This window comes from Heterocephalus glaber, unplaced genomic scaffold (genome assembly GCF_053883595.1).
Source record: "Heterocephalus glaber isolate CG9 unplaced genomic scaffold, H.glaber_assembly_v1.0 deba00001479, whole genome shotgun sequence".
Lineage (NCBI taxonomy): Eukaryota > Metazoa > Chordata > Mammalia > Rodentia > Bathyergidae > Heterocephalus > Heterocephalus glaber.
Genome location: NW_028258316.1, coordinates 1,413,624 through 1,648,589, shown reverse-complemented (window position 1 = coordinate 1,648,589; position 234,966 = coordinate 1,413,624). Strand labels below are relative to the sequence as shown.

At 61.1% G+C, this 234,966-nt stretch overlaps 11 protein-coding genes and 1 pseudogene across 65 annotated transcripts; 10 read left to right on the top strand and 2 right to left on the bottom strand.

Moving 5' to 3' along the window:
- The first annotated feature begins 5,836 nt into the window (after positions 1 to 5,836).
- Positions 5,837 to 40,742, top strand: Sec16a (SEC16 homolog A, endoplasmic reticulum export factor). Of its 18 annotated transcripts, none has more exons than XM_087182660.1 (32): positions 6,799 to 6,944; positions 10,572 to 13,104; positions 13,930 to 14,268; positions 16,166 to 16,302; positions 18,974 to 19,071; positions 20,725 to 20,851; positions 21,201 to 21,399; positions 21,488 to 21,659; positions 22,179 to 22,321; positions 22,945 to 23,006; positions 23,110 to 23,248; positions 23,564 to 23,812; positions 25,402 to 25,499; positions 25,816 to 25,897; positions 26,011 to 26,128; positions 26,266 to 26,377; positions 26,574 to 26,679; positions 27,699 to 27,839; positions 28,787 to 28,900; positions 29,173 to 29,353; positions 30,412 to 30,627; positions 31,026 to 31,111; positions 32,160 to 32,312; positions 34,675 to 34,752; positions 34,901 to 34,957; positions 35,071 to 35,182; positions 35,427 to 35,564; positions 35,743 to 35,837; positions 36,543 to 36,617; positions 37,448 to 37,507; positions 38,191 to 38,259; positions 39,440 to 40,742. In XM_087182660.1, the coding sequence occupies exons 2-32, from the start codon at positions 10,639 to 10,641 to the stop codon at positions 39,599 to 39,601; spliced, it is 6,384 nt and encodes a 2,127-aa protein (XP_087038786.1). In that variant the 5' UTR covers positions 6,799 to 6,944; positions 10,572 to 10,638; the 3' UTR covers positions 39,602 to 40,742. The 18 variants fall into 18 exon arrangements, with proteins under 18 accessions (XP_087038774.1, XP_087038775.1, XP_087038786.1 ...); XM_087182651.1 differs by having other exon boundaries at positions 10,572 to 13,845; XM_087182648.1 differs by lacking the exon at positions 6,799 to 6,944 and adding an exon at positions 5,837 to 5,980 and having other exon boundaries at positions 10,572 to 14,268.
- LOC147826020 (U2 spliceosomal RNA) lies at positions 34,234 to 34,414 on the top strand (annotated as a pseudogene).
- Positions 40,743 to 40,885: 143 nt separating the features above from the next.
- On the top strand, positions 40,886 to 49,751 carry Inpp5e (inositol polyphosphate-5-phosphatase E). 2 transcript variants are annotated; one of them, XM_004848920.4, is made up of 11 exons: positions 40,886 to 41,020; positions 41,185 to 42,141; positions 45,195 to 45,318; positions 45,791 to 45,888; positions 46,525 to 46,649; positions 46,731 to 46,850; positions 47,103 to 47,210; positions 47,417 to 47,578; positions 47,653 to 47,768; positions 48,231 to 48,367; positions 48,791 to 49,751. In XM_004848920.4, exons 2-11 carry the CDS (start codon positions 41,312 to 41,314, stop codon positions 48,921 to 48,923), a joined length of 1,953 nt encoding a protein of 650 aa, XP_004848977.2. In that variant the 5' UTR covers positions 40,886 to 41,020; positions 41,185 to 41,311; the 3' UTR covers positions 48,924 to 49,751. The 2 variants fall into 2 exon arrangements, with proteins under 2 accessions (XP_004848977.2, XP_021117362.2); XM_021261703.2 differs by lacking the exon at positions 47,417 to 47,578.
- Positions 49,752 to 59,502: 9,751 nt separating this feature from the next.
- On the bottom strand, positions 59,503 to 67,125 carry Pmpca (peptidase, mitochondrial processing subunit alpha). Of its 2 annotated transcripts, XM_004848919.3 has the most exons (13): positions 66,995 to 67,125; positions 66,210 to 66,412; positions 65,315 to 65,394; positions 64,972 to 65,054; positions 63,666 to 63,760; positions 62,755 to 62,855; positions 62,012 to 62,275; positions 61,791 to 61,883; positions 61,600 to 61,718; positions 61,385 to 61,475; positions 61,211 to 61,273; positions 60,405 to 60,549; positions 59,503 to 60,075 (listed from the first exon to the last, which is right to left on the bottom strand). In XM_004848919.3, exons 1-13 carry the CDS (start codon positions 67,060 to 67,062, stop codon positions 59,906 to 59,908), a joined length of 1,575 nt encoding a protein of 524 aa, XP_004848976.1. In that variant the 5' UTR covers positions 67,063 to 67,125; the 3' UTR covers positions 59,503 to 59,905. The 2 variants fall into 2 exon arrangements, with proteins under 2 accessions (XP_004848976.1, XP_004848975.1); XM_004848918.4 differs by lacking the exon at positions 59,503 to 60,075 and having other exon boundaries at positions 60,096 to 60,549.
- Positions 67,126 to 67,143: 18 nt separating this feature from the next.
- Entr1 (endosome associated trafficking regulator 1) lies at positions 67,144 to 73,557 on the top strand. Of its 4 annotated transcripts, XM_004848914.3 has the most exons (10): positions 67,222 to 67,291; positions 67,363 to 67,491; positions 67,931 to 67,999; positions 68,785 to 68,900; positions 69,298 to 69,711; positions 70,425 to 70,498; positions 71,059 to 71,170; positions 71,456 to 71,518; positions 71,748 to 71,887; positions 72,639 to 73,557. In XM_004848914.3, exons 1-10 carry the CDS (start codon positions 67,222 to 67,224, stop codon positions 72,736 to 72,738), a joined length of 1,287 nt encoding a protein of 428 aa, XP_004848971.2. In that variant the 3' UTR covers positions 72,739 to 73,557. The 4 variants fall into 4 exon arrangements, with proteins under 4 accessions (XP_004848972.2, XP_004848974.2, XP_004848971.2 ...); XM_004848915.3 differs by lacking the exon at positions 67,931 to 67,999 and having other exon boundaries at positions 67,144 to 67,291; XM_004848917.3 differs by lacking the exons at positions 67,363 to 67,491; positions 67,931 to 67,999 and having other exon boundaries at positions 67,160 to 67,291.
- A 1,026-nt stretch (positions 73,558 to 74,583) lies between these two features.
- On the top strand, positions 74,584 to 92,794 carry Snapc4 (small nuclear RNA activating complex polypeptide 4). Of its 5 annotated transcripts, none has more exons than XM_087182677.1 (24): positions 74,584 to 74,745; positions 76,177 to 76,315; positions 76,659 to 76,705; positions 77,571 to 77,738; positions 77,825 to 77,950; positions 78,375 to 78,453; positions 78,851 to 78,932; positions 79,750 to 79,854; positions 79,927 to 79,999; positions 80,350 to 80,514; positions 82,769 to 82,916; positions 83,179 to 83,285; positions 83,381 to 83,475; positions 85,119 to 85,213; positions 86,262 to 86,341; positions 86,550 to 86,945; positions 87,600 to 87,683; positions 87,819 to 88,071; positions 88,371 to 88,441; positions 88,814 to 88,924; positions 89,334 to 89,361; positions 89,679 to 91,291; positions 91,883 to 92,003; positions 92,591 to 92,794. In XM_087182677.1, the coding sequence occupies exons 2-23, from the start codon at positions 76,186 to 76,188 to the stop codon at positions 91,994 to 91,996; spliced, it is 4,170 nt and encodes a 1,389-aa protein (XP_087038803.1). In that variant the 5' UTR covers positions 74,584 to 74,745; positions 76,177 to 76,185; the 3' UTR covers positions 91,997 to 92,003; positions 92,591 to 92,794. The 5 variants fall into 5 exon arrangements, with proteins under 5 accessions (XP_087038803.1, XP_004848968.3, XP_021117353.2 ...); XM_004848911.4 differs by having other exon boundaries at positions 74,649 to 74,745; positions 76,173 to 76,315; XM_021261694.2 differs by having other exon boundaries at positions 74,649 to 74,745; positions 76,173 to 76,315; positions 92,145 to 92,794.
- Positions 92,795 to 92,978: 184 nt separating this feature from the next.
- Positions 92,979 to 102,522, top strand: Card9 (caspase recruitment domain family member 9). 6 transcript variants are annotated; one of them, XM_021261696.2, is made up of 12 exons: positions 92,979 to 94,571; positions 95,597 to 95,794; positions 96,025 to 96,162; positions 96,630 to 97,114; positions 97,193 to 97,336; positions 97,510 to 97,635; positions 99,587 to 99,778; positions 100,060 to 100,101; positions 100,315 to 100,366; positions 101,775 to 101,851; positions 102,122 to 102,201; positions 102,280 to 102,522. In XM_021261696.2, exons 2-12 carry the CDS (start codon positions 95,611 to 95,613, stop codon positions 102,377 to 102,379), a joined length of 1,620 nt encoding a protein of 539 aa, XP_021117355.1. In that variant the 5' UTR covers positions 92,979 to 94,571; positions 95,597 to 95,610; the 3' UTR covers positions 102,380 to 102,522. The 6 variants fall into 6 exon arrangements, with proteins under 6 accessions (XP_021117355.1, XP_021117357.1, XP_087038805.1 ...); XM_021261698.2 differs by having other exon boundaries at positions 96,006 to 96,162; XM_087182679.1 differs by lacking the exon at positions 92,979 to 94,571 and adding an exon at positions 94,578 to 94,751.
- Positions 102,523 to 102,588: 66 nt separating this feature from the next.
- Positions 102,589 to 104,330, top strand: Dnlz (DNL-type zinc finger). Its single transcript, XM_013073871.3, has 3 exons — positions 102,589 to 102,907; positions 103,312 to 103,451; positions 104,060 to 104,330. Exons 1-3 carry the CDS (start codon positions 102,680 to 102,682, stop codon positions 104,226 to 104,228), a joined length of 537 nt encoding a protein of 178 aa, XP_012929325.2. The 5' UTR covers positions 102,589 to 102,679; the 3' UTR covers positions 104,229 to 104,330.
- A 2,252-nt stretch (positions 104,331 to 106,582) lies between these two features.
- On the bottom strand, positions 106,583 to 128,529 carry Gpsm1 (G protein signaling modulator 1). Of its 5 annotated transcripts, XR_015439724.1 has the most exons (15): positions 128,321 to 128,529; positions 122,647 to 122,868; positions 121,839 to 121,974; positions 121,205 to 121,347; positions 120,766 to 120,889; positions 120,433 to 120,548; positions 119,778 to 119,933; positions 118,633 to 118,741; positions 118,133 to 118,256; positions 113,633 to 113,703; positions 112,828 to 113,007; positions 109,296 to 109,452; positions 108,823 to 109,031; positions 108,001 to 108,413; positions 107,723 to 107,853 (listed from the first exon to the last, which is right to left on the bottom strand). XR_015439724.1 is itself a non-coding variant. In XM_004848893.4 (14 exons), the coding sequence occupies exons 1-14, from the start codon at positions 128,386 to 128,388 to the stop codon at positions 107,647 to 107,649; spliced, it is 2,022 nt and encodes a 673-aa protein (XP_004848950.1). In that variant the 5' UTR covers positions 128,389 to 128,511; the 3' UTR covers positions 106,583 to 107,646. The 5 variants fall into 5 exon arrangements, 4 of the variants coding, with proteins under 4 accessions (XP_004848950.1, XP_004848953.1, XP_087038804.1 ...); XM_004848893.4 differs by lacking the exon at positions 108,001 to 108,413 and having other exon boundaries at positions 106,583 to 107,853; positions 128,321 to 128,511; XM_004848896.3 differs by lacking the exons at positions 108,001 to 108,413; positions 118,133 to 118,256; positions 118,633 to 118,741; ... (5 more) ...; positions 122,647 to 122,868; positions 128,321 to 128,529 and adding an exon at positions 116,684 to 116,862 and having other exon boundaries at positions 106,583 to 107,853.
- Positions 128,530 to 136,195: 7,666 nt separating this feature from the next.
- On the top strand, positions 136,196 to 176,011 carry Ccdc187 (coiled-coil domain containing 187). 19 transcript variants are annotated; one of them, XR_015439721.1, is made up of 30 exons: positions 136,196 to 136,352; positions 139,475 to 139,586; positions 141,236 to 141,705; positions 143,017 to 143,112; positions 144,084 to 144,179; positions 146,917 to 147,051; positions 147,428 to 148,449; positions 148,686 to 148,780; positions 151,257 to 151,663; positions 151,963 to 152,050; positions 152,872 to 152,966; positions 155,420 to 155,575; positions 155,999 to 156,093; positions 156,373 to 156,513; positions 157,437 to 157,561; positions 157,682 to 157,773; positions 161,636 to 161,712; positions 162,035 to 162,213; positions 162,853 to 162,943; positions 164,060 to 164,199; positions 165,904 to 166,046; positions 167,122 to 167,198; positions 167,403 to 167,472; positions 167,967 to 168,106; positions 168,422 to 168,522; positions 168,866 to 168,918; positions 169,383 to 170,093; positions 170,181 to 170,284; positions 174,864 to 175,647; positions 175,826 to 176,011. XR_015439721.1 is itself a non-coding variant. In XM_087182673.1 (29 exons), exons 1-29 carry the CDS (start codon positions 136,298 to 136,300, stop codon positions 170,916 to 170,918), a joined length of 5,574 nt encoding a protein of 1,857 aa, XP_087038799.1. In that variant the 5' UTR covers positions 136,196 to 136,297; the 3' UTR covers positions 170,919 to 171,110. The 19 variants fall into 19 exon arrangements, 11 of the variants coding, with proteins under 11 accessions (XP_087038799.1, XP_087038798.1, XP_087038795.1 ...); XR_015439719.1 differs by adding an exon at positions 170,511 to 170,732 and having other exon boundaries at positions 169,383 to 170,284; XR_015439718.1 differs by having other exon boundaries at positions 136,197 to 136,352; positions 169,383 to 170,732; positions 174,864 to 175,240; positions 175,554 to 175,647.
- A 240-nt stretch (positions 176,012 to 176,251) lies between these two features.
- Positions 176,252 to 199,559, top strand: Qsox2 (quiescin sulfhydryl oxidase 2). The gene is made up of 12 exons (XM_004848892.3): positions 176,252 to 176,597; positions 185,305 to 185,405; positions 186,177 to 186,225; positions 187,028 to 187,133; positions 187,287 to 187,377; positions 188,233 to 188,378; positions 189,576 to 189,710; positions 189,804 to 189,933; positions 191,448 to 191,570; positions 192,506 to 192,656; positions 194,952 to 195,140; positions 197,260 to 199,559. The coding sequence occupies exons 1-12, from the start codon at positions 176,291 to 176,293 to the stop codon at positions 197,757 to 197,759; spliced, it is 2,028 nt and encodes a 675-aa protein (XP_004848949.2). The 5' UTR covers positions 176,252 to 176,290; the 3' UTR covers positions 197,760 to 199,559.
- A 193-nt stretch (positions 199,560 to 199,752) lies between these two features.
- On the top strand, positions 199,753 to 207,232 carry Lhx3 (LIM homeobox 3). 2 transcript variants are annotated; one of them, XM_004848891.3, is made up of 6 exons: positions 199,753 to 200,401; positions 203,210 to 203,381; positions 204,136 to 204,338; positions 204,804 to 204,955; positions 205,041 to 205,209; positions 205,926 to 207,232. In XM_004848891.3, the coding sequence occupies exons 1-6, from the start codon at positions 200,314 to 200,316 to the stop codon at positions 206,342 to 206,344; spliced, it is 1,203 nt and encodes a 400-aa protein (XP_004848948.1). In that variant the 5' UTR covers positions 199,753 to 200,313; the 3' UTR covers positions 206,345 to 207,232. The 2 variants fall into 2 exon arrangements, with proteins under 2 accessions (XP_004848948.1, XP_004848947.1); XM_004848890.3 differs by lacking the exon at positions 199,753 to 200,401 and adding an exon at positions 201,391 to 201,583.
- Positions 207,233 to 234,966: the final 27,734 nt, after the last annotated feature.

Below are 234,966 nucleotides of genomic sequence, written 5' to 3'. Positions count from 1 at the left end.
GAGCAGAGGGCCTCCCTGGTGCGGTGGGCTGCGTCCAATCAGTCGAAGGCCTGAGCAGGACAAAAGGCTCTGGTGCCTGCCTGTGCCAAGCACTGACGTTCTCCACCCTTCGTTGGCCCTTCTTGGGTCTCAAGCCTGCGGCATTTGGACCGGAACTCACCCTATTGACTCTCTGGAGGGCTCCGGGCCGCCCCTGTGGCTCTTGGGACCCGTCAGCCCCACCACCGTGTGCTCAAGTTGCTGCAGCCCCCGGCCTGTGTATCCGCTGCTGGTTCTGTTTCTCTGGAGACCCCTGATGAGTGCACACAGCACAAGGGGGGATATTAGGCAGCTGTGAAAAGGATAAGGCTCCGACACTTGCTATGGAGCCGATGAAACTTGAGGCTGCTGTGCTCAGTGAACCCAGGCACAAGAGGCCACCTGGCATGTGACCCCTTTCACCTGACATGTGACCCCCTCAGTTATTCAGCATGCAGACAGACAGCAGACCGGCCCCTCTGGGGCTGGGGTGGGGCCTGGCTGTGGCCGCTCCGTGGCTGTGGAGTGTGACCTTGGAGTGGTGGAGCAGGCAGCTCTGGATGGCGGCAGGGCTGTCACCCCCGCTATGGCTGCCCCCATAGTGCACTCTGGGAGGGTCATTTTAGGTCCTGGGTGTCCACCCAGGTACGTGATGGAGGGCAGGCACCGGGCCTTTGGGCCACACCCCAGCCTGCGAAGCGATGCGGTATTTCTCAAAAGAGAAATGTGGGGGGATTTGTCCCCCGCAACTCGAGGCCTCAAGGGACCCATGGCCCCACCTGCCCAAAGCCACCCTGAGGCCCTAACCCCTGCAGGACCCAAAGGAGAAGCGAGGGGGCTGTGGGTGATGAGGACTGAGAACTGTGGTTGGGTGCTTCCCGCAGAGGCAGCCGGCCTGGGGCCTGCATCCACCATGGCCCCTGGCATCGGCTTCCTCCTCCAGGAGCTGCCACTGCCATGGTCCTGGGCCACCTGCCCACCACCCAGGCCCGAGTGTGGGCTGAGGGTTTCCAGGTGCCAGGCCACCTGGCAGGTAGCCCTGTGCCCGCTGCCCAGCCCGGCAGCTGCTGGCCTTTCCTTCCAGCTGGTCCTGCTCATTCCGGAGTGACAATTTGGCAGCCCACCCGGCTCCAAGGGGCCACCCACCCCAGGGAACACACGCGACTCCTGGGGACACAGCCCTTCCGGCTGAGCTTGAGAGACAGTCCTGGCTGAGCTGTCTGCCTTGGGCTGAACTAAGTCCCCTAGCCCCGGACGCTCACGTTGAAGCCCAGACGCCCAGGATCTCAGCGAGTGACTGGAGACAGGGCCTTGGGGGACTCTCTGGTGGCCACTTACCAGTGTGACCTTGTCCTCGACAGGACACAGCCAGGCAGAGGGAGGGATGGAGGAAGGGGCACCTCAGACGGACAGCCCTGGGAGAGGCCCAGGCAGAGCCGACCTGCCTCATGCTGGCCTCCGGGCCACCAGGACTCAGTGGTGCAGACTGAGCCAAGGCCCCAGTTCCTCCCAGGCCCCAAATGCATCTAGGACATGGCCAGCAGCACTGGCCAGCTGGCCAGGCATGGGCCCTGGCCCCCAGACACTGCCCCTTCCCCTCTTGGGGTGCTAGGGCTCCCTGCAGTCTACCAGCTGCAGTTCTCAGTCCTGAAGATGCGTAAGACCTGAGGATTTGCCCCCCCCCATCTTCCTTCCTTCGTGACTGCTGGCGCCATCCTGGGCCAGGGAGTCCCCATCCCCTCAAGGGAAAAAGGCTTCCTCAGCACCTCAGGATGCTTCAGAGCAGCCCTGGCCAGTAGAAACACACCTGAAGCATTAGGATTTAATAGTTCATGCCTCAGTGGCCACACTGAAAAGGAAGGAAGGGGAGGCAGGGCTCTCAGTGGTGAGTGATTGCTCGGCCTGTGTGAAGCCCTGGATTCCATCCCCAGAACCACCACCCAAAAAAAAAAAAAAAAAGTAAAAAGAAAGTGAGGCTTATTTTAATATCTTAGTTCATCTAATAGATCTCTAATATTATTTCAGCAAATAATTGCTGGGCGTGGTGGTGCATACCACCTATAATCCCAGCACCTAGGAGGCTGAGGCAGGAGGATCACCGTGAGTTCGAGGCCAGCCTGGTCTACATAGTGAGTTGAAAGCCATCTGAACTACATAGGGAGACCCTGTCTCAAAACAATAGTCAATATAAACAGCCTACGGGAGAGATCACATTTTAAAATTTTGTATTTCCTGATACTATACCTGAGCCAGCATGAGCCTCACTCCAGACTGGAGTGTGGCCAGCCACGCCACAGGGCCCTGCCTCAGACAGTGCAGGCTTAGGCTCTGGAAGGTCAAGGTGCCCCAGGCACCGGTGTCACCAGCAGAGGAACAAGCTGCGGCGCTGGTGTCTCACTTCTCACTGTTGCTGGAGTGAACCCCAAGTGTGGCTCTGCACAGTCCTGGGCAGTCCACAGAGGGTACTGAGAGCACCAGCAGCCACAGACCCAGCTCCTGCCAGGCTCCCCGAGTAGCAGGACGTGGAGGTTGGGTGGAGCTGAGCGAAGGAGCCATCCCTCCACGCATCCGTGGCCGCCCAGCCCAGTCCTCAGCCACACAGGGAACATGGGCAGAGGCGTGTGCTCAGGACACTCTGCTGGGGGACGGCACCATCGCACCGATAATCCAGAGGTGTTTCCACTGCAGGGTGCGCGTCGTCCCAGGCAGAGTGACACATCAAGCACCGTGTCCCAGGAGGCCCCTGGGGCTGGGCATCCTCTACCCTGGGTCTCGGGCCTGGAGGCACATGTACTGTGGGTAGAGGAGTGCACGTGTGGGACAGCGCTGGGGACATGCTGTTTCCGGGGTCTGTGCCTACAGCTGCTCGGAGGGTCCGGGCCAGCCACCGCCGGGATTCTGGCATGCCGGTCTGTGTTTGCACTTCCCCCTTGGAGCGCCCCGTGGGGCTGTGGATGGTTCTGTTGCCCACAGGAAGCTCCCGCCTGCTGGCTGCTGCCCGGCCAGGACTTAGAAACGGTCTGGTTGTTACCACCGTGAATTCTTTTTTACACCTCACTGTGTCTCACCTGCACCACATCTTCTCACGGCCTTGTTCTGGGGCTCTGTGTAAATCCACACATCATGAGAGGTGGCCCTGAAGGAAAAAAGCCACTGGGAGAGACCCGGCATCTTTCCTCAGCAAGCTCGGGACTCCACTCAGGGATGGCTCTCTGGCTCCCCCTGGTGACTATACTCCGCTAGTGCCCTTTTGGCCCATAGCTCCTGACACTGAGGCTGAGGGTGGTGACTTGCCCAGAGGTTTCCGTGTCCCTGTGAGGCTGGGAGGGCTGGTAGGAACATGCCACCCAGCCCAGGCCCTTCAGACTGGGGAGTGGACACTCAGGAAGGAGAGGACTGGGCAGAGTCTGCAGCAGGAGTGACCTCAGACCCCAGAGCCCCTTCCGGCCGCAGCCTCCCAGAGCCCTGGCCACTGGCCGCTGTAGCCTCAGGCCCAGGCTCTCCTGCTGTGATGTGTAGGTGCTGATGTGTGACTGGTGGATGCGGATGCCATCCTGGGGCCTGCAGGAGAGCCAGGTTCCCGTGTGGGGTGCACAGGGTCAGCAGCCTTGCTGAGGCTGCCTCCAGGCGCAGGGCTCTCTCTAAAGCCTCAGCAGATGGGGCTACTCCCAGCCGAAAAGCTCTGGAAGCTTCCCTCGCTCCGATGCCCACAGGCCATCTCAACCATGCTGTCCAGCTAGGTGGGCACCAAGGGTGCTGTGCCCGCCTCTGCTGGGAGCCTGCACTGGCCAGGACCTCTCCAGAGGAGTGCCCTTTGGCGACATGTCTGCCCTGGGATGCACTGGACAGAGTACAGTGCAATCTTTTGGGCTCTGATTTTTTTGAGGCAGGGTCTCGCAATGCAGCCCAAGCTGGCTTTGAGCTCCCGATGTACCCCGGGCTAGCTCTGAACTTGTAACCCTCCTGCCTCAGCCTCTTGAGCCCTCCTACATGCAGGGCCTTGTTTGCAGTTCAACAGTGAGGCGGTGCCCGAGTGGTGCGTGTCTGGGGGGCTTTGCCATGACTGCGGGTGGCGAGCAGGTGGGAAAAGGCCGGGGCTTCCTCCTGGCTGCTGCCATGGCCTCAGGCCCTCCCATCCCTCCCTACTCCTGCCGTGCGCTCGCCCCTGGGAGGCCCACAGACAGGGGCCATGCACTGCAGGGCCCCTGAGCAGATGCAGACACAGCCAGCAAAGCCCCAGGCATACCTGCCTCTGCCTCGGGTCGCTCCCCCTCAGCCCTCTGCCTCCTCCTGCACGAAGCCCCCGGTGACTCCCCCCACTGCTGTGCACTTTGGGCCTGGACCACTCGGCCAGCCCGCTCCACATGGCAGCTTCCACCCCCAGGCCAGATCCCAGGTGGGGTCAAGCCCCAGATGGGGGTGCTGTGTGTGGGATCTCAACTCTCACCTCATGTGCACCCCTCTAGACCAACATGGCTGGTAGGAATAGTATGTCAGTCACACCCGGAATTTTACATTTTCTAGTAGCTACCTTTTAAAAAGAAACAGGCGGGCCAGGGATGTAGCTCAGTGGCACCGTGCCTGGCTTGCAAGTGCAAGGTCGTGAGTTCAATCCCCGGTTCCAAAAAAAACAAAACAAAAGAAACAGGTGAAAGTAAATTTAATAGTATATATATTTGTGTGTTGGGGGGGGGTTGGTACCGGGGATCGAACTCAGGACCTTGTGCTTGTGAGGCAGGCATCGGAACCACTGAGCTAAATCCCCGGCCCCCCAATAGTATATTTTAAATCAAAAAATTTTAACATGCAGTAACAAACCACCAGTGAGACACTGCATTCAGGACCCAGCTCAGTGTGGGCCAGCCCCAGGCCAGGCCCAGTGGCAATCACACTGGACCGTGCTGAGAACACAGTGACTGAGTACCAGGATGGCGGACAGGACTGCCCAACTCCTGGCACAGACTGATGCGCATGAGCCGGGTCCTGCGGCTCTCTCTGGGCGATGACTCTGACCCGCCTGGGAGCTGCAAGGAGCTGGAGGTACTCGTGTGCAGCCTTCAAGCACAGGGTTGGAAGAGAAGCCGGGAGGAGGACCAGGCAGGGGCAGTGACGGCCGTGGTGGGCAGGCACCTCCGAGTGCACCCCGGTCACCTTGCACCGCCTTTGCCCTGACAGTCGAGTCCCGGCTCAGGCCCACTGGCCTGGCCAGCCTATGTATTGACAGCACCCCACTCATCTGAGTGCTTGCTCTGCTGTCTCTTAAGAGATGAGCCTGATGCCAAGGCAGGTGAAGGAGGTCAACAAAGCGCACAGTGTCTAAGTGGCAAGCTGTGACTGCAGGGCCCTGGCTCTGCGCCCCAGAGGCCTGACCAACTCAGCAGGATGCCAGGTTGCAGAGAGCATGGTCTCCTGCTGGAAGAGGGAAGGAGGGGAGAGCAGCCCCGAGACCCCTGTTAGGGACCAGACGGCTCTCCAGCACTCCTGCCCTGAGGGTCTGGCTCAGGGCTGAGACCTGGGTTCACTCCAGAGCAGGCTGGCATTACGGCCACCAGGGCAGGACCCTGTCTTGTCGGGACCCAGGGGCCAGGCCTGGGCTCCACTGCAGGGTCACTGGAGCCTAAAGAGTGAGAACTGCCGGCTTTGCCTCTGTGTCCCCTTCTGTTGCCATGGCAGACAATGACAGCTATGCAGAGGGTTCTGATGGGACAAAGGCTGCAGAACGCCTCACCACAGGAGGATGTGGGGCCGTTCCTGGCTGTGTTAAGTAGCCTGGGTCGAGCCTGTCACATGCTCCCGAGCCTGTGTTCAAACACACCGGGAACCTGCCTCCTGCAAGGCAAATGTTAGCATAGCTGAGTGGCCCAGGTGCCACGTCAGACAAGCTCTGCCTGCGTGGCTGCTCCCTCGTCAGCGTCCCCGAGACAGGCAGCAAGACCACGCACCCTCCTTTTCCTGCCTCCAGGTACGCCGGGCACCAGGCAGCCTCCCGACGCGCCTCCTCGGCGCCCCCGGAAGGAGCGAGGGGGCAGCTCTGCCTCGGCTTCCCGGGCAGCGGTGCAGGTGACAGCACCCTCTTTTCCCAAGGCCCTTACGGAGGCCGGCGCTGGATGCCAGGCCAGCGATGGGAGGGAGGGGCAGCGGCGGACGGCCAGCTCGGTGACCTCTCCGTGTCACCGCTGCCTGGTGGAGGACTCTGAGCGCCCTACTGCAAGGAACAGCGAGACGGCCGGGTCCCGCGCTCAGCCAGGGGGCTGCATCCTGGGGCAGCCGAGAGGACCCGGCAGCTGCGGGCCGGGGTGGGCGCGGCCAGCCTCCGGGCTCCAGGCGCTAGCGCCGCACGAGGTAACTGGGAAACCAGCCTCCCGAGGGGCAGCAGCGGCGCATGCGCAGCCGCCCCGCCGGCCTCTAAACCGAGAAAGGGAGGGACGCGCCGGCTGCAGGGCTCGCTCGCGGAGCAGCCGTTCTCGGAGGGCGGGGAGCGTGGAACTGCTCACTTCGATCCTTCAAAGCCAGTTCCCTCTGGGGGTCATGATTAAAGAGTCCCGTCCCTCCTGACATCCTAAAATGAGAGAAGTGTGGGAGACAGCGTAGCCAGAGCAACGTCCCGGGGCAACTGGCCGGGCAGGTGGGCGAGGGGCGGGGCCAAGGGGTGGTGGGGCCGGGGCGGGGCCATGACGTGACAAAGCGGCGAAAGACTGGACTATGGTAGGGGCGGGGCAAAGGGGGCGTTACCAGGGAAATAGAGCGCTGAAGAACTCGGGGACTGGGCGGGGCGCGTGACGTCTCCGCCGGACACGTCAGCGGCGCGGCTACCGGAGCCGGATGTGCCAAGATGGCTGCGGAGGTTTCCGTGTCTGCGCTTGTCGCTGCTGCTGCCGAGTGGGCTTCGGTCCTCGGCGCCTGAGAGGCCGGCCACGGCCGCGAGGGTGAGGGGCGAGGGGGAGCGGAGGCTGGCCGGCGGAGCGAGGCGGCGGAGGGCCGGGCCCGGGCCCAGCCCTGAGCAGGCAGCGCGTCTCCCGTCTCCCGGGACGCCGCCGGGGCCAGCGAGGGCGCAGCCGTCGTGTCGCCGAGGGTGTGCCTGCGGACGGGCGGGGCGCGGCCAGGCCGTCTCTGGGGCCTGTCCCCGCGCGGCGCGGAGGAGCCACCGTCGCCGCCCGCCGAGGGCCGCCAGGCACCCAGTGTCCGGGCCTGGCCTGCGCTCAGCACCTCGCTTTTTAACCCGAAGGGACCCCTGGAAAGTTTCTGTGGCGGTTGAGCGTGTTTTTTGTGCCAGAGGTTCTGCAGGTGTTTGGCCGGAAGACTTTCTTCAGCGATGTGGGTGCACTGACGTTTGCACCGAGGAGCAGCGATACTGTTATTTGTAATCTCTTGGCAGGGTGGCCAGGATGTCGCAAGGGAGGTCGAGGACGGTGCTCTCCATCAGAGGTAGAGGAATGCAGATGTTACAACGGAGCTGCCAGACGCACCAAGCCACTTGGAATCCGTTTTTGCCGTTTCACTTAAAAACGTCTCTAAATGGCTGGTAGACTGGGCATAGCTATGCTCATTAAGATTTCCTTTCAAATCTGTAGGATGCAGGTGTTAGCCAGAGAGCTATTTTATGTAGTAAGAAGCAGCAGAACCACAGCCAGTAGTTTCTGTGTGGTACTTTTTGAAGTTTCAGCATAATGCAGCCTGCCTGCAGTTCTTGTCCCTGACTCCTTTCTTAAGGTTTCTGTGCTGGTGGTGTCTTGCAAAGAAGTGATTCATTCTTCTTCCTGTGACTGATTCCGTTCTTCTGTAAACATCCTTCATGAGTGTCAGAGTGTGCTTGTGGGTCTTTGTCACTTTTAGCAGTGTTTAGGCCTCTCTGCCTTCTTCAACACTTGAGTGTCTTTGGTTCCAGTTCTGGCTGGGAAGGTTGGAGCTGGGTCTTGTGTCCCTAGTCTGATGGGGCCACTAGCAGCCACTGTGAAGGAGACCATAATCGGAGACTGAGTGGTTTCTTAGTGCTCCTTTGGGTCTGCACACTTACAGCTGGAGGCTCGTGGCAATGAGAAAAAAAGGGGGTGGGGGTGGTTTTAAATACCCAGTCCTCTAGTCCCAGACTCGTACTGCAGATGGCCTTGGGTAAGTACTTCCACGGATACAAAGCGGGTAGCTAAAAAGCTGGGTTTATGAATAATGCATCTTAAAGACGATCAGCAGGTCTCTGAAACAGGTGCCTCTTGGCAGTCAGGTGACTTGCTGCACAGAATAAAATTGACTGTAGTCCTCTGTGTTTAAATAATAGGCAGTTCCTTGTTTTTCTGTTAGTAGTGATGAGGATAAAAAGAGTAACGTTGGAGTCATAAGATTGTTCCAGATGAAACTGGCATGCTGCCATAGAGCTCTCCGTCGCAGTTTGGGGGCTGGGGAGGCTCCTGTGTAGGTGATAATGTTTGCTTATGAAACAGGCTTAGTCTAGTAGAGTTGAGAAAATAATCTTAAATTCCTGCAAGGAAAACATTTAAGTCTAAGATTTCCTGTTAAGTAGCCACCCTATGTACAGTTTCATAAGATTAAACCCGTCAATGACCTGAGGAAAAAATCATCATATTCTCATCTTTATGGCTGGGGTTTATGTGCATCTCCACCTGGTGTGCTGCAGAGGGGAAGGGGCTTCCCTGAGCCACTCAGCCGTCAGAGTAATTTTGGAGGAACAAATCCTGTTAGATCTGTGCTCTGTGTTTCATTTTATTTTAAATCTTTAAAACAACGAACTAACTGGACAGCCTGGGAAGCCCATTCCTCTTTGTAGCCAGGGTTCAGGAGGGACACGGAAGTTTGTGTCCTGCCTTTAGTGGGAGGACTTGCTGGGTGCAGGTGGCTCTGCCACTGGGTGGACACCTGGAGAAGGCCGAGGGAGGAGGCTGGGCCTGTGCGTCTGGTCCCTAGAGAGTGAGGTTTAAGTGTTGTCTTAGGGTGACATCTCAGAACCAGTGCATGCTCTGTTGGTCCTTGGAGGGTGTGTGGAACTTGAGTGGACTTCAGTGAGCTTGCAGTTGGAAAGGGTCCCCTATTGACCATGTGGGCAGTGTTGAGTGAATTATTTTTATTTTATAAATTTCTTAGAGCTACTGGGAATTGAACTCAAGAGCACTGTATCACTGAGCAACAATTCCAACTCTTTATTTTTAGACAAGGTCCCACTAAGTTCTGGCTTTTCTAGAATTTGTGATCCCCCTGCCTCAGCCTCTTGAGTAGCTGGGATCATAAAGCATGTCCCACCACACCTGGCTAATATCAGTGAATGAATGGATTAATAGGACTAGTTTTCAGGAAGGGATTAGAAACATATATAGGTGGTTTTACTTATAACACAAACATCATTGTTTTCTTTTGATCAAGAAGACTCTGGGGACTAAGAGAGAAGTGTGGGTTAAACTCCAAAGGCCTTCCAAAATTTCTCCCTTCAGTTTAATTTTCTCTTAAATTAGCTAAGCAGATCTGGGGAGATGGACTGATGCAAAGATAAGGACTTGCAAGGTGTAGAACTTGAATTTCTGCCTTGAAAGAACAGGTTAGCTAGTGAAGATTGGGTTTACTGTATTTTATTCAAAACCAACCAACAGTTGGTGAGATTTTGCCCTTTCTTTTCTTTCTTTTTTTTTTTTTTTGGTGGTGCCAGGGATTGAACTCGGGTCCTTGCACTTGTGAGGCAGGCAGTGGAACCACTGAGCTAAATCCCTGGCCCATTGCCCTTTATTTTCTAGAAGAGGTCTGAACTCTTCCGGTTGGAAATTTGTGAATTCAGTCAACCTCAGAGTTGTGAATCTGTTGTAAATATCCTTGAGATTTCTCTCAGGCCTAGTTACAACTTTAGGGGTCACGGGCAACCTTGTTGCAGTTTTCAGAGGAAACCAGTCACTATACAAAAAGTGAGACATTTTATGCAGGGAACTAAGAAACATTTAGTAGCTTTTATAACTCAGTACTATATAATGCTTTTTCATTAAAGAAGCCAGAAGAGCAAAGAAGTTCAATCTTGTTTTCCAGATTCAAAATTAGCATGTGTGGAAAGTATGTTACACGGGCTTTCTCCATCCTGATAGTGGAGTTGCTTCTCTCTGGATCCAGCAGTGCTTTGTGGGGAAACATGAAGGATTAGCGAGTGTTTTCTGGGAGGATTGCAGACTGGCAGGCACCTGTACCTCGCCCCTGCCTTGGTGAGGGGCCCGGAGGCAGTGGGCAGGGTGAGTGGGAGCCTCAATTCACTGGGCCGCAAGTGGTCAGGCTGCAGTGTTCTAAGTCTGCTCGCTCCAGAGTCCCCAGCGCAGCTCCCAAGGATGAGCATTCCCTGCTGGGCTGGAGCCTGGGAGAGAGCTCGGCCTCAAGATTTCATTGACTGAAAGTCATGTGTGGCCCTCGAACCCCGTCTTTTTTTCTTTTGCATCCTGGGGATCAAACCTCAGGCTTTGTGCCCACCAGGGAAGTGCTCTCCCTGGTCTTTCTCTTTTTTCATAGTTTTCTTGATTGCAGTCAGCACTTTTAACTATATGGACTTCAAGTTCATTTTTTCTTTTCTTTTCCAGCTCATCTTAAGGAGGAGCTTTACCCTGCTTCCTCTGTGAGCAGCATCTCCTGTGTCAGAGACCCATCATGCAGCCACCACCCCAGACGCTCCCACCTGGCATGGCTGGACCCCCTCCGGCTGGGACTCCTCGGAGCATGTTCTGGGGTAGCAGTGGCTACAGGAGGCCGGCCAGTAGCAGTGCCCTGGCGGCTCCACCTTGCCCACAGCAACCAGTCACGGATCCGTTTGCTTTTAGTAGACAGGTGCTCCAGAATAGCCCCCTGGACAGTTCTCCCAGGAGCAGCCTGCCTGCTGGGCATGACTCAGCCCTGCCAGTGTTTTCTCAGTGGCCTAGCTTGCCTGCGCCTCATGCCAGTCCTGGAGATGGTACCCGAGGGCCCCAGGAGCCTCCACCAGGACCTCTGTCACAGCCCGGAGCAGATCCATTTCCAGCTGTGTCCATCCCTCCATCGCTGCCAGGGCATGAGATGAGCCGGATTGCTGAAGTTGGTTTCAGCTCTGAGCCTGAAGTTCTGACTCCGCTGCATCCAACCCACCACATTCCAGGAGGAGGTCCTGACCCGTTTCATGGGGGCCACTGGCATGGGAGTGGGACTGGGCTGGAGCAGGCTCTGAGCAGGCACACTCTGAGTGAGGGTGGCGTGGCCTCAGCAGCAGCAGCAGCAGCAGCAGCATCCCCGTACTTGCCCCAGCCTCGGCCACAGATGCCAGCGCAGTGGGGGCCAGTGCAGGACAGCCCCCAGCCCTCCCAGCAGCATCCCTCACCTTGCCCAGAAGGACCTGTCCAGAGCATGGGGCCCCAGGCCACCAGCACTCCCTACTTCCCTGCCCCGTCGAGCCTGCACCATGGGCCTGGCTGTGAGCCCCATGCCCAGCTAGCATCTCTAGCACCTTTGCCCAGTGGCAGAGGAAGCGAGGTAGCCCCCTTGCAAAGTGGAAACCACTTAGCAGATAACTTCCACCCTGAAAATTCATTTGGGCACAAGTCCAGGATTGGGAATATGTGGGAAAGCCAGGAGTTCAGGCAGAATCCAGGACTGAGTAAAGAGCATTTCCAGGACCCTGCCCCTGGGAATCCCCTTACCCTGGGAAATAGCCCGGAAAACCACATTCACTACCCCCCAGTGGCTGGGACTGGCCAGGCCCCACTGGAAACAGCCTCAGGAACGCTCTCCATGTTTTTCCAAGGGGAAGAGACCGAAAATGAGGAGAATCTCTCATCTGAAAAGGCAGGCTCTGTTGGCCGATTGGACTTTGATGGTTTTTCCCCCAGCCCGGGACTGGGCCATCCACTCCGCCCTGCACACGTCATTGGCGGCGTCCACCAGGCCTTTCTCCAGGGATCCCACAGCGAGACCACGCAGCAGGAGGGAGGCGCACAGCCTTACTTCCCTCAGTCTGCAGGCATCCAAAACGATAAACAAACCACTAACAGTGCTGCTAGTGACACTTGGGGTGACACAGAGAATGCAGGGACTGGTGATGCTAGCAGCTCACAGTACGAGAATGTCGAAAACCTAGAATTCATTCAGAATCAAGAAGTTCTGCCCAGTGAGCCACTAAGTTTGGACGCCTCCTCCTCAAGTGACCAGTTCCGATATGGGCCCCTTCCCGCACCAGCTGTCTCCAGGCACGGTATCGTGGGCCTCACCCGAGGTGGGGCGCTGAATCTCGAGGCCCCGGACACACCCGTGCACCCAGTGCGATCTGACAGCATGTCATCCAGCTACAGTAGCCAGAGCCACCGGAGTCTCCCTGGATCGGCCAGGTCCCAGGAGCTGGTGGGCACGTTCATCCAGCAGGAAGTGGGAAAGCCTGAAGATGAGACAACAGGCAGTTTTTTTAAGCAAATCGATTCTTCTCCTGTGGGAGGCGAGCTAGAGGAGGTCGGTGGGAGCCAGAATTACTACAGCACCTTGTCCCAGCCCTCAACCCCAAGCCCCCCAAAACCTACAGGGATATTCCAGACAAGCGCAAATAGTTCTTTTGAGCCAGTAAAGTCCCATTCAGTTGGGGTGAAGCCGGTTGAGGCGGATCGCGCCAACATGGTGGGTGAAGTGAGGGGCACCCATGAGCACATGAAGAAGTGCAGATCTGTGGCCACACCACCCGACACCTCCCTGGGCAACCTGGAGCAACCTCCAGACAACATGGAGACACTGTTTGTACCCCAGGCCTGCCCCCCACCTCTGCCCCAGACTGGGGAAGCTGGACACACGGCACCTCCCTTGGATGCGGTGCGCCCGACTCTGGAGAAGAGGCCCTTAGCCAGGGCCCAGGGGCCCGCGAAGTGCGAGAGCCCCGCAACGACTCTGTGGGCACAGAATGAGCTGGCAGACTTTGGTGGCAATGTGCTTCTGGCCCCTGCTGCTCCTGCACTTTATGTACCTGCAAAGCCTCAGCCACTGGCGGTTGTTCAGCCTCCAGAAGAGGGGCTGCCTGGGCAGCAGTCTCGGAAGCCAGGCCCTGCCCACCCCTTGCAGAGCCAAGCCCACGTGGGTGCTTCTGAGAACCTGGAGAACCCTCCCAAGGTGGGTGGCAACGAAGCCCTTCAGTCCCAGGCAAGTTCCAGTTATGCAAGTTTGCTGTCCTCACCACCCACCGAGGCTTTGCAAAATCAGCCGGTCTTGATTGCCCAGCCTGATCAAAGCTATAATTTGGCTCAGCCCCTTAATATTTCTGTGTCCTTGCTAAATCCTGCTGAGAAGAATCAGTCCTGGGGAGATGATTTGGTGGGGGACAAATCCACGGTGAGCAGCTGGGCTCTTGGTGCTGATCCTGGTGAGCACACTGCTTTGTCTGGAGTCACACACGGCGCTGTGGTTGGCTTGTCTCTGCCTAACGGTCTCAGCCAAAGTAATGTTCCACATGGGTCTGGCTCTTCTGAAATGGCCTCCAATCAGCCTTCTAACTTGCTTGTGCAGCCGCTGTCCTTCCCAGTTTCTAAGAGCTCGCTGCTAGAAAGGCAGAAGACTCATAATTCAGAAAAGGTTCTTCCTGAGTTTGTTAATAGCCCTGCTGGAGGCACAGGTGTGATGTTAGTCCCCCCTGCCAGCAGTACCTCGATGCCAAGCAGCACTAAGGCAAATCACTCTGGTAACCGGGAAGAGGCCGCTGGAGGCTTAGACTTTACACCGAGTAGAACTTTGGAAAATCCTGCAAGACTGTACAGCCCATCCCATTTGGAGGGCCCAGCCACCCAGCAGGCTGCTGCCAATCCTCCCCGACAGTTGGGGCCTGGGGTGCATGACCCAGGCCATTTCTACCAGCAGGTGAGGGAAGATGCACAGGACCAGCAAGGCCTGGGAACCCAGGCAGAGGTGGTGGCCCCTCAGCCACAGGCTTCTCTCCCACAGATGCCCCAAGCAGCTTCAAATGCAGAAAGTCCCCCTACAGGAAGACAGTCCCAGGACTCAGCCCAGCCACCAGCAAGTTCAGCCTTGGCCGATGTGGGCCAGAAGCTGCTGCCTCAGCCACCTCAGTCCTCCAGTGTGTCGGCCACGTCCACCAACTCGAGCCAGGCAGGAGCGCGGCCTGAGCAGCCGTGGCTGCAGCCACCACCTTCGAGTGTGTTCGGCCCACCACCTCAGGACCTGGCATCCTACTACTATTACAGACCCCTGTATGATGCCTACCAAGCTCAGTACCCAGCGCCATACCCATCAGACCCTGGGACGGCCTCCCTCTGTTACCAGGTAGAGTGAACACTGATGCTTAGGCACTTTTCTCCCTTGCTTTACCTGTTGGGCCTTTCTCATGTGTTCCCTATAATGACCCATCTGCCTCACCCAGACCCACCCATTGCCGCTGGAAGAGTCCTCCCTCATCACTTGCACCTCTTTTTTTTTTTTTTTTTTTTGGTACCAGGGATCGAACTCAGGCCCTTGCACTTGCCAGGCAGGCGGCGGAACCATTGAGCTAAATCCCCGCCCCTCACATGCACCTCTTAAGGGACCCCACTGAGCATTAGCATATTGGGTTGCTGGTAGTATTGTGCCTTTTTTGTGTGGCCCAGTGTCTCCAATTAGGGGACAAAAAGCTCTCCTTGTTTCCTGGAAACTTGCAGGGGATTTCTGCTGGATCTCTATAGGGCATAGTTTTGCAGTGTACATTTTGGGAAGTTTGTGTGTGGTGGTAGCATAGGAAGAAATAGGAATAACTAGAATTGTTTTCATTTCTCCTAAAGAATAAAAATATTGAGGGCTGGGGATTTAGCTCAGTGGTTCCACTGCCTGCCTTGCAAGGGCAAGGTCCCAACTTTGATCCCTGGTACCAAAACCAAAATGAAAATATCGAGGGGTAAAGTTAGATCTGGAGTATTAATCTGCAGGCTATAGCAAAGAGAGATGGGAAGTCCTTAAACTTCTCTCAGATATGGGCCGATACCCCCAGGAGGGTGGAGGCCCTGCCATGTTCTTCCTTTGCTCTTTTCACAGTGATGCAAGCTCATGGCTGCTGTTTGATTTAGGTTCTCTTTAATCCTGCAGCAGTTTAAAAAGCATGGTCCAAGTGGACATGCTAGATTGTTATCTGCTTCCCCTCAGCTCTGGCTCTGATCCAGCGTCCCTGAGGTAGAAGGCAGTGCCACTGGGAGCCATGGGCCTGCCGCATGTGGGCCAGCTGGTTGAGTGTTGGCTCAGGCTATGCCTCCCGGGCCAGAGCATCCTCACACTGGTCTGTGTGAGCACCTGCAACCTGCCGTCCTAGGCTCGGAAGGAAGGAGCCGGGGGCTTTGATATTTCAGCGCTGTGCATTCAGCTCTGCTGGAGCTGGGCAGTGGAGTGCAGGGAGCCCCGGGCCCTCGCCAGGAAGCCAAGCTGGGTACCGCTTCCTTTCATTTGGTCTTCATGGTCTCCAGTCATGGGCAGAGCACGCCCCTGCCCGGGACTTCATGAGGCTATGGTGTTGGCGGTGTAGACGCAGTGGGATGAGTTGGTGCTGCACCTGCACTCACCGCTTCTCTCCCATCTCCCGTCCAGCTGGCCCCTCCTTAAAGACAGGCTGAGGCCTGGTGGTTTTGCCATGGGACGCTGAGCCTTGGTTGAGTCCCATACAGTCCTCTTGAGGCTGCCCAGGCCTTAGGGCCCATCCAGACAGAGCCCTGGTTCTGTTACCCACCTGAGGCAGGAACTGAGGTGGGACACATGTTCTACCTCAGTCAGCAGAGACCTCGGTGCCTTCCGGCCACACTCTGGCCTCCAGGCCCACCCAGGGGCCTCCTGAGCAGGGCTGGGCTGCAGTATTGGGGAAGCTCTGCTGCCCGGATGTTGACGTGGACTTTGCCTTGTTGGGTTTTTTTTCCCTACCCTTTGTGGTCTTAAGAGATTGAACCCAGCACATCTGCACCGAGCTACATCAACCCTTTTTGTTTTTTAGAGACAGGGTCTTGCTAAATTAACTGTTCTGGGCGTGCAGTTACAGTCCTCCTGCCTCAGCCTCTCAGAGTGCTGGGACAACAGGTGTCGCGGACCAGATGGGTTTCTGTGTGCATGAAGGGAGCCTGCTTTGGTCCTGCTGTTGGGAATGTGTGCAGCTAGAGCTGCCTCATGGCTGTTCTGGATGGGGTCTAACGTGTTCCTCCTCCTCCCACAGGACATCTATGGCCTGTATGAGCCCCGATACAGGCCCTACGACAGCTCTGCATCAGCGTACACTGAGAACTACCGCTATCCTGAGCCTGAGCGGCCCAGCTCCCGAGCGAGTCACTGCTCAGACCGACCCCCTGCCAGGTGGGCACTGCACCCTGCAGCTGCTTCCCTCCCCGCAGGCTGATGCTTGCATTGCTAATGCTTGCGTGATGGTGACATAGTGATTGGAAAATTCCATAGAGAATTCTACAAGCCTCTTGCTACCTGTGCGCATCTTACCAGTGTGGAAAATGGCAGGGGGTATTGTTAAATTGGGCTGAGCTCGTCACCTAGCCTGTGGCCCCACCCCCAGGCAGGCCAGGCCCTCGTGAGCTGCAAGCTGTGACCTCTGCCTGCGTGCACTCCCACCTTTGTTTTTTTTTTTGTACTGGGGATCGAACTCGGGTCCTTGCACTTATGCAGCAGGAGGTGAAACCGCTGAGCTAAATCCTCGGCCCCCACCTTTGGACGGTGAGCCTTCCTGATGCTAGGCACGGCCCTGACCCTGGCAGCTTGCTGGTGGGCGTTTAGGGCTCTCAGACTGGGGTTGCTGTTACTGGTCTGGGAGGATGGGTCACAAGACACGGCCCAGTCCTCCATCCAGCAGGCTGGGTCCCGTGGTTTGTGCCCAGTGCCGCCTCCTCGGCCCAGGGCCTGTGGGTGTCAGACCTGCGTGTGTCCTGTGCTGGCCGAGCAGGCCCCCTCCCTGCAGTTTGCAGGGGAGAGAGTGGGAGAACTGCAGCATGGGGCCCTCGCTGAGGGGCCCTTTGCGTAACCAGGTTGCGGTCTGCTGGCATCCCCACAGCCCCGACCGGCTGCTTTTGACCTGTGCACTCCTGACTGGGCGGTGGTGGACTCAGTGAAGTCACGGGGTGTGGGTGCTGGTCGCTGCTGTGGCTCCTCATTGGAGTGGTGCCTCTTGGCAGGCACGCTGGGCTCTGACGTGTGAAAACCTGAGCATTTTAGACAGAAGGCCCTGCCTGTGAACCTTTGCCCACTTAGCCGGCCCTGGTGTACCTCGCTCCAAAGGTGCACGCCAAACACGTGTGGGTGTGTGCAGCTGATGGCTCTGGCTGGGGTGTGGCCTGCTGCAAAGCCCTTGCCTTGCACACAAGGCCCTGGGTTCATCGCCAGCACTGCCAAAAAAGAAGACAGCTGTGAGAAGCCATTGTCCACCATGTGCCTGGGAAGCAGCGTTTGCGTTAACACAGCTTTCTGGTGGGGAGCCTGAGGGGGTGCACAGGGCAGGCAGGGCGAGAGCAGGAGGAGGAGGCAGAGCCGGGTGCTTGGCTTCCCCTGCCACCTGCAGACTCTTGAGGGGATTCTCTTGCAAGGCTGAAGGTGGAAAGGCCAGGTTCCTCTCCATGACTGCGGGCTTTTTCGTCCTTAATCTGTCTGGTCCTCGGAGTGTCCTCAGCCTGATTTTGTCACATCCTGGGCAGAATCTCCCTTCTCCCCTTCCCAGATGGGTGCCTGCCCACAAGTGCGCTTGGCAGGAGCAGTGCAGTCCCTGTGTGGGCGGGTCAGGTCCCTGCAGGTCATGTGTCTTCCAAGGAGATGGCACGCCCTTGCTTTCCCTCTGTCACTGCCATGCAGAGCAGTATGGTCTCCTGGGCAACCCAGAGCCTTCAGGCAGGCTGCCAGCGTTACTGTGGCGGAGCAGATGAGGAGCAGGGCACCAGTGGCCGGGCCTCTCTGGTGTTGGGTTGAGTGACCTTTCTTGAAGGGGCTGAGAAAAGTCACATTTTAAAAAATCAAATAGTGCATGAAGCTTGCTATTTGGAAAACTAAAAACACAGTTTAATACTTTCAGGGCCGGGGATTTAGCTCAGTGGTTTCGCCACCTGCTGTGCAAGCGCAAGAACCCGAGTTCGATCCCCGGTACCAAAAAACAAACAAAACAAAAACAAACAATTTAATACTTTCAGGGATCTTGAAAGTACCAGACTCTCTTGTACTTGATCATTTTGCTAATTCCCCCTTCTCTGTCAGGAGAGGCAGGGCTGTGGATTGGTGAGGCGCATGGGGCTGGGGCTGGGTGAGGCTGTGGGTGGCCTGGGCACAGGCCCCAGGCCTGTCTTGAACCGCATGCTGGCCCCTCTCGGTGGGGACTCAGGGCCGGCTGGACTCACGCACACGGCTGTTGCAGTGGGAGCTTCGAGTGATTATAGGCTGGGTGCTTTCTCCTGCTGAGCAGATGAGAAACATTTTATGGGATGTGGCACTGGACACCAGAAGGGTCGGCTCACTTCTACTGAGCCCTGTCAGGTAGGGATGTTGCTGAGTTGAATTCTGTTAACCTCATGGTGGGAATTCATGACCTCGTCCTTGTTACCATTTTGAATTTTCTTTTTTTTGGTACCAGGGATCGAACTTGGGGCCTTGCGCTTGCGCAGCAGGTGGCGAAACCACTGAGCTAAATCCCTGACCCCTTTTTGGATTTTCTTTTGGGGCAATACTGGGGGTTGAACCCAGCAAGGGCACTGTACCACTGAGCTGTACTCCCAGCCTCTTTCTTGTTTACTTTTTGAGACAGAGTCTCAGTAAGTATCCCAGGCTGGCTGCAAACTTTCAGTCCTCCTGCCTCAGCCTACTGCATAGCTGGGATTACAGGTGTGCACCACGACACCTGGCTCCATTTGGGTTTTCTGAGTAGAGTTTTTCATGACCAGAGTGCTTTGATGAATGCCTGCTGCTGTGAGTGTAGTTTATAGTCTTTACTGTGAATGTGTTCAGGGGTAATGTATGCTTAACAGCCCTGTGTGCTTTTCAGGCAAGGGTACCCTGAAGGGTACTACAGTTCCAAGAGTGGATGGAGCAGCCAGAGTGATTACTATGCCAACTATTACTCCGGCCAGTACAACTATGGAGGTATGTTAGAGTCCACTGCCACAGGCGCGCTGTCCAGAGACGGCCCGTGGGTGTGCAGCGTGTGGTGGCCTGCACGCCTTGGCACTGCTCCATGGTTGGGATTAATCATCACTAGATGCTTTCCTTGGGGCGTGAATCTTGACCCTGGCACCCGTGCGACTCTGTCGATTGGCAGCTGCACAGCGATCCGAAGCTCTGTGGCTGCCTTGTGCTCTGGGACTGCTCAGATGTGAGCAGGTGGAAAGCCATGCTCTGGTCACCCAGCCATGTGGGCCTGTCCACTGCCAGGGCAAGACACTTCCTGGGACATCGTTCGCAGGGCTTCCACGCCTGCCTGGCCCAGCATGGACTGCGGACAGCTGTGTCCTGGAGGAGCTGCAGCCCCCTGTGACTCCGCTGGCTGTCCCCACCTGGCCCTTCTGCTTCTCAGGACGGCTCTTTTCCCTTTGAATGCTGGTACCTGTTTTAAGGAGATTCTGCACGCATTTCCCAAAAGTGGTCCTTCCAGCTTGCTGACAGCATTCACAGTCTTTTTCAAACTTAGCTTTTAGCTGGACATAGTAGTGCACGCCTGTAACCCTGGTACCTGGGAGGCTGAGGCAGGAGGATCGTGAGTTCAGGGCCAGGCTGGACCACATAGGCAGACCCTATATCAAAAGACAAAACGGGGCCAGGGATTTAGCTCAGTGGCGCTGTGCCTGCCTCGCATTCACAAGTCCTGAGTTCAATCCCTGGTACTGCCCCCCCCAAGCAAGAAACTTAGCTTTTAATGTTAAAATTATTTCTTAAAATCTTTTGGTTCACAGGAAGATCACAGGAATTTATAATCAAGGAATTAATTTTTATAATCCAGGAATTAGCTTTTTTGTGTGTGTGGCACTGGGAATTGAACCCAGGGCCTTCATACTAAACTATATCCCAAGCCCTTTTTATTTTTAAACTTTTATTTTGAGACAGACTCTTGCTAAGTTGCTCAGGCTGGACTTGAACTCGAGGTCTTCCTACCTCAGCCTCCCAGAGTGCTGGGATAACAGGTGTGCACCACCACACCTGGTTGGGGTTAACAATCAGTAGTAATTGAAGCTGGAGGTGTGTAGCTGTGTAGCTGTAACAGAACCTTGTCTAGCGTATTAAAGGCCCTGGGTTTGATCCCCGGCATCACAAGAGAAAAATAGTAGCTATGAAAAAGAAAGTAAGACTTTTAGCAGGTTTGCTTTTGTTTCTTTTTTCTTTTTTTTTCCCCTGGTACCAGGGATTGAACTCAGGACCTTGCAGTTGCAAGACAGGGGCGACATCACTGAGCTACATCCCTGGCCAGCCCTGTTTTGTTTCACTTTTTTGACAGCACTGGGGATTAAACCAGGGCTGCCCTCCTAGGCAATCGCTGTACCACTGACCCCATCCCCAGCTGTCCGTTAACTTTTCTTTTGAGACAGGGACTTGCTCAGTTGCCCAGGTTGGGCTCCTCCTTCCTCGACCTCCGGGTAGCAGGGATTACAGCTGTGCACTGCTGTACCCGGCTCGTTCTTTTAAGCAAAAACATTTGTATGGAGAACAGCCTGGGAGCAGGACACGGCGGGCGCCTGCTCCACGTCCCTGGGACCTGCTGGGCCTTGGTGTGGGCCAGCTCTGATCCCTGCACTCTCCCCGCAGATGCGGGCCGCTGGGACCGCTACTATGGCTCCCAATTCCGGGACCCCCGCACCTGGGACCGGAGGTACTGGTACAGCTCCGAGTACGACCCGCCCCGGAAGGATAGCTGTTCCCATGGCGGCGGCAGGTTGGTGCTCAGGCCTGAGCGCTGGCCACTCCACCCTTGGGTCTTGGGCTGTATCAGAGTAGTGGCCAGGGCATCTGCTTCGATCACTTCCTGGGAGAGGAGGGCTGGGCTGCTCTGCCCGGGGCTCCAGCTCTGGGCTGTGAGGAGAGCCTGGGCCCAGGCCCCTCTTTGAGGGCCTCTTTGTCCCCCCGCCTCAGCCCAGAGAGGGTTGCCGCACCTTGGGCCGACTCTGTTCTCCCACACGGCCATGTGCCTGGTGATGGGTGGTGAGCTGGGAGGGCCATTGAGGCTGGGGGCTCCTGCAGTGGGTGTCCTCTGCCGTTCCGTGCTTGGTGCTGGCTGGCTGCAGGCCTGAGAAGGGCGATGACCACTGGAGGTACGACCCTCGCTTCACCGGGAGCTTCGATGATGACGCAGAGCCGCACAGGGACCCCTATGGGGAGGAGGTGGACAGGCGCAGCGTGCACAGTGAGCACTCGGCACGCAGCCTGCACAGTACCCACAGCCTGCCCAGCCGCCGCAGCAGTCTGAGCTCCCACTCGCACCAGGTACTCACTGCGGCCCGGCGCCGCTCCCAGCCTGCAGCCAGCCCTGCTGGTGCTCGCGCAGCTCACCCCGTGTGCTTTCTCTCCCAAGAGTCAGATCTACAGAAGCCACAATGTGACTGCCGAATCCTTTGAGGCGCCCCCTCCCCCAGGCTCCTTTCATGGAGACTTCGCCTACGGTACCTACGGCAGCAACTTCAGTGGCGCTCATGGCTTTTCAGAGTATGGCTATCCCGTGGACACCTGGCCTGCTGCGGAGCAAGGTGCGGCCCAGCGGCTCAGCCGCCACCTGCCACCCGCCACTCGCCTGGGGTCAGAACCAGGGAGCAGTCTGGGCTCAGGACCCGAGAGCCTGGCCCCGCTCCTCCCTCAGGGTGCACTTTGGCTGTGTATCTGAGGGCTGCCTGTGTGTCCCCATATGCATTGGCCCCAGATCCTGCAGTGGCCCTCCGTGCTCCCGGCGCCGACCAGGCAGTGAGCCGCCCCGGGGGGGCTTGTGTTCCAGCCTCCCTTCCAGAGTGCTCGGCCCCGTGCTCTCTCATGGAACAAAACCACAAATGTGTGAAATTGCAGTCTGATGGTGGCTTTGCTCTCGTAGTTGGTTAAGGCCTCAGCTCAGCTAAGAGTCTCCTTTTCTGCCTGGGGCCTTTGACGGTTTCTGCGGGTGCTCTGCGCCATCGCAGCCTGAGGCTGAGCTCACCTCATTGCCAGGAGTGGGTCAGGTGCAAGAACACAGAGAAGTCGCGAGCTGTCTGTCTCTTGTCCCGTCTGCCCAAATACAGTTCCGTCGAGACCGACGTCTCCCGAGAAGTTTTCAGTGCCACATCTCTGTGCTAGATTCGGTCCTGGCAGTCAGCTCATCAAGGTGATCCCCAACCTGCCTTCCGAAGGCCAGCCTGCCCTGGTGGAGGTCCACAGCATGGAGGTACTGCGGGCCTGGGCCGCCACTCGTCCTGGGAGCGAGGCCTTGGGAGATGGTACTCCTGGGGACCGTCCACCGGAAGGCTTTGGGGTGCTTGTCTGTATCTGTGCTCCCAGAAGTCAGCATTTCAAGCAGCTGCTTTGGGTTAGGCTTGGTTTTATTGGGCTCAGTTTTCTGTCTTTGTTAGCTTCTTTTTTCTAATTAAAAAGAAGATAGGGCCCGGGGATTTAGCTCAGTGGTTCCGCCGCCTGCAGCTCAAGCGCAAGGTCCTGAGTTCAATCCCTGGTACCCCCAAAAAAATTAATAAATGTGTAAAAGACACATTGCCGTCAGTCTCCCTCAGAACACAGTTACCGTCTTTCTTGCTGTGTTAGCGCCTTGATTTTGAGAACATGTGCTTGCATATTGCTTTGGGTTTGGTGGGGCTGGTTGTGCTCTGCAGCCCCTGAGCCTCCCCTGTCCCTGGTGTTGGGACCCCGCTTTAGTTCTGAGGGAAAACCCTACACTTGGGTCTCCCTGCTTCACTGAAAGCCCTGCTGGAGCCTGCGAGGCAGCTTAAGGGGCACCCCTCCCATGTGGCTGCCGGGCTGCCCCCTAAGCTGGTGCGGTGTCTCTTGTTGTTGCAGACCTTGCTGCAGCACACAGCAGAGCAGGAGGAGCTGCGTGCGTTCCCGGGACCCCTGGGCAAGTGAGTTTCCGGGGAGGTGTCTTGGCAAGGGTTTGGTGGCAGCTGCCAAGCTGGGCCTGTGCTCTCGGTGTCAGTGTTCACCAAGCGTTTGTTCTTCTTACAGAGATGAGACCCACAAAGTGGACGTTATTAACTTTGCACAGAACAAAGCGACAAAATGTTTACAGGATGAGAATCTACTTGACAAAGAATCTGCGAGTCTTCTCTGGAACTTCATTATCCTATTGTGCCGGCAGAATGGGGTCTGTGCCCTGGGCTCCTGCCGCACTTCTCCCCACTGGCCTTAGGTCTTGGGCTCCATCCCCGTCTGTGGCCTGCCATGACCCGGCTCCCGCTAGGAGAGCATCGTGAGGAGGATGGCGGGAAGGGAGAGGGGAGAGGGGCGTGTGGCGAGCTGAGGAGCTGACCCTCGTGGCAGACTGTGGGTGCAGAGCCCAGCTTTGGTCCCCAGTGTCCTAATGTGTCCACTCGTGGAGATAGTTGGGTGGTCCTGCCTGCTGGAAGCTGTTGTAGGAAAGCCTCCTGTCGTCTCCATCTTGTCCCTGTTGACCCTGCAGACCGTGGTGGGAACAGACATTGCGGAGCTATTGTTGCGAGACCACAGAACTGTGTGGCTTCCTGGGAAGTCACCCAACGAGGCGAACCTGATCGATTTTACCAACGAGGCTGTGGAGCAAGTGGAGGAGGAGGAGGAGTCTGGCGAGGCCCAGCTCTCCTTCCTCATGGACAGTCAGGCGGCGGTCACCAGCACCCTGGAGAAGGAGACCGAGAGGTTCCGGGAGCTGCTGCTCTACGGCCGCAAGAAGGTACAGTCTCCGGTCATGGTGCCGGGTGCGCCATGTGCCCGGTGGGCCTGGGCTGGCGCCTGGCAGGGCAGAGGCCAGCCAGTGTCTCGGAGCAGCAGGGAGCCCGTGTGGCCCGGGCCTGCCATCTTGGGCGGCCTGAGGAGTTCCCAGCTGAGCTGTGCTGTGTCAGGCTCACAGGCTCCAGACGCGAGGGGGGATGCCGTGCCCGTGCGGCTCTGTCCTGCAGAGCATTGGGGCGATGGTGCACAGTGTGCAGGAGGCGGCTAACCCTGTCCTCACGGGCCAGGCCTCGACCGGACCCGATCCGCAGTGTAAACAGACAGGCTCACCCCAGGCCGCTCGCAGGCGTTAGCACTGTGGCCGCTCCTCTGCTTGGGCAGAGTGGAGGGACTGAGGTTGAGCTGGTGTGGCGGGGGAGCGGAAGCCAGCTCAGGGTGTGCTGAGGGGCGGCCGTGGCACCGTGGCCTGGGTGCCGTGCGTGGAGCTCATTGTCCACCTGCACCGTGACTGACTCAGAGCTGAGGTCTCTATTGTTTTGGCGGGGCAGGAGCAGGTAGAGTGTTGCTGGGTCGCTACACGAACTACAGCCCGGCTCAGAGAGTTATGTTTTGAGATGGAGCTCCTCTGTGATGCCCAGGCTGGCCTTCAACTCCTGAGATCAAGTGGTCCTCCTGCCTCACCCTCCCAAGTAGCTGGGGCCACAGGCATGCACTAGTGCCCATTAAAAGCTCTTATAGGGCCGGGGATTTAGCGCAGTGGTTTCACCACCTGCTGTGCAAGCTCAAGGACCCGAGTTTGATCCTCGGTACCAAAAAAAAAAAAAAACCCTTATATTGGGGGCCAGGGATGTAGGTCAATGATTCTGCCAGCTGCCTTGCAAGCACAAGGTCTCAAGTTCGATCCCCAGCACTGGAAAAAAAACCCCTCATATTGGATCAGTAGAATTGGAATATGGACATTTTACAAGTGACTGGGAGCCAGGTGTGGTGGTGCACATCTGTAGTCTCAGCACTTGGGAGGCTGAGGCCGGAAGATTGCTGTGAGATCAAGGCCAGCCTGCACTAATAGCAAGACCCTGCCTCAAAAAAAAAACCAAGTGGGGCCAGGGATTTAGCTCAGTGCCTTTGCCACCTGCTGCGCAAGCACAAGGACCCGAGTTTGATCCCTGGTACCAAAAAAAGAAAAAAAGAAAAAACCAAGTAACTGGGGTTATTTGACCTGGTGAGCTTAACACTCACCTCCCTTTCGCGTTTTTCCTCTTGGCCAGAAGTGCCGTTGCACCCCCGAAGGTTTGAGTAGGGCAGCTGTGTTAATGTGGTGCTGAGCCAGGTCATTTGTGGGGGTGTGCGATCACCCAGATAGGGGGGCTGGAGCACGTGGTGTGGCTCCCAGCAGTTGGGTGGCCAGGACCGGGTGTTGCTGGCTGGCTCCACCTGGTCCGTGTCTTACACTGACATGGAGATAGCAGTCCTTGTCCCGGCCAGGGACTTGGAAGCTAGGGACAGTGAGGCATGGTGACATCTCTAGTCCCAGCCACGGGCAAACGCGGAGTGACTGTTGGCTCAAGTGAGCCCTGAAATGCATTGCAGGATGCTCTGGAGTCCGCCATGAAGAACGGCCTGTGGGGTCACGCCCTGCTCCTGGCCAGTAAGATGGACAGCCGGACCCACGCCCGCGTCATGACCAGGTGGGTAGCTCCGCGCATAGCCCGCTGTGCTGGGGACTGTTGCAGGCGGCTCCTAGGCCCACATGGCCTCCCCAGCTCCTGCTGGCGGGCAAGGGATCCTTACCTTTCTTTTTTGACTGCGGGTTCTTTGTGTTCTCTGTGGAACCTCCTCCTCTCTAGGGAACTCCTCCGGCTCACTTGGTGGCTTTCCTAGGTGGGCCTGGGTGTGCTTTGCTGAGGTTAAGCATCTGTGTGGCAACTAAGTATAAGCTCGGGGCCTAGGCTGGGCTCTCAGGTGGAGCCAGAGTCAGGTCTCAACATTCCTGTGTCTGCCTAGGTTTGCCAACAGCCTCCCCATCAATGACCCCCTGCAGACAGTCTACCAGCTCATGTCTGGGCGCATGCCTGCCGCATCCACGGTGAGTGCCTGGTCCCTCATCTCTCGCTCCTGCTTTCTTGTGGGCTCAACCATGAGGACATTCAAGCGACACTCCAGGTTCGAGGGTTTGCTTCTGTTTGCTTCTCGTCGCAGTGCTGTGGAGATGAGAAGTGGGGAGACTGGAGGCCGCACCTTGCCATGGTTCTGTCCAACTTGAGCAACAACGTGGATGTGGAGTCCAGGACCATGGCCACGATGGGCGACACCCTTGGTGGGTCAGCACGAGGCTGGGTGCCAGCCAGGTTACAGGGGCTGTGCCAGGAGTCACCAGGGCCTCAGCTGCCACTTGGCCAGGGCCCCCATGGCTGTTTCTCTGGGGGCTGAGCCAGCTGCTCTGTCTCTTGCCAGCCTCCAAAGGCCTCTTGGATGCTGCACACTTCTGCTACCTCATGGCCCAGGTTGGATTTGGGGTGTACACGAAGAAAACCACAAAGCTCGTCTTGATTGGATCGAATCACAGGTGAGGAACAGGAAGTACGCGGTGTCTGCTTGCCTTCAAGAAGGACAGATCCCTGTCCTGTAGTTCATTAGGAAATCACTGGCCTTTTGCCTGTATTTGTCACCCCGGGGGACACACTTCTGGGTGACTTGCTCCGAGGCTGATGGTGCCACTAGTTGGCCACTTTTCCAATCTGAATAATTCACTTCCCCTACAGCTTGCCATTTTCGAAGTTTGCCACCAATGAGGCTATTCAAAGGACAGAAGCCTACGAGTATGCTCAGTCCCTTGGGGCCCAGACCTGCTGCTTACCTAACTTCCAGGTAAGCGGAAGGATGTGGCCCCAGCCTTCCTGTGTGGGTGGTGGCCAGTGCTGACCAGCTTTGGGTTCACCTGCCCTTTTGAATCCTTATGCAAATAATGAAGTTTTCTGTAGGGAACAGGGAAAGGGGACATTACTAGAACCTCTGCAGTGAGTCCTAGTTTCCTGTGAGCCACGAGAGCACATGGTGAATTAACTTATTAAACAAGAAAGGTAGAAGAAATGACACTTGGAGAAGAAGCTGAGCTTTGGGCCTGATCAGTGCTGCTCTGGGCGGCAAAGACGAAAGCCCCCAGCTTACCACATCGGGAGAAACAAGTGTAACCGATGACTGGGGGGCTGCGGAAATCCAAGAACAATGAGGACCTATGCAGATGAAGATTTGGTTCCTCCCAGGCTGTCTTCAGCTGCTGTAATCTTGTCCTGAAGCATCACAGCATCACCCAACCACTGAGGTCTTAGCTGTGCCGGACGCCAAAATGGAGTTTTGTCTCGAAATGCCATAGCTGGCCTGTAGGCAGGAGAACTAGGCCTAATCAAATGATTTTTCCCCCAAATTATGTAGCATTGCTCCCAACAGCTTTCTGGGACGTCTTCCTGGGGAGGCAGTTGATCCATAATGCTTGGAAAACCAAACCATATGGAAGTGAGGCTTTCTCCAGTTCGCTGTGTGGTGGCACACACATGTGACTCTGGCTCTTTGGGGGGGTTGAGGCAGGCTGCAGGTGTAGCTCAGTGATAGAGCGCTCGTCTAGCATGTACAGGGCACTGGGTTCAGTTCCCAGGACCACAAAAAAGAGGGAAGAAGAAAGGAAGCATGTTGCAGGGGGCCAGCTGTGTTTCTTAGGAGCTTAGTGGTGTCCTCTGACCTGATGATGTCCTGGAGCATGGTGACAAGTACTGTTAGTGGTGGGCAGGTGGGGCAGTGGTGAACCAGCCTGGCAAGCAGTTCACAGCTGCAGGCTCTTGTTAGGAGAGGCAGGGAAGCCCCAGAGAGCTAAGCTGTGTTCATTGTGCTAGGTGTTTAAATTCATCTACTGCTGCCGCCTGGCCGAGATGGGGCTTGCCACCCAGGCCTTCCACTACTGCGAAGTGATTGCCAAGAGCATCGTGACACAGCCCGACATCTACTCGCCCGTGCTGATCGGCCAGCTGGTCCAGGTGGGTCTGCACCCTGAGGGTGCCCTGGGGTTTCCTGTGGGGTCAGCGTCACAATCCAAGTGCTCACTCTAGGAGGTGCCCAGAACCTGTTGGCATAGCTGAACACTGGCACAGGCATTTTGTGTTCTGCAGTCTCAGCGTAGCAGTACTTTGTGCCAGTACAGAGAGTCAGTGGTGGTTTCAAAGTCAGAAGGACCCTATGTCGTTCACATTTGAGCCGTTTAGCCTGGAGGTCAGGGTTGGGGTCCTGGCCTCTCACCTGTTTTGTTTTGTTTTTGGTTTTTTGGGGGGGTTTTTGGTACCAGGGATTAAACTCGGGACCTTCCGCTTGCTAGGCAGGCGCCGGAACCACTGAGCTAAATCTCCGGCCCCAAAGAACTGATAATTAATGTTCACTTTTTTTCTTTTTTTTTTTTGAGCCGAGGATCGAACTCGGGACCTTCCACTTGCGAGGCAGGCGCCAGAACCACTGAGCTAAATCCCCGGGCCTCTCACCTGTTTGATGGAGATGCATGGCCAGCTGACACGTTGGGATAGCTCCCCCACCAGTAGCTCTGTTTTAGAAAATGCACCCATGTGATAACTATGAAAATCTGAGAGGGCAGAAATCTTAGACCTCTACAGAAGGACAGAGAACAGTCCTGAATCCATGTCCATGTCCACTGCCTCCAGCAGTTAGTAGCACGTGCCAGACCGGCCTCACACATAGCCACCACATCCCCAGGAACCACCGGGGAACGTGACCTCCTTGCATCAGCTGAGCACAGGATTGAGAGAGCCGTGTGTGTTTGGAGGTCTCCACCCCTGGACTCCTCTGCTCACCCAGCTTCATGGGCTCGGTGCCAGCACACAGCACGCTAGGGAGACATCCACTGCCCACGAGCACAATCCCCCCCAGCATGGGCCCAGAGGACGGGCCTTCCTCATTGCCATCTTTGGGGTTCTAGGTGGCTTCCCAGCTGTGCCTCTTTGACCCTCAGCTGAAGGAGAAGCCAGAGGAAGAGTCCTTCATGGAGCCCGCCTGGCTGGTCCAGCTGCAGCACGTGCACAGCCAGATCCAGGTAAGGCCCGGCTGGCTCCCACAGGCACAGTCTGTCCGGGGGCTGCCCAGGGAGTGTGGCAGTCGCTTTGCGCCCTGTGGTTTCCACGTGGAAGGCATTTGATCTGGAGGCTGTGACCTCAGAAGCACATGTGTGTGCTCTTAGAGCTCCTCCCTGCCCGCCCGGCACGGGCATCGGGTGGCTGCCTTCTTCCTGAAGGGGGGTAGCACGTGTTGGCGGCAGAGGGCTGTGTGCAGGTGCCTGGGCTGCAGCTCCTGCTTCTCCTCCCTTAGGAGGGCACCATGCCCTGTAGCCAGGATGGAGCTGAACCCTGGCGCTGTCCCAGCACGCCAGGCTCTGAGGTGGAGCAGTTGGATGGCCCAGGACTCGGCCGGCTGGTGGGGCTGGGAACTGAGCCCTCCCTGCTCCCCGGCCCAGAGGGCCTGAGTCCAGGCGGGCAGCTGCCACCCTCAGGTGAGTCCCGTGGAGGGCCAGCCTGCTCTCTAGGGTCTCCCTTTGTCTTCCTGCCCGGAGGATGGAGGCGCTGTGGGCCACTGGGTGTCCGGGGGCCTCTTGGCCTCCTTGGCCTCTGTGCTTCCTCGCTTGGTTTCAGAACTGGCCACACTGATGCCCCTGCCCTGCCGGCCCAGGCCCCTGGGCTCTGGCCGCCTCTCAGCCTCATGCTTCTCTGCAGCCTCCCAAACCTACCTTGTCAGAACAGGGGCCCCTCACCCCCACAGCCTGCTTCTCCCTGCCCCCCGGTCCTCTCACGTGCACCCCACACCTCTGCCTGGTCAGGCGAGTGAGTGCCTTTCCTGCCCTGGCCACCTTCTGCGTCTGCCTGCCTGGCTAGGACAGGTCTTCGCAGTGGCCCACGGGCCTGCAGCTCGGGCCCCAGCCCGAATCAGGCCCTCCCAGTCAGGTGCCACCCTCTTCCCCTGGAGACCCCCCACCCCGCAGCTCTCCTCAGCGCTTCCTTCATCCCCTTCTTGGTTCATCTCCCATCCAGAATGTTTTGGTTTTTTTGTGATGGGATCTTGCTAGTTGCCCATGCTGGCCTCAGACTCCCAGGCCCAAGTGATCTTCCTGGCTCTGCTTCTCAAGCGGCTGGGGCCACAGATGTGCACCACTGTGCCTGGCACCCTGTTCTGTCACCAGTGCAGCTGGTGGCCAGCGTGTGCCGGCGGGCACGGCCCCTGGCCACGGGTTGGGTGGATGGTATGTTTGTGCCATGGGTGGCCTGTGACTCCTGGTGCTGGGGGAGAGGACTCGGTGAACCAGCAGGGCTCTGTGCCTGGTGGCCACACAGTGGCCTGCATCAGCCATGCTGGGGCGGAGCCCAGGCCCTGTGGCCACCCTGCCCCACCCCAGGAGTAAGTATGCTTTCGTTGCACACCACTGGTGAGGGGTATTCTCAGCCTCCCTGCTCAGAATGTGGCTGCCCAGAGTAACTGGGAAGAGTTGTATGGTCCACGATGTGCACTAGGCTCCTCCAGCCCCAGTGACTGCCTTCTTTTCCACTGTCCCCACAGCTCTGCAGACTCTCCCTGGTGGCCAGCCACCCCACCCTGCCAGGGTGCCGATGTTCTCAGTGCCACTGGCCTTGGGCACCCAGGAGCCTGCACTCGGCTTCCCAGAGACCCCCAGGCCTGACCCTATGGCTCTGTACCCTGGGCCAGGCCTGCCACTTGGCGCCCCGTCTCTGCAGGACAGTGGCCCCCTGCTGCAGGCCCGGAGCCCGGACCCAGGTGTGTCTGCCAGGTGGCATCCCGAGGGCAGAGCTAGGCTGGATTTGGTTTCCATGGGTGACCAGAGGCAGAGACTGTGTGGACCAGAAGTCCCAGAAGTTACAGCCGGGAGGTTTATAATGTCGGGAAGCATAACGGCTCTTCAGGGTGCGTCAGAGTGGTCCTGGCATCTGTGGGCCTGTCCACAGGCTGCCCTTGCAGATTCCCGTGTGAGGCAGGGGCCGGGTTTGGAGGCTCCTCCCCCTGATCTGCACCTGCCTCCCTGGATCTGGGTGAACCAAGGGAAGCAGGCGTGGCTTTAAAGCACGCTTGGGAGACTTTCGTCTTCCTTTCAGATGGCTCCCAGGTCCCGCTTCATGCACAGGGTGGCGGTGTCACGGCCCTCTTTCCTGTGTCAGTAGGGATGGCGCCGCGGGAGTCACCTGTCCGAAACTCACTGCCCGAGCCAAGCGAAGAGGATTTTGGCGGAAACTTTGCTAATCTGGTACTTCCCTGCTTCATTTTATTTTTTTTGGTACCGGGGATCAAACTCGGGTCCTTGCACTTGCGAGACAGGCGGTGGAACCACTGAGCTAAATCCCCAGCTCTCCCTGCTTCTTTTTAAAACCATGCTTTGTGAGAAGTTTATAGACAAGGTACGTTCTTCAGTTGTGAGGAGGGAAATAATGAAGGCTATGAAATTATCTTTTAACTTGATTCTTAAAGAGAAAATCACTTTAATCCTCAAAATATGAAAAGTTAGTGAAAACGTTGGTAGGAAAAGATGGGGAGAACTCAAGAGTGGAAAAAGAACAACTCCTCTAAGTAGAATAGCAAAATACACTAACATTGTCTAATTTTCTGAAGTGGGGCCCCTCCCTGACCCTGGTGCCTTTTGTGCACTAGAACTCACGGCCCTGAAGTCCCAGCTGGTTTTAGCAGAGGTGTTTGGTCCCAAGGCTCTTGCACAAACCCATCCGGGAGCTTCTTCACAGACACTGGCCCCGTGGGCGTTTTGTCTGTAGGCAGCTCCTCTGCTGTGGAGGAGCCTTCTGCACCCATGGATTCAGATGTCCTGCCTGTGCCCAGAAAAGTAGTCAGAGTCAGGGTCTAAGTGTTGACAGCAGTGTCATCACAACACTGGCAACTTTCAAAAACCCTTCTATTGCGGCCGGGGGTGTAGCTCAGTCGTTCCGCTGCCTGCCTCGCAAGCGTAAGGTCCTGAGTTCCATCCCCGGTACCAAAGAAAAGAAGAAACCCTTCTATTGTTTCAATCACACCTTGCCTGCCAGGCTCTGATCTCACCTTCTGATCTCACTGTCCAATCCCCCTGCATCCCACCCTCCGGTTCATGCCCTTCCTGGCCAGTGACGGCCTCCTGGTACTGAGCGTGCACTCCGAGTACCGAGGCGCTCCTGGGGGAGCTGCTTGTTAGGCGTGGCTGGCGTGGCTCCCCTTGCCCCTGCCCTCGGGGACCCTGGTGGCACCTCCCTGCCCTGCCGCTTCCTCTCGAAGAGGCCCAGGAGAGCCAGCTCCATGTTGTCTTGGGACAGGGCTCCCCGAGGATGGCTCAGGACCTGGAGACGTCCCCAGCCTGGGATAGCGCTGGCTCAGGACCACCACAGCCTGCTCTGCCTCTGACACCTGCACCTGAAGCCAAGAGAGCAGCGCCGGCAGCATGGAAAGAGACCAAAGAACCCAAGAAGGTAGAGCAGGGCCCCGGGTACCCATCCAGCCAGCAGAGGTGGGCGGCGCAGGAGGAGGTGAGGCTCCTGGGCCAGGGAGAGCAGACCTCGGAGGTCCTCTTTGGCATTGTGTGTCATCCACACTGCGAGGGTGTTGGGCATGGCAGCTGGAGGAGTCTTTTGTGTTTGTCGCTCCTGGTCAGTGAGGACGCTTCCTGCCTGTCACTGCAGAGGACCTGGTGGAGTCCGGCAGCCGCCTGTGTGGTGGCAGCGTGGCCGTGTGTGTGCTGTGTGCCGTGGCGTGTGCAGGAGGCTCGGCCTGGTGTGGCAGCCAAGCCACAGAGTGCCTGTGGGTCCGTCTGCCACCTTGGCCCGGGTGCCAGCTGCTGTCGGACTCCTGTCCCAGCCAGGAGTGTTGCTGACCCCGTGTGCATGCTCAGCTTAGGCGAACGCTGTGCGGGTTGCATGGCCACAGAGGGGCAGCTTCCTGCACCCCAGCTTCCTGGCTTTGGCAGGCTGGGGGCTCTGTGTGGTTTGCTTTCATCCCGGCAGCCTTGGTGCAGGGCCTTGGCAGACACCTGCGCTCTCTACCCTTTGCATAGCGTTTGTTCGAGTCTTTAGCTTTTCTTAAAAACTGTTTTATTTGCATTACTGAGGATCAAACCCAGGGGTACCACTGAGCTACATCCTCAGACTATTTTGGTTTTTAAATTTTTTAACTTTTTTTTTGTTGTTCTTGTTTTTGTTTGTTTTTGGTACCGGGAATCGAACTCATGACCTTGAGCTTGCAAGGCAGGCGTGGTGCCACTGAGCTAAATCCCTGCCCCTTTAACTTATTTTTTTGAGGCAGGGTCTCCCTGTATAGCCCAGACTGTCCAACAACTCACAGTCCTGCCTCAGCCTCCCAAGTGCTGAGATAGCAGGCGTATGCCATCACGCCCAGCTCCTTTTCTGCTTTTTATTTGAGTCTTGCCAAGTTGCCCAGGCGGCGTCGCACTTGGAACCCACCTGCCGCAGCCTCCCAAGTAGCAGGGGTTGCAGGTGCACAGCACCACACCCAGCGGTCGTCCTTCATATTTAGTGGGTCGATCGCCTTACTCGTTTGTGGGAGTCCTTCCGGGCCGCGGTACAAGTCCTGGTGAGGTGGACACCCCCCGACTGGTGGCCTCTGTGTTCTTATTGGTGTCTTAAGAACACGGTTGTGCCTTCACAGAGGATCTGGGGTATCAGACTATGCTCGTGTGGCAAGTGTTGTGAAAAGAAACACAAGTTTCATTGAAAATAGTGAGTTTGAAGAGTGAGATTCACACAGTGCTTCCAGTAGCTTTCAGAGTAAGCAGACGTGCTGACCCCTGGGACAAGTTCCCCCCCCCGGCCAGTTCCTAGAACAACAGAATGGGAGCTGGACATGGTGGCACACACTTGTAATCCTAGCTACTTGGGATGCTGAGGCAGGAGGATGCAAAGTTCAAGGCCATCTTGAGTACTTTAGCAAGACCTTGTCCCAAAAGGACTATGGAGGTAGCTCAGTGGCTTACTTAGCATACAAGAGGCCCTAGGTTTAGTCCCAAATAGTAAGAAAAAAATAAAAAGACTGGAATTGGGGGTATCTGTAGCTGGTACTGCTTTTTTCTCCTTTATAATGGGAACAAAGTTCAACAAGTGGGACATAGAGTACACTTCCTCTCCCCAGACTCTGGCTGGGGTGGGGGGCTGGGGCAGCTTTGCTTTAAGGCCCTCCTGGCTCTGCTGCCTGCCTCCCCCTCGGCAAGGAGAGCGCCTGGTTGCCCATGCAGCTCATTCCTCAAGGCTGCCGCCCTTCTGGGTTTTGTTTCTTAAAGATGGGACTGCAGCAGGGCACTGTGTAGGGCGAGCACTTGTCTGGGCCGGGAGAGGCCCTAGAACCAGGGAGGTGGGGGGCATACACGGAGGGTGTGTGTGTGTCACTTTTCGGCCTCATCAGCCATAGTATCTGTTCTTATCAGTCTGATGTCTGACCTGTTCCCAGTCTGAGGACCATGTATTTAGTGGAATTTTGGAGCTGGGAGATGGAACAGGGGCTTGCTCTGTCCCTTTGCGCATCGACCTGGTATTGCGGTGCTGCTAGGAACATTGCATCACCCCCGTAACTCATTGAAAAAAAGCAAAAAAAAAAACCCCGGGCATCTCCCATTCTGAGTGCACAGTGCAAAGTGGAAGTGACTTGCAGTGCTGCGCGGCTGACCCCAGGCTGACTCCAGAGCCTTTCCCCTCCTCATACGAAAGTGCCCTGCTAGAGCCTGATGCCCCGGCCCTGGCACTGCACTCTGGCTCCAGCCCCTTGGGGCCCATGTCCTCCTCGGCCCCGGATCAGCATCTCGGGTCCTGGTGGTTTTCTGTTCAGAGTGAGTCCTGGTTCTCCCGCTGGCTTCCCCGGAAGAAGAGGACGGAAGCTTACCTGCCAGACGACAAGAATAAATCGGTGAGTGTCCCGAGCTCCGGCTTCGCCTATCACCGGTGACTCACGCCGTGTTTCGGGGCCAGCAGACACGAGCGAATGTCCTCCTTGTCAGGTCCAGATCCCATTGAGCTTTGGCCTGCTGATTTTTTTCTTCTTACAATCTTGGCAGATTGTCTGGGATGAAAAGAAAAACCAGTGGGTGAACTTGAATGAGCCGGAAGAGGAGGTATGTTGTGATTTCAGGTGTTTGTTGCCGGTGTATTTTAGGGCTCCTCTTGGGGAGTCCTGGCTGGCTTTCTGGGCGCCAGGCGGGTGTCTGAGCTGTCTCTCCCTCTGCAGAAGAAGGCTCCACCCCCGCCTCCCACAGCCTTACCCAGGGCCCTGCAGGGGCCTCCCCCTGGGCCAGGTGGTCCTCCCGCAGCCTCCGTGAACGTGTTTTCCAGGAAAGCAGGTAATGACACCCTGTTGTGCACAGGACTCGGCCAGCTTGGGAGCCGTAGGGCTGAGGGCCAGCAGGTGTGGTGTGGAGGAGGCCAAGCCCCCAGGCTGGAACCCGGCTCTTGGGCAGTGCGCTCGTCGGCCTGTGGGCACAGACGCGTCCCACCTATCGGTCAGGGTCACTACCTGGGGTACTGACACAGGTGGGGGCCTGCTGTCCTGGGACACAGCGAGGTGAACATGCACCTTCCCGGCAGGTGGATCCAGGGCTCGCTACGTGGACGTCCTGAACCCAGGCGGCGCCCAGCGAAGTGAGCTGGCTCTTGCTCCTGCAAACTTTTTCGCTCCGCTCGCCCCACTCCCGATCCCTCCTAATGTGTTCGTACCCAGCCCAGGTAGGCAGCACTAGATGGAGCAGACTCCCTCTGCCATCCACCCTGTCTCTCTGAGCTGAGTGGCCACAGTGGGTTGGGGCCGAGGACGGAACCTGCGCTCAGCAGCCCTGGCCTCCCCTGACTGTGGGAAAGGACCCCTGGGTCAGGTGCCTGATGGCCCTGCCTTTCTCTCTCACAGATGCAGAGGAGCCGCCGCTTGCAGATGGGGCTGGCAGTAGGGGGCAGGTGCCAGCTGGGGCTCTGGCCAATCTGGAGCCTGTGGAGGACCCCAAGGTAGGTGGAAATCGTGGGAGAACCTGCCAGGGTCCCCTCCCTCTGCATGTGGCACCCAGGATGTACACATGTGTGGTGCTGTGCTTCTGGCATTTCAGGCTTCACAAGGGACAGTGGCAGGACATAGGAGGGCTGGGGACAGTTTCCACCAGGAGGCAGGAAGGAAACGTTGGAGATAGGTGTGACAGCCACCCACACGAGGACACGCGCGTGCCCTGCCTGCGCCGAGAACTGCTTAGGCTGGAAAGTTTCAGAGATGCATATTTCACCACTATTTTTTAAAATGAGAAAAAAATAAAATTAGCCCAAGTTAAAAAAAGAAGAAATTACCTAGCAGCAGCAGAAGTTAGACAGAGCGTATCTTCACCTACAAAGGGCAGGTGAGCCCCAGGTGAAGCAGAGCAGCTCGGGCCTGGGTGTCCCAAGCCCCTGCTGTGGCAGTGCCCTCCCTCCTCCGAGCTGCTTCCTCTCTGTAATGGGAGCAACGGTGGTGCCCACTCAGAAGGCTTAGGCTGCTGTCCTGTCAGAGCCTCTGGGGCCCAGAGCCTACAGGTGGGCAGGGTCCTGGGGAGGTGCCCCTCATGCCCACTGGCAGAGGAGCCCGGGCTGGGGCCAGCCTGTGACCTGGGCGTATTTTTCTGCCTGGTGCGAGAGACTTCAGCTCCCTGGGGCTGGGTCGCCGTCACATCCCCGTGTCCTCGGCAGGTGTTGAGCTCGGCAGCATTGCCCCCGGGTCCTGAGCTCCCTCCCTCCAGACTGGACCGCTCCCAGGGCGGCGAGGTAGGGGCCCCGGCACACACTTCCCCTCAAGGTCCCTCCCAGCAGCTCGTTTCCATTGCCCGGTGGCTTCGCCCTGTAAGAACTGAGGGAAAGGGAACAGGCATGCAGCTTAGTGGCGCCGTGCCTGCCTTGCAAGCACAGGGTCCTGAGTTAGATCCCCGGTACAGGGCGGGGAAGAACTAAGGGAATGATTTAGCTGTGCACGGTGGCTCACACCTGTCATCCCGGCACTCTGGGAGGCTGAGGCAGGAGGACTTCAAATTCAAGACCAGCCTCAGGCCGGGGATTTTGCTCAGTGGTGCTGCCGCCTGCCTCACAAGCGCAAGGTCCTGAATTTGATCCCTAGTACCAAAAAAAAAAGCCCAGCCTGAGCAACTTAGCAAATCCTTGGGGATGTAGCCCAGGTGACTGCCCTGGGTTCAGACCCTAGTACTACAAGAAGCAGAAAAAAACCCTATTAAAAAAAAAACCTAGCTATGGGAACGAGTAGGGAAGAGCAAGTTGTATCCCAGGAGAAAGCTCACACCTGTCTCCCCACTGTCACTTGGGAGCTCCACGTAGAGGGTGGGGGGCCAACGTCCACCCCGCTCCGTCAGCGTCCCATGTGGCTTGAGTGTCCTGAATGTCAAGGTGGCACCAGGTGAAGCTGGCCTGCCCCAGAGCCAGGCAGACCCCCAGCCCTCTGGGCAGAGGGGCGTTTCTTACACAGACCACAGAGAGGGCTGTGGGCTCACTGTGTCCCGTTGGCCCTGCCGCACCCTGATGCTGACGAGTGGTGGCTCACTGCAGGCTGGCCTGTGACATTGTGTGTCTGCTCTTGCTGTCCGCAGCTGTCGCGCTGGAGCTCGGTGAGCTCGCTGTCCCGGGAAGTGGGCCAGCACTTCCAGCAGGTACCAGGCTGCCAGGCCTCTGCTCGTGTGTCCTGTGTCCCCTCCTCGCCCAATGCATCTTGTCACTAACCTCAATGTCTGACCCATGCTGCACGCCACTAGGGTACAGTGTTCCTCCTCAACCGCCCTCGAGTGGAGGGTGCACAAATGCCATTTGTCATTCTGCTCCTGGCCCGGGGTTCCGAGTGTTGGTCCTGTGGCCTGGCCGCGCACTGTCCTCGGCTAGGACACCCCAGTGGAAGGGAGCTGTCCTCCTGCCTCAGGGCGTCTGTCTGTGGTCAGCAGGGGTGACCTGCTGGCCATGTGGCCACGTGCGGAGTAGAGAAACTCCATCTCTGGCGTGTGTCGTGGGCCCAGTGGACAGGCTCCCAGGGCTGTTGGTGGCTGCACGTTGGCCCCTGGCTTCTCCAGGGCGAGCTCCAGGCCTACTAACCGCTGGGCTGATGGGACGTCACCGTGCCCGTGCCGTCTGCATGCGCTGGTGTCTGAAGCCTTTTGCTCTGCATGCCGCTCTGATTTTTGCTGTTTTCTTGTGAGCCACCCCCGATGACATCCAGTGCTGCCAGCACTGCCCAGCCTGCCCCTGAGTGCATTCTCGGGCCTTCCTAGGAGTGGTCCTGTCCGTAGCCGGGACAGCAACACTGTGCAGTGCTGCCTCGCTGAGGGACTTCTCTGCTTCACAGGCTCCCATCGACCAACGTGCAGCAGGAGGCCCTGGCAGTGGGGCCACACCCCTCTACAGCCCCACCCAGGTGAGTGGCCTTGCCTGTCCAACTAAGAGGGTCTCTCCTTCCCGTCACAGCTGCACCCAGCAGTTGTGTGAAGAGGCTCGGTCACCAGTCCTCTGTCCGTGCCACCACCTGTCCCTCTGGGGGTTCCCACCACTGATTTGGGTGTCTGCTCTTGTCACTGCTGCTAGGCTCTGCAGGCCCCGGCCTTTGCTCCTAGCTTCCTGCACCAGGCGCTGGGCGGGCCCCAGTGAGCACCTCTGTTCTTCCCGGGGCCACAGGAGTGTGGCTGTCCCGAGTTGGTCCAGTAGCTGGGCAGCATGTGCTGTTCTGGGATTGGGGTGTTGCCTCCAGCTGGCAGGCTGTGGCCCAGCACTCTCCTCTGAGGCCCTGGGACCCGGTTCAGGGTCCTTTGGTTCCTCCCCAGGCCAACCACTGTGTCTTGGTGCTGCACTTCTAGCGGGATCTTGAGGCAGGGTGCACAGCTGTCTATATATGGACCCCTTGCTGTCTGGGTGCTGGCTCAGGCTGGGTGGGTGGAACCCTCAGGCAAACCTTCTCTTCTAAGTTGAAGGTGTTGCATCCTGGGGCACTGCAGCCTGAAGGGATATCTGTGACCTCGGGCCCAGCCTGCTGTAGTCCAGCTGGCGGTTGAGGTGGTGCTGCCCAGGGGAGGAGAGCTGGGTTTGGCCTCTGGCACCCAGATGTGCAGTTCACCCCACCCTGGCTTGGCTGAGACTCCCAGCTGCGTCACGGTTGCCACCTGCATCCCTCTGCTTTGCAACTTCCAGATCGGAGCGTCTTTCCTCTCCTTCCTTCCTTGTTCTTAACATCAGTCAGGTCTTTTGAGGGAGGAAGGGCGAACACTGGCCTCACTGCTATCCCTGCTCCCCACAGAGACAGACAGGCCCCAAGCCACTGTCTGCCCCGGGCTCACTGGACAATCCCTGCAGGATTGGCCTAAAAAACTAGCTCTGTGACCCTGTGTGCTAGGAAACACTGATGCTTGGAGCCCAGTTCCGTAAACCAAAGCCTGGGCCTGACTCACCAGTGCTCAGCCTTGGGAACCCACACTGAGTGTGCGCTTTGTCCCCAGCCACGTTCTTTGAGGCCCACCCCACCCCACAGCCCCTTGGGCTTGCCTCCCTGAGGTGACACGTAGAGCTCATTACCAGTCCTTTATTCCAGGCCTCTGCCACCTCAGGGAGCTCGAGGCCTGGGAGGATTGGCCAGCGGAGATACCCAGCACTCAACTAGCACCGTCCATCATCTGGCCTTGCAGTTGGGACCCTGCAATGACTGTTTTCTCCCAAGAGCTGGACAGGCCACCCAGGGTCTGGTGGTCCCCAGGCAGACACAGCAGTAACTCAGCCGGTCATACTGTGCGTCTCCCTCCTCCTGCCCTATCTGTATTCATTATTGCAAAGTTAATTCCATGGTCCCTTTAGGATGCTGGTTACGTGAATCTGACCCAAATTGTTTCACATAAAGGATGATTCTCCTTCCTCAGTCGCTAAGTATAATTTAGGGACACGGTACTCACAGACACCTGGGAGCGTCAGTGAAGGGAAGCTGGGGCCTGGCACGGTCCCACACTTCTGTGAGGATCACGAGAGGAAGGAGTGGATGCTCGGCCTGAGAGGAGCAGGCCCCGATCTGCTGTGGCCTGGCTGTTGCACTCCCATGGTTGGCGGTGGGTGGCAGCAGGGAGAGGCCCTGGTGACCGCGGGCCTGTCTCTGGGAATGAAGACATACAGCCTAACTAGGAGCTGGGTGACTCCATGTGCCTGAGCCGGTGGCATGGCGCTATCATCTGGAGAGCTGTTGTCCTGGAGCAGCCGGTCTGGGTTCCACCCCGAGTGCCGGCCTACGGATGCCTGTCCTGGAGACGCCAGTGAGGTCGGGCTCAGAGAAGGGGCTCGCAGAGGCCTCCCACCAAGTGCCCACGCCAGACCGGGCCACGCACTGCCGAGCTTCAAGCCCCGGTGACTGTTCTTAAAACTTCTCTCGCTAGGGCTGGGGATTTGGCTCAGTGGTTCCGCCACCTGCCTCGCAAGCGCAAGGACCCAAGTTCAATCCCCGGTACCAAAAAAAACTTCTCTCGCTGACCTGTGGGGACTGAGGTGATGGGGAGAGTCAGATATTTATGAAATCAGTAGGTAATGTGGTAGGTTCTGCTGGGGGAACATGAACGGTTCGTTTGGTATTTTACGTAGAGAAACAGTAGAATGTGGAATTAGCATAGCCCTCCCCAGTTTCCTGGTTCACCTCATTCCCCAGGCGAGACCCCAGAGTAGTTTCCAGAAGGTTCAAGACGAGGCTGCTTGGACCCCCGGCCCATCACTGGGAAGCATCCCCCGCCCGGACCGCCTGGGTTCCTGCAGTCCAGCCCTGCCCAGGCTCCGCATCGACTGCCAGCCACTTTTGATCTAAGAAGCTTCCTCCGAGGCAGGAGCTGCTATTTTTCCTAAATGCAAATTGGTAAATAAAATATTTTGGCCTCTCAAGCACCTAACCCTGTGGTGTCCTTTGTGTTCTGGGGACGAGTGAATGCCAGTGATCTGGGGCCAGGGCCAGGAGAAATGGGCGGGGGCGCTGCCGGCGTGGCGCGGTCCTCCGGCCGCCAGGGGCCGCTGAGCGCGGAGCGCGGCCCTCGGTGGGGCGTGGCGAGTGGGGCGGTGTCTTCCCGGCGGCCCGGGCGTGGGCGCCGCGGTTGCTCGGCGGACCGTGTCCGCCGTGACCCCACTCTGGGCCGCCGGGGCAGAGCCACGGAGAGCGGGGCCAGGTGAGCCGCATCCCGCGTGCCTCTGACGGCCGGAGCGCCTGCGAATCGGCTCCCCGCGGCTCCTCGGCCGCCCGCTTGGTCGCCTCGCCGGGACCTTCTTCAGGGACGGCGAGCAGTCCCAGAGGGGCCCGGGGACTAACGGCAGTTTTCCGGGTTCCCTCTAGGGCGCGTGGGGACCGGGACCCAGGATGTGGCCGCCCGTACCCGAGGGCGCCGCCCGCGACCTCTGACCGCGCCTGCCTGACTCGCGTCCTCCGAGCGGCTGCCCCAGCAAAGCCCGGCCCGCCGACCATGCCGTCCAAGGCCGTGTGTCTGCGTCACACCGCGGCTCCCGGGCAGCCGGAGGCCGGCATGATGCGCAAGGCACAGCTTCCCACCCCAGCCCAGGACCTGCCCCCGACTCCGGGGTCCCCGCCTGCCGCCTGCTGTGCGGCCCCCGAGGATGGCCCCACGCTCCCTCGCGACGATCGCGCGAAAGTCGATGGCGAAACCCCGCCGGCCACGGCAAAGCCTGTCACCCCACACCCCGCGATGCGTCCCAGGATGGAGCGAGCCCTGTCCCTCGATGACAGGGGCTGGAGAAGGAGGCCGTTCCGAAGCAGCCAGGAGGACCTGGCCGCCCGGGTCGAGGCCAGCCCCGGTGGGGGCTCCATGCAGAACCCAGCTCCCAGGACCCCGGCCCGCAGTCTCCCGCTGCCCTGCCTGAGCACGTCCCTGCAGGAGATCTCGAAGCCCCGGCGGGCCGTCAGCAGCGCGGGAGGCAGCCCGACCTCCTGGGGCGGGCGTCTCTCGGGCAGGGTCAGCACCTCCCTGGATCTCCTGCACAGGGAGGCCACCCTGGCCGGGGGCTCCCCCAAGCTGGCCACCTTGCGCGCCCCACACCCGCCACCCTCTTCAGAGCCCACCATGACCATGGCCTCCGAAGCCCTGAGGACCGCAAGCCAGGTGGACTCGGAGCAGGCCGACCGTGAGCAGGGCACACCGACCAGGCTGTTCCGCGCCCACAGCAGCCTGGGCCCCAGCCAGCCCCAGAGCCCCCTGGCTTGTGACGACCACTCGCTGCACTCGGCCAAGTCCTTCAGCCTGCTGGCCCCCATCCGCACCAAGGATGTCCGCAGCAGGTAGGGCCTCACCTCCTGTAGCCGTGTTCTGGTAATTAGCGCCCTGGGCGGCAGGCACCCCATACCCTGGGTGGCTTGGCACCATCCACAGGCCCGGTGTACTTGGATAAATGACCTCGCCGTGTACCGCTGCCTCCTGCAGGACTCCTGTGGGGCGCCTTGGCTGGACACAGGCTGGCATCTCACCCAGACGTTAGGCAGATGCAGACCTGCCTGGCCCAGGGACCCCAGGCAGACACACGCAGGTCAGGGAGGGCACCTCAGTCTCACAGCCAGTGCTGTCCGGAGTCCTGGTCCTCCCATGCTTTGTGACGACGTGACAGATCGCAGCCTGTGCCCACTCATGAGCTCCCCTTCCAGGCCTGCTCTTGTGCTGGGCCCTGGGCTCCGGCCTGGTAGGGGCACTTGGCCCCCAACCCTCCTGTGGCCCAGCAGGGGGTGTATGCAGGGAGAGGTGGGAAGTGTTCCTGCCTCGGCCTCCAGGCCTGCCTGGACCAGAGACCACAGACGTAGTGGCTCAGGTGGTTTGAACATGAGGGATCCCGGCTCTCCTGGCTCTGGAGGCAGGGCTGGCCGCCCGGCCTGAGGGTCTGGGGGACCCTTCCTTTCCCCTTCTTCCAGCTGTGGCTGCTCACTCGTGTGCTGTCCTGGAAGCTCAGGCCACTGTAAGTCCCGGGTGACCCAGAGATTTAACCAGTTTTGTCTGCACAGAGCCAGTCCTTGGGCCTGGGGTGGCCATGTCCTGGGTCCCCTCAGTCCCTGCAGTCTCACAGGTTGCCTTACCTCCCTGCACCTGGGGCCAGCCTGCTCCTCGCAGCACCTGCTGCACTGGTGTGCCACAGTTTTGGTTTTTTGTTTGGTACCAGGGATTGAACACAGGACCTCGAGCTTGCGAGGCAGGTGCCAGAACCACTGAGCTAAATCCCCTGCCCAGTGTGCCACAGAGTCTTTCCATTCCTTCTTTGTTTCTTCTTCTCTCTTTTTTTTTTAAGCAGTACTGAGGATTGAACCCTGGGCTTTTCATTGAGCTGCAGCTCTCTTTTTAGTTTTTACTTGAAGATATCATCTTACCCAGGCTGGCCTTGAACTTGCAGTCTCCCTGCCTCAACCTCCCAAAGTGCTGGGATTGTAGGCGTGCGCCACCACACCACGTTTGAGAGTCAGTGTCTGTTTTCGGGAAAAGGGTGTAAGATTTTCTTAGCAACTTGGAGTTGACAGTGAGTTGGGGCTTTGAAAAGCACAAGGACGCCCATGGACTGATGCTGCTGACCTCTCTCTTGGGACCTGGGAGGAGGGCAGTGACACGGTGAGCAGGACAGACACAGCAAGGAGACCCACTACGGAAGTGTCAGCAGCGTGGGGCCCGGCGGGTGGGCAACTCGAGGTCAGCCGCGAGCTGCTGGGTGAGCCCAGCCCTGGAGAAGCCGCTGCACCCTGGTGTCCCCAGCTGCCTGCTGTCACCCACAGCACCATCTCCACACCCCAGGCCTCGCTGCGGCCTGTTCCCCACGTCCTGGGGAAAGCGCCCTCGAGAGAGGCGGGGTCACATGCAGGAGTCAGGCCTGTGGTGTCCCTGCAGCAAGAGGCAAGGCTCTGAAAAGCTGACCCCTCGGGGCTCCCACTGCAGCTGATGGATGGCTCAGGCAGGGGTCCTGGTCCTGCGAGCGGGCTCCTCTGTTCTGCAATCTTGGGGCTGGCACGGGCGGAGCTAGCGCCCCTCAGGCCCCTGCCTGGATGCAGGAAGGAATCTGGTCGAGTGTCCCCAACACACGGGCACCTGTGGAGGCCGTGCAGGGATTGGACTTCTGTGGGACAGACCACTGGGTCTCCCAGCACACGGGCGGCTTGGGGTGGGGCTGGAGGGCGCAACGGGAGCTATCATAGAATTTTTTTGTTTTTTCAGACAGGGTCTCACTATGTAGTTCAGGCTGGCCTTAAACTCACTGTGTAGCCCAGCCTGCCCTCAAAATCATGGCGAGCCTCCTGCCTCAGCCTCCCAAGTGCTGGATCAGGTGTGCACCACCACGCCTGGCTCGTCATAGAGTTAAGAGACACAGGCAGAGCAGATGCAGAGTGGACATCGTCTGGGCCCTAGTGGGGAGCAGCTTGTCCTTAGCCCTGGTGCACGGCCAGGGAGAGAGGTGGGCTTGGGCCCGGGTCCAGGAAGCGGGTGGGTATGGATCCTTTGGGTGTTCAGTTATTGGGGTGGAGCGTTTAGCAGGTGGACACCTGGCAAGACTGGTGAGCCAGGAGCGGGTGCAGCAGGTGTGATTTGGACTTCAGAGTTTCTGGGCGGATAGGTGCGCTGTCACTCCACATGGGTGTGCCAGATCCTGCATGTTGGTGGCAGAGCCGGGGTGTGCCAGGCAGGTGGTACAGGGCTGCACTTGTGTGCATGCAGCATCTCCTTACAGAGGGAACATGCATGTGTCCCCGGCAAGTGTGTCCTCAGCAAAGTGTGCCTTGTGTTATGGACATCGGAGCGCTGCTTGGCGGTCTGATCATTTGCATCATGGTTTTGTTTTCGCTACTGGAACCTCTTATGTGCTAGGCAAGCCTTCTGCTACTGTGCCATGTCCCTACCCTTTTTATTTCTTTTTGAGACAGTGTGTCCCTAAGTTGCCCAGACTGAGCTCAAACTTGCAATTCTCCTGCCTCAGCCTCCTAAGGAGCTGGGATGACAGGTGTGTCTTGGATACGGGCATATTCACACGCAGCCTTTTACACCTTCTCCAGACTCCCCCTCGGGCTTGGCCTGCAGGAAAATTGGAGAGCCAGGCAGCCCCATTCCTGCTGCCTGCTTATGGCAGGCAAATGCATCTCAGGTCCTCTGCCCTCCCAGGTGTCATCTCCACAACAGCATGGGGACACTGTCACGTCCCCATCCCAGGAGCATTGAGCCTGTGCAGCAGGTGGACCCTGGCACTGCTCCCTGGCTGGGAGCCCCATTCCGAGGGCTCCGAGTCGTCTGCGGTGCTCCAGACTCAGGGGCTGAGCCCAAGCCTCCAGCTGCACCTCCATCCTGGCCTGGCCTCATACAGCTGTCCCCACAGGAGCTACCTGGAGGGCAGCCTGCTGGCCAGCGGGGCCCTGCTGGGGGCGGATGAGCTGGCCCAGTACTTCCCTGACCGCAGCGTGGCCCTCTTCGTGGTCACCTGGAACATGCAGGGCCAGAAGGTGAGCAGCCGAGGTGCCATGCTCTTCGGAGCCTGAGCCTGTGCAGCCCCTGCAACCCTGGCATGGGCTGGGAAGGTGGGGTGCGAAGGGCACCTCCTCGGGAGACCCAGCATCCCAGCAGCACCTCTGGCCTCGAGGCTCCTTGAGGGGCCAGGCTTGGGAGTCGGGGGATGTGCTGGGGTGGCACAGGCTGGGGGCCAGGTGCCCATGAGCTGGGCCACAGCAGGAGGGACTACAGACACCACCTCAGTCAGACTTGAGGTGCAAAGAAAAGGAAACCGAGGTAGGGTGGGCTGCGTGTGGCATGTCGGCTCCGTGGGAGTCCGTGGTCAGATCACCTCTTCGTACAGCCTTGGTTTCCCCTCCTTCAGAGGAGACACTGTGACTGACTCAGGGTGGCAGAGCGGGGACCCCAGCTCCTCCCAGCCTGCAGGGAGCCTGGGCCTGGCAGACCATGTGGCTTTCTCTGCAGGAGCTGCCGCCCAGCCTGGATGAGCTGTTGTTGCCCGCAGCGGCCGACTACACCCAGGACCTGTACGTCGTCGGTGTGCAGGAGGGCTGCTCTGACAGGTAGGGCCACCCTGTGTGTGGGGGGGGGTGGTCGCCCCAGGCCCAGAGAACTTAGAACAAAGCTGTTTGCTTTCTTGTAAACAGGTAGTGGATGGGGAGTGTAAGGGCAGTGAGAGCAGTGCCTTTGCCCTGAGCCCCATCCCCAGCCCTGCTCTCATTTGCTCATTCTGAGGCAGCCTCCCTAAGCAGCCCAGCCTCCCAGGCGTGTGCTGCCATGCCCAGCCGCTCTGGGCAGCCCCTGAAGGGCCCTGCTGGCCCACATGACCTGACAGCACCTGAGGCACGTGAGGAGTCTGGGCGCTGTGGAGTGGGTGCCCCGGAGAACAGCGCTTGGGGACCTGTCACTGTGGCTCTCATGGGCCTGAGACTCGAGGCAGGCAGAGGTCTTGGCAGGGAGCAGTGGCAGCAGTCTGGTGGGTTTGGGGGGGCTTGGGGTTGGCGCTCACCGGTAGTGTGAGGACCTGGGCTGCTGCTCCCGGAGTTCTGACTGTGGCCCCCAGCGCCCCTCGGCTTGTCCAGCATCCCCACTGCAAGGCGAGGTCAAGTCACGGGGTCCCCAGCCTCTCCAGGGCTCAGGCTGCAGGCAGGTGGCAGGGCTAGGAGCCCCGCACCCACCTCCTGTCATCTCCACCACAGGCGGGAGTGGGAGGTGCGGCTGCAGGAGACCCTGGGCCCGCGCTACGTGCTGCTGTCCTCCACAGCCCACGGTGTGCTGTACCTGTGCCTGTTCATCCGCAGGGACCTCATCTGGTTCTGCTCAGGTGGGTCCCGCAGCCCCAGGTGCCCGCCGTGGCTCCTGCCACCGTGGGCCGCAGGGCACTGACCCTGCCCCACCCCCGCAGAGGTGGAGTGCGCCACGGTGACCACACGCATCGTGTCCCAGATCAAGACCAAGGGCGCCCTGGGCGCCAGCTTCACCTTCTTCGGCACCTCCTTCCTGTTCATCACCTCCCACTTCACCTGTGAGTCGCCAGCCCCTCGCCCCTTCCCTCTGCTCAGGGGTCCTGGTTGCGGAGCCCTGTGCCCTGCAGGCCACAGGCTGTGCCCTGTGGGACCTGGTGCCCTGTGAGGTCCCTGCCAAGCAGCCTCGCTGCCCCCCAAGGCAGCTCCGTGGGGAGCCCCACGCCGATGACTGGGCAGGTGGTCAGAGCCCTGCCGAGGCAGGGACTCGAGTCTCTTGAGCCCAGGCCCCCAGCCTGAGTCTGTCCCCACAGCTGGAGACGGGAAGGTGGCAGAGCGGCTGCTGGACTACAGCAGGACCGTCCAAGCCCTGGCCCTGCCCAGGAACGTGCCAGACACCAACCCCTACCGCTCCAGTGCAGGTGAGGTGGGGCCAGGCTGGCAGCTTGTCGGGCCTCTTCCTGGTCACCAGCCTGGGCCGGGTGCTGCCCCGGAGCCACTGCCTGGCTGTGATTTAGGGGAGGGCGTCACAGGAAGATCCCTGTCACTGGGCTCAGGCTGCCAGCCTGCTGCTGAGGCCACGGCAGGCATGGCAGGGTGGTGCCCACACGCTGTCCTGTGTGCCCAGCGGACGTCACTACCCGCTTCGATGCGGTGTTCTGGTTTGGAGACTTCAACTTCCGCCTGGGCGGCGGGCGTGCGGCGGTGGAGGGCGCGCTGAGGCAGGAGCGGGAGGCGGCCGTGCGGGTGCTGCTGCAGCAGGACCAGCTCACAAGGGAGATGAAGAGGGGTGAGCAGCGGGGACAGCAGGGACAGTGGGGACAGCGGGCAGGGGCTGCAGGGCTGAGCGCTGGCCCCTCGCAGGGTCCGTCTTCAGGGGCTTCCAGGAGCCGGACATCGTCTTCCTGCCTTCCTACAAGTTTGACCTTGGGAAGGACACTTACGACAGCACCTCCAAGCAGAGGACGCCCTCATACACGGTATGCCCGCCCCCCCGTGCTGCTGCCCGATGCCAGTGCGACACAGGCAGCCTCCCTCAAAGGCCTGTACTGTGCCCAGGCACTTGCGCTCTAGCCGGCCTCACCAGTGACAGTCCTCGCTGAGGGTGCCCCCCCCGCCGTGAGGTCTCGAGGCCCAGCAGGTGGCCCCACAAGCACCCCAAGAGCCGGGCACTTGTCCCAGCCACAGCTAGATTCAGGCCCCAGCTCCCTGTCCCTGTCAGCACCTGGAGTGAATGAGCCGGAGGCACTAGCCCAGCCCTCTGTCCCCCATCCCGGTTCCACTCCAGGCCATTGTGGTGTTAGTGGACCTGGAGGCAGCCCCGGAGCTCTGGGTTCGGGTGGCGGGGCTCCCTGTGGTGCCGAAGCCCAGGTGCCCAGGGCCCGGCCGCACAGCAGCAGGGTTGCCTTCACCAGTGCCCCTGTGTCGCGTCTCTCCCCAAGGACCGGGTCTTGTACAGAAGCCGCCACAAAGGGGACATCTGTCCAGTGATATACTCTTCCTGCCCCGGGATCAAGACGTCTGACCACCGCCCCGTGTACGGTCTGTTCCGGGTGCGAGTGCGGCCCGGGCGAGACAAGTGAGTCCCTGCTTCTCTGTCCCCCTCGGGCCCAGCTGGGCTCGGCCCAGGGGCAGTGGTGCCGGGTGCTGAGCCGGTGACAGATGAGGCTGCGTGCAGTGGTCTTCTCACGTTGCCACACAGAAGGCTGATGTGAGTCCCGCATCCCACGCCCCTTGGTGGCAGGCGGAGGCTCATCCTGTGACGGGGCTGGCTCTGGAGCCGTGTGGCTCCACCCGGCCACACCCTCTCCTGGACAGGGCCTGAGGGCACAGGAAAGCTGGCCTGGCACCTTGCCAGGGCTCAGGTGCAGCTGGAGGGACAAAGCAGGGGCCCTGGGCAGCACCCTGACCGGGGCCCCACCCCTGCGTGTGCCCCTTGGGGTTCACTGTCGCATGGCTGAGGGACATGGGCACTTCATCACAGCGTCACGCCTCTCCACAGCATTCCGCTGGCTGCCGGCAAGTTTGACCGAGAGCTGTACCTGCTAGGAATTAAAAGGCGGATTTCAAAAGCAATCCAGAGGCAGCAAGCATTGAAGAACCAGAGCTCCAGCACTGTCTGCACCGTGTCTTGAAGTCACTGAAGAGGACCCGTTATCACCCGCAACTCAGGACACCCGACCAAAAGTCACTGGAAGAGATGGGGCCTGCTCTGTGGCATCCCCCGTCGGGGTCCGATGAATGGCTTCGAGACCACCCTGGTTCTCACCGGGAAACCCCAGGACAGCGGCGGGGCCTGGCACCCCACACCCACTGGTGTCCTGACCCCTCCTCCACGGGATGGGGCTTCTCTCGGGGCCTCTGCGTCCCGCTGTCATGGCTGCAGCCCCACGCAGGGCAGACGCCTGAGCCGCTTTGCCCTGGAGGGTAGGGGGTCCCTGCTTTCTGCCAGTGAGGGCTGCAGGCTCCCCCTCAACTTCCTGTGCACACATCCCAAGCCCTGGGCCTGAGTGTCCCCATCCCCGCTGTCCCTCCTGAGCCCGCACCCCACCAGCATCTGTGGAAGTCAAGGCATAGCCGGTGCCCTCCAGCCCCTGGGACCCTGGGCACCCCAGAAGCTGCTGAGGCTGAGGCAGCATCACAACCAAAGCCAGACCCTTCTCAGCTGGGATGGTCACCCTGTGGCAGCCCCCGTGGCCGTCCCAGGACAGGACCGCCCCCCTTCACCATAGGCCAAGTCTCATTCCGCGATCTCACACCAGGTGCTGCCACTGCCCAGCTGGGACACAGGCCAGCAGCCTGCCTCACTCGGGCCCTTGCCTTCGAGGGCTTGGACCCCACCCATCTCTGGAGAAGAACGTAGACTTGAATATAGAGAAGCCTAGGGACATCCATCCAGCCTGTTAAATTATTTATTTTTCCATATTTGTATTTTTAAATAAATGCATATATTGAATCTTAAATTCTTTCCAGCCCAAGACAGTGCTAGGAAGTCTGTATGCGTTCCTGTCCTCACAGTGCTGTAGGCTGCGAAACCCGGGGGTCAGCTTGGTCTCGGTTGTCAGCTGCTGACGAGGGCCTCAGTCTGGCACACGGCCTGGGTCGGGGGTGGTGGGGAATTCCCTCAGACCCAGCCGAGCTGGAAGAACGAGCAAATCCAAGGAACCCACAGTAGAATTTTTATTAGCATCTGCTTCCCAAATAGCTGTCCACTGTAGAGCAAGCAGCACACAGCGAGTGGGTCCCGATTGCAGCAGGAGCCCACAGAAGCACAGCCGCCGCCCGGTCAGCTATGGCCTGTGCTGCGTAACCACAAGGGCGTGCGTCACATTTCCAGTGAACCAAACACGTCAGGAAGATTCTCGAAATGTGGGCGGGGATTTAGCTCAGTGGCACCATGCTTGCCTTGCAACTGCAAAGTCCTGATTTCAATCCCCAGTACCCAAAAAACAAAAACAAAACAAGATTCTTGAAATGAGTAGGGTTTCATGGGTTCTTTCTAGGTTTTTTGACCCGAACCATGGAAAGAGACTCTATTTACTGTGACCTTGGAGAATGTGTCGTAGTTTGGCCTGGGACCAGCAGCTGTGAGGCCACTGGGGGAAGTGCGGTGCGGTGCTGTCCTCATCACCCACTGTGATGTTTCAGATGAACCACCTTTTACTTGGAAAGCTAGTTTAACACTAATGCCAATGAGCTGGCCACTGTCCATACGGAAGTGGGAAATGGGGGGCTGGGGCTACACCTCTGGTGAAGCACTTGCCTAGCATGCTGGAGGCCTTGGGTTCAATGCCCTGGTACTGCAAAAAACAAAACAGTAGAATAGGACCAGACACGAGTGGCTTCTAAAAACTTAGTTCTTAGGCAGGAGGAGTGCCAGTTCAAGGCCAGCCTGAACTACACAGCGAGATCTCGTGTTTACAGGTCCTGCTACATAGCACTGTCTGGCCATCAGGGCCAACAGGGTGACCTTGGGTGGCAGGAGGCAAGACCAGGGCAGGGGTGCGCCCTGAGGAGGGGATGGGGTGTGTCCTAGGGTCCTGGCAGGGCGGGCGGAGGCTGGGGGGGGACAGGACACTGGGTTGCCTAGGTTTCCAGAATGCCAGGCACCAGGTTGACTGCCCCGCAGTGGACACGGCCTGTGCCTCCTCAGCTGGGGAGCTGTCCCTGCTGACCGGCTCCTTGGTCTTTTCGGCATCCATTCCCACAGGCAGTGCATCCCAAGCTCCGTGCTGCAGGCACCCTCCCGATGCTGGCACGGCAGTCTCAGGGGCCAGGGCCCCACTGAGCCCATGGCTTACCGATCCCTTCCGGAGGCTCTGCCCCAGGGGACTGTGCTGTAGCCACCGGTGCAGGCAGACGCTCCCACTGTGCACAAAGCCTTGAGATGTGGTTTCCAGGTGTTTGACAGGCAAGACCAAAATGAACACAGGCTTACCGTCCTGAGCTCTGAGACACCCAGCCCTGTCTGCACTGACAGACAACCCTGGGCCTGCTCTCCAAAGAACCAAGCCACACAAATCTCATGCAACCCACAATGGTCACCTGTCGCTAGGCTCCCCTCAGAAGCCCTGCTGCACTTCCAGGAAGATGGCTGAGTGGTGAACAGCAGGGAAACAGCCTCTCCAAGATTTGGTGCCTAATCGCTGGGATACAGCAATGTGAGGAAGAGGAGGAGGGAACCCAGCAAGGATCTGAAGCCCATGGGGAGAGGGAAGAGAGAGACTTCAGTGGAGGAGGCAGCAAGCAGCATTTTCTTCCTGAGCCCTGACTTCGTGGAAGGGTGGCCTGAACCTGCAGAGCCACAGTGACTACTGCCAACCCAAGGCCTCCAGAGAAACGCATCAGTCAAATGGACCAGTGGATGCAGTGGACTGCAGCGGCTGGTGAGTTATTTGGGTTCTGACGTCCCTTAGAAGAGGGCAATTGGCCAGTAGCCATCTTGGAGAGAGGGCAACTGAGCTTGGAATTCAGCACAGCTGTGGGATGGCTCCATCAGCGTGAGGCAGAACTGAGTGCAAGTCAGCACAAAGTCAAGGAGCCAAGTCAAAGCCAGCAGGAAGCACATAGGGTGTAGAAGGCTGAACAAAACAGGTTCCAGCCACAGCCAGAAACCAGCCTGAGCTTCCGAACTAAAGGATCAGACCTCCTGGGATTATCCTTTACCCTGCCATAAATCTATGGCTGGCTTGGGAGTAATCAACATGGATCTGGACTCTGTCTGCCCACTTCTCTACCAGTGACAGCAGACACATGCCGTGGACTTTTTGTTTGTCCTTGTTTTCATATAAATGTGAAGTTTCTGGTTTTTGTTATTTCTTCCTTCTCTCTCTCTCCCTCCTGTCTTCACCAGTTTCCCAGTTTGTGTAATCTTCCTCTGTCCTCCAGCCTTGCTTCTCATCTCTTCATCTTCTATTTCTCTATTTTTCCCCTTTGAAATTTTTTCCTACAATTTTCTCCACCAAGGATAAAATCACCATACTGAGGGCATATGTACTGTTACAATTTTTGGGTTTCAGGATTTGTTATATAACCATAAATTTAGCTCATACAGTTAAAGCTGGCAAATTAAGTTACCAGTTGGTCATTTTATAGGCTGTATTTGATGCTGTTATTGCTGACTGTATTACTGTAGCCAAGGTGACAAGAGTTACTCTCATTGGTTCTTCCTGGTGTGCCAAGACTGAGATTGCCTAAATGTCATAAACAATACTATAGGTCAGTGCCAAAGAACCAGGGGCTGGGCCAAATAGCCAGCAACTTCTCATTCCCCATAAACTGAAAGGTAGGATCTTGCAAGACTGAAAACCCAAAAGCCACCTACACCTGGAAGACATCTCTGAGAAGTAGTCATTTCCTAAGGGTTCTAAATACTGGCAGTAGGGCCAGGGATTTAGCTCAGTGGCACTGTGCCTGCCTCACAAGCACAAGGTCCTGAGTTCGATCCCAGAAAGAAAAGAAACAAACAGGCAGGAAGGCAGGAAGAAAATCCATGAAACAGATTTCAACAGATATCCAGATTAAAAATTCCACTGAAAGTATATGCAACAGAATGAGTCAATGTGAGGACAGACTATCAGATACAGAAGACAGTATGGCGGTTAGTGACCATGAAAATAAAGATCTCTTAAAACAAGGAATACAAAAAAATCAATCTAACAGCTGCTAGATGATGCAAAGAATACAGTGGACCCTCAAGTTATGACCAGCATGACATATGAGCAACTTGGGTTATTACTAGAATTTTAGTTTTAACTTATCTCCTGGAAATCTGTTTGCATCTGTTTTATGGATTCCATTTGTTTCCTATGTTGGGATTCCATCATGTTCCTCAGATCCTCTATTTTTTATCTGTGTCCTCTCTAGATTTATTAATCATATCTTGCACCATGAGCAAAATCTTTGCTGTTATCTGAGTAATTATTTCTGATTTCATTTTTCCCAGATCCTCTTTTGTTGCCAGTTCAGAGAGTCCAGGTGATTGAGTATCAGATTGTCCCATCTCATTTCCCTTTGGGGTTGCTGTAGGTAATCCAGAAGTCTGTTTTTGAGGCTTATTTACATGTCTTCTCATTTCCATGGGGGGGGGGGGGTGCTTCTGGTGCCCACGCGACTCACCTTCTCTGCCCTAGGAGCTTGGGATGGTGGTGGTGAGTTTTAACTTATGATCAAAGTCTTGAGTTACAAGCCGAATGCAGGCTACTTGTGCTTCCAGATGGTCTCAGATACAGATGTAACCCTTAAAGAGTTCTGGAAAGATCATTAAAACATCTTTTCCTTTGTGGGGTTGAGAAATCCCAGGCCAATGTCTCTCTAGGGACACTGAGATCTGCCTGTGTACATGAGAGAGACTTTGAAGGCTGTATAGAGGAGCCTGAGCCTTCAGTTGACCAATTTGAGTTACAACCAGCACTGCAACGTAAGATTGACAGGAGTCAATGAAAAAGCAGGATAGCACAAATGACATAAAAAACCTGTTCACAGATGTCATGGCAGAAAACTTCTCAAGCAGGGAAAAAGAACTTGACATACAAATAAATGAGGCATGTAGAACTCCAATTACCCATGATCCAAAAAAAAAATCTAGAGCCGAATATTTAGCTCAGTGGTTCCGCCACCTGCCTTGCAAGCACAAGGTCCTGAGTTCGATTCCTGGTACAAAAAAAAAATCTACACCAAGACGCATAATAGTCAAGATTCCAGAAATTCAACACAAGAACAAAATATCTGAACTGAGTTTGCTGTGGCCACAACACAGAGTATTGTGTGATCACAGCAAGCTACTAGGGAACCAAGAACAGAACATTAAAACCTCTTAGGGAAAAGAAACAAATCATCTATAAAGAAAAGCCCATCAGAATCACGTCTCAACACAAACCCTCAAGTCAAGTAAAGCTTGGAGTGAAGTATTTCAAGCTCTAAAAACTATCTTTCAAAATGGATAGAGAAATAAGATAGTTCAATAACAAAGAACACCTGAAGAAATTCATGACCACCAAAGTAGCACTCCCAAATGTTCTGAAGAACATTCCAGAAAGATATAATGAGGACTACAACTCCATGAATGCCAACAGAATGCAACAGAACCCCACTAGGCAAGGCAAGCAATTAAACAGAAAGGAGAAAAAGGGAACAAACAACAGGAAAATAACATAACAAGGAAAAGTCAATACCTATCAGTTATAACCATCAATGTAAACAGTCTCAATTCACCAATCAAAAGAAACAGACTGGCAGAATGGATCAAGAAGCAAGATGCAACAATATGCTGCATTCAAGAAACACACTTAATTAAAAAAGAAATTCATAGACTTAAGGTCAGAGGATGGAAAACAATACTCCATGTGATAAGAAACCGAAAAAAAAGCAGGGGTAGCTATTCTATTTGCAGACAAAGTGGATTTCAAGCCAAGATTGATTAAGAGAGACAAAGAAGGTCACTACATCCTTGTAAAGGGAACAATCCAAGAGGAAGAGGTAATAATCATAAATACATATGCACTAAATACCAGCGCACCTAACTATATAAGACAAACATTAATGGACATGAAAAGTCAAATAAGCACTAATGCAGTTGTAATGGGGGACCTTAATACCCCACTGTCACAAATAGATCAACTAGGGCCATGGATGTAGCTCAGTGGTTCCGGTGCCTGCCTTGCAAGCGCAAGGTCCCGAGTTCGATCCCCGGTACCAAAAAACAACAACAACACACACACACAAATAGATCAACTAGACAAAAAAATCACAAAAAATATCAGAACTGAACCAAACTTTTGAGGAAATGGATTTAGTATATGTCTACATAGTGTTATACCTTACAATATCAGAATGTACATTCTTAGCTGCATGAGACATTCTCCAAAAGACCACATACTAAAGCTAGTTCATAGAACATGCTTAAATAAATGCAAAGGACTTGAAATTATTCCATGGATATTATCAGAACATACTGCAGTGAAATTAGGAATCAATGGCAAAGAAACCACAAGAACTTCATAAACACATAGAAATTAACAACATCCTGAACAATGAATGGGTCAAACGTGAAATTAAAGAAATTAGACAGTGTCTACAATTAAACAATAATGCCAATACAACATACTGGAATTTTTTTTTTTTTTGGTACCGGGGATCAAACTCAGGACCTTGCGCTTGTGAAGCAGGCAGTGGAACCACTGAGCTAAATCCCCAGCCCAACATACTGGAATTTATGGGATGCAATGAAAGCAGTCCTATGAAGGAAATTAATAGCAGTAAATTCTCATATCAGAAAAATGGGATTTAGTTCAGTGGTGTCATGCTTGCCTTAAAAGCTCAAGGTCCTGAGGTTCAATCCCCGTTATGGGGAGCGGGGGAGAGAGCAAGCTCAAATAAACAAGTTAATGTTGAACCTCAAGCTTCTAGAAAAGGAAGAGTAAGTCAAGCCCCAAAACTCATACGTGGAAGGAAATTATAAAGATCAGACCAAAAATTAATGCAATTGAGACTAAGAAAACAATACAAAGAATCAATGAATCAAAGAGTTGGTTCTTTGAAAGATGAAATAAAACTGACAAACCCTTAGCCAACTTTATCAAAAAAAAGACTCAAATCCATGCAATTAGGAATGAAAAGGGTGAAATCACAACAGACCCTGCAGAAATCCCGATCATCAATACCTTCAAGAAACTATCTATGGAAAACACAGAAGAAATGGGTCAGAATTCCTAGATACATATTAATTACTAAAGCTAAATCAAGAATGTATAAAAATTCTAAATAAACCAATATCAGCCAATGAAATTGAAGATGTAATTAAAAACCTACCAACAAAGAAAAGCCCAGGCCCTGATGGATTCACTGCTAAATCCTACAAGGACTTTAGAGAAGACCTAATGCTGCTACTTTTCAAAACCTTTTTTTTTGGCCATAAAAAGGAATGACATAATTTATGTGATTTAATTTGTGCAAGGGGTCCAGAATATGCAAATCTATCGAGACAGGGATATAGATTAGTGACTGTAAGAGGCTGGGAGGAGCGCAGAACAGGGAATGATTGCTTATGGGTATGAAATTTCTTTTCAGGGAGTGACAAAAATGTCTTGGAATTACTGGTAATTGTTGCATAACCTTGTGATTATACTAAAAAGCAGTTAATTTTACACTTTGTTATTTTTAGGGGTGAAGAGGATTTAACCCAGGGCCTCTAAGCATTCTACCCCTTGGCCTGGTTGTATACTTAAGATGGTGAATTTATTATATGACAATTAAAAAAAAACAGAATAGGAAGTCTATTTTCTGAGATTATATTGAGACTATAGTCTCCTATTAAATGAGAAAAGACCAGTGTGCATGATATGCTACCATACCCTAAAAATATATATATGTACATGCTTCATAGGCATAAAATATCTGCAAAGATAAGCAGGACACCAGACATTATTTCCTGGGTACAGGAAGGGAAAGCTATACTTCAGGGTGCTGCTTTGGACCTTCTGAATTTATTTTTTTTTGGACCTTTTGAATTTTGCAGAGTATAAGTGTTACCACTTCCAATTTCTTTTTTACAGAAAGAAAAAATAATGAATACTCTGATCATTATCTTTAGCATTTAAGAGATCAACTGCATTTTCTTCGGTAATAAACTTAAAAGATACTACCCATTTGATCAGATTTATTGTTTAGCAAGTGATGAGTATTTTAAATGCTTAATAATACTTTTATTCATTATATTTGTGCTTGTTTAACTTTCTCATGGAGAAAAAAAAAAAACCCCAGGCATAAAAATACCTGCTGGGGGGCCGGGGATGTAGCTCAGTGGTTCCACCGCCTGCCTTGTAACCACAAGGTCTTGAGTTTGATCCCCAGTACCAAAAACAAAAAAACAAAAAAACCCAAAACAAAAAAACCTGCTGGGCTTTCCACATAGTTTGGGTTTTTACAGATACTTGGGGGTGGTGTCTACGAGGTGGGCAGAGAGGCACCGCCAAGTGACCAGGCACGGGCTGTGACCTTTGACCCACTGCTCAGTCCCCTCAAGATCTGGCTTATGTTGTGCTCTCACTCTTCAGGCGTATTGCTGGGCAGCTGGTGCACAGTATCTTCCTTGCATGGTACCATGGCCTCTTAACAAAGAACCTGAAAAGTCTCACACTCGATCTTGTCTCCTAGTTTCTTCTCATATGACCCCTTGTTTCAAGTCTTTTGTACAGTATCTGTTCTCAGCACAAAAGCTGCATGAACCATCATTCAGGAAAGAAATCGTAACCATGGTAACAGTAACTCCACCTTCTGCCATTTGGTTCTCTAACTCATCAACCTCTTTTTCTTCATCTAAAATGGGACACTCATACCCTTCATGGCCACTCTAATGCCCCTGGAAAGCTTACTGTATTTTATTGTCGTGCCCCACGGGTGCTATGAGAGGGGCAAGATGAACATCTAACATAAGCTTAGATTAGGGGAAGCTTCCTGGACAAGGTGACTTCTAAGGAAAAACCTGAGGCAGTAAGCTAGGGGGGAGAAGGTGGCAAAGACTATTTCAACCTTCTTGAGCTACATCACCCACACTAATGTACTTCAGTCCTGATCTGGATACAAGTTCTTCGCCTAATGTGGTTTTTCCAACTCCTGGTGTACTGGTGATCAGGATGTTCAGGAGCACCACAGTCCCCGATGCCAGGCCCAGGCATGTCCACTTGCTTTCCCTGCACACTGTGGGGGCTCAAAATCTTTCATGGAGTTGAAAGGAAAGCGATACTCTCAAATTGATTCCTGGAGGCAAGCATTACCCTGGTACCAAAACCACAGAAGGCTCCAAACAAAAAAGAGAACTGCAGGCCAATTTCCCTAATGAACACAGGCACAAAAATCCTCAATAAGATACTGGCAAACAGAATGCAGCAGGGGCCGGTCACAAGCACAAGGACTTGAGTTCGATCCCTGGTAGCACAAAAGAAAAACCAGAATGCAGCAAATCATCAAATAGGTTATACACCACCATGACCAAACAGGATTCATCCCAGGGATGCAGAGGTGGTTCAAACATAGGTAAATCGATAAATATAATATACCACATCAACAGAGCCAAGGACAAGAACCATATGATCATCTCAACAGATGCAGAAGAAGTGTTTGACAAAGGCCAACACCCATTCATGATAAAAAAAAAAAAATCCCTAGAGAAAATTGGAATAGATGGTCTTTACCTCAATCTGATAAAAGCCACCTAGTGACAAATCAACAGCTAGCATCATACTGAATGGACAAGAACTGAAAGCTTTCACTCTAAAATCAGGAACAACAAGACAAGGATGTCCACTGTCACCACTCCTGCTCAACATAGTTCTGGAAACAGAGTAATTTAGACAAGAAAAAGAAATAAAAAGGAATAAGGGTAGGAAAGAAAGAAGTTAAATTAGCATTATTTGTAGATGATACGATACTCTACATAGAAGACCCCAAAAACTCTACCAAAAGACTTCTAGATTCAATAACCAAATTCAGTAGCATAACTGAATACAAAGTCAACACTCAAAACTCAATAGCATTCCTGTACACAAATAACTCACTGAAATTAGGAAAACAACACCTTTCACAATAGCATCCAAAAAAATGAAATACCTAGGGATCAATCTAATTTAGGAAGTAAAAGACCTTTACATGGAAAACTACAGTACTCTGAAAAAGGAGATCGAAGAGGATACCAGGAAATGAAAAGATATCCCTTTCTTTGGGTAGGAAGAACCAATATAGTAAAACTTACCATCCTTCCAACATTGGTACAGATTTAATGCAATCCTGATCAAAATTCCAATAACATATCTCACAGAATTAGAAAAAAGTCCTAAAATTCATTTGGAACCAGAAAAGACCTAGAAAATCAAAAGCAATTCTGGGCAAGAAGGCAAGGCAAGGGGCATCACAATCCCTGACCTGAAATTATACAAAGCTACTGTGATAAAAACAGCATGGTACTGGCAAAAAACAGACCCGAGGATCAAATGGCTTTTATTTTGTGGCACTGGGGACTGAACCCAGCTTCCCTCCATCTCCCTGCTCCCTCTAATTTTTAAATCATGAGACAGAGTCTAAGTTGCCCAGGCTGGACTCAAACTTGGAATATTGCTTCCCTGAGTGCTGGGATTACAGACTTGTGTCACCAAGGACTGGCTGACTGTGAGCGGCCTCTTCAACTCTGCCCCTAGCCAAGTGAAGGAAGACAGCGTGGCAGGAGGTGGTCACGGTTTTATTAGCAGAGACGGCAGTGTCTGCACGGGCACACTTCTGCTTTGTCCGATCTGCCCAGTGTAGCCTGCAGGCTGGGGAGGGCGAAGACTGCAGCCTAGGGCTTTGGCATGGCCTCTGGTGCTGAGTCTGCGGGAGAATGAGCGCCCCAACCTGCGTGGGCACCGCCTTCCATCCAGGAGAAAGGAACATTCAACCCCACCTGGCAAACTCCTTTCCGAAGGGACAAAAGATGCAGGCTGTGGCGGCCACAGTAACTCTGCCTGCACAAGTCTGAGCACCCCTCTGTGCACACTGTTCAGACCCAGGCACCTTCACACCAGGCCACACCACAGCACATGTGTGCAAACCACTGTCCACGGCTGGGTCCCCAGCACCTTGAGGGACCCTACCGGAAGAGCCGGTACATCCTGGGCAGGCGCCCGTCCCGGCTCGACAGTGCAGCCTGGATGTGCTCGTAGCTGGGCAGGCCGCTTAGGCTGCCCAGGGCCGCCACCGCAGGCTTCCCGCGCAGCATCTTTGCAGCGACCCGCTTGATGTCCTCCGGCTTCACGTCACCTAGCCAGAGCAAGATGCATCAGGCAAAGCCACGTGTCTGCACCCAACGCGGGACAAGGTGAGAGAGGGCGGAAGGAAGGCAGCTCCAGAGAAAGCTCAGCCCCCAGGTTCAGCTCTGTGGCAGCCTGACCAGGCTCTCCCACCTACCAAATGTGGCTGAGATGCCCTGCACGGGACCAGGATGGGCAGAGGCCGTGAGCCACATGCACTAGGGACTCTGCTGTGCCTGAGGACCCCCGGGTATGGAGGGCTGGTCACATCCTGAGGTGCCGAGTGGCACAGACGGGCTGGGGTTGGCTGCTGCGGCATCTGCCACAAGCCGTACTCACGGATGAGCGCGCAGAGCTCGTGTGGCAGCTTTCGGGAGTGGGTGGCCAGCACCTGCCGCCCCACATCCTCGAAGATCACGGGTCTGGACTCCAGGTTCATCATGAGCATGGACATCAACTGTGTCTTGGCCCGCTCCAGCTCAACCTGAGGGCCACAGGCACCGTGTGTCAGGTCACCCACAGCCAGCGAAGGGACAGCCAGGACCTCGGCAGGGCTCTCCCTGTGCTCAACACTGAGCACAGGTGCACGGGTGGGAGGAGCTGCACCCTGGGCGCCTGGCCCGTTTCCTGGGAGGGGGCTGCGCTAGGGGCAGGGACAAACCCCTGGTTCCTCTTTGCTGCAGGAGATTAAGTGGTTCTGGTTGCACCAGGGCCAGTGCACAGAACCTAAGCAACTGTTCAGCAGTCCCTCAGGCTTCTGGGGAGCAGCCTGCAAGATAGCACAGCACTGAGCTGCAACTGGGGACAAGGGAGCCCCAGAGAGGCCCCGGGAGGGCCAAGCCCGTGGGTCTGGCAGTCACTGTACCTTGAAAGACAAACTCTAAAAGATCCACTGTGGTACCCTTTTCTTGGTGGTCCAGGGATTGAACCCAGAGCCTGGCACATGCCAGGCAAGTGCTCTACCACTGAGCTTAGGTCCAAGCACCGGAACAGTGCCAGGCTGAGGCCAGGAAGGCCGCACACGGCGTCCACTCTACACTGTTCTCAAGAGATGGCTGAGGACACACACACTGCCCTGGGGACACTGCTGGCCACCCCCGTCCGATGCCGTGGGCAGGTCCAGAAGTGGTTCCAGCCTTCTTTACCGTGTCCACAGTTCCACCCATCAGGATAAATTCCTTCGTGATGATTTCTACCATTTCTCGAACCTGCGAAGGACAGCAGGAAACAAGGGTGTGAGCAGTCCCATCAGTCTCGGCCGCCCCCGGGCAGGATGCTGGCCGAGGCAGCAGCCCCTGCTTCCCGCTGCCTGCTTGCACCTGTCTTGGGTCAGCACTGGCATGAATGCACAGGAGGCCGGTGTCCTCGTAGCTGTGGTGGTAGGAGGTGGCGTTGTACATCCAGTGGTGCCTGCCAGGGGACAGGGAGCCGGGGCAGAGGGGACTGACCAGGCAGCATTAGGCCGTAGACACCAGAGAAAGGTGCCATGGCCTCAAGGGCCACATGCACAAGGCGCCCAGAGGACACCACAGACCTGTTGAGCACGTTGAGGTAGAGCCTGGAGAACATGCCCTTGCCTGGGCCGCCAGCTGAGAAGGAGCCGCCGCCTCCCATCATCATGTTCAGCACGGCAAAGGGGATGAAGTCCTCCTCCTGTAGGTGGAAGCGCTGCTCAGCCGGGAGCCACCCCCACACTGGCGTGCCGCCTGCTGTGCCCGGACTCACCAGGAAGGAGCAGCTCTCGAGGCCCACCATGATGTGCGTGAGCTCGGGGATGGGGGTTGGGCCCAGGCTGACATTGGACATGTCCCTCTCCAGCTGCAGCGAGACCAGAGGAGAGTTACCCGCCGGCCTGAGGCCTGTGCCCTGGCCGATGCCACGCACCTGACAGGACTCAGGCACGGGTCCCAGAGGCACACTGCAGAAGCAGCACAGCACTGCGTTACCTTGACGATCCCACCAGTGAACTGCGCCACGGATCTGTCCACATCCACAGCCCCCGTGTCCCCCCAGGCGGGCTGCACCCCCAGGAGGTGCTTAGTGGCGGACTCCACCAGGCGGTCGTGCTCCACGCCCACGCCGGCCAGCACCATGCGTGCAGGCGTGTAGTAGTTCCTCAGGTAGGAATGAAGCATTTCCCGGTCAATCCTTGCGATGTTCTCTGAGGGGCAAAATCGGTGGAGGCCCACCGTGTTCCCTCGGTAAGCAGCCTGAGGGAGGGAAGGACAGAAGCACCAGAACACGTGAGGGTCCCCGATGAGAAGCTATTGCCTGGCGCCATCTGAGCCTCTGGACAAACCAGACACCTAGGGACACCTCAGCTGTGGTCTGGCATCAGCAACTCTCTCTGGTGCATGCAAAAAAGTAGCAAAGCCTACCTCTCTAGAGTGAAAAGAAAACCAAGTAAGTAAAATAAAGGAAATGGTAGCATAGACGGAAACGGTAGTCAGCCCGTTACTGCAAGAAAAATGTAAACACCACTAAAGGCTAACCCAAAGCGAAGAGGCAGAGCGCTTGGCTGCCTGACACACAGACCCTGGGTTATACGCCAAGTACTGGATAAGTGAAGAGACACACAGGAGACTGAGTGTTCCGTAAACACCCAGGGCCCACAGGACAGCAGGGCCCTCCAGTCCATGCTGAGCCAGAGACCTGGTGGGGACGTGGGGCACATGTGAGCTCCTGTTACCTCGTGGATCATCTCAGTGAGCAGTGGTTCCGGGTCGGGCCGCATGTTCAGGTCTTCCAGCTCGAACTGGACAGCCATCCGTGTCATTTCCAGCTCCTCATCTGCAGGGAACCGAGGCAGGGCTCAGCCTGTGTCAGCGAGTGAGCCACCTGCAGCACTCATCCTGAGGCCCAAGCCAGCCACGCCCGAGGGAGGCAGGTGCTGTGGTCACCTCTGCCTTTGCCAGGACAGAGGCTGGAGAACAGGAAGTGGGGATTCGGGCCTCAGCCTGTGCTCCTCTCTGTGGGGTCCCACTGGAAGCTCTGGCTGGCTTGCCCGTGAAAGGCACTGGGGGACCTCATCTGTCTGTTCCAAGTGAGGCTCTGAGGACACAAGTCTGGAAAGAAAGGCGCTTAGGGTAGGGGAATAGACCAGTGTGGCCATTCCACCAGCTCCTTGCGATCCTAACACAAAACTGCAGCCCTGGCACACTGGGACCGGGCTGCTGTGCCACACATGTCAGATGCCAGGACAGCCAGCAGCCCCTCTGGCACCCCTCCCAGCAGGGACTCAAGTCCTGTCATTTGTAAGGCCAGAAAGGCTTAAAAAGGCAGACTCCCAGCAGCATGCCACCACAGTGTAAAGATAGAGTAAGGGTTTCTGACATGCAATTCCAGTAAAAGCTTTGAAGGATAGAGATGCATCAGAGCACTGAGCACTCATGACAGTGAGTGTGCACACAGAGCGCACGCTTTACACTGGGCCCTGGGCTTGCCAAGGACTTTCTGGTCCCTGGCACTCTCCAGGTGACACTGTGGGTTACTGCAGGGTGAGCCCCAGCCCCAATAGCACAGTGCTGCTCCTCAGCACTGCGGCCACTGGCAACCCTCCTGCCCCAACCCCAGGACCCCCACCCCGAGTGCCATCCACACCTGTCAGGCGAGGCTGCAGAACCACGTCAGCCAGCAAGCCCACCACGGTGTCTAAGCCTCTGCTGTCAGCAGACACGGCATACATGGTCGTGTCTCTGGAAGAAACAACCCAGTGACACTGAGTCTACACCCAGCACAACACCTCGGGCTGTGCTGTGTGCAAGGGGTGCTTAAGCACTGTGATCTAGACCCAGCAGGCTCACTTCCCTTCCCTCTTAGTAGTGTGAGTTCCTGGCAGGAGGAGCCACAGCATCTGCAGAAGCTCTGAGTGAAAGACACCGCTGAGTCACCACAGCCAATCCACCCAGGCATCGGTAAGCGCAGGCTCTCTTAGGGGCCACTGTCCAGCCTGTGCCATGGACAAGTGACCCAACTGGCTGACTTGGAAATGTTCAGGTGGGCTCAGGGGAAAGGCTGGCTGGCCAGGCTCTGAGGGGCCCACAGTCGAGCTGTCTGTCACTGTGTGAGGCCCTGCATGGCCACAAACATGGGAAGTGGGGCGAGGGCAGGAGCAACAGCCCAAGCTGAGGACACAGCCGCCCACCAAAAAAGGGGTTCACTAGAATCAGGAGGAGACTGGAGGACTGGATGTGCCACCTAAATTCTCAGCGCTTAACATGCTTTTTGCATTTAGCATTCAGATGGAAACATCCAGCCGTTCCTAACCATCTGATCTGTGTCTACCCGCTCCTATGTCCCAGAGCTCTCTGAGTGTGCACTGCTCCCCAAAGCCACCCCGCCACACTCCAGTCCACATGGTTCTCCTCCTTGTCCCAAAAAGCTGCTGCTGCTTCTAGCCAAACCCAGGCCTCTCCTGTGCATGGGTCTAGAACACCCCAGCAGATCTGGCCATAACAGTCCCAATGTCACGCTTCCTGATTCCCTTCCAACTCCAGACCAAGGGCTGGGGATTTAGCTCAGCGGCACCATGCCTGGCTTGCAAGTGCAAGGTCCTGAGTTCCATCCTCAGTACCATAAAAAAAAAAAAACCCAAAAAACCAAGAAACCAAAATGCTGAAATTCCAATCCAGACCAAGCTCCTCACCTGTGGCCCCTGCTCCCTCACCACCCCTGGCTCGTGGGCCCATGCTGTGTGAATGGCCTCTGCCTGACCTGTGAGCACCTTGGGACCCGGGCCTGCAGCCAGCCCAGCTGAAACTATGGGGCAGCGGCCTTCCCAGGACTGCTTCCCAGGGTCACTGCCGCCACCCGTGGTCTTGGTCCCAGCCCCCACTCCACTCTCCATCTGAGCCAGGGCTCCTTCTCATTTGCTCCAGCACAGGAAGCCAGTGTAACAGCTGTGTACCTGGAGGTCTGGCAGTCGCAGATGCCCCCATGCTTCTCCAGGGTGAGCAGAATCTCATCTTTGCTGTCAAATCGAGCAGTAGACTGACAAAAATAAACACAAAAGCTTAAATAGACAAAATAACTTGCAAAAAAAGCCTTTAAGAAAACTCCTTTTTTTCAAAACACACAAACACAAATTACATTTTAACTTACAAGACTCCTTATTAGCATTAACTTGATAACTTGAGTCATTTATCAAAATAACTACCCTGGGTGGGAAAACCCCCTCAAAAAAAACACAACAAAAACCAAAACACCCCATCCTAAGCACAGCCTTCAAAAATCACACATTGGAAACTGACCGAAAATGCCAATTTCTCCAAAAAGTGAGCAAGCCCGCTGATGTATTTTGCTTCGTATCTTGATCCTGAATTAATAAGAACTGGTAATAAAAGAAAGTAGGTTAAACCAGATATTCAAAATAGGCAATTTAAACAGAACCTTTCAAAATTGTGACTCCCAACAGCCTGAGGTAATTAGATGAGGGTGACAGCCGAATTTGCTGTCTTGTGATGACAGTTCCACAGGTATACAGTGGTGTCTCGGTTCACAAACTTAATTTGTTCCATGACTTTCGGGAAGACGGCCACATTTGTGTTTGCATGGGGAAAGCCTATGTTGTGTTTGTCATCCAATGTGGAGTTTGTGAATGGAAGCAAAATTTCTTTGAATGCTTTTGTTTGAAAACAGAATTATTTGCGAACAGAAGTGTTCATGAACCGGGGCCTTACTGTACGCACCAACATTTGTGAAGGCCTACCATGGTTTATGAGGAAAATTTCTAGGATTACAGAAAGGTAGAAAAAAAGGGAGGGGACATCCTACCCTAAATACTACTAACAAAAATGGCCATTGCCGAAGTTCTCAGGGTTTTTTCTTTTTTTCACAGGATCGACCCCAGGGGCACTGTACCACTTAGATACATCCCTATGCCCCCGCTCCCTTTTTTGAGACAGGGTCTTACAAAATTGTCAGTATGATGCCAGGACTGGCCTTGAATTCACAACCCTCCTGCCTCACCCTCCTATCTCAGATCACAGGCTTCCACTACCACACCCGAAGAGTTTCCGGTTTTTAACATGCTTCCACTCAAAGCACAGCTCACAGAGGACTTGCTAATTAAGACTGACACTCAGCTGAAACACATCAAGTTAAAAAAAATGAGAGCGGCTACTTGCGACACATAACAGTACTTACTTCCCACCGTACAAAACTGTCCAAATTTATTCTGAGACGCCACACGGAGCCCATTATCCAGTGTGGTAACTTTGGTTTCAAACTTTTCCTGTCCGTCAAGGGTAGCAAAAATAGGCTTGGGTACTCCAGGCAAGGGAGTAGAGAGGGGGATGTTGGCGTAGGCGCCTCCACTACTAAACTGCCTGTGTGCGGGGAGTCCAAATCTGCAAGAGAAAGAAGCTCATTACAACAGGGGAGCCGAGCACACAGGCAACGTCCACTTGGGTGCAGGTTCTGTCGGAATTAAGTCAGCGGTGTCCTTCTACAAGCTTCGAGGGACAACGCCCGGAGCGACCAGGACCCTGGCTCAGCCAGGACACAAAGTAAGACGGTTCAGTTCTTTGGTCCTAACTGCCAAGCGCCCAAGCAGGCTTGTAACGAGAAGTCACTCTAAGGGCAGTTTCCACTGCAAGCCCCTGGGCAGCCCTGCCCTTCCACACCGCGCGCCCTTGGTGGGGCTGCACGACCCTGCACCGTCAGGCCTCGGCCTCCCTAGCAGGGCGGTCCCGGTCACAATTCCTGGAACGCGGGGCTCCTCACCGCCGGAGCCCGTCCTTCCGCACGCCCGCCCTTCGTCATCTCCTGCCTTAGATGTCGCCGCCGCCGCGCTTTCCCTCCTGTCTACCCTTTCCTATTTCGTAGCACAAAGCCTCCGCGTCAAGGCGACTCCCGATGCCGGGCTGTGCTCGCGGCCCCCCGGCCCCCCGGCCCCCCGGCCCCCCGCGTCCAGAGGACAGCCAGCTCACCTCGACCGCCGGCCCCAGTACCCGGAGCCGCGCAGCAGCCGCGCTGCCACCAGGACCGCCACCGCCATCGCGCCCGCCGCCCTTCTGCCGTCACTTCCGCTTCCGGCTCGTGTCCCACCCACCCGCGCTTCCGGTCCGCGGGGCGGCAGCGGCCGCGGGAGCTCGGAGGGGAGGCGCCGGCGGGGCCATGGCCCCGGGTTAGGCGACCGGCGGCGGCAGCGGCGGCGATGTCGGGCTACGCGCGCTGCCCGGGCGCGTCCCCGCTGTCCCGGGCGCGGAGCCTTGTGGTGACGGACGGTGAGCCCGGCCGCGGCCGGGGGGCGGCCGGGGGCGGGCGGGGGTGAAGCCGCTGTCGTTGTCGCTTACAGCTCCTGCGTTCTGTGAGCGCCGGTCTTGCCTGCCCCAGCTAGACTGCGGGCGCCCCCCCTTCCTCGGCTTTCGGCCGACGTTTATATGCTATGTGCCCAGCCCGGTGCTGGCGTCCGTGGGAGACACAGGTGAGAGTCGGGGCGCAAACCTTCAGGGAGCCCCGCGCCGGCCGAGCGCCCCCTGCCCAGCTACGGGCGGGTCGGGAGCCCGGCAGCCCGGCAGGAAGGTCGATGCCCGGGAGCACGGAGACGCCTTCCTTCCCGGCGGGCTAGCGGGCAAGGTGTCGAGACAGCCGCACCTGGCTCGTCCTGCTGCCACCACGGCGAGCAAGCGGCGGTGTCCGGGTCCAGGCACTTCCAGAATGTTGCCCGGCTCCAGAGCTGTGCTCGCCCCAAGCTGGAGCAGAGTCTGCTGGGCACAGGGCCCCTCGCGCTCCCAGAGAGAGGCCAGGGCACCGGCGAGGGCCAGAGCTCCCGGCTTGTTCTCCAAAGCAGCCTGGGGAGTGAGGGCCACTGCAGTGGTCACACAGCTTCCCGTGATGTGGGCGGTGACCATATCTCTTTGCAGCTTTTGGCTATGGAAAGGGCAAATGTACTAAGCAAGGTCCATCAGGAGCCCACCAGACACGTTTTGGAGGTAGAGTAGTTCGGTGATCCACGCGCTTTCTGGTCACACACCACACAGTGCCAGGCACACGTCCAGCCACATGGCTGCCAGTCTGACAAGATCTCAGGGCTGTGCCTGGACCCCAAAAGAGCAGATACAGGTAGAATCCCAAAGGTTCCACTCGACCCTGGAGGTGAATAGGGAATGAGAACCTTACACATGAGGGACATGAGGGAGGTGGAAAGTCCCCCTGAGAGGGTGAGGAGATAGCAGGGTGGGGTGACAGCAGCCCCCTACACGTGGGCTAGCACCAGGGAGAGGCTCCAGGAAGGGCTGGGCCGCAGGAAAGTGTGGCAGTCAGGTGCGGAGGGTGGGGAATGTGAACTGGGTGAGAAGATCAGGACTGATGTGAGCAGTTCCCAAGCTCAGCAACCCCTGAGAAGCTTGAAGCCCCAAGTGCAGATCCCCCTTCCCCTGTTACTGAGCTTGCTTTGTCGCACCACGTCATAAAGATCCTGGAGTGACGTGGGGGTGTGGCTCAGACAGAGCCCTTGCCCAGCGAGTGAGGCCCTGGGTTCCAGCACCAGAATGACTCCAGGGGTTCCTAGGGGCCCAGAGGGTGAGGGACAGGGGAGAAGTGAGCGTACAGAAACATCTGTCTCACCCTCTTTGGGGGCAGCTGGCTTGCCCCCTGGTGTCACCCGGGTCAGGTGGCATCTCGAGGGTGGCTTTTCCCAGTAGGTGCAGTCGTGCCCTGGAAAGGGAGGAAGGGGAAGGCTCCCTTTGAATGATCTTCATGATGCTTATTATTTCAGATGACAAACCTGAAGACCTTGAAGACGCAAATCCATTCTCCTTTAAAGAGTTTCTGAAAACTAAGAACCTCAGCCTGTCAAAAGATGACATGAGCAACACTAGAGTTTACCCAAAGGTAGAATTGAGACCTTGGAGGCTGGCACTGGTCCTTGTGGCCCTGGGCGGGGACACACGTGAAGCAGGGCTGCTGCTACTTCTGTGGAGGAGCCCTGTTGAGTTGACAGCTGCTCGGCCCCTGTGGTAAAGAGCTGGGCCTTTCTCCCTTGTGGTGCCAGGGATTGAGCCCAGGACCTTGTGCAGGCTAGGCAGGCACATCACTGAACTGTGAACTTTGATATGGGCCTCACTAAATTACCCAGGCTGGCCCCGAACTTGCCTCAGCTCCCAGAGTAGCTGGGAATGTAGTCTATACTGTCAGGCCTAGCTAGGATGGGCCTCTCTTTAGGTTCCAGGCTCAGTAGAAGAAGGCCAGTGATGGCTTCTGGCTACAGGGTTTGCCTCTGCGGTTTCAGGAAGCCTCAAGGCGCTCCCTGGTGTTGGACCCCGGCTCCCCGACCGGCCAAGCTATGGGCTTCAGCCTAGACTATCAGCAGCCGTTCTTTGAAGACCTGACTGGGGCAGGTGACCTCCTGGATGAGGATGAAGACAAGGAGGATGGGTGGAATGGGGCCTATCTGCCATCTGCTGTGGAGCAGACCCACTCTTCCCGAGCCACCACCAGCACATCCCCCTGTGGCACCTACCTGTCCTTCTCCACCGCATCGGAGCTGGCAGGGCCCGAGTCTCTGCTCCTGTGGACAGCGAGTGACACAGACTCGCGCGTGTCCCCAGCATCCCCGTCTGGGAGTCCAGACATGGACTTCGAGGCCCGAGGAGAGTCCCTGGGAGACAGACAGCTGCAGACGCTGCAGATAAGTTACGAAGCAGTAAGTGAGGGCTGGGTGGTACCCGGCGTGGAGCAGGGGCTGAGCAGTGTCCTGGGGCCGTCCTGTCTCCCCAAGGGACGCTCATGTAACCGCTGCTGCAAGAGTTTCCCCACGGAGAGCTGTCCCCTTGGTTGGCTTTAGGTACCTAGTGAGTATCACCAACCAAAAAGTATGGGGACTATGCTGGGTGTGATGGTGCACACCTGTAATCCCAGCACTTGAGAGCCTGAGGCAGGAGGATCGCCATGAGTTTGAGGCCAGGCTGGGCTCCATAGTGAGTTCAAGGCCAATTTGGGCTACAAAGTGAGACCATATCTTAAAAGGAAAAAAAAAAATGTACCAAGACGAGTTAGGAAGCCAGGCCCACTTGGAGTGTGGTGATGTGCTCAGGGATGGCTGGTGAGCACCACGGGCTCGGGGACACCTTGCCAAGTGTTCTTAGTGAAGACTGAAAAGTCATACTCATTTAAAGGGGCCATGAGTAGAATTGGAGTCTGTGGCCCCAGGTCTTCCCTTGTTGTTGGTGCTGAGGGCCTCTGGTGACCCAGGGTGTTTGTCCCTCTGTCCAGTCCAGGCAAGGCGCGGCTCCATGGTACCACACTCGCCTGGCACCACAGAAATCAAAGCCCAGAAGTGGCAGCGCCCATCACAGAAGCTTTACGCTCCTGAGTGAGATGTTCTGGGTTTCTAACGAGGGTTTTCTTTCTCTACAGCTGAAAGATGAAAATTCTAAGCTAAGAAGAAAGCTGAATGAGGTTCAGAGCTTCTCTGAAACTCAAACTGAAATGTATGTAAGCTTTTAGTCAGGAGTTGGCTCAAAATGTCCTCTACCACCCAGGGAAATCTATTCTAAGTGACGACAATACCCAGGGTTGTGTCTGGATGTTCTTGTATCATACACCTTTCCAGGACGCATTTTTCCCCCAGTACTGGGGATCGAACCCCAGGCCTTCATGCTGAGCCATATTCCTCCCCCCCTTTTTAAATTTGAGACAGGGTCTCGCCAAGTTGTATAGGCTGGGTTTGAACTTCTGCTCCTCCTGCCTCAGCCTCCCAGAGTGTGGGGATTTTAGGGGTGCATCACCACACCAGCTCTGTGTAAAGCTTTTTAAACATCTGACTCAAACCAAGCAAACTCCTGCACAGCCAGCAGAGCTTGAGGCTCCCCGAGACCTGCTCAAGGACACTCGCGGTGGTCGGTGGGCCTCCACGCCTGGGCTTCATGGTCGAACCATGAGCTCGGAGTGGCTTTATCCAACAATGAAACTGAAGTGCTTTTCATTTAAACTAAAACTGTCCTTGGAAATAGCTGCATGAATCAATGCCTCAGATTTTTCCTTCCACCAGGGTGAGGACGCTTGAGCGGAAGCTGGAAGCGAAGATGATCAAGGAGGAGAGCGACTACCATGACCTGGAATCGGTGGTGCAGCAGGTGGAGCAGAACCTGGAGCTAATGACCGTACGCGGGGCTCTCTCTGGGCTCGGGGTGCTCCTGGAGAGGGGCTGCCACTGCCGTCGCGAGCCTGCCGTGGCGTCCCTTGGGTGGACCAGGGTCCCTGGGCGTGGTGTCACCCTGTGCTGAGGGCCAGGCGTCCCCCAGGCCATCGGTGTGCAGAGCCGAGCCCAGGTTCCGTGGGCTGGATCCCCGGTCCTGGGTGGTGTGGAGGGGCTGGGGTTGGGCTAGGAAGCGACCTGATTGATACACCCTCAGTGACGCAGATTTTGTTTGTGTTTTGGGCAACAGAAACGGGCGGTGAAGGCAGAAAATCATGTCATGAAGCTGAAACAGGAAGTGAGCTTGCTCCAGGTAATGAGAGAAAGGGTGTTTCCCTGTTCTTTACAGTCACATACGAGTGAAGTCAAGAAAAATCATGGGGTTTTCCCTGTGCCCCAGTAGGACAGCACCGCTTTCTGCTTAGGCCTGTTAGGGTGAGGGACAGTCTGTGCCTGTCCCTGAGCGTGACCCGCCTAGGTTGCCTGGTATGCTCTCCGCTTTGCCGCCAAGGTCCTGAGAGACCATTCCCCGCCCCTCCCAGGCACAGGTCTCCAACTTCAAGCGGGAGAACGAAGCCCTGCGGTCGGGCCAGGGCGCCAGCCTGACAGTGGTGAAGCAGAACACCGACCTGGCCCTCCAGAACCTCCGCATGGTCGTGAGCAGCGCACACACATCTATAAAGTGAGTGCCAGGGCCCGGAAGCCTTGCCTTGGGGCAGGTGAAGGTAAGATGAGGGTGATGTGGTCCAGGCTGTGTGCCAGGCTGGACAGGCAGCTCCAGGGAGAGAGAGGGCCCAGTGGCCCTCCAGTCCCATCCGGGCAGCTGAGCCAGCTTCGGAACCTTCTGCCTCGGAGGAGCTTCCCGCTGAGGGCTGTGGCCATCATCACAGATGGATCCAGCTCTTTCACCCACAAGACGCTGAAGTTGGGAATAAAGGGAGTGGCGTAGCTTCTCTCCTACTGCACACACCCAGGGACACCACAAAAGGCCTCTGACGCTCCTGAGCAATGTCGCTGGCACATTAACACAATCAGAGATGCTCCTCGCCGTGCAGCCCCACCCAAGGCTGAAAGGACCAGACATTAAAAATGCATTGAACACACTAACCGGGACCACAGCTCAGCACCCCAAACCTCAGCTGCCCCCCTTGATCACGGGGTGAGACTCAGGAGCCCGGCCACATGGCCAGCCTGGGAAGGGTCGACGATTGGGTGGTTTCTGCTGGATGTGCATTGTTTCTGCTGTTAGAAGTCACCCTGCATCTGCACCTGTCCCCCAGGGGTCAAGCCCACAGGCCTGGTGTGGGTCACCCGCGGTGCACTCGTGGGCAGGGAGGACCATCCTGCCAATTCTGGAGCCCCGCTGCCACTGTCCTCCCATCACTGCTGTGAACACTTACAGTAATAGCCCCCGATCTCTGTTTTCATTGTAGGCAGCTGGTTTCCGGAGCAGAAACGTTGAATCTTGTTGCTGAAATCCTTAAATCTATAGACAGAATTTCTGAGATTAAAGACGAGGAGGAGAACTCCTGAGCACCACTGGGTACTCTCAGCTCCCGGCTCTGTTCACCCGGATGACCGTCACTCATCTGAGCATGCAGCTGCACCCCAGCTATGCATCCTGCACTGAGTCGAGTGCTTATCACAAGACCTAACGCAGTGTTGTCGGTCACCGCTGTAGGAGCGGCACCTGTGTGTCGCACCAGTGGTTTATAAACGGTCCTTGGTGAAATTCTGCATTATAGATTCAATAATCTACTGGGAGGAACTTTTATACAATCTAGTGGTTTGGAAAAAGAACACTAATCAGCCACTGCACTAAATAGCTCCATCATCACCTCAGAACGCGTAGCACTGCAGGGCACCCTCAGTGGGTCCTGCTTGGTGCTGCGAGTTGACCCCTAGTGGCCGGGATGTGTACTCATGCCTTTTGCTGTTGCTCAGTCCCCCAGGGCTGACAGCTCACACTGAGGCCTTGGCAGGGCAGCCTCTGTGCTCAGTGGGCTAAGTGTGGAGGCACCGCCTGGTGGATGTTGCCACCCTCCCACTCGGATTCGGGGGGCCCAGGCCACACATTCCATGTTAGGGAGCCATCTGCCCTCAGCTTGAAAAGCCGTTTTTGGCTGGAGGGTTTGGTCTACTTTTCAAGTGACATTTTGTACAGTGATGTGTAGGATTCAGGAATGTAGTGTGCAGAGCTTCCTGGTGGCACAAGGCCTGGGGGCTATCCTCTTTCCTGCCTGGAGAGGGACAGCAGGGACCCTATGCTTTGTTAGCTATTTTCCTATACATGGTTTTGTTTTAATATGTTTAATCCTATAGCATTCTTGTTTAAATAAATCCTGAATCTCACACATGCTGTGTTTTCATTCTGACTTGGCCCATTCTTCATGCCGAGGCCACAGAGCTGTTCTCCAGTGCTGCTGCATGCGTCCTGGTCATTCTCATCCCTGGTGACCAGTGCCCTTTCATCCAGCCCCCAGATCCTTGCCCTTGGGGTCAGGGTCAGACAGCAGGGACCAGCAAGTTACAGGTACGGCGTGAGCTGTGTAGCTACCCATTTTGGGTTTGGAGACGTTCTCTTCTGGATGTGCACAACAGCCCTGGGAAGCTCAGAAGAGGGTGGCAGCTCCAGGGCCAGGCCTCAGCCATAGACCCACCCTGGGGCAGCGGGGCCTGTGGGGCCTCTTCACCCGCTGGGCAGGAGCACAATGGGACCCCAGATACTGTGCCCAGGAGACCCCTGCACCCCTGCCCACTCAGGTGTAGGTGGGACGAGGAGGTGGACTCGCCCTGGATTCCTGTCTCAGCATGTGTTGTAGTGTGCCACCGTATAGCTTATAATCCATGGCGACCTCTGCCCAGTGCCCACCTCAGCCTTGAGCAGGTCCTGGCACAGGGCAGGTTTGAGATAGCAGGTCCTGGAGGAACCAGGGGCTCCAGCTCTGCCACCTGACGCCCACTTCCTGGGCTCACCCAAAGGGACAGGGCCACCCCACAGCTTTCCTGCCAGCTCATTTCCCAAGCGTCCCTTGTGCAGCACCACCCTGGGGTCTGCCCGGCTACCTGATGGCCCGCTGTCCTGCCTGCTGGTGAGCCTTGGCCAGCTTGCATAGGGCCTGCCCAGCTCAGCCGGGATGGATCAGCATAGACACCCTGCGGGCTTGGAGGTGGTGTGACAGGGGAGGCAGGCTCTGCGCGCAGCCAGCCCTAAAGCCCTTCGCAAATGTGCGCAACAGCTGTTCAACCAAATCCTAGCACCCTTAACGCAAGCTGCGCAGAGGCCCTAGGCCTCCGCGGGTGCCCACTAGCGGGAGCGCGAGGCAGTACCCAGCCCGACGGCGCGGGGGCAGCACTGAGCAGTGGATCGCCCTGGCCCAGCAACCCGCAGCTGCCGTCCCGGCATGCCCTGCGCTTCAAGAGGCGGGACTTCCCGTTCGCGGGCTCAAATTCCGCCGGAAGTATTGTGTCGCGGTCGCCTGGGCGACGGAGTTGGCCCTTGGACTTGGGAGATCTGCGTGCCGGGAAGGCGCGCCGCAGGTGAGGGCCGGGTGGGACAGACCCCGGGCAGGGGACGCTGTCTGCAGGAACGGGCTGCCGAAGCCCGGGAGGTGCGGCGGGGAGACAGGCCCGGTGGGCCGGCGTCCTCGCTGGGGCTGCGCAGTGGCGGCCCGCGCATCCTGCACCCCTAGACCTCGCGAGTTCCCGCGGCCGGCGCACGCAGGACCGGCCCTGGGCCGCGCCGTCCCGGCCTCCGTACCCGGGGGTTGCCAGCGGCTTCTTGCATTAATGGTTTATGGGGTGCGGCCTGAGGGGAGCCGCTGAGCCCGGGTTGCAGCACTGTGCCTGGCCACCCCGTGCGCCTGAAGTCCCCTTGGGAAGTCTGACCTTCTGCCCGCTGGAGAGACAGTCCAGTTGGAAGGGGGCGGCTCTGGTGCCGGGGAAGGCGGCCCGCTGGCTCAGGACTTGAACATGTGACGTTGACCTTTCTGCTTCACCTGAGCGACATGGGGCGAGGTTGGAGGCTGCAGAGGACGTGACATTGGCTTCAAAACACAAGCTGCCCTTCCTCTGAGTCCAGGCCTCCAGGAGAGAGCACCTCCTCCCACCCTGGCCTGCCCGGGGCGATGGCAGCTTTGCAGACCCCTCCTCGCTGGGTGGTCGGCAGGTTGACAAGCTTTTCCCAGCATGAGTGAGGTGCGGGCCTGGCGCACGCGGAGGACGCCTGCTGGCGGGCGTTTTGTATTGTTGCAGATGCCAGGGGATGCCAAGGACAGGGGCGGCTGTTTCTTTGCCTTTTGAACCCCTGTGTACGGGCGTGTGCTTTTCTGGGATATTTTTTTGCCAGTGCCTTATCTTCCCCGCTTTCTCTTTCAGCGTCCTTCCCTTTTCGACTTTGCTCACCACTGTTCCTAAGGAAAAAGCCTCCTGTCTGCTTCAGCGAGTGCTTACGCAGTGTCAGACCTCTGCCTGGTGCTCTTCTGGCTAGAGAGAGCAGGGACAGACTGAGGCTTTCCCCAGGGGTCCTCTTCCGGTGCTGTCCCAGTGCTGTGTCATCTGTCAGGTGCCCTCTGTGTGTCTAGGCCGCGTACGGAGTGCTGAATGCCCCGCCACTGGAGCTGTGGTTTAGATCTCACAGGGCCAGGGGCCTTGTCTTAGTCGGTGGCCACTTTGCCTGCACTCTGCTCTGGGTCGCCAGCTTCCTCATGGCTGGGCTGGGAGCACAGAGGCCAGGCTGGTGGGCCATCTGGCTGCCCATCTGGTCTCCGCCTGTGTTGACTATATCTTGTTTACAGGATGTTGGCCCCTGACAAAACAGAGCACAAAGAAGTTCTTGGGGTCCAGAAGGCTGGCCGGCTACAGCACCAGGGCTGGGCCTGTGCCTCAGTCTCATTCCAGAGAGAGACGTGGCAGCGTGGGATTGGGGCACTCTCTTGTACCCTAATATTGTGTGGTGTGTTTTGGAGGCAGGTGGAAGTCATGGACATAGATGCCGAAAGAGAAAAAATATCGCAGGAGATCAAGGAGCTGGAAAGGATTTTGGACCCCAGCTCCTCCAGCATCCCCGAGGATGTCTCGGAATCGAGTCTTGATTCGGATTCCGATGCAGGTGAGCCCGTGCACCTGGCCTCCTTGGGGCGTGGCTAGACAGCTGTGTGTCCCCGGCAGTCCCTTTGGCCGTGCAGTTTCCTTCCCAGCGTGGCCTGTGCCTTTACCCCACCACATAGCTGGTCCCCGTTCCCCATTGCTTAGCTCCTGACTGTTCACACACCCTGTCCTCCTGCCAACTGCCTGAGCTCTTGGTGAGTGCGCCACCCTGGGAGGAAGGGCTCCCGGCCTCAGCCCACCAGCCTGGACGTCCCTGTGACTCTGGCCCTCTTCCCTGGGCTCCCTGCCCATGCTCCCTCTCCCCGTCTTCTGGTCCCAACACGGTGCACTTGTGTTTCTGACAGAATCGCTGCCTGCTGAGGACTTGAACGTCGCTGGTCCCCCAGGCTTGGTAATGCTGCTCCCCTGCCGGCTGCTAGTTCAGGCTGGCCACCACCCTCCCAAGTAGCCCAGCAGTGTGAACTCCTTTTAGTTTTTCTGCATTGTAAAAGTAACGGGTGTTATAACAACAGGCTGCCACAAAGTACTTATTCTCAAAATGAAAACTGGCCACTGAAATAACCGCTACTAACAGCCTGGTGCATTCCCTAGCCCATGCTGACTCACTCACCTCCTACGCAAGGTCAGGAGAAAGGCCGCGTGCTGTGCCCCATGCCTGCTGTGCTTCCCTTTTCCCAACTTGCCAGTGAGTGTGGAGGAGCACCCAGGACAGTGCCGGCTGGGACTTTGTGGTGCCAGTTGTCATTAACCATTTCTTGTTTGGGATTTTTTTTTGGAAAGACTTTTGTAGTTTGCTTGTTTTTCCCACCACATCTGTCAGGAGGTACAGAGTTGCTTCACATGTTGAGGGGCTACATGGGCCCCCTCGTGGGGGTTGAGGTGGCTCTGTGGTGTGTTGGTGCTTTGCCCCATGGGCATTTTTGCATCTCCAGCTGTGGGCACAGAGCTCTGCAGACCACTTCCTCCCGTGGTGCCGGGGATGGAAGCAATGGGTGATGTCTGCTGCAGCCATTGGAAGCGGCTTGCTTCTTCACACCGACCCCACCCCAGACGTACCCCTCACAGTTGCTGGCCATGACCCTGCCACCCACCAGGGTCGCCTCTTGCTTCTACACTCCGTAGTCTTGTGCCAGAGCTGCCTCCGTGTCCCAGGGCCCAGCAACTGGAACGTGGGCCCGAGCTGGGGCCGTAAGGTGGGGACTGTCCTCACGTCCATGTCCTTACTCGGCATTCCACTCCTCTCCTCCCCGCCCCAGGCAGAAGAGAGGTGGGGTGAAGCCAGCAATGACGAGGAGGACCCCAAGGATAAAGCCCTCCCTGAGGACCCTGAGACCTGTCTGCAGCTGAACATGGTCTATCAGGAAGTCATCCAGGAGAAGCTGGCCGAGGTCAGCCTGCTGCTGGCCCAGAACCGGGAGCAGCAGGTAGGAGGCCTCTGAGCTCAGGCCCACATGCCCTGCACCTGACCGCCCGCCCCCGCCGGGCCCTGTCAGCCTTGCTTCTGTCCCAGGAGGAGATCCTGTGGGGCCTGTCTGGGTCCCAAGGCACCAGGGTGAAGGACAGCAAGGGCCTACCCGCGCACATGTACATCGGACACTTCATGAAGCCGTACTTCAAGGACAAGGTCACCGGAGTGGTGAGTGGCTGGGACCCTGCTGTGGTGAGCACGGCCCGGTGCCCCGAGGAAGGGGCTCCGTCCCCACAGCCTGCGCTGAGTGGACCCAGGCGTCCATGGGTTCTTCAGGGCGACATTCTCCTTCCTCGGTAAAGCCCCCTCGTCCCCGGGTGGGAGATGGCATCCCTGCACGCTGACTTCTGCCTTGGAGTAGGTGGCCTGGGGCATGTTTCCCTGAGGTGGCACCAGCCAGTCGGCAAGTCCTCATCACAGAGCCCGTTGCTGCTGGTGGCAGGCCTTGCTGCCTGTCCCTCCTGCAGCCGCTGGCCACCTCATGGCAGCAGTCCCAGGCACAGGAGGCTGGCAGGAGGGAAAGGGGGCTCTGGGCCCCGCACTTGCCTGCAGCACAGCCCGCCATGTCGCAGTGCCGCACACTCTGACACAGGGGCCTCCTGCCAACGAAGACACCCGGGAGAAGGCCGCCCAGGGAATAAAAGCTTTTGAGCAGCTCCTGGTGACCAAGTGTAAGCCTTGTCTGGGTCCTTGAGCATGGGAACTGGGAGGGGGAGGCCTTTGCAGTTCACAGACCCGTCTCCTGCGGCCTTGACCCCTGGCTTCCCCACCACGAGCAGGGTCCTTTTGAAGATGCTGGCCACCAGGGCCAGGCCGCCCCTCGCTTCCTGTCTCTCTCCCACCTTCCCTGGGAACAGCCATCCCCAAAGGCCCTGCTGGGAGCTCCTGCTGGGCCTTGGCTGGGTCATTGGCTGGACAGAGGCTGGAGTGTGGGCCTGGCTGCTGCCCACCTTCTGTCTGAAAGGGCCTCAGTGTGGTGCCCCTCCCACGGGGCCCAGGACTGGGGAGGGAGGGCGCAGTGTGCACCCCAGGCACACAAGAGGCCGCCTGACGTGCCGTCCTCCTCAGGGAAGCACTGGGAGAAGGCCTTGCTCAGAAAGTCAGTGGTGAGCGACCGCCTGCAGCGCCTGCTCCAGCCCAAGCTGCTGAAGTAAGTCTGGAAAGGGGCCCTGCAGCTTTCCTGAGGCTGGGGTGGGACAGACAGGCTCCTGCCCCTCGCTGCCCTCTGCACCTGGAGGGCTCCCCACAGCCAAGCTCCGCCCACCTGTGAAGGAGCTGCCCTGTGTCCTGGCCAAGTGCTCAGCTATGTGGCTCAAGCAGTTTCTGTTTGGCTTCTGCTTCCCCCATGAGGATGGGGCTGTCCACAAAGCCTGTGGATGTGCGGATGGGGACATCGTGTAACCACTAACCACAGGGCACCCACCATGCCACCTGGGGTGCGGGGTACTGCCATGTGCTAATCGTGTTTGGGTCACGTGTTTGGAGTCAGGTGGCACCTGTCTGTTCATGACCCTTGGACCCATGCCCAGCACCTGCGTGGCCCAGAGTCAGGGTCAGTGTCTTTGGGACCCAGCAGTAGGGCAGGCGGGGTCTGGGCACTGGGTGCTTCCCCAGCCCCCTCGAGGCTTCCATGTGGTCAGGGTTTGTGGCCCTGGTGGATGGTGTAGGGCGGTCCCTCCCATGGGTTCCCTCACTGGCCCTTGCAGGGCAGCAGGTGTCTGTCTGCTCTGCCCCTGTTCAGCAGCCCTGGCCAGGCTGTGAAATACAGGACAGCTGGTAGGCACCAAGGCTGGTGCCCTGGGTGACATCGTGCCAGTCCTAGGGACACCCCAGAGGAGAGCTGCAGTGAGGGGTCAAGGCAGCAGAGAAAGGCAGGTGTGAGCGCAGGCCCAGCCTGGCCCAGCCCAGCCCTGCGCCCCTCCGCGCAGCACCGTCCATAGCCTTCCTGACTCTGCCCTGCCTTGCAGGCTCGAGTACCTGCACCAGAAGCAGAGCCGGGTTTCTGGCTCACCAGAGAGGCAGGCCCTGGAGGAGCAGGCCAGGTGTGCAGAGCAGGAGATCCAGGACATCAAGTGAGCGGGGCCTTCTGGGTCTGGGGGTGGCCACAGGCCAGCGTGACACCAACACCCTGTCCCTTCCTCCAGCCAGCTCCCAGAGGAGGCCTTGCTGGGGAGCAGGCTGGACCCCCACGACTGGGAGAAGATTTCCAAAATCAATGTAAGTGGGGGTGGGGCCAGGCCAGCTTCCCTGAGGCTGAGCATGGGTCGGAGCAGGAAGTCAGGCTGTATGCGCCCTGGTGCCCCAGCCCACTGTGGTCCTCTGGCCATGTGTGTGTCTAGCAGTCAGGAGGAGCCGCCGTAGCCTTGGGCCCTCCCTGCCCAACCTGAGGCCCCTCTGAGGTGGGTGATCTCAGAGGCTCCTGGCTTTGCATTTGGGGCCAGGTGAATTGGACGGAGGTTCCACTTCCTGCTGGGCCAGATGTGCTGGCCACAGAGGCAGCTCAGCCCAGAGTCGTCCTGGGCGTGGGGTTCGGGTCGGAGCCCCAGCAGGCTGTGCCCCCTGTGCAGTTTGAAGGTGGCCGCAGTGCAGAGGAGATCCAGAAGTTCTGGCAGAGCTCTGAGCACCCAAGCATCAACAAGCAGGAGTGGAGCGAGGAGGAGATGGGGCAGCTGATGGCCATTGCTGCTGCACATGGGCACCTGCAGTGGCAGCTGGTCGCCGAGGAGCTGGGGGTAAGGACGGGCCGGGACCGGGCCCTTGGACCCTCCGGGCTGTGTGTCTGACCCCACAGCCGGGAGCAGGCGTGGGGCTCGGCTTCCCGCCACTTTTGGGCTCAGGCGCGAGTGCCTGGGCCTGCCAGAGCTACTGTTGATCTTCTGACCTTGCAAGGGCTCTCCGGGGCCTCTGGTCTTTAATGACGAAGGCGTCTGAGGCCAGGCTTCTGAGAAGAGTGTGGCATGGAGCATTCTTTCCGTCAGTTTCTAGAGAATCTATAATTTTGGCTTTTGCTGCCCTTTGAACCTGAGGTTTTTCTGGGAATGTGGTTTCCCATCTTTAAGTAGATTTCCTGGAACCCCTGCAGTATTTATTCTGTGTTCACTGAGTCATACCCCAAGAACGTGGTGTGCGGTCTCCACTTTTGTTTTTTTTGTTTTTTGGGGTTTTTTTTGGTACCAGGGATCGAACTCTGGTCCTTGCACTTGGGCAGCAGGCTGCAAAACCACTGAGCTAAATCCCCGGCCTGAGTCTCCATTTTTAAAAGCTGTGTCACTTGCTTTGTGGCAGAGGACACAGTTGTAACACTCAAAACTGAACTCGCAAAACAACTTTTTTCAAAAAAAGATGTTCTCGGGCCACGGATTTGGCTCAGTGGTTATGGCCCCTGCTTCGCAAGCCCAAGGTCCCAAGTTCAATCCCCGGTTCCAAAAAAGAAGCATGTTCTCAGCAGGCACAGTGATACACCCGTGTAGTCCCAACACTGGGTAGGGCTGAGGCAGGAGGATTCTGAGTTTGAGGCCAGCCTGGGCTGCATAGCAACTCCACATCTTCTCAGGGCAGGAGAAGAAAGCACATTCTCAAACTGTAGGCCTGGGGCTCTGCCAGGCCTTGGAGTGGAGCTGGCTTATCCTGGCCCTTGCCCTCTGGCGTGGGTGTTTGGAAAGTTGTGTTCTGCTGTCATGTACAACCTGACAGAGCAGCGCTGAGGGTCGGCTCTCTCATGCATCTTACTAGTTGTGCTTGCTGTGCAGTTTGGTGCACATACCTTTGCGGTTTCTTCCTTTTTTTCTTTTTTTGGTATCGGGGATCGAACTCAGGACTTTGCACTTGCCAGGCAGGCGCGGTGCTGCTGAGCTGCATCCCCGGCCCCACTCCCCAGTGTTTTTATGAAAGCAGCGTGGGGCTGGACAGGCCTGCAACCCCCTGACATTCCAGCCTTTGCCATCAGCCGCTGTGTGGGGCACCCATTGGTGTTCCTCGTGTGAGCACAATGGCTTGGGCCCTGTACCCTCCCTGGCGGCATCCTCCTGCCCTTTGCTGCTGCCGGGCCATCCGCTCTGTACGCCACTGGGTCTGCTGTCCATGGGCTACACACTTACACCTGCTTCCTGTGGTCGGCAGCTTCCCCCTGGGACTCTTCCTCCCCGAGAATCAGTCCAGCCGACCTAAGGTCTGGGCAGGCCCAGCCATCCAGGCCCTCTGTTTGTGGCTCCCCACACAGGCTGCAGCCGAGAGCCTCACCACTGCCTAGACTTTTCTCCTCAGAGGGTGCCAGGCCGCTGACAGCTGGGGCCCTGCGACCTGGGGTCTCTGATTTTCATGGTTCAGAAAGCTGCCTGCCCAGGTGCAGGGAGGGGACAGGCCCCTGTGTGCTGGGCCGCATGTGTCGGTGCCTGCAACACACAGTCTGGCTGGGATGCTGCTGGTGCATCCTGAGCCGGAAGGCCACTATGCGTAGACGTGCTAGGGTGGTGGCCAGAGTCCTGGGGACCTTTGCTGTACAGCTCAGGGAGCACAGCCCAGAAGCCCTCTGTGCTGGGCAGCATGCCTGGGGGACGGGGTAAGGTGAGGGTTGGATCGGGCCCTGGGAAGCCCCTTCCCAGGAGGGGTCGAGGGTGCAGAGCAGGTCTGTTTGGGGGTCACACCCTCCCAAGGGCGTCTCCGGAGCTACAGGCTCCATACCAGGACAGTGCCAGTGTCCTGTGTCGCAGCTGCCCACCTTGGTGGTTGGGAGCTAGAGAGGCTGCATGGTGCCCTCCACAGGTGTTCCCCCTTCCCGTGCGCAGTCCTGGTGTGCTTGAGGGCATCGAGTTAGTCTTGCAGCTTAGTGCAAACAATTGCGCCCTCTCCTCTGGCCTTCCTGGTCCTGGGTAGGGGTCCGCTGTGTCCACCTTGGCGGGGCTGGAAGAGAAGGCTCCCTCAGCACCCATAGCTGCTCTGGGGCAGGCCCAAGCCCAGTATTCCTGTGTTTCTCTTGGTCTTGGGAAGACCGGCCGCAGCGCCTTCCAGTGCCTGCAGAAGTTCCAGCAGCACAACAAAGCCCTGAAGCGCAGTGAGTGGACTGTGGAGGAGGACCGCATGCTCACGCAGCTGGTGCAGCAGATGCGCGTGGGGAGTCACGTCCCCTACCGCAAGAGTAAGCCGCGTGTGCGAGGCCCGGGGCAGAGGAGGGCAGGGCTGTTTTCCCCAGGCTCTGTGCAGCTTGATTTCTGCAGACCAGAGACTTCCGCTGGCCCCTCTGGGTGGCGATGTCTGGGCCACCACGGGTCCCCCTTTGCCCAGTTGTCTGCTATGCGGCAGGCAGCATCTCCGCCCCAGAGACCCTATCTGTAGTTGCCCCCAGCCGACCCCGTGTCCCCAGCTGCCCCTGTGTCCCCACCTGACCCCTCTGTCCCCAGTTGTCTACTACATGGAAGGGAGAGACTCCATGCAGCTGATCTACCGGTGGACCAAGAGCTTGGATCCTAACCTGCGAAAAGGGTTCTGGGCCCCAGATGAAGATGCTGTGAGTCCACGGAGAACTGTCCCCTGAGGCCGGCTTGCTGTCCTGGGTGACTCTGTGCCCACGAGGCATCGCTCATCGCCTGCTGTGCCCTGCAGAAGCTGCTGCGAGCAGTTGCCAAGTATGGGGAGCAGGATTGGTTTAAGATCCGGGAGGAGGTGCCAGGTAGGAGCGATGCCCAGTGCCGAGATCGGTGAGTTGCACGGGGGCTTGTGTGGGTGGCAGGCGAGGTGACGGGCCCGGAGTGGTGGCTGTGCTGGGGGGGACGTGGCCTGAGGGGCTTCACTTGCTGAGGTCCACCCAGCTGGGAAGGGGGCTGTGGGCTCCGCGGTGTTTTTCCTGTATTCTGTGTTCATGCCGCTTACAGCCAGAGCAAGATGCTGGCTGCTCCTGCTCCCTGGGCGCAGCTCTCCTGAGCCGGCCGGCAAGTCCTCCCTGTCGCTGGTGGGCCAGCCCCACGCAGCAGCTGCAGCCTCCTTCCTTCCTTTCCTCACTCGTCTCCCTTTTAGCAGCTCGTGGACCTCACAACTCCTTAGAGTGTGTGGGTCAGCGGTTTTTAATGTTCACTGAGCTGTGTGATCATTGCCACAGTCAACTTTAAAACTTTGTGGCACTAGGCTTTGAACCCAGGGCCTTTGCACTAAGCTATGCCCCCAGCCCTTTGTTAATGTTTTATTGTGAGACATGGTCTCACTTAAGTTGCCCAGGCCGGGCTCAAAATGCAATCCTCCCCAAGTGCTGGGTTGGCAGGTGTGCGCCACCGCGCCCAACTATCAACTTTAAAACGTTTTGACCATCCCAGAAAGAAACTCCACTCCACAGTTACACAGCACCCAGTTCAGTAAGGCCAAGGCCAAAGTCTTGAATGGCCGCCTCTGTGAGGATAGTCAGTGGGCTCACGAAAAGATGCCCAGCATCTCAAGTACAGGGTCACAGCGGGATCCACTTTACCACCTCAGGGTAGCGTGGCTTTTTCCTGAGAGAGAGCGATGGGCATGAAGAAGTTGGAGCCCTCATGTACTTTGGCAGCCATGTTGGATGGTGTGTGGAAAACGGGAGGTTCCTCAAAGCGTGGAACACAGGACGATGCCCCAGACAGTCAGCTGGCGTGAACCCCAGGGAAACGGTAGCCCAGCCACACACCGATGCTGCTCAACACACTCACAGTGTGGTCCACAGGGTGGACAAGGAAAGTGATGTAGACACTCAGTGGAGTATTGCTCAGCCTTTGGAGGAACTTTGAGGCCACACATGTGAATCCAAAGTGCATTCTGAGCGAGTCTGCAGGTTCTCACGTAGACAGGAAGCTGGTTCTTCCGGGTGTAGCCCTCCAGGTGGAGTGGCTGGGACCGACAGTCCCCACATTGATCCTTCGAGGGACCAGTGGACTCTGGCAAAGTAGTCAGACCACCTTATGTCCACCAGCAGCCATGAGGGGCCCCGTTTCCCCCATGCATGCCAACGCCCATTCTCAACTGTCCTGTGACAGCAGCTGGCCTTGTGGCCTCTTGGGGTGAAGCAGCACCTCAGTGTGACCCAGCTTTGTGTTTCCCGGGCCTGGCTGGCCGGAGTGTGTCCAGCGTACGCCTGCTGGCCATCTGTGTCCATCTCGTTTCTTGTCATTCTGGACCCAGCTCCTCAGCAGCTACTGTGCCCACCTGTGGCTTGTCTTTCTCGATGGTGCCCTTTGAAGCAGAAAAGTATTAATTTTCGATGAAGTCCTATGTATGTGTTGTCCTTGTACTTTGGGTGCTGCGTCTAAATCACGGCAGAAGCTGGGCAGCAGTGGGAGGCCTCAGTGTCTAAGACGTCCCTTCGTCTCGGCGTCCCTTTCAGGTATCTGAGGAGATTACACGGCAGCTTGAAGAAGGGCCGATGGAGTGCGAAGGAGGAGGAGCAGCTGACTGAGCTGATAGAAAAGCATGGCGTTGGTGGGTGTGGGAAGCGCGCTGTGTGCTTTGTGCGGGCATCACACTCGGGGCAGATGTGCAGAGGTGTCAGGGGCTCTGGGGGCCCAGGCTCCTGCCGGGTCAGCTCTGTCACTGTCCTGACTGGGGCTGGGCCCCCATACAGATGTGCTTGTTTTCGGGGCTGGGGTGGAACCCAGGGCCTCACTCTCGGGCCAGGCGAGCGGCCTGCCACCGAGCCACACCTGCTGCAGACCTTGTGTTTGCCTTGGGGAACTCGCACATTTAGGCAGAAGGAAGGACTTCGGAGCAAGGCTCCTCCTCAGCCAGCTGCGCCCCACGCCCGCTCCTTGGCCTGTGCATGGATCCCCTCGGGAGACGGTGTCCTCCAGGCTGCCACCCTGTGCCGCCAGCTGCTATGCCTGCGCAGAGTCACGCCCGGCTGCCGCCCGTGCCCTGTGTCTTCACAGTCCTGTGTCTGCCCCTGTAGCAGGGGCCGCAGCCATTTCCCCGAAGAGTGGCTCGTAGTTATGCAGCCAACCTTTCATCAGCGGATGTTCAAATTAATTTTCATTGTTTTGCCCCCAGGGAGGAGTGAGCAAGTGGTTTTAGCTAAAGCTTTGCTTACTTTTATAGCATTTCCTTAGAATAAACCCTAGCCATGGAATTGCTAGGTTTAAGGGTGGCACACACAATACAGACTCCCGTCACCCGTGGTCTTACTGCGCTGTGGAGCAGAGAGCCACGTTCCACCCAGTGCTGTATGACAGACAGATTGCCCTACTGTCCCCTGGGAACCGGGGATAGATGTGCACGGTAGGTGGGGACCATATAGATGGTTTCACTCAGTTGTACGTTTGCCGGAGCTGCCCTGAGAGGCTCATCGCCCCCTGGGAATCAGGCGCTGCCATGTTGCGGGTGCACCCCACTTCTGCTGAGCCTGTGAGGGGGGCAGGAAGCCCGTGGACAGGCCCAGGCTCTGGGACACAGGTGCCCTTCTCCCCAAGCTGGTCATTGGGTGCCACCAAAGACTGTTGGCAGGAAACAGTTTCCATGTGGTTTTTCCTTTTAGGTCACTGGGCCAAAATTGCCTCTGAACTCCCCAACCGGTCTGGCTCCCAGTGTCTGAGCAAGTGGAAGATCATGGTTGGGGTGAGGTGCTTGCCCAAGTCGGGGCTCCCTGCCAGTCAGACGGGTCCCTGTCACCTGGGGACCTGCTGGGGAGGACCAGGACGAAGGTGGTGGCATGTAGTTTCTGGCCCTGCTGTGTCTTCTTCCGGGCACCCTGCCGCCAAGGCTGTCCTGTCCCCAGGGCCGGGCTGCCTGCCTGTTGTCCCTAAGTGGCCCGTTCCCCAACTAGAAGAAGCAGAGGGTGCAGAGGCGGCGGCGGCCGCGCCCCAGGGTCTGGTGGAGTTCCAGCAGCAGTGGCAGCGGCAGCAGCAGTGGGGACAGCGATGGCAGCCACAGCAGCAGTGGGGACAGCGATGGCAGCCACAGCAGCAGCAGCAGTGAGGACTCCGAAGTGGAGCTGGAGGAGCCCCAGGAGGCAGGCAGCATGCCGCCATCCCTGCAGTACGTGGTGCCTGATATGGACCTGTGGGTTCCTGCCCGGCAGAGCGCCAGCCAAAAGCCTGAAGCCTCCCCGATGGCCCTGGCTCCCGGGGAGGAGATGAGGCAGGCACAGGTGTCCTCCAGGGTCCACGGCACCCACTCAGCAGATGCCCCCCGCACGAGCCTGGAGGAGCCGGCCCGAGAGGTGGGCCCTGGGGCGCCCCGCATGTGTGCAAGGGAGGGGGGTGCTGGGCTCGGGGGTCACGGAGGCTGGTACTTTGGGGCAGTGTGGCAGCCTGGTCCCCGGCCACGTCCCCTGCTTAGACTGTCCTGCCTCTGGCCAATGAGAGCTGCCTGCGGCAGTGGCCTTCGTAGCAGCTGGCAGCCTCTGCTCTGCCAACACGTTTGCTCTGGAGGCCACGAGGGCGGGCTGGCTCAGGGACACCCGGGCCGGGAGGGCCTCTGAAACGCTTGGCCTCTGAGCTCGGAGAGGGCCGGTGCAGGCAGGAGCTGTGGCCCGTGTGGTCTCCCCGTACAGGGCCCTGTCCGTGCGCTTCTGCCTGCCCCTGTGTTTGAGGACTTGGGCGCTGGGTGTAGGCACAGCCCTGGCATCCCTGGCCTGCCTGGCAGTGGTGGCAGGGCCAATGTAGCCCCAGAGCACATCCCACCCCACCGCGGTCACGGGGCCAGGCGGCTGTCCTGGGAGCCAGGCCTCGGGGACCTGCCACCTCCTCACGGGAGGCCCTGCCTGAGCACCGCACACTCTTCCCAGGCAGCACCCACACATGCACTTAGGCCCTGCCCAGAGGTGTCCACCTGAGGTGTCCATGCGGTGGCCTCAGGCCTGTGGTCTTTTCAGGGTGGGCAGCGTTTGCTGAAAGTGCCCCTGGAGCTGGTGCAGGGGGTGCTCAGGACCAGCACGGCCGCCCGGAGCTACACACTGGTGAGGGCCTGGGCGCACGCTCACTCTCGTGACCTCTACCCCCCAGTGCCCCTGTCCTGTCTGCCACGGCCTAGGCAGTGGGGCCACTGGATGCCTCCACGTCTGGGAGCCCACATGCCTATCTTCTGCCCGCAGGAGAGGCTGAGGCAGCTGCCACTGCCTGGCTCACCCCCTGGGCCTGGCCCTGGTGACAGCAAGGCTGGGCCCCACCCGCACCTGCGGCAGCTGTGGCACGGAACCTTGCAGAACAGGCAGCAGCGCCGGAGACGCGCTCTGCACCGGCGGTTCCTGGAGCACAGGCTGCTGCTGGCCGTGGCGCCCTGGGTGGGCGACGTCACCCTGCCCTGCACACAGGCTCGCCAGAGGCCCGTGGGGGCACGGATTCGAGGTGCCCTTGTCTGAGGGAGGACCTGGGATGGGGGGAAGGGGCACATCCCGCCCAGGGCACAGGGTCTGATGGGGGTCACTGGCAGTGGGTCACGCCTGAGACAGGCCCTCGGCTCTGAAGGCAGGAGGAAGTGGTCAGGACCCTCCACCCTGTCTTCAGGGCCAGGAAGGGCAGCCGGATGTGGGGGAAGACATAGAGGGACCTGCCCTCCATCCACCCATGGCTGTGGGGCGCTCTCGGGTGACAGGAGGGCAGCTCCGTGGCCGGAGCCCCTGTCCACATGTGGCCTTGTCCCCTAGCCGATGGCATCAGGACACAGCTGGAGCAAGTCCACCTGGCCAGCACCCCCGTGTTCACACTGTGCATGCAGGTGAGCTCCCAGCACGCACGGCGACAGCTTTTGTTCTTTGGTGAAGGTCTGAAGGTGGCAGCGGGGCTCTCCCTTGCAGTCTGCTTATCTGAGGCTTTAGACCCTGGGAAACTGCTGTGGCCGCACCTCCCCGCAGAGCTGTGTGGAAGGGGCAGCTGGCCGTTGAGCACTCCCTGCCCCCATGGATGAATCAGCGTCCCCGGCAGGGGGATGAAGATGGGGTGGGGACCTGGGGGAGCCGTGCTGGGCCCTGTCAGAAGGAAGGGAGGACTGAGCAGCCTGCGGACCCAGACCCAGGCCCAGGCAGTGTGTGGTGCTCCCCGGGCTCTGCCTCTGTCCACTGCACACCCCATGTCTCATCTGTCCCTCCAGCTGCTGCAGATCGATGCTGCTGGCTGCATGGAGGTTGTTCGGGAGAGGAAGGCCCAGCTGCCCACGCTGCCCCCGCCTGGTGCCCAGGGCCCCCCACCACATCCTCTGCAGGTAGCGGACAGTTGTCAGGGGTGAGGGGTGAGGGTGGGTGCAGCCTGGGGCCTGGCTCCAGCTGTTACATGTGCTGTGGGCCGGGTACAGGTGCTGAGCTTGCATCCCCCACGACCCCACCCACCACACACCACGTGGGAGCTGGGGCGCCAGACTCACAAGCAGGCGGTGGGAGGCCCTGCCCCGGAGCCCCATCACCTAGGGGTAGGGAAAATCACATCACTGGTGTCTGAGGGCCACACACAACTCTGGTCCCTGCAGGCCACAAACCCGCACTGCCCCGGCCACCAGGATGCACCTGGCCAGGGTGCCTGTGGGAGGCGCTGCAGCACCTGGCTCTCAGCTGTCAGGGTGGGGTGTGGCAGGGTCCCGGAGGACTGTGCTGGCTGACTCACCCCTTCCTTTTCAGGTGCCCTCTGGAGCCTCAACCCCCCCAGGTACCGCCTCTGCATTCTGGGCGGGGGGGGGGGGTGCGGGGGGCTCATGCACCTGCCATGCATTTGGGCCCAGGTAATGGCCCAGTGTCTTTTTGTCAGTCCCAGGGCCCAAGGCCACCTTAGCAAGGGCCAGCCCTGCTGGCTGCCATGGTTGCTGGCTGCAGAGCCAGGTGGGGCTGGGTCGAGGGCAAGAGCAGCCGGCCGAGGCTCAGCTCAGGGCGCTTAGGGGCTGCGAGGCCAGAGACCTGGGACTGGACAGCTGGAGCCCCTCCCGGCCGCAGCAGGGCTCCCCGTCAGGTGGTGTCCGTCCTCCGCAGGCTGCCACCCTCACCATGCGCCAGCTCAGAATGTCACAAAGAGCACGGACTCGGGGAGCGCAGGGCTCAGGTCCTCCTGCCCAGCCAAGTCCACCCCCGCCCAAGCGCCCATGCCGGCCCCGCAGGGGCCCCGGCCCAGGCCGAAGACTGTGTCACAGCTGCTCCGAGAAAAGCGGCTCCGCGAGGCCCCCGCCAGGAAGGGCCCCCCGGGCCCCGGGACTCTTGCACCCCAGCTGCTGATCTCACCTGTGGTCCTCCAGCAGCCCCTCCTGCCCGCCCGCCAGGGTCCCCCAGCCGTGGCCCCCGCTGTCGCAGGCACAGGGCTCTCTGGGTCCACGGCTGCCAGCACAGGCACTGCTGGCTCCTGGCAGGCAGTGGGGACTTCAGCCAAAGAGAAGGACCAGCGCCCACCCGCCGCACGAGCCCTGCCACTTGCTCCCACCCTGGGCTCTGGCCAGGTCCCTGCAGACTGCCCTTCGAGCAGCCCAGGACAGTCTCAGGCCCCCACCACGACTCGGAAGCAAGGCCTGCCTGAGGTTCCAGCCTTCCTGCCTGCAGCCCCGAGCCCCACTCAGCTGCCCATGCAGCCCCTCAGCCTGACACCTGCCGTGGCCGCCAGCCTCCCCTTGTCTGTCACCTGGGTGCTCACAGCCCAAGGTCTGCTCCCCGTGCAGGTGCCTGCTGTGCTGGGCCCCCCCAAGCTGGGGCCGATGCCCGCCCCCGCCAAGAGGCCGGCACCACCGCCACGCCCTCCCACCGAGACTCCTGCTCCCCCTGGTCAGCCCCCTGCCAGTGTGGGTACCGAGGCAGCCCCTTCATCCAGCACAGACCGCTCAGGCCCCCCGGCGTGCCCCCCACCCAAGACTTGTGCAGGAGCACATGGTGCTGATCCCCGTGTCCTTGGGGAGGCCCAGGTGGCCCAGCAGGCATCGGTGCCCAGGATGTCCTCCCAGGCCAACCACCCTGAAATGAAGGCCCCGCAGCCTGGCCAGCCGCCCACCGGTGATGGCCCCAGCCCCAGGAGTGGCCCAGGAGGGACGACGGCAGCATCCAGCGGGGCGCTGGGCCTGGAGAGGCCACCCCTGCCTGGGCCCGAGAAGCAGGCCCTGGACCTGGCCCTGGTTTGCCTGGATAGTGAGGTGGCCACATGGGAGCCGTGGCTGCGGGGTCGACGGGGCGTGTGCGTGCCCCCCCTGGAGACCAGGCTGCCCTACCAGCCCCCTGCCCTGTGCACCCTGCGGGCCCTGTCCAGCCTCCTGCTCCGCAGAGCGGCCCTGGAGCGCAAGGCCTCCTCGTTGGCGTCCGATGGGGCAGCCGGGCCTGGAGCGTGGCAGGTCTCACTGGAGTGGGTGCGGAGGCAGCTGCAGGACAACCCGGCCTACCTCTTACTGAAGGCTCGCTTCCTGGCGGTCTTCACCCTCCCTGCGCTCCTGGCCACCCTGCCCCCCAACGGCATCCCCACCACCCTCTCGGCAGCCACGAGGACGGGCCCTGAGACCGAGGACGAGGACCTCCTGAGCGAGCCGGAGCCCGGGGATGGGGACAGGCACAAGCGGCCGTGCTGCACATCCCATGGGATGCAGGCCAGGCCAGTGCCCAGGAGCCCTGAGCAGGTGAGCACGCTGATAGCCCTGGCCTTCCCCCACGCAGGGCGCCTGCATGGCTGCAGGTTCTCAGAAGAAGCAGCCTCCCAAGAAGAACTGGTAACAGAAGTGTGTGGGGCTGTCTATCCTCCTGGCTCTACACTGTGGGCCCCCACACAGCCTCCCCGTTACCAGGGGGGTCTCAGGCATTTGTGCCCAGCCCGCAGGTGGCACGGCCTCTGTCCCTGGTTGTCCTTGGCCAGTGTGAGGTGGTGCCACCCTGGGTTCCAGGCTTCCAGGCCCATGTGGCCTGGGGAAGGAGGCTCCTGTGCCCCTCTGCAGCTGCCCACCCCTGTTCCTCTGCCAGTGGCCCTACGTTGGAAAATAGGCCGCCCCCCACTCAGGTCTCCTTTAAGGGGACTGGAGACCCCATTAGGGGAGAGGACAGCAGAAAGCTGGGGCCTGTGTGGACCCGGGAAGGCCTGGCTCAGCCCTCCTGCTGGGGCTCAGGCGTCCCTGGTGTCTGGGTAGGGGCACTGTCCTAAGCTCCTTCTCCCCACCCCACTCCCTGTTCTGTCCCCAGGCGGCCTCACTCTTCCCTTACCTGGGGTTTTATTTCAGGGAACTCTAGAATCCAGTGAGGGCCTCGTCTCCTGCCCAGATGCCTCTGACGACCTGGACGTGCTCAGGACCCGGCACAGCCGGCACGCCCGGAAGCGGAGGCAGCAGCTGTAAGCCACAGGTGAGGCCCTCGGAGGCAGCCCGCATCCAGGAAGAGGCAGTGCCTGGAGCACAGGACAGTGGAGTTCAGTGGGCGGGCTAGGCCTGTCTCAGAGGCCTTCCTGGGTCATTTATCCCACCCTGTCCTATCTTCCCCACCCAGGGCTCTCCCACCCCTTCCTGCCGGCTGCTTAGCACCCCGCCGACTGAGACCCCTTCCCTCCCCGACTATGATCTCAGCACCTCAGACTTCCTCCTGGCCTCTCCCAAGGTGGCACTGCTAGCCTGGCATCTGTTTTGATATCCCTCCGACGGTGTCTGCCTGCCATACACATGGTCGGTCCATGTGGTTACCCGCTGCCCCTCCACGACCACGCGCCCACAGCACTGCACAGTCCCTGGGACCCAGGGCCTGCACACAGATGCCTGGGGCCCTGAGCGCATCCTGGTCGAGACCAGAGGGAAGGCAGGTGGGCTGGAGTGGGCAGGGCCAGAGAGGAAGCGGGACCCTGAAGGCTGTCCAGGAGGTTGCAGGTGGCCAGACAGTGCAGCTGGCTGGGCGTCTAGCTGGAGCCTGGGCCCGCACACACCAGAGCTCCTCCGTTTCAGCACAAGGACTCCTGGGGCGCAGAAGCCCACGCCTGCCACCAGCAGAGGCAAGGCCACCCCTCTGCAGAGGACGCAGCTGGAGGCCAGGGGCTGCTGGCCACAGACTGACCTCTCCACACGGTGACCAACCTGTCACAGCTGGCCCCAGCGCGAGTCCAGGTGTTTGAAGGAGCAAACTAAATGCCGTTTTTTAATGAAAAGCAAGACAGGCTTTTGTGGTTTTGTTCTGAGCACTGGGCGGTGTGCCCATCTCAGGTTACCAGCCTGGGCCTCTGCAGTCACTGCAGTCAGCTCCGGGGGTGCCCCTAGCCCCACCATGGCATCCTCAGCCTCCTGCACCTGGCCACAGACCCTGCGCCTCATGGAGCTTGGGGAGAAGACGAGTAGCCATGGCTCTGCCCACACCCTGCCCAGGCTGGGTCACTGGCTCCTGCAGTCGGCAGCAGCTCCCTTCCTCTCCAATGTCCTCTGTGCTGGCACCACGCGGCCCCCTCCATCCTCCCTTCCCTGTGACGCTGGCACCCCCGCAGTCCCAGCCCGAGGCCCCCACAGTGAGACGGCCGTGTCCACAGACGCTAGCTGGGTGCTTCTCCAGGGCCTGCGCCCTCTGCCCAGCACCTGCTTTCCTTGGGACTTCCTTTGCCTGTGGGTGGTTTGGAGGTTTCTTCATTTCAGACATTTGGGGATTTTCCAGACATCTTTCAGTCACTGGCCTGCACCTCCATTCTGAGACAGAGAAGGTGACGTTTCTCAGAGCATGCACCCCGAGGAAGATGTGCTGTCCTTTCACAGGCGGGACACCCTAGGTCAGGGGACCCAGCGCCCACTTCCCAGCCCTGGTCCCTGTGCCAGCAGCGAGGAGGCCCAGGCAGGCGGGATGCCTAGCAGTGCTGCCCACAAGGGCCCAGGGACCCTGCCTGCCACCTCCAGGCTTGATGTGGGGTCACTGCCACACCTGTGGAGCCCAGCAGCGGCCGGGCTGCCTGAGGCTCCGAGGCAGAAGGAGGGGCCGTCGGCCGTCGGGAGCACTGCTGTGTGCCAGCTTCCTGCATTCCTGCCCGCTGCCTCCTTGGTGGCTGTTGCCTCAACCCAACCCAGCAGGCCAGGTGGCAGCGCTGTGCAACCAGCTACACCGGCTGAGGTGTGGCCTGGGGGTTCCCCTTGCCCATCTCTGGGCTGAGGCCTGAGGGCCGCCTGAGGTGGGGACCAAGGCCCACAGTCCACAGAAGACCCTGTCCAGTCAGTAGCGGCCTCTTGGAGTTGGCTCTGACCCCCGCATGCGTCCTGAAGGTCCCCGCACAATGAGGACCCTGAGGAGGTCTAGGGACTCCGGCCTGGCCTGGGCTGGCCTGGGCTGGCCTGGGCTGGCCGCCGTGTGAAGCTCGCAGGCTGGGCCCAGACCTCCCATGGACTGCAGCGGCATCCTGAGCCCCACGTCCCACTCCTTGGCTGCCCTCTGGGGTTGCGTTCGGGGGACCGTCAGCTCTCGCATCCCCCTGCCCGGCCCAGGCCCTGTAGGCCTGACCTCTGTGCCATGACCCCTGCCAGCAGGTGGGGGAGTTGGGCACAGCGCACCTTGGTGGAGACACCTCCAGAACTTGTGTCTAGGCCACCATCGGTTGGGCGGGGGTGGCCTCCTCCAGCTCCAGGGTTCCTTTGCCTCCCTTCTACACTGCCAGGTGCCAGGCTGGGACTCCAGGTGACCCAGGACCTAGGACCCTGGCCCTGGGCAGGAGGGAAGGCTCCGGCTCCCCAGAGGACTTCCACTTTCCTGGGCCCCACCCTGAGCCATTGGGCTGGCCAATCACAGCAGGCCAGCAGGGACTGTCCCCCTGCGGGAGGACCCAGAAACCATCAGGAAGTGCACAGCCTCCCTCCCTGGCTCCACACTCCCTCCAGCCCCAAGGCCTGCAGCATCTCTCAGACACTCCGGCAACTGCAGCTAGGGCCAGCGGGCAGGTGGCTCTGGCAGGACCCTGAGGTAGGCCGGGCTGGTGCCCTTCTAAAAGGTGGCTAGGGGAACCAGCGTCAGCTCCGCCTGGGTCCTGGGCAGGTGCCCCAGAGCAGCCTTCAGCCCCCACAGGCTGCCCGGCGGCCTCCAGGTCCTGCCCTGCTCTTCACAGCCACTTGGTAGATTCTCGTTCACTTCAGGGAATTAATGGTGGGTGTCCAGTGTGGGGCCAGGGGGGTTGGGACCGGACATGTAGGCAATGGCAGTTGTCTCTGGGAGTCTGCATAGGATGGCAGGAAGGTACAAAAGAACTGAGAAACCCCTCAGGACTGGGCCTGCTGGAGCCACATCTCTAGGCTTCGACCCAGAGTCAGAGGCACCACCCTTGGCTGCAGCCCCTTGACCCCGGTCCTGAAGTAGCGGCTTCACCCGTGTGCTGTTAGCACCGTCACCGTCACTGGGCTCCCAGTGACTGCCCCCAAGCAGGTGGCTGGGGCCAGGGCTCATCAGGGCAGGAGAGCCGGGGATGGCTGAGAACCTTGAGAAGGTACCGCAGCAGCTTCCCCGGTGTGGGTGACACAGCCAGCCTCTCCCTGTGCCCGCACCTGGAGGGGTGACAGGCACGCTCCACGGGCAGAGGTCGCCAGCCGGCCTGGGGCAGCTCAGTGACAAGCAGCTGCTGAGTCTTGCATCACCAGCGAGGGATAGGAAGGATAGGAGGGCACTGGCCTGTCGGGAATGAGGAAGTGGGAGGGCCACCGCCACCCTGCCAGTCACCCAGCCTGGACATGGCGGGGGGTGGGGGGGGAGCTTTGCCTGTGCTCCCGCCTGGTGTGCAGCGGGACCCTTTGGGGTGCAGAGGCAGAGGCAAAGGGGGGTCCTAGTGCTGGGGAGAGTTCTCCCGCAGACCCACCTGCCCCTTCCTGAGGCCACGAAAGTAGCTGTAGCAGTGGAGGTGAGGGCATGGCTGGGCCCCGAGGGGCGGCGGTCACTGTGCCTTCGCCGTCCCCCACGCTGCAGGCCTCACCCACCTCAGCAGCTGTCCCCGCCCCCAGCCCAGGCTCCCACCATGTCAGACTACGAGAACGATGATGAGTGCTGGAGCGCCCTTGAGGGCTTCCGCGTGAAGCTCATCTCCGTCATCGACCCCTCGCGCATCACGCCCTACCTGAGGCAGTGCAAGGTCCTGAACCCCGATGATGAGGAGCAGGTGCTCAGCGACCCCAACCTGGTCATCCGCAAGCGCAAAGTGGGTCAGTGTCACACCCAGCACCCCGGGAGCCAAGCTGGAGGAGGGAGCTGAGGGAGGCCCGGGCCTGCCTTGTCGTGCATGGGCGGGCAGCACTTGGTCCTCTGCCTGCTGGGCCCTGGGCCTGACAGGGGACCCTGGCAGCCCTGGGGTCCACCCTTGCCCAGAGTCCCCTGGCCAGTGGCCTCCCTCTGCTTGCCCCGGGCCGGCCCCAGCCTGCTCTGCGGCCTGCAGGTGTGCTCCTGGACATCCTGCAGCGGACTGGCCACAAGGGCTACGTGGCCTTCCTGGAGAGCCTGGAGCTTTACTACCCACAGCTGTACAAGAAGGTCACAGGCAAGGAGCCGGCGCGCGTCTTCTCCATGATCATCGGTGAGGGGGGGGGGGGGGACAGGGGCGGGGCCTAGACAGGGAGGGTGGAGCAGGGTGGAGGTGTGGACAGGGCGGGGCCTATGCTGGGGGTGGAGCCTAGATGGGCGGGGCTGAAGCAGGCCCCACCCCACCCCCCTGCCCACCAAACCCCAGTGGGCCCTGTGTGGGAAGGACAGCCTAGGGCATGAAGGTGCGTGCCTGGGGTCTGTCCTGCCTCTCGGTGTGTGGGGGTCCTGCTGGCCTCTAGAGGAGGCCGGTAGAGTGGCTGCAGCGGTGTGGGCTTCCCGGCCTTTCACCGTCACTGGCAAGTGGCTCGGAGCCCCTGAAGCCCTGTCTCCTGGGCCTGATCAGATATGTTCCAGCCTGCACAAGGGGGCTCCAGGTCGGGGTGGGGGCCAGGCGCTGAGCAAGCCGGGATCGCTGGGTCTCTGCCATCCTGACTCGGCCTGCTGCCTCCCGGGGCCCAGACGCATCTGGGGAGTCGGGCCTGACACAGCTGCTGATGACGGAGGTCATGAAGCTACAGAAGAAGGTGCAAGACCTGACGGCACTGCTGAGCTCAAAGGATGACTTCATCAAGGAGCTTCGCGTGAAGGACAGCCTGTTGCGCAAGCACCAGGAGCGTGTGCGGCGGCTCAAAGAGGAGTGCGAGGCCGGTGGGCGCGACCTCAAGCGCTGCAAGGACGAGAACTACGACCTGGCCATGCGCCTGGCCCGCCTGAGCGAGGAGAAGGGCGCCGCGCTCATGCGCACCCGTGACCTGCAGCTGGAGGTGGACCGGCTGCGCCACAACCTCATGAAGGCGGAGGACGACTGCAAGGTGGAGCGCAAGCACACACTGAAGCTGCGGCACGCCATGGAGCAGCGGCCCAGCCAGGAGCGGCTGTGGGAGCTGCAGCAGGAGAAGGCCCTGCTGCAGGCGCGGGTGCAGGAGCTGGAGGCCGCGGCGCAGGTGGGGTGCGTGGGCAGGCGCGTTTGGGCGGGTGCCGTGGGCGGCGGGGGCTCCCACCAGGCCCATCGTGGCCCGCAGGAGGGGAAGCTGGAGCGAAGCAGCCCCTACATCCAAGTGCTGGAGGAAGACTGGCGCCAGGCGCTGCGCGAGCACCAGGAGCAAGCCACCACCATCTTCGCCCTGCGCAAGGACCTCCGCCAAGCCGAGGCCCTCCGCTCCCGGGTAGGAGGATTGACAGGTGGGGGCCAAGCTGGGCGTGGGGTGCTGGGGCCTGGCTGAATGGCTCCCTATGCCCGTTCTCGAGATGCAGGCTTTGCAGGGCTGAGCCTTGTGTATGTCCCCGCTAGGGGCCACCCTCTGGTTGGGGGGACTAATGCCGGCACCACATCCTGCAGTGCATGGAGGAGAGGGAGATGGTCCAGCTGCAGTGCCTGGCCCTGCGCAAGGACTCCAAGATGTACAAGGAGCGCATCGAGGCTGTCCTGCAGCAGATGGAGGAGGTTGCCATTGAGCGGGACCAGGTGGGCACCGTGGGGAGGGCCAGAGGCCTGTGGGGCTTGGCTGTGATCCCAGGCTGAGTGGGGAGGATTGGAAATTCCAGACCCATTTGGGCAATGATAGTGACTTAATGAGACCCTGTCTCAAAATTTTAAAAAGGGCTGGGGATGTAGCTCAGTGCACAGGCCCTAGGTTCAATCCCCAGTACTGGGGAAAAAAAACAAAGCACATAAACGATGGTGACATTAATTCTCCCTTCTCCATGCCCTTGTCCCTTCCCGTTTTCAGGGAAAACCATGGTCGCCTTTAGCCCCTTCCTTCCCCACTTTTCTCAGCGCTGCGGTACACGTAGTTCTGTTTCATACATCTTATTTTACAAAAACAGGAGCTTTCTACTTGTCTTGTTTTGCAAATAGTTTTTTTAACGTAACCATGGGCGCGCTGGCTGGAGAACCTGAGTGCATAGGAAAGCGTCCCCAGTAAGACTGCAGCTGCCCATCGTGTCCTCGAGGTTGCTTCCAGTCAGTGAAGGGCATGGCCTGGGATTGTGGGCCAGCAGCCTTGACACAGGGTAGTGGCTCGAGCTCGGCCCCTGTTGAGTTCGCCACGTCCCTTGTGCGGGGCAGGGGAGGTGGGGGGGCTCCCCAGTGGGGAGGCCCTGTGTCAGCTCTCCCGGATGGGGCTGCTGGCAGCAGCTCCCTACCATGGCCTCCCAGATCGATCAGGGCCGGCTTGGCTCCTTCCAGGTGCCCCTAAGTCAATGAAGTGACAGAGTGAGGCAGCTGCCAGTACCTAGTCAAGTCCTGGCCAGTGGGCTGAGGCCCACATGTTATCCAAGGTGGGGTGGGGTGCAGTTTGTCAGGCGTGCCGCCCAGGTTCTTGGTGTTCTGAACAAAGAATTGAGCAGGATGCTCAGAAAGAGTAGCAAGGATAAGACTTATTAAAGTGGAGAAACAACAGTGGGGAGAAGCGAAGATCCACTCATGGTGCAAGTGGCCAGAAGAGCTCCCTGCCTGATCGGACAGGCCCCACGTCCCTTCCGGTCCTGGGATGCGTGAGCTAGGAGTGGACAGGAGTTGCAGCCCGGCGGATGGTACCTGACTCACCTGCCTGTCTTGAGGGGAGTTTTTCTTGGTACTGGGGATCGAACGAAGGACCTTACACCTGTGAAGCAGGTGCTGCACCACTGAGCTACATCCCCGGCCCCTTGAAGGCAGTTTTGACCACACAAGGTTTTCAGAGGAAGCGTCATGGCATCCCAAGCCCACTGGGTGGGGGTCAAAACCACAGTGCAAATGAGGGTGGACACAGGCCTTAGGGATCTTAGGGGAGACGGTGATCTTTATTGGTTTTCTGATTTTTTTTTTTTTAGTTTTATGTAGCTCATGCTGGGCTCTAACTCGTAGTGATCCTCCTGCCTCAGCCTCCCAAGTGCTGGGATTATTTGGCTGTGCCACCATGCCTGGCTGGTTTTCTGATATGCTGACACAGTCATCCTTGCTCCGTCTGCTCTCTCCATTCCTGTCCCACGCTTTCTGTTACGTACTCCCCTCTGCTCTACCCGCTACCTCACCCACGCTGGGCTCGAGTTCTGTCTGACCTGAGGCTGGTAGGGCCCTCCTCAGCTACACAGCGGTCCCACAGCCCTGGGTCCCTTGGAGGGTGGGCATGAAGAGCCTGACATTCATGTGACAAAACCTGAGGCTGCGTTGGTGATCATGTCACCTCCCAGATTCACAGGGCACGCCAGTGTGGTGGGAGGGAGTGAGCTGCCCGTCCACCATGCCTCGGTGCTGAGAACATGGGCACTCTTCTCTGTGTCAGAAGCCCCCTGCGCTCTCTTCCAATCCCCGGACAGGCAGTGCCATCCAAGGGGAAGCCAGGGGAAGAGGCCTGTGTGGCCGTGGCTCTGGGGGTTGCTGGGGAGGGGTGCCTGCCTGCAGCTAGCCACTGAGCTGTGCCCACGTCCCCCAGGCCATGGCCTCTCGGGAGGAGCTGCACGCGCAGTGCGCCCAGAGCCTGCAGGACAAGGACGAGCTCCGCAAACGGGTCCGCGAGCTGGGCGAGAAGGCTGACGAGTTGCAGCTGCAGCTGTTCCAGTGCGAGGGCCGGCTGCTGGCTGCCGAGGCCCGGCTCAAGCAGCAGCAGCTGGACACATTGGTCCTGGTGGGCCTGGGTCGGGGGCCTGGGCGTCTGTGCAGAGGGAGCTGGGCGGGGTGCTTGGGCCTGGCCTGGCCTGGCCACTGCCCCACTGCCAGCCCCTTCCTCCTCAGTGAGGCTGGCGTGTCCTTGTGGTGGGCCAGGCACAGCCATGGCTTCTGCCCGAGTGGGAAGCGGTACTGCAGGAGAGTGGCTGAGACTGAATGGCAGCCCTTAGGCTGCCTGACAGGGTGGGGAGGGAGTGGGGGACCCCACAATCTGCTGACCAACCCTTGTCTGGGACCCAGAGCTCTGACCTGGAGGACAGCTCGCCCAGGAACTCCCAGGAGGTGAGTCGTTCCCAGCCTGTGCTCCCTGGCCACTGGGGCCTCTGTGTAGTCAGGGTCAGAGGGGGCCCAGGGCTGGCTCTCTGCCCCATCTACCTGGCGTAGCAGCCTGAGGCCCCTGCTCTGTGCAGAGGGTGACAGCGTGGGCCAGGTCCTGGGCTGGAGGGGCAGTGGTGGCTTGCACAGTGCCTAACAGGACAACCTGCCTCTCTCCAGAAGCTCTCGCTGCCCCAGGATCTGGAGGACGATGGCCAACTCTCGGACAAAGGTGAGGAGGCGGGGGGTACACAGTGTGCCCCTTGGGGAGGGTCCTGGACAGCCTCTGGCTCTAGGCAGGCACAGCCAGGTGACAAACACCCACTCTGCAGATGGAGAAAATGAGGCTTGGGGGATAAGCTATCAGGTCAAGGACACCCAGAGAGCAAGGAGAGAATCTGATGGGAACCTGGGCCCAATTGATGGGCGTGTTGCCCATGAGAACATGTTCACAGAGCACTGGCTGTGGAGCCCCTCCCTGTGCAGGCCCTGGGATCACAGAGGGGACCAGGGCTCGCCCCTCACGTCCTCACCCAGCTTCCCTCCAGAGGGAGGCGGCAGTAGGCCACTGTCTAGTGCACAAGGCTAGGAAGTGAGGACCCACCGTGTCCCCGGCAGTAGGGGAGGGACATGGGTACGTGCTGTCTATAGATAGTTCTGGGGCCGTGGGGGATGAGCATCTGGGCAGGACCCCACTGCCACTGGTTTTAAAATTGGGCTCTTCATCACAGAGACAGGCCTGGGCCTGGGGCTGGCTAGGACAGAAGGGTGCCTCCTGGGGAGACCTGGAGGTGGGAGGAGCTTTGGTGGGGGTTGGTGGGAAGGTGAGGGGCGGCATAGGGAGGAGGGGCTGGGGGCTCAGAGGCTGTGTGGGAAGTCAGACTTCCCCAGATCAGCCTGACCCAGCCTCCAAGCAAAGGCAAAAGGGGGAAGAAGCGGCAGCAAATGGAGAAGTGGGGCCCAGACCGCCCGCCACAGCCAAAGAGATGTGAACTTGAGGTGGCTGAGCCACGTGGGCAGAGGCGGGCAGGACCCAGGAGCAGCCAGGCAGCGCGAAGGTGGGAGGGCAAGGGTTCCCCGCGACAGTTGCAGCCCTGCCAGGCCCTGGCACCTTCTGCCCAAGGGGCCTGAGCCTGGTCTGCCGTGGCCCTGGGGGACTCCAGTGCTCCAGCAGCATGGAGCATCCACCTTTTTCTTTTTTTTTGTACCAGGGATTGAACTTGAGTCCTTGCGCTTGTGCAGCAGGCGGTGAAAACACTGAGCTAAATCCCTGGCCTCTGGAGTAGCGCCTTGCTGCTCACCCCATGCCCACCTTTGGGCACCACCTTGCCCAAAACTGCTCAGTGACTGGGATACTGCCTGGGGCACACGTGGCCCAACTGTCCTGGCGTCGGGGGTCTTTCCTGCCTGCGGCCTCAGTCATTTAGGGGCAGGCAGCTCAGGAGGGGGTTGGCAATGGTGGCAGCGCTGGGCCCTACTCCAGGTGAGGGCTGGTGAGGTCTTCTCCTGTACCTTTTCTGTGAGGCGAGAAATCTTCACTGGGCCATCGTGAGGACCCCACGAGGCCTCCTGGACCCGCCTGGGCAGAGCCGGTTTGGCAGAGGGCAGGGGCGGCGATCACAGGCTCCGCTGTCTTGCAGGCGGCCTGGCCGAGGGAGAGAACCCGGAGCAGCCTTTTGTGTCCTTGCGGAAGGAGCCGCTCTCGCTGAGCCCCCATGTAAGGCTTCTGGGGTCCCCTCAGCTCTGTGTCCCACTGGCCGCGGCCGCTCTTCTCGGGGACCGACTGTGGGGCCTCCACCTGGGCCGCTCCACCCCGTGGGGTTGATCCTAAGGTCCCCGCGGGGGGGTTCTTGGGGTGCAGGGTTTGGAAAACCAGCGGCGCCCCTCTGGTCCTGCACACGGAGGCCTGGCGGGCGGGGCAGCCGAAAGGGGCGCGAGGAAGCCGGGGCGGGAAAGGCGTGCGGTGCAGCTGGCCTCGCCTTCGCAGGACGCGGGCCCGAGCGTCGGCGGGGAGCCCCCCGAGAAGGAGCGGCGGCGCCTCAAGGAGAGCTTCGAGAACTACCGCAGGTGGGGCGCGGGCTGGGGCTGGGGCCGGGGCCGCGGCCGCCCCGGGACACCGGCCCACACCTGCCCCCGCTCCCGCAGGAAGCGAGCGCTCAGGAAGGTGCAGAGCAGCTGGCAACAGGGCGAGGGCGACCGCGGGAACACCACCGGCAGCGACAACACGGACACCGAGGGCGCCTAGAGTGCCGGGAACGCGCGGGCTCTCTCCGTGCCGGGCGCGCGTCCGTGTCCCTCGGCTCGGCCTCCTATTCGCACTGTATGCTAACTGCTTTGTAGCGATCTGGAGGACGCAACTAAAAAAATAAAAACAACCTGCGAGGGAGAGTGCGCGGTGACGCAGGAGGCGGCAGGGGCGGTGCGCCCGGAAGTCTAGAGGGCCGCTTCCGCTCGCCCTGCCCACTTCCAAGATGGCGGGCACAGCCTCGGACGCGCGGGGCGGGGCCGCGACAGGCGGCCAGGGCACCCCAGGCCAGCAGGCAGAATGCTGCGGAAGGCGCTGGGCCGCATTCCGGTACGGCTGGGCGGCGTGCGGCCTTGGGAACCCGGCCTGAGGAGGCTGTGGGTCCGCCCAGCCCACCCGGAGGCCGCGGGGAGACGGCGGGCCTGGGCCTGGGGCCGAGGCTGGCGACACTTAAGCTGCGGGCCAGAGTCCGCGGCAGGGCTGGGGCGTTTAGAGGCGACGCACTACCAGCTCGTCTACACCTGCAAGGTGGGCACGAGGCTAGGGCGGGCCGCGCTGGGCGTTGGAGGGCGCTGGAAGGGACACGGCCCAAGCGAGAATCCAGCCTGGCGCTCGAAGCTCTCCTGCCAGGCTCTTGGGTGGGTGGTTGCCTGAGGGCGGGCCTTGAGGGGAGGGGCTATCCCTGAGGGGCGGCACCCTCTTGAGGGGGGTTGTCTCAGGGGCGGGCCTCCTGAGCGGGTTGTCTCAGGGGCGGGGCCTTCCCGAAGGGAGGAGCTGTACCTGGGGGTGGGGCTGCCCTGAAAGGGTGGGACTGTCGCTAGGGAGTCGGTCTTTCTGAGAGGGTGGGGTTGTCGTGGGGGGCGTGACTGCATTGGGGCAGGGGTGGTCCTCCGTGAGCGCTTCCGGGAGCCTGACCGGCTCGCCCCGGCCAGGTCTGTGGGACTCGGTCCTCCAAGCGCATCTCCAAGCTGGCCTATCACCAGGGTGTGGTCATTGTGACCTGCCCGGGCTGCCAGAACCACCACATCATCGCAGACAACCTGGGCTGGTTCTCCGACCTGGACGGGAAGAGGTGAGGCCCCTGGTGGGAAGGGGGGAAGGCCAAGGCTGGGACGGACCCCCTCACGTTGGGCGTTGGGCTGCACTGGCCGCGCCCGAGGCCCGCCCCACCCCGGCAGCCAGGGCTCCTGTCCGCCCGGTGCCGCGTTCAGGTTGAGGTTCAGATGGCCCAGGAGCGGCCCTTTGGTACCAGCGCCGCCCAAGCAGCAGCTGTGGACCCGGCCACCCTGGGCTGCTCCCCTGCGGGGCCTCGTTGCGCCTGGTCATCTGCGTGCAGCCCTCAGGTGCTCTGAGGACTCGGTGCTGGCTCCTGGCTTCTGAGCTGCGTTCCCACGTGGGGTGGGCACAGAGCAGCGCCTGGCAGGGCTGTGGCGGCGGTCCCGTGAGATCGGTGCCAGGCGCTGGACTGGTGCTGGGCCTTGGGCCAGGTCCGTCAGACCCCAGTGCAGACCCCTTCCTCTTCTGCCCCCGGGGAAACAGGACCGGGCTGTGGAGTGGCCCTTGGTTAGCGGTCCCCTGGTGGTGTACCTCAGTGGGCCTGCTACCATGCTCCTGGCGGAAGCCGGCCGTCGGTGCCCTCAAGGGAGCGGTGTGCACGGTGACCCCACCTCTGTCTTGCAGGAACATTGAAGAGATCCTGGCAGCCAGAGGGGAGGAAGTGCACCGGGTGGCCATCGAGGGGGCCCTGGAGCTGATTGTGGAGATGGCAGGGGCCCCCAAGTCCCCTGTGGGCCTGAAAGAGGGTGACAGTGAGGATCCCACTCACACTGGTGAGATGGAGCGGAGCTGATTCCACGTCCCCATGCCTGTGTGGCCTTCATCGGAGACACTTGGTTCCTCTGGGCCTCTTGGACACAGTCTGGCCCGTCAGTAAAGCTCGCCTCTGCTCGTGGGGCTGGCTCCCTGGTCTCTGTTCTGGGGTCAGCCGTCAAGCCATCTTGCCCCTGGCCGAGGCTGGGCTGCCCACGTCCAGGTGGGCAGGGGCTGGGCGTGGAGTCTGAACCTGTGTGGCCTTGGGCAGGGCACGCTGACCCACCTCCCTCCTGTGTCTCCTGCCCCTGCACAGGGTGGGCGTGCTCGGAGAGGAGCCTGAGCGGCAGAGGGTCCCAAGTGCCTGGGTCCTGGCACTGCCTCTTGCACATGGTTCATCTCCAGGCTTTGTTTGACTGGCTCTCAGGATGTTCCTGTGTTTAGGGAAGTGAGCGATCGCAGACGTGGTGGTGGCTGTTTCCAAAAGTGTTCTCTGCTGTGTGACCTTCAGCATTAATCACTAGCCCTGTCTGGCAGGGAGGGACCTGAAAGGAGAGAGGGTGGAGGTGGCGGCTGAGCTGAGAGCGACAGGGACACAAAGCGCCTGTCCCCGTGGGACCAGCTAGTGATTACCAGCTCATGCCAGCCGTGGGAGGCTGCCACGGGTGCAGTGTGTGCCCTGGTTCGATTACCCCCTGTCCTTCCTTCCACTAGCAGCCTGCTATTATCCCCACCCGGAGCCTCCTGTCGCTTGTGTAGCTGTTGTTGGCCTCCAGGCTGGGCCTGCCCCCCGCCTCCAGCCTGCTCCTCACGGAGGCCCAGGTTGAAGGGAACCAGCTGGGGCTTCCAGGGGCCCTGGAGTGGGTGAGGTGGGCCAGTTGGGCTGGGCCTGGGCTCCTCTGTGCCTTTGAGGCTCTGGCTGGCACTTGAGGTCAGTGTGCTGGCTGCACCTGAAGTGCAGGCTGGATCCTGTGCTTAGGATGGGGAAACAGGCCCGCAATGCAGACATGGGTATTCCCCCTGTCCTTTCCACATTCCAGGGTCTGACCATCTCCTTCCACGTGCAGACTGCGAGTGCAGGGTGCTCAGGCTCATGTTGGGCTGCTGTGCCCTGCCTGCCTCACCTAGGGCCAGCCCGTGTGTGTGCCCAGACCCTGGCATCACTCAGGCCAGCCAGTGCCAGGCCCTCAGCCCTGTGGTCCCTGCCTCCAGTGGACACCACAGTAAGGGCCAGGCACCCCGCTCTGTCTTCTGAGCAGAGCCCCTGGGTGCAGCAGCTGCCCAGCCCAGGCCCTGCATGTCCCTGTCCCCATCCAGGCAGTGACATTGTGCTCTGGGTCCACAGGCCTGGGCAGGCCAGGTCCGGAGGCCAGTGGGGCGCGGCCCACACAATGTCCTCTGCGATCTTTCCCCAGAGCGTCTCAGCCTCTAGGGACCAGTGGGACTGGGGCAGTCTGTCCTTGGGGTCATGAGCCCCCAAGGATCCTCAGTGGGGCTCTCGTGGCAGTGCCTGCCTCGGCCACACCTCACCCCCTCGCCTTTCTCCTGTTGTCACTCTTGAGAGGGACAGTGGCCACCACCTGTGAGCTGCCCGCCTTCCTCCCCCAGTGCCCGGCATGTCCGGCTTCTGGAGAGGGCGGTGCCCCCCAGGATGTCAGGGTTCCTGGGGTCTAGGTGGGTGGTTAGGGGTCAGGGGCCTCTCGATGCAGCCCAGCTTGGCAGTCACAGGCATGACCTTCCTTCCGCCAGCCTGCTTGCTGCCAGCACCCTCCTGCTCATCACTCACTGGAACCCTCCTGGCTCAGCTGCCCTCACACCAGGGAGCCCTGGCCACGCTCAGCTGGCCTGCCCCTGGGGCGACCTCTTGGAGAAGGGGGCTCTGGCTGTGCCTGGACCTCGGGTGAGGGGTCACACAGGGTTGTCCCACCCCCTCCTTCGAGCAGGGCACGGGGTCAGCCAGGAGCAGGGCTGCTGTGGCAAAGGCCCATCCCTGCTGGCGCATCCCATGCCCGCCCCTGAACTTGTGCCCCAGCCTGGGCACTCGAGCTCCTCTGACTGGATCGGCCCCACGTGGATCCCGTGGAACTGGACTCCGGGTTTGAAGCCCCAGCTGGGGGGCAGCAGCAGCAGGTGGCACCCAGTCTGCTCTGAGCATTTGGCTCCTGCCACCTGCCCTTGGGAAGCTGGGGCAGAGGCCTGGTGCTGGACACAGCTCTGATGGTCTTGGGCTGAGCCCAGCCCCCCATAACCACAGCAGGTACCTCAAACCCAGAGGCCTCCAGACAGCAGCATCCAGGAGGGCTTGCATGGCAGTGAATGCTTAGCATGGGCTAGGTCAGCCCTGGGACCCCCAGAAGAGCCACCCCCCCGCCCCAGTCCCAGCAGTGGCCACAGTCACTTGGCAAACTTTATTTTTCAGGAAAACCAAAAGCAGACGTACCTCTTGGGGGGGGGGTGTGAACCCATGGATGACATGGCACATGAGAGTGAGCAATAAATACACACGTACATTCAAGTATCAGGCGCCCTTCCAGATGCCCCAGGGTTGCCCACTCTTAGAAGCAGGGTCCCCATGCTGATGGCAGGGCTGGCCCTCAAGCCTCTCTGTGCCCGGGGTTGGGAACCTTGTGGTTGCCACATGCCCTTGGGACTGAGGGGCTGTGTGTACCCCAGAGCTGGCAGGGGTCTGGGAGAGTGGGTAGCCATGGTCCCCAAATCTTGGGGTCCCTGGCTTGGTGCCACAGCCTGGACCCCCCCTCAGCTGGTGAGGGGCAGGTGCTCATGGGGTCCCCAGGGTTGAGTTGAGCCATCGCCCACACCAAGTGGGTGTGGCGCTTGCTGTCAGCTGGCACCCCAGGACCAGGCCTGTCGGCTCCAGGGTGGGATGGGGGCTTGGAGTTCATGCCCTGTGTCTACCTTGTGGACAGGGCCCAGGGCAGGACCTGCCTGTCCCACTGCCATGCCAGGCTGCCAATGCTGGGCCCCCTGTACTGCCTGGCTCCTCCAGCAGCTGGTTAGGAGCAGGGAGACAGAGGGGACAGGAGCCTGGACAGCACTGTCCTCCAGGACCAGCTGGGGACAAGCTGCCTGTATTGCTGGCAGCCCCGAGAGGTCTTCCCAGACCCCCACGTGGGCCCTGGGGAGATGGCGGGATTCACATTTGGCTGGGCATAGCGGAGTCCAAGAGGGGTCCAGACAGCACCGGGGTCAGGGCCACATGCCAAGGGCCTGGCTGGGGCAGGGCAGGGCAAGGCAGGGCCAGGCCTGCAGGAAGCCAGGACGGTGGGCAGCTCCAGGCTGAGCAGCCCAGGGAGGGGTTGCTGGGGGGCCGTGTGCCTGGTGTCGGCTCAACAGGAAGGGCTAGAGGGCTCGAAGTGGCCCTCAGCCCTGGCTTCCTGGGCTGTCCCAGTGTGGGTGGTGAGGGCACTCCCCAGCGTCCAGAGGTGGGGTGCGCGGCCTTAGCTGGCACCTGGCTGGCACTGCTGGGGGGGCTGGGGCGGCCCGCTGGCCTCCTGCTCCTGGCTCCCGGTGAGAGCCACACGCTGCTCGTCCATGCGCTTGGCCTGCACCCTCTGGATGAGGCTGAAGAAGTCCTCATCTGGCATGGTGGGGCCCCTGGGCAGCACATCAGGGGGTGGGCAGCGCTGATCATCGATCCTGGAGGACTGGGCAGACGTGGCAGGTTGGGGTCACCCTGCCATGGCCCGCAGAGGGCCCTGCAGGCCTGACTGCCACCTCAGGCCCCCACATCCCCCAGCCCTGGCAGTGTCTCCTGGAGCCACAACCCCCAGCCAGAATGGGTCAAGCGATACCTGCTGGGTGTGGAGTGAGCCGAGCCTGGGACTGGGCTTCTGGGGCCCCCCTAGGTCCCACTCCCAGGGTCTGCTGACCCCCGGGAGTTGGCTGGGACGTGGCTGTCCCTTGGCACTGGCCTGGAGGGACCCTGGGGGGCCTGGGGTACACAGCTCCTGAGCCTGTGATGAGCACCCCGGGGCTCCCCCTCGGGCCAGTGGCCAAGCCTTTGAGGCCTGGTGCCCTGGCTTGGACGCCAGGTGGCCTGGGGGGCTCCCAGGCTTCTCTGCAGGGCCTGGAGCAGGAGGGATGGGAGCTTCTGCAGCTGCTGGCGTGTGCGTGCAAGAGGCCAAGGGGCTCTGGGCCTCTTAGAAGGGGCTGGCTTAAGGGTGGCGGCTGAGACGCTTGGCCCATGGCCCTGCTTCTGCCTCCTCTGTGGGAACGAACATCACATCTGGAAACTGCCAGGCCTTGTGCGGGACGGCATCGCACCCCCAGCCCAGCCCTCCTGAGTCTCCTGAGCCCCAACCCCAGCTCTCCTTCCTGCTGTAAGGGTGCCTGTGTCACTGGCAGCCCCAAGAAGTCTCCCCAGGCCCCTGTGTGGGGCGGGTTTCATGAGAGGCCAGCGTGAGGGTCCCAGAGCTGGAGAAGCCCAGGCCTGGCTCCTATGGGTGTCCAGTGACACCAGCCACGCAGCCCTGTCCACCAGCCTGTCGCTGTGCTCCCTGGAGGCGAGGGGTCCCAGGACACGGCCTGAGATGGGCCAGGGCTACTGCAGGCCCACCTGGCATCTCCCCACAGCTGGCAAAGCCCCCCGCCCAGCCTCTAGGCTGCAGACCCACCTGATACTTGATGAGCATGTTGAAGAACTCGTCCCCTGGCTCCTGGGGGTCCCCATCACCGCGGAGGTGGCCCACATTGTTGTGGGTGATGCGCAGGCCAGGCAGGCTGCCCACGCTGGCCCTCTGGTCATCCAGCCGGCGGCTCTGGGAGCTGGCGATGAGGTCGAAGAACTCCTCGGTCTGTGGGGAGGCTGTCATGGACGGCTGGGCTGCGGGGGCAGAGGGTGAGGCCTGGGCAGAGACCTGCTGAGCTCCTAGGGACCTGGCTGCCAGAGGCTGCTGATAACCCGACACACGTTCTGGGGCGGGTGATCACGTGCTACGCGGAGACAAGTGGGGGCTCTGCAGCTGGCCTGCCCCACCCCTCACGGTGAGCTGCTCCGGCTCCCCAGGGTCCAGTGGGCCTGGCAGGAGACCCTGGCTGCCCCAGAGGCCCTGTGGGGAAAGGGGATGGAGCCTGGGCCCTGACTCACCGACCCTCTCCTCCAGCGAGCCAGCGGCTGTGGCCTCGGCCGCCCCTGCCTGGCCCTCCTCCAGCGGGCAGCGCTGGTCATCCATGCGGCTGCTCTGGAACTTGCTCAGCAGGTCGAAGAAGCACTCCTCGTCGGAGGACGGGGCCCTCGGGATGCTCTGCGGGCGGGCATGGGGTCAGGGCAGCCCAGGGCATGTACCAGCCACCGGCAGAAGTCAGGACCCTCCGCGCTCCCCCAGGATGCTGCCCCCTCTCCCGCCCAGGCCTCAGCTGTCCTCCCTGGCCACCCTTGCCGGAGGCTCCCTGGCTGCCCCTGGGTCAGGAGCCCACATCCTCTGCGTCCTCCTTGTGCCCCACTTTTGAGCCCCTGTCCACCTGGGCCCAGCTGCACCTGTCCAGGCCCCCAGCACAGCACTGTCCGTGCCAGGGGACAGACAGACGGACACGTGAGCAGACCCTGGCAGGAGGGAGCCTGGGTGGCTCTACTCATATGCTAGCAGTGGGCCTCGTGGCAGCAGTCACGGGCAGACAGAGGTGCCAGTGGCAAGCGACCTCACCCAGGGCACGGGGCCCTCCCAGGCAGGGCAGGGTGGGGGCAGTGGGGTACGATGTCCTGGAGTGGGGCGCAGGCGGCTGGGTCCAGGCCCTCCGAACGTGGGAGAGGCACTAAGGCTCCAGCCCTCCTTCTGTAAGCCAGGGGCGGCTGGAGGGCAGACTTGAGGGACAGATAGTAACCCCCAGTGGGGCCACCACCCAGGGCGGTCCCCAGGCTGCCTGCCCCGTCAGTCCACCCCACCCCCACAGCCCGAGTCCAGCACCAGTCCTGCCCGCCGTTGGGGTTCGGGGTGAGCTCAGGAGCCTGGCCAGCGGGGCCTGGGCCAGGGTTGCCAGGGGTGACCTGCCCAAGGCGGAAGGGGAGAGCCTGACACCAGGTCCCTGGGCCTGTGAGCCAGCACTGGCCTCAGCTCCTACATCCACAGGGGCGTGGAGGCTCCCCTGGCCCAGAGCCAGGAGAGGGCTGAACAACAGCGTTGCATCTAGAGTGTGGGACACGGCCTGAGGTTTCTGCCACCTGTGGTCCCCATGTGTTGGAGACAGCCCTATGCCCAGCGTCTGAGGCCTGGAAAGCCGTGTGCCTGGCCCTAGGTCACCCAGTGGCAAGAGAGCAGGTCCTGGGGACAGTCCCAGCTCAGCACCAGGCACGGGTCTCCAGGGTGATGTCTGGGACCAGCCAAGCCGTGGGGGCAGGAGGCAGCCACAGCTGGAAAAGGAAGCCCCACCTGCTTGGGGCTCGCAGCACCCCTCCCCGCTTGTCAGGAGCTAGGAGAGAAGGGGGACCCTCAGCCGAGAGTGCACAGGCGCAGGCAGGAGGCTGTGGGGCCTCGACCCAGCCCGGTCTGCCCCAACCCGACAAGGCAGGTGGGGCTGCTCGGCCAGGCCCTCTGGGAAAGGCAAGTCAGGGGCCCCCTGGGCTGAAGCCTCAGGGGAGCAAGGTTTGCCCAGGGCCCCTGCCCCCCCCCATCACAGCAGTGCCACCTCCGGGGTCCTGGACCGGTCAACCCCGACCCCAACCCTGAGCCCCGCTGCTGGGTGTGAGGCGTGGGGTCCTGAGGCCCAGGTAGAAAGCTGCAGGGGGCCTCACCCCTACCCAGGAGCAGCACTCTGAGCAAGGGCGTCACCCCCCACCCAGCCTCTCCTTGTCCCCAAACCCCGACTCTCTCCCCTGAAGTTCCCAGAGTTCCTCCTGAAGTCTGGCTGTAGTCTGCCCTGCTGTCTGTTAAGCCTGGTTCCTACAGGAGAGGGCACAGATTGGTCAGGTCTGCCCCACCTGGGCCAGCAGAGGCCCCTGTGCCCCCCAGCCTCTCCTGGGTCGGGGACCCCACACTCACGCCGTACCACGGGCTCCTTCCTGCAGCAGCAGCCAGGAGCCGGGAGCTGCACAGGGCGCCTGGCCAAATGCAGCCTGGGAAGGACGCCAAGGTGCCCAGTGCTGCTGCCGCCGCCAACACCTGCCCCAAGTGCCTGGCGCTGCCTCACTGCCGCTGGCTGCCGGGGCCCCGCGCTCACTCAGTGCTTAAATAGGACCCAGGGAGAGGGCTCAGCCCTCCCAGCGCCGCCCTTGCTGGATCTCACACAACACCCACGAGAGCGCGCGCAGGCACATACACACACACACACTCTCTCTCGTGTGCGCACACACACACACACACACACATACACAAGCACGCACGCACGCGCACACACCGGGCTGCTCTATAAACACTTCCAAGGGCTCCTGAGCTCAGCAGCACGCCCCTCCCTCCCCTCGGTGCGGGCGTCAGGGAGGCCGTGGGGAGGACAGCCCCTGGGAAAGCCCTCTTCACCCTCACCACCCTGGGGCTCCCTGCAAGGTGGGGCCAAGGGAGCCCCCGCTCCACTCTGAGACGGGACCCCACAGGCAACTCTGGGGTCGGTGGCTGGTGATGACGGCCTGGGGCTCCTGTGAGAAGGAAACAGGGTGCACTTGAAGAGGCCTGCGGCTCTCCAGGGTCCCTGTCTTCTTCCTGTGATGGAAGGTCGGGGGCGGCCCCAGGCTGGAGGGAAGGGTGGGCTGCAGGCAGGCACGGAGCTAAGAATACCCAGCCCGCCCATGCCCTCCACAGGCTGGGACACTGATGAGGCCCGGGAGCGACTATTTTTAGGCTAATTTCTGGGAGTTTGGACCCGGGGACCCTTCTCCCGAGCTCTGGGCTCTCCACACCTGCACACCGCCTCTGTGCACCCCAGAACCCCGCTGGCTGCCCGGTGCCTACCGAGGGGGCGCGAGCAGCAGCCTGTGTCCCCTGCTTCCATCCGCACACCTGGCCATCGGCCGGCCCTGGCCATCTGCCTCTCCCCACTTGATAAAGCCGACACTGGGGCTGGAAGGGCAGGCGCCCACAGCTCCCGGCACCCCAGACCCCAGGCCCCAGGCCGAGCAGTGGGCCCAGGCTGCACAGCCACTTGCCCTGCCCGCAGCCCACTCACACCTGGCTAGGGGAGCGGGGACCCTGGGTCACTGTCAGCCTCCTGCTGTCCTCTCCATCAGAGCTCTGTGCTCTAGCCGTGTCCCTCACACGGCCCCAAATGTGTCCCCAGCCCCTGGCCCCTTCAAAGGACAACGAGAGCCCCCCACTCCCCCTAGCAGGAGCTGCAGTCCCGGGCATCTCCGCTGGGGGGCTCCAGGACACCCCAGGGGCTGCTGGCTGCCCCACCTCCCAGAGGCTCCTGTGGGACACTCAGGGCTGGGGTCCCTGCCAGCTGGCCCGGAATCCCCGAGGGGCCCCAGGTGGAGGGACCAGCTACCTCAGCCAGGGCAGCCAGGGCCTTGTAGGGAACATGGCCCTGCAACTGGCAGACAGGTCTGGAGGCCCAGTGTGGCCGGGGAAGGGGAGGGACAGAGGGAAACTGAGGCCTGAGAGGGCCAGGCTGCCACCGGAACCTCTGCCTTCCCAGAGTGACCAGGCTAGCCTGGTTCCGCCATTCCCCTCCCTGTCCTAGCTGAGGGCACCTACCATGCGGGGCACCTGCACACGGACATCGGCACTGTCCAGCGGAGAATGGGTGCCCTCCCGAGGCCTCCTCTCGGTGGCATCCGGCCCTTCCTGGTACTTCCGGCTCCTCACAGGGAGGGGCAGCGAGTCCCTGCCAGGCCCCCGCCAGTCCCCGCTGTGGCAGGTGTCTCCATTTTGCTCCTGGGAGGGCAGATACGGGCGGGAGGATTCCAGCCAACCTCCCTAGCTCAGGATGGCCTGGGGGTGCTGCCCCACTCCCACAGGGCACACAGGACCCAGAGGGAGGAGGAGGGGAAGGGTGGGGTTCTGGGTACAGGGCTGTCGGCCTTGTCGCCCAGGAAATAATGGAGCATGGTGGCCCTGAGCCTGGAACCCATGCTGGGCCCTGCAGGCGTCCACACCCACCCCGTGCTGCAGCCAAGGAACCCAAGGTCCCCCAGCCAGGCCTGAACAGCACCACACATGGTCCCCAGAACTGTCTGGGGTTTGCCGTGCTCTGCCAGCTCCTCACCAGTGATGCCTCTGTTTCCCCTTTGGGCAGGGAGCAGCCAGGAGCCTCTAGGGAGGATCACAGGGCCCTGGTGACGCAGCTGGCAGGAAGGCGGGGCCGTGGGGGGGCCAGGTGCGGGGCCGCTGGGGGCCTGGTGGCAGATGGGCCCAGGCAGGGCCTCCCGTGGCCAAGGGCACATTTGTCTCCCAGCAGACAGGGCCAGGCCATGCCTCGAGAGCTCAGCAACCGGCTCCCCAGGGCCATCAGCCTGCCTCCCACATTGGCGTGTGCCTGCTGTTCCCTGCGCCCACTTACCCGCTCCGGGGGCAACCGCAGCAGATCCCAGGCCTCCATGCTCAGCCTCTGTGTCCTCTTGGGCCTGGCCCCTGGAAGACAGTGTGGCCGGGTCACCAGTGAGGGCCTGAGCCTGGGGCCTAGGCAGGGGCCCTGGGGGACCAGCAATGGGGTTTCGCAGCTCAGCCCCACGAGAGGGATCGCCGTGTCTCTGTGTCCCAGGGTGGTTGGCAGCAGACATGCCAGCCCAGGTGGGGGTGTCTGGCTTTGGTGCCCCCACCAGGATGATCCTGGAACACAGGGCTTTCCTGGCCATGTCTCAGGCTCCCTGGCACATCAGCTCACCCACTTCCGCCCGGAATCTCTTCCTGCCTCCGTCCCGGGCCCATGGGGCCACCCCATTCCCCTCCTGAAGTCACTCCATGGTGGCCTGGGGCAGGCAGGGCCTCTGGGTCCACCATGGGCAACCCAGGCCGGGTGGGCTAGGGGGAGGCCCCAGATGAGCCCCAGGTCGGCCGTGCAGGGCCTTTCCCAAAATCACAGCCTGTAGCAAGGCGACAGCTCTCAGACACTCGGCAGCTGTGCTGGGCAAGGCGAGGCTGCGCCAGCCTTGGCTCCCTTCTGGACTTGTCCCAGCCATGCGACCCCGTGTCCTTGGCCACAGCAGAGGGTGGAGGAGCAGCCAGACTGACCAGACGCATGCTCAGTGGCAGAGCCAGGTCCCAGGTAGCTGGACGGCCCCTGATCTTCACCCCAGACCACCCCTAGCTGGGGCAGATGCAGCTTGCCCTGGGGTCCAGTTCCAGCCCTGCCCACACAGGCGGGAGGTTTGGGGAAGCTGAGGCCAGCTTCAGGTGCCGCTCGAGGAGTGGGGCACAAGGCCTGAGGACAGCCAGCCTGGCAGGATCCCCACACGGGGAGCCCAGACTGGGAGGACCAGGGTCAGGGCACCCAGCCAGCCTCAGGAGAGGCGGCACACGCTCCTGCTGGGGACAAGGGTGGAGAGGGCCAGGCAACTTGAGGACCCCCAGCCTCTGCACTGCCCCTGTGGCCACCTATAAGAACCTCGTGCCCACCCCTCAACTTGTCCTCCCAGGGCCCAAGCCCCCTCTATCCAGACACGTGTGGGACGCAGGCAGGTGGGTGGACATGGAGCGCAGCAAAGTGTGATGAGCCCAGCACTCCTGGTGCCAGGAGGACACTCTGGTAACTGGGCCTGGCACTGCCCACATGGGGCTTCCACACACCTGCATGGCCAGCCAGGCCCCTCCTGTCCAGCCGTTGGCCCAGGCCAGCCCACAGTGAATGTGCTGGGCACCCTGAGGAGCAGGCAGTGGCTCTGAGTGGCTGGGACAGGTGGCAAGGAGAGGGAGGGTGTGGGGACCTGGGGACCTGGGGACCTGAGGGGTATGGGTCTGCCCTCCCCTGTCCCACTTGGGGCGCTGACAAAGACACTCCTAGCCCCTGCGGTCCAGTGGTCACGAAATGAAGTGACCTCGATTCGGAGGGTCTGACTAGGAGGCTGCCAGCCTACCCCACACTCGCTACCGCGGCCCAGAGCACCCAGGATACGGCGACCTGCTGCCCCTCCGCCCCACAGTGCCCAGAGCAGCCCCCAGGCCCAGTGTGGCAGCTTGCGCTGCAGGGGTCGGGATGGGGAAGGGGCTGGGGTCCTGAGGGGACCCCACCTCAGATCGGGGGAAGGGACAGTGGCCACCCCCAGGCCACACAGAGCCTGGGACACTTCTGAGACCCTATGTTCCGTGAAGGACGCAGGACAACCCTGCCCGGGAGCTGCAGGCCTTCACTCACCGTCCCCAGCCAGGACCCTACACCGTCTCAGGCCCCGCCAGGCAGGGCCTGTTTCTCGGCTCCCTGGAGCACTGCTGCGAGACTTGGTCCCACCACGTGTGCCGGGCCTCGGGCCCTGCTGCAGCCCGTACCGCGCTGCACAGACAGGCAGGGCCTTCTGCGCTCTGTCCTGCACCCTACTGCCACCTCCTCCGTGTGGCGGGCGGGCAGGGCGGAGGCTCCAGGCCCAGCTAAATGCACCCTCTGTCTGGAGTCCGCCAGGGCCCCACGGCCCCCGCTGGCTTCCTGTCCCTCCGGCTACCCAGCAGAGGTCTGGGAGCTCCCTGGCTCCGCCATTGTCTCTGTCCCTGGCGGGCTCCCGAGTCCTGTCCGTGGGCAGTGCACCACCCTGGCCAGCCAAGGGCAGCTGCCCTGTGCCCCAAAGCTCCGGGCCCATCCCCTCTCACCCACGGCAGCTGTGCCGCCCACTGTTCCCACCCTGCTCAGTGCCCAGCCTGCCCCTCACCCCTCCTCTTCGCGGGACAGATGCAGTGAGAGCCGGGTTAGGTCCCCTTCCGCCTGCTGCCCCCAGCTTCCCCTCTGCTCTGCTGGTGCCAGACCTTCGGGCCCAAGGTGATGGCTCATGCGCTGCTGCACCGCAGGCAGGGCACAGGGGTGGAGGGCGCCTGCCCCAAGGCCCAGAGAGTAGCCCAGGCCTGCTGGGGGCGAGGCAGAGGACGGACAGCACGATGGGGCCCAAGCTGCCCTCGCCGTGACACACTGGTCATGCTGCTCCCCTGCGCTGGTGCCTCGTGTCCTCAACGGCACAGTGGGGTGGGCGGGCAGCCCTAGGAGTGGGACAGTGAGCCATCCCACGGGGTCCCTGCCCACGGGCCACATGCAGGAGCCCCTGCTGGCCGGGCAGGGCCGGGTCCAGCTGTACAAAGGTCGCCTGTGGTTATTAAGCAGGAAGGGCAAGCAGTGCTGGATGCTGGCCTCGAGGCCAGCAGCCAAGGGGCCCCACGGCCACCCGGGCCACACCCGCTGTAGCGAGACCTCCACCCCTGCACCCCTGCCCTGCCAGATTTGCAGCCCCCTGCTGCCGCTGATGCCCACCTAGCTCCCCAAGCTCCAACTACACCGACCATTGAGGGCCTCCAGGCAGCTTCTGGAAGGTACACCCAGTGCTGCAGAATGGATGATGTTGTGCCCCTAAAGCCCCTCCGCACCCTCCCCGAGAGTTCAGACCTCGTGGTCCCCAGCCCCCGCCCTGCCGCTCACCTGAGTGGGGGCCTCCCCCAGGGCCACCCAGACTCTCAGGGCCCGGGCTTGTCCTGAGCAGCTGCATCCCAGCCGGATGCCCCCAGCCCCAGCAGCGGGCAGGACGCACGCTGCCGTGCCTACTGTAGCCCTGCCACTGCGGCCTGTGGGGGAGGCTTCTGCTGGCCGGGCGGGCAGGGTCTGGCACTGCTCAGGGCAGAGCAGGGAGGCGGGCGGGAGGACAGAAGCGGTCTTGTCCCCGGCTGCTCACCCGTGACGTGCGCCCCCTTCCTGGCTCGGACGGATGAGGACGCAGAGCGGTGGGCCGCTGCGGGAGCTGTTCCAGGAGCTGCCAGCCCTGCCCCCACCTGCTGCCTGGCTTCCAGGGGTGGCCACGCTGGCCAGCGGACTCGGGTGGGGGCCGAGCCAGGGAGCCAGGGCTCTGGGTAGAAAGCCACAGCCGGACAGACGCAGCCACACCCCACCCACATGGCTGCCGCCCGGGGACTCTGGGGACGGAGCCGGCCGCCCTCTGCTCTCAGCACCCATCCCAGTGTAGATCCCTGAGGGAAGCACCCCGCTGCACGCAGCCCTTCCCAGGCTTTGGAGACCTGGGCGGGCAGCTCTGCTCACTCCCCCAGCTGGCGCAGTGCCCTCCCCGGCCTGCACGTATTCATCTGTCTACTCCTTGGGGAGCGCGGCGGACGACCAGCCGCCCGAGAACGAGGTCACCAGCGGCCCTGCCTGCTCCACCTGGGGCTGCACCTGATCTGCACCCTGGGCACGCGTGGCTGGGCTCCTGGCTGAGCCCCAGCTGGCAGCGTCCCTGGTGGCTGGCCCTGGCCTGGGAAGCTCTTGCGTGGCTGTGGACAGCAGTGGGTTTCCCGTTCTCCCTGCTGTTGGCCCTGTGGTGCCACCGGGACCATGGGTCCAAGGGGCTCAGGGAGACCACAGGTCCTTGGTGTCGGGGACAGTGGGGCCCGAGGGTGCTGGCATCCAGCTGGCCGCCCTTTGCTCTCGCTGCCCCTGCCTCTGGAGCACACACTGCTGCCCAGCTCTAACCTCCGCTGGTCCCTGAGCTGCCCAGCGGGGACCATGGCCTGCCTGTCCCCCAGCATGCTTCCGTGCCCCAGCTTTCTGCCCTCTCACCCACCCCCGTCAGCCCCGAGAGTGGCGAGGGCATCTGAATGGGGGCCACTGGGAGGCAGGACAGGTGGACACTCAGCTGTGGGTGCCATCCTGGGCCGGGGAGCTCGATGCCCCTTGGTGGGCTCCTTCCTCAGCAGCCAGCGGCAGCTCCCTGCCTGTCCTCTGCACCCAGTGGTGCCGCACGGGGCACAGGCCCCGGCATGAGCTCCCCTCGCTCCCCAGGGTCCCTCCCGCCACACTCATGCGTGGACAGCACCCTGGCTGTGGCCAGGCTGAGGCTGGAGCGTGAGGAACAGGATCCACACTGGGCTGGGAGCTCACCTTGGGCCTCGTAGCCGGCCAGGTCCAGCTTCTCTGTGGCCGCCGGGCTGCTCAGCGGGCCCAGCGCCAGCTGCAGCTGCGCAATGTTCATTCGGGCCGTCAGCTCCCCATTGCGGTCCCCGATCTGCCATGTGCAGGTAGGGGTGAGGGGGGGCTCTGGCCCCACAGGGCAGGGCTGGACAGCCCAGGCTGGCCCCCGAGGGTGGAGTCTGTGGGTCTGTCCCTGGGCGTCCCCTGAAGTGCTCAGGGTCTCAGGCGGCCTAGCCTGCCCGGCTATGCCTTCCTCAGCACCAGAGACGGGGATCCACACTGCGGGTGTACATCTACTCTCTGGGTGAGCCCCGCTGCCCCGAGGCCTTGTTCCTTTGGGGTAAGGGCAGGGGCAATAGAAGGGCCCACAGGGAGCCAGTACCCTAGGGGTGGAGTCGCCTCGCTCCCCACTTTCCCCGGGGAGGCTGGAGGGACAGGCAGGAGGGCACGGGGCTTGCAGCAGCACTCACCTCCTGGGAGATCTGCAGGTGCTTCTTGGCGAAGGCCAGGGCCTGCACCGGGCTCCCCATGGACACGTACGCATTCCCCAGGCTCCAGCACGCTCGGCCCTCGCCCACCCTGCAGAGAGGGAAGGGTCCGTGCCCACGCTCCCACCTGCCCCCCGCCCCAGGAGGGCCCAACAGCAGCCACCACCTTGTGACCCCAGGTGTCCTGTGCCAGCAGCAAGGATCGCCACAGGGCCCCCAGGCCCAGCAGCGCTGAGAGTGTAGCAGGACAGCATGTCCTAGGCTGTGGTGGAACCCCCACCACACCCACGGGCCGGGGCCTCCCCAAATTCCTGCTGTCAGGGAGCAGCCCCAACCAGATGCAGGAACCCTACCCGCTCAGAATCATGAGCACAGCAAGACTTGGTGGCGTATGCCTATTTCTCCCAAACTTTGGGAGGCTGAGGCAGGGGGGTCACAAGTTAGAGCCCAGTCTAAGTAATCTGTCTCCTTATTGTGACCCAGTCTCAAAACATACAGTAAAGTAAGCGCGGGGGACGTAGCTTAGTTCAAAGGCCCTGGGTTCAGGGCTGAGTTCACACACACACACACACACACACACACCCCTGTAGTTTGATCCCCGGTACTGAAAAACAACAAAACCCTGGAAAAGCCTGAGTGTAAAGTTCTTCCCGGGAGCTGGTTCTGACTTTAGGGGGATTTTCGGGCCCCTCTGTGCAGGGCAAGGGCAGTACCGGGTGGGTGGGGGCTGACTGGGCTCAGACCCTCGGCCTGCCTCGCCCCCTAGTGGTCGGTTTGGCGATCTCGCCTGTGTGTCCAGAGCAGGCAGCCGGGCCCCTAGGCCATCTGTTTTCCAGTGCAGGGGAGACGCTCATGACAGGGGCTTAAGCACTGCACAGGGAGGAGGTGGTGGCATTTACGCCGTCACACGCCGTGGGGCTGCCGCCTCTGTCTGCCCCAGGACGTTTCCATCGCCCTGAGAGGACCCCGGGGCCACTTGGAAGTCCTGCGTGGACCTCTCGGGCCTGGGGCTCTCAGCCAGGCCCCAGCCCAGCCCCGTGTAGCACCTGTCTCCCAGGGGGGGGGTGGCCTAGACATGAGCGTGGTGGGGGCCCCGGGGTCCCAGAGCCCAGCCGAGGCCTGCGCACCTGTCGGCCAGCTCCTGGGCAATGAGCAGGTGCCGCAGGTGGAACTCGGCTGCTCGCTCGTAGTCCCGCAGCAGCGTGTAGGTGTTGCCAAGACTGTAGCACGCCTGCGCCTCCACCGCCTGGTCCCGCAGCTGCCGTGACAGCTGCAGCGTCTTCCTGCGGAGGGAGCAGAGGGTCAGCCCCCGGGCAGAGGGGCAGAGGGACAGACACGGGCTCCTGCTCCCCAGCCGGGGAGAGGCGCGTGGCAGGGAGGGAGCCTGTGCACGTCTCCACTGCAGGCCTCTGGCTGTGTGTTCATCCTACAGTGGCCACAGCAGATGGACCTGGGTCCCCACCAACTCTCCAGAGTTCTGCGGGGGTCCGGGATGGCCACGCCCCCCACTCCAGGCCTGAGGTGAGCACCCGGGGCTCACGGCAGGGCCTGGCCCTGACAGACAGCCCTGTGCCACCCAGCAGCACGACAGGCCAGGAGGCCCGGAGAGCAGCCCCAGCCAGGGACCCCGACGCCTCACGCCTGCCTGGTGCCCTGGCTCTTGGGGAGGCTGAGTGGTCGGCCACCCCCCCCCCCGCCGTCGCCCAGCCCGGGGTCCTCCCCCTCCCCCCGCCCCGCCTCCGCCTCGGCTCCCCCACTGTGGGCGGGGCGGGGTCCGCCTACTTGTAGTACTCGGCAGCCACATCGAAGCGCCCCAGGAAGATGTGCGCGTTGCCCAGGTTGCTGTAGGCCCTCCTCTCAGCTGCCTTGTCCCCGAACTCCTTAGCGATGGACAGGCGCTGCAGAGAGGGCCCGAGGCCGGGGTCACAGAGCAGCCCCGGGCCCTGAGGGGACAGGCAGGTGCTGCCCCCGCCCAGGACGCCTGCCAATGAGGAGCCCCGGCAGCCAGCGCAGGTAAAGCAGGGGTCGGCGGTGCCTGTCCTTCAGGCCTGCCTGGCTGATGGAGACCACCAGGCTCCAGCCCAGCGCAGCCCACCCGGTGTGCAAGCTGCTCACCTCCTTGTGGAAGGTCGTGGCCTCCGTGAAGTTGCCCAGCAGGTAGTGGGTGTTGCCCAGGTTGCCGTAAGCCCGGCCCTGGGCTGCTCGGTCACCCAGCTCCTTCACCAGGCTCAGGTTCCTCCTGGGGTGAAGGCGGCGTGAGCCGTGTCCCCCCTTCGCAGGGGCCCCCCACCCACTTGGCCTCAGATGGAAGGTGCCAGGCACTGGGCTCTCCCAAATGTGCCAGCCAAAGGGGGCAGCAGGACAGGCTCCCTGGCTCCTGGGCCACTGAGCCCAGTGGCTGAGGCTTTGGCCCGCCCCACAGTGGGACTGGGGTGAGGAGCACGGGGCTAGGTGGGCAACTCGGTGCCCGGATGTTCGCCCATCCCTGTGGCCCGCACATGCAGCTCTGCCCAGCCCCTGCCTGTGGCCCTGCCCGTCCACGGCGCCCACTCACTCGTAGAACTCTGAGGCCTTGCACAGCGTCTCGCGCACGTCGGGCGGGAGGCGCCCAGGGTCCTGCGCCGAGCTCCAACACAGCTGCTTGCCCTTGGCGTGGTACACGTTGCCGATGTTGTACAGCGCCCTGGCCTCCCCGACCTGTGCACGGCGTGAGGGGCTGGGTGTGCCTCTAGGTCCCCCAGGGCCCGTGGCCCACTGTCCTGGCTGTCCCAGGGTGAGGAGGGAGCCAGGGGAGCCCAGGTCTGCTCCTCCCCTCTGCCTTCGGGGGTGGTGGAGGTGGCCAGGCCCTCAGCTCTGTCCCTAACCCTAAGGGCAGAGCAGGGGTACAACTGGCCCCTGAAAGCCGCAGGTTCCCTGCCCCAGGGGCTGAGAGGAGCTGAGTGAGGATACTCGGCGGGCGGCTTGGGCAGCCAGGTCCCAGCCCTGAGCGTCAGCATGAGCCGGAAGTGGCCCCTGCTCCTGAGGGACCTCAGACTCCTGGCACTGGGGGTCACCCTGCCTGCCCTCCTGAAGGGGACATGCAGTGGGGCTCGATCGAGACACAGACAGAGGTGGGTGGGAAGGGCGAGCAGCCCAGGGGCTGGGACGGCCACCTCCCTTGTGCCCCTGCTTTGGAGATGACAACTGACCTTGTCCCCCTGCTCTTGGGCAATGTCCAGGTGCCGCTGGCAGCAGACGACAGCCTCATCGAATCTGCCCAGGACCTTGAGTGTGTTGCCCAGGTTCCCGCTGGCCTTGGCTTCCCCAGTGCGGTCGCCAATGGTCCTGGAGGGCAGGAAGGAGTTAGGGGCCAGGACCGGCCGCTTGGGGCTGGCCAAGGAGCCTGCGTTCGGGCTGACAAGGTGGGAGATCGGGACGGGTGGGTCTGGCCTGAGGGCAGCCACGGGCTGGGGTCCCTGGTTCAGGGCCACTTCCCCTGCCGGGCCAGAGTGTTAGCAGTGAGGTTGGTGGCCAGGTCCTGGCCCAGACCCTGGGCCCAGGATTGAGAACTGGGCTGGGGGGGGGCATCAGGTCAGGGGGGCCGGGCGAGGAGAGCACCTGGGCAGGGCGGGAGGCAGGGAAGGGGAACAGCTTGGGCAGAGGGGACCCTGTGGAGGCCGTGGGGTGGTGGGCGGGAGTGGAGGGTGCAGGAGGGAGGCCCAAGCCTGTTGAGCCTGGGTCCCAGGGAGCACAAGGGTCCCCAGGGGCCTGGACACCTACAGAGCAGGGGCAACACAGGGAAAGGAAACGGGCCAGAGTCCCAGGCCACGGAAGGGCGGGCAGGACGTCCGGGTGTGCAGGAGACTCCCGGGACACGGTCAGATGGACAGGCAGGCATGGAGCTGGCCACTCACATACGTGGGCAGATGCATCTGGCTGGACAGCAGCCACTGGGGCCCCCTTGCTCTCTGGGCCCCAGCAGCTCCCCAGGACAGGGCCCGGCCCTGGAGCACTCACCGGGCCAGCAGCAGGTCATGTCTGTGGAACTGCAGGGCACGGCCGTACTCCTTCAGGTAGAAGTAGGCATTGCCCAGCTGGCTGTAGATGGCGCTCAGTGTCTTCAGGTCCTCTGTGCCCACCTGCACCGCCGCCTCGAAGAAGGCCACACCCGCCTTGAAGTCGCCCGCCTTACACAACCGCTCACCCTCCAGAGCCAGCTCCAGGCACGAGGCCTCCATCCTGGGTGAGAAGGGGTGTCACAGCCACCCCGACGGGGCCACCTTCCGGCCGCGCTGCTGCCCATGGGCCTGGACGGGCACCTGTGCAGCTCACCTCTGCTCCAGTCTCCTCTGCCCCTGCCACTGGGGTGCAGGCGCCCAGGGAGAGGCGGAGTCAGGACTGCAGGAGACCCTTGGCCAGCACTGGGGCTCAGTTTTGGCCAGGCTGGGGCAGGAGCCACCTCCCGACCACTAGCAGCACAGGCGGAGGGGCCCGTGCTCCCCAGCACCATGGCACCCTGGGGTGGACCATGGAGGCTCGGGGGCCTTGAGGCTGGCTGGGAGCAGCTCAGGAAAGAGAGGATGGAGCCGGGTCCCATGCTGACCCAGCCGCTGCATGGCCAGCCCAACATGGGTCCGAATCCACCCACATCCCACAGGTGCCACAGACCTCGGTGCCACTGCCCTTGGTGGAGGCTATGAGGGACAAGCCCCCCACCCTTGGGGCCTGCCAGTCCGGGGACCTAGGCACTGTCCTTTCCTGGCAGTGCCGCCTCCACTGTCAGCAGCCTCGGGCTCAGACCAGGCCCTTGCAGCTGGGCCGTTCCTGGGAGAGGGGAGTGGCCCCTGCTCAGGGCAGGGTGGCCTGGACTAGGGGTGCTGGGAGCTTGTGGCCTTGCCGCTGAGCGTCTGGGGCCCTGGGGCATTGCCTACGCAGTGCCAGGCCGGGCCTGGCTGGGGTGCGCCTCCCATGGCAAGGCCCCAGTCTGGTCTCCCTGCCACAGGAGGCCGTGGGCATGGCATTCCCCCTGGGCACATGGCGGGGCACTGCTCCCCAGGATTGCAGACCCTCAGGCAGATGTCCTACATGGGGACACGGCAGCTCAGGCGTTTGAGTGACCCCGGGGTCACTGCCCGGGGGACAGCAAACTCCTCTCCTCCACAGTGGATGCTGATAGAGTTGGGGGCCCACCACTGCCTGCTCCCCAGAGGCTAGCAGAGAAGGGATGGGGTCATCCTCATCCCGCAGCCACCTTGGTGGGCCCTCTGGGGGTGGCCGTCCCGATGGCAAGTTGGTCGGCGTGGCAACCAGCCACAATACAGCTCCACTCCTATGGCCACACCACGCAGGGCTTCATAACTAAAGCCTGTTTGTCCCTGCCCAGTGGTCTCTGAACAGCTGGACAGGGGCCCTTGCCACTGTCCTTTGGGGACGTGAGTGTGGGTTGGGGACAAGGTGTGAACTCAGCAAAGGAGGCTTCTGTCTCTCTGAGGGCCTGGGCCAGAGGCATGGGGAGGTGCAGGGAGGGGATTCATGTGGCCAGGAGCCTTCTCTCCAGATGCCGGGGAAGCCCCCACCCTCCCACTGGGCTGTCCCACCTCTTCCTCTGCATGTTCCGCATCTTCTGCACGTATGGCCACAGCTCCAGGCCCACGGGCAGCAGCAGTGGGCGTGGGCGGAGGGTGCCATACACCACCTTGCACACAGCCTTCTCTGCCAAGCTCAGGGCCAGCGGCTGGCCCTCCATGGCTGGGGCTGCAGCACCAGGCCGTGGGCATCTCTCCCGCCGGGCCTGGGTCCCCAGGGATGCGCCAGCCTCCGGATACCCTGTCCTCTTTGCCCCAGGGAGCCAGGCTGAAGGCTTGGCTGCCTTGGCTCTGGGAGACCTGGGGCAGGTACTCTGGGGCCTCCATCCCAGCCTGACCCAGATCCAGGGATCAAGGGCAGCTCAGAGGTGGGTGACACTGACGGCAGAGGCTGGGCAGGCCGAGGGGGCCGGTGCATAATCCTCCTACCTCCTCTGGGGGCCAGGAGGAGCTCAGTGCTTAAGCCAGCAGCCCTCGGAGTGTGTGGCGTTGGCCACCCAGCGTCCTTGCCAGCTCCTCGGGAAGCTTATGCGCAAGTCCAGCCCTGTGGCCCGCTCTGTGTCCCAGCCCTGGTCCTTGGGAGGCCGGGGCTGCCCATGCTAGGTGGTGAGCTCCACCACAGCACCTGCCTGGCCACTGGAGCCTGACCCAGGTGGGCAAGATGGGGTTCTGATAGGGTTGGCACCTGTCCTCTCCTGTCCTTGTGGAACCCCCCGTCTGGTCTGCTGCTCGCCTGACCCAGCCTGGCCCGACTGCTGCAGCCTTGTGGGCACCAGCGCAGGTGCCTGCAGCAGAGCAGGCCATGCTGACACAGGACACAGAGTCCTTGATGCCCCACTTCCTGCCCGGGATCCGAGGCGAGCACCAGGCCCCAGTTACCCAGTGTGTGGGCCACACGGGTCAGGGGAGGCCATCCCTCGCCAACTAGGCTGTCCCCAAACACCCCAGGCCCTGGCCTCCTCCTCCGCTGCCCCCCACCCCGTGCAATGCCTTGAGGAAGCTGAGTGTGGAACCCTCTGGGGGACAGGGGGATCCCCCAGTGCAGAAGAAGACACTGGGTCCAGCTACAGACAAGGCTTCAGGGGCTCCAAGGGGCGAGGTCCTCATGCCAGGCCACCAGGGCAGGGTGCTGAGAGCAGTCTGGCCTCTCGCTGGCCCCCACCTGCCCACCCAGGGCCACTGGGGAAGCTGAGTGGCAGGGGTCCTCGAGGCTGAGCAGCTAAGGGCAGGAGGCCCCAGGCCCGGGGCAGTCCTCTCCCAGCTCCCGATCAGGCCAGCCACGGTTCACTCAGGGACAGGTCGGCGGGGTAGGGCCAGGCCCTTGGTCTCCCCAGACCCACCCGTGGCAGATCTGCAGGCCACCCTCTCCCTCTCCACAGCATGCTGCAGGCCCCTGAGGCTTTGGTCACCTGTCAAGGTGCCCCAGGACACTGGGGACCCCAAGAGGCTGCAGCCACCTGGGCTGGGCTGTCTGGAGCCCCCAGGAGGCCCGTGTAGCCCAAGGGCTGCCAGAAAGCCCACGCTCAGGGCTAGAGATGGGGGTTTGCTGGGGAGGGGGCTTGACGGGCCCCATCAGCCACGCCACCCCAGGCCATGTGACCCCAGTCCCTGTCTGGGATTTGCCACCTCGGTGAGCTGAGGCACAGCAGCCACCTCTGCCTCTCTGGAGGAGAAAGACCCTGACCCTTTGGGAACCAGCCCTGCCTGACAGTCCCACCCCGGGGTCCTGACCCAGATTCACTCCCCGACTCACTGGCAGGATCGCTCCCCGTGCCTCTCTCTGTGGAGGTGGCAGTGCCAGACCACAGAGGCCAGGAGCCAGGGCACCGTCTGCCAAGGTTCCGTGGCTGCCTGCCGGTGTCCTGGTCAGTGGAGAGGCCAGCATGGCTGCCATGGCCACCACTTCCTGTGCCCCCCCAGCCTCAGTACCAGCAGAGGCCCCGGGGAGCCGTTGGCTCACAGCCCCAACCCGCTGGCCCTGGCCAGGCCCCTGACCCTTCTGCCCACCCCTCTTGGCTCCATGGTCCCCTGGTGCCCACGCCAAGATGGATTATCAGCCCCTCCCCGACCTGCCTCCCACTCTGAGGCACAGGAGCCTGGCCAACCCTCTAGACCCCTGTTCACAGGGCCCCAACTCCCCACCCCGTCCAGTCTCCCGGAGGGCGTCCCACGGAGTGACACTCTGGATTCGGGCAGGACTCTGGGAACAGGAGTCGCTGGGAGACAGACCTCAGAGTCAACAGCCCTAGGCGGGAGCCCGGGCCAGGAGCCAAGGGGCCTCGGGTCTCACTCCCCAGGGCCTGTCGGGTGGCGCCCGGGTGGGGGCCAGGGTGAGTGGGGGTCCATAGGGAGCCCAGGGCCGCGCCCGAGCTGCTCCTTCTGGGAGCTGGTGGCCGCCACCTGGGGTTTATTGGAGCAGAGTGAGAATAGCTAGGATGGGCCCAGCCGGAGCACTTATCTGCTGGCCCATGGGGTCTGAGAGGCCGGGAGAAGAACCCGGGTCCCCCTTCGGAGGCCCCCATCCCAGAGCCCTGCTGACCCCACCTGGCCCCCACTGCTCCTGGCTCCCCAGTGGCCCTTCCCACCCCATCTGGGGACTCTGTGTGGGACCCATCTCAGGGTGCCAGTCAGGCACAGCTGCCTCCTGGAGTCCACGCCCTTCCAGGCAGGGGAGTGACATGGGTCCCCCAGAAAACGCAGGGCACCCCATCCACCTGGTGTCATGAGCCCAGCCGCAGCCCTGGCCCCCATGCCGGCAGCCGACTTGTGTTGGAAGGGACAGGTGACATGTGCATCTCTTCCTCCCTGCTCCTCACCACCTCGGTACCCCCCACATCTGCCTGGCCCCCAGGGACCCGAGGGGAGGCCCAAGTGCCCTCCCTGGGGGCTCATGGTCCCTCAGCCCGAATCTGGCCAGGCTCAACCTTTTGGGCCTCAGCTGGGAGGAAGGGATGCCAGGCCGGGCCCAGGGCCTCTCCTGTCCCGAGAGCTGTCCCAGCCGGGAGGGCTCCCTGAGCTGGGTTTGCCTGGTGCGTTTCTACAGGACCCCTGGCTGGGGCGTCCCATGGGTGACTCATGGGTGTTAGCTGGGTGCCGGCCCCCGGGGTCCGTATGAGGGTCTCTCTCCCAGGGCCACAGCTGCCTCCCACCCTGCACAGCCTGCCCACCCCTCAGGAAATGCCAGGCCGGGGGCACTGTGGGGGGCTGGGGCCTCCTGCATCTTCGGAGGACCCGTCCCTGCCCCTGCCCCTCCCTCTGCACTGGCCGGCTCTGGCCCTGGAACCACACAATGGGTGCTGCCTTGGGCAGCGGGGGGGAAGAGCAGAGCAAGTGGCCAGGGGCTGCCTTTGATGTGAGGTGCTGGTGTGGCCCGGCCCCCAGCAGGGAAGCCCCGGGGCCCAGAGTGGCTAGAGGCACGAGAGCCGCAGCACCTGAGTCAGGGCCGAGCGCCCACTGCAGGGACTGGCCTGCCTCGGGCTCTGCCCCAGGGGCTGTTACTGAGACAAGCGCCCACCCAGCCCCAGGCCGGCCTGGCCCTGCCTGCCTGCGGTTTGAACAAACTTGGGGGACCAGGTGCTGCAGCTGCCCGGGCAACCCCCTGGGGAGCACCCTCCCGGGCGGGGGTCACTGGCAGGAGCAGCCGGGCAGGGCCATGCAGCAGCATCAGATGCCAGGCCGCCTGCGGTCTGCTGGAAGCCAGTGTCTGCCGGCAGGTACACGCCCACCTGGCGGCCCGCTGCGGCCCGGTCCCGCCGGCCCGGGGCTCAGGCGGCCGGGCGGGAGCCCTGTCTGTGCCTGCGGTCTCTGGCCGTACCGCCCAGCACTGTCGCGCGGTGCCAGGCTGGAACGGCCTCTGGGCAGTGAGCCCCTCGTGGAGCCGGGCCCTGCGGCCAGGCCAGCGCAGCCCGGGGGAGACGCCGAGGCCCGTCGGGGTCCTCGGGCTCGGGGAGGGGCCAAGCCCGTGCTGGTCCACTGCTCTCCCCGCGCCGCGCCGCTCCGGCAGCCAGGGAGCCGCCTCTCGGTCACGCCGCGCCCCGCCGCCGCCTGGGCCGCCTTTGTTCCGGGGGACCGCCCCCGCCCGTCCCCGCTGTCCGGCCCCATCCTACCTGGAGTAGAGGCGCCTGGCGGCCGGGCCCGGGAGCTCCTCGGCTGCGGGCGGGGCCGGGCCTGCCATGGGGGAGCAGAGAGCGCCGCCCGGGCTCGGCCTTGGCCTCCCTCGTCAGCCGTCTGCCCGAGCGAGCGAGCAGAGCCGAGCGTCTGGATCGCGGGAGGAGCCGAGGAAGTGATGTGCGCGGGGCGCCAGGCCCCTCCCGCCGCCACAGTGATGTCACCGCCGCTCGGAGGGGAGGCGAGGCTGGGGATAGGCGCCCACCGCAGCGGCCACGTCCGACCCTGGGGAGTGGGGAGCGGAGGGCTGGGGGTGCAGCCCGCGCTGCGGGGCGGGGAGGGAGCCGAGGGGCTGGGCGGGGCCGCCTGTCCCCACCCTGAGGGCTCCTGCGGGCCACCTGCACCTTCAGCTCCGCTTCCACTGGCCGCAGGTGCCTTCCCCCGGGTGGCGCCCTCTCCTTGTAGAGCCCTGGCAGTGGGGTGCAGGTGGTGGGGTGCTTGCTTCCGTGGGGCTTGGGCCCGGATGGGGGACGCAGAGACCCTGGCCCGGCCCCATGCCCTGAAGACCACACTCTGGATCTCGCGTCCCTCCCAACCTTGGTCCTCCTGCTTGGGGAAGCAGGTGCTCCGAGAGGTGGGTAGGGCAGCACTGCCCACCCAGGGCCCCACACCCCGACTTCCGCCGTGCCCCCTCTGTGATCTCCCAGCCCTCTCCCTGGCCGCCGGCTGTGGCCTCGCTTTGGCTCTGTCCAGCCCCTCCTCAATCCTCCCGGTGCGGTGCAATCAATAGGGAGATGCCAGCCCTGGGAGAGTGGCTGTGCCCTGTGGTGGGGCAGGGACAAGCAAGGGAGCGGAAGTGGCTGCATCCCTTGTGAGCTCCTCCCCAAGCTTGGCCGGGCCAGGGAGCCGCCTGAGGCCAGCCGAGGGTGAGCCAGACCTCAAGCAGATAGCCTGCAGCTCAACGGCTCCAGGCAAGGAAAAATGCCAACAAAAATAAACCCGAGGCAAAGAGGGGCTGTGGGCCTGGGCTGTTTTGCTCCCCGGGAAGCGTGGCAGGCAGCAAGGAGACCCTGTGCCCAGGACCGAGGAGCCAGCGGCCCCACCCCGAGGGCCACCCAGCTGCTCCACGGCGGGCGGGCGGCAGCAGCTGTGGGAACCACCTGGTCCACCGGAGTCCCAGGCTAGGCCCAGGCCGGGCCAAGGACCGTGGGCTTCGGGCTGCAGGCCGCCTCCCCGGCCCCAAGGACCTCACCATCCTGGAAGCCGGGGCCTGGGCCCGGCCATGTGGTGCTGGGTTAAGGAGGTCCCAGCACCTGGCCCCGCCCAGAAGCCCATGTGCGTCCCTAGGAGTAGGAGGTGGGAGGCTGTGCCTGCGCGGAGACACCAGGTGTGCTGGGAGCTGTTGCCTGTCACTGCACTGCCCAGAGGGCCGTCCTCTGTCCAGAGAGACACAGATGGAGCGTGACAGGAGCACACCTGGTGCCAGGCTGACAGGCATGGCCGACCCAAACAAGGAGCGCCAGGGTGGCAGGTCTGGGCGGGGGTCCCAGGGCACCCAGCTGCCGCCCTGCCCCACACCCAGCCTCTCCGATGCTCTTCGCTGTCCTGGCCTCGGGGCACCAGGCCTTTCCTGGCCCAGCACCCTGCACCTCCCTGCACTCCGGTGGCGCGTGATGCCCAGCTGGCAGAGCTCCCTGGGGGCTACGCGCACCCCCCTTCCGTCCTGACAGGCAGGGCTCTCAGAGGAGCCTTAGAGCGAGGAGACAGGCCTGTGGCACCTCCTTCCGGGTGCCAGGCGGCCAAGGGAGCCGCCCAAGCCAGGCATTCTGAGCTCCTAGAGGCTGGCATCATCTTGAGGCACGCCCAGCCCTGCTGGTGGTCAACACTGGCCACCTGTACCTGCGGTCACCTGCCTCGGGGCTTCCCGTGGTCACTCAGCCCGTGTGATGTGGGCCACTCCGCCCGTTTGACAGATGAGCTGGCAGTGACTTGCTCAACTGGCGGGGGGCCAGGCTCTGTTTTCCTGACCCTGACTGCACCCTGTCCTGGACCTGCCATCCTGGGTCCTGGGCAAGGGTTTGGAGTCCTTGGCTGAGCCCCCGAGGAGTGAGGAGGCCTGGGCTCAGGGGAGGTGGGCGGATGTCAGGCTGGTGTGGGCCCAGAGTAGCCGGGGACAGTACCAGCACAGGGGCCCACAGGACAGCACAAGTGGCCCCAGGCCCCAGAGGCTGGCAGGGCCGGAGCTGGGGATGTCTGTGGCCCCGACCCTCCCCCAGGGGCGTGGGGGCTGGGAACACCCCAGGCGGCCAGCAGGGGACCAGGCCCAACCATACCGATGGCCTGCAGACCGGGAGGGAAGAGCGGACAGCAAGTGGGGACACGCATGCACACACGCGCACACACGCGCACACACGCGCACACACGCGCACACGAGGGCACACTTCAGCAACAAGAACACAGCTCCCCCGCCACTCCAAAGCCTCGTTGGCCTGGAAGGGGCCCATTCTGCCCACAGACGGGGCTGTGTCCTCTCTGCTGCCCCAGGCCCCTGACCTCCTCACAGCTGCTATTTCCTGTCCTTGGGGCCTCCAAGTCCCTGGGGCTGGGGCAGGGCAGGTCTGTCCCCTGGTGAGGCCTTGAAAGCCACCCTGGGGATGACACACGTACCCAGGAAACTCGACGCCCCCACGGCACGGGATGCCTGGCCACACGGCATTCCTGGGGTGTGTGCTGGCAGCTGCAGCCCGTGGAGTGGACGGCGAACACGCCTGCTCTCGCTCCACGGCAGCCTGGTGGGGGCTCGTGCTCGGCTCGCCTCGGCCATCCGTGCCCCGCACCTGGCAGGCAGTGACCTGTGTGCTGGGGACATGCTCAGAGACACACGGCCAGAGCCTCTGAGGCTCGGCCCCCGAGGAGGGCGGGCCCAGCAGCCCAGCCTTGGTGTGGGTGGCACAGGGGCTCTGCTACCCCGAAAGTCAGGCTCCCGTCCCCCTCCCTCTGGCTGTGCTGACCCTGCGTCCCACCGCCTGGATGCAGAGGCTTCTTTCCGATGGGGCCCCACTGTCTTCGATGTGGGGGAACAGACTCTGGGCTCAGCACTGCCTGGTTCCTGTCCCTTGCCATCCCCTCCAGGGCTGCTGGGAGGCCCAGGAGCTGGGGTGGTGACACGTGCAGAGCCAGGCATGCGCCCTTGCCATCCTCGAGAGCAAGCCCACGGTCTGGGGGTCCCAGCAGGGTGTCTCTCCTCACAGGCCCAATGTCGTATCCCACAGCTTCCTCTCCTCCCTGTGTCCCCTTCGGTCTCTTACAAGGACACGCATCTTGGCATCCAAGACCACTCTAACCTAGGATGATCTCGCGATTCTTCTTTTTCCAACTTCTTTCTTTCTTTTTTTGGTTTTTTGAGACAGGGTCTTGCTATGTAGCCCAGGCTACCTTCCAATTTGTTGTGATCCTCCTGCCTCAGCCTCCCACGTACTGGGATGACAGGCACGCGCCACCATGCCAGGCCGATCTCACGATTCCTGTCACACCTACAAAGCCCTTTCTTCCAAACAGGCCGTGTGCTCTGTTCCAGCCGGATGCACATTTGGGGGCACCACTCACCCCTGCACCCGCTTTTCGGGGCCATAGCAGGCTCCTGGTTTTGCAGTCTTTCCTCTTCACCCAACACCCTATCGCTGTGGCCCGACTGACCCTCTTCCCCCAAGGCTAATGTGTGGGGACCCAAGACCCGGGGCAACAGTCCTGAGAGGCGGCCTTGGGGGCTGAGTCAGGGAGGCCCCACCCCGGTTGGTGGGATGAGTTCCCTGTGACAGCTCCAGGGCTTACCCTTTCCTGGGCCTGGAGCAGGGTGCTTCCTCCCCAGACGCTGTGCGCACTTGCACTCAGGGCCTCTGGAATTTGAGGAATGCATTTTTGCGCTTTGCAGAGGCCAGAGATGCCTCACGGGCTGGCTGTCACCAGCACAGCTGGCTCTGGGTTCCACTATCCTGTGGATGCACGGCCACCTTCCCACCAGGCCTGGCAGGCGGCATCCGGCCCTGAGAGTGCTTCGTCCTCCTGCTGGGGCCAGCTGTGCACTCCAGGCGGGCGCAGGGCTGGAGGTGGAAGGACCCTTCCCCTCTGGACCTTGGGCTGTGAGTCCAGACTCCTTGGCTCAGCAACGGTGCCATGGAGGGGCGATGCGGAGGGTTAGGCCAACCCGGTGAGGCGGTCCTGGCTTGGCCACCAGAGACAGGGACACCAGGGGCCGCTCTAGCCCATCCCGGCTGCTCACAGCGGGTCCCTGGACCTGCCTGATCTCTGCTGACGGGAGCCTGGTGGAGGCCGTGCTTCCACAGAGCCCTTGGTGTGGGGAGCTTGGTCAGGGGCAGCGGCCTCTGTGAAGCCTCATCTGCACTGTCGCTCTGGCCACCCTGGGTTGCGCATCCTTTCTGGCCCTGAGCCCTGGACAGGCAGCCAGGCATCCCCCAAGCAGGGCCTTGTATGTGGCCATCAAGGCCAGAGGGAGCCCAGGTGCCTCCGGAGCCACCAGGCTGGGGACAGGAGCCGGCCAGGAACCCGGGACCGTGGTGGGGTTACAAGAGGCCCTGGCTCTGGCCTCCCAGCGCCACCTTCTGGCTCATCCTCAGCCCTGCTCTGATTCCCCGCTGGGTACCGGCCAGGCCTCTGAATAGCACGCAGCCCTGTGTGGCACCTGCCATTCCCTGGGCTCACAGAACACGGTGGTGCCACCTACCCGTGGGAGCCCGGTGTGGCCTTCGGGCTCCTCTCCTGGAAGCCAGACTGCCCTACGATGCCATCCACCCAGCCCCAGGCCTCACACTGATGCCAGCCTCATGCTGGGCAGCCAGCGGGTGGGCCAGAGGGACGTGTGTCTGCACTGAGTCCTGGGCAGGGGCACAGAGGGGCGCAGCAGTGGAGGGGGCAGGTGCTGCGGACAAGGGGCCACTTTGCCTCAAAGTTGGGGGTTAGGGAAGGACAGAGTTGAGTGCTGGAGCTGTGGGGTGCCGGGGGGCTCTGGACTGGGCTGAGAGGCTGCTGGGAGGGCCAGGGACAAGATGGGCTGCTGACTGTGGATGCCCAGGGGTGCGGGGCTTGCTAGGCAGCTCCTCTCAGCTGGAGATCCGCCCCCACCCTGCCTCCAGGGATCTCCTCCCTCCACCCAGGGGTTCCCCCAGACCAGCTGCTGGTTGCTGTGGACCACCCCCTGTGCCACCTCCAGCAGTTCCGCCCTGCACTCTGTCTGCTCCAGGAGAAAATCAACACCAGCCAGGACCCTCCTCTTTCCAGGCCCGGGGCCAGCACCCCATGGTCCCCCTCGGAAGCCACCCACTACTCAGGAAACGACCTGCTGTCCCCCATCCCAGGTGAGAATGCCCCCACTGACCTGCAGCAGCCCTGGGGCCCTGGAGGGCTTGAGGCTGGAGCCCCGGTGAACGGATCCAGGCCGGGGTGTCCAAGTTGGGGCTTCACGTCCACTCTGAGGAGGGCCAGGCTGGCCACAGGCATTGACTGACCTCTCGGAAGCCTCACTGACATGACAGCAAGGAGTCCGCTGTGTGTGGTGGTCTGGAGCATGGGGCATTGAACCCAGGACCTCTGCACTGACTGAGCTACATCCCTAGCCCTTTTAATTTTTTATTTTGTGACAGGACCTGGCTAAGAAACTGAGCTGCCCAGGCTGGGCTCAAACTTGCCGTCCTCCTGCCTGAGCCTCCCAGTGTCCTGGGATTGCAGACACGTGCACCATGCCCAGGTATTTTCTTGCTTTCTTTAATAGCCCAGGTCTCGCTGAGGGCACTGGCTGTTCACAGGCCTCATCTCACTGCTGACCCAGGCTCTGTGCTGTGGGCTGATCCCAGAGTCCTTGCCTCCGAGGTGGGCAGGTCTCTGTCCCACCCCACCCCAACCCTGGCCTCAGCTGCCCTGGGAGTGCGTGGCCCTGGGTGAGGTGGCTCTTGGTGTTGGAGGGGGCCCTCGTGGTCGGGAGGCTGGGGTGTCCTCCACTGACCCCCTCAAGGGGTCTCCGTGCTTCCTGGGAGCCCCACTGCTCCCGTGGCCCTGGGAGGGCAGCTGCTCAGGACTCCTGGGTCACAGGCCCACCCACTTGCCCTGGTGAAAGTGGATCCCTAGGCCGGTGGGATGCTGGGGGCAGAAGAGGCGGCCCTGGCTGAGGGCCTGAGGGCAGCCAGCCCAGGTCCAGAAAGCATGTTTGTCGCCATGAGAAGGAGCCATCCCCCCAGCAAGTGGCTGAGTTTCCTGGTCTCCGAAGCCTGGGGCTCAGGGAGTGTGGCCTTGGCCTCTGCCCTATGATTTTAGACTGTGGACAGCAGCACCAGACCTGCCCCGGGCCCCTAGGCGGTCACACTGCCATCTCAGCCACCATAGCTGCATTGCTCCCCAGCTTCAGGGGGAGGACACGGGGGGGCCGGACAGGTCTCTGGTCTGGCAGGAACTCAGGTGGTGAGGACGGAGGGCCCAATCTGAACCACAGAGGCTGCCACCGACCCCAGGGTCTCACTTTGCCGGCTGTGGGGTGTGGCTCCGGGTGCAGGGACCACGTAGGAGAAGGTCCTAAAGTCCTGGGGAATTTCAGCTCCTCCTCCTGGGTTCCAGATCCGATGCTCAACCCTCGGGTAGGTGGGCTTCTCTGTTTCCCTGACATTGAAGGACAGGGTCAACTTGTGTCCCACTCAGCTGGGGTTGGCACACACCTGAGCCTCTCCAAGGGCAGGAATGAACTTCCGGGTGCCAGACGTTGGGGCCTGAGCCTCACTCTGCCTCCAGGACAGCTGGGCCCCCGTGGCTGCAGGGTTGTTTCTCCCAGACACTGCCCAGGACGGGAGCTGCCCCAGTATGGCCTTGCATGGAGGCCCAGCTCTGGTCCAAGGGGTTTTCCTGGGGGCCTAGGGCCCCTGCCCATGCTGCCTCTGGGTACAGGCCCCTTCCCCAGTATTCCAGAGACCAGGCCACAGCCCAGGCTTCCCCCAGGCCCCAAGCTCCTGACACCTACAGGAGTTTCCTGGCAAAAGAAGAGGGCTTTTGGGGTGGGAGGGACCCACTTGGGGAGGGCAAGGGTGGCAGAGATCCCCCTCCAAGGACAGAGAGGGCGCCACCTGCTGGCCACATGATGAATCACAGCTGGGGACCTGACAGCCAGGCTGCTTGTCCCCAGGGGACTCCTGGACCCAAGGCGCCTGCATTTGGGCTGGGGCAGGGGTGAGAGCAGCAACCCTGCCCTGCATGTTGCTTAGCACCCCAAGTTGAAGCCCTCAGATCTCTTGGCGCACGGGAAAGTTCTCAGCACTTGGTCCGGGGACCAGCACCCCAGCAAGGGCAGAGCCGCAGCCCGGTGCCTCTGAAGCCCCTCTGGCCAGCCCTGGCTTACCCATGGCCCCACGCCAGCACATGAGTGGCTCTGCAGGTTTTGAGTTCGGAGTCACTGGACCTGGCAGTGTCTGCCTCTGTTTAACCACCTGCCAGGCCTCAGCTGTCTCCTGTGCCCTCCCCGCTCCAGGCTGGTGCCCTCTACCATGGCTGCTGGAGCCTGGGGCCAGGCTCTGCCAGGATCTCAGGGAGGGGACTGCGGGGGCTGTGAGCTTCGGGGGCCCAGGAGGAGAGCCGGGGCAGGGCTCTGGATCCCCCTGTGCTGCCCTGGTGGCCAAGAGGTCTGGGGTGGGGTCCCAAGTGTGTGCTACCCCTCCCCAGCAGGGCAGGGCTCAGGGCGGGTGGCGAGGTTCTCTGTGGGGGCCGCAGTGTGAAGGTGCGTCCCTGCCCCACACCTGCGCGCAGGTGAGGCTCCTGGCAAGGGAATAGTGTTCCCAGGTTGCTGAGGGGAGGGAGGAGGAGTCTGCCCATGTCTTGGGGTTTCTCTGGCAACATCTGGGTGGGGCGGCTCCTCCCGGCCTCCAGCACTGGGCACCTGCCGTGGCGGCTCTGGCTCCTGGGCTCAGGGCTGCTGATCTCAGGCCATGGCCTCTGCCCAGCGCCCTCACCCTGACAGGGAGCCCCAGAGGCGTCCAGAGGGTAAGTGCCAGGGCTGCTGCTGAGCCCCATCTGTCTACCCAGCACCTTGGGGTGGCAGGGTGGCGGGAGGGCAGAGGTGGGCGGGGAGGTCGCAGGCTTTCCTTCTGCCCTGGACTCAGGCTCACAGAGACGGGTCTCCTCCCCTGTCCAGCTGAGGCAGCCGGGCCAGGTCCACCCTCCCTACCTGGAGGGCTCAGGTCCCACCATGGGGCCCGCACACACACTGGCTTATCCTCAAATGACTGCAGCCTGGTGGTAATCTCAGAGATTTGGGAGTCTGAGGCAGGAAGACTGCAAGTTTGAGGCCAGCCAGGGCCTCTTATAGAGGCCTCGTCGCAAAAGAAAAACTAGAAAAGAAAAGAAAGAGTTGGAGTTCAGGGGTGAGTGCTTGCCCAGCATCTGCAAGGTCCTGGGTTCAGTCCCCGGGACCGCCCAGCATGGAGCAAACCAACACTGCCAGCCCCAGTGGGCTTCCGAGCGGTTTGCAGTGGCCCCCGCAGGCTGCTGCAGGGGAGGGAGAGGCTTGGGGTTAGAAAGGCCAGCCGGGCACGGACACCCTCTAGCACAGGCTCGTTGGGCGGGCCCTGCCGGGAGCGTCTCCACCAGGTCTGCCAGGTGGAGGCTGGGGCAGCTGTGGCAGGGAGCCCAGAGCTATGTCCCAAAGGCCATGGCCTGGTGACCCCTCTGAGCCCCGGTGGCAGCGTCTGTGCCCAGGGCTCCTTTCCCAGGTGACTTTCTCTTGCCAGGGGCAGCCAGGCCGGGGGTGGGCAGCTGCTCCCCAGGCTGCTGGTTGGGGGGTCGGCCTGAGGGTGGGTCTCCACGACGAACTGCACTGGTCACGCAGGGGACATGCCTAGGGGACACGCCTAGGGGACACTGGCCTCTGCCAGCAGACACGGCGAGCAGCAGCCTGGCCGGCCCGTGTGGCACAGAGGGGTAGCAGCGAGGTGGCAGGGCCAGGCTCCCTGCTGGAGCATCCGGGGCCTGGGGCTGCTGGCCTCCCGGGGTGGCTGGGCCGGGCCACTTGGAGGCTGAGCCCCAGGGTGGACAGGAGGGTGGGGAGGAGGCGGGGCAGAGCCACCTGCCCCCGTGATTTATCTGCCTCTCCTGGCCCTGCAGCGCGTCCATCTGGCCTCTGACACACCCTCCCCGCAGCAGGCTTCTCCAGTCTGCCCTGGTGTCACCTTGTCTCCGCCTTTGTGTCTGCCACTGTGGTGTGGGCCCCGCCCCGGGCACCCAGCCGGCTGGGGCATTGGTGGGCACAGGGCACAGCGGGCTGCAGGCTTGGCTGCTCTGCCCTGGTGAAGGCTCTGCAGAGCCCGGTGGTGTGCATGTTGCGTGTGTAGCTGGTGTGTGTGTGGCGTGTTGCAGGTGTCCTGTGTGCTGTGCTGTGGATGGCGGGAGCCTGTGCTTTGCACTTGGCGTCCCCGTGTGACCCACTACAGCCCCTGGACACTGCTGTGCCGGTGCTCCTGTGGGTGCTCGAGGCCCTGCCCCTTTCCTGGTGGCCTCAGGGCGGGCCGTGGCAGCCGGAGGCCCCGTCAGGCACACGCGGAAGTGGCTGGGTGCCATGCCAACACCCAGGCCCAGTGCTGTCGCCATGGAGGGTGGTGGCATCAGGCCTTGGGGCCCCGGGTGGTGGGCGTGGTGCCCTTCCCCCCTCGGTGAGGTGGAGAGGGGTAAACACTGTCGCTAACTAACGAGTGGGGAGCGGCTGCCAGCTCCAGAAGGAGCCCCGCCAGCCTGCCCCTGCCAGAGGGCAGCAGGAGTGGCCAGGCCCCGTGCAAGTCACAGCTGCCCTGGGGGCAGTGGTAGGGTTGGGGGTGGTCTGGGCTGGATGAGAACCAAGGTGTCCCTTGGGCTCCTGGTCTTCTGACCTCCCAGGAGCCTGACCACGTGGGCCAAGGTCCCGACACCTCCCTAAGAGGCAAACGCGGCCCAGCAGGGGGCAGGGGCGCCTTTTCCGAGGTCCCTGTGGGCACCTGGCGTGGCGGCCTCTGTGCCCACTGTCTGAGGGGAGGGAGGGTTCAAGTCCCCCTGCGGCTCCAGGAAGTGGCCCAGGGACCCCCGAGACCCCCAGCAGCAGCTGTTCTTTCCTGTCCCGGGATGTGGCAGTCTGTAGGGGTGTTCTGGGATCCTGGCCTCTGACCCTCCAGGACATGTGATGGGCTGACCCCCAAGCCAGCAAAGTGGGGCTGCCAAAGGGCTTCGTTCACAGGAAGCCCTTTGGCCCTGCCAGGCTCTTCTGGGAGCCTTGCTGCCCCCTCTACCTTGAGACAGACCCAGCAGGCGCTGTCCTGGGGCAGGTGAGCTGTGCAGGGCCTGGCCACCAGCAGAGGGCACCTTGCTTTGGGAGCTGCTCGTGTCCTGGTGTGGAGGAGGACGGAACTGGGGGTGGTGTCCCAGCACAGGGGCAGCCACTCAGCTCTGGCGTTGGGTTTTATTTTCTGTGCACAAGGCATCTGTTTTCAGGATTCTGCACTCGTGGGTAACACGACTGCTCCGTTGCGTTAGGATGGGACGTCAGGGCCTCCAGTGCCCGGAGGGGACAGCCTGGCACTGGGCCCTCTTCCTGCTGAGGGCAGGGCCCGGTGCACAGTGAGGAGAGGATGTCCAGTCTGGCTCCTGTCCTGCTCCTGAGGACTCTGGTCTCCCCTGTATGGGAGCTGGGCTGGGAACCAGGGCCTCAGCTGCTCTGGGGACCTGAAGGCCCAGCAGCAGTAGGGGACCCTCAGTAAAGGGGCCGCGATCTGGTGGCCAGAGGGGCCGGGGCTTCGGGGCCAAGCCAGGCACACAGCGTCTGCAGGAGAGCAGGTGGGTGGGTGGTCAGGTGCTGGGGACACCCCCCCAGGAGTGGGAGGGAGGCTGAGGTGGAGCCATCCTCAAGCACTGCCCACAGCTGTCCAGGCTCCCAGGCTCCCACTCGGTCATCCTGTTATCCTCAAGCTTCCTGGGGTCTGCCTCCCACAGGACCATGCTGCCTGCCCCGGTAGCCAGTGCCCGGAAGTCCCTATCCAGCCTTACCCGGGTCACTGCCCACAGCCCCAGGGCACACACTTGGAGACTGCTGACCTCTTGCAGATGTCACCAAGGGACACATGTAGGGATCTGCTCCATTTCAGCCTCGAGGGGTGACGTCCCCAAGGGAGTCGAGCAGCCAGGCCAGCACTGGACACCGGGCTGGGCGGACAAGGCAGAGTTGGACAGTGCTGCCAGGGGGACCTGGCCACAGAGGTACTGGTGTTGCTTGGCCACATGGGTGTCTGAGACCCCTGCAGACAGGTTCCAGTCCCCAGTATGTGATGCAGGCCTGAGAAATAAATACACTAAGAGACAGAACTAGGAGAGAGAAGCGGGGCCCAGGACAATCAATGCTGGTGCAACTGACAAAGGCCCTGGCCAGTCCCAGGCACTGACTTTTATTGGCAATCAATTGGGGTAAAGGTGACCTGCAGTTTCTATGGAAATTAATGTAAACAAGGCTCATAAAGGACAAGACAAAGCATTCTCAAATTAGGAACAGAATAGACAAAATAGAAGGAACATTGTCCTTCTAGTCTGAAGGTTTTAGTTGTGGGAACGGAATTTGGGTGTGAGATACTCTGACCTCGGCACGTAGGCTTCAGCCGGACTCACTTCTATAAACAAGCCGATTGTGGGGCTAACGCTTCACAGCCTGCCTTGGGCACGACCAGTATTATGGTCCTCTGCACACGGGGGTCCCAGCTCTGAGGGAGGGGAGGTGGCAGGGGATGCACAGGGCGGTGGCACCCCACATTCCTTGGCATTTGCCCCTCCTCTTTGAGTGCAGGGGCTTCAGGAGCAGCAGGGATGACCAGGTGCAGCTCAGTGGTGAGTGCAGCCTGGCACACAGGGGCGCCCAGAGCTGCAGAATGAGACAAACATCCTCGAGTGCTCTCCATGCCACCTAGAACCGAGGTGTCCCCACCTTTCTCTGGGGACACTTGGGAAGGAAGGGGCACTCGGCAGTCGCCCGGCCCCTTGCTTCCCTGCCCAAGGTCAGCTGCGGCTGGAGCTGAGCCCCTGGCCTGGAGCCCATAGCCTGGATTCTGCCCACCATGCTGCCCAGCCAGGGTGTCTGAAGGAGCGGTAGGGCTGGGGAGGGAGCTGGGGCTCCTGTTCAGGCAGCATCTGGGGCACAGGTGGGAGCCCAGGCCCTGTCATGAGTGACACGGGGTTATTATGGTGTTGCTGGGCCACCTGGAATTCTTCCTGCCCTGGGGAGGCAGCTCCTTAGGAAGACCCTACCCGCTGCCAGCGGCCCGCACCCACTGTCCCACATCTCAGTGACCATCCCGAAGGCTTGTACTCAGGCCAGGGGACCAGGCCAGGCCAGGATCCGGGGCTCCCAGTGCCAGGTGTCCCACGCAGGCCCAGCTGTAGGCATTCGGGTCACCCTGTGACAGCACCACGCCACACTCGGCCTCATGGCCACCCCGATCCTGAGCGTGCTGCCCAACTGCCTGGGGGGTGCACTGCTGCCCTGCTCCAGGGCAGCCCCACAGCCGGGCCTGTCCTGTCCCAGGGCTCTGGGAAGAGGGGGCCCCGGAAAGACTGGCACAGAGTGCAGGTAGGGACAGTGTGGACCGGGGGCACGTGTTGCCAGCGTGGGGTCAGCACGGGACTAGGCCTGGCCCTTCCAGCCTTGGGGTCCCCGCCTGGACGCTGGGCTGGTCCTCATGGGGTGTGGATAGGATCTGAGAGCAGCAGGGCGGGTGGGTGTCACAGCTCGACCTCTCTCTGACCCTCTCTGACCCTCCTGTCCTCCAGGATGGGAGGGAGCAGGGTCCCAGGGACGGCGGGCTCCGCCGAGATGCCCTGCTCAGCACAGCCTGGTGCCCATGTCTGTCCCTCTCTCCCAGGGAAGATGGGCTCCGTCTGCCTGCGGCCGAGGACTGTGCTGTGGCCCTGCTGCAGTGGCCTGGGCCGGCCCGGCAGCCAGGTGCTCTCGGGACACCTCCCTTGGCCTGGTCGGATGATGGCGACGCCTTCTGGTCCACTGAGCAGGAGGCCAGGGACGGGGCCAGCTCAGTGTCCTCCGGCTGCCTGTCTGGCTCCTCGGGGGGCCACGTGTCTTGTGCTCCTCCCTATGGGCCCTGGAAGGAGAGGCCACCCCGGGTGCCACGGCCACAGCGGTGGTGGCCCAGAAAGAGTGACCCGCGGCTGGAGCGGCTGAGGGACCGGATCCGCCAGCAGGCGCGGGGGTCGGCCAGCTGCACCTCCCTGAGCACCTCAGCCTCCTCCAGCGCCTCGCACCTCTGTTCCACCTCCACACTGGCGGCCCCGAGGATTCGCAGGGTGACAGCTGCCCTTCCAGCCTCTGCACACCCAGGTCTGTGGCAGCTCTGGGGTAGGGCCGGTGGGGATGCAGGCTGAGCCCCAGGCCCCAGAGAGCTTCCTGGAGCAGGGAGACTGGGGGATCGCCGTCACTCTCTCTTGGCTGGACCCGGCACCTGGCACCCAAAACCGAAAGGAGGAGAGGTCTGTTCTGGCTCAGCTGGCAGAGGTTTCAGCCCGGGCGGGCCGGCTCTGAGCCAGGGTGGCCGGAAAGGAACTTTTCCAGGCCGCGCCCAGGCCCTGCCTCCTCCTATGAGGAGCAAGTCAGCCGTGGGCCCTGTGGTCTGATCAACTTCCAAGACCAAAGAGGGATCTGAACCCTAATGGGGGGGCTTTGGAGCCTGGCCTAGGACAAGGCAGGCTCAGGAGGAGGAGGGGTGGGGACAGGGAGGGGTGGCGGAAGGGCTCCGGTGTCCTGAGCCTGGGTCTCGTCTCTGTCCCTGCTGCCAGGGGCATGGACAGAGTTTAAACAGACGGCGGCAGCCAGGGGCACCCTAAAAGCCAGCACAGGACTGAGGGTCATTTGTGTCCCTCCTAGCAGGGCCAGGCCAGGGTCAGGTGGTCAAGCTCTCTGAACAGCCTCCTTGTGAGGGGTAGGGACCCAATTAGGTGCTTAGCTCCATCGAAGGAGATGGGAGACGTTACCACTTTTTAAAAAGATAATACCAGTATTTATCATATAAAATTTATCAGCTGGACACAGTGACACACAACTATAATCCCGGCAAGTAGGGAGGCTGGGGCAAAAGGGTGTCAAATCTGAGGCCCGGACAGCTTACTGAGGCTTTACCTCAGACAGAAACGAACAAAGGAGCGGCCTGAGGCCGTAGCCCGGTAGTAGAGCACTTACCTGGCAATTGTGTGCCCTGGATTCCAACCCCAGAGCTGGAAAAAAAATGCACAAATGGATTTTTCTTTTGATGTTTTGGTTTTTTTGCTGAGGCGGGGTCTTGCTATGCAGTCCAGGTGGCCTTGAACTCACTGTGGAGCCCAGGCTGGCCTCAAGCTCTCTGTGATCCTCCTGCCTCAGCCTCCCTAGTGCTGGGGTCACAGGTGTGCACCACCACGCCCGGCTGCGTGAAGGGGATTCCAAGCCTGGGCTGTGACTCCCTGCCTGTGAGTGGTCCAGGCTGTAGTGGGCGCCCTCTGCTGGGCACCCAGGTACTGCACGTGTGGCTCCAGCTGGCGCGAGCCTCACTTCCCAGCACGTGCTGTGGGTCTGCAGGCTGTGCTCCTGTGCCCGGGCTGACCTCGTCCTGGATTCCGGCCAGAATCTCTTCTCCACATACCTCTCACCCTGCTCCAGGTGTTGGCATCCGCGTGCCTGAGACCCAAGGGGAAGACCAGGCATCCCCAGGTGCGGGCCGGGTGCTGTCCTGGGCCACCCAGCACCAGGCTCCAGGTGAGTGGCTCCAGGGCGGGCACTGCATGCTGGGCCCCACTCAGAGGATGGAGAGGCCCAGGGGACCCTGGCTGGGGAGGCCCCAGTGGCTGTGGGGCAGCTGCCCCTCTCTGGAGCTGGGCTCTACCCCCTCTGCCCTGGGGGGAAGGACTCCAGGCAGCCGGGCAGGGCAGAGAGCCAGGAGGGCATCCCCCGAGAGGCCGGGTCGTCCCCATGTCCACCACGCCCTGCCCCTCCCAGGCTCGTTGGCCTATCTGTGAGGTGGGCACTGCCCCGTCATCATGGACGCCTGGCCCCAGAGATGAAGGGCAGATGGGGGCTCAGAGGTTCGGGCCCCAGGGGATGCCAGGACCCAGGGCACGGCCATTCTGCTCTGGCCTGGATTCCACAGGGTGCTGGGGCCTCGGCTTCCTGCTCAGCAAACCTGCAGAGGGTCCTGTGCCCCAGCAGCTGCCAGCCGGGTGGGGCCAGCTCTGCCTGAGGGAGCCCGGGTGGAGTCTGTTCCAAGCTGGAGAGGGGCCCCCTGAGGCTCTGGGGACCGGGAGGAGGCTGGGAGCAGAGCTCAGGTGGCCCTGACGCCTTTGGCTCCCGGGATCTGCAGCGAGGGTGTTCCGTGGGGCTGTGGAGGACAGTGGCCGGGGACCCCCTGGGCAGCAGCCACAGCACATGTGGGGTGTGCGGCCAGTTCTGGGTGTGCCACTGAGGACGGCCGGACTGGGGCCTGTGCTGCTCCTTCCGTGGAGACAAGTGGCTTCACTGGCCTTGGGGCCAGGCCGAGCACAGGGTTGGGGACCTTGGCCTGCGGCCTTCTGGTCATCTGTCTTTTGGGGGACTCAGGGGTCTTGGGGCAGGCTCGGCCAGTGTCCTCTCCGTCCGTGCCAGTGCGGGCTCTTGGCTCCCTGCCGGGCTCTGCCTCTGCACTCTGTGGAACCAGGAGTCCACCTGGCCGGCCCTCTCTCCTCCTGCTCCAGCTCCCCAGGACAAAGCCAGGCGGACCAGGAGCCAATCTTGCAGAAGGGCCAAGGCCCCCAGGTCACCCTCGCCCAGCACAGCTGCCAAAGGCAAAGGTGAGCTTCACTCTTTGGGGCCCCGCTGCCCAGGATGTGATCCCCAGGGTCCACGGGCCTGGCTGGGTGTCAGCACTTGGTGGGGATCGGGGACCCCCAGTTCGCACTGTGCAGGGCAGCGTCCCTTGTGATGAAGCAAAAGCCCTCTGGTCCCTAGGGTCACTGCTGTAGGCCTGCACCTGTGGGCACATGGGTGCAAGCCTTTAATTTCATGACTGGTCCCGGAAAGCTATTCTGTGACCTTGGGAGGTGGGGGCAGAGGAATTTCTAACTTGAGGTTCCCTCCCTGGGCCTGGGCCCTGCAAAGACCCTGGTGCTGGGCCGTAGGTGTGGTTTTCAGAGCTTGAGGGGTGAGCCCCTAGCAGGTCCCTGGAAGCAGGTGTGCTGCCTCTTACAGGTGGGGAAACTGAGGTTGGAGGGTTCTGGGGCCTGCCCAGGGCCATTCAGGCAGGCGGAGCCAGGGCCTGTTCGATGCCTGTGCAGCAGCAGGAGACCCAGGCAGGAGGACAAGGCCCCTCGGGGCTGAGGAGGCTTCGTAGGACGCTTCGTGGGGCCCCAGGGCCAGGCATAGCTCCTGAGCCACCTGGTGAGCCTGTGTCAGTCTCCCTGTCAACACCACCCCAGCATGGGCTCCTGCCCAGCATGCTCAGCGCCCTCTGCCCCGGGCACAGCTCGGGTTTCAGGTGGAAGCGCCTGTACAGGCCCTGCTGGGTGACAGGCCCTGGAGGCGGGGAAGCTGGGTGATGGGCAGAGGGGACACTGGTCAAGAAGAAGCCTCTGGAAAGAGTGTGGGGCACGGGAGGCCCCCAAATGCACAGAATGCGCCCCTGTCCGCATCATCACCCCACCCCAGCTTGTTGGTTTGTTTGGGTTAACGGCTCTCTTGAAAAATGACCTGCCTGCTGCCTGACACGGGGTCGGGAGGGCGTGCCACGGCCACATCCATCACAGTGAGCCCGCGTCAGCCCAGCGGTGGTCACCATTAGTTTCTGTCAGCGACGCAGTCACGGCTGGGCTAAGGAGAGATGAGTCCGGGTTCAGGGGTCAGAGCCACCGGACTTGGGAATTGGATGAATTGGAAATTTGCTGTAGTTAACAAAAAATTAAATCACAATAGTTATAAAATATTCATCCATCCGGGCCAAGGGAAAATGAGGCCTGATCTTTAATTTCCGATTACACCACCTCGCTTTGCATTTTTTATCATAGATTAGTTTGGCCTGGAGCTGTGACAGGGCACCTGGGGACTTCATCCATTTCCACAGATTAAAAATCCTCTCATAAAAAAATTAATTGCCATTAAACTGCTCAGCAGAAGAAAAAAAAATGTGCCCGTTAGGACCCATTTATTGACCAGAACCCCTCCGCTGGGCTTACAGCGAGCTGGCTGTGTGGTGGAGGCCTGGGGTGAGGGCGGCGTGGCCGGTTTTGTGTGCCGAGCAGCTCCAGGGTACAGCAGAGAGGCCTGGTCCATCCGGTCCTCACTCCCCCAGCCAGACCCACGTGTGGCTGGCTGGGCCGTGCCAGCCTCCGCGGGCTCCACGCTGAGCTGGCAGAATCCAGACCTCCTTCCAGGCCACCTGCCAGAAGGTGGCACTGTCACCCAGCGTTTTGGGGCATTTCTGGGAGCCTAGCGACTTGGGAGCCTGAGGCAGGAGGACCGCAAGCTTGAGGCCAGCCTGAGCAACTCAGTGAGAACCTAGCTCTAAGCTAAAAAGCAGAGAGGGCTGGGTTCAAAGCTGGTGACCGTCCTCTGCCCTCGGTGGCCCCGCCGGGAGGTGCTGCGGGGCACATTCCGCATTTAGGGCTTGGAAGCCCAGGATCCAGGCTGGTGAGCAGTGGGGCTAGACTGAAACCCAGGTCTGGTCCTCTGAGAACAACCGTTGAACTCCCTGGGCTCGTGTCCTGGTCCACAGAGAGGCTGTGGCCCGGGACCCCGGAGATGACCTTCAGGCCTGGGGCCGATGAGGATGGTGGGAGGCAGGACAGCAGCCTGGTCAGGGGGCCTGCACCAGAGCCGGTCCGGATGGTCCATGTGCAGGCTTGGGCTGGGGCCATGTGGTCTGCACCCAGGCCCCAGTGAGGGCCCGCCCCATGCCAGCAGCGGGCAGTGGGACCAGGCACCACTCAGGGGGCCCTCAGAGCTGCCAGACTGGGTAGGCCTGAGCACGTGTATGTAAGCCAGTGTGAGCCCAGGGCCTGCTTCTAGACCCTACTAGGTCCTTGTGGATGGGTCCCCAGGCCCGGGATGGATTTGGTGGCAGTACCCTGGGATTATGATGTAAAGCCTTGCAGATTATGTGGCATTATTAGGGAGCCCTTTCTGCTCAGGATGGGTGGGTCGTTTGTCTCTGTAGCCTCACTGACCCCTGCTGCGGCCTCTGAGTCTGACCAGCTTCACAGCAGCTTAATCTCGGTGACGCCCGAGACACCTTGATCTTACTCCAGCACCCCCTGAATCTGCAGATGCAGCAGGTGCAGGGCAGCCGGGTGTGGCCACCTGGCTGTTGCTACTCAAGTTTCTCCCTGAAGCCTGTGCCCAGCCGGGTGCCCTGCAAACAGCTGTCAGGGGCAGGTTGACCACCCTTGCTGCACCGAGGAGGACACCGCGGGTCAGGGACGCTAAGGCGCCGCTCCCGGTGGTCACACTGAGATGGAGCTCTGTCTTTTGATGGCTGAGTGGGCACAGGTTTGCTAAGGCCCACGGGACCGGCTGTGCATGTTCTCTCTGTCCAAGATCTCGAGTCTGTTGGTGTCCGCGCCTGGAGGAGAGGACAACAGCTGGCCAGGTTGCTGCTGGGGCCACCTCCTGCCCGGCCCTCACTCTGGAGCACTGGCCCCCGGAGAGACCTCGGCCCCGCCATGCGATTAGGTACCTCTGGCCTGTGCGAGGCTCCGCCCCACTCTGCCACAGTGCCGGGGCTGGGCACAGAGAGGAGACGCCCATGTCCCTGCCATGGGGAGGGAGGCAGCTGGGTCCTCCCCCTAGACCTGCCAGCCACCCTGAGCAGGGGCTTGGGGAGCAAAGACTAAAACTGTAGGGCAGGGCTATCCCCATGGGACCAGTGCAGACGGGAGCTGCTGCTCCGGTGGCCTTGTCCCCTGCCTCTGTGTGTCCCTGTCAGTGCTCTGACAAGCGAGGGCAGCGTGGCCAGACGTGGCTCTGCCCTCCCAGGGCTTCTGTGTGTCTGTGATAAGGACCGAGGTCTAGAGGGCCACCTAATGGCCCGACATACCTGTCACTGCAGGGGACATCAAGAAGGCTGCAGCAGCCGAGGGCTCCTCGGCTCACACCTGGCCACACAGGCCCACCTCGGCCACCAGTGACCGGCAGGTGTCCGAGAACACAGCCAGCCTGGCTTCCCACTGCCAGCGGGCATCCATCCAGAGCGCCATGGCCACCCTAGGAGACCTCGGCTGCCAAATGCAGGCTGGGCTGGAGCTGGCCCAGGGCCCCGGGGATGGGCGGAAGCACAGGCCATCAAAGCTGAAGCCAAAGAACCTGGGCCCGCAGGGTCCCCGGAGCACACGGCACAGGCAGGGCGGCTTCCGAAAGAGCTCTTGGATCATGACGGAGGGGACACGCTCCACCTCAGACAGGCCCAGCCTCTCCCATCCCCAGCAGCCCGGGAGGACCTCGGCGGAGTGGCAGCCCTGTCCTCAGAGGGCCTGCGCAGCCAGAGGATGGGACCTCTGCTTCCGGAGACCTCCGCGCCCCCCTGAGGAGCTGAGCCCCTCTTCTCAGCGGCCCTGGAGTGCCCTGACCCGTCAGGGCTGTCCTCAGCAGGCCTGGGTGGATGGAGAAGACTGGGAAGTCCCTGTCCCCAGACCATGGCGCTCTCTGGAAAGACCTCCCCCTGAGCCTCGGCGCCCCTGGAGTGGGTCCTTCCTGGATAGGGCCGGACCCCCCTGCAAGGCCAAAGGCACCACCACCCCTCCCTCAGAAGCCAAGCAGGCCTGGCCGGGGAGCTCGCCAGGGAAGGGCCTTGAGGCACAGCCGTGCCCACCCCACCTGCAGCCCCGGGGGCCCCTGGGCCGGCTCCACAGCTCCAAGGCCCTGCGCGACTTCATGCACCAGAAGGCACAGGTGCGGCGGCAGCAGGTCCTGCAGCAGGCAGTTGCGGCCATGGATGCGCTGGAGCGGAGAAGCCAGCAGCTGCAGGAGGTCTACCGGAAGCAGAGGGAGGCTGTGCAGGGCCAGGCGGTCCCTGTGGTCTCCCAGACCAGCCCTGGCATCGTCACCTTTGTCCCCAGCTCCACACAGTCAGGGGTATGTGCCTGGGGTCACTGCTGTCCCCTGTGTGGGTACAGCCGGGGAACCCGGAGGTATTTCCCTGGGGCCATTGGGGTTCCAGCTGAGGCAGCCCCTGAAGGGGGTCCCCAGGTGCCCAAAAAGCTTTGAAAAACCTGCCTGAGACTGGCAGGAGGAGGCCGGCAGGCTCTGAGGGGCAGGATGGGGCTCTGCGGCCTCCTTCCTGGGCTCTTACTGTGGTTTCGCTGCATTAGGTCCCGAAAGCCCCTGGGAGCCTGGAGCTCCCCGAGCTGGGGTGGAGCAAGGTGACTTCGGGGAAGGTGCTGGGGGACCAGGAGGTCCCGGGCAGGTGGGTGCTGGGTGGAAGACATTGCCCACGATGGGGAGGGGCCCTGGGGAGCTTCCCGCCACTGCACGGCCCCCCAGGGATGCTGGGAGCAACCTTGCCACCATTTTCACAGAGGGGAACTTAAATCGCCAGCTCTCAGGTGCACAGCTGGGTGTCACAGTGGGGTGTGGATGCCACCCTGCCTGGTTCTGGGCGCTCTGTCCCCTGGAGAGGACCCCACACTCAAAGCTCCCACCCTTCCCTTCCCTCCTGCCCCAGGGGAACAGCTTTCAGCTTGTTCCTCCTCACCCTTGTAGTTCCTTCAAGTGGTACCCTAAAGGTGGTGTGGTGGAGACACCTGTGATCTCAGCACTTAGGGAGGCTGAGCCAGGAGGATCCAAGCTCGAGTCCAGCCTGGGTGTGCCTTGGGTAGACCCTGTCTCGTAGGTAAATAAACAAATAGGGCTGGGATGCAGCTCAGTGGTAGACCCTGGCACTACCAAAAAAAAAAAAAAAATCCAGAGTCCTGTCTGCCCACATCATGGTCTTCCATGCTGTCCTGTGACCCAGGACCTCATTCCTGCTATGGCTGAGGACTTCCTTCATACACGTACCCTGTTTACCCAGAATTCCTTGTTGGACACTGGTTGTTCCCACTGTTGGCCACTTTGGCTCTTACCGCTATGAACACACCAGGCATGCACTCTTTGGAATACCTACTTTTATTTCTCTTGGGTGCATACCTGGGGGTTTGAGCCATCATCCTGAACAGTACAGTGTTTTTATTTTGTTCTTTTTGGTACCGGGGATTGAACTCGGGACCTTGTGCTTGCGAGGCAGATGGCGGAACCACTGAGCTAAATCCCCAGCCCAACAGTTTTGTTTTTTTTTTTAAATAGTAAATTTCAGTTTTTAATAAACAGAATGATACCTTTCATGAGTTAGGTTTTCCTTCATGCCATTAGTTCAGCTTATTAGGTAAAAACAATAATGATTACCAGAGAATGGCACCACAGCAGCAGGGAATAGAATAAATCCAGTTGCCTCATTAAATTCAATAGCAACCATTCTCCCCAAGATAACTCCGCAGATTATAACACTTCTTTCAAAAGTGTTGTTACTGATAAGTCACACCATCATGTACATTTTCCGGAGACATTACTATCCAACAGTCTTTTTTTTGAGACAGGATCTTACTTTGTGATCCAGGCTGGCCTTGAACTCACTATGTAGCCCAGGCTGCCCTTGAACTCAGGGCAATCCTCCTGCCTCAGCCTGCTGAGTGCTGGGATTATGGGCGTGCACCACCACACCTGGCCTGAACAGTACACTCTTGAATGCCACAATGCCCAATACTGAAATTCCTTTTTTTTTTTTTTTGGTACCGGGGCTCGAACTCAGGTCCTTGTGCTTTCGAGGCAGTCGGTGGAACCACTGAGCTAAATCCCCGGCCCAAATACTGAAATTTCAAAAGAGCAAAACTCCCTAAAATCTGAAATCCTAATATTTAAATTCCAAAAATATAACTCTGGACAAAAATAATTGAGGTATTCTTCCCAGGACTCTGGAGGCTGAGGCAGGAGGATCACAAATTCAAAGCCAGCCTGGGCTACCTTGTGAGTTCAAGGCTAGCCTGGATTACATAGTGATCTGAAGGCCTTATCTCAAAAAACCTTTAAAAAAAGGTGCTAAAATATGTATACCGTAGAATTGGATCCCTGATCCATCTGGGTTTGCTTTTATTTTAAATTTCTTTTTAGCTGAAACATAAAAACGTAAGAATTGTGCATATGAGTGGGCCACCATGTGATGCGCCAACATGTGTATACATTGCACAATGTTTCACTCAATTAAGTGTAACTGCTGCCTCAAACTTTATCATTTTTTTCAGTGGAGCCTTTCAAAGCGTTTCTTCTGGCTTTGTGAGATGTACAGCGCTGCGCTGTAACCTGCAGCCCCCCACTGAAAGTCACCTCCAGTGACCCCCAGAGCTGCTAGTCCTACCCGGGAATTAGGACCTGTCCATCACCCTCCGCTGCTTTTTTTCAGTTTTTAATTTTTATTGAGACAATGTGTCACTGCGTAGTTCAGACTGGACCTGAACTCACTGTATAGCCCACTGTGTAGCCTCAAACTCGAAGCCGTCCTCCCGCCTCAGCCTCCTGAGTGCTGGGATCACAGGTGTGTGCCACCCCGCCAGGCACCAGCCACCCAAGAACTCTCATCTTCTCACGCTGACACCTCCTCCCGGCCCCTGACACTCCATTCTCCTGCTGTCCCTGGATTTGAGGACTCCGGGACCCTTTATGAGTGGGGCTTGCCCTTTGGGGGGTGACTCGTTTCCTCACAGGCCACCCACCTGGTGGCAGGTGCAGACTTTGGGGCTCCGAGGTGCCTGTCTGTCTGCCAGCTGCCCATGGACACATAGACGGTCTCTGCCTGTCTCCCAGGGTGCCCGGGCTGGGCCCAGCGTCCACTCTTGTCTTCCATCCTGCAGTTTCTGTCTGTGTCTGAATAGAACCTGGAACCACCCGGAAACGCCCCTGCCCGTGTCTGCCACCTCCTTGCCGGGCTCCCTGTGGCTCCAGGACCAGGCCCGGGGGCTGCATGTCTGCCTGGACCCTCAGGCAGCTGAGCGGCTGGGGCTGTCGGGCCCCCTGCAGCCACGGCACAAGCAGGCCCGGCTGCAGGCTCTGGAGACCATGGCCGACGTCCTGCAGCAGCGTGTCGACATCCTGACTGCCAAGCTGTGTGGAAATGGGGCCCCCAGCAATGTGCCCACCGCCCCGGCCTGCCCAGGGCCCTTGGTGCCCAGAGGGGACAGAGGGTCACCTCACGACGACTTCCTGGACGTGGAGGTGCTGCCGTGGAACCTGGAGAGCAGCCCCGAGAGCCAGCACCAAGGTGGGGCTGTGGCCTGGGCACCGTGGCCCTGGGTGGCGGGGGGTCCCCGGCTCCCTCAGCCCCTCAGTTTCTTCTCTGGAAAGGGCGCAAGGTGACAGTAGCTGGCCCTCCTGCACAGCACAGTTCCCATGCCACACCTGGCGTCCTATGCCTGACGCGTCCCATGGCAGAGGACAGGCCTGGGGGGCTCCACTGGGCCCATGCAGGGCACACCCAGGACTCCTGCCCAATGACTCGGGGCCCCGACCTGGCAGCCCCTCACCCTGCGGATGCCTCACGACATCTGTCCCCTTCCAAAGGTGCCATGCAGGAGGGACACTGGCAGCTGGGGCAAAGGCTGCAGCGAGACTCGGCTCCCGTCCAGGCCCCTGGTGTCGGCACGGGGAGGTGAGTCCTGCCCAGGCTGGGTCAGTGGATCCCAAGCCCAAGATCTGGACCAGGCAAGCCCACTCTGACACTGGCCAGGGCAGGGATGCCCCATGACACACAGCAGCTCTGGGACAGCTCTGTGGCTGAGTCCACTGGGCAGTGCGGTGCCCCAGGACCGGGTCCCCCACAAACAGCCCTTTGTGCTGGGCCTGAGCCCGTGGGAGACACCACGATCCCTGCACCGCTGTTGGCCCCCTGTCACCTGCCTCTGCAGACCCCAGTTCCATGTCTGAGTCCCCATCACGGCTCCTTCATCTGCTTCACTGAGGTCTGAGCCGGCCTTCTTGGGGCCCAGGTCACGCAGGCACATCTGAGGTCCCTTCTGTGGGCCCTGGGCTCCTGCCCTGTGACCCCCATCTTGCTCAGCTTCTTCCTGCTCTTGAGGGGAGCCCTGTGACCCCATGGAGTCCCTGAAGCTCTGTTCCTGGACTGACACTGCTCTGAGGACACCCTAACTCCACAAGCAGCCCCTCCTGAGCCCCCCTCCACACCCCAAAGCTGTCCCTGCAGCCCAGTGCTGGGCCCCTTACCTGGGCCGTCCCGGGCTTAGCACCCCATCAGGGTGTAGGTGCGGCTGTGCTCACTACTTGGCATCTCTTGCAGCTGCCCTGCAGGTCACAGGCCTGGCCTTTGCCTGGGCTTTGGGTCGGGTCCTCCCCTGGCCTCGCTGTTTGTGGGTCTGACCCTCCTGCAGCTGTGGGAGTCCCGCAAGTGGGGTACAGTCCCTGGCCCCCTCCTCCCAGCCTGACCTCGTGCCCACCTGTGCTTTGTGTCTCCAGCACGCTTGGGGCACCCGCTGCCCCGTGCCCCACCTGTGGCTCCCTGAGGCTGGAGGACCTGCTGACCCCCTGGACCCCCCGGAGCTGCTGTAAGGGTGAGGCTGCAGAGAGGCCCTGGGCTGGCTGGCCCGGTGGCCGGGGGCGTCTGCCAGGGACCCCCGCCACTGCCTAGAGCGAGTGTGGCCACACGGGTAGGGAGCCTTTCCCCCGCACTCAGCGTCCGCATCCCCGTATTAAAGTGTTTCCCGGGCTTTGGGCCTCGCTGTCGGCTCCATGCTCCTGTTCACACGGGGCATGTGGCTGGGTGGGGTTGACACTTGTCCTGTGCACAGCCAGGCTCCTGACACTGCAGGGCATGGCTCCCGTGGACAACACTTGCCCATGGCCACCGGCTCAGGGCTCGGCCTGTCCTGTAGCTACTTGGACGTGTTTTGTTTCTGGGTTACAGTGAAGAAACACTTGGGGCTGAGGTCTTGGCGCTTGGCAGGGGATCTGCAGGTGCCCGGTCTGCTGTCCCAGAAGCCTCAAGGCCCTGGGGAGGCAGGTGGCCCACGCTTGGGGCTCGTCCTGGCAGAGCCTGCGGGCTGCGGGTGGGAGGCCTCCTGGCAGCGAGGGCTGTGGGCCGCCATTGGGTTTGTGTAAAGAACAGGCTCTGCGCACAGGAGTGGTGCACGGAGGGGCCGGCTGTGACCCAGTGCCGCTCCAGGGCCTCTCCCTGCCAGGCAGCGAGGCGAGTGGGCTCCAGCAGCTGGAGAGGGGCTGGGAGGCAGCACAGCCCTAGGCTTTCCACCCAACAGCTGACTGGGACAGAGGATTTCAGTCCCAGCCCAGAGCTGGGTGGCTTTCTGGAGGGGTTCCTCCCTTCGCAGCATCCTCCCTGGGCCCAGAGGGTACACCCGGCAACTTCGGGCCAGCTCTTCTGTGGGGGGCAGAGGGGGCCGTGTGTGCATGTGAGGCAAGATGCCCCTCATTCCTGAGCAGGCAGGTGCACCTCTGGGGCATGCAGTGGGGGCTCCGTGCCTCTGGCTCCTGGAAGCTCCCTCCCGGGGAAGGGGCTCTCCTAGGCCCCAGGGTGCAGAGGGTCTCTCAGCCCACTGCTTACCAGGGACGGCACGAGCTTGGCGAGCACCCTGCCATCGGCACTTCGTGGCACCCAAGCCCTGTCATGGTGTTGTGTGGTAGGCACAGCAGGAAGATGGGCAGAGAGCACAGTGCTCAGCATTCTGTGCCAGGAGGCGGCTCTGAGCGGGGTGGGGGCAGAGTGCACAAGCCCTGAGATCCACAGCCAGGGAGGGCCCAGTGCCCCTCTGACCCCACTGTTACAGCTGCTAGCACTGAGGCTGCACCATCCCAGGGAACTGTGCTTGACCCCAGCACACTGCTCAACAGAACTTCCTGCAGCCAGATGGGGCGAAGATGGCAGCCACCGGGCACACGCAACCGTCCAGCTGCTGAAGCACAGCCAGTGCGGCTGAGGGTGGAAGTTTACGTTCTGTTCAAGTTTAACCCAAGTGGCAGGTGTGGCGCTGGCTGCTCTGCAGTCAGCCCCCCAAGGGTGGGGGTCCTGCAACCCTGTCTTGGGGAGGCCGTGGTTCCTAGGAGCAACAACGGCAGGCCCGGTGCAGAGCCACCAGGAAACAAACCAGCTGGGTCCTCAGCCACCACCTGCTTCGGGCAGAGGGCAAATTCTTGGGGCTCTTGTCTACCGAGCAGAGTCAGGAGTGAGTTGGGGTCAACCTCTGTACCTGGGATGACCCTGGCCTCTCCCGGGCTGCTTGGCCAGCTCAGGGCCAGCTGCTGCTCCTGCCCCATGGCTCAGAGCTCAGGGCCACATGTCCACATGCTCCTGGTGACCTGTCAGGGTGCTGACATGGCCAGAGATGACCAAAGCTGCCCCTCCTCGGGCTGCATGGCTGGGAGGCCTTTGGGGCCTCAGCCCTGTGAAGCTCCCAGTGCAGGAGGGAGAGGTGGGCACCCTCCTCCTTCAGCCTCTCCCAAGGGCCACAGAAGAGAATTCCTGGAGGATTTTCTTCCTCTGCACAGGAATGGTAGCTCAGGACACACACACAAGCCCAGAGCACGCCGGGCAGGGCAGCCTGCAATCTCAGCTGAGGCAGGAGGTTAGCAAGCCCTGCCAGGGCAACCCATTGACTTGGTGAGATCCTGTCTCTAAATACAAACCAAGAAACAGGCTGGATGCAGCTCGGTGCAAAGGCACTGCAAAAAACAACAAATAGAAGAACAACACAAAACCCCAAACCAGAGTTTGCAAATGTTTTCACTTCCCTCGGCAGTCGGTTAGATGGGGGCCCCTGGGGAGCCCCCGTGTCCTGCCCGACCTCTCTCTGTGGGCCTGGCTCTGGCATGGCCATTGCTCACAGGTCTTTAGCTGCTTGGAAGCTGAGCTCTGTCCAGGAAGGAGCGCTAGGCCCAGGAGGGTGGTGCATTCTGGGCACTGGGCATGGGCGCTGGTAACTGCCCCAGTCAGTGATGACCCAGAGCAGAGGGCCTGAGCCGGGCCTGAGCTGATCTTCTGCATCCCTGCCAGCTGTCACCAGGACCCAGGCAGAGACCATGCGAGAGCCGCTGCCCATACCCTGCTGCCCAAGAGCCCTGTCCGCCGGCAGCAGCCTCCACAAAGCACAGTCAGAGCTGGGTGCCTGGGCTGCCATAAAGAAGGAGGAGCCCCCTCTGCTGTGCCGGGGTACAGGAACACGGGTGAACTCTGTAGTGGCGCGCAGCCCAGGAGCAATCCAAAGTCCCCAGGAGGACCCTGCCCTCCAGGGAAGTAGACTGCTGTGTCCCACAGGGCTCCAAGTGCACGCTGGAGCCAAGCCTAGGACCCAAGCTTTCCTGGTGGCTCCTGTCCTGCGAACCTGGGGAGGAACTGGGGCTGGGGTCAGGCAGGGAGCCCCTTGGGGTGGGCACAGTGTGTGGTCAGGGGTCTTCCTGACGGGCCGATGCCAGCCTGCTCCAGAGGTTGGGTGTTGGTCCTCCTCCTGTCTGTGCCTCAGTTTCCTTGCAGGTCGGAGAGGTTGTGCCCTGCTGTGGAGCAAGTGCCAGGGCTGCAAGGTGGAGAGAGGCCCAGGGCCTCCCTGTCACTCACTGCCCACTCTGTGGCCCACAGGTCCCCAGGAGCCCAGAGGGCCGCACCCCAGAGGCCGAGGTGGGCACCCTGCTAACTTCCAGCTGAAGTCCTTGAGCTTCCTCCAGTCACTGAAGGTGGGTCCCAGCCTGTGACAATGGGCCAAGGACAGCTGTGTCCCCCTAGGCTGCTTCTGTTTAGGGAGAGCTGGGAGCAGCCTTTGGCCCTGAGGCTGAATGCAAGGATCCAAAGCACAGAGCTGTAGGACTTAGGAGCAGCCCGCTTGTTCCCCACTCTGCAATCAGGACACAGAGATGGGAAGAGGCGGGGCCAGGACAGATGGGGAGGCCCAGGGAGACAGCAGGTGGGTTCTCCAGAGGACAGGGCAGCCCGGGGCAGGGTCCTGTCCTCAGCAGGACCCAGGACGTGAGATCTTGCTGCAGCTGGACCAGCGGAAGCAGGAGCAGGCTCTGGCTCTCCTGCGGCAGCGAGCGGAGCAGGAGGTCTGGGAGACACAGATGGCCCTGGAGGGGCTGCTCTTCAAACACCAGCTGCAGGTCAGCCCTTCCCCAATGCATGTCCCTCCCCACGGCCCCTGTCACCTCTGGCCCAAACCCGTGGCAGCAGGGCACAGCTCGTGCGTGGGCTGCATGTGGGCTCACGGGTGACCCACCCTGCAGCAAAGCCTCAGAGCAGGGCCAGACGCTGGGCCACTCGGGCCCCAGGGCGCCAAAGGCCAGGATGAGACCTGGTCACAGATGTGCCTTGGCCTTCCACTGTCCTTGACTCAGACTGTTGGGCCCCGGAGCTGGAGGGTCAGACTCCATTGTTTGCCAGCATCCCTGAACCCCATCAGATGGGAAGCCCAATGCCTGGCCCCGAAGGGGAAGAAGGTGCCTGCTCAGAGGCGGTGACTCTGGGCTGGGGGCATTGACCAGCTGGCAGCTGCGACCCGGCTGGTGGGACAAAGCCGTGAGGGGATGGCTCTGTCTTCACTGTCCATCGTCCAGGGGCTGCTGGCAGGACACACACTTGCAGCACACTGGGACAGGCATTCCCAGGATGCCAGCAGAGCCGGGGAGCCTTGCTTGCATGTGCACACATGTGCACATGTGTGTGGGCACACAGGACCCCTCAGACCCAGAGTGCAGAGATGCCTGTCTGGCCCCTCTCTCCCTCCCTTCCTTCCCCCACCACGTGCTCTGCTCCTCCTCTGGAGTCCAGCATCATAGCCACAGGGGCTCAGCCACACGGATGCCCGGCTGGCTTTTTCCCTGGTCCTTCGAGCTGCTGCTTCCCCATCTGGGGCTCCCATCACCCCCTGCCCCCCACCGGCTCTGTGCCTGCTGGACACGGGTCCCTCTGCTGTCCTTGTGGCCAGCCCTCTGAGACCCCTGATGTTGCTGCTGGAGCAGTGAGCTGCCCCCTGCCCCCTGCACCCCACAGCACTGCCGGCAGCACCACCTCCCTATCCCCACAGAGGCTGACGGAGAAGCACGGGGCCCAAACCAGGCCAGGAATGGTTTCCAAGCCGGAGCAGCCACAGATCCATGTGGGCCCAGAGCCCACAGCACTGGCCCAGAGACCCATGCTGGCCAGGAGCAGGTGAGGCAGAGCCCGAGGCCGCCATCCTCCTGGCATGAGGAGGACGGGCAGGCTGTGCCTTGGGGCAGGTGTCAGGTGTGGCCCCGATGGCCCCATCTCTGGTGCGCTTCCCCCTGACAGGTCACCCCCAGCCCTGGGGAGAGAGGTCACCGGGTCCTCCCGGGTCCCTGAGGAGGGGCAAGCCAGCGTGGAGGGCAAGTCGGCTTCTGCAGGTGAGTGTCACTTGTCACCTGTGCTGGTAGGTAAGGGAGGAGCTGTCGGGCCCAGTGCTGGCCCACGATGTGAGCACACTCGCTGCCGACTCTCCTGTCACTCTGTCCACAAAGCACAAGTGGGATTCCGAGTCCCCTGAGCGAGGGGCTCAGCCTGGAGGGCTGCCAGTCTTGGTGCCCTTCCGTGCTCTTGAAGAGAATGTGTGTTCACATGGCTGGGTGGGAGCTCCTGAGGTCAGGTAGACTCCCATGGTTAAGGTGTTGCTCAAATTGCCTGGATCTTTGTGGGTTTTCTGCCCCATTCCACCCAGGGATTGAGAGGGTGCTGAGCAGCCAACTGTGGCTGTGAGATGTCTAGTTTCCCTTGCAGTTGCATTGGTTAATTGCAGGCCCTTCATGGATCCCCCCCCCCCCCGTTCTATGGCAGAACCCTGGTCATCCTTGCAAGGTGCTCTGCCCCAAAGCCTACTTTAGTATCCACAGACCAGTCGGTATCAGAGACACCCTTGGTGGGTTCCGATCTCCTGCTCAGTGCTTCGAGACACAAGGGTAAAAGAAAACTCAAAGACGGAGTTAAAGAGACAGAGATACTGGGAGCCAGGATGACCAGTGCTTGTGCAAGCAAGGCTGAATGAGCAAAGGCCTTGAAGTCCCAGAGCTGCCAATATTTATTGGCGACATCATAGTTAGATTGAGGTAAAGGGGCCACGTGAGAGGACCCATAGTTGCTATGGACACGTTACTGACGCAGGCAAGGCTTGTAAAGGAAAAGATGAAGCATTCTTGAATTAGAAACAGAACAGACAAAATATAGGTTGTGGTTAACAATTAACCTTATCTTTTTGGTAAAGAAAGTTTTCTTTTTTTTGTACCGGGGATCGAACTCAGGACCTTCCGGTTGCTGGGCAGGCACAGTGCCACTGAGCTAAATCCCAGCCTGTAAAGAAAGTTTTAACACTGGGACTGGAATTTGGCTAAGAGTCACTCTGACCTCGGCCGGTAGGCTTCTGCCCGTTTCACTTCTCAAAACAAGCCAATTGTGGGGTTCACTCTACAGCCTGCTTTGGGCACAATCAATGGAGAAGTCCCTCACAACTCAGCCTTCTTTTAACTGGGTTTACAGGGCATCTCCTTCCTCACCCTCTCACTTTCAACCTCTTTGGTTTTTTTTTTTCTTTTGGTACTGGGGATCGAACTTGGGACCTTGTGCTTGTGAGGCAGGCGGTGGCACCACTGAGCTAAATCCCCCGCCCACTTTCAACCTATTTGTGCCTTGGCTTTTCAAACGTGTTTCTTGTGAGCACCATACTGTTGGATTTTGCTTTTTTTTTTTAAACCCAATCTCTGCCTTCTAACTGAGGTGCTTCCTCTATGCACGTGAAATGAGATTACCCATGTGATTTAGGGTTGAAGTTTACATCCTGCCACTTGTTTTCTTTGGTTCCCATTATCCTACTTTTTCTGCCTCCTTTTGGATTAAAGTTTTTTTTACCGATTCCATCCTGTGTCCATCACTGGCTTGTGAGCCATAACTCCTTGTTATTGTAGCAATTGCTTTAGGATTAATAATATTACATGCAGTCTCCCTTTGGGTGATAGGTGATATTCTACCACACCACCCACAGGATGAGGGTCTCATAGTACTTTATGATAATATCATCATCCATTTTATTTTAAATGTGCTGCAAGCTCCACGATACATTGCTATTGTTTTGTTAAGAGTCAAGTATGTTGTTACCCATTTTAAATTACACGTGGGGCCCTGCACCCTCCCCCAGAGTCACCAGGTCACCACTTCTGGTCACTCACACCCTGAAGTTGCCATGTCACTGTCCCCAGTACACAGCTGGCACCCCTGTCCTCCACCTGAAAGACGCCCCTCACTGTGACCAGTGTGTGTCTGCTGCTGACGACTGTGTGAACTGTTCCTCTAAGGCCATCTCCCTGTGGCCAATTTTGCTCGAACACTGCAGAACCGGGGATCTGGGTGGACACTTTATTCTGGCACTTTAAAACCATCACCCAGGGCAGGGATGGAGCTCAGGGTAGAGCACTTGCCCAGCACGTGGGGGGCCCTGGATCTGGTCCCCAGCCCTGGTGCACAGGACAGGGGCGTCTCCATTCCCTTGTCTTCTTGACTGCTGCAGAGAAACTTGGGGCTTCCTCTTTACTTGTCACTTTGCTCCCTGTACAGAGCGGTGTCTGTACTCTTAGGCTACTTCTGTCTCATTGTCCCTGGTTGAGCACTTTGATAAGAATGCACTTTCGTGTACTTCTCCGTGTGCCCTGTGCTGGGGTTTGTTGAGACTCTTGGGCCTGAGGTTTTACTGTTTTCTTCGAATTTGGAAAACTCCCCCCTCCTATTTCTTCCAATGCTTTTTCTGTCCTGTGAGAACTCGGATACCCACGCAGTAGGACACGGGAAGCTGTGAGCTCTTCTCTTCTGCCATGTGTCATCTGCTGTTAACCCCATCCAGCATTTTTCCTCAGGTCCTTGCGCTTGTACATTTTCATTTCTAAGAGCTCCATTTCGATCTTTTACGTCTTCCATGATTCATTTAATTTCTTTCTTTTTTTTTTTCAGTACTAGGGATTGAAGTCTTCCCACTGAGCTGCACAGTCAGTCCTTTTTTAAAAATTATGACATCTCTTAGGGTCCCAAAGTCACTAAATTACATGGCCTGGGCTTGACTTTGCAGACCTCTGCCTCGACTTCACTTAACTTTTTAAGCACATGGAGAAAAGCTATAAAAGCTTTTATGAGCCCTACAAACTCTCACACTGTGTGGCCTGGGTCAGTTTTCAGCGACGCTCCCTGCCTTTGTGGACAATGCTTTTTGCATCCCTGCCTGCCTACTGGGCCTGGTGGAATTCACCACGTGGGGTCTGGGTGTCTCTGCATTTCTACACGTCTTTAACTCCACTCGGGACAGCAGTTATTTGGAGGTGATCTGATTTTCACTGTCTAGGTGAAGCCAGGTCAGTACCCAGACAGGGTCTCGGACTCCCCGCACCAGGGCAGGATGTTCTGTGTACCCTGCCAGTGGCGAACCACAGCGCTGTCCAGGCCGGCTGGTGGAGACAGGCTTAATTCTGTCTTTCCAGCCCCCGGACATGTCTTTCCCAGCCTCCAGTTGCCTCCTGTCCTGGGCTAATAGGTGGGTTCTCCACTCAGTACCCCAGGCAGACTCTCTTGCCAACTCCACAGCTGCTGGGCACCCCAGACTCAGCTCTGTCTCTTTACCTCAGTTTCCCTCCCTGCACTTGGCCTGGAAACTCTCAAGCCGTAAAATGTTCACATCGTGGGTCTCACCTCCCTTGTTTTCCAGCAGCCATCAAGGTCACTGGTGTTCGATGTCCACTGGCAACTGTGCTTCCCGATGAGTCTGGATACACACGCGCGTGCACATACACGAGCCCACATATGCAATTTTGTTCAGTTGTTTCAGGTGGGATGAAAAGCCCACAATCCAGTCCCCTGACTGTTGGCGAAGTAACTTTTTGAAGCATGGGGTCATTTTCTGGTCACGGCCAGCAGAGGTCAGCAGCCAGACAGCCGCTGCAGCTGGGAACGTGGGCTCAGCTGGCGGGGATCCTGATGCGAGACCCCTGATGCGGGACCCACGTCACCCCCTCTGGCCTCAGTATCCCTTCGGTGGAAGCCAGGTGGCAGCAGGGCTGCCTTCCCATGCGCTGCAGGGCTCTTCCAGCACTGCCTCCGGGACCTGGTGTGGAGCTGTGTGCGGGTGGAAGCCCCAGACACCCACCTGTGACCCACCTCCCGGAAAGACAGCCGCGGACATGGGCAGCCATCCCACCTGACCCCCCCCCCCCCCGCAACCCCACTCGCTTTCTCTTTCAGGACTGGTCGCGCTGGCCCCAGCCCCCGCCCAGTCGCCCCTGGCCAGGCTCAGCCCTCGGGACAGCGCCGGCCACCAGGTACGCGCAGCGGGGCAGGGGCACAGCTCCGGGGTGAATACACGGGGTGTGGTATCAGGGCGCTGGGGTCTCCACCGGGCCAGGCTGGGAGGTGCTCCCCGACATTGGCCACCCACCCGGCCAGCTGGAGAGGCACGGACTTCCCGGCACCCTCTAGAGCACTAACAAGTGCACGGCGTGGACGGAGGTGCTGAGGTCCCGCCGCCCTCGGGAGCTCACAGCCGGCCAGAGAAGGGGCAGTGCCGCGGGCGGGCAGTCAGGGAGAGCGCCAGGAGCCACCTGGGTGGTCAGCGATGACGCGTCCTCCGTGTGCCTCCCCCAGGGCAGCGCGGGGAGCACCCGGAGCACCAAGCCAGGAGCGGGCTCCGTAGCGGCGCCGAAGCAGAGCCTGCGGGAGGAGGAGCTGCGCGCGCAGCACCGGGCCGCGCTACTGCGCCTGCGCCGGATGGCGCTGGAGGAGATGGCACGCGCCGAGCTGGCCTGGCTCGAGCATCTGCGAGGGTGAGTGGCTCGCAGCCGGGTCCACCCGCCCACGGGCCCCGCCTGGTAGAACTCGCCTCATCCAATAGCCACGCCCATTCGCCGCACTGGCTCCACCTATCCAAGAAGGCCCGCCCACGCATTTGACCACGCCCCCCATGGCCGGGCGGCCCCGTCCAGTCCTCCGTGAATAACTGTTGATTGTAGTAATGAATAGGTGTTTGCAGAAAAGGAGATAAGGCTTTAAAGTGTCCCCAAAACAAACAGTGGACACCACCCACGGCCCTCCACAGGTCTGTGCACAGGTTTGCAGGGTACTTGTCTCTGTGCCCCTAGACTAAAATGCCAGGAGGCTCTCCACGCTTCCCGGAGCCGAGCTGGCAAGCACTCTTGCGGAGCTTTCCTTAGGGGGAACTCAGAAGTGGGGTCCCCCGCGGTGAGAGCCCAGGCCAAGACTCCTGACAGTGCACGGGCCTAGGCTGTGGGGAGCCCCACCTGAGCCCCTCTGGCCTGGCTCCCAGAGCCGGTGGAGCTGGTGTCTGTCAGGTGGTCAGTCATGGGTGGGTGGCTGTGGAGCCTGCCCAGCACGGGTGCCTCTCTGTGGCTTCCCACGGCCACCTGCAGGCCTGTGGAGCTGACCTTGACCTGCCGCTCCCCCAGGTGTCTGGGGAGCCCGGGCCACCGAGCCACAGGGGCTGCCGTGTGGGAGAGGACAAGGCAGGCCCTCAGCAGGCTGGAGAAGGGGCGGCAGGTACGGCATGGCTGGGGTGGGGAGCACGGAGGCCTGCTGCCCTTGACACACCTCCGCCGGTGAGTCCCTGAGTCCCTGGCACCCTCCATGGCCGCCTGCGACCCTGTGTGCCTGGGGACTGGGTGGAGGGTGGCACTGGCTGCAGGGCAGGTGCAGCTTCTTACTGGCCTCAGTTTGGCATCTGAGCGGTAGTGTCCATGCCCTGGGTCTTGGAAGGGTTTAATCAAGGAGACGTGGAGAGAGGGAGGGTGTGCCAGCCCTGTGGCGGGGACACTGGGGAAGAGCACTCCAGCGTCGTCCTGCCAATCCCTGGGGGAGCCGGCGTCCAGGGAGTGGCAGGGAGAGGCCAGGCTGCCTGCCGCCCCTGGCTGTTCATCAGCCCTCTTCTTCCCCGGCCGGGCTCCTGGGGTCCTTGGCAGGTGCGGAGGGGAGTCCAGGGCCTGTGGGACCTGCATGGGTTGGTGCAGCACCCGAAGGCCTTTCTCACAGTACAGAGGGCCCAGCCCCACCACAGGCAGGTGCTCCGCTGGGGCTGTGCAGCTGTGGGCTGAGGTGACTGGAGGGTCCTGCAGGAGCAGACAGACCTTCAGTGGCCATGGGTGGCGAGGACGTGGAGAAAGCCCTGGTGGAGGTGGGCAACCTAGCAGGAAGGAGCTGGAGGGGCCAGCGCTCAACTCAGCACAGGCAGTGGTGGAGGAAGGACAGAGTGGGGACCTCTGGCCTGCGCCTGGGGCTCCTCCCTGACGGCGGTCCCTGGAACCAGCAGCCAGCGTGAAAGCTGTGTGGATGGGGGGATGTGCCTCTAAGTTGTGGGGCTGAGGTCTTCCCTTCAGGGGGAGTGAACAGGGCTTTCTGAAGCACCTGCCCCAAGGGGGACTGTAGGACAGGGACCCTTTACTGCCCCAGAGCTTGCTAGGAGGGCCTCTGCCAGCCTTGGGTGGAACACGGGCTCTGAGTACTTTTCAGCAGGGTGCAGGCCCTGCCAAGGCAGTCTATGCAGTTTCGGCTGGTGTCACTCATGGGGACACCTGGGCCGTGATACCAAGGGCTGCCACACACGCCTGCCTGCTTCTCTGAGGACGAGGCCACGCCCGCTGCCTCTGCTGTCTCTCCTAGAGTCCCAGCCCTAGAGTCAAGGCGGCCTGGGAAGCCCCCTCTGAGACAGGCCCACTGGAGGGAGCCCCAACACCACGCAGGCCTGGCAGCCCTGCCAGCCCACGAGCCCAGAGAGGCCCTGAGAATGCGGAGGTCATATGGTGAGTCCTCAGGTGGCCCTGGCCCTTGCTCAGCACCCCTCAGCCTGCGCCTTCCTGGGGAGGGGGACCCTGAGGGCACTGGGGGAGCCTGCGGAGAGCTAGCCCAGAGCTGCAGGGACCGAGAAGGAGCAGGCAGCAGCTGTGTTTCCGGCTCTGTGGCTGCTGGGCGTGGCCATGGGGAATCTCCCAAGCCTGCCGAGGGGTGCGGAGGGACAGCAGGTGTCCAGCCTGGCTCAGGGCAGCAGGTGGCCTGGGTGTGGCCCTCCCGGAGCTGGTGTGGGGCTGTCTGTGGCTGGTGGTGCCTGGGCCCTCTCTGAGGCCTGGTCAGGGCCTTAGTTTGCAACACAAAGAGATGAGGGCCCCTTGCTAGGCTGAGTCAGGGAGGTTCCCTTGGTGGCGGTAAAGGCAGAGCACCCTGTGGGGCTGAGCAGAGCTGGAAGCCGCCCCTGGCCTGAGGCCTTCACTGGGTCCCCCTGCCTGCCTTGGGGAGGTTGTCACCACCCAGCAGCTCTTTGCCACCCAGGGAGCCTCCCCCAGGCCATCAGCTCCTGGGCTTCCTCCTGGGCAGCATTCCTCGAAGTCAGCTGTAAGTCATGGGCTCTGAAAAGGCTCCTAGGCTGACTGCCAGCCCCAGAATCCCAGAGTTTGTCCTTGGGGCTGGACAGGGTGGGCTGGTCCCCGAGCGGTATCAGGCCTGAGCTCTGAAGCTATTCTTGTTACACTGGCAAAGCCTAGTCAAAAGTGAGCAGGTAGAGAAAGGCAGGTGGAGGCAGGAGAGACTGGGTCCCCTGCAGGCCCACCCTGAGCAGTGGCTTGATTTTGTGCTGGGGTCAGGGCCCGGGGAAAAGCACCAAGCTTGGCTGCTTTCTCCTGTGTTTGGAGTGTGCCGGGAATGGGGTCCATCAGTGAATAAGCCTCTGTGCCCCCTGCACCCCAGGGAGCCAGCAATCGGCGAGGACAAGGACACCAGTGGTGCGGGCCCTGGTCTGAGACCTGGGGTGCCAGGGAGGGCTCGGGAGGAGAGACCTCTGAAAGGGCCTGGGGGCCCGGTGGGCGGTTGCAGGGCTGCTGGCTCCTGCACCAAGGACACAGGGGACTGCCCTCCTTCCAGCCCCCTCCTCCTGCCTGCTCCCTGCCCAAGTGTGGATCTGGGGGAGACCATCAGGCCCGCCCAGGGGTGGGGGCAGCAGGCTGTCTGCGTTCTGGGGTACAGGTGAGAAAGCAGCTGCTCCAGGCGGGCCTGCCCGGCACTGACCCTAACCAGAAGGGCTCAGGAGGGCCAGCACCTGCCCTCCTTGCCTGCTACCTGGAGGGGGTGACAGGCAGTTTTGCTGCCCTGGCAGTGTGGCCCAGGTAGGCAGGACGGGATACCCAGGACCTGGCAGCAGCTTGGGGTGCCCTATTCCCCCAGCCCTCCCAGGAAGAGCAGTCAGTCTCCACCAGAAACCTCCGGGGTCTCGCTGCCTGGAGGCAGCCATCTCCCCCCACGTGTGCCCCCCATGAGACAGCCCCATCTGCCCGGAGAGCTGTCGGTGGGGGCGGGGGGGGGGCAGGAATCTGGCTTCTGCTTGGCTGCAGCCACTGTCGGACCAGGCATGAGGTTGTTCCGGGTCAGGGCCTTGCAGAGTTGTGGCAGGGCTGGGCATGCCCGTGGGGCAGTGGGGGGGCAGTGGGGAGGGCCGTGACCTGCAGCCCATCTTGCAGCCTGGCCTCTGAGCACTGGGAGGGGACACCTGAGACGCCCTCAGATGCCGATGGCCACCAGCAGCCTCCGAGGCTAGCCTGGGGAGAGGACACAGCCAAGGCCAGCAGCCCGCCCGAGGACAGAGGCAGTCCTTTAGCCCAAGGTAGCCAGGCGGGGGAAGAGGAGGGCAGCAGGCCCAGGTCAGACAGACCCGTGTTCCCGCCCACCGTGCCAGTGTGGACCTGCATGGCCAGGGCCGCCCTGCCTGTGTCTGAGTGTGGCACAGGGCATGCTCAGCTTTACACAGAGCTGGGCCCCGGACTTGGGGACACGGACGGGCCCTGCTGCTCACAGAGGTTCCCGGGAGGTGGCTCGGCTCAGAGGCACCCCCGCTGCCACCAAGGGGAGGCCTGGGTGTCACCAGACCTGCCGTGTGCAGCCCTGCCAAGGTGGCAGGAGGGTGGAGTTAGGCCTGGGTGTGCCCTGCCCTGGATCCAGGACTCCCCAGCTCAGGCCTCTGCCATGGCCGGGCCCTTCCCTGTTCCCACGGGTCAGCTCGTTTGCTGTCTTCCTGCCGGGAGGAATCCTGGAAAAGTCGCACCTGCCCCCAGTGCCTCCCAGGCCCCAGCACAGCAGCTCGGCCCCCAGCCTGTGCCCCATCCTGCCCGTGCATGTTCCTTCCCCTCCCCTCTCTGGCCTGTGAGCCCCTCTGTACAGGGAGGGACGGGGCCAGGTAGAGTCATTTCCAGAGGGGACAGAGCTCCAGAAGCCGGGCGGCTTTCACGGCAGAGACGCCTCCTCCCGGCCACCTGCACGCAGAGACCAGAAGTCCGTCCTGTCCCCGAGCACCCCACCTTCACCCTCCTGCCTGGCCCTGGCTTTCCCGGTTCTCACCTTTCCCCAGTGACCGTGCTGGTCTCAGCAGTGAGACTGCGGCAGATAATGTGACCTGCAGAGGGCGCCGGGCTCCCCACGGGACAGCATCACAGTCTGAGGAGCATGGGGGTGGGTGGCCCCTCTGGGACACAGGCATCTTTGTCTGAAGCGGCACAGGGCAGCTCAGCCTCACACCTGACAAGAGAGAAAGGCGCAGAAGGGGTGGTGTTAGGAGTGGCAGTGGGGTTCCCAGAAGTGGGGGCCTGGGATGCACTGAGCTTTGGGCCCCAGGGAGGGAGGCGCCGTGGGCCACGGTGCTGAGTCCATCCCAGCAGCTGTGATGCTGGGACCGCGTCTTCCAGAGTCTTTCATCCCCCGGCTGGACCATCGGCACTCAGGCTTGCTGGACCCTGGACAGCTGCTGGACTCAGCCTCTCCTGTATGCAAGTCCACAGGAAGCCCTTTCCAGGGCCCGGGCCTGGGTGGGGTCCCCATTCTGCCCGCCGTGGCTGGGTGCTGGTCGGGACCTGGGCACCCATGTGTCCTTGCCTCTGTGGTGCTGCCCGTCTCCTGGTCGTCGCAGTCTTGCCTGACTGCAGCTCCTGCAACCCAGGGCATCTTCCCCCCTGCCTTGTCCATGCAGGCCCTCGAGGCAGAGGGAGGCGCCCCCAAAGCTCAGCCTGGGCCACAGGAGGCACCGGAGCCACCCCCAGGTAAGACCCCTGGCAGTGGCCTGTGTGCCTGCCCTGTGTGCTCCTCCCCACCCAGTGGAGCCGACCCCAGACGAGGAGGCCCCTGAGGACAGCAGAGAGGATGGGCAGGCTCGGGCACTGGTGGCCCCTGGCCCTGGCCCAGACCCCTTCGGGGCTAGAAGACTTCCTGTGGGAGGTGACCTGGCTGCTCCTCTGCGGAGGAGGCAGAGGGGATAAAGGAACAGGCTTGTGAGGGTTTCCAGCCTCCATCTCGAGATTCGCCCCCAAGTGGGGAACCAGATCTCTAAATTTAAAGCGATTTTCTCTGAGCTTTTTTTCCGGAACTGCCTGTCACTGACAATCCTGGATGTTTCTGTGTCCTCACACAGACCGAATCCCACGAGGCAGTCTTGCGTCCCCATGAATTTTCAGAACTTTTCATGGGGCTCCAGGACTCCAGGCAAGCCTGCCCCGCCCCTGCCTGTGCGAAAAGCTGGCTGTGCCTTTGCCCGCAGGGGCCCCTCAGACACAGCCCAGAGCCTGCTGGCCCGGGAAGAGGCCCCCGACTCGCATGGGTGGCTGCGCTCGCGGCTCCCAGGGGCCAGGCCTTGGACGCCCGGGAGCAGATGGTCCTCCGGTTGCCCGGGAAGCACGTGTGAGTTGGGGTGTGGCCTGCACCTGCACTCCTAGGGGGCCCTGCTGCATGGCCTTGGGGCGCCTCATCCCTCATGTGAGGCCTTCCAGGAGGCTCCCTGAGATGTGCAGACTCTCCCGGTCTCACCCTAACACTCCACCCCCCAGGACTCCACATGCAGGCAGGAGAGCCTTTTTCATGGCAGGGGCGTCTGGCCAGTGGGTCTCTGAGGCCCTCTCCAGTGGGGTTCGTTCCTCATGGTAGCCTGGAAGGACAGGGCCCCGGCGCCAGCTCAGGGACATGGCCACCCCCACACACCGCTTCTCCATGCCCCAGCAGGTGGCTGAAGGAAGCACATGCCAAGCTGGACTAGATGGTGGCGGGATCCCCACAGAGGAACCCCTGGAAGTGGAGAGCGGGCCGCCTGGGGCGCAGAGGTGCGGGGTGCAGGCAGGGGGTGTGGCCTCCCTCCTCAGTCTGCCGCCCTTCTGTGGAGAGGGGTGTTGCCCAGTGTTAGCCCCAGCCTTGGGTGCAGGAAGGGCGTTCTGAGTTCTCTGGGGTGCCCATCTGCCACCGGATCCAGATGGTGCCCAAAGACAGAGGCCCACTGGGGAGTGCGGATGGCGGGAGGTGACTGGCAGGGATGTTTCTAAGAGTGGCAAGGCTGACTGACGCTGTGTGTCCCTGGCTGTGAGCGGGGGGGGGGGGGGGGGGGCGGCGGCTGGGAGAACAGCGTCCCCTCCTGGGGTGCTCCAGGACTTGCCCACCGTGTGCTTACAGGACAGAGGCCTGTCAGCAGGAGGACAGCAGCAGCCCCCTGGCCGCCTCCCCAGGTGACCCCCTGCCCTCTCCAGGGTCCCCAGGCCAGGTCAGGGACCCTGGAGCCCCCACATAAGGACCACCCCAGGCCCAGGTCCTAGATCTGAGCCGGGCTTCTCCCCGAAGCTCCCAGCTCTGCCCTCCTGTTGCTCTCACCCACCTGGGGCTGTAGCCCGACCCAGGCTGGGCCCATCCCTGTCACAGAGGAGCAGCCACGCAGACACGGCATCAGTCGTGGCCGTAGCTGGCTCCTCAGACTCCAAACGTCCACGCCGTGGACCTGTTTGGGAGCCGTTGGCAGAGGCAATGTGCAGCTGGCTGTGGTCGAAAGGGTTGAACACGCTGGCACCGTCCTGCTTTCCTGCCTCGTTTGGGGCCCTGGTTTTGAGCCACTGGCTGTGGGAGCCTGGGGGCAGGGCCGCTTCCTAGATGCAGGGTGTGACAGCTGTTGGGTGTCCCCAAATTCACCCTGTCTCAGCAGCTCCTGCAGCCCTGGAGGAGGAGGCAAGAATGCTTGTGTACCTGGGCTCCGGGCCTGCAGCTGGGCTCCCCTTGGGGTCTGCAGGGTCCCCAGCGTCGTCCCCCATGTCCTCAGCAGGCTCTGCGTGTGACTTGTCCTGCTCCTCCCTCCAGGAGTTTCAGAAAGCCACAGCCACCCTGGTCCAGCTTTCTGACGGCTCCCTCTCCCTGTCTGGCCCCGAGGCCGAGGGCAGCCGGGCCACAGAGCCCAGCTGGTCCGAGGAGCTGTCTGCTCACGAGGACTTTGCCCCACCCTTGTTTTGGGGGCTCCACCAGGGTGACCCTCAGCCGGGTGCTGTTCCTGGGGGTGCAGGGCCGGTGACCTGGCAGAGACCAGAATGTGGCCAGGCTGGTGCCCTGCCTGGCTGTCCAGTGGAGGCAGCAGTGGCAGACGACTTAGTCCCAGAGCAGAGCTCCTCACAGGCCAGCTGCCCACTGCCTGCCCAAGATGTTCGTTCTCCAAGGTCTGGGTCAGAGCTGTCAGAGGCCTCCAGCCAAATTTGGGACGAGGACATTGAAGAGAACCTGTCAGAACCTGGCCCGGGGGCTGAGCCCACCTCTGGCAGCTCCTCGCCTCCTGGCTTGTCCAGCTTGGAACACAGCATGGCTGTACCTGCCTTGGGCCCCAGACAGGGACAGGAACCTTCTGGAACCAGCCGGAGCCTGAGCGGTGGGTCAGACACAGGGAGCACAGAGCAGGCGTCCCCTGAGGCGGCCTCTACCAGCGACCTGGACCTGTCACTGTCATTTCCTTCAGGGACTTCTGCTTCTGAAGGGGCTGGCTGCCAGGAGCGGCCCCAGGCTGCTGGCCCAAGCCTGTGCTCTGAAAGGAGCCCTCCACAGGCCTCTTCAGGGCCTGAGGTACGCTGTGGGCTGGCATCCCCTGTAGCTGAGGGCCAGGCAGCTGGGCTTACGGGGAACGGAGACCCCCGAGTCCCACAGCAAGCTGGGCCCCTGCCCAATGCTGGCTTCCTGACTGAAATTCTGTCCCCTGTGGATGAGGAACTGTCTTATGGCAGTGGGGACCTCCCACATGCCCCCTCCTGGGACGCCCACCTCCCTCCACCGCCTCCCATTCCCCGCACAGACAGTGATGGGGATGAGGCCCAGCCCTGCTCCGAAGACTTCCCTTCCCCTCCCCAGGAGGCCATGGTTCCCCAAGACTCGCTGGGCCCGCTGGAGGAAGACACTTCCATCACCACTGAGGACGTGTCCCTGTCAGAGGAGGCCCCGAGGCAGGCTCTGTCACTGGGTCCCCAGCAGTCGGGGCTCTGCCTGGGGCTGCCTGGGCCATGGGGAGGCCCTGAGGGTAAACTGGGTGGATCAGGGTCTGCGGTGGGGATGCGGGCTGTGGGTGGCCAGCGGTCTGAACAGGTCACCTGGCCAGAGTCGCCCTTGGGTGAGGGTGCAGCCAGTGTCTGTGGGGGGCTCCCCAGGGCATCAGCACAGCCCCGGCCTCCGTCCAGAGCAGCCTGTGTGGCAGCACAGGATGTGACCGGGCTGTTGGTGGCTGGTGACCCAGATGTGCTGGGTGTGGGGCCCTGGGCCCTCAAGGGGGCCTCGGGCAGTCGCCTTGGGCCCCAGGAAGAGGTGCAGTGCTTTGAGAGTGCAGGGCACCAGGGAGGCTCAGGAAGCCTCTCAGCCGCTCCCCAAGACGTGGCGGCCTGGGTGGCTTGTGGGTCCCCTGGGCGCCCTGGTGAGGAGGGTGTAGAAGGCCCAAGGCGCTGGGCAGAAGACTCACTGGGCAGAGAGCTCCCAAGGGAACACGTGGCCTCCAGCCCCGCCTCGGGCTCCTGCTCTGATCTGGGCACAGAGAGGGACGAGGTGGTGACCCTGGTGTCCACCCAGCTCACCCAGAGGATCCTGTGTGACTCCATGGCTGTGCTGGCAGGGCTGGCTCCTGGGGGCAGCCTCTAGACACTGCGAAGTCACTGTGTCTCAGCCACCTTTCTCTCCTTGCTGAAACAGGATACCCAACACCCAAAGTTAGAGGAGGAAAGGTTTATTTAGCTCACAGTTTGTAGAGATTTCGGTCCATCATCGGCTGGCTCACAGACAGGGTGGCTCATGGCAGAGGGACATCTCAGAGGAGAAACAGTCACGGCACCCACATGGTAGCAAAAGCAACAAGGGAGCCTAACAGCTTCTTTCTGTCCCTCTTATCCTATCCGGACTATCGGATTAGGGTGACACCAAACCAATCGGTGGACTGATTGAGCAAGCACACGCCCTTAATCACAGCATCACACACTCTAGATTCAGCCACCTCTGAACAAGCCCTGTGACCGCATGAGGCTCCGGGGACATGTAGACATAAACCATGACACTGTAAATATGTGTGTGTGTGTGTGTGTGTGTGTGTGTGCATGCGCGTGCACGCACGCCTCCGGAAGCTGGAGCTTCCCTTGTGGGCGAGATGGTCATGCTGAGTGGCCACCCTGCTGCTGGCTGTGCAGGAAGTCACTCGACAGGCATCCACTGGCTGCGATTCTTCCGGCTTCTCAAGGGCCCTGACCCGAGTCAGAGGCGAGCTTGGCAGAGGCTGTGTGGCCAGCACAGAGGGAAGAGTCTTGGCCGGGAGCACAGGGCAGGTGGGCATGGATGGTGCAGAGTTTAGGCCTCGCCTTCTGACAGTCTGAGGGTGTGCTGTGGAGGACGGAAGTCCCCCTGACCAGGCTGGGTGTGGGGGGCGTCTCTGTGTTATTTTTGAGCTGAACCCTACCTCCCGTGCCCTTAGGACAGTGGCTTTGCATGAGCCCAGTGCCCAGTGCTTTTACAGTGGAAGCAGCTTTGGGGTCTGGATTTCCTGAGAGGATTTGGAAGCTGTGACAGGAAGTCTCAGAGGTTGCTTTCCGTTCCTGAAGCAGTGTGTGCACACGCGCGTGTGTGCTTGCTATTGTCTGTCACTTCTCTGAACCTTCTCACTCACCACCCATCATTCATCCGTGGGTCTGTCTGGCTATCTGTTGTCTGTCCATGCATCTTTACCGACTCACTTCTTATCTTTATCATCACAAGTGATGCAGGAGCTGGGCACAAGCCTATAATCCAGATCTTTCAGAGGCTGAGGCAGGAAGGTTGCAAGTTCAAGGCCAGCCTAGGGAATTTAGCAAGACCTTATCTCAAAAAAATGCTAAAAGGGGTGGGGCTGTGGCTCAGTGGCAGAGCTTCTTGCCTAGCTTGTGTGAGGCCCTGGGTCCCATCCCTAGAACTTCAAAAACAAAAACAACCAAAACGCCAGGTGTGGTGGTGCATGCCCATAATCCCAGCTCTCAGGAGGCTGAAGCAGGAGGATCACCTCGAGTTCAAGGCCGGCCTGGGCTACATAGTCAATTCAAGACCAGTTTGAACTGTACAGTGGGAAAAAAAAATAAATAACAAAATGGGGCCAGGGATTTAGCTCAGTGGTTCCGCCTGCCTTGAAAGCACAAAGACCCAAGTTCGATCCCCGGTACCAAAAAAAAAAAAAAATAGCAAAACAAAAAAACAACCAAAACCTCAAATATGCTTATAAGTAATTTGTAGCCCTGGCAGCAGCCAATGTGCCATGAAAGGGCAGGGTACAGAGGAGCTATACACACAGCAGCTTTGGGAAGTGGACCCCAGGACACTCGAAAACACTACATGGGCCCAGTAATATGTCCAACTTCTGAGTCTTTATGGGTCAGTTCAAATTAATTTTTAAAAACCTACTTGAGGGCCGGGGATTTAGCTCAGTGGTTCCAGCGCCTGCCTCACAAGTGCAAGGATCCGAGTTCGATCCCCGGTACCAAAAAAAAACAAACCTACTTGAATTAAGGATTCTAAACCAGGAAAGGATTATTCTCAGGAAATTATTCTTTTCTCCTCTTCTACTTCTGTAGTGTCCAGTTTCCATGGCTATGCTACATTTTATTTTATTTTATTTATTTTTGGTTTGGTTTTTATCTTTGGTATCAAGGATCAAACTAGGGACCTCGGGCTTGCAAAGCAGGTGGTGGGGGGGCCAGGGATTTAGCTCAGTGGTTCCAGTGCCTGCCTTGCAAGAGCAAGGTCCTGAGTCTGATCCCTGGTACCAAAAAAAAAAAAAGCCGGTGGTGGAACCACTGAGCTAAATCCCCAGCATACATTTTAAACACTTTTTATTAAAACATAATTCCTGTACCACAAAATTTGCCTGTTTACACTGTACACATGGAGAATTTAGCACCCTTAGAATACTTAATGTATTCATGCACAGCCCCCCAGTGGGTGCAGGGCTCTGTCCCCCGTCAGGCTCAGACCCACCCAGCTAAGAGACAGGGTCCCTTCATCTAAGTGCACTCGGGGGCCCCAGGGCCCCAGATTTTCATGCATCTATGCTGCTTTATTTTTATTTGTATTCGCTCATGTTTACAGTACATAATGAGCCCATCCCTTATGCGGCATTGATGCGTGCTGTGTTTTCAGTGGGAGAAGCTGGCAGAGCAGGGTTTTGGGTGCCAGGCCCCAGGACTCAGAGCTGTGGTGCCCTCTGCCCTGTCGCTCTGGTGATGGACCCTTGGGACCCCTTGGAGTTCCCACCACCAGGCAGGAGCTCCTCCCAGAGAGCCCCTCCTGGCGCCACAACCTGCCAGGTCTTCCTGGGTACCTGTCCCCAAGGACATGTCTCGTCCAGGGAGGCTCCAGCCACGGTGTCACCTGGTTCTGTCCCGGGCTTTCCCAGTCCTGAGAGCTTTGGTTCCAGTTGGGGAAAGTTGTCCCGTGTGAGACTTCACTGCACATTTTTAGCTACAGCTGTCTTATTGATTCTCTTCTAGTTTTCTGAACAAATTAGTCTGTAATTTTTTTTTCTATTTATTGCTGACCCTTTTGGATTTATGAGGCTGTGTGAGAGAAATTATGTATTTTACACACACGTGTTTGGCATGGCAATAAATCTCCTACATCAAAACCCTGCAGATTTTCCTCAAATCCAATACCAACTCCCAATCTCGTTGCTTGGGGTTGTCGCTGACGGCTCAGCACAGTGGAGGGGTGCACGTGTGGGAGAAGAGGGGTCTCCCCAGAAGGATCTTGCCTGGGGGCCTAGTGGGTACATCACATTGCCAGAGTCATTTCGGCCTCTGGCACGGTGCCCTTGAGGGGAGGCTGTGCCTGGGAACTAATGAGAAGCCAGGCCACGCCTCCTGTGACAGCACCCCAGGGGCCGGTGCTATAAAACGACTGTGGAGTGCGGAGGAAAAGTATATCCATCAGGTGGCCGACACATTTTATGTCCCTACGGAGCCGGCTCTGGCATGCAGAGCCGGTGACCGTGAGGGCTTCCGGCAAGGGGCCTCCCTCCAAGGTCTCGAGCAGATGGGCTCTGATCTGCAGTAACCACTCGGCCCAATAAATCTCAACACTGGTCTCAGGAGAAGTCATTATCTTTCATAGAAAACGGTTATTTCTCCGCTAACTCCCTCGTTTAATTTCCCAGCGATCTGTCTTTCTGCACCCGGCTCATCTCGGACCCCCTGCATAAAAACCCACCCTGCACTCAGCCTTTGCGAGCTACATCCCCAGTCGTCCTTGGATTCCGTTCCCTGCACAGCTCTGACTGCCACTCGATAGCCACATATGGAAAGTGACAGCCGGGCGCTGCTGGGGAACACGGGGGCACTGGCTCCAACGTACCTCCCACGCCCACACCTGGGTGTTTGGTTGCCGGGGCAGGGAGCTGGCGGAGCTCACGCCCCTTCCGGGTGGAGCTGGTCCTATGCCCGGGATTTCCTGCCCAAACCAAGGGCTCAGGAAGTCAGCCCTTCCCACGCCAGCACCTCCAGTGGCTTCGGAGACTCCAAGAAACGTACCCAGGTTCCCATCAGTCTCCGAGGCCCTTCCTTTGCCCGCTCCATGGCAACCACGCCTCTCAAACTGCTTCTCTGCACTTGTCCCCCGACCCATGTCTCCCTTTGCCCCAAGCCGAGGCCCCTCCCGACGTCCAAGAACACAGCAGGCTGGGCTGGGGGGAAGCACAGGGTGTCCCACAGCGGCCCTCTGCCTGCTGCTTGACGCCACCCTCTGCTCAGTGGCCTGGGGGGGCTTCCAGCTCATCCTGCCTGGCCTCCACCTCGGGGCCTTGCACTTGGGCTGCCCCTCACCTCTTCCTCTGCTCCCTTCTCTCCAGGACTGCGGGCTTTCACACCTTGTTGTAGGCCCAGAGGGACAGGCTTGCTTTCTCCTCGCCTTGTTTCCAGGCCTCGGCACAGGGCAGGAAAGCGGTGAGCGCAGGAGGGGCAGGGACAGAGCGCAGGGCTCCTCCGTGGGTCACCTCCCCCAGCACCTCACGCGAGCGCTTCCCTCAGCGAACGAAGGGCATCCCTGGCCTCAGCAACAGGCCCCGTCAGCGAGGCCAAGGGCCCTGACCTGAGGGTCCTTTCTTTCTTGTTTTGGCCACAGCGTTGAACCCTGACGTGTGTAAAATCAGGACCAGCAATCAAAACACCAGGGACCCTGCGCACGAGAGCACAAGCCACAGGGCTGCGCCTCTGGTCTGTGGGAGACAAGGACCTTGCAGCTGGTTACAGGGATTTCAGGCAAACTGAGAAGTGGACTAAGAACCTCCCATTAAATTTACATTTCAGACTTAGGTGCCACCAGCTCGCTGTTTGTCCAGACTTCACATCTAACCTAGTGTGTCGTTTTCCGTTTGCTAAACCTGGCGGTCAGGGCCCTGGAAGGATCACGCGTGTTCTGGGCGGGGCGGGGCGGGGGCGGGGCCTAGCAGGGAAGGGGCGCGTGAGGGGCGGGGCGCACAAGGGCGGGAGTCGGACTGGCCGGGAACTCGGGGGCGGGGCCGGCGCGCGCGGCCACGTGACGGCGGTTGCCAGGGTGAAAGGTCGGCGCGCCGGCGACACTCCCAACATGGCGGCGGCCGGGGCGGCTGTGCGCAGCCCGGGAGCCCGAGCGGCACGCTCGCCCCAGTCCCCGCCTCGGGCCGTGCGGCTGCCGGGGCTGCTGCTGCTCCTGGCCGCGGCGGGCCCGGGCGCGGGCAGGGCGGCGCGGCTGTACCGCGCGGGTGAGGACGCCGTGTGGGTGCTGGACAGCGGCAGCGTGCGCGGGGCCACGGCCAACAGCTCGGCCGCGTGGCTGGTGCAGTTCTACTCCTCGTGGTGCGGCCACTGCATCGGCTACGCGCCCACGTGGCGGGCGCTGGCCGGGGACGTGCGAGGTGAGGCCCTGCGCGCCGGGCCTGGCTCCAGCCTGGTCCGCGTCCTTCCGAGTCCCCGGCGCCCCGCGAGTGGCCGTCTTGGGTCTTCCGCCATAGAACACCTGCCCTTTTCAGCTCCAAGAGCTCCACGAGGTCCCCAGGCCTCTTACCCCCCAACTCTTTCCTGATCCCCACCCTATAAGTCCATTGCACAGCCTGGCAGCCCCATCCTTTAAGCACCTTCTTTCCTATCCAAAGTCCTCGCTGCTCCCTGCCTTTTACGTCGACGTCATCCCCTTCCTGGTGTGAATCGCCAGCCATATGGTGGATATCAAAGTGAGCCCAAGACTTAGAGCCCAGTGCCCCCGGGTCTGCTCTGTCGAAGCAAAAGAAGTACTCGAGGCATTTTGTTGGTGGCTTCCTCCTCCCAGACCGCAGCTTTTGAGAAATCTGTCATTCACCAAACTGCTGGTGCTCAGCACTTTTCCAGTGCTGAGAGTTATCCCACCTGGTCTGAATGGCAGAGTTGTAGCCCTAGGGGCGTTTGCAGTCCCCTTCCAGCGGGCTGGCCTTGTAAAATGGAATTTAAGCGCCTTTGCAGTCTCAGCTCCTCCCCAGCAAGGCTGAGGTTTGGCTGGACTACTAGCTACTGTTGCAGCTAACCTCTAATTACAGATTTCACCGGGCAAGAGCAGTTACAAATTGTTACTCTTCTTTCCTGCACCTTTGTTTTTAGGTCTTACTTTTAACACTGCAGTGTTTTTCTCATATTCAAGAAAATGGGGAGGGGATACTGAGGATCCAGCCCAGGGATGCTCTACCCAGCCCCACCCACCCATTTTTTTCCCCCATTTTTGTTTTTTCAAAATTTTGAGACAAGGTCTCACTGTGTTTCACTTGACCTCACCTTAGCCAAAAGGCGGGGAATCGGATGGTCTCATGTGTTTCAAATCCTCCTGCTTCAGCGTCTTTGAGTGCTGGGATTACAGGCATGCGTCACTGGCACTCAGCTAAACCTTTTTTTCAAGTACACAGTTGTAAATGACTGTCTTTAAAGTGTATCCTCTTATCTCGGTGTTGGGGCTAATTCTAGTGGATTTGTTCTCTTGGATTTCAAGTTTTCTTAAGTTCTTAGCACTCGGCAGAACTGAGACCAGAGACTGGAAGAAGGGACCAAAAAACTAGAGAATTTGCCTTTTTTTTTCTTTTAGAAAAAACCCCCAAGACAGTCAGTAAAATAGAGGAGTTTTCAGTTCTTGTTTTTATTGAGTAACAGAGATACAGATGTGTAAATGAAAGTTCTGGTAGATCTGATGGGGCTTCTGTCACCTTTTGGGGGGTTCTTTTTTCAGCTTAGTATCTGAAATGCAAAAGTCATAAACCACGTTCAACTATTGCAAGCTGTTCTGTAGCTGAACCGGCATGTAGGAAACCCTGAAAATTGTCCTTGGAACTTGGGAGGAAGTTTACTTCCAAAAGTGAGGCTGTCAAATCCACTCCTAGTGGAGCGATAAACTTAACTAAATCAGGCTGCTTAAAAAGGGCTGGCTGGCTGCCAAGTCAGTGCAGGAAGACCTGGGCTGGGCCTGAACTGAGATCTGCTGAGAGTGAAACTGGACTGACGGGCACAGTGAGGAGGGGTGGGCCGGGGCCGAGCTCAGGTGGGAACACAGCACTGAGGAGTGTTCTGCCCAGGGTTCCCAGAGCCTGTTCTAGGGCTGGGCTTCGCAAGCAGAGTCACCTGGGACTGGTAGAAAAGCAGGTCATCAGCCCAGGCTGCTGGGTGGAGCGCAGCTCCTGTCGGCACAGGCCCCAGGTGTCAGGATCACTGTTCTTAGGGATGATAACCCTGCGAGACACCAGCACGGAGGCTTATGGCCGCAGGAGGGGAGACGAGCCAGGGGCGCGCTCTGGGTGGTGTCCTCCACACCAGAGAACTTTGGTGTGGGGAACTCTTCTGTGAATGGGGCCTTTGCCACCTGTGTGTGCCTGGTTCCCCTGGGGAATGGGGGAAAGCTCTTCCCTCAAGAGTGGCAGCCCCCTGTGCTTGGCGGTGTCTCCCTTGTGTGGGTTGTGGCTCAGGGAGGGGGTGCCCTTTGCCCCCACACTGGAGTGTGGTTTTGATCCCCTTGGGCACATGGACCTTGCCCTGGGCCCCACAGGTGCATCTCAGGGCCACTCTTGAATGCCATCCCGCCCACCCCCCCAGCTACGCTAGTCCCTACACCAGGGGGTCGCTGCCAGGGGCTTGCACGTGGGGATCCTGAGCTAAGAGAGGGCTGTGCCACCTGCCCCTATTACCTGCTGTCTAGAAGGAGCGGAAAGGTGGGCAGCCTCCGGCACCTGTGTTTCCCTCAGACTTGGGTTGAACTTCCCCTAGCTCTTCACGGGCTTTTGAAAATAATTGTTTTTCCTCATAAGAAGGTGGTTTAAGAAACAAAAGATCCGCTGTTAGGTGAGCCAAAGGTCACTGGAGTGTTTGTTTGAACCTGGCTTTAGCCTGCTACTTCTGATCGCTTGGCAAAACAAAACGCACTCTGTTCCTGAGGATCGTCGTGTGGTGCAGGCTGCCGCGGTTCCTCCAGCTGTGATGGGGCTGCCTCCCCTGCCCGGGTTAGCCCTGCACAGGGTGTCTCTCCAGGGTGTCTGGGGCAGGAGAGGGCCCCAGGAGGAGTGTGCATTCCCTGGGGTCCCCTCAGGGTCTGTCTTCTCCCCTAGTGCCACCCTGGGGAGCAAAGCACAGGGCTAGCGCGTGAAGGGCTAATGTTGGCACCAGAATTCCGGGGGCGGGGGGGGGGGGGAGGCAGGAGAGGTTGCAGGACCCCTGGAGCACTGTTAGTCATCCTGCAGGGGGCGCTGCGGGCAGTGGTGCCTGAGGCAGAGCGGGATGGAGTCCGTCCGGGTCCCACAGCTGAGGGAGGGCTGGAGCCCAGGTCCATGTGTGGGTGACTCCAGAGCCCCACGTGCTCACCTGTGTCCCTGTAGAGGGCAGCTGGGGGGCGCCTGGTGGGCATTGGACGGGACCTGGGCACAAGCTGCACTCCTGTGGGCAGGGGACAGGGTGCCCTGGGACTGCTGCCAGCTCGGGCCCCGGCCTGCGTGCTTCCTCAGCACCTCTTCCCCTGCTCTTCTTGTCTACTTGACTGGGACAGAGCGTCTGGGGTGAAGGAGACTGTGAGCTGCTCCCCACAGGGCCCATTATCTGGAGGAGGGGCAGGTGGAGGCTGTGTGTCAGAGCCCAGAGCCTCAGGGCTGCGGGACACCTGCACTTGGGGAGGTGCGAAAGGTGGGAAATGCCAGCTGGCCCTGCTGTCACAGCTGAGGCTGCTCTGCAGCTAACCAGGGCGGGACACCAGCCAGGCCCCGGGGTGGCCCTCCCCCGGTCACTGCAGCTGTGTGAGACCCTGGGAGGCTTGCTGAGAGGGCCCCGAAGAGAGCCACCACCACAGTGCCTGGCTAGGCCCTACCATGGAGTGGCCCAGGCTCAGCAGGGGTGGGGACTGGCCCCTTTCAGAGGCGCTTTCTTTCCTGTCCCTCACCTGTCTGTGCTTCCACACAGAGGAATAGGGCTGTGCTAACTGCACCTTTTTTTTTTTTGGTAATGGGGATCGAACTCGGGACCTTCTGCTTGCGAGGCAGGCGGTGGAACCACTGAGCTAAATCCCCAGCCATAACTGCACCTTTAATGCAGTTGCCATGGATGCTGAGGGTCAGATCAGGTTTGGGCCAAATGCGGGGAATGCAGAGGCCGTGGGGGCTGGGGTGAGCTCTTGCCCAGCATGCTTAAGGCCCTGGGTTCCAGCACCAGCACCAGGGAGAAGGTGGAGCTGGGCACAGGATCGAGCAGCACCTGGGGCCTGGCGGCACTCGTGCTGGGTGTACATGTGGGCATGCAGGTTGGATTTCTCCCCCTGCCTGTGTGTCCCACACTTATCACTTGGGCTTGGAGTTTATCCAAGAAGAACTTTGCTCTCCGGGAGGGCCCTGTGCCCGGAGGGAGATCTGGGGTCCAGAATGTGAGCCTGGAGCCCCCCACCCTGGCCTGGCTTTGGGAGGGTGAAGAAGCCACAGCCGAGCTTAGGACCTCAAACATAGCTCTCCCGTGTGTTCGGGTAAACCTCGGAGGTTAATTAACCTTGCCCGTAATCATTTCCCAGGACTAATTGATGCTTACGCATAAATCGGACTTCGTGGACTTTTTCATTAGCACACAAAGGCCTGGTCCTGCTAGGTTCAGTAGTAGTGCTTCACGGCACATCCGAGATGCATTATAGTCTACTAGGTAAAGAAACTTAATTATTTCACGAGTACTTTTAAGCCTGAGGTACAGCCCAGCTCCAGAGTGGAAGTGGGCAGTGAGAAGTGGTCCTGTGGTTTGGCTCCCTCCCCGTGGAAGCCCGGCCTCCAAGGCCCCCAGCTGGCACCCTTTGACCCCAGGTCCCTGGCGCCCCACACCCCCAGCAAGTCACATTCACTCAGAGCACCCCCTGCTTTGTGTGGCGGCCTGGACAGGTGGGAGAGGCCGGGAGGGAGGTGCTGCTGAATGGGGCCAAACCCTGAAGCTAAGCCTTCTCGGCGTTGTGCATTTGGTTTGGTGACATGGGCGGCAGTGTCCTTTGTGTCCCTGTGAATACGTCCATCTGCCGGGCTCCGTGGTGACTGCTGGCGCCTCCTCAGTGCCCATGGTGCCTGTGTAACTGAAAGTCTCCCTTCTGCCGCTGCTGGTTTTCATAGACAAAGGCCCTGAGATGCCGGCGCCCGGCGTGCCCTGGTCAGGAGGCCGGGGGCTGCAGAGGCATTCTGTCTGCGCCTGGCTCCGCGGGTGACCTGTTGATCACAGGAGCTTGTGTGCTGAGGCAGGTGCACCCTGTGGGCCATGCGTAAACTGGGGAGGCTCTTCCCGCCCGGCCCTGCGAGGCAGTGAACAAAGCAGAGTTGTCCTCTAGAGGGAGGAGCTGACGCCAGCAGAGGCAGAGGCAGAGGCAGAGGTGCCTGCAGAATACACGGCTGGCCGGGAGTGGAGGGACGCAGGGGCGCTGGCGTGGCAGGAGGGGAGGGTCCCACGGGGCCCAGCCTGTGGCCTGGTGAACAGTGTCTGTCTGGTTCAGGAAGCCAGAGGACGGTCCTGTGCGGGGAGCACGGTGTGCGCCAGGCGTCTCTGGCTACTGTCTGGGGGCTGAGGGCAGAGCCGCGGGACGTCACGGGTCCAGGGGCTGATGTGGGGAGCAGGTCGGCACCCCGAGGCAGGTGGCAGGTGGCAGGTGGCGAGCCTGGAAAGGGGAGGGCACGCTTCTGTCTGAGGTCAGCTCGGGGGAGCTATCCCAGACTCCTGAGGAGGAGGTCCCAGGGCGGAAGCGCGGTTTCAGGCCCTATGGGTGGATTTGGTGAGATGTAGCAGGGGCGGAGGGGCAGCTGCTTGCACAAAGATTTGGTGGCCTGGGCGCCGTCTGCCTTCCCAGCCTGCCTGTGTTTCCCTCTGGCTGGCTTCCTTCTGTGGCCTGCTGTCGAGGAAACAGTGGCTCCGGCTTGGAAGTAACCCACTGTGATCGTCTGTCCTGTTTCTGTCCTTGTGGGTGCCCCACCTGGCCCGCTGTCTGACCCTGCGTCCACCCCTGCCGTGCGCCCAGGCCGTGTTGGAGACACAGCGCTCATGACGGGGTTGGGGAGAAGCCTGGCCTTGCTGGCCCTGGTGGCCCCGTGGCTCCACCCTCCAGTGCTGCTCACTGGTGGGGACTTCCCTGACGGCGTCCTGCCTGTGTGGCAGGGACCTGCCCAGCCTGAGCTCTCTGACAGTGAGACCCGAGGTGGCCCAGCAGGACCCGGGCTGCTGGTTGTTCCTGTTTCCTCCGAGCTGGTACTGCAGCCTCAGCTGTTCACTGTAGGGACAAGGGTGTCACACTGGTTAAGAATCTGGGAAAACTGAAGCTTTTTCCTTTTTAAGGCAGCATTCTTCTGGCTGCTTCTGCCAGCTGCACCCTGGGGAGTGTGCAGGAGAGGAAGTCTCAGCTGTTGCCGGGGCTCCACACTCCCTGCGTGGCTCTGGGAATTTCCCTGGGGCCTGGGCGACCTGCCTTGCTCCTGGTGCCCATGGAGGTCAACACCCTGGTTCTCAAGAGCAGAGCAGAGGTGGGGATCCCTGGCTTCAGAGGCAGGTGTGGGGCGGGCAGGGGAGGCAGGATTGGCATCGTGTGTGTCACCCCCTCCAGCCTGCCCAATGGCCTGGCAGGACAGGCCAGGTTCGATTGTCCCTGGCTGTAAGGTCGCCTTGGGACCTCGGAAGTTAGAGGGCCAGGAGCCAGCGGATCTGCTCAGTGTCCAAGGCCCAGGACAGCAGAGTTCCCTTACGAGTAACGAGTGCTTAAGGAAAACCTGAGGGACGAAAGAGTAGGCCCCATCCCGCTGCGAGAAGCACAGCTGGGTGCATCCTGGGCACTACCCCCCCCCCCGGCCCCATTTCTAGGTTGGTGTGGCAGCTTTGGTTGCTGCGACTGTTTGTGCATTTGGGCTCTCCTGGAGCAGGATTTTACTTTCTTGTCCACTTTCTCAGCAGAGGTGCTGTAGGCAGGTGGGGTCGCGCATGCCTGGCATCCCAGCACTCGGGAGGCTGAGGCAGGGCCTACATAGTGAGTTCAAGGTCAGCCTGAACTACCTAGCAAGACCTATGTCAAAAAACAAAAAAAAGGGCCAGGGATTTAGCTCAGTGGTTCCGGCGCCTGCCTCTCAAGCTCAAGGTCCCGAGTTTGATCCCCGGTACCAAAAAAAAAAAAAATTAATTTAAAGAAAGATAAAAAAAAAAAAAAGTACAATAGGGCCTGTAGCTCAGTGGTAAAATGCTTGCCTAACTTTCCAGAAGCCCGAGATTCTATCCCTGGCACTGAAAAAAAAATTTAAAGAAAAAAAAGCGCTGCAAAGGTGGGGTGGAAACATGTGAGCTCCTGGCGAGCAGCAGGGCTGTGGGGTCTGGGAGCTGGGTCTGGGTGAGGCGAGGGTGCCCGGGTGCTGGAGGAAGAGTCCCCTGCAGAGCCGAGACAGTGGCTGCATAGCCGCTGGAAGGTGTGAGGGGGCTCTGTGCCGCTTGCTGCCATCTGCCGTGCTAATTGGATGGGAGTATTAACTGTTCCTCCTCAGCTCTGTGCAACCCGAGACTCGGGAAGCGTGACCTGTGACTGAGGAGGTGCTGCGATTTTTTCCGTGCATTTAAAGTGGCGTTGCCGTGCGCGTTGGTTTCGCCTAGAAGGGTTTGGTCGCGGTTTGAAAAAGAAGCGTCATTGTTCCTCTCTGCTCCTCTTTGGTGCCAGGGATGGAATCCAGGGCCTTGCACACCCAGCAGAGCTCCTAGAGCCGTGTGCCCAGGCGCAGGGCCGCCTTGACTCGGGAAGGTGTGTGTGAGCAAGTGTGGCAGCAGGGTGACACTGGCCTTTCTGATGGGACTGTCGGCCACGCGGCTGGGGCCGGACACAGGTGAGCAGGGCCGCTTGGCTTCCGGTGACCGCACCTGCGAGTGCCTGTCCTCGGGAGGAGGCCGTGGGGTAAGGTGACTGGAAGTCGCTCTGTCCTTCAGGCGCTCGGCCCCGTGCTCCTGCGTCTTGTGCCCTCTGGAGGGCTTCGCTGTGTGTGTGAGCCCCCCGTGGGGCGGAGAAAGGACCAGCACGGCCAGGCCCCGGCAGCGAGTGTGACCCCGGGGCTGTGGCTAACGTCAGCATCCCGGGGAAAAGCATCTCTTGCAGTACTTTGACCCCCTTCTGCATGAGGTTTTGGGGCTGGTCCCGGGGTCTCTCGGGTGACACTCAGGCTGTGAACCTGTTAAAAGGAAGCCCTCCTGGCTTCCCTGGAAGAGTGTGGGGCTGGAGGGCGGGCCAGGGACTTCTGCATCCCATGGGACACCTCTGCCTGTGGACGTGTGCCGGGTGCTGTGCTGGCACCTGCCCGAGGACGGGGATGGCAGGCACCCTTTGGCTGCACTGCACTTGGGTCGTAATCATCCAGAGAGGCGGCCAGGGTCGCTTGCCCCCTGGCGGAAGCACCAGAGTGGTCTCAGCAAAAGAGAAGGTAAGGATGTGGACCTTGGTGGCGTTTGCAGAGGAGCCAGGGTCTGGTGCTGTCGCGGGTCGGAGAGTGGAAGGGACGGTGTGTGCCCAGGACAGTGGCCTCGCTGGGACCCCCACTCCGACGTTCACTCATTTTTCTATGATTAAAAAGTTAAAGATAGGAGAAACCATGCATGGCGCTCGCTCCTTCCCCGCTGTGTTCGTGCACACACTGTGAGTGAGTATGTGGGGCCGACTCACCTCCAAGGCTTGTGCCTCAGTGTCCCCAAGGCTCCCCCACAGCCGCTTCTGTTCCCTGCATGTCGGCCACCAGGGGTCATTGAATTAGGAGTGGGGAGGGTGGGGATTTAGCTCAGTGGCACTGGGCCTACAAGTTCGGTCCCCAGTACTGAAAGAGAGAGAGAATGAATAGGAGTGGGCCATGCGGCAGTTCCGGGCAATCTGCAAGTTCGGCAGGAACCAGCGGGCTCCACTGTCCTCCACAGTGGAGGACACGTCCAGCCTGTGGTAGAGAGCTGCTCCCCTTCCCCGCCTCACAGAAAGCGCCGCACGGTGACTCCAGGTGGCCCCTGTCTGGGGCTGGCTGCCTCCTGAGCCTGAGGGACACCGGGGAGCGGGGGGGGGGGGGGGGGGGGCGGGGCGCAGCACCCCGCGCTGAAGGTCGTGCTCCCGCTTTTCAGACTGGGCCGCTGCCATCCGCGTTGCTGTTCTGGACTGTGCAGAAGAAAAGAACCAGGAGGTGTGCCGTGCCTACGACATCCACTTCTACCCCACCTTCCGGGTAAGTAAGTTGTCATCGCCCTGCATCCTCGCAGGGCGGTTCCTTACCCGGAGCTTCACTTGGTGTTTCCTGCTGCTTCCCAGACCCGGTGGGACCGATGTCCCCGGCAGGCGCCCCCACCGCCCTGCTGAGTGTGGAGCTGTGGGGGTCCTGTGCCCCCCGCAGCCTGTGCGGCCCATGCTGCCTGCTGCACCTGAGCATGTGCAGTCAGCACTGCTGGTCTCCTGTACTGTCCCAGGGTGGCAGCGCCTGGCTGTCACCCCCACTGTCACTCCCACAAACCAGGTCGTACCCGTTTCTCCCACTAGGGGGCGGAGGGAACCCACGGCCCTGGTGCAGGTCCGCTGCACAGTCCCTGTGTGTGGTGTGGCTCTCCAGAAGCATGCGGTGCCTTTGGTGGAGACAGTTCCGAGTCTAGAGCAAAACCCTGTCTCAGCCTCTGACACTCGGCAGTGACTTGTGCTGCCTGTAAATAGCCAGTTGTCCCAGCCACTGCGTTTGATGCCAGAATCGAGGGAAGCGCCATTCTGCACACCCTATCATCAGAGAATGGGAATAACAGGGCTCCGGTGGGCGCTCACGTAGCCTCTTGTAGACTTGGCAGGGTCGCTGGTGTCCAGGGAGACCCAGAGGAGTGTGGCTTGTCCTCGTCACTCAGAATTTTGGGGTGCTGTCGGAAGCCCTGGTGACCAGGCGGTGGTCAGGTTATTGAGGGTCGAGCATGCGCAGACCTCCCCAGCTGTTGCTTATTTGTTGTGTCTTTTTCTCTAGTATTTTAAAGCATTTACGAAGGAGTTTACGACGGGAGAGAACTTCAGAGGTAAGGACCGGAAGCGCTCTACTGCCGCCCCTTCGCACCTTGCCTATTAAAGCAGACAGGGCACTCCGCATCTTTGTGTCAGCTCCGCTGCCCACCTTTCTGTTAGGAGTTCAGGCCCAAACAGTTTCCGCAAGGATTTCTTACAGTTCTCATTGTGTGCTCTGCCTGGCTTGGAAAATGGAGTAGTGAAATTTATCTTTTGAAGTTGCGGGGGGGGCGCGGTATTGGGACAGTCACACTGAGCTACAGTCTCAGCCTTTTTTTCCTATTTTTATTTTGGGACAGGCTCTCACTAAGTCACTAAGTTGCCCAGGCTGGGCTCAAACTTGGAATCACCCTGCCTCAGCCTCCCAGATGGGAGTGCTAGGATGATAGCTGTGTACCAACACGTCCAACTTTAAAGCACATTTTTTATTGAAAAAAATTTTTTTTGGAGACAGGTTTCCCTATGCAGTTCAGGTTGGCGTTGAGCTCACTGTGTAGCCCACAGAGCTCCTCCTGCCTCAGCCTCCCAAGTGCTAGGATTACAGGTGTGTGCACCAGCACACTGGCTGAAAAAATGTTTGGAGAAGTGCACAAACAACTCGGGTGGGGCTGACAGACTTGGGGGTGAGCCCAGCCAGGCGAGCAGTGCCCATGCCAGGGCCCAGAGGTGGCTGGTCCCTGTGGGGTGGTGCCCTGCGCTGTGTTCCATGCAGTGTGGCAGAGCAGTGTGAGGCCTGGGCAGTGGTTGTGTCCGGAGCCCACCAGGGTCCCCGCAGCTGGCTCCTTGGCCCTGGGTGGTGACGGGCTGCTCCTGCAGGGCCTGACAGGGAGCTACGCACGGTCAGGCGCACCATGATTGACTTCCTGCAGAACCACACAGACAGCAGCCGGCCACCAGCCTGCCCGGGCCTGGACCCGATCCCGTGAGTAGCTGCACTGTCCCTGTGCTGCCCCACCGTGAGGGCAGGTGGCATGCGGTATGCGCAGGGTCCCTGTTCGAGGGCAACGCGCGTGCTGGCGCGTGCTGCAGCTCACGGTCACCGAGCCCCCTGAGAGCTGCTCTTCTCTCCTGCAAGGCCCAGGGACGTTCTCGCCCTCCTCGGCAGCCACCGTGGCCACTACATGGCTGTGCTGTTTGAGAGCAACAGCTCCTACGTGGGACGAGAGGTACTGGCCCATGGTGCTCGCCTGCTGCAGGTGGCGGGAGTGTGGGTGGGCGTGGCCCGTGGGCAGGGCTGGTGCCTGACACGTGGGTTGGGGCTCAGAGTTTCCGTTTTCCAGCAGTCATGGGTCTGTGGCAGAGCAGGAGGGTGAGAGCTCCCCTAGGGCATAAGCTGTGGCCCTGTTTCCGAGGAGAGCCGCTGCCCTACAGCTGGGTCCCCCTGGGTCGGGCATCCAAGGAGTGGGGGGTGTGCGGGAGGTTTCCATGGATCCCAGATGCCACTGCTGCGTCCTCTGTCACCAAGACCCCAGCGATGCGCCTTCAGCCCCGGCTGCATCAGGCAGGGCCATCTGCTTGCAGGAGGGACCCTGTGCGGGCTATCCTGCTCTGGCCATGCCGCCCACCTCACGCCTGTGGGAGAGCACGTGGCCTGGGCACAGCCACTGGGAGAGGGAGGCGCTGGCTACAGGGCCGTCACATCTGAGGAGGGCCGTGTGTCAAAGGGAGAGAGAAGGTTCTTAATCAGAGTTGCCCTGGCTTAGGCTGGAAAATCTCTAGATGAGATCATAGTTTCTGCCCATGAACGCACGTCTCATTGGTTGCCTTAAAATGCCGTAAGAGTGAAGGTGTCAGTGGCGTCTCCCAGTGCAGCGCGGGGCCGAGGGTCACTCCCAGTGGCAGCACTGACGTCTGTCCCCTGGTGCTTTGGGCCTGTGTCACTCTAGTGACGGGCGCACGAGTGCGTCCTGCCGCCTGGCCTGCACCTGGCGGAGGCCTCGGAGGAGCCCTGTGAGGGCCTGTGCTTTTCTGGGCTCGCCGCCATCCTCAGTGAGAGCGACACGCTCTTCCTCATCATGCAGGTGATTTTGGACCTGATTCCGTACGAGAACGTCGTGGTGAACAGGGCGCTGGATGGGGACAGGGCCGTGCTGGAAAAGCTCGGTGTGGCCACAGTGCCTGCCTGCTACCTGCTCCACCCCAACGGCTCTCACGGGCTCGTTCAAGTGTAAGTACTGGATGGCGTGGGTGGGGTGGGGACGGGCACCTGGACCTCCCTGAGCCAGGGCCAGGAGAGCCCTGGGCTGAGTCTGAGGGAGCCCTGGGCCGAGTCTGAGGGAGCCCTGGGCCTGGCGCCGCCTCCCAGCTTTATTCTGACGCAGCCCAGCCTCCAGGGTGCTCCTGCTCCTCCAGGGTTTTCCAGGGTTTCTGATCAGCAAACCCATGTCTGGAGCTGCCCATGGTCTCCCTGGGCCTGCCTGGCCCTGCAGGAGGGACCCCCGTGCGACCTTTGCCCTGCGGCTGGGCCTCGACTCAGGACGCAGCTGGGTAGGGCTGGGGAAGGTGGAATAGAGGGGCCGTGGGGTGAGGTCCTAAGGCTGCCTGCCTGCTGTCCCTTCCCAGCCACCATCCGGGTCCTGGTCCCCAGCAGCACTGGTGTACACCAGCTTAGCAGTACATGCCCAACAGTTCTTGGGGCACCGTGTGACACGCCACGAGGAGACAACACAAGTGTCCTGTCCTGAATTCCAGGCACCTCGGTTTGCCAGGTGTCTGTACTGTAGAGAAAGCACAGCCTCAGACCCAGGAGGAGCTCAGGCCCAAGTCCTGGGGCCTCCACTGTGCGGAGGTGGCCCTGCCAGTGCAGCGGCAGAAGAGCCCCGTGTCCGCCTCCTGACACAGTCGCTGCTGGCCTGTGCTCACTTCAGAAGCCGAGCGCCAGCTCTGGGGAGCCCTGTGCTCTGTGACTTCCTCAGCCCGGTGACCCCAGCCGGCAGTGCGCTCTGCAGGGGTGCGGGGCTCCTGTCCCCTAGTGGCCACCGGATGCCTGCTGAGCGGGCAGATGCCTGTGCTCGGTGAGGGCTCTCAGGCAGGGTGGAGATCACAGTTGGGGAAAAGCTCATCTTGGCAGCCGCTCAAACCAGCTTTGCAGCCGTCTTAGGGTCTGGCAAGCAGATGAGTCTGGTGCTTATGGCCGCCGCGGCTCAGCGATCAGCTGTGGGCCGGGGGGAGGGCCCCGTGTCACCACCGCCACCTTTGCCCCGCAGCCCTGCCTCGTGCCCATGAATGGGGTGGGGCTGGAGCGCTGCCCTGGCGGGGATGGACACCCTCACGCTGTGCCGGGGGACTGGCTGCACCGCTCACGGGCGCCCGGCCGGGCAGGTCACAGCGCCCGGCGTCCCCACCTGCCCTCTCCTCCCCACAGTGCGAAGCCTCTCCGATCCTTTTTTTCCTCTTATTTGAAGTCATTGCCAGATGTAAGGAAAAAATCACTTTCCTTGCCTGAAAAGCCCAACAAAGAAGAAAGCACAGAAGTCGTGGCTTGGAGAGAGTTTGACAGGCAAGTGTCCCTCAAATCGAGTGGCTGTGCCCGCTGCCCACTGCCACCCTGGAAACTCCGGGAGGAGCAGCTCCTGACTCCCGTCCCTCCCAGGGCCAAGCTGTACACCGCCGACCTGGAGTCAGGGCTGCACTACCTGCTGCGGGTGGAGCTGGCCGCCCACAGGTCGCTGGCTGGGGCCGAGCTGAAGACCCTCCGGGACTTCATGACGATTGTCGCCAAGGTGCAGTGGCCCTGGCCCAGGGTGTTGGGCGGGCTCTGCCCCGTGATGCCATGGGTTCGGCGAGGTAGACACCCCTCCTCCTGGCAGCCCAGCTGGGGGCCTCTGAGGGCCCTGGGGTGGGGGCAGCGGGGACGAGGGAGGGGTTCTGGGCCTCCGCACCCCAGGCAAGGTGTCTGAATCCACTGGGGTTCAGCGAGGGATGGTCCGGGGTATGGGGTACGGCCCTGGGGAGCTCAGGCTTTGTGGAGAGGCAGCAGGGAGCCACAGTCCTCTGCCATCCATGCAGGGAAGCCTTTTCTGGACAGGGTGACCCAGCCCGCGGGGGCCAGTTGAGGGAGGAGGCTGGGTAGCGCTCGCTCTCGGATGCCTGGGAGGACAGCCTGGCCCCGCCAGCCTCTCTGGTGAGCAGTGCCTGGGCCTGCCTGGCCCTGCAGGAGGGACCCCCATGCGACCTTTGCCCTGCGGCTGGGCCTGGACTCGGGACGCAGCTGGGTAGGGCTGGGGAAGGCGGAATAGAGGGGCCGTGGGGTGAGGTCCTGAGGCTGCCTGCAGGTGCTCCATAGCAGGGTGGGCCGGGGGTCAGGGGCCTACTGAGGACGTGGAGCCCCGGGTTCACAGTCACAGCCTCCTATCCCACTGGGCTGAGAACACACTGCTGGGGGTGGGGGGAGGCAGGCCGTCCACTGCCCTGGGGCATCCTGGCCCGGGCCGGGGCCCTCTGACCTCTGGGACCGCCAGCCCCCACCCGGCCCTCTGCCCCTGCTGCTGGTCACAGGAGAAGCCGCATTCCTACGGTCCCCTTGGGTAGCAGCACCTCTGTGTCCGGTGCCATTCTGAACCGCAGAGGAGATAAGCTCGTGTCTCAGGATAGTGAGCCGCGTGGTCCGAGAGTCTGCAGCACAGGCGCCCCCCTTCCCCAGGGCGTCCTGCTGGCCTGTCCCTGCTGCCACCACGGCCAGTGTGGCTGTGTCCGGGGAAAGGCCCCCGAGTGTGACCGCCCCCGGACCTCCCCGCCTCGTCCCATCCCTTTGGGTGTGGCACTCGAGGCTTTACCCGTGTGAGGGCAGCCACTCCCTGAGGCAGGACAATGCGTTATTCTGAGTGGTTGTTCTAAAGTTTGCTCAGTGTCTAAAGACAAATTTAATGTTGGCAAATCCACAATGGGACTTTGTACCCACATAGGCAAAAGCGCGCATTTGGCTCTGTTGGAAATACGCTGTTTCTGGCCCCTTGTTAGTGGGCTGCAGCCTGGGTGGCAGGTCCCCATGGCAGCTGTGGGCATGGGGCGGGGTGCCAGCCGGGTGTCCGCCCTCAGCACTTCAGTTCCCACCTCCTGCTGCAGGAGCCCTGGTCTGCAGAGCCCCGTCCTGGGCAAGCCCAGGTCTAGTCCATTTCTGGAGGTTGCATGGGGCTGGGTGTCTGGCAGGCTCGGCTCCTCCCTGTGGACGCCGAGCTCCAGCCGCAGGTGGCACAGTGCCTGACAGCCTCTCAGGGCGGGTCCTCCTCTCTCACAGCTGTTCCCTGGCCGGCCCCCAGTCAGGAAGCTGCTGGTGACGCTGCAGGAGTGGCTGGCCACCCTCCCCTTGGACAGGATCCCCTACAACGCCGTCCTGGACCTGGTCAACAACAAAATGCGGGTGAGCCGGCCCCATGCGTGCAACTGTCCCTGCCAGCCACGGCCTCCTGGGCTCAAGACTGAGTTTGCAGCGGGGACAGGAAGCCATAGCTGCGGTGCGCCATCCTTGGCCTCGCTGCCCGCGCCTCACTGCCCCTACCTGGGTGACAGCCTGCGTCCCCTCACCTGGCCGGCGGGATGCCGCAGGCAGGAGCCCCAGGACTAGCAGCCCCCCGGGGAGGAGGGGTCTTCTCAGGCAGTTGTCGGGGCTCTGTGTTTGGTTTGTTTCCCCTCAGGGAACGCCTGTCACCCACACCAGGCGGGGCTCAGTGTCAGGCAGGAAGCCCCAGCTCTCCAGCCTTCCAGAGCGGCGCCCAGCTCTGATGGGGACTCTGTCCCTCTGTCATTTTGCCCAAGCTCTGCCTTGTGCCATGGAGGCCTCGAGACAGGCGGGTGCCACGCTTCCCACCCTAGGGCCTCTCCCCCAGCAGCCAGGGCGAGGGCCGCACGCCCGCCTGGCTGCCCAGGGGCCTGGGGGACTCGTCTCCGTGGTGACCGTGATGCTGACCGCATCACCCGGCCTCTGCTCCTGCCCCTGCTCTGGAGTGCACTTGCTCCCTGCCTGCCGGCCAAGGCTTTTACTGCTCTTCCTCGTAATACTCTCGTGACTGAGCCCAATGAAAGAAAAGGTGGCTCTTGCCAGCGTGCCAGGGCTGCCTCACTGAGACGTGGGGAGACCCAGGGAATGGCCCGCCTTCCGCTTCCAGGAGAGCTTAGCAGACCGACTTCCTCCTCACTCTGCCTGGTGTTCGCGTGGGCTCCCTGCCGAGACGTGCAGTCTCCACTGTGCCACACGGGTTCGAGAGACGCAGGTCCTCGGCTGCCACCACCCGGCCTGGCGGAGGGCACCAGCTGTCCGGTCCTCACAGTGGTCTCACGTTCTTCGAATTTCCCCAGATTTCCGGAATCTTCCTCCCCAGCCGCGTGAGGTGGGTGGGGTGTCAAGGAAGCCGCCCGGAGCTGAGGGGCTACCCGTGCTCCCTCTGGAAGCTCTTCCACACCCTGACGGTCCAGGCCTCCAGCCAGCCGGACGCGCTGGCCGGCACAGGTGAGCGAGCAGTAGGGTGGCGCGTGTCCTCGGTGCGTGAGCTGTGAGCTGTCCTCGTGCACAGCGCTGCGCATGCCCGTGGCTGTGTGCCGTGTCCACCTCCTCACTCCAGGCTCTCGCAGGACAGGACGCTGGCCAGGAATTGCCCTTTGGGAGAATAGAGGAATAAGTGAGCTTGCTGGGGAGGTGTGTCAGCTCCCTGTTGTGCCTAACAGTACCCCAAGAGTAGCAGCCTGGCATGCCCCCTCCACCTGCTCTCAGTCAGGGTCAGGAGCCCGCTGTGGGATGGCCAGGTCCACAGAGGAGGCCCCTATAGCTCCCCAGGCCCCGGCCGGCCAGTCCTCTCCCAGGGCTGGACACCTCTGCTTCTGCAGCCTTGGCTCGCTGGAGGTGCGTCATGGACGGGCCCACTGCTCCCTGGGGACCGAGTGTCAGGGCGCCAGGTCAGGCCTCAGGAGCGGCCCGGCACGGGCAGGTGCAGCAGTGCACACGTGTGATCCCGGAGGCCTGGTAGGCCTGGGCAGGAAGATCATGTTGGAGGACAGCCCAGGACGGCGGCCTGTCTGCGCTGTGGATCTGTCTTCCCATCCAAGTGCGCTGATGTGAGGCCTAGCGGAGTCTGTGACTCGACTGCCCAGCAGGCTTTTTAGTAGCATCTCGGAGCCCTTGGCAGTGCCCTTTGCCCATCATGCACTCTGTTTGCTCAGAGCCGGGAGCTCTGGGTCCCACTCTGCTTCCCCCCCAGCAGGGTCAGGAAGAGTCCCCCGGCGTCCCTGCAGCTGCTTGCTGCCAGTGCAGCCTGGCTTCCGGGCCAGGGCCGCAGATCCCAGCAGCGGCACCTGCGGTAGGAGAGGAGCTGAGTCCCACCGCCGTCCCGGCCGGGTGCATCTGTGGCTGCCTCCTCCCCAGGCCCAGACAGGAGGGGGCTGAGGGCCACATCCCTGGGAAAGCAGACTGGAGGAGTGCGCCTGGGGCAGGGCCTCGGCGGCTGTGGGGACAGAGGCCCGGAGCGGAGCAGGGCAGCAGTGCCCACGTCAGTGCCGAGCCGAGTCTGAGTCCGTCCCGGCCCTGGGGTCCCTGCCCTGGGAGGCGCCTGGAGAGAGGGGGAGCTCATGTGGGGCCGCGCACACACGCACATGCAGGCACGCGCACGCACACGCGGAGAGGTGCATGGGGGCGGGACGGCCACATCCTGGACCCCGGGTCCCTGGGTCCGAGTGCAGTGTGGGGCAGCAGTGCCCAGGGCCCGCGGTCAGGTCTCGCTCTTCCCCCGGCGAGTGCAGCCCGCTCTGAGCAGCCTCCTGCCTGAGGAATTAGGTCAGGGACGCGCGGATTAAGTCTTGGACGTTTTCTTTCCTTCTTGCACTAAACCTATCCTCTAAAGCAGCAGCCCGCGCTAATCCTCCCCAGGTAGGGTTTATGGTTCTTGTCCACTTTAGAGATTAGGGCCCTGGGGGTGCGGGGCTCGGCGGGGGAGGAGGACCTTGACGGGAGGCAGATGTCTGCAGACCGGGGCACAGGAGGCGCGGGTGCCGAGTGCCCCTCTGAGAGAGTCTGGCTCGGGCTGCTGACACCTCCCTAGCAAGGAGGGCCTGCTGGGGGCCACTGCGGCCGTGCTTGTGGGTAGGTGATTCCGGCAGTCGCCCTGCTGCCAGCTCTGGTGCTGGCTGGAGGCCTAAGCGCCAGGCCCCTCCCACACTGCTCGGCCGGGCGCTTGTGGCTTCCCGGGCCCTGGCTGCTTCCTGAAAGCACCTTCGGATTCTCGCCCCACCCCACGAGGGAGGCGAGGCCCTTCTGTCAGCTCACTGGGGACTGAATCCAGGGCCTTTGACCGAGCTGCCCTGCCTTTCTTTCTTTGTTTTGCTGTGAGACTGGGTCTCGCTAACACTGCCCTTGCCAGGCTGGGCTCAAACTTTGAATCTTTCTGCCTCAGCCTTCTGGGGTGCTAGGATCACAGGCCCGGGCCACCTGCCACTGAGGGGCACTGGCAGCTTGAGTGAGTTCTGTGGGTCTCAGAGCCCAGCGTCGTGGTCTAGAGGAGAAGTCCCCTGGGGTTGGGCCACTGTGGGCCAGGAGGCTGAGACAGGACAGCGGAGGGACTGGCGGGTGGGGGTTCACACACCCGACAGGCTGCAGTGCCTGAGCCTGGGCCCCTTCCCACTTGTGCGCACGCCACCCGGTCCCCATGCCAGTCTGTGCCCCTGTCCAGAGTGGGCGCCACGTGAGCCGCCCTCAGCCCCCTCGGGAACCCTGGCAGTGTCCACGCATGATCCCAGCGGCTCCCCTGCTCCCCAGGGCTTGAGGAGGACCCGCAGGCTGTGCTGCAGGCCATACGGAGGTACGTGCGCACCTTCTTCGGGTGCCGGGAGTGCGGCCAGCACTTCGAGGAGATGGCCACAGAGTCTCTGGACTCCGTGAAGACGGCAGACCAGGCCGTGCTCTGGCTCTGGAGGAGCCACAACGCCGTGAACAGCCGCCTGGCAGGTGAGGGGCCCCGCACCCTGGGACGGGACAGGAGGCAGCAGCAGTGTGACCCAGCGCCTCCTGCCACAGCCTGCTGTGTGTAGCTGCCCCACATCTCTGCCTCCCCCTCTGTCACTCTGGGGTCTTTTACCCCCGCCACACCCTCTGGTTGCCCGCTGGACCCCTGAATAATTTTGACCCTGGAAATCTTGGGACCGAATTAGTGTTTCAGCTGGTTGTGGTGGTGCATGCCTGTAATACCAGCCCTCAGGAGGCTGAGGCAGGAGGATCTCTTCAAGTTCAGGTCAGCCTGAATGACATAGGGAGACCCTGTCTCAAAAAGAAAAGGGTTAGTTTTTCATGAGGGATTTTAATGTTTTTGTCCCAGGACTGGGCATTGAACTCAGGATCTGGCTCTTGCCAGGCAGGCACAGTGCCACTGAGCTACGTCCCCGGCCCAGGGATTTTAATATCTTTTCGATCTGTTTTCAGACTGCAGTGATACCTCAGTTCATGAACTTAATTCCTTCCATGATTCTGGTTGCAAACTGAATCGGGTGAGAAGTGAGTCAGATTTCCCCATAACCTCGACTGAACCTCACCGTTGAATTTAACTCGGTTCTCGTCCAGCTGGGTTTGTGACCAGAATCCTGGAAAGAATTAAGTTTGTGAACCAAGGCACCTCTGTATAAAGAAAGCCTCTCAGTGGTTTGTTTTAGAAAGCTAAATGGGGCCTGGCTTGGTGGCCCTTCCCTGTAACCTCTGGTACTCGGGAGGCTGAGGCAGGAGGACTGAAAGTTTGAGGCCAGCCTGCACAATTGATTGAGATCTTGTCCCACAGCACTGGAGACATAACTCAGTGGTAGAGCCCTTGCCTAGCACATGCAAGGGCCTGGATTCCGTCCCCAGGACCAAGGAGGGAAAAGCGTATGTGCATGAGCATGCCTGTGTGATAAAAAATAAAAAACTCAATAGGACACAAACATTTTCTTAGAGTTAAGTAATTCAAACTATTCCAAAATCAATGGCAGATTAAAATTAGGCTTAAATATAATTCCACTGAGAAATAAATTTAATAGAGGTGAATGGTAAACGCCACTAGACCCCTGGTCCCCGTTTAATCCCTGAATTATAAAACATATTACAGCTAAAGCACTAAAGGAAATTGGTTCTTTGCACGGAGAGCTGCCTCTCCCCGTGTCTGGGATTTGCTGTCCCCACTGGCTGAGTCTCAAGGCTGTGCCTGTGGCCCCCTGCAGCCAGGATTCGAACATCATCCCCCCAGCCCAGCCGAGGTCTCAGGGCCCACGGGGTCCAGGAGCCAGCGCCGCCGTCCGCACTGAGAGCCACACTTGGCAGCATTCCTGGGAGCCCCCTGCACCTCCTGTGGACCTGGCCTCGGAGCCCGGAGGTCTGGCTGCGCCTTCTCCCCAGAGCTGGCGCTCGGCTCAGGCGTGTCTCACATGTGTCCACGCTGGTCTCTGCCCAACAGCCCCTCCTGCCGTGTCCTGCCCCGGCACACAGCATGGGACAGTCCAGCAGCCGAGGCCCTCTCAGCTGAGACGCGCTGGCACCTGTGTGCCTAGCACAGGGAGAGGGCTGGCGGCACACCAGTGCCACGACCAGGAGGAGGCAACAGCCACAGGGAGGCCTGAGCAGCAGGCGTCTGGTTCGCTCCCAGCCCAGACAGCAGACAGTGGCCAGTTGCAGCGCCTGTGTCTGTTGGAGGTGCTGGCTGGGTCTACGATGCCGCGTACAGAGCTGGCAGGGCCTCTCCCAGGGTGTCTCTGGGGGCCTTGGAGCCCGCTTTGCCGTCTGGGGTCAGCGTGGCTCAGCGCAACCGGCTATGTCCTTGCAGCCCTCCAAGTTGCTGCAGAGTCCTCAGGGGACCAGGCGGGCCAAGCACCCAGAGTATGGGGCACAGTGACATCGGGCACAGCACCTCAGCGGCCAGAGCAGTCAGGCACGAGGGGGTGTGCAGGAGGCCTCTGTGCCCCCTCCTGAGGGGGCGGGGGGGGTCTTTGCTGGGTTGGAGGTGCAGGGGCTGCCAGAGGCTGCACAGGAAGTGCGGTGCCTGGGGGCCGAGTGCGCGGGGGTGGATCGGGACCTTTCCCCGAGGTCACCCCGTCCCTTCCCCTAGGCCAGCTGAGCGAGGACCCCAAGTTCCCGAAGGTCCCCTGGCCCACTCCGGACCTCTGCCCCGCCTGCCACGAGGAGATCAAGGGCCTGGACAGCTGGCACGAGGGCCAGGTGCTGGCATTCCTGAAGCGGCACTATGGCGGCAGCAACCTGCTGGACACCTACTCTGTGGACCTGGGGGACGCGAGGGGCAGCAGAGGCCTCCCTGCCCCTGAGCGGCCCCAGGGGCACCAGGACGTGGCGAGCCTCCGCCTGCCCAGCAGCCTCTCTGAGAGCCCGCAGCACCTGCTGGATGTGAGAGCCCAGAGTCCCCGGGGGCCCCGGGCACGTGGGGAGGCCGAGGCGGCAGCGCCCGTCCTGGGCATCGGCTTCTCCAGCTTGGACATGAGCCTCTGCTTGGTGCTCTACGTGGCCTCCTCCCTCTTCCTCATGCTCATGTACTTCTTCTTCCGGGTGCGCTCCAAACGCTGGAAAGTGCGGCTCTACCACCCTGCCGTGTAGTGCCCTCCTGCCAGGGCCAGGGCCGGGGCGGCTCGGGGGGAGTCTGGAACCCCGCCATGTGGCCCTGGGGCACTGTGTCCTGCAGGAGCGCTGGCCCTGGGTCCTGTCCATGGCGCCTGCAGCTCATGTCAGGGCCTTCTGTGCATCCCTTGCCAGGAAGGGAGGAGCAGAGGGGACCCACCAGGGCTCCGGCTGAGACTCCCGCAGGGCCTGGCTTTGCACCTGGAGAAGCTCCTGGAGGTGGCCTCGTGGTGACACAGCAAAACCTCAACAGAGGCCTTTCCTGTGCCTCAGAACAGACGCAGGCATAGGGCTGGCTTTGCCGTCAATGCCTTTCCGCTGCTTGGCTGTTCCTGCATGAGCTGTGGCCATGGGCGCTCAGGTGCAGAGGCCGTGGAGGGCTCTGGTCACTGGAGCCTGCAGGCCTGTAGGCCCGGGAGTTTTGTGGCTTTGCTTTCTCTTAGAATTAACCTGAGGGGCTGGGGATTTAGCTCAGTGGTTCTACTGTCTGCCTCTCAAGTGCAAGGTCCGGAGTTCAATCCCTGGTAACAAAAAAAAAAGAATTAACTGAGGGCGGTGGGCAGTAAACTCGGGGCTTGGAAGGGCCAGGGTGGTGGCAGTGCCTCCTGTCTGTGTGGCAGCAGAGACGTGAGGGCCACCCCAATGTGGCTGTCAGGGTCAGTGTGGGTAGGGTCCCCAGGAGACCCCCAGCACTGCTGCCTCCTGGGTTCCTCCTCGGCCTGAGCCCCAGGAGGCACTGGGAGCCCCAAGAGGCCCCTGCTGGGGAGAAGGTCCCAGCAGGCTGGCCTCCCTGGGGATGTTTTGACCATTTAACAGTTTAAACGTGTTGTTTGTAAAACCCAAAGCAGTTTAGTGGTAAGTTTACCTCTAGACTTCAGCAGAGCAAAGCAGATGTTCCCAGGACTCCTGTTGGACCTTCCGTGCCAGCGGCTTACCCCACAAGCTGCTTTTGGGGGAATGAAGTGGGTTAGAGGCAAGTGCATGCCGTGTGTGCGCACTCGCGCATGTGTGTGACCAGGACAGTTGTAAACATTTTTCCACTTTGTCTATTTTATATTTTATACTTCCATGTTCCCTAATGATGGTCACATGGGTGTCGTTGAGAGCCTGTAACATTGCTGTCCTTGCTGCTGCGTGAGACACATGGACAGCTGTCGCTTGCCTGGCCTCCCCAATGCAGGAGGAATGCAGAGGAGGGGGCAGGGAGCTCCTGCTGGGGCGAGGGGCCTGGCTGCCGCCTGCCTCGCTTCCTGTTTGACGCCTTTTAATCCCTAGAGTCCTTTGTTGCTGGTCTTGGCCGCTGGTTTTGTGCCCGGGTTATTGAAGGCACTGAGTTGCCTGTCTGCTTGAGAAGCCTCAGCGAAACAGCTCTGGTGATGTGGGATGAGTCTTTCCCAGGGAAGCGGATTCTGAACCAAGAGTTGCTGCCACAGGGGACTGGCCACCGCTCCCAAGGGTTCACTGTCGGCAGTTGCTGCCATGGTCCTGGCTGTCCCAGGGCAGGGCAGGGGTCTGGCCCAGTCCCCGTACCTCACCCTTAGGGATGGCGTGAGGTCTGTTTCCTGAGGTTTTAAGTATTACAAGAGGTGTGGAGACTAATGAATATAATAGTTCGATAATTTAAATGTTTATTTATTTTTAATGGAAAGATTTTGATTAAAAAGCCAATTGACATGAAAATGTTAGTGAAATTTCTTACCTACGAAGAAAATGGACATTTTGTATTTAAGTAAACTATAATTGTGCACATTTTAAGAATAAAGAAAACATTCGAGGAAATTGTCCCGGTTCTTTGAAGAATGAGCCCCTCCGCTGTGCTCAGAGGGGTGGGCCCGGGTCCCTCTTCCCATCTAGTGTCCTGGCCGGAGGTCTGGAATCCTGGAATTTCTCATACAGAGTCCCAGGGTCTTTGGAAGACAGCCTGGGCTCGGAGGGACCCCTTGGCACCAATCTGGACCACGACGGCTACAGAACAGCACCTCGAATTATTTCAGGACTCCAGAGGCACCCTGCTTGGCAGCCCTCCCTTCAATGGGAAGGGCTGCAGCAGGGGTCCCAGCCCTGGCTTCCAGCAGGACCCCGGCCCGGCCTCCCAGGCGGCAGTGCCCAGGCCTGCGCTCGGGCTGTGGAGTCCTTCGCAGCTTGTTTTTCTGAGGCTGGGTCGGGAGAGATAGCTGGCCCTGGCGGGATCCCGGGGAAGCCGGGCCTGCGTCTGCAGGGGGGACCTCTGGCTGCCTGGCCGGGCTTCCGGAGCTGTGAGGCTTCCCGCCCCGCTTGCTGCGAAGGCGGTGCCTCCAGGCGGGTCTTTAGCATTTAAATAACCGCCTTGGGCCAGGCCCAGGGGCCCTGACCCAGCCCGGGAGAGACACACGCCCCGGCTCCGCCCCGAAGACGAGGGGGCCGGGGCGGGGCGGGGCTTTCCTTCAGCACCGCGAACAGCGCCCGCCAGTGCTGGGCTTCGACCCGACAGCGCCGGGCCGGGACGAGCTGCAGCCCGCGGAGACTCCAGCTCCGACCGAACTCCTCCACCGCGATGCTACTGGAAACGGGGCTTGAGCGGGACCGAGACAGGCCCGGGGCGGCGGCCGCTCACACGCTGGGCACCTTCGGGGGCACTCGGGGTAAGAGCTGATGCGCCCAGCCCGAGCACGGGGAGCGGGCGGGCAGAACCGGCTGGGCCCAGAGGGGAGCAGTGCCAGGGTGACTGCAAGTGGGGCACGGCGTGGCGACAGGCCGAGGGCGCGTGGCTCGGTGCCTCTCCAGTCCACCGCAGCTTGCAGCAGGGGACTTCTGGCCGTGCCTGCCGCCTGCACTGTCCTCCCCAGGGGCCAGTCCATGGCCACGAGCGTTGGGAGATAACACAGGCATTGTGAGCGGCCAGCCAGATGCCAGCAGCGTGGGGCCGCCTCTGCCGCAGCTGATACCCAACGGCCGCTCCCTGGCGCCCTGGTGCCCACTCCCCCAGGAGGGTGTGCTGGGGCCCTCCCGGAGTGGAGTCACAGGCAAAGTGGCCTGGGGGCTGCAGGGCCGTCCCCACGCCCTCCTTCCAGCCCGAGTCCTCATAGCCCACGGCACCAAACACGCAGGTGGACGGGGCCACTCTCCTCGGCCTACAGCAACCTGCTGGCTTCTCCGCGCTTCCTGGGGCCTCTTGCGCCGGCCCAGGGCAGCTCCCGGGCTCACCTGAGTGCACTGGGCAGGATTCAGGGAAGCCAGGTGCGAAGGTTCTGTGCGCGCCAGAGCCAGAGCGCAGAGAGCGCCGCCCCCGCCCCCGCCCCAGAGTCGCCCTCCAGCGTTTCCAGGGGTGACCCAGACGCGAGTGGCGCCGGGAGGCCCAGGGTGGCGTCCGGCTCCTTTGGCTCGCTCTGGGGTTCAGGTGGCCCTCTCGAAGCCTCTGGGTCGTGAAGCTCCCGAGGCCAAACTTCAGGGCGGGAGAACCCGGCTCCCTCCCTCCACCTGACCCCGGCTGTCTGGGGGCTCTCCGGAGCCGGCTGCGGGCCAGGACGGAAGCCAGGGGCAGCCCCTACCCCGGTCCTGCCCCCGGCCCAGCGCGGGCCCGCACAAGCCTGCGACCCCGCCCCGCGCCACGGCCCCGCCCCGCGCTCCGCCCTCTGCCGCCCAGGCTCGGGCCCGGCCGCCCGCGGGCGCAGCGCCCAGCAGCGCGGAGCGGTTTGGACGCCGGCTGGGCCCCGCGGCTCCGCCGGACCCCATGGAGGCGCACTCGGAGCTGGAGCCGGCGCGGGAGTCCGCGGGGGGCGACCTGCTCCTGGCGCTGCTGGCGCGGGGGGCGGACCTGCGCCGAGGTGGGTGCGACGCCGCGCGCGAGGCCCGGCGGGCAACCCTGGGGTCCAGGAGCCGCCCGGCGTCCGGGGTCCCCCAGACTCCCGTGCGCCCTGGACACTCCCCGCTCTCCCGGGGACGAGTCGGGCAGGGGCAGCGCGCTGGGCCGCGGACCTCCAGACCCAGGTCCCACGCCGCACCCGAGCGCTCCCGCGGCCACCGCCCACTGCGGGACGGGCGGCCACGAGAGAAGCCCCGGGCCACGGTCCCCGCATCCTGGGCCCGGGAGAGGGGCGGAGGGCGCGCTGGTAGTGGGTCGCGGGGGCAGCAGGAAGGGGCCGCGCCGTCTGGCCCGCTTAGGAATTTGTCCTCCCGGTTCCTGGGAGGGCGGCTCGGCAGCCGGGGCTGGAGGGCGAGGCAGGGGGCGGGAGGGGCGCGGCGCGGGCAGGGACCGCCGACCCGGAGTGGCCAAGCAGCGTGAGCTGGGGCGCGGGGCGCAGGTATCGCTGGAGTCGCGGGTGGCCGGCAGCGGCGTCGGCGTTTGCCCGAAGCGGGGTTGGCGGCCGTGCACCTGCCGCTGTCCGGACCGCGGTGCTGAATCCGCGCTACGCGGCTCCCGCGGACGGATCGACTCCTAACAGGTGTCCCGGGCGCCCCAGGGTTCTCTCGCTCCTCACGCGACCCCGGGGCTTTGCCCCACGCGGGGCCACGCGTCCATCACAGGTCTCCCGCCAGAGCAGGAGTGAGGTTGCGAAACCTTTTCCTTCCTCAGCCAGAATGAGCCCTTCCCAGGGCCTCCCACCCCGGGCACGGCCTGGAGCCCGCAGTGTGCGGCCAGGGCGGCGAGCAGGGCCTGGGGTCCCTGTCTGGGGAGATCCCGGCTCCTGCGTGCCGCGCTCCCCTCTTCGGACCAGTTTTCAATTAGCATAGAGTCTTCAGACACAAACACCTGGAAGGGCCCCTGCTGGCCCTGGGGGCTCCCTCGGGCTTCCCCAGAGGCTGCAGGCGCTGTTGAAGTGACTGGCGGTGTGGGGAGGCAAACCATCCACCGTGTGCCCTGACTCTGTGCCCGAGCCGCGCCGCACGTAGTGCTCCTCAGCCACCCGATGGGAAGGATGGCACTTTTACCCTGGAGGCTGCAGGCAGGACGAGGGCAGGCACTGCCTTGCTGGGAATCTGCAAAGTGAAGCCGGGATCCTCAGCTGTTTAAAGCAAAGGAGGTGCTGGGCAGAGGCGCTCTGTTCCCCACTTGTGCCGGCCTCCAGGGGACCCAGAGAACGGGCCTTCCCGTGTTTTGTCCCCAGAGGATCCCCGGGCTTGAGTATGCATTGAGCTTCACTTGCGTCCTTGGCCCTGTGCAGCTCTTGTGTTGGCAAGATTCAGCCTCCTGGGGTGGCCGGCCACCGTCCTGCACCCAGACACGTTTCTAAAACCATTTCGGTTTTCCTAGCTGCCGCCTGGCCGTGGGACGCATTCCAGTCCCCTCCTGCACTTGGAGAGCCAGGCAGCCACTCAAGCCTGAAGCGTGGCGGCACAGGGGGTCCCTAGGCAGCTCTGGGTCCATCCAGGGGCTGGAAGGGAGGCTGGCTCAGCCCCAGAGAAGGTCTGGGAGGTCCCACACCCGACCTGGGCCGCTCCTGTGCCTGCAGAGATCCCGCTGTGTGCCGGCTGTGACCAGCACATCCTGGACCGCTTCGTCCTGAAGGCTCTGGACCGGCACTGGCACAGCAAGTGCCTCAAGTGCAGCGACTGCCACACGCCGCTGGCCGAGCGCTGCTTCAGCCGGGGCGAGAGCGTGTATTGCAAGGACGACTTCTTCAAGTGAGCCCAGGGCAGCAGAGAGGGGAGGATGGACAGGGAGGCCGCAGGGCCAGCCCTGGGGAAGAGCTGAGATCAGGCGCCCCAAGGGCCCTGGGCCTCCATCCGAACCCCAGCCCCCAGCCAGGGCACCCTGGGGCCCAGCCATGCTGGGGTGAGGCTGGGGGACCCTGTGGATGGCTTGGCCCTGGCTGGGACGTTCATAAATGCTGTGGGGAGGGGAGTGATTTGTTTTATAAATCAGGGAAGCAGTTGTTTAAAAAGCCCGGATTGGCAGAACTCTACCAGACTTACTCCCTCTTTTCTAACATTAGAAAGTTGCATTTACAGAGCAGGGGTAATGAGGACGTGTGGATCCATTCTGCAGCTGTGGATTTAATTTTTTTTTGCTTACATTTTGTGCCGGTCCCTGTCTGCTGCACAGTGACTGCACGTGTGCTGGGGAGTTGGCACAGGACGCGGCACAACTTGACCCTCCTCGGGTCCCCTTTCCCCTTAGTCTTCCCTCCCCCGCCCTCTGTCTCTGGCCCCCATCCCTGTGCTGCCCCAACCCGGATGCTGGGGCAGCTCAGGCAGTGGGGCTGAGGGTGCTGCCCCGGGGAGGTCGAGGCCCCTTCCCAGCGGTGAAGGTGCGGGGCTCTCACTTCGGGCCAGGGCGGGACCTGTCCACCCCCCCCCACCCAGCGCCACTGGCCCTGGCTCCCAACCCACTCTGGGCGAAGGAGCGGCCGCTGCTGAGCCCCTGTGCGTCCCACAGGCGCTTCGGGACCAAGTGCGCTGCGTGCCAGCTGGGCATCCCGCCCACGCAGGTGGTGCGCCGGGCCCAGGACTTCGTGTACCACCTGCACTGCTTCGCCTGCGTGGTGTGCAAGCGGCAGCTGGCCACGGGCGACGAGTTCTACCTCATGGAGGACAGCCGGCTGGTGTGCAAGGCCGACTACGAGACAGCCAAGCAGCGAGGTCAGCGGGAGGGCCTCGGGAGGGTGCTGGGGACGCCTCACCTCTGTGCCCTCCCCCGCGCTCCTGGAGGCCTGAGTGTGGGCGGGAGGTTTGGGGCCCGCACACCATCCACGGCGTCAGAGCGGGTGATCCGGAGCTGCGAGCAGCGGGAACGGGAACCTGGCCTCTGAATTACGGGCGGGCCGACACCTGTGCTCCGAATTCTTCCCACTCCCTCGGCTGCAGAGCCCCTGCCTGGTCTGCTCTTCGGGGCAGCAGAGGCCCAGCCGGACTGGGCTGCAGGCTGCAGGCTGCAGGCGCCGCGTGGGGTGGGACTGGGCCCCAAGCCCCTCTTCCGCTCCCTCCGCTGTGCGCTCGCTCTCTCCACCCCTCTCCGAGCCCCAACTCTCCAGGAAGCTGTCGGCGGGCCCTGGGGGTCATGCGCGGGCCCGGGGCGGGGCCTCACCGCTCATCCTCCCGCTGCAGAGGCCGAGGCCACCGCCAAGAGGCCGCGCACGACCATCACGGCCAAGCAGCTGGAGACGCTGAAGAGCGCGTACAACGCCTCTCCCAAGCCCGCGCGCCACGTGCGCGAGCAGCTGTCCTCGGAGACCGGGCTGGACATGCGCGTCGTGCAGGTCAGTGCTCCGCCCACGAGGCTGCCGCAGGTCCCTCCCGACAGCGGGGATGCCGCCCCGGTCCCCTCACCACCTCCGCCCCCAGGTCTGGTTCCAGAACCGCCGGGCCAAGGAGAAAAGGCTGAAGAAGGACGCCGGCCGGCAGCGCTGGGGACAGTACTTCCGCAACATGAAGCGCTCCCGGGGCAGCTCCAAGTCAGACAAGGACAGCGTCCAGGAGGGGCAGGACAGCGACGCCGAGGTCTCCTTCAATGGTAGGGCTGGGCTCTGCGGGAGCTGGTGGTCGGGAGAGACGTGGGGTCCACGGTCGCAGGTGCCAGGCCCGGGGTCTCCTGGCTGGCACACTCACATCATGCTCCCCCGACAGACCGGATCCGTCCCTGTCCCGGCTGGGGCCTGGCCACTTGGGACCACGGTCCTCCCAGTGACCAGAAGGGCCCCTGGGACCGCCTTGTTCCTAGGCTGGGCACCGGGCTGCCACCTACCTCGTGGGGGACGGGCCAGCCTCTCGGCCCACAGCCCTGAAGTGATTTCTGGGAGCCCAAGCAGGCTTCTGGGGCAAACGGTAAAAGGTCCTGGCTGCTTGGAGTTGGGGGAGGAGAGAAGGCTCCGAGCACTCTGTTCTCCGCCGCGGGAACACACACTCAGCCCTGAGGCCACCTGCCTGGGGCTGCGTGCCCGCCCTACCCCCACCTCTCAGGACCCACGCTTCCTATCTATAAATGGGGGTGGTGGTACAGATGCCCCCACGGGGGCTCCCTGGGGGGATCATGCTGGTCCCTGGTTGGTGTCCTCGCTGTCACCTTCCTGGGACACCAGCGGGTCCCATCGGGCGGCGCGAACTCGGAGGCTGGGGAGGGAGCAGGAACTGCTGTAAATTCTGCGAGCAGGAGGGGCTTTGCGGAGCCTGCGCCGCCCCAGCCGAGAACCCAGGGCGGGCCCTGATCGGCACTCCCCACTTCCCTTGCAGAGGAGCCGACCCTGGCGGAAATGGGCCCAGCCAGCAGCCTGTACGGAGGCCTGAGGGAGCCTACCCCCACCCTGGGCCGGCCCTCGGGTGCCTTGGGCAGCTTCGCGCTGGAGCACGGAGGTCTGGCGGGCCCAGAACCGTACGGAGAGCTGCGCCCTGGCAGCCCCTATGGCATCGCCCCGTCCCCTGCCGCCCCGCAGAGCCTCCCTGGCCCCCAGCCCCTGCTCTCCAGCCTGCTGTACCCTGACACCAGCCTGGGCCTCGTGCCCTCGGGAGCCCCAGGGGGCACCCCGGCCATGAGGGGGCTGGCGGGGAACGGACCCAGCTCCGACCTGTCCACGGGGAGCAGCGGGGGTTACCCCGACTTCCCTGCCAGCCCGGCCTCCTGGCTGGACGAGGTGGATCACGGCCAGTTCTGACCGAGGCCCAGCATGGCAGCACTGGACGTGAGGGTGAGGGATGCCGTCCCCCGAGGGCCTTGGAGGGAGGCCGAAGAGGACGTCTGGGGAGGGCTGGCATCTGCGGAGCCCAGCTCCGACTCTCCTCGGCTGCACATGGCCGGGGCTCCGGGCCTCTCCGTGAAAGGATGAAGGACACTGGCCGGGCTGCCCGGAGGCTGCGCAGGGCCAGGCCTGGGGCTGTGCTTCGGAAGCGAATCTCCACCCGAGGGCCACCTGAGCATTTGCTGCTGGTTCTGACCCGTAATGCCCGGGGCTGGAAGTGCTTTCTGGTCTGACTGTAAAGATGCAAATAGTTGGGTTTGCATTTCCCGGCTCCACACGCTGGTCCCTGACCCCTCCGGTGGAGACCCGGCCTGGCGGTCCAGGCTGGGGTGAGAAGGCCCGCCAGGTCCTCTGGGGCCAAGGACAAGGCCCTGGGGCTGGTCTTCTCCCTGGGCTCAGGCCTCCTGGTCACCAGCTCCCCTCCGGGGGCCCCTGTCCCCCTCCCCTGGGTCTCTCCAGCCTTCCAGTGATCTTGAGTGCCCTGCTAAGGAGGTGGGGATTCCGGGGATCCCCCGGGAGCCCCCAGATTGGGTCTCCCTCCCCCTCGGTACAGTGTCCAGGTTCTGCCCAGAGCTCAGTTGCCAAACAGCCGGCCCTCCCCAGCCCTCTGCCTGCGGAGGGGAGATGGGCGGGGTGGGGCTCCTCCAGGTGATTCTGGAAGGTGCCTGCACCCCAACCTAGGTCAGAGTCACTCCCAAAACAAAATCGGGCCACCAGCTGGCTCTGTGAATGCCCTGTGACTTTATTTATTCTCTGGTGGTCAGGTCTTTCCAAGACGTCAATAAATCTGTCAGTTGCAGTCTCTGGAAGGCCCTGTTTTTGCTGGGCTGGGGGTGCGGGCTGAGGGAGGGCGGAGGGAGGTTCAGTCCTCAGAGAGGGCCCTGCAGGGGTGCTGTCCCTTGCCAGCCTGGCACTGATGTGGATTTGGGACCACTTACGCCCGGGCAGCATCTCTGCTGTCCCTGGTCACTGGGACTGGGACACCGGGGAACTGCCATCTGGACCAGAGTGCTGATGTCCCGGGTGCTGGTGGCTGGGGCACCTGCTCCTGGAGTCTCCAAGCTGATTTCCGGTTCCAGCTGGCCCACTGCCCTGCTGTGTGCCCCAGGACCAGTAACCTGACCCCTGGGAGTCCTGCATTCCTCCCCGTGAAATGAGGACCAAGGCAGCTGCCCCCAAAGGGGATCTAAGGGCAGAGGCAGGCAAGGGGTCCCCCTGGCAGGGATTTCTGCAGACCGAGGCTGGGCCACCCCTCTGAGGGTCCCCTCAGGGCCAGCAAGCTTTTGGGGCGGCCCGTGGGCCTCTGTCTTTTGTGAATGCCTGGGGCAGGATACAGTTTTTCCTGAGCCCCGAGGCTGGCCCTGTCCCACCACAGCCTCCTCACAGGTGCAGAGTCCCCGCTGGGGAGCGGAAGGCACAGGGTGGGTGTCCATCCTTGCAGTGGAGGAGGCTGGGCCAGCAGGGAGGAATTCGGAGCTGGGCTCCCTCTGAGGACCCGAGGACCCGCAGAGAAAGGCGTGGTCTATGCTGTGCTGCCTTCCCTGCTCCGTCTGCAGAGATGCTGGGGGCGTTGACCAGGGCTGGGAGTTGCTGGGGAAAGGGGAGGACAAGGAGGGGCCGCCTGCCTGCCCCCCAAGGCAGGACCGGGCTCGAGAGGCCTCTCAGCGCCCTGGAGGGAGGGAGGGAGCGGAGGCCAGGGATGGCGGCTCCAGGTGGGATGTGGGCACCCAGAGACAGCCACCTGGAAAATGCCGGACGTCCTCAGCTGGCCTGGGGGCGGCAGACGCCCCCTCCCACAGAAAGCAGCTTTAGATTCTGGATTTCGGGGAAGGGCACAGGCAGGAGGGCCGGGTGCAGTGCCAGTGGCCAGGGTGGAGCGAATCCATCAGCGGGCTGCCCTCCCCCACCCCCAGGGCCTTTTAGGCTCTGACAGGTTAATGAAGTGCTAAGTGTCCCCTGGGCCTCGCCTGTCCCGGGTGCCCAGCGCACTCCCTCCAGCTGGCCACGCTGATCTCCCCCAGGATGGGGTGGTGCCCCCTCCCCACCAAGTGCAGATTGGGTGACCTGGGTGGGGTTCAGCAGGGGACACAGACTGGCCCCCGAGGGTCCACTCGTGTCAGATGTCCTGGCCTCAGTTTCCCTACCTGAATCGAGTGTAGGCTGGCTCACAGTGGGCCGTCCCTGAGCAGACTCAGGGCAGACTCTCAGCTATGACCTCCCAGGCTCCTGTTGTCCAGCGGCCTTAGCCTGACCCAGGCCCAGCACGGCCCCCAACGGGGGGTTCCAGGCCCGCTGTGGTGGGGGGAGCCGGTGGCTGCAGTGAGAACACCTCCTCTCCCGGCTGCCACATGGAAGAGCCCTGGGCCAGGGCCCGTGGGGACGCCTCACCGGCCTGGGCCCCTTAACTGTGGGCTCTGATCCTGCTCCACCACCAGGGTAAGCACCTGAAAGGTAAAAGCAGCGATTCCCACCAGTGCATCCGCGGGCTTCCTTCCTCCTCCTGTCAATCTGCTCGGGGGATTCTGGGCCTCCAGGACGCCCCAGTCAGGGCCTGGGACACCCCCCCTCTCTCCTCCTTGCCATCTGCCAGGAGCGACCCTGCTAAGGCAGCATGGGGGGCTGGGACCCACACCGGGCTCGGGCGGAGCTGCGGCCTCGATAAATCAGTGGGTTTTCAAAGGCTTCAGGCCAAGCGTCGAATCCTGGGGGCTGTAATGATCAATTCTTTAGGCCAATAATTGTTCAAATTACTCTGAGCAACATACAACATTAATTTAAAGAAATTTAATAGAAAAAAGCTCTTTAAATCCCCGCTGAGATGAATAACACCACGTGGAGGCCTTTTCCCCTACCTCGCTGACATTGAATAATCGGAAAGTTACTTGCGTCTCCAGGCTTCCGGGGCCGTGTTGACAAGCTTTTGGGCCATGGGCGTGGTGTACCCTGGCGGACGCGCCCCCTCCCCCCTAATTAATGGGGGAGCCTCGACTTCATAAGCAGAATTTTCATCTGTCTGCCAGACCCGGTGACGGCTCCCACCTCCCGAGGCCGACGCAACGCAGGCTCATTTTTTACCATAAAAATATTTCATCTTGACCCGCAGAGCCCTCTCAATACAGACGGGGCGAGAGAAAGGAAGCTGCCACTTTGGGGCTCGAGGTGAGCCTAGGATGACCGGGAAACCGGGACTCGGGCGCCCAGGGTCCAGGAGAGTGTGGGGGTGTCCTGCAGGCCCCGCGCCTGAGCCCGCAAGGCCTGTGCCCAGACCCTCCCGTGGGGATGCCAGCGAGCTGACCGTGCCACGCACGCCAGGCCTCTGTGGAGCCGACTGAGGACCTGGGCACCTGGGACCCAGCACAGGGCGGCAGGCGAGACTTTTCTGCGGCTGCGGAGCTTACACGCACACAGCCACACACCGTGCACACTCAGCACTCGCTCCAAGCTCAGGCGCCCTGGGGATGGACAGGAAGCCGGTCCAGCGGGCTGTGGGGCGGGGCTTCCTGCTGGCGGGCGCAGTGTGGCCCCTGTGCCCCTCCAGTCTTGTCCATTCCCCACTGGGGTGCTGGAGAGGGCGTGACTGGAGGTGGGGACCCCTGGGAGAAGCAGCCCCAGGGGCCACTCAGCTCCAACCCCACAGCCAGTCAATCTGAGCCTCTCAGGGCCGAGAGTGATTCCCGACGGCAGGTGGGTCACCACCCCACACCCAGGATGGTGCTTAAATCCCGGCTGCTGGTGGGATGTGCTTCGAGGTGAGCCCTGGCTTGCTAGCTCCAGTCCTGGCTTTATCCCTGCACCGCAGAAAAAACAAACAAACAAATAGAAACAAACCCCCAAACCAGAAAACTTCAGAAGCCTCCGAGATCAGGGAGGGTGTGGGGAAGCCGGAACCCTTGAGCATTCCTGTGAGGTGGCTGGTAAGTGACAGGGCTGCCCCTGGACAGCGGGACAGTCTTTCCTCAGGAACAAGCACAAGCCAAGTGCGGTGGTGCAGGGCTATAATCCCAGGACTCGGGAGGCTGAGGCAGGAGGATCCTGAGTGCCCCAGAACCCGACCTCCAGTCACAGCCTTCTCTCCAACCACTCCCAGTGGGAAGTTCAAGGTACAGAGTTCAAAGCCAGCCTGAACTTCGCAGTGAGACCCTACCTCAAAAAGCAAACCTAAAAAGGACCCCATAAGCACAGAATCCCCTCAGCCCCTGACGCCCGTCCAGGGCTGGTGCAGAACTGCAGACGGGAGTCCACACAGAGCCCTGCGGCTGCTCTCTGGCCCTTGCTCCTCGAAGGCCCACAGGTGGGAGCAATGCAGACCTGGGCGACTGGCCCCCGGGGCAGGGGCGCTGCGGACTGCCCGGGGAGAGAGCCGGCCCCGACGGAGCGCTCCACAGCGGCCCCCGCAGCCGGGACAGGAAGTGGGGGCGTGGGCGGAGGGGAGCCCGGGTCTCCAGGGGGAGGAGGGCTGTGGGGCCGGCCTTCACTTAAAGCGCTTCATTTCCTGCACCTTCCTTTTAAAAGGGGAATTAGCAGGGCCCTGCTTGCAGCAGGTGGGCAGGCCGGAAGTCAAGGCCACCGGCTCCTGGGGTCGCCTAGCCGCTGCCCTCACGCCCCCGGGACTCCCTGGCAGGCAGCGGGATGGAGCCCAGGGCCCAAATGCCGGTCCCCTCTGCCTGCATATCCAGCTTCACAAGCTCCCTTCCCGGTCTACGGCTTTGCCCAGCACTGGGGAGGCGAAGACGGGGCGGGGCCTGCCGGGCTAGCCCCCCCCCAGTGGGTGGGGCAGAGGGACAGGGAGGGCAGCGGGGAGCCCCGCGCACCTCGGATTTCCTGGCAAACCTCGCAGCTCCTTAGAGGGACCGGGACTGTGGGGGGCAGCGAGCGGCCTCTCCCGGGAGGGTCCCCTCCCCCAGTCCCACCTCGGAGCGGAGCCCAGGCGAATCCTGGGAAGGACAAGGTTTAAAATTTAATTAGCAGGTCTCTGTTATGCAAAGGGTCCTCATTAAACTAAGTGTCCCATTAGTTAAAATGCCTCGGGCAGGGCTGGGACCCCGCTGGGGCTCCGAGATGGATAACTCCAGCTTTGCGCAGGCGGGCCTGGTGTCCTTCAGGGGACCTGCATCCGAACCCAGGGCGGAGCAGGCTGTGTTCAGGTGGCTGGGACCTTCCGGGCCCACTCGGAGGGGCTGGCGGTGCCGCCCCTACCTGCCCCGGAGGGACGAGAGGTGGCCACTGCGTCCCGCGCCCTCCGCTCCACAGTCCGGTTGGCCCGGTCACTGAGGCCCGGCCCAGGCAGAACGGGGAGCATCCAGGTTTATGAACACGAACGGCTCGTTTCTTTGTCACGAGAGAACTGCACAGGCCCTGTGGATGATTTGGGTCCTGGACCACCTGCTTCCTCGGCCCTGTCACAGGCTCACAGTGTGAGCTCTGGAGAGCCTCTGGGCCAGGACCGGGCCCGGATCCCCGCGGGGCCGTGCAGCCCGGCGGCCTGAGAGGCTTCAGCCCTGGGGGCTGTCCCGGGACCTCCCCCTTCCTTTCTACAGTGTTCCTGCAGTCTCTGAGGGGATGCTGAGCAGGTTGGGGGAACCTGCCCGCCAGCCCCTTCCCGGCGACCTGGGGCTCCTTGGTATCTAGAAACACCCAGCGACTCCACCCCAGCGAGGCCAGGCCCCGCCCCTCCACCCCTAAAGTGCGTGGTCCCTTGGGCCGCCTTCAGCCTGTCTGCATTTCCGCATCTGCAGAGAAACCGGGAGGGACCAGCCGCTCCTGCGATCCAGTGGCAGGGACGAAAGGTCCAGGACAGGGACTTGGGGCTCCAAGGAACAAGGGAGCCCCTGTACCTGGGCAAGGCTGGGGCGCCAGGGCCAGGGATTTAGCTCAGAGGTGCTGCTGCCTGCCTCCAAGCACAAGGTCCTGAGTTCGATCCCCGGTACCAAAAAAAAAAACAAAAACAAAGAGTGGGGGCCCAGGGGCTCAGCCCCGTGTGACCTCCATGAGAGGCAGAGTCCTTCAGGGTCAGAGGACAGGATCCTGGCTGTGGACACCTGTGCCCAGTCCACTCCGAGACCCGGGCCTGGGATGCAGACTCAGGGCTACCGGGGTGAGGCCCCACCCACCCGCCCTGTCGACCCCACCGCATCCCTGCAGCCCCAGCCCACCCCTGCCTCTGGCTGCCCATCTGCCCCTTTGTGTGTGGACACCGGTGGGCGGGGCTGCACGAGGCCTCTAACTGGCAGCGCCCCTCCTGCCTCAGCCTCTGGAGTGCTGGGATGACAGGTGTGAACCACCACACCCAGCTCTGCATGGGGAGCTAGAAGGATCCAGAGCCACGGGGGCCTGCGCGGTGTGTCCTCTCGGGTCTCTCAGAGCAGCCCACACTTGTGAGCCATTTTCTTTATGTTCAGGAGCTGAAGGAAGTACAAAGGACACAAAACACTAAGTTTACGTGTTTAAGGGAATTTGAGTTGTAAAAGTTTCTTCACATTGTTCTTAGAATAGCTTTATAACATGATCTCATTTGTAAATTAAATTTTTTTTTGGTACCGGGGATCAAACTCGGGACCTTGTGCTTGCAAGGCAGGCAGCAGAACCACTGAGCTAAATCCCGGGTGCTGTAAATTAATTTGGAAAGCGTACATTTCAAACACCAAACTATCCTGCATAACCTTTTTAAATCCTGAAGACTGACCCCTGGGCCTTTGCACTGAGCTACATCTTCAGCCCACTTTAAATTTGTGTGTGTGTGTGCGTGTGTGTGTGTGTGCATGGTGGCAGCCCCTCCCTGCCAGCTGCCCCACTGCCAGCCCACAGCCTCTGCCACCACCCAGCAGTGCCCTATGCACCTCCAGCTTTGAGGGGGCTGAGGGGTACAGGAACCAAGCCACCCCCAAAGGCCTGGGACCCTGCCCTGGCCTCCCAAATCCAACGATATTAGAAAGGATTTGTGTCCCTGATAAATAATGCAAAGTTAAATTACATCCACTCCAGCTTAAATTTTCATATTCCTATTTCCCATCTCCATAAAGAAATTCTATTCCTGCACAGGCATTGGAGGGCAGCCTCTGCCAGCTGCCGTGGATGCGCCTGATAAAATTACTCCACAGGCAGGTGGCGAGGTGGCTGGGCAAGGTGAAAGGCCGGGGTTCAAAGTGTTTATCTCCCTAATCACTTAATCTGGTGCATGCATCCTGTGTCAGAGGCCGAAGGGCCCGGGGCCGGCTGAGCGGAGGTTGACGGGGATGCAGGAGTAGGGGCTCCTCCACAGGGCACAGCCAGGGCACGCCTGCAGAGGCAGGGAGCCCAACACACACCAGAAGCGTGGTCCGTGAGCTCGGACCCCCAGGGCGCTTGGTGAGACGCAGATGGAGACAGGCCATTCGTGGGGACTGGAGCCACCCTTGCAGTCGGGGCGCCGGGAGGGTGCAGTGGTGCTCAGGAGAGGCAGGATAAAGGATGCTTGCAGCCCAGCCACCGTGCAGGGGAGACCCTGGGCCTGAAGGCCATCTCAGATGGCACCTGTCTGCCAGGACAGGCTCTCCCAGATGCCCCCAGCCCCTCAGGCCCGCCGGTCATCCCTCAGGGCTCCCAGTCCTCCCAGCCAGGCCAGGTGAGCGGGAGGCCTTGCGGGATCCCCATCTGTCTCCATCAGGGCCCGCTTCCCTCTTTCCCCACTCCGGGCTCAGGAGAGCCCCAGAGCCCAGCCCGGCCACTCCGTCTGCATGAACACAGGCCCCCAATTTGTCCCCAGGATCGATCGCTTCAGGCTGATAGAAGTTCAAGCGCAGGAGGTCCTGCTCTTTGACCCCCAAATAGGGTATGAATCTCCATCGAATAGACTGACACACGCTTGGTTTCCACACAGTCGGAGGCTGCGGAAAATCAATGCAGAGTGCCGAGGACCCACGATTTATAGAACACCTGCCATTTTAATATTAGAATAAATGTTATATTGCATGGGGGGGTGCAGAAGGGGTCGCAAAGAAAATATTTCTTAGAGAGTCGTTTCTGTTGGAAAATGATGTGCGTGGATTTTATGGAGTCAAATTTATAGACCTCATTTAGGCTGATAATTTAACACTCCTGATGAGAAAGACATTAAGTAGAGTGCTGGGGGCGGGGGCGCCGGACAAGTGGGTGGTCCAGGAGCCACAGGGAGACAGGGTGGGCTCCCTGGGGGTCCGGTGGCCCAGGGCTGCAGGAAGGGCTGGGTCTCGGCTGGGCAGTGGGTGGCTTGGGCCCTCTGCATCCAGGGCTCAGTCCAGAGCTCAGTCCTTATGTGCAGAGCAGGCACACCAGAGTGTACCACCTACCCCTGCACACCTATCACTCCGGCCAGCCGTTGTGCTGGGCCACACGCACGTGCACACTTGTGCACACAGGCAGGCACTCACCTGCACACAACTATTGCATGCACACACGCACACACACCTACTCCCTGCTGGCACCTTAGCCCGATTTCTCCTGGGAGGCCCAGCAGGGCTCAGAGCTGCACTTCTCACTGGTTGGCTGTCAGGGGAGCTCTGGGCGTGGTGAGCCAGCGTGGTGACCCAGGACAGCACCCCGGTCACGGGAGGGGCGGGCTGGGCTCTGGTATGTTCAAGTTTGCAGGGCCCCATTTTGTACAAAGTGACTCAGGTGGGCGAACTCCCGCGTAGAGGACACAGCCAGGCGTTCCCCACGGAGCCGCCAGAGAGGTGCCCAGTGTGGGGCAGAGCCCCAGCCCTGCCCAGGGCCTGAGGGTCTCTGGGGTGATGGACCTGTGCCCCCCTCCAGGGAGTCCCTCCCAAGGTCTGCCTGCTGGGGACACTGGGCGCTCAGCCTCCCCCCTGGCTGCGAGCGCATCCCTCCTCCAGGCCTCAGTTTCCCCAGGGGTAACTAGAGAGGCCTGCAACCTGTGCTTCCTTACCTGACTCTGGGAGCCTGGGCTTCCAGCCCCAGCACCAACCTATGGCTCAGGCCCTGCTGCCAGGAGACAGGAGTGGCCCGGGGCCTCCACACCCCTGTGCCCTGACCCTGGCTGTTCTCTGGGTGGGAGGTGGGGGACCTGGACGGGCAGGACAGCTGGGGATGGGGGAGGCAGCCAGGATGATCCCTCGGAGCCTGGGCTGCCAGCTCCAGCTGCGGACCCTGCCGGCTCTGTGACCCACTGTCCCGGCCCAGCCGCCCGGCCCGGTCCAGGCCCTGCACCAGTGGCCAGGAGGGCGGCCCACCCTCACTGCCGTTCCCAGGAAGGGGGCCCTCGCCCCACCCCCGCAGTCCTGCTCTCTTCTGCCGTCAGGCTTCCCTGACTCGGGCAGTGGGCAGTGGGCTTCCTCTTCTACCCGTCTGGCTGTTGGGTTGGCCTCCTGTATGTGGCCGAGGGTTTGGCGCCCACCTGCAGGGACCCCGGACAACAGGGCCAAGAGGCAGCTGTCCAGGCAAGGAGTCACTGCGCCTGAGACCCCATCCTCACTCTCACTCACGGTCACCGGGACGTCAGTGACATGGTGTCCACAGGGAGCCAGGCGTAGGCCCAGGGCACAGTCATCATTGCCGACCACTGTGGGAACCACGGCCACTCTGGCCCTGCGTCTCCTCTCTGTACATTTTGGGGACTGTCACCCACTCCCTGGGAGGGCATCAAGTCCCTGGTGGCTCTGCCACTGCCCCAGGCACCGGCCCCGCCCCTAGCGTGGTCCTTAATCACGGGCACCTGAGTGCTGGCCCGTGGTCCCTGCCGCCTCTCCGTAATGAATGACGGTGGCCGGTCCTATGCTTTCCTCTGCAAACCCTCCCTGCTGCCCATGGCGGCCACCCGCTGGTGTGGGATGGGTGCACTTTACATTTTCAACTTTATTAAAGGAGAGGGTCAAGTGGGGAAGGCCGCCTTCTCTCCCAGGTCAATTCTGCCCCTGAAGGCAATAAATCTCCAGGCCTGTGATTTGTGGCTCTTTGCTCCCAGTAAATTAAACCTTTCTCCATGAAAAGGTTGGTGCTCCCGGCTCGGCTTTAGGTCACTGTGTTGGTCCAAGGCAAGTGGCTGAGGAGGAGAAGCAAGGTGGGGCCCCACTGCACCCCCTTGGCCACCTGCCCATGGCTAGCAGCCCCCTGCTCGCCAGCCCTGGGGACGGCGCGGCCGGGGGCAGAGAGGGTGATGGACAGCAACCAGCCCCGGATGAGTCCTCTGTCCCCTGCAGACCCCTCCTCCGCCAGTGCACATCCTGGCTTTGGTCTGAGAGCTCTGGAAAGCCCCCAGCGATGATGTTCTTGTCTTTGAGGGGGCAGACATGGGCAGCCTCCTGTGGGTGCCTTTGGTCCATGCCGGAAGTGACCATGAGTGTGGCAACCTGGGCCAGGGCAGGCCAAGGAGCTGGGGTCAGCCGCTGGGCTCCGTGGCCCCCCCTCTATGTCAGGTGGCTGTGCTGGGAGCTCAGACTGTGGGGAGCAGCAGCAGGAGAGCTTTGCCCACCTCCCTGCCGGCTCCCTCCTGGCTGGTGTCAGGTGGCAGTGCCCAGGACAGCCTGGCCCAGGGCATGGGTATCACCTGGTGCCCTCTTGGCCCAGTTTCTCCCCCTTACAAAGGTAGTGCCATTGGCAGGGGCAACACGGGCACAAAAGAAAACATTCAGGACTTGAAACCCAGCTCCCACCACCCTGTCGTGGAATAACATCAAACCCGCTTTGGGAACCAAAGGGATGGGGTCTGCTTCTGGACTGAGATTTATGGCCCCAGTTGACACTCGATCCTGGGAAGGCCCAGAAAGTGGTCTACACAGCAGGAGTCTCCTGGTCCAGAAGCTGGGGCCCAGGAGCCAAAGTCAACAGCCTGTGGTCTGGTTTCTGGTGCGACTGGGGGCCCAGGGCCCACATTCCTGCCGAGCAGGGGCTTAGTCACTGGCACCCGAGACAAAGGCCTCACTGGCTTCCCTGGTCAGGTTGCAAGGCCATTACACTGATGAATCGGGTTGGCTCCAAAGCTCCCAGGCTTTTCTGGCTGATTGCATTGGGGGAGCACCTCCCAGGGACCCCCGGAAGTCCCATCTGTGGTTGAGGTTGGGGGCCGTCCTGGGTCAGCTCGGGGGGGAGGCTGGGCCAGGTCACAACAATGACACACCTTGGTCCCCGGGCAGGGCAGGGAGCCTGGGAGGGCTGGGAGGTCGGGGTGCGTGGGGGTTCACCTCCAGCCCAGGGAGGGTCTACCCGGCAGCGGGTAGCACATTCAGAGAGGTCCTTCGCTGCCTAGCAGCCATCCGCACGGTCACCTTCCCAGCCTGCAGCAGCATCAGGCCAGCCTCCCAGTTCGATGAGTGCTACCCACACCCATCCGGCCCCTCGGCCCCTCCAGGGACTCCAACCTGATTCTGCTCCTTTTGGGGTCTCTCGGCACAAGACCTTTGCACCTGCTGCCTCCTCTGCCCCTGCGTCTTCCCCTTCCCCTGGCCTCCCATTGTGGGCCCCTGGTCCCAGCTGCCCCACCAGAGCCACTCAGCCAAGTACAGCTGGCCAGGGAGCTGGGCCCCCCCAGGGCACACCGAGGGGTGTGGGCTGCAGGGAGCAGAGGCCCTGGGCTTCGGGGTTCACCCCGGGTCTGCATCAAGGTCTTGGGGTTGCCACACAGCACCCCCAGACTGCTGGCTTCAGAGCGGGACTACCCTTTCAGTCCTGGGTAAAAGCGGGAGGGCTGCTCTGGGGGCTGTGGACCCGGGCAGGACCAAGGCCAAGGTCAAGGCCACGTCCAGCCCCTCTCCTGGGCTGACTCCTGTCTTGTCTGAGCCCAGCAGACAGGGGCCGAGGTGCTGACACGGCCCCAAGACCCCAGCTCCCTCCAGCAGCCCGGGTGCTCAGCAGACTGGGGGGCAGGGAGGCTGAGCTCACCCCGGGCCCCGCCTGGGTGAGGCCCCTGTGTGTGGAGGCCACAGGGTCCCAGCACGGTGTGGCTGGTGGGAGCCCTGGGCCCGGCTCTGGTTGGCACAGAGCCATAGCCTTGCGTGGCGTAGAGTTGCAAGGGGCAGAAATCAGACCCCAGTGAGGAAGTGGCTTTGTTTGCCTGAGGGGTGAATTCCAGCCCTGCTGGCCCCCTCGCCCACTCTGCTACTCAGTTTGCCCTTTTGTCTGGAGCCCTGGTGGGGATTAGGGGTCTCTCTATAGTCCCCACTTCCCACTAATGAGTTCAGGGCAGTGCCAAAGGTGGGTGGGAGGCCGTGCCCCACAGCCCAGGCCACCCAGGCCTCCTCCCTCCAGAGCAGCAGTGGGCTGGCCAGGCAGGCCACAGGGCCCTGAGACCCGAACTCCACCACAGCAGTGTCCAGGCCTGTGCCATCCAGCAGCGGACAGCAGCCCCCCTGATGCACCCCAGAGGTGACCAATAACCATCCACAGGGACGGGGAGGGGGCCCGGGTGCTCAGGAAAGGCCTCCCTCAGGATAGGATGCACTTTTTTAAAATTAAAAAAATCTCTCTTTGAGGGCCGGGGCTTTAGCTCAGTGGTTCTGCTACCTGCCTCAAAAGTGCAAGGACCCGCATCCGATCCCCGGTACCAAAAACAAAAAAGAAAAAAAAAAATCTCTCTTTGATGGTACTGTGGTTGAACCCAGAGCTGTCACACTCAGCTACGGTCCCAGCTCACCCCCAGCACACCTTGTTTTGAGCCACAGTCTTTCTAAATTGCCCAAACTGGGTTCAAATTTGAGATTCTCCTGCCTCAGCCTCCCAGAGGGCTGGAATTACAGACCTCTGTAATTACCACATCTGTTGTTTTTTTTTTTTTTTTTTAAAGAGACAGGTTTTGTGTTGCCCAGGCTGGCCTCAAACTCATGGGCTCAATTCCTGAGCAGCTGGGACTCCAGGTTTGTGCCACACCTGGCCCGTGGGGACATTTAAATTGAGGCTTTGTGACCTAGTAGAGCCATCTATGTGCAGATCAGGGGAGGAGCATTTCCACTGGAGGACGTGACAGGTGCAAATGTCCTGAGGCTGGGAAGAGCCGGCCTGAGCCAGGGTGGGGGACGGGATGCGGGGGTGGGGAGCAGAGGGACCCTGTCACCAGGCCACTGGTGAGGAGTGGGCAGGTGGAGTGGGTGGTGAGGGGCTGGGCCACCTTGGTGCGGCAGTGGGTGGGGACAGAAGCCAGCTCAGGTGAGGTGAGGGTGCCTCAGCGGGGCAGTGGCCCAAAAGAGGGGCTCTGGGGTCCCCCAGCCGGCCTGCGACCCTCCCCTGCGGGCGCAGCCGTGCCCCTTGCAGGTGGCCCCTGCCTCGCTGCCTTGCTGGCAGCAGCACCCACTGCACCCCCCTTTGCCTTCAGTGCAACCTGGGACCCTGCAAACAGGCTCACCAAATCGTCAATTAAGTGAAAATCAATCCACTCATTCATCACAGGCTGCAGGGGCCATGCAAGGGAGCATCGACTGGGGTCCCTGGGGAGCAATCGAGGCCAAGTGCAGCCCCCGCCGCCCCATCAGGGCGGACCCGAGGCCCAGCAAGGAAGAGGAGGGTGGCACGGCCAACAGGCACCCCAGCCTGGAGGCCCCTGCCCTCTGCCCTCCAGGGCGAGGAGGTTACAGTGGGGAGGGGGGAGGGAGCAGCGCCTCCCCCAGGACCCACCGCCGAGACCCTGGCCAGGTCCCCTGTTGGGGTGAAGTCCCCTGAGGTCCCCCAGACTGGGGACACTCCCCACCGAGACCCCCAGGGTGCCCTGCATCCCAGGGATACCAGGGTCCCAGAATCGGCCTGGTCTCCAGTGACTGCAGGAAGTGAGCGTCTCTCCTCCTGCCTGTGGGGCAGCCCCTGGCCTGGGCCCTCCAGAGCCTCCAGCACCTCTGGGCTCCAAGACAAGAGCCCGGGGTGGCAGTGCCTGCTCTTCCCTGGCGGCCCAGGCATGGTCCTGCCCGACTGGGGTTCTTCTTGCAGGGCACTGGTGTGGCAGAGTCCGGGGTCCCAGGGCCCTGGACCTCCAGTCTCCTTCTGGGGTCAGTTCTTGGCCAGCCCCGACACCCAGGGCAGGAGGTGGCAGGCCCGGGTGGCAGGGGCCCCCAGGAGTGCCATTCCTTCACTCACTGGGCAGAGGAGGAGCTGTCCTTAGGCCCCTGCGACCGTCCCTCCCACCTCAAAGGGCCGGGTCTGGCTTTGTTCTCCCCTGTGAAGAACAAGGACATGGACACGGGAGTGGGGCAGCCCGGGACAGCGGACCCTGGGGTCGGAAGCCAGCAGAGGGAACCCCCAGGGCCCCACAGGAAGGCGAACCTGGAGGACACAACCGAGTCTGGGAATGCAGTGGACTGTCAGGGAGGCTGGGCCAGGAGCGAGGGGAAAAGGCTACGGAGCCCGAGTCTGCCAGCTCCGAGTTTGAGGTGCCAGGTACACAGGGCCCAGGCCGGAGTGGTGCTCAGAAGGGCACTGCCCATCGTCAGCAAACTAGCCCTGAACCAAAGGGGCTGCGTCCCTGTGAGTGGGGAAGCTGAGTCAAGGCCCGGAGGACCCGCTTCCCAGACCACCTCGAGAGCATTTGCAGGAACTGAAAAACGTCCAGCAGCCCAGGAGACGGAGAGCAAGGCCTGCATACAGTCAGAAGCTGCAGGCATCAGGAAAGCAGGGTGCGCAGACCACGGTGAGGACAGAGCCGCAACGGCTCCGCCCCGGCCGGGCCGCCCCAAGCAGGACACACGGAGCAGAGTCTCCAGAGCCGAAAACCACACTGCGTGGAGTCAAGAGCAGAGGAACAGACGAGGGAGCTGAAGACAGACAGGAAACGCTGAAGGGCCGGGGCCTGTGGGGGCGCCGAAAAACCTGGTGCCACCGAAAGCCAGAACGGGGTTCCTGAAGGAGAGGGGAGAGAGGGGACTCAAGGCCGAAGGCCTCCCGACAACATGATGCAGTCTGAGCGCTGGTCCCAGAGGCTCAACAGCCCCCAACCACAAGAAGTCTGAAGAACTGGTCATGGTGGCACACGGGGATCCCAGCACTGGGGAGGCTGAGGCAGGAGGGGTGCTTTGGATTGCTGGGGTGCATTGTGAGTTCAAGGCCAGCCTGGACTGCATAGAGAGAGAGCCTGTCCCAAAAAGCAAAAAATAAAAAGAAAGGAAGGAGGAAGGAAAGACAGAAAGAAAGACAGACAGAAAGAGAGAGAGAGAGAGAGAGAGAAAGAAAGAAAGGAAGGAAGGAAGGAAAGAAGGAAAGAAGGAAGGAAGGAAAGAAGAAGAAAAGCTCACCAGGCCACATTCGGATCAAATATCTCTTAAGTTCTTATTTACTTATTTATTCCGGACTGAGGACGGAACCCAGAGCCTCTAGAGTGAGCTCATGCCCCGTCCTTTCCCATTCTGAGACAGAGCCTCACAGTCATGTGGTCGCCCAGGCTGGGCTCTAAGTTGTGGTCTATCTGCCTCAGCCTCTCAGAGCTCTTGGAAATGAAATATCTGAAAACCAGTGGTAAAAGGAACATTTTAAAGCAGTCACAGAGCACTGGAGGATGTGGCTCAGGGGTCGAGCGCCTGCCTCACGCGCACCAGGCCATGGGTTTGGTTCCCAGCATTGCAAAAGCAAAACTGAATAAAAGTAATTAGAAGCAACCAGAGGAAAAAGGCTGGGGATGAGGAGAGAAACTAAGAAAGCAAACCCCGCCCCGGAGCCCAGAGTCAGGGCAGCCGGGCCACACCCTTCCACTGCTGAAATAAAAACCAAGCCAAAGAAAAACCATTGCTACCAAATCCTACAAGGGGCAAAATAGCTTTCAATTATGAAGGTGACATAAAAACTCTTCGGGAGGGCTGGGGATTTAGCTCAGTGGTTCTGCTGCCTGCCCCAAGAGAGCGAGGCCCTGAGTTCGATCCCTGGTACCAAAGAAAACCCCCAAAACCCAAAAAAAACCACTCTTTGGTACTGGGGATCGAACTCGGGACCTTGTGCTTCCAAGGCAGGCAGTGTCACCACTGAGCTAAATCCCTGCCCCCTCCCCCCAAAAATCTGCAGGCATGTGAAAGCTGAAACAATTGCCAGCAGACCTTCAAGCAAAAAGAAAATCAGCCAGGAGCATGCCTGTGATCCCAGCACGGGGGAGGCCAAGGCAGGAGGATCAGGTAAACCCAGGAAGCCAGGCCAGTCTGGGCAGGATAGCGAGACCCCATTGCCTTTAAATAAATAAGCAAACAGGTGACTCACCTTGCTTGGTACAGGGTCTTTTTTGGTTTTCTAAAACAAAGTCTCACTATGTAACCCAGACTGGCCTCGAACTCAAGGCAATCCTCCTGCCTCAGCCTCCCAGGTGCTGGGAGTACAATCATGTACTGCCAGGCCTGGCTTGGTAAAGCTATTTTTAAAAGGCTAATTCTGGACCGGGGATTTAGCTCAGTGGTTTCTCCGCCTGCTGTGCAAGCGCAAGAACCCAAGTTCGATCCCCAGTACCAAGAAGTAAATAAATAAATAATAAATAAATTTTAAAAAAAAAGTTAATTCTATCTTTAAAATCCTAGACAGAAAAAAAAAAATAAATCCTAGACAGGGCTGGATTTTAGCTCAGCAACAGAACACTTGCCTGGCATGCATGGGTGGGGCCCTGGGTTCAACCCCCAGCACCCACCATAAAAAGTAAAAGAATAACCCTGAAGGGGCCAGGACTGCTGCTTCCCGAGGCCAAACAGGCCTGCCTGCACCCACACCTGCTCAGGGCTGACGCTCCGAGGGTCCACGCCCGCCCGGCCGCCTGCTGACAGCCTCTCCAGGCCGGGGCTGCCCAAGTGCAGGGCCTGCACCCCACCCAGGGCGGCCACACCCGCAGGGACCCTCTGTGCTCTGCTCCGTGGACGAAAGCCGTGGTGGACGAGGGCTGAGCCTGGCCAGTGCTGCCTGCCCTCCGCGCACCACCCGGGGTCTCGGGAACAAATTAGAGTCTCGCTGGGATCCCCATAAATCTTCCTTCCCTGACACCACTGAGGAAGCTGCAGAGAGGAGGAAGGGCCAGTGACTAGTCCCCTGCTAATTCCTCCGAGCTGCTGTTTATTGAAATGAGGCGCCGGGGCCATGCGGGTGCCCGGTCGATGGCGGTGTGTCTAATACAATCAGCGGGCCACGAGCCTCCCGGCCTCCTGTCCTCCTGGTGAGCTGGGGTGGCCCCCGGCTCCTCCTCTCTGCATGCAGCCCCACCCTGGAGACCCCTAAGAGGCTGTACCCAGGCTGGGGCCAGCTGGGGACTGAGGGTCACCTGGACCCCCAACTCCTGCCACCTCCGTACCCAGTGCCCCTGCCACTGCATGGCCCAGCACTGTCCTGCCTCAGCCTGGCCCCTCTGTGCCCTGCCCTGGGGTCCCCTGGCCTGAGCTCTGGGACAGGGTTGCTCGCAGGGTCTTCATGGGCGTCCTCAAGGGCGGCACCGCGGCCTCGGCCCTGTGTGGGGGAGCAGGGGGTGGGGCAGACTCAGGGTCTACATGAGGTGGGGCTCACCCGTGGGTGCTGTCTGCCCCCCGGGGTCCCCGGGGAACCCACAGCCCCTTGCCCTGTGCGGCCCGGGCTGGGCACAGAGCCCCAGGGAGTCCTGGGGTGACCCGGGTCCAGCTTGAGGGGTCACCCCACTGGCCCCCTTCACTCGCACAGCTGTGCTGGTGCCTCAGCCTCTGCCTGTGCCGGGCTCTGGGCTCCCGGCCTCCCCTTGGGGAGGGATTGTCACCCTCCCATGTCCCCGTGGAGTCCCTGTTGCTGGAGAAACAGTCCGGGTGCTCATGCAGCCAACTCCAGCTACTGCCAAGCACCGGCCCTGGAGTCCGGGAGAAGGGACGCTGAGCTCCGATCTTCCCGGGGGAGGCCTCGAGGCGCAGAGCCTCAGGGAGCTGACAGTCAGAGAGGAGGGGGGGCCGGGGGTCTGAGCCCAAGAAGATGGGGGAGGCCATCTGACACCCCAACACACACCTGCCCCATGGCCAACCAAAACCTATGGGTGGAGTGGGGTCTCCACAGCGTTGGGTACCGGGCAGGTCTGCAAAAGGGGTCTGAGGAAATGTTAAGTCAATCAACAGACCCGAAGACGAGCCTTGCCCTCGACAGTGCATCCCACTGTGCCCGCCCTGTCAGGGGCCAGGGAGCTTTCCCCGGCCACTGCTGGATGCTTCATGACGCCTTCAGGGTGTGTGGATGGGGTGACCACTCAGGCACTCTGAGGGGCTCTGTTTCCTGGGGGCCCAACCTGGGGCTGCGGACGTCTGCGGGCTGGCGGGGACTGGGGCCCTGGTGAGTCGGGAACCCCTGGGGGGATGGCAGCTTGGGACGCACCGCACCCTCGTGCTCTGGAGTCGGGGATGCCAGCAGCTCGGGCAGGCGGGAGGGTGAGGTGTCCCCTCCCGCCCACTGCAAGGGCCCCCACCCCCATGCCCGCTGGGGAGAGCGAGCAGAAAGCGGAGGCTAAGAGGAAATCAAAAGCAAATTATTTTCGGGATTATAGCTCTCGAGCCCTGGTGAGATATTACCCATTTTTCATAGCAGACAAAAACATTTTCCAGGGGATCAATTTCGCCTCTAGAAGTCGCCTTCTTTCAGCCCACAATCCATCATATTTCCGCATTTGCAATTTCTTGGTGTCTGAGTGTTTTAAGTTTCCGATGAATTATTTTACAAAGCTTTCTTTCTTCCGCGGCAATGAGGTCGGCAGAGAGGGCCTGACACGCCGTGGCTGAGGCCGGAAGGGACGGAGGATCTCCCTCCCTCTCTCTCTCTCTCTCTCCCTCTCCATCCAAGCTCCAAGGCATCCAGCAGGGATGGAGGGGAGCCCGCAGCCCAGAGGCGGGCGTGGGGAAGTTCGAGGGGAGATTTATTCTGCGGCACCCTCTGTGCACATCCTTCAAGCGCCGCATGTGTAAAATCCCAGGCCTGGTGATTGCTATGTCACGGTGATTTGTGGCTGCCCCCCCGCACAGGTAATGGGGAGCAACGGGGCCGGGAGAGGCCGCTGGACAGATTGTGGAGCGGGCTGGCGGCCCTGAGATTTATCGAGCTCAACTCGCTGAGGTCCCCTCGGCGTTTTTAATCTGGCTTCTCTGCTGTCAGCAGGAGGAGGCTCCTGGCTCCTCGGGGCCCGGTGCGCTGAGGCTCAGGGACGGGTGCTCAGTACCCTGGTGGCCCGGCCTCCTGGAGCCTTGGTACACGGAGGGCACCGCAGCCCCGTTCCGAGAGGACCAGGAGGGGCCGCTTGGTGCTGCTGGCACCTTCTCGCCTCACCCCGACAGCCCTGGGCCTGAGCTGCCACCGCCCAGCCCTGGCCTAGCCACCGCTCACCCGTGTAGGGCCCAGAGGGCGCGCGGGTCCCCAGCCAGAGCCGCACAGGGGCCGGGGCCCTGGGGACAGGGGAAGGCCTGGCTCCTTGAGGAGACCCCCTGCCCCCAGCTTCTTCAACTAGCTCTGGAGCAGGTTCAACTGCGCCCCAAAAGACCAAGAGCTGATGTCACACAGGGGCTGGGGACACACCATGTGGATTGGAGGCCACTCACAGCACAAGGCTGGACATGCTCAAGAGGCACAGTGGCCCAGGTCCCAGGGTCCTGGAGGGCCCGGGTCCCCTGGCTGCTGAACCGGAAGTGGGCCTGCTGAGGGACTGGAGGAGGCACAGGTGGACTGACCCCTCTGTGAAGAGCAGGGAGAGGCGGGCATGAGGTCCATGGGGGTTCCCTGGGGTCTCCTGCTCCTCAGCCAGCCCGCTGTGGCCAGGGGATGCTGTCATCCCACCTCTGCCACCCTCACCCATCCATGGAGGAGACTGTCAGCATGGTCCCGGGCTCCCCTGGAAGGAGGGCGAGGGCCTGCTGCCCGGGGACTCCATGCCCCTGCCCAGCCCTCCCTTGGGACTCCCTGCATTTGAGCCCTGCATGAGAGACCCCAATTCTGAGGCCAGGGTGGCCCTGCCTGAGCCCGCAGTGGCACTGGCTGTGGCCTTGCTGGGTAGATGGGCCTGGCGGCCCTGCCAGATCTCCTGCCCTGGGGCGGGGGCACCCGAGGCTGGGAGAGGTAGGGAGCTCACACGCCGGGCTCCCTGGGCAGCATGGGCACTGCAGCCAGGAGGGTCGGTCAGAACCCAAGCTGGACCCGGTGCCAGCCAGCCGGGAGGAGGTGACCACGGCAGGGCACCTGGCTGCCCCTGCCAGGGCCACAGCAGGGCTGCCACGGGTCCACGCAGCCAGGCGGTCCACACTGCCACTTGGCCGGCTGTGTCCACGCCCTGATGCAGCCCCCCCCCCGGGCTGCGCCTGGAAATCCAATTCCCTCTGCGGCTGCAGCAGCTTCAATCACCGCGGCCGCCCCTCCCCGCCCCACATCCTCTTGAGCATGCAGATGGGGGCACCTTGCTAACCGGCCAGCGCCAGCGGGATTGATCCTGCTGCCGCCAGCGAGGCCCTGAAATGAAAGGGGAGGCAGTGGTTATTGCACTGCCCCGCACGCCCTTCCCGTGGCCCTGCCCTCGGGGTGGACGCCGCCCGCGCGGACAGCCCTGACCTTGGGAATTGGCAGAGGACGCAGTGGGGTTGGGGACGCTGTCGGACCCCAGCTGGGTGCTTGGCCTTGGAGGCCCCCCGGCCTCCCCTGGGCCCCAGCCCCTGCTCACCTGCCCCTTGGGGACCCTGGCTGGGGCTTTGCTGGCGGCCCCTTCGCCCCCTGCAGGGTGAGGTCCACATGAGCCCTGAGCCCTGATGTCCAGGGCAGGCGTCGTTCACACACTTTTTCATCACTGGCCCAGGAACTCCAGAGCTCCAGCCCTGCCCTCCCCAGCTCAGCTCCAGGGCTGAAGACCTGGCCCGGGGGGCTCAGGCAGTGGAAAGAACAGCCCAGGGCTGGGGCTGGGGCTGGGGTTCTCCTGCCTGAGCCACCCCAGTGCCAGCCCCACCCCAGGGACGTGGTAGTGGCCAAGCCAGGGGTCCTGCTTTCCGAGGTGCAGAGGCCTCACCTGGGGCAGACGTCGCAGATGGGGACACGGGGTGACAGGGCGGCTGGAGGGCACCAGGGGCCCCAAGGATGCAGTCAACCTTTCCCAGCCCCTGGGGCACTGTCCCCACTCCAGCCGCCACCCCAGGTCCTGCCCCAGGGACCCCAGCCGACAGGTCACCAGACCTGCACCACGGCGGGCAGCAGATGGTGTTGGGGCCTGAGCTAGGGCCACAACTGTCACAGCAGGGGCCAGGGCCGCCCAGGGGAGCCCGGGAACCCAGTCTCAGCCCAGTCCTGCCCCACGCACATGGCCCAGCGCCTGCTTCCCCAGGGCCCTGGCTCCAGAGGCCACGTCGTCCCCAGTGTCCTCCAGGCAGCCAAGGCGGCCCTCCACCTCGAGTGTCCTCTGCCCCTCCTTCATTGGTTGCTGCTCTCCTTCCTGGCACAGGACCCAGAGCCGGGCAGGTAGTAAGGCCCCAGGCCCCTCCTGGGCCCACCCTGCTCCAGGGCCACCTGCACGTCTCCAACGATCGGGCCCTTGGCTCTCCACAGGCCCCTCTCCTGGGGGTGGCACGTACCCAAGGTCGCTCTGCAAGGCAGAACATCAGAGCCCATTCTGCCCGGCCCTGGATGCAGGGCTGCTCCTGGGGCACCTAGGGGCCCGGGTGGGCGGCAGGAGGCCCCTCCCCTGCCCTTGATTTAAGGCTGGGATGTTAATTATGGTGCCGGAATCTCACCATAATTAAACTGATTCATTCCAAACAATCAGGGCTCCACTGCATAATGTATTGAATTAGCCAGGTCTCCCGCACACGCCGGGGGGCGGAACTGGCAAGTTCTTGGTGTAATACACTTAATTCTGAAATAAATCATTGTTTGGATGGACGCACACAGGGCCTGCCCCGCCCAGGGGACACAGGAGCTGCCGGGTGGGCCCTTCCAGGATGGGAGGAGGTGAGGTGCTACAGGGAGGCTGGAGCAGGATGGTGCCCCCCCCCAGGGGGGGAGGCACAGCGGTGCAGGAGTCTGAAGCCACATCCTGTGACCCCTGCCTAGGGAGGAGCACAGAACAGAGTGCAGGCTGTCATTTCGGGAGACTGGAGGACCAGCAAGGCCACCTTGAGGTGTCAGTGCCGGGGCCCAGGGATACTGCCCTGCTTTGGCAACCTCGCCCCAGGACTGCTGCTGTCCCCAAGACCCAGCGAGGCCTGGGTGTTCACCACCTCATCTTGTAGAGGCCACTGTGCCCTGGGGCAGCCCCTCCGGAGCACCCAGGGGCTCACCACACCCCACCTGGCAGAGGGGTCCTCATGACTTGGCACCGGAGCCAGGCGCCCTGAGGGCTAGGGCAGCTGGGAGCCCCTTCTTGGGCCCTGAAAGCCCTGGCTGCCCCATAACCCTTCGCAGATGGGCCAGGTCCCCGCCCTCCCTGGGCACCAGCGTGGAGAGATAGGACACAGCAAGGGCAAGGGGATGGAGCCTGTGGGGGGCTGCAGCAGCCATCTGGGACTCAAAGAGTGAAGCAGCAATTCAGGGGGCCGTTCCTGGGACCCCGATTATGCAGCTCTTTGTCCCTTGCGGTGGAATCCCTGGGCCAGGAGGGCTCCCTGTGTGTGTCCAGGGCCCCTGGGAGAGGCAGGAGGAGGGGCGGTACCCGCCTGCCTGGCTCCAGTTACAGCTCGTGCTGCCATCTGCCGCCCTGGTGGCCCAGCCTCCTGCATAATTCAGGCTTCTCAGAGAGGCCGGGATGGCCCGATCGGATGTCGTGACACCAGACACTCGCTGTAAGGACACGTGTCCTTTTGGCCTTCCTTATCGTGGTGCTGACTGTGTGGGTGGTCGCCCGGCTGGCTGAGCATTGAGGAGCCGTCAGCCACCCTCCCCACCCCGAAGCTCAGGGTGGCCCCACTGGGCTTGAGTCCTTGCTTGGTCCGTGCCATGTGGCCTGGATGGGGTCACCATACACCCAGTCCCTGGGCCTCAGTTTCCTCATCTGTGGAAGGAGCCAGGGCAGCACCTGCCACTCGGGCTGGGCATGGGCTCGGACGAGAGCTTGGGCGAAAGCCTGCTCTGGATGCCACTCAGCCTCTCCAGGCCCTGCAGCACCTAGAAACGGAGGGCAGCTGTGCTTCCACCTCCCGCTGTGCAGTGAGCCCCAGGCCTCAGGCTGATGCTGGCACTCCCTGAAGCCACCATGTCGCATCCTGAGTTGGGGCACCCCTGAAGCTGGGGCAGCTGAGCTTTTCTTCCCGGGCCTGCTACAGGTCCTGGGCCCCCAGGAGGCTCTGAACACTGTGCCCAAGGAGGGGGCAGGCCGAGGCTGATCCCAAGCCCTGCTGCTGGCCAGGCCCACAGCTCAAGGGCCGCAAGGTCCCGAGTGGTCCCTGGGGAGCACTGGCCACCGAGCAGAGGAGGAGCATGGGGCAGGACAATCTCTGTCCACAGTGCCCAGTGCTCCCAGGCAAGTGGGCTGAGGGGGCACAGGGGCCTCTGCCTCAGGACCCTGCCTGGGCCGGCCTGGGACACAGGATGGGCCGCTCCCGCCCACACTGGCACCTGCGGAGCAGGTAACCCGACCGCTCCTGTGCTCCCGGGCCCTGCTCTTTTCAGAAAAGAGGGATCTGTGTGTTACATAATTGATGGCCACACCAACAATGGACTGGGGACATCTGGCAGGTGGAGAGGTTTTCACCCGCCTGGCAGCCGCGGATAAGACCCAGGCAGACAGAGGAGGTGCTGGGGCAGAGGCTTTGCAGACCCAGGTCCCTGGAGCCACGGCTGCAAGTCTGGGCTCTTCCCGGGCGGCACACATGCCACAGGCCACACACTCCTGTGTCCACACTTGCACACACCCCACAGCACACACACGCACACCCTGAATGTGCACACTGCAGTGCGCATGTGGTTTGCACACAGCAGGCTGTGCATTACACACCAGCATGCAGACACGCGCACGACCTCGGACCACATCCACACATATGCACACCCGGCACACACGGGCACACACACATGTGCAGTTCCAACTCCATCTTGGGGATGGGGAAGAAGGGGATGCCAGGGCACCCCTGACTGTAAAGGCTGCAGCTCTTTCGAGGCACTGGGGACTATGGGCAGTGTCCACAGGCCTGGGCAGGGGCTGGCCAGATCCCTGAGGCTTGGGGGCCCACTTTCTCGTGTACAAGAAGCATTCCTGGGTTGAGCTCTGGGTGTCTCCAATCACCAGGCTTGGGATGCACAGGAAACCCGTCCAAGCCAAGGGCGCCTGCGTAGTGCTGTCCATGGTGTAGAAAGGGGGCCGGGGCCCCACAAAGGGCCGTATCCTTTGTCCATGTCCATGTCTCCAAAGGGAAACTGACACTTGGTCTGAGCCCCAGGCCTTCCAGAGGATGGGCTGGGAGAAGGGGTAAAAACCAGTGGCTCAGCCCCACCCTGCAGCACTCAGCAGTCCTGGGAGGGGCTGGTCCCGCTGGCCCCACTGCCACTGCAGCTCTGAAGATGCCTGCACAGCCTCACCCAGCCCTGATGGCCCTGCAGCTGATCCCACTGGCACCCGAGGGCGGCTTAAAAACCCTCCCCAGGCCGGGGATGTAGCTCAGTGGTTCCAGCACCTGCCTCACAAGCACAAGGTCAGGAGTTCAATCCCTTCAATCCCCGGTACCAAAAACCCTCCCCAGGGACTGCGACAAGCAGGACCCTCCCTGTGGCCCTGGTACCATGGTTTAGATTTAGAGCCCAGTCGGCCCCTCCCCGGGCCTCAGCTGGGTCCATGGACCCAGCCTGGTGCCCAGAGCACAGGGGCTCTGGCTGGTCCTGTGTGGCAGGCCTGGAGGTGGACGGAGGCCGGCTGCCCCTCCCCTCCTCCCTGCTCCGTTGCGCCGTCCACAGGGGTCTCAGCCCCAGTGAGCTCTGGAGGGGATGGGTCCAGGTCTTCCGGGCAGAGGGCAGCCAAGACTTCCCATGCAGGGCTCTACCTCAGTTTCTCCCTTTACAAGACAGACTGGCATCCTAGATCCTCCACACTCCTGGGAAAACTCGGGATCAAAAAGGCAGCTGTGACCATCTGTTCGCCCAGGGGTGCAGGGTCCCTAGCCCACTGGGCTGGGGTCTCTGAACTCAGCGTGTCCTGGGCTTTGGCGTCTGCGTCCACACATGGGGCCGGGCGCCAGGAGCGGGGTGGGCCACCTATTGCTCTCTGCTGTCCTCCAAGGCCCTTCTTCCAGGGTCGCCCCACAGCTCCCCACCCCGCCGGGTCTCAGGCGGCCCAGCTGGGGCAGCAGCCTCCGTGCCAGGCCTCTGTCTGCAAGCCGGCTGGGCCCTCTCCACGCTTGGAGCCCCTGTCCGCCTCAGAGGCACCGGGGACCCGGGGAGGCAGCCGGACAATGCCTCCTCAATTTTTCCACTTTTACAGCCCGAGACAGCCTCTTAAATGGCCTCGTCAGCCCAGGCAAGCTAGACCCCCACCCAAGAGCCCTCCCCAAGCCCTTGGGGCCTCTGGCCATGAGCAGCAGAGCCGGTGGCCCCAGGGACTGTCCCTCTGGCCCCTAGAATAGTGATTCCAGCCTCTCGCATTGATCTCCCAGAGTTTTTAAAGGAAATTTTATTTGTTTGGGGTTTCTAGTCATTAACTTAAACCAGTAAAACAGAGAAAATCAATAAGCACAGGGCCTAGCACAGCCAGGCCCATTAGAATGGAAGGCAGGTGGTGGCGGGCGGGCAAGGGGCATGCTGGGGGCAGGGAGGATGGGCGTCTGGGGGAGCCCAGCGGCCGGGCCGTGGGGGCCTCCCGGCTGAGCCCGTGGGTCCTTGGCCCTGCAGTTCCAGTCCTGGCAGCCCCGGAGGCAGAGCCACGGCGTGCGCCCAGGGCTGCTGTGGAGCCTGAGGCCCAGCGTGGAGCAGGAGGAGCCCTGCCGCCCACCTGGCCCCTCCCGAGTGTCCCTGAGAGCCACGTGGTTGCCCTGACCATGAGCTCACGGAGCCTGGGGTGGGCAGCAGGGACAGTGAGTGGTCACCATGCTCACAGGGACACAGGGAGGAGGGGCTGCACCCAGCAGGAGGACGGCTGGCACCTGGATCCCCAGAGGCACCAGGGGCTCAGCCAGCAGGGCCTGGCTGCAAGGCCCAGCCTGTGCCTCTCCACTCAGCCCTCACGGGACAGGAGGGGTAGGGGCCCCAGCAGAACTTCTTTCTTTTCTTGTGGTACTGGCGATTGAACCCAGGCCCGGTTCATGCTAGGCAAGCACTGAGTTACAACCCCATCTTTTCAAAAAATGTTTTAAAATTTTATCTATTTATTTTTGAGACAGGGTCTTGCTCTGTAGCCCGGGCTGGCCTCAAACTCACAGCTATCCTCCTGCCTCAGCCTTCCACATGCACCTCCACACCCGGCCACAATTTTTAAAATTTTGATTCAGGGTCTAAGTTCCCCAGGCTGGCCTCAAACTTCTAATCCTCCTGCCTCAGCTTCCTGAGTAGCTAGGATTACAGGCATTCGCCACTGCGTCCAGCAACCTGCTATTTTTGTGTGTAACAGCTTGATTAAGATGTAAGTCATAGGCAGGGGAGGGCCGAGAGCTCCGCCAGCACGTCCGACACTCAGCACTGGAAATAAAGAAAGGAGGAGCTGGTGCTTCACATCCCACACAACCCACCCAGTCAGGGTGCACCACTCGTGCACTTAGTACATTCACAGACGTGTGCAAGCACACTACCTCCCGCTTTGAGGCATTCTCTTACTTTGAAAAGAATCCCCAGTAGGACACAGAGGCGCACACCTGCAACCCTAGCAACTTGGGAGGCTGACGCAGGAGGATTGCCAGTTCAAGACAGCCTGGGCCAATTTAACATGACTCTGCCTCAAAAATAAAATATTAAAAAAAGAAAGAAAGAAAGAAAGAAAGGCTGGGGATTAGCTCAGTGTGAAGGTGCCCTGGGTTCAATCCAAGTACCACAAAAAGACAGAAGAAGGGAGGGAGGAGAGAGAGAGACAGAGAGGGAGAGGGAGTAGGCGAGAGGGGTGGTGAGGGAGGGGGACCCTGCGGCCAGGTCGGGGAGCCTTCAGCTGTCCTAGAAGGACAGGGCTGTGGGTCCCCCTGCATGGCCCCAGGTCGGATGCGGTGGGGACAGGGTGTGGGACAGGCTTGGACGGAGGTGGCCAGGGCTGCGAGATGTGGATGCACCGGATCTCCTGGAGCGTGAGGGTGAAGACCGTGTCCACTTCCAAGCCAGCTGGCCCGGGCGAGTGTCCTGAGTGTGCCATCCGCCAGGTGTCCAGGGAGAGACCTGTCATGGACGGGACATGCAGGGCAGGTGGCTGCTGGCTCGGGGCTCTTGCCCACCTGGGACCGGGTGGATGGGGTGCAGGACAGGCTGGATTCTCCCCTGCCAGGGCCCGAGCTGGGACGCGGACCCTCGGCCCTCTGGACTACCCTGCAGCAGCAGTGGGCAGCACAGGGGCTTCCCCAAGGTCCACCCACGTCTCAGCGTGAATCAGCACCATCTTGTGCCAGGTGTGTTCTCCGTCCTTCCACCGGGGATCCGTGCAGTTGCCTCTCCTTCCTGGTCTCCGAGCCCTGTGGGAGCCCCCGTGGGGCCTCGCGTGCCCATGTGGTCACTTCCCTGGGGTCTGCATCCTCGAGGCACCAGGTCCTTCTGTAGCCGAGCCTCTCTGCCTCACACCACTCAGGGATCTGCCTCGGAAGGCTCTCAGCCGGGGGCACCAGGCGCGGGCTGCTGTGCGGGGAAGGAGACATCAGGCCTGCCTGGCCTACAACCCTGGGCTCCTGCCCATGTGGCCCTCCCCGGGCCAGGACTCTGCAGGCACTGGGGACCTTGTCACTCCTGCCGCAGGGGGCATTCTCACAGATGCAGGGTCCACTGTGTCCTGCTGCCTCCTGACACGGCCACTGTCCGTGCTTGACGCTGGGGACCCTGGAGGGAGCAAGTGAGAAGCACCTGATGCAGGCCCTGCCCTCAGGCACAAGGCTCCCTCTTTCCCACAGCAGCTGGACAGGGTCACACTTTTAGAAAATAAGCCAGTGCTGGGTGTGGTGGTGCACACCTGTAATCCCAGCACTCGGAAGGCTGATGCAGGAGGACTGCTGCCAAATTCAAGGCCAGCCTGCAATACATACTGAGTTCCGAGGGGCCAGGGATTTAGCTCAGTGGTTTCACTGCCTGCTGTGCAAGCGCGAGGACCAGAGTTTGAACCCTGGTACCAAAAAACAAAAACAAAAACCTTAAGTACATATTGAGTTCCTGCCTCCAAACAAACAAGAAAATTAGCCAAAAAATGGATTTCTAAGGTCCTCCCCACTGCCCTGCCCAGAAGCCCCCCGGGGCAAGGCCCTGGTCACCTTTGCCTGAGCCCCCAGGAAAGCACTGCCACCCCATCTCCTGTGTGGCACCCTTGGGGGCTTCTAGCAGCCCCTGCCCACTGTGGCAGGGCTGGCCAGGCCCGGCCCCTTTCCTGCCGGGCATCCAGCTGAGGATGTGGGGCCCAGGGTGACAGCAGCCGGGCCGGCATGGGCAGCCCCTCCTCCTGCGTGGGCTTCAGGACCCTCTGCCATAGGGGTGTTTGGCACTTGAATCCCACAGAAAATTAAATCAATTACCCAGTCTAATAAGGAACTCCGGGTTTTTAATTAAACTGAGCTTAATTAAATGGTGAGAGCGCA

What these genes read in the sequence shown, in the direction of transcription:
- Ccdc187 (XM_087182663.1), top strand. Translation starts at nt 136,298, where the DNA reads ATGGCCTCTGCCCAGCGCCCTCACCCTGACAGGGAGCCCCAGAGGCGT. An exon ending in GAGAATGCGGAGGTCATATG is followed by an intron (nt 164,200 to 165,903) that starts GTGAGTCCTCAG and finishes CCCATCTTGCAG; the next exon opens with CCTGGCCTCTGAGCACTGGG. An exon ending in TGCTGGACTCAGCCTCTCCT is followed by an intron (nt 167,199 to 167,402) that starts GTATGCAAGTCC and finishes TTGTCCATGCAG; the next exon opens with GCCCTCGAGGCAGAGGGAGG.
- Gpsm1 (XM_004848893.4), bottom strand. Translation starts at nt 128,388, where the DNA reads ATGGCAGGCCCGGCCCCGCCCGCAGCCGAGGAGCTCCCGGGCCCGGCC. An exon ending in CCACGACCTTCCACAAGGAG is followed by an intron (nt 120,549 to 120,765) that starts GTGAGCAGCTTG and finishes CCCTCTCTGCAG; the next exon opens with CGCCTGTCCATCGCTAAGGA. An exon ending in TGCGGTTGCCCCCGGAGCGG is followed by an intron (nt 113,008 to 113,632) that starts GTAAGTGGGCGC and finishes CTGCCCTCCCAG; the next exon opens with GAGCAAAATGGAGACACCTG.
- Entr1 (XM_004848914.3), top strand. Translation starts at nt 67,222, where the DNA reads ATGTCGGGCTACGCGCGCTGCCCGGGCGCGTCCCCGCTGTCCCGGGCG. An exon ending in GAGCCTTGTGGTGACGGACG is followed by an intron (nt 67,292 to 67,362) that starts GTGAGCCCGGCC and finishes TGTCGCTTACAG; the next exon opens with CTCCTGCGTTCTGTGAGCGC. An exon ending in GGCGTCCGTGGGAGACACAG is followed by an intron (nt 67,492 to 67,930) that starts GTGAGAGTCGGG and finishes ATCTCTTTGCAG; the next exon opens with CTTTTGGCTATGGAAAGGGC.
- Sec16a (XM_087182648.1), top strand. Translation starts at nt 10,639, where the DNA reads ATGCAGCCACCACCCCAGACGCTCCCACCTGGCATGGCTGGACCCCCT. An exon ending in TTCCCGGGACCCCTGGGCAA is followed by an intron (nt 23,007 to 23,109) that starts GTGAGTTTCCGG and finishes TTCTTCTTACAG; the next exon opens with AGATGAGACCCACAAAGTGG. An exon ending in ACGTGCACAGCCAGATCCAG is followed by an intron (nt 28,901 to 29,172) that starts GTAAGGCCCGGC and finishes CTCCTCCCTTAG; the next exon opens with GAGGGCACCATGCCCTGTAG.
- Inpp5e (XM_004848920.4), top strand. Translation starts at nt 41,312, where the DNA reads ATGCCGTCCAAGGCCGTGTGTCTGCGTCACACCGCGGCTCCCGGGCAG. An exon ending in CCTCATCTGGTTCTGCTCAG is followed by an intron (nt 46,650 to 46,730) that starts GTGGGTCCCGCA and finishes CCACCCCCGCAG; the next exon opens with AGGTGGAGTGCGCCACGGTG. An exon ending in AGAGGACGCCCTCATACACG is followed by an intron (nt 47,769 to 48,230) that starts GTATGCCCGCCC and finishes TCTCTCCCCAAG; the next exon opens with GACCGGGTCTTGTACAGAAG.
- Pmpca (XM_004848918.4), bottom strand. Translation starts at nt 67,062, where the DNA reads ATGGCGGTGGCGGTCCTGGTGGCAGCGCGGCTGCTGCGCGGCTCCGGG. An exon ending in TCGAGAGCTGCTCCTTCCTG is followed by an intron (nt 61,719 to 61,790) that starts GTGAGTCCGGGC and finishes TTCCACCTACAG; the next exon opens with GAGGAGGACTTCATCCCCTT. An exon ending in CCAGTGCTGACCCAAGACAG is followed by an intron (nt 61,274 to 61,384) that starts GTGCAAGCAGGC and finishes TGTCCTTCGCAG; the next exon opens with GTTCGAGAAATGGTAGAAAT.
- Lhx3 (XM_004848890.3), top strand. Translation starts at nt 201,490, where the DNA reads ATGGAGGCGCACTCGGAGCTGGAGCCGGCGCGGGAGTCCGCGGGGGGC. An exon ending in GGGGGCGGACCTGCGCCGAG is followed by an intron (nt 201,584 to 203,209) that starts GTGGGTGCGACG and finishes CTGTGCCTGCAG; the next exon opens with AGATCCCGCTGTGTGCCGGC. An exon ending in TGGACATGCGCGTCGTGCAG is followed by an intron (nt 204,956 to 205,040) that starts GTCAGTGCTCCG and finishes CTCCGCCCCCAG; the next exon opens with GTCTGGTTCCAGAACCGCCG.
- Qsox2 (XM_004848892.3), top strand. Translation starts at nt 176,291, where the DNA reads ATGGCGGCGGCCGGGGCGGCTGTGCGCAGCCCGGGAGCCCGAGCGGCA. An exon ending in GCTTGGAGAGAGTTTGACAG is followed by an intron (nt 189,711 to 189,803) that starts GCAAGTGTCCCT and finishes CGTCCCTCCCAG; the next exon opens with GGCCAAGCTGTACACCGCCG. An exon ending in GGACGCGCTGGCCGGCACAG is followed by an intron (nt 192,657 to 194,951) that starts GTGAGCGAGCAG and finishes CCTGCTCCCCAG; the next exon opens with GGCTTGAGGAGGACCCGCAG.
- Snapc4 (XM_087182674.1), top strand. Translation starts at nt 76,003, where the DNA reads ATGTTGGCCCCTGACAAAACAGAGCACAAAGAAGTTCTTGGGGTCCAG. An exon ending in TCGCTGGTCCCCCAGGCTTG is followed by an intron (nt 76,706 to 77,570) that starts GTAATGCTGCTC and finishes TCCCCGCCCCAG; the next exon opens with GCAGAAGAGAGGTGGGGTGA. An exon ending in AGGACAAGGTCACCGGAGTG is followed by an intron (nt 77,951 to 78,374) that starts GTGAGTGGCTGG and finishes ACTCTGACACAG; the next exon opens with GGGCCTCCTGCCAACGAAGA.
- Dnlz (XM_013073871.3), top strand. Translation starts at nt 102,680, where the DNA reads ATGCTGCGGAAGGCGCTGGGCCGCATTCCGGTACGGCTGGGCGGCGTG. An exon ending in AGCTCGTCTACACCTGCAAG is followed by an intron (nt 102,908 to 103,311) that starts GTGGGCACGAGG and finishes CGCCCCGGCCAG; the next exon opens with GTCTGTGGGACTCGGTCCTC. An exon ending in TCCGACCTGGACGGGAAGAG is followed by an intron (nt 103,452 to 104,059) that starts GTGAGGCCCCTG and finishes TCTGTCTTGCAG; the next exon opens with GAACATTGAAGAGATCCTGG.
- Card9 (XM_021261696.2), top strand. Translation starts at nt 95,611, where the DNA reads ATGTCAGACTACGAGAACGATGATGAGTGCTGGAGCGCCCTTGAGGGC. An exon ending in CCGAGGCCCTCCGCTCCCGG is followed by an intron (nt 97,337 to 97,509) that starts GTAGGAGGATTG and finishes CACATCCTGCAG; the next exon opens with TGCATGGAGGAGAGGGAGAT. An exon ending in CGCCCAGGAACTCCCAGGAG is followed by an intron (nt 100,102 to 100,314) that starts GTGAGTCGTTCC and finishes GCCTCTCTCCAG; the next exon opens with AAGCTCTCGCTGCCCCAGGA.